The 288,358-nt window shown below is 39.8% G+C and overlaps 1 protein-coding gene across 4 annotated transcripts; it reads right to left on the bottom strand.

Annotated features, from left to right (window-relative positions):
* Positions 1-144,088: 144,088 nt before the first annotated feature.
* GABRA2 (gamma-aminobutyric acid type A receptor subunit alpha2) lies at positions 144,089-250,828 on the bottom strand. Of its 4 annotated transcripts, none has more exons than XM_072124855.1 (10): positions 250,714-250,828; positions 248,956-249,058; positions 246,420-246,535; positions 211,993-212,060; positions 198,645-198,865; positions 184,494-184,576; positions 178,073-178,216; positions 176,796-176,948; positions 152,239-152,441; positions 144,089-150,795 (listed from the first exon to the last, which is right to left on the bottom strand). In XM_072124855.1, the coding sequence occupies exons 2-10, from the start codon at positions 249,024-249,026 to the stop codon at positions 150,502-150,504; spliced, it is 1,353 nt and encodes a 450-aa protein (XP_071980956.1). In that variant the 5' UTR covers positions 249,027-249,058; positions 250,714-250,828; the 3' UTR covers positions 144,089-150,501. The 4 variants fall into 4 exon arrangements, with proteins under 4 accessions (XP_071980956.1, XP_071980948.1, XP_071980963.1 ...); XM_072124847.1 differs by lacking the exon at positions 250,714-250,828 and adding an exon at positions 250,285-250,445; XM_072124862.1 differs by lacking the exon at positions 250,714-250,828 and adding an exon at positions 250,012-250,234.
* Between the last annotated feature and the right edge of the window lie 37,530 nt (positions 250,829-288,358).

The following is a 288,358-nucleotide window of genomic DNA, read 5'->3' as shown; positions in this document are numbered from 1 at the left end:
GCAAGCATATATAGAAGTCCCTATATATAATTCATTATACTAGACCTATACTGTGATATACAAATGGCTAACAACCACAAAGGATCAGAAAATATACCAACACTGGCCATAATAACTGCACACCCATACACACTGTCCATCATGTTTCCCAGCCTGCTTCATCAGAGGGTACTAGAAACAGTGTGACCATAGGTTAGGTGAATGTAATTACATGAGTGCTAGTTGGTATGACGCATAATTAGAGTGCGACCATCTCTACCTTGCGGCCATCAGAGACTATAGTTAATGTGGCGGGCTGTGCGTTCATGCCACTACCTGCTATCTGACCCTACATACCCATAGTGGCATAATGAATCTCCCCCAATGTTTGTTGGCAAATCAAGAGACACAAAAAATGCAATTGTACCACAATTTGAGTATACTTGCTCTTAGAATATTGCATAATAAATGTATAATAAGATAAAAAAAACAAGTAATGAAATAGTATTAAATACGAAATTGCTATTAAAAGTCTTGAATTCAAGAACTGTTAAATAATTAAAAAGAGAAAACACTTTGAAACACTGAATTTATTTTCAGTCCATCTATTAGAAATTTACAAACTCATCCACAAATTGTAGAACTAATCTTCCCAGAATTCATAGCACGTTACAAGTACTCACCACATTCCATGCACTTTACTGGTGTTTTAGATTAATGTTTTTTTCCTTACATTATCTCTAATCAGGAAGGACACCGGCTGCTTCTACGCCTTAGAAGACATTGTCTGGGCTTCCAAAATTGTAAATATAATGTAAGTCAGATACATTTGCATTTCACATTTGTTTCCTCATTGGCCTTTTCAAGTAAACAGTTCTCATTGTAGCAAAATGTCATAGCTGCTTCTCTGCATGATAGAGCATGTTCCTTCTGCATTCACAGTGTGTGAATCATTCCAAATGCTTAGCCAGTCTGGGGTGGATCTTACAATACTTTAAAGGAATATACCATTTATGCATTATGTAGCTACACTGATGCAGAAACATATCTTGTTTAATCCCTGAACGGAGTGGTTTTGCTGAGAAAAGAATTATAAAATTATGATAATGAGATTATATTGCTCCGGTGGCTGCTCAACCCTTTTGCCTCTTACCCTAATTATGCATTGCTTCTGAGAAATCTTTAATCACTGTGTTATCCCTGACAGGCAGAAGTAATCAATCACTGCACCATCCCCCAGCTGCTGTGTATGAGTCATTCAACTCAGGTTGATTAGTCCTGTCTGGACAGTTCAGGAAGCACCATGCAACGTGTTTATGTATGACAACCAGGGCACCCAGCTTTCCCAAAGTCCAGAACTTTATTATTGGTTTCTGAGCAAAACCACTCAGTGCAGCGATTAAACAAGATATGTAGCTACAGCATTCTCAAGGTTTGTTTGGTTCACAATGCATGAAAACAAATGGTAGATTTAATATTTAATATTTAATATTGTAATATTCCAATTTACTTGATGTCTCTTGGACACACTTTTCTTTATTTCCATATTTTTATGCATTTATTTTTTACATTTTACATTGTAGATTAGATCATATTTTAAATACAAAAAAAAATGTAATTCTAAATTTCCTCCTTTTTAACCGTAGTACAGCTTTGTAGTTCCCAGGAGTGTGAATATTAGGACTATGTTTATTAGGATCTTTAGCTATAATTGGAACTTTAACTTTATTCAAAGATCTTTGTGGGGGGCATCAACAGAGTCTCTGAGGGGTCTGTGCCTATTATATGCTGCCCTGCTCCTTCTGCCGAAAATTTCATGGCAGCAGTGAGTGAGTGAGTGACTGACTGAGTGAGCTCCCTTATATTTCTTGCACAGAGCAAAAGGAATGTTTAACCCCTTCACGACACAGCCAGTTTACAGGTTACAGACTTACAGATGACCCCTAGTTACAAACGAACCTCTGGTAATTGATAATTTACTGTACTTTAGTTCCAGGCTACAATGATCAGCTATAACAGTTATCAGAGGCGTCTGCAACTGAGTTTTATTGTTAATCCTGGTTCTTGTGACAATCCAACATTATTAAAATCCATTTGTCACAGAGACGAAAAAAATTTTGTCTGGATCTACAATTATAAAATATAATGTTCTGACTTACATAAATTTAACTTAAGAACAAACCTACAGAACCTATCTTGTATGTAGCTTTAATTTTTTCATGACACATTGTACTTCATGTTAGAAGTAAATTTTGGTTGATGTTTTGAGTTTACCGTATATACTCGAGTATAAGCCGAGACCCCTAATTTTACCACCAAAAACTGGGAAAAAATATTGACTCGAGTATAAGCCGTGGGTGGGAAATGCATTGGTCACAGACCCCCCCCCAGTATATAGCCAACCAGCCCCTTATAGTATACAGCCTGCCCCCAGTAGTATACAGCTTGCCCCCAGTAGTATACAGCCTGCTCCCAGTAGTATACAGCTTGCCCCCAGTAGTATACAGCTTGCCCCCAGTAGTATACAGCTTGCCCCCAGTAGTATACAGCCTGCTCCCAGTAGTATACAGCTTGCCCCCAGTAGTATACAGCCTGCCCCCAGTAGTATACAGCCTGCCCCCAGTAGTATACAGTCTGCCCCCAGTAGTATGCAGCCTGCCCCCAGTGGTATACAGCCTGCCCCCAGTAGTATACAGCCTGCCCCCAGTAGTATACAGCCTACCCCCAGTAGTATACAGCCTGCCCCCAGTAGTATACAGCCCAGCCCCTAGTAGTATACAGCACTGCCCCCAGTAGTATGCAGCACAGCCCCCAGTAGTATACAGTTTGCCCCCAGTAGTATACAGCCTGCCCCCAGTGGTATACAGCCTGCCCCAGTGGTATACAGCCTGCCCCCAGTAGTATACAGCCTGCCCCCAGTAGTATACAGCTTGTCCCCAGTAGTATACAGCCTGCCCACAGTAGTATACAGCCTGCCCCCAGTGGTATACAGCTTGCCCCCAGTAGTATACAGTTTGCCCCCAGTAGTATACAGCCTGCCCCCAGTAGTATACAGTTTGCCCCCAGTAGTATACAGCCTGCCCCCAGTGGTATACAGCCTGCCCCCAGTGGTATACAGCCTGCCCCCAGTAGTATACAGCCTGCCCCCAGTGGTATACAGCCTACCCCCAGTAGTATACAGCCTGCCCCCAGTAGTATACAGCTTCCCCCCAGTAGTATACAGCCTGCCCCCAGTGGTATACAGCCTGCCCCCAGTGGTATACAGCCTGCCCCCAGTAGTATACAGCTTCCCCCCAGTAGTATACAGCCTGCCCCCAGTGGTATACAGCCTGCCCCCAGTAGTATACAGCTTGCCCCCAGTAGTATACAGTTTGCCCCCAGTAGTATACAGCCTGCCCCCAGTAGTATACAGTTTGCCCCCAGTAGTATACAGCCTGCCCCCAGTGGTATACAGCTTGCCCCCAGTAGTATACAGCTTGCCCCCAGAATTAAAAAAAAAATAAACTTATATACTCACCCTCCGGTGGCCCTGATGTGCAGCGCTGCTCCCCCGATGTCCGCGCCGCTTGTCTTCAGGCGTCCGCGCCACTTGTCTTCAGGCTTCCGCGCTCGTCTTCTTTCTTCTGCTGGGCCATTGCTCTCTCCCGGCCGGCACCTAGTATGACGCGCCGCTGCTGACGTCATACTAGGCGCCGCCCGGGAGAAAGACATGGCGGCGCCCAGCAGAAGAAAGAAGACTGGCATGGGGGCCTGAAGACAAGTGGCGCGGACACCTGAAGACCAGCGGCGCAGACATCGGGGGAGCAGCGCTGCACATTGGGGCCAATACACGTTTATTATTTTTAAAGTATTTTTTGACAATATTGACTCGTGTATAAACCGAGGGGACGTATTTCAGCACATTTTTTGTGCTGAAAAACTCGGCTTATACACGAGTATTTATTCAAAAAAACAAAAATTTGCCAATTTTTTTCAGAAATTCGGCATTTCCAAAATTTTAAAATATCTGCTATTGAGACGGATAGTTTTATCACCGAAATTAGATACATACTAACATTTCCCATATTTAAACCTTATGTTTTCATTATTTTTTATAGACAGCTTACAAACTGAAAAGAGATTTTAATTTTTTCATCAAATTTCTAAATTGAAATTTTTTGATCATTGTTGTTTTAAATGAGTTGGAAATATATCCTTAGAATCCTATGAACCCTCCACTTTTTCAAGTCTACTCTTAAAACTACTAGAAACTGCTTTTAGGAATATTTTTAACACATTGCATAGTAATTAAAACAAAATTGAGTTTGAAATTCTTAGCAATTTCTCAGTACAGAGAGACCTCACAGGTGGACAGTGTTGTCCTATAGAACTTGATGGATTTTATATTCCTCATTGGTGCCCTTTTGTAAGCTATAAAATGTCAGTTTTTTTCCTTCAGTGGGGCCATGTGATGGCATTTTTTTTGCATAATGAGATGCATTTTCCAGTGATACCGTTTTGGCATTGCATTTCCCTATTGTTGGAAATTTATGAACTTTTTTTTGGAGGCGAAGGATTAAAAAAGCATCAATTCTGTAATGTATTATTTTTTACGGAGAATGCATGAAGTTTGTAGGACTTCCAGAATTTTCATCGGTTTTCTCCACCGCAGATTTTTATTCCAATCCCATTAGTAAGAGGTCTGTCTTTTCTTAATTTTATCCCTTTTTATTTCAATGTTTGCTTTTATGTACGTCTGTTATTTCACCATTTTTGTAACTATTAAGCATTGTGCCTATTTTGCATATTAAATAGTCCTTTAATAAGTTTTTCCTTGTGCTCTATACGTTCCCATAACTCTGGAGAGGTGAATTACCGTTAAGCCTTGTTACCTTGAGTGTGTTTGTATGCTAACAGTAGTTATAGGTAGTGAGTGTCTGTGCTAGCCGTAGCTATAGACAGTGTGGGTCCAGGTGATCTGTACGGCACCTATAAAAGTGTGTATCAGGGTGTATGTGTGCGGTCCTGGTGTGGGCGCTGTGTGAGCCATAATTCACGAGTAGTGGCAGCGACAAGTTGTATGGAATAAATGAGTGACTGTATCGGGGTGCAAAGTGGCTCTGTACAGTAGCGTTCTACATAAGTGTTATGGTGTACATAGTGTGGCTGTGCGCTACCTGGGCTGTGTGTGCGTGGTGTGTAGTGTCTGCGATTCGGATGTGCTTGGTTTCCCTGACTCCCTGAGAATGGAGTTGACTGGGTGTGCTGTGTGCTAGCGGCGTAGGAATTAGCATAAGGATGCCATTTGTGTGAGTAGGTAGAGCTCAAGTGGTTAAGTGGTTCTCAGATGTAAGTGCACCAATGTGTGAACTCCAGTAAGTGGGGTTCGTGACAGTATTAATTCCAGAAAGAACAGATCCCTGACAGAGCTGTTTCCATGTGGTTGCTTCTCTTCAGGTCAGTATAGGTTTAGCAGAGTGAGAGGCTTTTGACTAGGTTCAGGGAGTAAGAGCTCTCCTTATGGAGACTTTGCCTATTAAGACCATCTTAAAGCTGCAGCACAAACAGAAACATCACATCCACAGCTGTACAAGGATAAGTTGTGGAACGGCACCGTGAAGTAGTTGGGTGCAGGTCTTCACAAAGGGTCCGACATGACCCACCAAGTATGATCAATGAAGGAAGATGAAGCAGCACTCCAGGAGTAGTGAAAAAAGTGAATATTTATTCCAACATAGATGATCCATCCATCTATGGTGGAATAAATATTCACTTTTTTCACTACTCCTGGAGTGCTGCTTCATCTTCCTTCATTGATCATACTGTCCACAACTGGCAGTCTGTTCCTTCTGGGATACTGGTTTGTCTTTAATTTCCCATCATGTCATTAGGCTTCCCAAGTCATCCATGTTGTAAAGGGGGGCTGCCTTATAAGGTAGCCAAAAGAGGCAATATTTTCCTTATCCCATCCCAGAAAAAATATTTGCATGTTTCCGAGAATCCGCCTGCACGGCCATGTCTCTGTAGGGAGAACTCTTACGCCCTGAAGAAGTACTGTTCCTTCAACAAGCTTTGAGTAGATAAGTTGTCTATTGTGTGTATATTACATATAAGATAGAGTCCATAATGTGACTGTTGTACTTTCTTTTTCCAGCAGTCATTCTCGCAGCAGTCTATATCTTTAAATCTACAGTTGCCTTTGTAGAAATAGTGAAGACCTAGCTGCTTTGACTCTCTACTCCCCCTCTCCATTGAGCTTCTGACACCTCAGTGAGCTTCTGAAGAACACAATACACATCTTAGTGTAAAAATCAGATAAGGAAGGAGGTAGGGAGGGTAATATGATCTTTTAAAGGACATCTACCACTAAATTACTGGTGGTAGACTATCCATACAATAATGCTTGTTACCTTAGGGGAGTTGATTGCAGTCTTTTTTGACCCTTTCAGGGGTCCAGAATACCATGAAAAACCATAAAGAATATGCAAATGAGTCCAAGGCGCTCCACCAGTCACCAATTATTCACGCCCCCACGGCTTGGTATTCGCTCTGTGCCACCCTGCTCCTCTTAGACAGCCGGTGACATCAGCCAGCTGCCTGCAAGTCTCGAGCATGACGGAGAACTCCATTCCGTATGCAGCTTCAAAGTAACCAGAGGGCTGCACAAGGATTGGACTTCTCACGCATGTGCGAGACTTGCAGGAAGCCAGATGACGTCACTGGCAGTATGCGAAGAGGATGCTGGCTGGTGAAGTCAGCTTGAGCACCTCAGGCTCATTTGCATATTTTATTAAGGTATTTGTATGGTATTCCGGACCCCTGAAAGGGACAAAAAAAGACTCCAATCAACAGCCCTAAGGTAATGAGCATGATTGGATAGACAGTCTACCACCAGTAATCTGGAAGTATATGTCCTTTTTATAGGTTTCTTAACTTCACTGAGGTTTGTTGTAACCATTTAATGGATAGTATTCAGTATCCCTGGCCATTTAGTAACTCAAAGAAGGGTAACATTGCAGACGAATGGATTTTTCTGCTACTTTTTATATTGCAAATAATCCAACTTGTTATTATCCTCAACTGGGAAATATAAATCATGCTACAAGTTAGAAAGATACCGACATGCAAGGGATCATCGTGTCTCAAATTGCCCAATCTATCAAAATATAAAAATAATTATCCCATGTAGTGGAAATATATGGGAAAAATGTGTAACATAAAAAATTGGCATAATCAGTGCATTTTCACCACAATAAAAATATAAATAAAAAGTTATTAAAAGGTCACAGGGGTCCCAAAATAATATCAATCATTACATCAGCTGGCAAAAAATGACATAGCTCTGCACGCCAAAGTCTACACTAGGAAGTAGAATACCACTCATGGAAAACAAGTTGTTTCTGTTAAAGGAAAAGTAAAAATAAATTCTAGCTTTTGTAAAATGGTTGTAAAAATGGATATACAAACACAGAAATGGGCAAATGAGTTAAAGGAAACCTACTATAAAGAATCTTCTATCAGAAGTAGATCTAACGGTAGATTCCTCCTGCCTGCCTCTGCCCTAATCTGTAATTTAATAACCTTGGAACATAACTTGTTAAAAACTTGATTTTAGGAATATGTAAATTAACTGCAGGTGCTACTGGGGCGTGGAGTAGCCTTAGCTCTCAGTGCTCAACCAGGCTAGTACACACCCCAGTATCCTCTGCAGGTAATTTACATATTTAAAAAATTAAGTTTTTGTGGAGGTTAGGTTAGGTTCCAGGATTATTAAATTACAGATCAGGGCAGAGGCAGGCAGGAGGAATCTACCATCAGATCAGAATCTACTATCAGTCTATATATTTGAGGTTTAGTCATGCACATTCCAGATTGGTCCATCTTCAGGCTGCTAGTGAGACTATGGCTGATTCTTTTCCTCTATATATAATATATATATACAATTTCGAACAGATGAATCATCTTTTATTAGTTTCATTTGCATTTGGAGGCATAGGGAGAATTCTATCAATAATTAAATGAAATAAAATGAGCAACACACATTAATATGAAATAAACTGACAATTTATTCATCTGTTTGTAGGTAAGTTTATCATGTGATTTACAATATTTGATTTGGAGAACTGATAATTGTTAAGAAATGTTTATACAAAAAAACTAAAATATCTTATAAACCTTAAAGTAGACCAGTTGGCTATTAGAAAATGTACAACCCTGTGTTGAGCTGATCCTTTGTTGTAAAAAAAAAATTACATGGAAAAATCAAAAAGATAAGGCTTGTGGAAGGAGGGGGTGAAACACTGAAAAACAAAACTTGAAATATTTGGAATAAAGAAGGAAAAGTACAGAAGAGAAGGGGATTAGCTGCTTCCATTCTTCCAACCATTCTCCTAAAATGATACATTTCTTCGACCTATTCCCCCAAAACCAATATATTAGTCCTCTGAGTGGGCTGGAAGGTTCATAATAATATTCATGGACATGTTTCCTTGCCAGTGACTGTCAGCCAGTAATTCATCAGTTGTGCTTACTTTGACACTGGTGAGTGAGGCAGATAATATTTTATGTTATGTAAGTAATAGAGATATAAAGAATGAAGAAATATCAGCATTTCTGTAATATACTGCAACTTTCCAGCATATAAGAGCCTGCAGGAAGAGACATTTATAGTATCTCTCTCACTCCCTGTAAGTCTTCACATTGTAGATTGTACAGTGATGCGTAGGGTGTTTTAAGCTAGACTCTTCCTTAGGGCAAAGAAGGTTTGTATAGGTTTTTGAATGCAGTTTTGGAATTCAAAACTCAGAGGTGGATTAAAAAAAAGAAAAATCACCCTTTGTCCTATATTTACTCTCAGCCTTTTCATGTGAATGTAGCCTTAGTTATTAGTATTGTATTGAATGTAGCCTTAGTTATTAGTATTGTATTGAATGTAGCCTTAGTCTGTTTGTGGGGTCAAATTCTGTGTTGGGCAATTTCCCATCATATTGAATGGATTGGTAGTGTAATGAGGGCTCTGGACCTGGGAAGAACAGACAGGACAGTGACCCCTAAACTGAGTCCCCCAAACTACCTACTTGCCTCTGTGTGATACAGATATAGGTGATACAGGGCAACCACAAAATCCCTCCCAATTGGGTTTTTTTCAAGTGTGAAGAAAAAAACAAGACAATTGAAAAAAACCCAATTAGGCATGGTCAGAGGTTTGGATCACAGCAGAGAGGGCAGACAAGGCACAAAATCCCAGATACAAAGGTAAAGTCTCAGAACAAAAGGCAGAATTGGGAAAACCAGGAGTACAGTAGAATATTAAGGGCAGCAATCTTAGTAACATGGTAGGAAGAATGGTCAACGAAAACTAAAACCGGCACTGGGCTTAATGAGAACCGTACGATTTTCTGGACAGAGCAGTCTGCGGGAGGATAAGGGTGTGCTACAAATAACTCAATATCAGCCAGAAAATTAAGAACACCTTCACTCACGCAACTGACAAGTGAAAAACGAAGAGAAATCAACGGATCCTTAGACATATATTACGGACCAATGATAATGCTAGAACACATGTTACAGGCAGGACTCATACTTCATCTGCCACTCCATCAAATAATGAGAACAGGACCTATTCTGTTGCGATTTGTAGAGTTGCCAGTAGTCAAACCTGTTCTCACTAACTGATGGAGGTGCAGCTATTTCCAACACTTTTATATACAGTAAATGGGAAAGATAGAGATACCCCATCAGCAATGTACACCAAACCCATAATATTGAATAGAGTGCATTAACCTGCTGATCTGTGATTCAGTGAGAAGAAGACCCCTGTTCTCGAGTGGGGATATCAGGAGTTACAACCTTACTGATTGTGGATAGGGGATAACAATTAAATCTGCTACAATTATTTTAATACTTTACACCATTATATAATTTTGGGAATTTTTTGTAATACTATACTTTATACCTATATGTAATAATGGGGCAGATTTACTTACCCGGTCCATTCGCGATCCAGCTGCGCATTCTCAGTCGAGGATTCGGGTCTTCCGGCGATTCACTAAGGTAGTGCGCCCCGATCCTATCTTGGGTGCAGATAAGCGCATGTCAAGCGACACATTTTTTAAAAAAAATTACTTGTTTTTTCCGAATCCGTCGGGTTTTCCGATGGCCATGCCCCCAATTTCCGTCGTGTGCATGCCGGCGCCGATGCACCACAATCCGATTGTGTGCACCAAAAACCCGGGGCAATTCAGCGCAAATGGGTAATTTTCGGGAAACCCGACGAAAAATAGCGATTCGGGCCCTAAGTAAATGACCCCCATTATGTTTGTTGTATTTTCATCATGTGTCAATTTAAATGTGGAAGCATTTATTTTACTTGCATTTCTTGGGTACGGCAAAGGTTAAATTTCTCAGTGTCTTCATATGGAAAATTCAGAGCAACACGTAAAATATTTCTACAAATGTGACAAACACCGAAGCAGGAGGTTCTCCAAATAGAATTAACGACACAAATCATGAGACAATACTGGTGTCCCTACAGCTGGCAAACATGAATGAGCTGTCAGGAAGACGGGATTAATTCTGAGGTAACAGATGGTAATTTCTTTAGGTGATATTTTGAGTAAGAAACAGTAAATTGTAAGATGAAATATTTCTCAAGGGGATTTTAAATTAAAACTTAAAGCAACCACCAATAGATTTTCCTAAAAAACAATGATTGGTGTTTTATCTTGATTCTTACATGTTTTTATTTTATTTACAATTTTGAGGTACAACATAAATGTTAGCGATTGTTCACACTTGTTTTCATACCTGTAAGAATAGTGTTACATTAAGAGCCTGGAAATGCATGACTATATAGCACTATCAGAGTTTTCTACGCCCCATGTGAAGGCTTTTACCCTAATATAGCCTCGAAGAAGGTCCTTGGAGAATTTGTTTAGCTTGTTAAAACAGTTTGTGTGCTGTTCTCAGTATCAATAATAGGCAAGTAATGTGTCAGGAAACATTTGATTCTACTCGAGATTTGTGACAATAAAGTGATTGACATCTATAAAACCAAAATATATTGTGTGAACATTATGGCATTACATTCTTGAAACATGTACAGGTGGTCCCCTACTTAAGAACACCCACCTTACAGACGACCCCTAGTTACAAACTGTATTTTGGTAATTCACCTAGACTATAATAGACAGCTTTAACAGTTATCAATGGTGTCTGCAATTAAGATTTATTGTTAATCCGGGTTCTTATGACAATCCAACATTTTTAAACTCCAATTGTCACAGAGACCAAAAAAATTTTGGCTGGGGTTACAATAACAAAATATACAGTTCCAATTTACAGACAAATTCAACTTAAGAACAAACCTACAGACCCTATCTTGTATGTAACCCGCGGACTGCCGGTATATGCATGTACATTTTTGTTTTTATATATCAGTTCACTGCCATAAGTTGTAACAATTGGGTTGAACCCCATTGAAGTCAATGGGAGACTCGAGCATTTTTCAAGGGGACCAAGGCTCTGCACAGGGAAGCTTGGCCAAACACCTGGAAACCTCAGAAAATGATGGAAACACCACGGAAATGGACAGGAAACAGCAGGGGCAGCATGCATGGATGCCTCTGAGGCTGCTTAATCGCACCATTATGCCAGAATTATGGGCAACAGCATGGCCATGACAGAGTGACTGAATGAGGCTAGATAGCATCTAAAACATCCAATAATTGACACTGACACTATAGGGGACGGCATGCAGAGGCAGCGGCAGCAGCGACAGGCTAGAGAGTGCCATGGCGATATACCCCAAATGGACTCAGGCTTCAAACCAATTTAAAAAATTCCTTTTGGCGAGGATAACGTGTAGCACTCTATGTATCAGTATTTTGCCTGGTTAAGGCGGCAGAGAGGAACCAAAGGAGGTGACTGCTATGGCTAGTTTCTAACCTACACTGACAGCACACAACAGGATTTTGTGCTGTGCCTGTGACTTTCAGTTTTGAAAATAAATAAATAAATAATCGGCAGACTGTGCCTAATTCAATCAAACCCCTATTAAATTGTCCCACTTAGGTGTTTGAGATCGATATGTGTGTCACTAAGAGCTAAATAGAACATTCGCAAGTCTCCCTGCAAATTTGTCACAATATGGTACTAGCTGCACTACTAGTGCCAGCAAGCCCAGCCACAAGCAAGTAAAAAAAAAAAAAATATAACGTTATTGTAGCCCTAAGGGCACTTGGGTTCTTGTAGAATCACTCCTGCCTAACACTAATCTAATAGAACACCCTAATGCTTTCCCTGACCAGCAGCAGCTCTCTCCCTAACGGCATCCAGACAGAGAATGATCCGAGCAGCGTAGGCAGGGGCTAGTATATTCCAGGGTCACCTGATCTGGCCAGCCAACCACTGCTATTGACATGTAAGTGCACCACGTGATGCTGGGTGTAGTGCAGAGTCTCCTGGCTTGTGATTGGCTCTGTTTCTGGCCGCCAAAAATCTAAATGCCACGAGATGTCATTTTCTCGAGCGGGCAAAATACTCGTCCGAGCAACGAGCAGTTGCGAGTATGCTAATGCTCGAACGAGCAGCAAGCTCGGACGAGTATGTTCGCTCATCTCTAATTAAGACATAATCCTCATGCACACTATGTATAAAAGAAAAATGGCTACACATTTCAAACACTGGTCTAAATTGATGAATAAGACCTCATGCACATGGCCGTGATTTTGCACAAAATCAGAGGATGACTTATAGCCCCATTGACATCTATTGGGTACAAACCATGAGGCACCATGCCTCTCCGAATCAGGAATGTGCTGACCTCCTGCAACAGTTTTATTTCACCTAGGCGGTGACTTCCTACGAATAGTGAGCAGTACTCACCCGACGATGTCAGAAGGGCCACAAGCAATGTCAACAGGGCACATGGCCCGATGCTTGTGGCAACAGAGAAATCTTTGTGATTTGACATATGTAGTCAGTTTTTTATTGCCCATAGTGGGCAGCATAGAAGGGTTTTTTATCATAAATATAAGGTATATATTATCAGTGATTATCAGTGATTTTCTATTACATTGTACATAATATAACAAATAGGTATTTATATGGCTCATACGCAAGACCAAATGTAAAGGAAAATGCCTGATATCCAGAGAGAAAATCACATGATCTTTATGGGTCTGTGATCTAGCCGCAAAATTGGAATCCAGATTACGGCCCCCATAGAGGTCTGTGGCACCCCGTCATGATGTGGCAAGTACTCTGTGTCTCGCCGCGCCGAGGCCTGGCAGGGAGGCTACCGTGAAGATCGGACATGTCTTATATTTTGCCATTTTGCATCAATCGCCATTCAACTTTCTATGGAGAGAGGAGCGTTGAGAAGCGCTCACCTCTTTGCTCTCCTACACTTGGCCGTGTACTCACCCAGGCACAACATATAGACAGAAAATGGTGAAAAACTTTGAGGTAAATGTTGAATAAATTATGTCACCTAGTAGTTAGAGTTAAGGTTTTTTTTTTCTTGGCCACTAATATTAACAACATTTCCATAGGGGAGGTCCTTAATATCAGATTTGTGGCATTCAACACCCAGCAGCCCTACAGATTAGCCAATCTTTGCAACTGAAAAGCAGAGAATAGGGAAGGATACAGTTAGATCAGATTTCAGTGTCAAGCTAAGACCAGGTTACATCAGATCATATGCCATCTGAATGGGAGGCACAACAGCCCGGATGAGTGGACATTCGGTATCAAAGAGGGAAGAATGTGCAGTATTGGGAAGTGTGGGGCTGCTTTTTATAGTATAATTCTTCCGGTTAGAGTTGTAGAGAGGACAACATTGTAGGTCCCTTTAATACATTATATCACTATACACAATGCATCCTTGTCAAGGTATATAAATATGTAAATTATCACTAGTTGCCAGGCTGCACCTGTACTTATTATATGTACTTAAATAATTTAAGTGGGTACAGACTAACAAACTGTGAAAATTAATATGTGTTTACTTTTTGAAAATACTTGTAAAACTTCATGGTCAAACTTCATTTGAAGTTGGGGTTCGGGTCTAGGTTTGGCTTAACCAGCGTTCACAAAGTGATCACAGAGAGTAAGCCCCAAAATGTGTGGTGCCACTGGCATGTTATTGCTGGGGTAGCCATCGCCAATTACATGCCGCTAGTGACTTTGCCATCGGAATTTAAACAACGACCGGTGAGTGTTATTGGTTGGGGTCCAGGGTCATCACTAATCTTTAACCATGTAGTATATATTTCCATAAACCCAAAATTGATTAAAAAAAATTTATGACTCATGATATAATTGTACATTTAGCAAAATGAGCCAGATTCTGAAGGGTTAGTCATCAGATGTAATAAACATACAGTACTGTGCGTTTAGCAAAATACCACAAATGGTTTCTGTCCTTGAAGCTGCTTTTTATCTCTTACACTTAGAAGACAATGATCTAAAGATGAATTCTTGAAGTCCAAGACAAGTCATGGAAATGAAAGCTTTTGATGAAAGAAACAAAATCTTCAAATCTATAAATAGTTTTGTTTTTCAAAAGTCGTGAAAAGTTGTCTGCGTGTGATAAAAGTTTATGCTTTTGCTTGGAAAAAACTATTTTAATTGGTTGTCCATTTCTCTAAAAAAGATGAATTTGTTTATTTGCCTCTGTCATGTGTTCTGTGGCTGCAGTGGTCAACAGGGACAAAGAAGACGGTAGCTGAGAGCTGTAAACCGAAGCAAAGTGTCTCCCTTCTCCACAGAGCAAAATAATCCTTAGAGAAAAATGGTTTAGGAGACTATGGGAATATTTATCATTAGACCAGCTCTTTGGGACAGTTCTATGTCTATTTTTGAAGTTCCACTGTCCATGAGATTAATTAAAGTGGCTTTGGCCCTTGTTCTTATGGTCTATTTTCTGTCTGAGATTCTTTTTCAAACAGTCCCCAAAAAGTCTCAAAATGCATCAAAAGTCTCAGCACATTACAGGGGACTGGAGTAAGTTTGAGACTTTTGACAAAAGTTATGAATCTGTCTTTGCACTGTGTTGCAGTAGTTCTTTGTTTTGGCCACATTAATGAAGAGGTGTATATAGTCCTGTGAGACTTTTTAGCAGTGAAGTCTCAAAAACCCTCAATGTGACTACTTTGAGACTTTTGTACGCCAAAAAAGCCCAAGAAACCAATGATAAACAACGCCCCTATCTTGTCCTATATTATGATTAGTATGAAAACTTTTCTATATGAGACTGCAACATTTTTAAGTCATATATATATATATATATATATATATATATATATATATATATTTTTTTTTTTTTCTAATAAACAATGGTGATATTCTTATTACAATATGCATTGTGGCACATTTACTAAGAATGTAGGAAACTGCATTAAAAGTGCTCTTCCCGTGTATTATGCAGGGTGCAACGGATTCATTATGAATGCATGAGAAATGAATCTGTTGCTTCCCTGCACTGGCCCAACAGAGGTCACCAACTTTTTTGTGGTGGACCTTTAACATAGGGTGTGCCATCGACTTTGCTTGATAAATCTGGCGCACGGTCCGATTGAGCACCGGAACGCCTCCTAATTTGTGTTGCATAATGCCTAATGCATCATTGCCACAAAAGGGTCGTGTGTGACACATTTGTGGTGCAGACACTTCTTAAATACCTGTGCAAGCAGTTTACACTAGAAAGAATGTGCAAAGTCTGACAGAAAACTTGCGCAAAGCCCTTAGCAAATGTGCCCCATTGGCCTACATTTATCACAAACAGTACAAACTGCATTATGTGCCGGGTGCAGCCTGCACTACCCCAAAAGAGTGCACCAACTTTTTTTAGTGCACTTTTAACAAAGAGCGTGCAGCAGCGGAACACCCATTTTCACTGCAGAATTTTGTGTTGCGTCCATTATGGTAAAGCAGCGACTGAATTGAGTCGCATGTGACACATATGTGGCACGGACACTTCTTAAATACAAGTGCAAGCAGTTTTCACCGGAAAGAACGTTAAAAAGTCCTAAAGAAAACTGGGGGCTTTAGTAAATCTTGGCCAATGTGAACAGTTGCTTCACTTATTATTTTATGCTACTACATGCAGTCCTCTCTTTTCTACTTGCGAAAATATATTATTCACTATTGCTAGCCAGTTTTACTTACACTTATTTGGTTTTTTAAGTCTTTTTAAGTCTTTATTTTTGCCCAGTCATTGCATATTGATAAATTCTTTCCATTTAATCAGAACCATTGTTGGGATGTGAGGCGCTATCCACTCCTCCAGCACAACCTTTTAAGTTTCATTGCGATTTTACTTGTTTCTTTGTACCCACATGTCTGTTTCAGATTTCAGTAATTGCCGGGTTTATTGGAATCCAATCATTAGAGTTCATCTTGGAAGGGGCAGGAGACCAAAGTCAGTAAAGTTTGGGGGGCAAAAGAAAAATCGCATGTTGTCTGGCAAATCTGCATTCTGTTTAACCACCATGTATCAGACAAATTATCCGGGACTGTATCTGGGACTGTTCCCAATATTTTCTTGGAAAAAGCCATTAAATCAGAAAGAGACAGAGACAAAAAACATGTGTGGACAGTACTAGTCTGTACATACCTGGTACTCGCCGGACTATTGAGTTTTGTGCTTGTTACACATTGGGGCACATGTACCTACCCGGTCCTGTCACGATCCCTGATTCGGACGGCCCAAGGAAATGAAACCGGGCGCAATTCATCAAGACCTTCTTCTTTCTAGTGTATGTGAGTGCATGTCTTGCGACACAATTTGTGTGTTGTCCGAAGCCGTCGGATCGTCCAATGGCCCGCCCCCCGATTTGTGTCGCGTGAGAGACAGCGCTGATGCACCACAATCCGATCTTGTGCCCAAAAACCCCCTACTAAATGCGGTGAACATCGGAAATCATTGGGTATTCCGACGATAGTGTGGACCGCGGACCCTTAGTAGATGAGCCCCATTATTTATTGTGAGAACTTTTACCTATATTGTCTCTGTTGTTTCTGGAGCCGGAGAGCACTGACACCAGCTCATTAACGGGGTTCCAGAGTGTCAGACCCCACCTAATCTGATAATGAGGACTGATCCTAAATTGCTACAAAACCTCTTAAAACTTTATCTTCTCCTCTTGCTGATTGGTTTCAGTAATGTTTGTTGTTTTAACAATAAAAAGTTTTTGAAGTGCAGTGTGTAAATATTTTTCAACAGTTTTTCCCTAGTTACGATAGTTTTCTTTTTCCCTGTCGGCTAAAAAGAGATTTTGTTACCATTAAATCTAAACCTTTTTCACCAGGTTTCATTTCTTTAAATTGTGACTGCACAGCAACTCCAAATAGAAAAACCACCATAAAATTAATTATGTCTCATTAAGGTGCAATTATCCTCCCTGCACAGCTATAGAAAGAAATTAAAATTTGTAGTAAGCAGAAATTATGCATAGAACAGCAGTGAAAATGCTAAACACCAGCAGAATTACAAAAATACACTAAATACTAGTAGGCGAGTACAGAATACCCCAATGTAAATTACACATTATTTTTGTGAAATTATGTAATAGTATTAACATTAAGTGTAGATTTAAAAAAAAAACATACTAAGAAGGATTATTGGTAGAATTTTACAAAACATTGTCTTTAATACTAAATAATCAGTTAAGTCAATTTATGCTAAGAAAGTTATTATTAATCAGAATGTATATCTCATTGTAGAGAGGGGGGTGCAGGCCCTAAACTCACCTACAACCCCTTTCACCTAACAGGTCTCGCAAACCCTTATTGTCAGGGATTTTTTGTCAACAATCCCTACACTGAATGTGCACAGGAAAGATGATAGGAATGAATTCAGGCAGAACCGGGTCAAATCCAAGATAGTAGATAGGAACAGAATTTAATAGCAAGGGAATAGTCAAATAACAAAAAAGGGTCAGCAAAATGATAGCCAAGGCAAGAGAAACAGAAAACAAATATCGGAATACTGAATTAACCAGCAATATGAAATCAACACTGGGAAGATATTTAAAGCAGTGCCTGGGTGCCGCCTCCAGCATCAGACTTGCATGGCCGTCCATCACTTAATCCACAGTAGAACACGAACTGAACTCAAAATAACACACCCAGCTTTACTAAGGAACAGGTGCTAAAAGGCATCTGTCAACCAAAAAAAGCCCTGGAAGTGGTTTTCAAGCTCAGAAGTCTGAATCCTGATCCCATTCAGAGGGTTCTCTCAGTATATTTTAATATTCAATTTAATTTCTCTCAAAACTAGCTCAACTATTCAAATCTCTTGTACTGAGCATACACTGTGTTTAGCATTATTAATAAATGGATTTTTAGAAGTAAATAACATTTTCAATTAATGTATTAAAAGAGGATTTCCAGAAATTCTGGAAAACCCTGTGGGGCCCAAGTAGGGCAGGCTAAAAAAAATTGCATTCTGCCTCCCATCCCTTCAGAACTCTGTTAGTTCACCTGCATCTGTCTGGAAGTAATGGGGGATCATAGGACCTCCCCCTGAGAAGACCAATAAATGACCTTCTCGAACACAGAGCATTGCTTTTTCTGACTACAGGACAGACACAAGGCCGAAGAATATAAGTGAGCAATATAAATTCCTGGAAAAAGAGGGGATTTTTGGGACTGGAACCATCTTGATACTTATGACTTGTCCATGGTATAGTTCATGAGTTTCATATTCATGAAGATTCAATAGCTGGGCCGCATTCAAATAAGGTCTCCTGGAGGCCTCCGGATGGCTTTTTCAGCTGTATAGTTATTAGGCCAGGGTACTTCAATTGAATTGGAGTACATATGCAGTCCTAACTAAGCTGTTATGCAGTATACAAAACCATCTGCTTCTGGCTCCACCCCCTGTAAGGCTCCCTGGAACAGCTGGTCATTGTGTTGAACCCCTCAAATTATAAGAATCAGTAATCAGTTTCTAAAATGTCAGGACAGATCATAAGTTTCAATTATAGCCCTTTGAAAGTCCTTTCAAATATAATATCAATATAGTATGATATTAAATAATTTACTTATGAAAATAAGGTCAAGTCAACAAGATAACAGTAAAGAAAGTGAGAGAAATCTGTTTCTATAAAAAAATTGGCCCCACTTTCTTGAAATTGCCCGAGATGAAGGGCCATGTAATCTCTAGCTATCCATGACCAATCTCCATTCCAGGATCTTATGATAGTATTCAAGAATTCAAGATTAAGGACCTGGAATGTAGATCGGTCATGAATGGTAAGGATCACATGACCCTCCATCTCTGGCCATTTTATGGACAGGAGCAGCAGCTGATGAGAAATTTTTGTGAAACAGGGGCTTTTACTTTTCAAGAAATTTTAATAGATGTATATTGATACATTGGAGCACATTTACTTACCTGTCCCGTTGACGCCGCCGATCTGGAATGTCCGACAAGGATTTGGAGCTGGCGTGATTCACTTACAGTGTGCGCCCGATTTCTTGAATGTGTCGCTTCCCCGCCGAGGTCCGCCAGAGTTCTTCCCGGTGCATGTGAGTGCTGATCTTGCGACACAATTTCATTTTTAAATTCCGCGATTTGTCCAAATCAGTCAGATTGTCCGATTTATGTCGCATGAAAGCCGGCGCCAATGCGCCAAAATCCTATTGAGTGCGGCAAAAAACCCGGTGCAATTCAGGGCAATTCGGAAATATTTGGGAAACCCGACGGAAATGCGTCTGACGGACACTTAGTAAATGTGCCCCATTATCTGATATCTTACCCCACATTAAAAAAACATGAAGTGGCCAACCCCTTTAAACTACATACAGATAAAATGTTATCATCCAGCATCAGACACAGTGATGAATCTGACACGGGGAGTACATAAAAACATAAACAAAAATCAACCATGTCCTGTAGAATACTGTATAAAATTAAGGATTGTCACTTATTTTCTCTTCCTTATAACGATCGGGTTACAACGAAAACCCCTAAAAGTTCATGTAGTTTAGTTTTGTTTGTGTCTGCTCTACTTGTTTTACGTTGCAGGATGTTTTTCCCGATGCGGCTGAAGCTAACAAATCCAGAGCAATTATTCAGACAAATGCAGATGAGATTGTTAACCTTTCTACGGTGACATTTTATTTTACTGTACTGTATAGAAATAACACATTCATCATTTTATTATTTTCCTTCGAGACTTTGCAATTGGGAAGAGCCATTTTTTTTTTCTCCCAGTGCAAGAATGACTACATAGAAAGTTCCCCATGATGTACAAAGTTATAGCACATGTCTTTTTTAACATCTGGCATGTGCTATCACCTCACACAATGTCACTTGCTAATAGCCTCTGGAGATGACAGAAAGCCAACCATGTGAAAGAAGTGCTGTCACATGGGGCTTGCTACATTTATAGGTTTCCTGTTATGTGGTTCTACTTTTTGTCACAGTACATGCTATACAGATGTAGCAGAGTTGGATTTTTCCTGTAAAATTTTTGGGAATTCACTGACATCTCATGCTGTGGCCCTTGCTGTTGTGCACCATATTTTGTAGCCTATAGGTTCTTCAATTTCTCTGGACTGTTACCCTTAAAGGATTATTCCCATCTGGGAATTCTCATTGAATTTAATTCATTTGCCAATATTTATACATTTCTTTAATTACATGTTATTAAAAACATATGTAGCCATGTTGTCACTTAGAAATGAGATAGTTGTCCTTGGATACGACCACTCCCACACCCCGACAGCAGAGATCAGACATGTGCTATTGAGACTCTCGACCACCTGGATTCAGTTTTCATTACCACAGGAATGCTGTGAGAGAAACAGTAATTCACTAATTTTGTTTCAGAAACTATTTGCTTCTTTGTGCAATCCCTCCAGCAGTGGTGGTCGTATCCAAGAACAGCTGCCCTCTGTTTCTAACGGATCAAATTACTGGAAATGATGGGAAATTATATTTACACATTATTTAATAACATCCAGTTGAATAAATATACAGGGTGTATGGATACAGATAAATAAAATGGGAAACTTCCTGTTTCTGGCACATCAGTATATGGGAGGATGGAAACTTTTCAAGATGGGTGTTGATCATGGCAGCCATTTTGAAGTCAGTCACTTTGGATCCAACTTTGTTTTCCAGTGGGAAGAGGGTCAGGTAACACATCAAACTTATTGGGGATTTCACTAGAAAAATATTAGTGCACTTGATTTTAATGTAAATTTATTCTTTTATGAGTTATTCACCAATTTATGACCTCAATAAATGTGTTCAAACTGATACCCATTGTGTTGGATTGTCAATGCAACCCTCTTCTCCCACTCCTGACACCCTGTTGGGTGTTTCATATGCTAAACATCTCTACCTTTACAGCATAGACAATTAGCTTCAGATGACCCCCAAAGGTTTAGGCATTCCTACATGAACTGTTCCCGGGACAGTGGTTTGGTTGTTGTGCGCCAGTTGAATGGCCACCAAGGTCTCCTGATCTGAAATGATTAGACTAGCATTTCTTCTGTGGTGTTGCTATCAGGTTTTCAGGAGTAGGAGGGTTGTATTGACAATCCAACCCAATGGTCAGCCCTTTGAACATATTTTATAAGTGGTAAGTCTCAATAAGTTTGATGTGTTAAGTGACCCTCTTCCCATTACATTTTTAAAAAAAAGTTGAATACAAAATGGCTGCCATGGAACACACACATCTTGAAAAGTTTCCCCCTCCCATATACTAACGTGCCACAAAGAGGAAGCGGCGCAGGACCCCAGGAGCGACAGAGGATGTGAGTACAGCTTTCTTTTTTCAAATTTACCTCCCCAGCCAGTCTGCTGGTTGGACAACCTCTTTAAGTCTTGTACTCTCCTGTGGTGCTTACAAGTGCTTCTTAAATTTTAGTTGTAATTTAAACAAATTATGTGTATTCTAATTTGCATTTTTTCCTCACAAATGTCTGAACTTACATAGATGACTACATAAATCATATCCTATGAAAATAATTCACTTAAAACTTTTAAGAAAGGTCAATAAAAAAGGTAAATAATAAAATATGTTAAAAAAAAATTGGGTGGCCTTTTGGAATCAACATGTGACATGGGAGGAATCCCCCTACAGTGGTACCCTGCTGGATCTTCCAGTTAAAGCATAATTATAATAATCCCAGAAAGGACTAGGTGCTCTAGATGAGCAAGGTCCCAAGAAGTCCCAGGTGCTCAAGAGTCCCAAGTAGTCTTCAACTGCTTTAGTGACACATGTTACAGTTTTACCTCCCGGAGAGAAGATACTTAGCAACTTTGAATCTGGTTGGATGCTACAGCTTCCCCAAGAGAAAAGAAGCTAAAGAACAGTTCACATATAGGTCTTCAAGATTAAACACTTTCCCAAGTAGCACTGACAGGTCTACGTTCTGGGTTAATTACTAAAGATGAGCGAGTATACTCGTCCGAGCTTGATGCTCGGTCGAGTATAGGCATACTCGGACCGGCTAGTTGCTCGGACGAGTATTTCCCCTGCTCGATAACGAGCATTTAGTTAACGAATGAACAGTGAAGAACAACAAATTAGAGATGTTTACAGGTGTTTTCTTTGTAAGAACACATTGAAAGAACACTATTCTTCACTTTGCAGGTGTTCACGCACATCTCCTAACTTATCGGAAGACACGCGCGAACACCTGCAATGTGAAGAATAGTGTTATTTCAATGTGTTCTTACAACGAAAACATCTGTAAACATCTGAAATTTGTTGTTCTTTTAATGTGTTCTTTCAGTGAAAAAATGCTCGAGTCTCCCATTGACTTTAATGGGGCTCGTTATTCGAGACGAGCACTCGAGCATCGGGAAAAGTTTGTATCAAATAACGAGCACCCGAGCATTTTAGTGCTCGCTCATCTCTATTAATTACAAAAGCAAAATGTATCTCATAGACTGTAAGCTCTTCCAAGCAGGGCTCTCATTTCTGTTGTTCCATCTGAACATGTACAGTAATGTCTTCTTTTGTCTGTGCTTGTTCCCCACGATTTATATCATGCTGTGGAATATGGTGGTGCTATAGAAAAAAAGATCTATTATTTTATTATTATTTTATTTTCACAGCCAACCTGATAATAACTGCCTCCAGAAAGGTTAATCTGCTCTTCATATTCCCTACGTGTTATAACTCCTTTATCCAACTCCTAATGGAGGAGTGTAACCTGCAGGATACCGAGGAGCAGGGCAGAGGTTCAGGTACCAGGACTGCTCAAACTGTGAAGAATTCATATCACTATACAAAATAAATACGAAATAAATCATGATAAATATTATTTGTAAAAGACTAAGGAAATGTGGAAAATAGATCACCAGGTGTAGCTTCTTAAAGGATTAGTAAAACAAAGTCTTATCTCCATCATATATACAATGAATAGTCTCTTGTAAGAAGCTTTTTAGGACTTGGGAGAGCTTGACTACAGGGTCCTTCAAAAGATTACTGAAGAACAATGTCTGCCCCATGATCACAATCACACATCTATCTTGTTCTGAAATTGTGCAGCAAAACTATGAATAATAATGCTGCTATTTAAGTAATAATGGGCTTTTTAGCTTTTTTAGCAGTTTTTTCTTCAAAACGTATCTACTGGTAGTGGAGTCAAAGAAAACTCTTATTCTATTTTTTCAGTCTTTTGTTAAGTTTACAGGCAGTACCTGGGTACCGTGCAGGAAAGGTTCTGTAGGTTTGAGGCTACATTCAAACTACCGCTAGGGGGACGTATATACGGGCAACGTATATACGACCGATATACGTCCCCCACAGACGGCAATGGGCGCACTTCGCCCTACGGGAGCGGTACGGTGCAACACACGTGCGGCACTGTACCGCTCCGTACCCAGGAAAAAGATAGGACATGTCCTTTCTTTTCCAGTGTTATGGCACTGTGCGCCATACATTCCGATGGAGAGGGGCGGGGGTGAGCAGCGCTTTCCCCCTCCTCCTCCCCCCGCGTGCTGCCTTTGCCCGCCGTGTTACGTCCCGCCGGGCAACGGCACTGTGAATGTAGCCTTAGTTGAATTGTTCACTTTCCAGACCAGAGCGGAACCAACATTGGAGGAGTTGAGTTTCCGAGTCGGAAGACCGACTCGCACCGCATTCCAGTAGGAGCCGCAGGATCCACGGGCACTTCAAGTTGAAAGAACGCTACATCAAGGGGGGATAACGCGCAAATAAGGTCTTTTTGCCTCTACTCGGGTATATGTGTTTGGAAATTAAGAGGTACTTTGTTTTTCCTCATTGACTGTTTTATTCAATAATACTTACTATATACGGGGGACGTTAATATATATATACAGATATATTTTATTAGTGTAACTCCAGACAAAGTATGTTTTTGTGCCTATAACAATAGGATTTTCACAATTTTGGGCTGTCTTGGGAACAAGGATTAACAATAAAGCTTCACAACAGACACCTTTAATAACTCTTATGTTCATCATTGCATCCTGGAATCAAAGTTGTGTAAAATACTACAGTAGTATAAAGAAAACTTCACCAGAGGTTACTGTGAGAAAAGAGACCTGTTTGTAACTATCGGCCGTCTGTTAGTTGAGTATTTCTATATAATAAAAACTGTTAAAACTGTACAGCAAACTTACATTAAAGGGAACCTGTCACCATTATTTTCACTAAAGATAGGCTGCAGAAGCCAATTACACCTGCATTGTAAACTTCTCTGAGTATTAACATTACCATATAATTGTGCGTTTTAACTTACCTGGCTTCCTGCCAAAATCATTTTCTGAGTCCCAGGGTTTGCTTTAGTTTGGATACATTTAATACAAAAAAAACATGTGACTTGTCTGTGCTGCTCAATCACTCCTCAGCTCTCAGCTCTCCTCTCTGCTCCTACACAGCTCCTCCCTCCTGCTTCTTCACTCACACAAGGACAGAGCTCATGGTGTGGTGGGCTGACATCAATGGAGGAGGGAGGATTTGTACACAAGCAGAAAAGTGGGGGCTGAGAACTGAGAAGTCATTGCCTATTGCTTTATAAACAAAGGAGAACCTTTTAACCCCTTAATGATCAGGCCTGAAAAGGCTTTTATGACCGGGGCATTTTTAGTAAATTTGTAACTATTGATTTAAAGCCCATAACTTCTTTTATTTACATGCTATCTTAAACATTATTACTGCATATTTGTGACATATAGGACTGGTTCAAAATACATTTTGGGGGTAGGGGTTAAAAGTAACAAGAAGTGGGAAAAAAAGACTTTATTCTAAATTATAGTATATTATTATTATTTTTGAGACCCCATGATTACAAGAGCAGACCCCCACCATTTACAAGAGCGGACCCCTAATTTCTGTAAGACAGTGAATGTGTGTGCCAAGTACAGTGCTCAGCAATTTCTGAATATTTCCATAATAGTCAATGGAGTAGCAGGAGGCCCCTTTGAGCTGCCAAGTTATTCAATTAGTGGGAACAGGACCATCATTCCTGTGGACAGTGGGGTCAGTGTGGAATCCTCACTGATCAGATTGTTATACCAGATCTTGTGGAAATAGGATGACATGTTTTGACTTGAATTGGTTTCTGCATCCCTTGACCAAGCTGGACATCAGTTACCTGTGATCGCATCGGTCAACATATCTGTCAGCTAAACGAGTGTCTAATGTGAATGGCCAACGCAAGCCGGTAAACTAACCTTCAGTCTTATGTAAAATCAAGGACAACATGTGACACTGGACGGTACTGTGGCAAATTACGGACATAGCGCCGCAGGGATGACAAAGAGTCCTACTGCATCTGTAACCATTATATAACAATTATAATCACAAAGCCTCGAATCTTGAAATGATCACTTAGGAAAGCTTCTTAAAAGAGCACATTTCAAATGAAAGCGCTAAAAGCTTTGCCAATAATACGATTATAATTTGCTGTTAAACTGGCTTTTAAATAGCTTTGTTTTGCCTGTAAAAATAGGCCAACAGCATCCAGCAATGTATGGTTAATGACTCAAAGTGTTTGTACTCTCCTCCGCAGCCCGGACAAAGAGAGGATTTCCTTCGCACATGAATGACATATTTAGTCAAGTACGGTGCCACAATTCTAAATAAAGCATTAAAACTAAACCCAATTCAGTCAAACTGTATAAAACAGCCTAGGACTAAATTTGGCCTCATTCGATCTGAGCTTTACTAAACATCACAGATTATTAAGGGGATTGGAGGAAAACTGACAAAACAATATCAAATTACTTTAAGAAAAACATCAAACGATTCTATAGGTAGAACTACAAACTCATATGTGAGAGGAGCTGAGCTTTTAAAATATTCATGGTACATTTTATAAGAGAAAACACTTTGAGATCTCCAGCAGAGTCACAGATGGGTTCCTGTACAAGGAGCGAGCGGGTAAAATATCTACGAAAAAGAACTCCGTATTCAAATCATTAAAATACATCCATGTTATTGTCTACTCATATCTAAAATCATGGCCCTTGTCTTTCCAAAAGATGAATTCATATATGTTATACAATGTTTTAGATTATAAGGCTTCTAGATACCATATATTTTGGACTATAAGGCGCACAAAAAATCCTTTGATTTTTTCAGAGATCAAAAGTGCGCCTTACAGTCCAGTGCGCCTTATATATGAACCGTACTTACAGACAACAGTTGCCTCGAATTGTGCACAAGTCTGCCACCTGCTGGTCATTCATCCTTATAATTAGGTGCGCCTTATATATGAACCTAGACTTTTTAGCAGGCATTTATTGATGGTGCGCCTTATAATCCGGTGCGCCTTATAGTCCGAAATATACGGTAATGTTAAAGTAACAAAAAATTTGCAAAAGCCTTTTTACCATTGACATAAAAACACCATAAGGAACAGTATTAATGTCCTTACTACAGTAGAATTCCCTCTTTCATGTCAGAACTCATTAACCTATAAAAAATCCTCTTCGAGATTATATGCCAAAAAAAGAATTGTGATAAGTCTGGGTGAGATGCTGGAGGGAGAAAGGTCACTTCACATGCCCACTTTGTGAGCTCTATAGCACCAAAACATAGTTCATGGCGTCATTTTAGAGATGAAAACAAGCTTTAAGAAACAGGATCTTGGTTCTACGCACTGTAGAGGCACTGCTAAGGTAAGCTCCGGCACCAGCTCACCCTGAGCTGGTGCCCAGTGTTTACATCTCATACCTACCATCAGAAGTGGTAGGTTTCCTTTAAAGTCTGAAATCAGTTACTACATATGTGCTAGAATCAAACTTTCAGTCTCTGGTTTTCAGGATCGTTGGGGGACATTCAAAGGCTCTTATGCTACCGGCCAAACCACCTTTATTATAATCCCCTACTGCCCAGCCACCCCCCCCCCCCCTTAAGCGCCACTGGATACATCAGATACATTACAATTTATGCTATTAACTAGCAACCATTTAGCTTGAGAGGTAAAGCTGTAGCAAGTGCGCAGACAAGAAGCAGGAACACCCTGTGCTGGCCTATGCCACCCTAGCCATGCCCTCTTAAAGTCAATCCACGTGTCAATCACAATGCTTGGTGTTTTGCAAGGAATTGTGATTATTTCAAGGCTTGTAGGCCAGAAAACTGAGCCAAAGATGGGGACATTTGATTTCAGTATGATTTATCTCGGCAGATTTGCAAAAAGCATGAAGGTGACTTTTATTTCTGTCTCATTTTGCTGCATGATAAAAACTCAGCCTTACTTGCAAAAAGAGCTAGACCACATATGTACCATGGTATGGCTGTATGCAGTACTGTCCGGCCATATCAACTCCTTAGATAGTGAAGGATGTTGGCAAGGATAATTGTTCATGATCATTGCCTCGTAAAGGTAATTTAAGCCACTGTGTCTTGCCGTGCTTCAGTTTACTTAAAGCATGAGCGGCGTCTCTCTCCCTTTCTTAAAAGAGAAGGGCGTTTCTGAGCTAGGCTGTCCCAGTCTATCAGTGTGCACCTCCAGCCATATATCCCAGCATGCCCTATTCTCCGCTCCTGAGCAGAGAGGTTCCTAGCTGGCTAGTCCTGCTGGATGGTGTTTGTTTCTGCTGTTTTCCTGTGTGACCTTGGGCTTGTCCCTGACTCTGTTCTTGTTCCATGCGCCCCGGTATATCGACCCCAGCTTGTATTCAGAAACTGTGCTGCCTGCCATGACCCTCAGCCTGGTTACATTTCTGCTTGTATGCTGCCTGCCTCGACTCTGGACTGACTTTGACTACCAGTCTGTCTCTGTGCCACTGGCCTGTGAGGCAAGGATCCGGCACAGGTGCATGCGATTAGATCTTGTCACCAACACCAGGTAGATGGGGGGAGGTCGGTAGTTTACTCCTGTGAGATGGGAAGCGCATAGCAAGGAAGACTGCCTTCCAGTCTCTACGGCCCATAGGGGGATGGAAGCCCCTATGGTATAGACTATAGCTGATATCTATGCCATGTTTGTAGACATCTAAAAACTGCTTAGCTTATGCAGCATTGATTGCTTGCCACATAACATAAATATAACCATATAATATAAACATACCCATACACGTGTGAGAAAGTAAGAGGTGTTGTGTGGAACAACCGCTGTCTTACAGGCAGATAAAATTCAGGTGGTAAAAGCCCTGGATTTGTCTGCAGGGTCTATGTTGGCCTAGCTAACATGGACACATTATGGAGTCTGCTTATTATGGAGTAGGGGTAGGCTGGTAGTGGGACTCCTACTCCACCCGGGCTTCGGTCCTGGGCTTTTGTATAGCCCACAGATGTGGTTCCCAGGCCTCGTTAGAGCCTGATTTAATCTGCAGGCCAGAAGCAGTAGGTGAGGCTCTACCTGGAGAGCTGAAGGCTGAGACTGAGTTCACACAGCAAAGGTAACTGAGTGCCTCCTGTACTACTGCCGGCCAAGAGCATGTGCCAATGTGCCAGGCAGCCTGGTACCCGTATAGCTAGGATCTGATATTGTATTAGGCAGTGCCTAGCCGGGCAGGGTTTATTTTGTGTTGCTTTATATGTGCCAAAACCAAGGCTGAATTTATGTTGTTTTTGGAGTGTGAATAAAACACTTTATTTGGACTTTAACCCTGCATGTGTCCCTGCTTCCTGCACTACTACTACCAGGCATCTACCTGAGCAATTCCCCCACACGATATATACTGTTTTTCTAGCTACTTATGCAAAGAACAAAAAAGAAAAAGAGACACACAGAGGACGTCGCCTCAGGTTGTAAAGTCAGGGAGATGTCACAGCCGTAGACATTCAATTGGGTGCTCAGCTGACAGCCACTTGATCAAATACATATAGAGTAACCCAAAGATATAGATTGAGGTACTGCTAAAATTAGCTTATTGCAGCCTGCTGCCAAGATGCCAAAAATACAGAAGCAAGAATACAGATGCACAAATACAAAGAAGAAAATGGTAGGGTCCTTGTTGTAAATTAGTAGTTTGAAAACATGTTAAAAATTGGGAATTTATTTCTACTAACAAAAAAAACAACAAACAACTAACCCGAAAACTAAGTAAAATGGGGCACATTTTCTGAGATCGTGTGCCCGATATCCTGTTGTGTCGCTTCCCCACTCAGGTCCGACAGAGTTCACCTTCTTCTTCCTGGTGCATGTAAGTGCTTGATCTTGCAACCACAATTTGAAAGTTTAACCCCGCGCTCAGTCCGAATCCGTCGGATTGTCCAACGGCAGCCCCCCCGATTTCTGTCACATGAAAGCTGTGCCAAAATCCAATCACGTGTGAAACAATCCCCTGTTAAATACCTGTCACCGCCATACAAAACCCGGGGACTTTTAGTAAATAAGAAACATTAAGAAAAGTTAATAATAACAAAACTATAAGAGAGGGCAGCAATATGAGGAAGAATATGCTATAAATGTGTATATTGTATTGGATTATTGAAGAATTGTCTGTTTTAAGTATGTAAGAAAACTTTTTGTATTTAAACACCGGAACACACATCAAACGCCAAGCCCCGGAAGAAGCCTGAAGAGGCAAAACCTGGGTCGGGCAAGGTGTTTGGCATCTCTGATTTTACGGATTTGATATGCACGCTTTTTAACTTTCCTTTGTGAGTATACAAAATAAACCATTTGTACCCTTTATCCTGGTGTTCTACACTATCTGTCCATAATCTCCGACACAGTGGACCTCGGACACGAGAGTGGGACGGGGTGCACACTTTGGTCCAGTGAGTGGAGACGAGGAGAAGGACATTGAACCTAGGAGACCTTTATTCCTAACCTGAAAAAAAGGGGTGGTGAGATTCCTCATTACCGAATGTGAATAAGAGCCTATTATGGAGTAAAGCACTGACATTCTTTTGTTTGTTTTATACAATTTTTGGCTTTTTTGGGAGTGTGCCTAGTCAGTAGCTCCTCTAGATATATAAACTCTTTGTTCCAGGCACCAAGCGATCCTTTTGAAGACTATTAGTACATAAGCCCCATGGTGTTTTGGGCCTTTCTCAGATACAAAATTCAAATAAGCTGATTACTTGAGTATATTCATATATATATATACAAAAAAGAAAACCAAGAAGCTGGCATCTCCTCCTATGCCACTCACAATTCTTGCGATCTCGTCCTCAGTAAAGGAAAAAGTATGGGGTGGAATATCCGGATTTTCAGCCATCATGACGTGCAACGCTCGCAATGGTAAGATATACAAAATTAGAAAAATAAGCAGCACAGTCCAAGTGAGAGATATAGGGAATGGGTGCTATCCTTGACTCTCACCAGTCAGAGTCCGGCAGATATACAAAAAAGAAAACGGCAGCACTCCAAACTTCGTGAGAAAAAAATGGGTGTTTATTCCACCTCCCGCAACGTTTCGGCTATGTCTAGCCTTTGTCAAGCAATTTGTGTCTGATTGCATACAGATATATATAGTCACAGTGTGATGACATCATCAAAATAGTAAACAAACAATGTGCAATAGCTTGTGCTAGATCCATATAAATTACAGTGGTTATACAGCAATCAATAACGTGATACATCATTAGGGATCAAACAACATTCTGATCAAGTGAAAAATATAAAGCGATTCAATAATATAAGATAAGTGGTGTATTATCTCACCTGTGTGGGTGTCTCCTCACAAAAAACAAAACACGCGCTCGTCGCACGCTATCCGTGCGACTGCGCATAGTTGTGACGCATGGTGGAGAGCGGATCATGTGCGCATGTCGCGCATGCGCCGAACACAAAAAGTGTTTGTCAGCGCCATATTTAAAAAGGGAATCTAGTCTCAATGTAGATAGACCGGCGCATGTGTGGAACATCGCCATATGTCCACGGTCGCCATCATAAATAAGGGATAACTATGGCAACAATAGATTAATAAGCAGTCCTGGGATGGGCATAAGTAAAGAAATAAGTCCATGGTAAATATAGTGCCCTAGGATATACAAAGCGGCACACCGAAGGTAACAGACCGACCCCAAAATTTGGGCTAAGTATAGACTATAAAAGACGATGTCCCAAAAGATGTGGGTAGGAGACTACACCACACTGTGATGGAAATGAACACATCTCCATCTCAGATAGTGTAAAGTCTCACCCACTAGAGGACAATGTGTTAGCTAAGCCCTAGGGGTCGGGATGTACCAAGATTCAGGAAGCGTATAGCTTCACTTCTAACATAGAAGTAATAGCCACATCCCTACAACCAGAGGATTACCTAGGTAAATGAAAAACGGACTGTTATTCGTGATCCGCTACCCCAATCCAGACATCACAATAAAGTAAATAAAATAATTTTATTTCATTAATAATAACAGTTAAACAAAAAACCAAGAGGAGAGATCCACATGTGGTGAAGATGAGAATTCAGTGATGTAACAGTGAATATCGTGATACATGTTGCGGGTGTTCGGCGCATGCGCGACATGCGCACATGATCCGCTCTCCACCATGCGTCACAACTATGCGCAGTCGCACGGATAGCGTGCGACGAGCGCGTGTTTTGTTTTTTGTGAGGAGACACCCACACAGGTGAGATAATACACCACTTATCTTATATTATTGAATCGCTTTATATTTTTCACTTGATCAGAATGTTGTTTGATCCCTAATGATGTATCACGTTATTGATTGCTGTATAACCACTGTAATTTATATGGATCTAGCACAAGCTATTGCACATTGTTTGTTTACTATTTTGATGATGTCATCACACTGTGACTATATATATCTGTATGCAATCAGACACAAATTGCTTGACAAAGGCTAGACATAGCCGAAACGTTGCGGGAGGTGGAATAAACACCCATTTTTTTCTCACGAAGTTTGGAGTGCTGCCGTTTTCTTTTTTGTATATCTGCCGGACTCTGACTGGTGAGAGTCAAGGATAGCACCCATTCCCTATATCTCTCACTTGGACTGTGCTGCTTATTTTTCTAATTTCATATATATATATATATATATATATATATATATATATATATATATATATATAGGTAAAACCACACCTATGGGTGTTCACAGACATAAAACATAACCTTATATATAATTAATATTAAAAGACCATGATAAACAAAAGTAAAAGAAACAAATCGACAAACATAAACTAAGTCCACGATTTGAAATAAATTCACAATTTTTTATTTGTTCTCAAACTGCTAATTTACAACCAGCTCCCTACAAGCACCTCCTTGAGATCGACCAATAAAATTATCTACTGGATTAACGGTGGAAGAGGTTTTCAGAGTTTGTGCTCCAGGAATTGTGTCTATTTCCCTCTAAGTGGCCAGAGAATTGTCTGGCAGCGCATCCGCTTGCCGGATATATAATTGGAGTCAGAGCCAGAGATATACCTATGTATAGGGAGCGTGGTTAACATCATCCACTGGCGGACATGTCTATTGTAAGAGTGTATTGTTAGGAGCTAATGTGCACTGGGATGTGAAATAACATTATGCTACATGTATCAGTATCTGTTGTACCTGGGAATTGATTTGCTCAATTATTTTCTGTCATTTCTGTATGTATAAATAAAACCAGTATTAAAATAAAGTATGTAAAAATAAAATGTATTGTTAAAACCAGTCCTATATTTTTCATATTTAAGCTGACATTTCCAAAAAAGGATGCAAATGTGACCCTACTTCTTGGAGAACACATTACATATACTTTATATGGCAGAAGGAAATTGGTTAAAATTTCATTAGAATTACAGTTTTCACCCTGAAGGGGATCTAAGTGTCTATTTTTTTTTTCTTTTTTTGCATGTTTTAAAAGCCCTGCAGTACCATGTAAAATTCAGGAGCTTTTTAATATGCATCAACTGGAGTCTGCTGGCTTGTTCTAACCTCTGTTTTGTGCATTCACATCCAAAGAAGCTTGAAATGTCCATGATACACCCATGCCAATGTGTCCGTGTACATTTCATATTGCTTAGTTGCCACAAAAAATCTTTTCTTCTTTGTTTATTTTTCAATTAAAAGAAGAAAATTCTACTTTCACAGAATCCATCCTAATACAGATGAATTTGTGCAATGACTAACAGATCACTTTAAATTAACTTGTTGAACAAGATAGCAATAAAACATACTTATCATACACTAATAATACATAATGTAAAGCAGAAAAGGTGTCATAATAATTCCCAGTAATTATGTGCCAGTAAAGTCTATTGTTCCTTATTTTAAGTATAAAAACTAAACAAAAAATCTACTCTTATAGAAATCAGCTGGGTGGATTTATAACCTTCTCTGTACAAATATTTGAGACTTTTTTTGTCTCAGTTGAGACTTTTGGGAGGGAGAATGTATCAGAGCTTATATGCCAGTTTTCTGGCACATAAGCCCTTAAATAATTGCAATTTCTGGTCCAAGCCTTCTAATTATTTCTACCTTTAACTCTCCTCTGCACAAAGGGGGTTCTGGAGGAGTGTGAAGAGGGTGCAGCCACTGGTAGAGTGGGCACTTGTTATACCCTTCAACTGTTCAATGCTGAATGGTAATAGGATATGACTCAACTCTATGTCAAGCAGGGTCGGAGTTACAGAACGGCACAGATGCCCCAAAAACAACTTACTGGGGCACATTTACTTACCCGGTCCATTCGCAAATTCACTAAGGTCGTGCGCCCGATATCCTCTAGGTGTCGCTGCTGCGCCGAGGTCCGCCGGAGTTCATCTTCTTCGTCCCGGTGTATGTGAGTGATATTCTTGCGACCCAAATTTTTAAAAAATTCCGTGGTTTTTCCGAATCCGTCGGGTTTTCCAACGGCCACACCCCCCGATTTTTGTTGTGTGAAAGTTGGTACCGATGCGGCACAATCCGAGCACCAAAATCCCGGGGCAATTCGGCGCAAATCAGAAATATTCGGGAAACCCGACGAAAATTCACGATTTGGAACCTTAGTAAATGAGCCTCACTGGATATATCAGGAGGCCAGAGCCTCATGATATATAAAACTTGCCAGAGGAGTAAGGATTAGATCGTATGTTGGCGCAAAATACTCAACTAAGACAAAAAATTAGTCTAGTTATTAAAACCTAGATTTAATTTTAGGCCTCATTCACATGGCTGGGTGTAGCACACTGTCAGCTGAAGAATAGGGAAGGGTTCAAATTTGAAAACCCCTTAATGATCTGGCCCTTTTTTGTTTTGTTTTTTTATTTCCATTTTTCACTCCCCACCATCAAAATTCTATGACTTTTTTTTTACACGTAAAGAGATGTGTGAGGGCTTGTTTTCTGCGGAACAAATTGTACTTCATAGTGACGGTATTTAATATTCCATGCCGTGTGCTGGGAAGTGGGAAAAAAATCTCAATGCAGTGAAATTGGTGAAAAAACTCATTTGCGCCTTTTTATTGTGGGTTTGGATTTTACGGCTTTCACTGTGTGCCTCAAATTACCTGTCTGCTTTAGTCTTTTGATCGGTGCAATCATGAAGATAACAAATTTGTATAGGTTTTATAATGTTTCATACATTTACAAAAATTAAAACCTCCTCTACAAAATTTTTTTTTTTGATTTTGCCATCTGCTAATAACTTTTTCATACTTGGGGGAAAGAAGCTCTGGGTGGTGTAACTTTTTGCTTTTGATGACATATTCAAGGCTTCTAATTTTAGGACTATACAATCTTCAGATCACTTTTTATTGAAGTTTTTATATTTTTCAAAATGACAAAAAAGTGCCATTTTTTTTTTACTTCAGGTGCTATTTTCCCGTTATGGGGTGAAACACAGTGAATAACCGTTATTATATTTTGATAGATTGGACATTTTCGAACATGGTGATATCTAAAGTAAATATGATTTTTACTGTATATTTATATGACTTCTAGGGAAAGGGTTTTTTTTTATATTTTTATATTTACTATTTTTCAGACCCCCTAGGGCAGTGATTTTCAACCTTTTTTGAGCCGCGGCACACTTTTTATACTTAGAAAATCCTGGGGCACACCACCAACCAAAATAGCACAAAATGACACTAAAACAGTCATATTATACATATAGTTAATAATATAGATTCTAAATTTATTTTACTCACTCAATGTGAAACCTGGGCCTATTTCGATAAACACAAAAGGGATATCCTGGCAGGAATGGTGGAAAGACACACACAAAGCTCTTCCTCTCAGTTCTCAGTTTCTCACTGTTTTTAGTATATGGTGCTGATTATTTTGTGGCTCATATACTGCAAAATAAAGGGGTACAATGAGAAGTACTATGGCCATGAGGCCAGAGTACAAGTGCCGGCTCATATACTCAGTATATCAGCTGGTACTTGTAGTACTCCAGCCTCATGACTATAGTATTTCTCATTTTACATTTCTCATTGTTATATGCAGTATACTGCTGGAGTACAAAAAGTACCAGCCCATATGCTGAGTATTCTGCCAACAGTTCATATACTCAGGCAAAAGCTCATATAGTCAGCATTATTGGTGGGCATTACCTTGGCGGTGGGCAAATGCGAGAGTCTCTCCGCTCTCAGGATGATGCACCGGCCTCTTTGACGTCATTTTGTAGCGCGAGGTTCAAAGCTTGCGCATGTGTTATTGTACACGTCTCCTACATTGTAAGAAGCCGTGACTGCACATCACTGCGCATTGCCGGGAAACAAAACACAGGGGGCACAATAGTTTGGGGAACTTTCCCCGCGGCACACCCGACCATGTGTCGCGGCACACTAGTGTGCCACGGCGCACTGGTTGAAAATCACTGCCCTAGGGTACTTTAACTCTAAGCTACCTTAATGATCCTACCATATACTGCCATGCTACTATCGGGATTTTTCTTCTCATTCATTACAAGGTGCGAATTACGATGTACGGAATAACACCCTTGATCCCTGCTACCAGCCTTCGCGGTGAAGCAATGTGAAGCATTGCACTTACTGGCTATGCAGAGGGCTGCACTCGCAGCCGACTTGTGACATGCTATTACATCACGGGTCGTTAAAGGGTTAAAAACAAATAAGGCAAAGTATTTTTACGCAGCACGGCCACCTGGCTCAGTCATGGTGCGATGAGAAACAGTGTGCTCACAACATCATGACCGTGTGCCATAGACTTCTATTGTGGCCGTGATCTGACTGCAATTCTTGCGGCCCGATCACAGCCACAATTACAGCTGTGTGATTGGAGCCTTAGTTATATACATTTGTTTTAGAATTAGTAAGATTTTTTTAAGTAGTTATGTCCATGTAAAGGTACTTGACAAACCCCCTTTAAGTACCACTTTTGCTGTATTAATTTTCAGGGGTGGGGGGAAGTTTTTGTAAACCATGGATCTAGTTCCTAAAGGCAGCTGTTATTATAAAACCATGTCTTAAAAATAATAGTTTTTTAACTTTATAACATACTTTTCAACTGACAAAATTGGAGGAAAAACAATATTTTTTCCAAATACAATAATCTACAAAATGTACTTCCTCATGTATTGCCTGTACAGCATCAAGGAGGAAAATGCCTATTTTAATATCATGCCTGTTTACATATGGTGCACGTTAGAAAACCATGGGTAGGGTTCTTTTGCCTATCTTCATTTGTGATATATAAGCGGTCCTCCACTTATGGACACCCGACTTACAGATGACCCCTAGTTAAAGAAGGAGCCCTCTGCTCACTGTGACCTTTGGTGAAGCTCTCTGGATGATTTACTATATTCCCAGATTGCAATGATCAGCTGTAAGGTGTCTGTAATAAAGCTTTATTGATAATCCTTCGTCCAATTACAGCAAAAAATTTTGAAAATCCAATTGTCACTGGCCCGAAATTTTTTTGTCTGGATTTACAATAATAAAATATATGGTTTCTACTTACATAAAAATTCAACTTAAGAACAAATCTATGGAATCTATCTTGTATGTAACCCGGGACTGCCTATATGCCTTAACTCATAAACAGTAAGAGGATAATACCTTTATGAGACATAAATAATTTATTGCCATACATAATGTTAACATTGACCTGGCACACGTTATTCTGGTCAACTTTCCTGTAAACTGTAAAGTTCAACCTGCTCTGCGTTATCCTACTTAAATCCTACTTACAATTGAGAAATTTCACAAACATTTTGGAAGTAGAGTTAAAGTCTGATTAATTATTCATGATGGGCAGCACACATGGCGAGTTGATAACCGCTTGTAGTGTCGTTTTGCTTCAGGCATGAGAAAAATAATCCTGCAGATGTTTATTGACTGTAGGCTGGTAATTCTAGGTTACACAGCAGTGATAAAGTTGGGCTAATTCAATCAGCTTGATTTGCATTATGAATAAACACCTGGGACACACAAGTAAGTAAAAAGGTATGTAGTATAAAGGCTTTTATACAGTCACTTGCTGTGCAGCTTCTGTTCACTTACAATTTATTTTGACATTGCCCTTAGGATACTCTTAAATCCTTGTAAACGCACACCTAGATGATCATTTAGACACATCTAAAGATTCCTCTGAACTTTTCCAAGTGCTCCTCAGAAAAAAAAAACTAAAAGTAAAAAAAAACCTTCAACCATAACTTCCTACAAGTTTGTATCGGTTGTAGGAGATATAAAAAGTTGCAGCAAGAATTAGCACCATTATTATCCATTAGCTTTTAGGGGAATTTATGGAATTAATCTGTAGAATTAAAAAATTGCTACTTTTGGCAATGCTCTTCTGTACCTGCAATATTGTTATAGTTTTTTCACTTCAAGTGGCAAGGAGTATTGGTGAGACTTTGTAGGAAGTGTTGATTAAATCAATTACGAAAGAATACTTTGCTTTTACAATGGGATATGTTAACTACTACAATTGGCTACCGTTGTATGAATGGGCAAGATCAACCACAAGCATATTAAAAGAATTAACCTAAACATTGCATTAAATTCTTCCCCAAAAACACGGTATAACAAGCACTGTTTTAGCTGCGATTGAACTATTAAAATGACTTGTAAAATTGAAACCTGTAAAAGAGAGACTGTGGGTGTTCTAGGCAGACCTAGAACAGACCTTTGGTTTGCAGGGTTTTGAGGGGTGGAGGAAAAAGGGAAAAAAAAAGGAAGCAAAATCATGGAAGCCTAAGGTGGTGAAAAGCAAGACAGATATTGCTCTCACCTTGGAAGGGGGAAATGGTGGATAGTATAGCAGCTGATATCCTATTTAGTATCCAACCTACACACTCAAGAGTCTATAGGACGTCGCAGAGATCTTTGAAGGTTCCAGACAATTACAGGAGTATCTGGCACTCAACCAATTTTAACCAATAAAAAAAAGGATTTCTTCAATATTACGATGATCATGACTAAGGCTATACGCGGAAACTCGTTGATCGGTAATTTTACGATGTACCTGAATTTGTGATCGCAATGTCGGATTTTAACCAATAAAGAAAAGGATTTCTTCACCTAAATCGTGAGTGTCGGATTCTCTTTCCATTTGAAGTTGCTGTAGCAGCCTGTAGTAGCCTCAGGCTTTTCCTGTGCACCAGGTAAGAATAATTATCACCCTCTGTGAGCTGGATCAACCACGGATGCTAATATCTGGCACTCAATCCAAAAATTCCAGACAGCCTAGCATTATGATTAAAGGACTGCTTTATTTAGCTAACAAGCTTTGATGTCAGAAAGGCATCATTATCAAGTAAAAACAACGAGATCTTCTTTAAAGAATTTTTGGCTTGAAGAATACAACTTAATAGCCCCAAAAAGCATTCCCAAAACAAAGTCCTTTAATTCTTAAGTTAGCCTCTTTGGCTTTTTCTTATCCTTGTGCCGAATACCCCCATTTTTGTCTGGAACCTTCTAAGCCAGTGGTGGCGAACCTATGGCACGGGTGCCAGAGGTGGCACTCGGAGCCCTTTCTGTGGGCACCCAGGCCTTCACACCAACACATAGTTTGCCAGATATGACTCCTGCGGTCCAAGACGGCCAAAGACGTAACTTGCTCATTTTAAAGCAACGTCCTTGGTTGCCAGGACTACATGAGGAGCAAGAAGATGTGGATAGAGATGGACTGTCATTTGAGCGCCTGCTCTGGGTCTCCTGATTCTTCCTCTTCAGGGGATCCTGGAGGGAAGCTACAATCCAAATTTCTTCATCATCTTTCTATTGTATTGGTGAACGCAGGACCCCAATACGATTAAAACCTGTGATACAGCAGGGATCAATAAGTTACTGCTTAAATTGTCATGATGGCGCTTACATGTGACATACAAGTGGGTTTTGGTTGTAGTTTGGGCACTCTATCTCCAAAAGGTTCGCCATCACTGTTCTAAGCTATCAAGAAGACTTGTATCATTAGCAGGCAAAATATTGCTGTATAGAGTATAATATGGCCAGAATGGAATTAGTTTAGGGCATGCTGGAATCCATTCCCTTATATCCAATATACTCCGTTATCAGCTTAGGTTCGGGCTATTTCGATGGACTGCTGACTCCGCAATTCTTCATTGTATGCTGACAATAATTCATGGTTATAGGAATACAGAGTCATTCTCTAACGCACCAAAGTTGTATGAGTTTGAATTGATAGGGATCATCAGGGGACAAGACTAGATGGATTAGTAGAAGGTAAACATGACATGTATTTTTCATGATAATTGCTTTGTTCTGTTTTCCAAGGCATTGTAAAGAAAAAAAAGAAAGAAAGGTGATTAAAATGTGTTTATATTAAAAACATGGACAATGAATAAGATTCTATCATGTGACAAATTATAATTTGACAATGTGAACTAAAGAAACCTGAGAAGAAAGAAACCCTTGACAGGAAGCTCAAATGTTCTCATCTAAGTAAAAACTAATTGATAGCTGTAAAAAGTAGTTAATGAGCTTTTTTGTTTAGTTTCTCACGTTCCAGATGACTTTATCTTCCCCTGGAATACATTTGAGGTCATGCATCATTAGTGGATTTTTTCTTACACATCTGTTTAATAGCAAGTTATACCAATAAACCGTGAAGAACAAACATTGTATGCTACATTATTTTATATTTTATCTTTTCCTATAAAGACCTACCCTATTGAAGTGTAAACTTGGCATTAATTATGGAAAAAAGTCAGTGCCCAGTTTTTATTATTTATTAAAATTAACTTTATAACTAGAGATGGGTGGATCGATCCGAACAAAGTGGAAATCGGTCAGAATTTCAGGGAAAATTCGATTCATAACGAATCCAAAGTTTACACAGATTTGTGGGAAATAAGTTCCCTCCCCCCCTTTTTTAGCTAAATTTGCGCGAACACAACGTGTTACATGGGACAGAGAACTCTGGGAAGGAGAAAGGTACACCCTCAATGACATGTGCAGACATGTAAGCCAATCAGCGACCTACAGGCTTATGTGATGTCACACAGCACTATAAAAACTGTAGGCCATTTGAAATCTTGGCGTTTCACACTGCATGTGCTGTCTGTAGCGTCTAGCTGCTTCTACTGTACTGTGCTTTAGTGATTTCTGCACCAATTTCATGGTGTCCCTTTTTGGGATCTGTATACCCCAAATAGCAGTTCTTTTTTGTTGCTGAAGTGAATAGTAAGAAATCTGTTTAAAATCCACATACTTTCAAACATTCTTTGAGAATGCTGTGGCTAAACTGATGCAGAAACATTTCTTGTTCAATTCCTGGACTAAATGGTTTTGCTGAAAAAACAATTATAAAATTCTGATAATGAGATTCTATGGCTGCCCCGGCGCTCTCTTCTTTCCCTAATTATGCACTGCTCCAGCCTTGTCCTGCCCAGCATAAGCCTAGAAAACTGTAATCACTGGAAGAAGTAATCAATCGCTGCACCATCCCCCAGCTCTTGTGTATGAGTCATCCAACTAAGGTTGATTAGTCCTGTCTGGACAATTCAGGCAACTCCTGTGTCTGTGGAAGTACCGTACGACAGCCAGCCTACACCCAGATTTCCCAAGTTCCTGAGTGAGATTGCAGTATGATCAGTATGGTCCTGAATGATCTGGAGAATATTGGGAAAGCTGGATGATGTCACAGGCTCTTGGGAAGGCATATGGTGGCGGGATGAGGCAGTCTTATACATGCTGGAGGAGTGCATAATTATCATAATTTTATAATTGTTTTTTTTTGCAAAACCACTCGGTTCAGGGATTAAACAAGATACGTTTCTGCATCAGTGTTTGGTTCACAAAGCATAAAAGCAAATGGTAGATGTCCTTCTGGTACGGCATTGCATCTACAGTCTTCTTGGTTATGTGCTGCATTTATCTTTTTTAGGGTCCTTTGTTGAATAAACATACTTGTACATATCCCTGCTTGATATGGACTGGTACAACTTCCCATCCGATACCTCCTTTCTCTCCAATCCCTTTTGTCTTCCTTGTCCTAGTATTGTTGTATTTATCTGTTATTTTTTATTTTGAAATTTATTTTATGTTTTAAAAGTGTATTGCTTACATTAAAAAACAGAAGTTTTCTGTTAAATCCTTACAACCTTGATGCTCTACTGTTGCATGTAGGAATTATATTTGTTAATGCTTTTTACAGTAGGTATAGATAGTTTTCATATCCCTTTAAATGTTTCACTGTTTCATTGCAACCAGTTGGTAAGATCAACAAAGTTATTTTCTTGCTCATTAATGTACACTCTGCACCCCAGATTAGTTAATTTTTTTTACCGCACGGACCAGCTCCATAAAAACGTATGTGTTCCATAAAAACTTTCTTTATTTAGGCACCTTTAAAACTTGGACATTATATTAATCCAACGAGTTTTGGACGCATATAACATACTTATTCAGGGATAACAAAGTATAAAATGAAAACCAATTTATGTCCAGATACACATAGCACTTGATCATCACGTCACAAATGGGAAAAGTGGTGTACGCTTGGCAACGTCCTTTCACTGTCATTAATCAAAGAAAATACTAAACAAAAATAACCAAGGGTTTTACAAATGTGGCTCAAATGCTAGCTTATTGCTAGCTCTTGCGATTATTTAGCCCTCTCTGCCACCTTCACTGCAGTGGGGCATAAAGTGGGGGGGCACAGCCGGCCAGGTGGACCGGTGCGGGGCGTCACTCCAGCCGTCGACTTTTCACATGTGATAAGTCACCGGTTACGTTTATTTCTACTTCAGGCTGGGTCTGGCACAGGACCCTGGCCGCTACATCAAGAGGCTGAAGCGTCGGGGCCCCCCATGTCTCCTTTGGGTATGAATATCAGTAAAGAATTTATGTTGAATTACCATTAATGAATTATATTGTCTTTGATTTATGTCTCTTGATTGTTGTTTTTTGTCCTTAACTCAATGGGTAGTGTTTTTAAATGTAAACTTTATTTTACTTTCCAACTGTGTTCATATACACATACCTGTACCACAATCGGGGGTTGTTTTTTGTGCAATCTTGTTGTGGTAATAATGCAGACATCCAGTTTTTTGTTCACGTGTATATGATGTCCTAGTAACATTGAATTAAGAATTTTTGATCACAAGTTTTATGGAACACAAAGCCCTAGTGGATTTGAGCTGGTCCGTGTGGTAAACAAATTTAACTAATCTCAGGTGGAGTGAGGGTCCGTGCTCTCTAAATTAAGCAGTCCACATGGTGGAGCTGGATAATTTCTTTTTACGCTCTGCACCCCATCTTAACAGAAAAAAATGTAGATATTTTTGCTAATTTATTAAACAAGAAAAACTGAAAAATATCACATGGTCAGTATTCAGTATTTAGACTCTTTGCTCAGTGTTGAGTAGAAGCAGCTTTTGAGCTAGTACTTCCATGAGTCTTCATGATGTGGGGATCCTCTGCCAATCTTCCTTGCAGATCCTCTTCAGTTCCCTCTAGTTGGATGATGAACGTTGGTGGAAGCCATTTTCAAGTTTCTCCAGAGATGCTCAATTGGGTTTAGGGTCCGGCTTTGTTTGGGCCAGTCAAAAATTGTCCCAGAGATGCTATGAAGCCACTGATTATTTTAGCTGTATGCTTAGGGTAATTGTCTTGTTGGAAGATGAACCTTCAGTCCAATCTGTGGTTCAGAGCATCCTTTAAGTGCAACTAGTTGTCATGTCCCTGCAGATGAAAAACACCCCCATAGCATGATGCTGCCACCGTCACGTGTCACTGTTTGGATTGTATTTGGCAGGTGATGAACGGCGCCTGTTTTCTTCCACACATACTGCTTAGAATTAACACCAAGGAGGTCAATCTTTGTCTCATCAGACCACAGAATCTCATCATAGTTTGGGAGTCCTTCATGTGTTTTTTGCACATTGTATGCAGCTCTCATATGTCTTGTACGGAGGAGAGGTTTCTGTCGGTACACTCTGCCATTAAGGGTTAGTAACTTTGTGGAACTTTCCCCCATCTCCCTATTACTTTTATGATGCTCAGCCACAGTGATCTTGGGGTTCTTCTTTACCTCTCTCTCTTACCTTCTTTTCCCACAATTGCTTAGTTTGTCTTGACGACCAGGTCAAGAAACAGTTGTGGTAGTCATAAATGTCTTACATTCAGGGATTATGGAGGCCACTGTGCTTTTAGGAACCTTTGGTGCTGTAGATATTCTTTTATCTCATTAATCTCTATGGAGCAGACATAAATAATGTCTGCTCCATTAGTCAGACAGAGTGACAAGGTGTATGTGGGACCCCATTGGACCCTTAGTTAGGCCTTATCCACACAACTTTTGTTTGTGGGAAAACCCCTTTAATCAGGCCAGGCTCTGAACAGTGTATTATTGCACAATACTTGACCAGATACTATGTGTAGTGATTGTTTGTGTGTTGTTTGTTGTTATCTCATATTTTCAAGAATGTCTTTGTTTTCTTTAAAATTCTATTTGCAAATATTTTTAATCAATAACATCAAAGAAATTTTTTTTCTGTATAAGCATGTTGGAATCATGTGTGCATATAAAACTTCACCCAATGGTTATAACATAATGCCACATAATAGTATAGAAATTCAAGTTGTATGCTATAGAAAGAAAGAAAAGAAGGAAGAAAGGGTTTGTTGGCCATGAATAGCTGTATCAGTAAAGCAGATGGCGTTTTTCTGTACTTCTCCAATTACACTCGCCTTGTTCTAACACTACTCTTGGCATTTTAGTAAAAATAATCCTCTAAAAAACTATTGCCAAAAGATTTCATTAATCCATTGCTTTTCCAAACTGCTAATTAGAACAAAAGTTGCCAAAATTATATTGGACATTGATGTTGCAAAATTGGAAAGAAGAATTAGTATTTAGCCAAAAAGGGAGACACAATTAAATACACGTTTAAAAGAAACTCAAACCTTGAATTTCAGGGACAAAAGAATGAAGATATTTCAAACAATAATTAATTATTAAACTTTAACCTTTTTAGTTCTAGATCTAAAAACTGTCACTCTATTTTGTTTTTATAACATTTGTATTTTTCAATGTTGTTTTGTTTGTCTGTGCTTTCTTAATTTATACATGGATATATTTTTTCTTAGCTTTATAGCTAACACTAGGAAGTAAATGTTAAGCTAAGCAATTTCTGTGGTAAAATTAGACTCAATTGGGCAGATTTACTTACCCGGTCCATTCGCGATCCAGTGGCGCTTTCTCTGCAGTGGATTCGCGTCTTCCGGCGATTTACTAAGGCAGTTCCTCCGACGTCCATCAGGTGACGCTGCTGCGCTGAAGTCCGCCGAGGTCCGCCGGAGTTCACGATCCTATTCCTGGTGAAGGTAAGTGCGCGTCCAGCGACACTTTTTTTTAAAAAAATTGAGGTGGTTTCTCCGAATCCGTCGGGTTTTCATTCAGCCACGCCCCCAATTTCTGTCGCGTGCATGCCGGCGCCGATGCGCCACAATACGTTCGCGTGCGCCAAAAACCCGTGGCAATTCAGGGAAAATCAGCGCATGTTTGGGTAACACGTCGGGAAAACGCAAATCGGGCCCTTAGTAAATGACCCCCTTTATTTTAAGGAATTAAAGGAAGCCAACCACCTAAAATATGACTCATTGTTTATCATTTAAAGGAAATCAACCATCTAAAAAAACATTAAAAAACCTATTAATACTCAACCCCACTCCTCTTCATCTTGATGACTGTCCATTACTAATCTTGACACACCAGGATCACCTAGAAAAGAAAGATATAATTAGCAGGGGGGCAGTGACAAAATATATCCAGTGTTCCGGGTTGCTAATTATGCATGCGCCTGCCTCTCCTAACCAACCTCTCCCATGCTGGGAGAATAAGAAGGTGAGCTGACGTCACACGAGAGGTGAAGAGGAGCCGGGGTGAGTATTAATAGGTATTTTTTATGTTTTTTTAAGTGGTTCGTTTCCTTTAAATGATACTCAATGGGCCAAATTTATAAAAAATATGCAGTTTGCCTGTGGAGTGTGCAGATAGTGTCATATTCATGAAAAGTGGGGCAAGATCTTCATTAACCTAGTGCACCCTGAACTGCTCGGGAAGTGTGCTCCAACGTATTTTTGGTGCACTTGTAACATAATTTTAAAGACTACATTAAATTCATATATTATTCATATTTGGATTTTTTAAACAGAGGTTCCTTATAAGTGACTCAATAATGAAATCATGAAAGTATGTGTAACCTAAGTGACCAAATATTTCTGAAATGTGGCATTGGCTAAGAAAATTATTTTGGGAATAATGGTTGGAAGACAATCAATAGGTACATCAATGTAAATGAAGTTACCAACTTTGATTTAAGAAGCAGAGTTTCGAAGAAAAGGAAGGTAGTAAAAAAACCTCACAATTTAAATTGATAACCTTTTTTGGCTTAAATGTCCAAGCAATCTTGGTTTGTTAGCGGTGGTATAACACACATTGATTATTTTGAGATGAGGGCCTTGATGAATCAATAAAACAGAACATAGGTCTGTTTATTCAGGACTTTGAAATTAATTGACTACTTTGGATCTTCAGTGTACATCCCATTAATTGTCTATCAACTACAACTTTGCATTGGCTGTTTCGGATACTTCAACTTCGCTGCAATTTGCAGAGCCTTGTAAATGATGAAGGGAATATAACAGTAAATTGATAATAGCAATTACAGGCCATCAATTGTCAAGAAGAAAGCTTGATAACAGAGATGCACAACAAAAATATCCTGAGATTTACTGGAATCTTGCAAATCTGACTTTAGTTACTTAGTTATATAATGAGGTGACTTGATCCCTAGCAAAGTAATTTGTCATGATTTGCCCACTGCTACATGCACATGACCTTGTTCTTGCCCGGACAGGATCATGGCCAAACATGCAGCATGGTGCAGAAGAGGGGAGGGGGAAGCACCTCTGCATCTGTGGCTGCAATATGGCAAAATTTAGGAAATGTCCTATCGCTCGTGGAGTGGTCGGCCAGCACTGGTCACCATGCGGTAAGACACAGCAGGGCAGATTTATCAGAAGTCACTTGGAGCAGAACTTTTCTAGTTGCTAAAGGCAAACAATCAGAGCTCAACTTTTATTTTCCCACAGCTATTTATAAAATTAAACCTGCGTCCTGGTTGGTTTCCATGGGCAACTAGAACCGTTCTACCGCGGTGACCCGATGCCTTAGACCCCTATTGTGGCTGTGATATGGTGCGGTTGCATGTAGCCTCATGATGTACTTGGGGAGAAATTGAGTTTCCATTGTGGCATGGAACCTAGCAAAGACCCAACATCTGTCCCCTTTGTTAACATATTAGATTTTTATTGGAGACCAGGTATTTTAAGATTACTGGAAACCCGGCAAGGTAAGTTTATTTAAAAAAAATTAAAAATGCAAAAGTTACCCTCTCTATTTATTCTTCATAAATAACCAAAACAATCGTGATGCTGGTTATTAACAAATTCATAATGGCGTTTACTATAAAATGAATGCATTGTTTATCCCACACAATGCAGAATTTTAGTTTTTTAACATGAGAAAAATAGAAGTGAACAAAAAAACCATTATAGTTGTTCCAGAATAGTACCACTAAAAACGACAATCCACCGTACAAACACAAGAGATTTAAGTGATTTGCTGCCGCAAGTAGATTGAAAACACATAGTAATGGACTACTAAGTGTGGTTACCCAGTCTTTGTCTTCTCATTTATAGCCTTGCATGGGCTTTGTTTGCAGTTGCAGTTGAGGGTGGACACATCTGTTTATATAGAGATAGAAAAACTTTTAGATAATGAACATCAGAACAAAGAGTAATAAGGTAATTGGATCTGCAGTTCACGGGTCAGCAGTAATAAAAAGTGGATTTGCTGTTTATTAGATATATATGAAACTTTGGCCATCAATGTTTCTTGAACTATTTAGTTTGGGAGCTCATGTGTTTAGTCTTGTAAAATAAAAGGCATTGCAAGATAAAAAAAATAGCTAACTGTAAATAGATAAGTGTTTGGCTCTGCCATTGACCATCCGCTTTAACGAGTGTCATCTCTTTCCCTGGCACCCTGATTTTTTTGGCTTGTGGGTGTTTTGCTCCTTTCTTTCTTTAACGCTTCGTAAAGAATGTCTAAAGCTTATCCTATGCTCCCATGTGGTCTATGCAAAGCAGACTCTCCCACAGAAAAACTTTTGTCCTGCTATTACATTAGGGTGCAGTCACACATGGAGTATACAATAGATTTTTACATGTTACGATGCATTAGTCTGGTTTGAAAGCATTTTTTTTTCATTGCTAGAAGTGTAAGCAGCTGTGTTAACATTTTCATGCATCTCAAATGCCACGTGTGACCGCACCCTCAGGGGAAATCTACCATTTGTTTTTATACATTGTGAACCAAACATGCCTTGAAAATGCTGTAGATACACTGATTCAGAAACATATCTTGTTTAATCCCTCATCCAAGTGGTTTTGCTCAAAAAACTATTTAAAATTCAGGATCTTTGGAAAGCTGTGTGCAGGCTGGCTGCAGTACATAAAAGAAATGCCTGAACTGTCCATACAGCACTAATCAGACAGGAGCTGGTTGACTCATGCACAGCAGCTGAGAGATGGTGCAGTGCTTGATTACTTCTGCCTGTCAGGAACAACATAGTGATGCACCGTTTTCTTGTGGGCTCAGATTTTACGGCTTTCACTGTGCAGCTCAAATGACATGCCTACTTTATTTTTTGGGTCGGTGCGATCACGGAGATACCAAATTTATATAGGTTTTCTAATGTTTTCATACATTTACAAAAATGAAAACGTCTTATCCAAAAAAAAATTCCTAATTTTGCCATGTTCTGGTGCTAATAACTTTTTCATACTTTGGTGAACAGTGTGGTGACTTTGACAATTGTAATGAGAAATACCCCCTATGACTTAAAGAGGACCTGTCACCCAAAATTTCGGCACTAGGAGCTGCTTACTAAAGTAAGCAGCTCCTAGTGCTTGAACAAACACCGCAGTGCTAGAGTGATAGCTTTACCGGAAACCTCCGGTAATGCAATCTAACACTGCGGCGGGTTAAAGTGTAATTGTCGGACCGCTCACAAAGCTGTCCAACGTATTCATGAGGGGGCGTGGTTAGGGGCCTGTGACTGCAGCATGACGCACGGCAGTCACTGCCGGCCTATGGAGTGAGCGGGGCTGTCCGTGGAAGAGGCAGCGCCTCGGACCGCCTCCTCATGAGAGGTTTCCGGTAATGCTATCACTCTAACACTGTGGTGTTTGTTCAAGCACTAGTAGCAGCTTACTTTAGTAAGCAGCTCCTAGTGCTGAAATTTTGGGTGACAGTTCTTCTTTAATACAAGATGAAAGTGCTTAGTACTTACCCATGGTAGAAGCCCCAATGTCTACCCAGAGGATGGACACACCAACATGTGTTTCAGGGTGGCCAGTCTTTTTCATCCATCACAATATTTGCTATGTTACAGTTGCAAGCTGCTCTCCTGCAGCATTATAATGAAAGGGAGGAACAGGGGGATCACTTAGAGAGCCCCATAGAAGTAGACAAGGTCTCACCAGTTTTTGGCACAGTGGGATACATTTACTAAGAACAGTGCAGTCTGTACTATATGCAGTTTGCCTGTGTATAATGTAGAGGGCGCCAGATTCAGGATTTCTGGCACCCGTTCTTCATGAATTTGGCACACTCTGGACTGCCCGGACACAGTGCACCAACTTTTCTTTTTAACATGGCGCGTGCAACACAATTCTATAAGACTGTGAATGTTAAAGCACTGGAACAGCCATTTCACTGCAGAAATTTGTGTTGCATGAAGAATACTGCAGCCGTGCCACAATACGGTCGCGTACGACACAAATGTGGAAAGACACTTCTTAAATATCTGTGCCAGCAGTTTGCACTAGAAAGAATGGTCAAAGTCGGACGATCGTACCGATTCGAACAGATTCGCAAGACAATGCACTTACATGCACCAGGGAGAAGAAGGTGAACTCCGGCGGACCAGAGCGGGGAAGCGTCGCATGCAGGATATCGGTGAATCACGCCAGAGTCCATGATCGTCGGACAACGCACAGCAGGGATCGTGACAGGACTGGGAAAGTAAATGTGCCCCAATGTGTCCCAGTGTTTCTTTCTCTGCGTGTTATTACAGTGGTAAATAGCATTAATCAACACAAATGCTAAATTAATTTTAATTCCAAGACGCACAAAATAATCTCACATAACCATTTGGAATTGCAATCAATTAGTAGATGATAAGTTCACCTTTTCAAAATTACTCTTGGGTTAATCAATGTGCGTTCTATAAGAGTCAATAGCATACTCAATATAATGAGCACTTGTTCTACTCAATAACTCATTTACATATATGTAGAAGACTTCTCATAATCAGCAGGAATCACCATATATAAGGTATAAACAGTGAAGGATATAAATTATCATAATAGAATCCTCACAATACCATAAATATATTTGCTCAACAAAAGGGAAATAGAAGAAAAAAACAGCCCAATGTCACAGCTTTATGTATTATGTAAGTGAACAATTGTGTTCGCTAGCGTTTACCATGGATCATTCAAAATTTTGTCATGGTCTTTTTAGCGGCGTCTACAAACTAGCATTTTGTCATGTAATGCGAATAGCAAAGTGTCATTTGTAGTCTGTTGCTAAGGAGAGACTGACAGCACATTGAGTGACGGGCAGCAAATGTTTGCTAACATGAACACTTATTCCACAGCATTTGATTTATTTTCTATTGTAAGTTCTACGAAAGTGTCCACTAAAACCAAGAACAGTATATTTATTACGTTATACTTTATTAATCTGGAGTTAAAGGACATCTACCACCACATTTAGGGGGTGGATGCATGCTCGTTACCTTAGGGCAGTGGTGGCGAACCTATGGCATGGGTGCCAGAGGCGCCACTCAGAGCCCATTCTGTGGGCACTCAGGCCACCACCCCAGCACACCAGACAGGACTCAAAGAATTTACCTCCAGTTCCAAGCAATGTAAAATATGCTGCTTTCAGTCATATTTTGGCTACTTGGGACTGAAGGAAGAGGGAGAATGACTAGACAGGGCCGAATTATATTTGGAGGACCTCCTGCTGGCCACATGATTCTCACACACAGAGGGACACTGGAAAGAAGCTAAAATTATGCAAATTATCTATCTTTCTACTGTGTTGCTGTCCTCAGGAGACAAATATTAAGTTGAACAGGGAGCAATAAGTTACAGCTTTAATTTTTGGTTGGAACCTCGCAATAAATAAGGGGGGGGGGGGTTCAGTTTGGGCACTCGGCCACTAAAAGGTTTGCCATCACTGCCTTAGGGGTTAAGTGGGAGCCCTTCTGGCACATTCCGGCACATCTTCTACACCCTGAATAAACAACTTTCTAACAATAATGTAAATGAGCTGGAGGCACTCAGACCTTGTTATATCTTGATTGACTTTTACTGTTTTCACATTTTTTTCAGCAAATATTGACATAAATATACTAAGCTCCAATTTAATTATGTAATTCAATTTCTCTGTAAATAACTTTAATCGAATAGTTAGAGGGATTTTATCTTTAAAGGTCCAGAGGGGAGGGGTTCAATGTCTACTTCCTGGAGCATCTGCCCAATGTAACCCGTTATGGTCAGCAGTGTGAGAGTCTTAAATTAGGCCATTTTAGAACCTACAGCCCTCAATGTGAAAAAAATCAACTTTTAGAAGCGTGTTAACCCTTTAGATGTTTCACAGGGCTTTAAACAAAATAGAGGTGTCATTTAAAAGCTTTAATGTTTTTTAGACAAAATATTAATTTTGGCCAAAAATTAAACCATTACAAAGTATTAAACAATGAAAATCTACACAAATTTTGATACGCAAATTCCCCCGAGTATGAGGATGCCCCATATGTGGTGGTGACTGCTGTATGGGCACACGGCCGGGGATAGAAGGGAAGGAGGCGCCATGCAGAGCAGATATGCTATGTCACATTGTACAGGCTATATGGACATATGGGGGATTATTTTTTGTGAATGAGAATCACTTTTCAGTAACATTTTTCTTCTATTGTACAGGTTGTTACAGATGTGGTGATACCCAATATATTGTGTTTGTTTTGTGATATTCACTTTTTATGTTGTATTTGATTATGGGATGGGATGGGACTTCATTGGACTTTTATTCTTTTTTTAATAATTTTTTTAAATTGCACTTCTTTTAATCTATATAGCCCACCCTATACAGACTGTGACATCGAGGATCAGTCATCTTATACGTCCTATAGAAAACAGTAGAGGAGTAGATAAAAGGATAAATATGATTAATAATAAAGTCACTTCAAGTTTGGAGTCTACTGGTTTTTAAATTTTTCTTTTCTTCTATTCTACCTTTGGATTTTTTCCTTATGGTGGATGGGAGTTTTTCTTTGGCAGCTCCCTATATTTTTATATTTATTCAATCTCTAGATTTTTATACTAATCATATAGCACAGATCTTTGAATTCAATATTTTGGTCCATGCTGAGCCTTGAGGTTTTTCCAATTAACAAACAATAACCTACAAACTAGGAGCACCCTGAATAAATAAGTAATTCTCATCAATGATGGGGCTTGTACATGGGGGTAGGCATCATTATATAATGTTATTAAAACCTTTGTGTTTCCAGGCAGACATTTGTCCGGCCCATTTAATAAATCTTTATTGGAAAAAGATTCATCCCGGATGTTAACACTGTTAGGAAATTATGGCACGGCTGACAAAACTGCATTCATGTGTAACACAAGAGGGATATCTTAATTAACAAACGCAGAGGAAAAATATATTTCACTCCGAAATGAGTCACTACAGGTTTGCCAAGGCAGATTACTGGCAAAAACGGACTGGTGCCTTATCATACCACAGGATGATTATTCTATCCAGTTGTTCAGTATCATAAGGCCATTTAACGCATCAAAGACATTCATGGCATTTCTATTTAATGCCTGTCCATCCATCAGAAAAGTTGCAGCTTAAAGCTACGTCGCCTCATATCATCTGGAGACATTTTTGACACCTGGGAGAAATTAGACTTGGAATCCAGAACTGCGCTCACCTAATTATTACAATCCCCAGTGCCGGCTATGACAGGTTTAAAGGAAAAGTCATTTTGATCTTATGCTAAGGGCTTGTCTTATGACTTTGTAGCATCACATATGAGTTGTGTTGATGCCTTATTTAAATTTCAAAAATGAAACATTTTCTCGCTTATGTATTCCCCTTCTGTGGGATTAGCAGAGTTACCTATAGACAAGGAAAGTTTATAGAAAATAAAAATGTCAGAATATACATAAAGTAAGAATAAAAAGTTAGAATATGCTCACCTTACTCAAACTTCCAAAATACAAATGGAAATACTTAATTGCAAAAAAGTAGAAACATGTGAATAATTACTTGCAATGGAAAACAAAATTATTGATATGAAATTTTTTTTTACCTCTTCAGGTCTTAGCCATTTTAGGGCTTTTAGGACTAGACCTGATTTTTTAAATTTGCCCTGTGTCATTATAGGAGGTTATACATTTGTAACGCTTTAACGTATCCAGGGTATTTTGAGATTGTTTTCTTGTCACACATTGTACTTCAAAATAATGGAAACATTTTGATGATTGTGTTTAGTTATGAAGAAAACAGAAATTTTCTAAAAAAAAAAAAAAGATGGATGAGTCTATTGGGGAGATTCATAATAATGCAGTTAAAATTCTTATGACTGGTACTATAAGGTGACACTGTATGATGCAAATAGTACAAAGACTAGTGCTGTACGGTAACACTGAATGATGGAAATAGAACTACAACTGGTCCTGTAAGGTGTTACTGTATGATGTTGTAAATGCAAATAGTACTAAGATGGGTCCTGTAAGCTATTATTGTATAAAGCTGTAAATACAATTAGTATTAAGACTAGTTTTGTAAGGTATTACTGTATGATGCTGTAAATGCAAATAGCACTAAGACTGATCCTGTAAGCTATTACACTATGATGCTGTAAATGCATTTAGTACTAAGACTGGTCCTGTAAGCTTTTACACTATGATGCTGTAAATGCAATTAGTACTAAGACTGGTCCTCTAAGGTATTACTGTATGATGCTGTAAATGCAAATAGTACTAAGAATGGTCATGTATGGTATTACTGTAGGATTCTGTAAATGCAAATAGTAATAAAACTGGCACTGCACTATAGTAGCCCATGAGTAACAACATGCAGTTTGTCAGAGTGCCCTAAAAAGGGAAATTATTTCCAATTTCCACCTGTCCTTTATCACTGCAGCCTCCAATCCCTACCTAACTTCCCTGAAGAAGGCAATTATTAGTTTTCACTAAGTCCTGCCTTTCTGACTGACCTAATTTGAATCAGCACCCTCTCCTAGCCTGTCTCCTCTCTGTAATGATGCTAGGACATGTGACCCTCCCTTATATAGCTGAGTCCCATGTTCCACTTAGCCAATAACAACCATGCTCAAACTGGGGTATGGCTTTGGTTTCTGAGGGAGTGCAAGCTGGTTGAATGAATGCTCTGTAGTCAATCAACCAGCTTGCCACAATTTCTAAAACACAAACCCAAAGCCCGAATGGAGGACTGATGTTCAGCTTTGTGTGACAAAACTGCCATCTTCAGTATGGACCATAACTTTTGGGCCACACAACACTAATCGTAACCCAAATATCACGCAAAATATTGCACTTGTGGATTGTGCGTATGTTGATCATATGCCTCTTATTGTATCAAAATATATTCCATTCTGTTTGACAGTTCCAATAATTAGCTTTGCCAATGAAAAACCCCTAACTCTTTCTTCAATAAACAACTTCCAGTTTCAGTTTAGTTCATGTTCAGAATGAGAAATCACTTTGAAACTGAGAAAGGATTGAGGTTACCATGGAAACTAGAAAATCTCTTGCTAAGTGGTTTGTCAGAAAAGCCTATTATATTTTGATAAGAACAGTTCAGAACATCACTGTATTATGAATATATTTACGAAAGCTAGTTAAGAATATGAAATATTTACATTAAAATCCAGTGAAGAATATAAAGGCTGTGTTGGATTTGCATGGGGGGGGGGGCAAAGTTTTTTTTATTTTTTGAGGTCCCAAGGTGCTGCTTATACATCTACTCCTAGATGTACAGATACATACTGTGAGGAGAAGTTACAGATTCTCATCTACTCTTCATTTTAAATATTCACTTACTACATCCTGAATTTCACCCATATATTTATTTCTATAAGTGTTTATTTAATGTATATGGTATTATTTTATAAAGTGGAATTTTTATATTTTATGTTCTTTCTCATTATAAATCAACCAATTTCTGCTTCTGTTTGTAGCTTATTGACCTTTGGAAACTGTGGGCATCAGAATGTTCCAATGACCTTTTCATGAGACACCATGTAATATCCCAACTCTCTACAAGCAATTCAACACATGTTGTCCATGCAAATTTTTACTCCTATATATATTAAGAAAAATGGGTTAGAGGATTTGATTTTTATTATCATATTTTTCGGACTATAAGGCGCATAAAAAATCCTTTGATTTTCTCAGAATTCAAAGATGCACCTTATAGTCCAGTGCGCCTTATATATGAATCGTATTTACAGACAACAGCTGCCTTAAACTGTGCACAGGTCTGCCACCTGCTGGTCATTCATCCTTAAAATCGGGTGCGCCTTATAATCCGCATAATACTATTAGCAAATTTAGACAGACTCAAATGTTTTTGTGGCTATTGGGGAGCTGGAGAGTTAAGTGTCAGCCAAGTGAGTACTTGGTTGAAAGCTATTGAATGTGTTTTTAAGCACCTATAGGGGAGACCTAAGTTGTAGAGAACTTGACAAGCAGGTTAGCTTTTCTTGTAGAAGAAAAAGGTATATTGTTCACCGCATCAACGTCCTTGCCCGCTCTCTATTATGTGTCAAATTTGTTCATATTTCTATCTGGAATATATTTTAAACTTTTTGATAGAAGGCTAATATGAGCTGAGGTAAGTACTTTCTTGCTTAAATTAAAAATACCATTTTTTTCAGGGTCTATTTCTCTTTCTGTTTTTTTGGAGCCATCACATTCACCTCCCTCTTTCTTACCTCCTCTTCTAATTTTTCTAGTTTTCTTTTTATAGGGGTTGATTTGTTTTCCTGAGTGACCTTCAATGTTGTTTCCTGTAGTCTCCCTATTTGTCCATTCCCTCTCTGTTGGTGGGGAAAATTCCGTTGATCATTCGGGGGGTTATATTGGAGTGAATTTCTCGATTCACCTCCACTTAAGAGTGGAGCATATCTATTGGAGGTTGTGATGTCCCTATATTCAGAGGTTTCCCTCCTTCTATAGTCTGGTCTCCTCTCTGGATTTCTTCTAGATATAAATTGATTCTCATTCGGTCTCCAAATCGGACGATTATTATTGTGTCTATTTTGTTGTCCATATTCATGGCGTTTATGGTAGGGATTTCTATAGTTCCCCCTGTTATGCGAATCTATGTATGGCCACCTGGGAAGACAAACATATGTTTTACAATAATCCATTCAAAGACCATATAAAACTATATAAGAGGTATATAGATGACGTCATAATTTTATGGCATGGCTCCCAGGAATTACTAAATGACTTCATCAGGTATATTAATTATAGTGATTTTAACTTAACTTTTACTTCCAATTACAGTATGTCAAATATACATTTCATGGATCTAGAGCTTATTAAAGATAAAAACACCATTTATACTAAAACCTTCTTTAAAGATACTGATTGTAATAGTTTTATCCAATACGGCAGTTGCCATTATGCGCCGTGGTTGAACAACATCCCAAAGGGACAACTAAAAAGAATAAAAAGAAATTGCACCAAGAAGGAGGATTACAAAGAGCAGGCTGCAATATTAAAAGAGAGGTTTTTACAAAGAAATTATAAAATAGAGGAGCTAAATAAAGCACAAACTGAATTAGAGCAAGAAACCTCAAGAATGAGTGATAGTGAAAAGAAAAATAAGAATAAACATAATATTATGGGTGAAAATAATAAAAAAAATAGTTGTTCCATTCATCACTGATTATACGAAGGACGCACACATTTTAAAAATTTTTTAAACAGAATTGGCACATTTTAAAACTTGATCCAGTCATAGGACACCTTATAACAGAACCAAAAATTGTTCACAGGAAATTAAGGAATGTGAAAGACTGTATAGTACAGAGTAGTATCAACCATAAAGATGACTACACAGATATAGCACATAAAGGTTTTTTTAGGTGCACACATTGTAAAGTTTGCAACAGCACGGGAGAATCATCCACGGGTGGTATTTATAATTTCACTTCATCTGACAACGCACAAGTTTTTAATATAAAACACTTGTGACTCCATTCGAGTTATTTATATGATTATCTGTCCATGTGGCTTAAAATATACTGGAAGAACCATAAGGAAACTGAAGGTTAGGGTTGGAGAACATTTTAGGAACATCAAAAATGGTAAATTAGATCATTAGATTAGACCATTATGTGAAATTTCATCAAAACAATCCCAAGGGTACTAAGTTCTTTACCCTTGAACAGGTATCCCCACATTGGAGAGGAGATGATCTAGAAAAGAAAATGAGCCAACGAGAATCCTTTTGGATTTATCAATTAAAAACCCTGATCCCGATGGGACTCAATGCAGACTTTGAGATTAAATGTTTCCTCTAGTATCCCCCTGCAACTGAGTATGAGTGTTATAATCACTACTGAACACTAAACACAGAGCACTTTAATTTTCGCAAATTAGTATTAATACATAATCTACCTCGTATTTTATGTTTAATGTTATACATATATATCTATGTTAGAATGGAATAATACTTTGCTATTATATATAAGAAGGAAGTTACTGATAAGATGAAAAATAATTTTTTAGTATTAACACTTTCTTATATAGTTTGATATGCTTTTAATATGTTTTTAATATGTATGTTTCCCCTCCACTTGGATGTTTCATCCAAGTAAATCTCACTGATGTATTCTGGGAGAGTAATTACTATAAAGAACTAACAATGCATGCACGTCGGTAAGCCCCGGAAGAAGCCGTGTAGGCGAAACTCGGAGTCGGGCGAGGAAAACCGAACGTGCATTTTTAAATTACTATAGGCCTTATTTTAACTTTTGTTTGTGAGTATATTGAATAAATGTTTCAACTTAATTACCCAAAAAGTTGTCTGCACTATCGCGTGTTATCTTCTCTTCCTTCTGACGAGTGAACCGGAGTGACCGCGAAATTTGTGGAACACACCACACGGTGGCAGCAGTTCCTGGTCGGAGGATTTTACCCACGCACCGGTAACAAACAACGATCCGGAGTTTTCGTCCAGCAAGACCGGAGGAAAGCTGAGTGAGAGTCTGGAATACGAGCACACCTTTTTCCATCAAGAAAGGTACTGTGTAATCTAACTTCACTCTCGGTGCTTGATGTGCGCTAATAGAGAGCGGGCAAGGACGTTGATGCGGTGAACAATATACCTTTTTCTTCTGTTGAATCTTTAGGTGTTTTGGACTTTCTCACCTGTGTTCCCCTGCGCCGCCCCCCCCCCCCCTTATCGAATGTTTTTTCTTTTACATAATAGGTTAAGGTTTGAGCTTTTGTGAAATTTTTGTTATTTGTAGCTTTTCCTGTAGCTCCTACACTACGATATGCTTTATTATTATACATAATAGACAGGTTACAGCAGCCGCAGGGTCATATATGCAGGATTCCATAAGACTGCAGATGCAGATGATGGGAGTTGTCTTTAAAGGGATATTTTCATCTGGACATTCACTTTTAAATAAATTCATCTGTAATATATCAATAATAACAATCAATTAGATGTTATTAAAAAAATTACCTGTGTGAAGATAATATCCCATAAATGTAGATAAATGAAACACAAATCTGTATAACAAAAGGAGGTCATGGCTGTGGCCTTCAAATAGTCAAAATGCAAAAACGCAGGCAGCACTCCAATGGCCAAAAACTCCAAAAGAGGTGAACTTTATAGAGAATGTGGCAACGTTTCGGTGTCAATCACTTTTATTAAGCCATAAATGTTGTTATATGGTCCCTTAGAAACAAGATAGTTGTCTTTGGAGGGCACTCGTACCCAATTTTTTGATTTCGTAGGACACCTAAACTCATGCAACCTCATGAATATGCGATTCACGGCAGTTTTTGGCGAAAAACAGTTGGATTTTTTAGATGTCAGATTAGAGGAAATAGGAGGAGAGCTAAGGACTACTGCCTTTAGAAAGAGCTCAGCCACTAACTCACTTTTACATTTTCAGAGTTTTCACCCAGCTCATACCAAAAAAAGCTTACCGTATAGCCAGCTGTTACGACTTAAAAGAATAAATAATGAAGAAACGCAATTTAACACTCAGGCAGGGGAGTTAAAAGATCGCTTACTAGCGAGAGGCTATCCTACGGAACTATTTCAAGAAGCATATGATAAGGTGGCTAACTTATCCCAAGACGATCTGTTGGAAAAACCTCAAAGGGGTAGAACTAGACACCATCGTAATAAAAAACACAATAAAAAGAGATTCACATTCTCATTCGAGTTCAGTCCATGCGAAAAGATTATCCGAGAAGCCATTCAAAATAATTGGGGTTTATTAGGGCAGGATCCACAGTTAAAAGAAATTACCAGCATTAAACCTATGGTCGCATTTAGACGCTCCCCGACTATCAGAAACTTTTTGGTAAAAAGTAGATTTCATACTCCCCGCTCTACCTGGTTGGAAAGTGAGACACCTATTGGAAACTACAAGTGCGGCAGTTGCATCGCTTGTGCTTTCAATAGTCAACTTAAACATATACATTTTGGAGGAGAGAGTCTAAACGTGCGTTCCTTCATCTCCTGTAAGACCACACATGTAGTGTATATAATTTTTTGTCCATGCAGACTCTTCTATATTGGCAAAACTATACGCAGATTAGGAGTGCGTTTCAGGGAACACCAGTTGTCTGTTCATTCTGGAAAAGGATGCCCGCGACTAATTGAACATGTTAGAACTGCTCATGATGGCAATCCTAATGTTCTTAAATTTGCTGGCATGGAAAAAGTTAAAGCAGATCCCTTGGGAGGCAATAGAGATCTCGCCTTGATGCAGCGAGAAAGCAAATATATTATAAAGTTTAATGCTGTGGGCCCCTTGGGCATGAATGATAAGAATGACTTAAGCGTCTTCTTATAGATCTCTTTATTCCTGCCAGTATTGGCTATTAAAAAACCTCTACTTAGGTGATAATATCACATTCTTACTAATTATGGTTCGTTCTAGTATCATTCCGCGATTCTACTTATGTATAATGTTCCCTCTGCAATAAGACTGCTGAATTACGCTGTTTTGTTTTTAACTCTGTAATGTTTTTATACTTACCTGCACGTCACTGTTGTTTACTGTTGCCTTGACGCCGCCGGCGGACTGTGGCGCATATATTGTGCGCAGTCGCCGACGGATGACGTCACGGCTTGAGAAAGCGCGTCTTAGCGCGAAACGGCCCGTCGCCTGGCCCGGCTCTTCTCTGTACTGCACCTCGCTCCAATAAAGAAAGTTTGCCACGTTGGTGAGTGCCACCTTGTTTCTCCTTTGAATTAGAATAGTTGTCTTTGGATATGGCCACCATATACCCTAGCAGCAGTGGCCAGATAATTCACACCCAGCTTTCCCTAAGGAAAGATCCTGGAAGGGAGTTGTCAATCACAAACAGCTCTGGGTGTGGTTTTCAAGCACAGAAGTTTGAAACTAATTCAGAGCAATTTGAAATGACCTAATATCCAGCCCCCCACACTTCAGTGCGGTCACACGGTGCATTTTTGGTTGCTTTTTGATTGCGCTTTGAAACGCATTACAATTGCCGAGGAGAGGTGATTTGCCTTATTACATTACTATGAACATTACCGTTTAACCCATGTGTTAACATTGCATTGACAAAATACAAATGTAAATACATTGGTAACAAACGTGTTAACATGTTTACATTCTGTTTTGTAAACATAAATGTTATTACCGTTATGTAATTAGGCAAAGGACTACATTAGTGTAGCAATGTGTTTCAAAATGTAATGCAAATGCAGCTAAAATGCACTGTGTGACCGCGCCCTGAGGGTGGTTTCACATTGGTAATTTTGTACAAAATTGATTTTTCACTGAACCCATTTTGGCTTATGGACACATACAGATTGGTTTCCCCTTCCTGGCTTCAGTGATTTTTCACTAATGCCTTACAGACAGGCTGCATTCACACTGCCGCATGGGGGACGTATATACAGCCGATATACATCCCCCATAGACGGCAATGGGTGCACGGCACGTGCGGCACCATACTGCTCCATACCCCGGGAAAAGATAGGACATTTCCTATCTTTTCCAATATTAAGGCGCCGTGCGTGGAGAGGGGGGTGCGCTCACCTCCTCCTCCTCTCCCCGCGCACTGCCGTGTGCCGTATGCATGTAGCCTTACTCCTTTCAATTGGCTTTTTCACTGTTTTTTAAGATTTTTTTTTTCATTTAAATGAAAAAGTTACGTTCTAAACTGATCACTGATCGGTAAAAAAATGAAGTGGGAAAAAGTGCATTGAAAAGAAAGGTTCAGTAAGGAATGAGTGAAAAATCACTTAAGCCAGGAAGAGCAAACCAAACACATTACAAATAACATGAGGTAAAGTGGACAACCCCCTCCAATTGTATTGAATAATAAAAGTTTTTTAAAGGAGTCAAAATCAATCCACAGAACTCATAATTGTCATGATTCAGTGCAGGCAATGGTGTGCAATAAAGTGCTGTGGTCGGACAAGAAAATAATTGAATGCTTTTACTTTTGGAGCCAACAAAATACTGTGGATAATTAAGCAAACACATACACGGATTTCTGTTGTAACCAGCCTTATTATTCCACATCAATGAATCCGATGGAAATATTCCAATAATCCACAGCAAGTGTGTTCAGAAAAATTGAAAAGAAAAGAAGCAAACATATGCAACACCTATGCCAATGCATAGGCAGGCAGGTAGTTGCAAATAGCGTCCTCCTCAGGTCAGGAGCTGTTAGGGAGATTAATCACCTCTCTAGGAAGGTTCTAGAAACTGAGTATTGTGTAATTGTAGCTGTAGATACTGTAAAATTGGTTTATGTAATTAGCCAATGATCTGTCTGTTATGAAAGCTGGAGTGTTATTGGAGAGGTGCTACCACCTGACCAGGGGGAGTATAAAAACCCCTATCCGGTGGAAGCACATGGTCTTGGTGATTATGCCACCTAGGTGACGTGTCTTCGGACAAATTTTGGGCCTTGGTGCAAGGAGTGGATTACAGGACATGACACCCCATCTTTCCTTAGAAAACAGTTGGTTTAACGGCGTTAGCTACCAATTGTATACTCCGCATTTATGTACCTAGTCCGACACCTACCCCGATGCCTAGGTGTGCATGGACCATCTGGCAGCTTTATGCTGCTGGTCAGCTTTAGCCTACCTTCCCATCCGGTCTATGGCCGAGCTGCAGATACTAATCCCAGGAACTACCAGTGCCTTAGACCTACTGCCTGACACACAGGACGAGTCTGGGGACTCTAGCCCAGTGCTACAGCTTACACAATTTGAACACAGCTCCACCTCAGCTATCCCAGCCTGCATCTTCTGTCAGACTGTGTGCCCCATTCCTGCGGACCAATCACCATGATTACCTCAGTAACTAGAATCCGATGTTAATTTTTTTAGGCCGTTGCTCGCTGTCTGAAGTTCAATAAAAAAACTGTAAGTTGACTTCCACAACGTTGCCTCCGTCTGATCCCTGGATATGGCTGCTTAGCACCACGGGCTCCCCCATCCATTACCCAGGGACTCATCCTACAGACACGCAGGGGTTGCCCCAGGGAGAAACCAGTACACCTCTCCCTCAATATTTCTTGCACACACCACCTGCTGGAGACCTGCCAGGCTGTAGGACAAATAGTAAAGATAAAAATCAGTGTAAAAAAGAGGAATAAGACGTGTGTTAAGCTGTGATTTATCTTTATTTTTTGTGCTTCAATAAAAACAGTTTTCAAACAAACAAAAATCAGTGAACACTTAAGCACAAAAAAGAGTTTTTTTAAATAAAAGGTTTAAGTAATGATGAACTAAACCACAATGTCCTTATATCAGTGCAGGAACAGCAGGGACAAAGCAATACTGACCCCCGGGTTTCAACCATTTAGTCTTGATCACAGGGGCGCACCTACCATGAGGCGAGTTGAGAAACTCGCCTCAGGCGGCAGCGCCTCCTGGTGGATGGTGGGGTTGGCATCAGGCAGGTCACTCACCAGTCACTCAGTACTGTGACCGCCAAGATGGCTCCGTCCCCAGCCACCTGGGACGCCCCTTCTGTCAGCGGCCGCCTCCCGCCACACGTCTCTCCCTGACCCGGCCCGCATCTCCAGTTCGCGGCCCACATCTTCAATCCACCACCCGCCTCCCCCGTCCGCTCCCCCCCTGCCTCTCCCGTCCTCGGCCCGCCCGTCTCACCTGCCCGGGGCCTGCCTCACCCGTCATGGTAGGTATGTACCTATTATATCTAAGATGCATATAAATATACATTTGTGTGTATCTATATGTATGTGTATATATATATATATATATACATGTATTTATATGCATCTCTGTATACATGTATATACTGTGTGTGTGTGTTTGTGTGTATACTGTATGACTGTATATAAGTGTGTGTATACTATATGTGTGTGGTGAGTGTGTGTATATGAATGCTATATGAGTATATATGCTGTATATATGTGTACATGCTGTATGAGTGTGTGTATACTGTATGTAAATATATACATATATATGGCGGCACGCTGTATGTATTATATGGTATATGGCGGCACGCTGTATGTATTATATGGTATAAGGTGGCACCCTGTATGTATTATATGAAGGCACACTGTATGTATTATATGGTATATGGCGGCACGCTGTATGTATAATATGAAGGCACACTGTATGTATTATATGGCTGCACACTGTATGTATAATATGGTATATGGCGGCGTGTTGTATGTATAATATGGTATATGGCGGCACACTGTATGTATTATATGGTATATGGGGGCACGCTGTATGTATTATATGGTATATGGGGGCACGCTGTATGTATAATATGGTATATGGCGGCACGCTGTATGTATTATATGGTATATGGCGGTACACTGTATGTATTATATGGTATATGGCGGAACACTGTATGTATTATATGGTATATGGCGGCACACTGGATCTATTATATATTACATGGAGGACGCTGGATGTATTTTATAATATATGGTGGCATGATGTATTGATTTTATATTATATGGCGGATTGTTGTATGTATTTTGTACTTTGTGGTAGCTCGCTTTGTTTACTATTACCGTATTTATTATTTATTGTTTATTATTATTATATAGTACATGGGAATCTCTATGTATTTTGCATTGTTTCATTTTCGAATTAAACCAATATGATCGGGTCTGGTCTTGACACTCCATGATATATTACATATATGGAGTGGGCGTCATCCTATAGCTCGCCTCAGGCAGCAGAAAGGCTAGGTTCACCCCTGCTTGATCACGGCTAACGGAAGCGTTGGTCATGCGAAGGGTGAGCTTAATCGCAAATCAAGCTGCTGTTGGAGTGTGCTCTCAGCACAACTCGTTAAAGTGAGCATACAGGTAAATTATCTCACCGGCACCAACCGCTAAATAGTACTGTTCTGCATCATTACATCTTTTCTCTCTTATTCTATGATTTTATATAACATAATTTGGGCAACATATTATTAACTTATATGAATATTAATTCAATGGTGGGGATTTATCATTGGGTTTTTTGTCTATGTTTGGCGTTGTTTTGGCGCAGTTGTGTTACAAATGTGTTTTGCGACTTTCCATTGTGCCAAATGAAAATAGGACAGTGAAAAGTCCCTTTAAAATAGACCCAGCTTGCTCCAAATTCATTATTTGTTTAGACTAGTTTTCACAATACTGAACTATAGTCGCAAATTTTCATGTCTTATGGCTCTCTGCTTGTGTTATGGAAAACCCTAATAAAAAAGGATCTGATTTTAAAAAATGGAATTGAACATAGAGAGTCACCAAAAAAGCAAAAACATAATTTTTTTGTGATTTTTGCAGATTATTAAAAAATATAGCAATTTACAATTAAGCAAATAAAAAAAGTTTTGAAAAAAATATGCTTTTTTATTTTAATGAGTAGAAAAGTGTGGACACTTTCCCTGTAATGGCAGATCCTGCTGTTTATCACTATACCGTTAACACTACATTTCTAAAATAGCACTTTTTCTGTGAGTTCCTCCTATAATGACAGTAAATTGAAATGATCATCTCTCGGTCAGTAAACTGCTAGTTATAATACTCAAGGCGAGTTATAATAAATTGTATCTGAAACTGTGATGGGTAGCTACCAATTGTTTGTGTTGTGATTCGGAGCATTTCAAAGGATTTATCGGCTTGAAAAAATATTGTATTGAGCTTGTTTTTTACATGAATTTTTTTCATTAATGAACACATTTAACCCTTTAAGGACCCAGCTCTTTATACCTTAAGGACCCAGCCCGATTTTTCTAATCTGCCATGTATCATTTTGTTAGATTAGAACTTAGAAGGCTTTAACTTACCAAGGTCATTTTCAGACAGACAGTGGTAGACTTTGTTTGAAATGTTCTTGAAATTTCGTGAAATTTTGAAAAATGTGCAATTTTCTGATTTCTAAATATTATTCTCCAAAACTATTAGCTGATGTATGGCAGTGTATTACAGACCCTCAAAGGTTCCTACAAGTGTGGCACCCCCAGATGTTTGTGCTGCTCAAACATCCAGCACAAAAGGAAATCCTTCATCTCAACGACCACCGGTGAGCCCTTCGAAATCAATTCCTTTCTCAATTGCCACTCATCCTTTATCATTTACCTCCTGGAATGCCCTTGCAACCTGCAGTACATCGGCAGAACGACCCAGGAAATACATGTTAGAATTAATAACCACAGGTCTAACATCACCAATGGCTACCTGAAACATAGCGTCTCAAGCCACTTCGCTCTCAAACATGGTAAGGACTTCAGCGACATCAGAATCACCCCAATTGAGGAAATACCCCCCTCTACCTACAACAGATTCCAAAGACTGCGCCAACGGGAATCCTATTGGATCTACAAACTGGACACTCTCTCACCCGCTGGTTTGAACGACATGGTGGAAACATCTTTCTAAAACCTACCTCCGTCACTCCGCTCTCTGGACCCCACCACCAACACCTCTGGATCACCCCCCAACTATCCGTGTTACATCTTGTAAAATGTAAACCCTAATTGCAAATTTCTAATGTTTATGACAATGGCGCACATACACCACTGCCGTCTTGCATGCTCCCTTCACTGCACCGTGCCACACTCATCATGTGTGTATGTGTTAAGGTTCACACACACGTACATGGCACCATGACCTTGTTCTCTGTCGCCCCTCCTCGTATTTCCATCCATCACCATTATCATCATTTGCTGTTTCACCTTACAAACTATAAACCTTATAGTGCGCCATGTATATCTTCTTTACCATAATCCCTTTTTCATCATATATTTCATCTCCTCCTACTGTTCCACTTGGGTGCACGCCTCGTGTATATGCTCATACACACATTCACATACACCTGCAACTAATCATTCAAGTATCCTCTTTTTGTTGTAAATCATTATTTTTTGTTGTAAATCATTATTTATTGTGTATATATTTTCAAGAGCAGTAATTTAAGACCATCGATTCTCATGTTTCTCATTCTCATGTAACAACACCCCATTTATTCTCATGTAACAACACCCCATTTTTGACACACAGCCACATTTCCTTCTTTATGCCCATGATTACTCATCCTCATAGCATACATTCACAAGCCTATTCCGTTTAACCCTTTTATTCACACTCCAATCATACACCCACAACAAATGTCTCCCTTACAAACCTCCCTACCGCCCCAACTCACACTCCTATCCATCGCATCCTCGCTCCGAGACCCGCGCATGCGCACACCATTTCGGCTGCCAATCAAATAAAAACCGCGTGTCTCCTCGGCGCGCGCCCTGCTCATCCCGCGCCAGGGACAGCACGCAGCCCCCTTCCTGCTGCACTGAAAACGCCGCGGTAAGTACCTCCCATCCTACTACACCCGGACCCCATCCCTTTAGTCTGACTATCGGCATCAATTGTACCCGTTCCTCCCGTTCCTGACTATCGGCATCAATTGTACCCATTCCTCCCCCATCAGGTTTGGACACTTAGGCAGCTCAAATCCTGCCACAAATACCAGCGGGACCCTCCTGCAGGTATTCTCATCCATTCAACCAACTAATTTATATATAATTTATAAATATATTTCTGATGTATCTTATTTATTTTATCTATTGATTTATATTTAATCATTAATTATTAATTATTGATTAATTATATAATTATTTATTTATTAATTTAATGCATTTTATTTACATTTACATAGTCATTTACATATTAACTCACCAGCCTATCTATACACCCATCCAACCTACTCTATCCACTCTATCATCTACCAGTACCATTCATTTATTCATTTATGTAAGTATCATTACCCGCTCTGTATATATATATCTATATATATATATCTCTATATATATGTCCATACTATACCCCTACAGATGTCTATTTATTTATTTATTTATTCCTACATATGATTATTTATTTATTTAATTGTTATCTATTTATTTATTTATTTATACATACAAGTCTATATATGTCTATACATGTATACAAGTTTATTCAGATGCCGGCACACTGTGTGTATATGAATCATCGTTTTAACCATTTTAACCATTGTTACTACCATCGCCCTTATGATTTTATTAACATCCTGTATCCTAACACGTCATGTTCTGTTTTTTCTGTTTTTGTCTTGTATTATGTAAATGTACAGTTTTTGACCTGATGAAGACGCCGCTACGGTGTTGAAACGCGTAGTCCTATTTTCCAATAAAAATAATAATATCACTCTGGATGTAGCGCGTCTCACTACCCGACCCCATCTTTTCTCCCTTTCCTAGTGTATTACAGAGTCAGACTGTGCCTGTTATTGTCAGTTATACTTACAACATATACCTGCTCAGTCTTACATACATATTCAATCTAAGAACAAACTAAAGAACTTATCTAGTATGTCTATTGATGTGAAGGGTTTCTTCCCAAAAAGTGAGTGAGGAAGTAGATGTGCTTTTCGCGTAATCAGAAATTCATCTTTGATGGAACCTTAAAGGAAACCTACCACCACAAATCTACCTATAAAGGTAGATCGGGTGGTAGGTGAATCAATGGGACGTGAGGATAGCCCTTTTAAGAGCTAATCCTCACGTCCCCGCACTTTTTTGTAAACTTTTATTACCCTAATATGTTAATTTTGTTATGCGGCTACTTGGGCGTGGAGTAGCCGCATCTGAGATTACACGAGGCGGCTACTCCACGCCCCGGTAGCCACTTTACCCCTCCTACTCACCATGTTCGGTGCGCAGCTGCTCATAGCTGCGCGCCCTCGTCCGCCGATCCTGCCGTCTGTGCAGCCCCGGCTTCGGAGCAGTGACCGCGCAGGCGCGGCCCGCTGTTCTGCGCATGCGCAGACGGCAGGATCGGCGGACGAGGGCGCGCAGCTACGAGCAGCTGCGCGCCGAACATGGTGAGTAGGAGGGGTAAAGTGGCTACCGGGGCGTGGAGTAGCCGCCTCATGTAATCTCAGATGCGGCTACTCCACGCCCCAGTAGCCGCATAACAAAATTAACATATTAGGGTAATAAAAGTTTACAAAAAAGTGCGGGGACGTGAGGATTAGCCCTTAAAAGGGCTATCCTCACGTCCCATTGATTCACCTACCACCCGATCTACCTTTATAGGTAGATTTGTGGTGGTAGGTGCCCTTTAAATCAATCTTATAAAATATCTGTGGAAATACTGGTTTCTTTAACAGGTCATATTGTTTTTTCTCACCTGTTTATAATTTCCTGCTAAATGTATTTGAAAAAGGAAAGGGAAAGCAATATAGAAAGTAACATTCTGGGGCACATTTACTTACCAGACCAGAATGCACATCTGCCGCAATTCACAAAGATGGTGCGCCAAATTTTGCGATCTTGTTGAATCGCGGCATACTTCATCCTTGTCGGACAACGCACCTCAGGGATCGCAGAGGGACTGAGTAAGTAAATGTGCCCCAATGTGCCTGAATTACTAAGTGGTTTCAAGTTTTAAGTAATTCTAATACTGCCATCACACTGGAATCCAACTCTACCCAAGTAGACTGCCAGTTTCCTTAACTGGTGGTCTTTCTACCAAAATTAGATTGTACTGTAGCTATTTCCTATATATGCCCCCGGTTAAGTTTAGCTTTCATGTTATATTTTTCCTTTCAACCTTATCACCATATGGTACTGTAACTAGACATTTTGCATGCATGGTTTATTCTTTTTTAGAAGTGGATTTTCCTTTGGATTTTTTCCAATATGAACAATTTTTGGAATTGCATTTAAAGTTCACTTTTACACAGCAGTAAGCACCATAAAAGAAAAAAAAGGAAACATGATCAAGATATAAGAGGTTCAGAAATCATTTGTACTGAAATTGGTCACTTCAAAACAGAGAGACTAAATTTATTTCTCTGTCTCTCTGTTCTCTTGTAGGGGATAATGACAAGTGGGAATACAGAGCAGCTAGAATCTTTATTTTTCACCTCTAAAATATATATTGCTTCATACAAATAAAAGTTGTGGAAATTGGGTTCTATAACTTGTGATGGCTGCGGATGAACAAACACGTTGTTATTTGAACACTGCTATAGATGAACATGTGGAGGGTTTTTATGAAGCTCTAATTTTGTTACTACATGCCAACTAAACCATTGAAATTCCCCAACATAACTACTGGCTGTATGTAGACATATATAGAATAGAAATATTGTCGTAGAACATTCCAAAGCCTTGTGATATTGGAAAATTGATCATCTTGTTTGAGTAGAATCTGTAGTCAAAGTTAGAGATGAGCGAGTATACGAGCTTGATGCTCGTTCGAGTATTAGCATACTCGAAACGGCTCGTTGCTCGGACGAGTATTTTCCCTGCTCGAGATCGAGCATTTACTTAAGAAAACACAGTGAAGAACAGTGAAGAATACAATGAAAACAGTGAACACAGGATCATTGAAAAACACAAGTGAAAAACACAGTGAAGAACACAGTGAAGAACACATTGCAGATGTTTCGGTACATCTGCTAACTTATCCGAAGACACGCGTGCCAAATGGTGTTCTTCACAATAGTATGTGAAGAACAATATGTGTGAAGAACACATCGCGATCCAGCGGCGCGTTCTCTGCGGTGGATTCGGGTCCGACCGGGATTCATTAAGGCAGTTCCTCCGACGCTGAAGAGCATCGGAACGCACTCAAGTTCACCGGCCTATTCCTAGTGAAGGTAAGTACAAGCTCCGCAACACACTTTTTTTAAAAATGCGGCGGTTTTTCCGAATCCGTTGGGTTTTCGTTTGGCCACGCGCCCGATTTCCGTCATGTGCATGCCAGCGCCGATGCGCCACAATTCGATCGCCTGCTCCAAAATCCTGGGGCAATTCAGGGGAAATCAGCGCAAATCAGAAATATTCGGGTAACACGTCGGGAAAACGCGAATTGGGCCCTTAGTAAATGACCCCCATATTGTTCTTCACATTGTCACAGTCTCAGGGGGAATAGTCAGTGGACTCCCTAGACCACCATGGGAGATAACAATACTAGCCGCAACCCGGGAGCAGAGTCTAAGTGAACTCCTGGTCTTCGCCAGAGCCCGCCTCAAAGCTGGATGGTCTTGCTGTGGCAGGGAGTCACCCGGTCGCTCCGCGGGTGCGAGCAGCCCCGCGGCAGCAACCATGGTGGGGACCACGGGAAGGCAGGACCACAGATGGCAGGCAGGACCACGGATGGCTGGCAGGACCACGGATGGCTGGCAGGACCCTGGATGGCTGGCAGGACCTCGGATGGCTGGCAGGACCTCGGATGGCTACTGGCTTAACAGACCACCACAGGATACCAGGACCGCCACAGGATAACAGTACCGCCACAGGACACGGGAACAGCACGGAACATGGGAATCACAGAATCCACGGAGGCGTCTGGAAACGCTCGGGAACCCGGAGTGCTTTCTCTTCAGTAATAAGACATGAAGATCCGGCAGGGAATGCTGGGAGTCGCCAGGCTAAATAGCAGAGCCTTGATGCCAGCACCAATAAGGAGGACGCTGGCCCTTTAAGTTCCTGGAGAGTCTTGCGCGCACGCCCTAGCAGCGGGAGCGCGCGACCGGGAAGGAAGGAGGCACGAGGACCACACGCCGGGACCCGAGAGGAGCCATGAGCCTGGAGAGGTGAGCAAAGGCGAGGGGGAGCAGGGTGGGACAGCGGAGCACGGGTGCACCCGCGATCCGCAACATGGATCGCGGGGACACCCGTGACAAGAACCGGACCGGGGGCTGCGTGGCACAGCAGGACACGGGTGTCCCCGCGATCCGAGACATGGATTGCGGGGTCACCCGTGACACACATACTATTGTGAAGAACATCGTTCTGCATGCGTGTCTTCGGATAAGTTAGCAGATGTATTGAAACATCTGCAATGTGTTCTTCAGTGTTCTTTCAATGTGTTCTTTCAGTGAAAACATCTGCAAACATCTGCAATGTGTTCTTCTTTGTTCTTCTTTCAATGTGTACTTTCAGTGAAAAATGCTCGAGTCTTCCATTGACTTCAATGGGGTACGTTATTCTAGAGCACTCGAGCATAGGGAAAAGTTTGTCTCGAATAACAAGCACTCGAGCATTTTAGTGCTCGCTCATCTCTAGTCAAAGTCATATAAGAATATCAAACAAGGTTATCACCAGCTTGTCTGGTCCTCTTATCCTGTCCTTCTTTGAGAAGGTAAAACTCTATATTAGGACACAGTGCCCCCCCCCCCCCATTTTAATGATCATGAGTTGTTCTTATTCCTTCTTACTCAAAGGACTTCCTTATAATCAAGACCAGAAAGTTTTTTTAACTCTACCAGCCATCCATTGCTCTTGGCTGCTGCTTAATATTGTTTAGAGCCTATAGGGTAAACCTGATGGTGATTGTGTCTGACAATTTTCTGACAATGTTTTCCAGTTATGTGATATCCTTTGGTCCTTTAAGATGGAGGTCAGTGAAAAGCTGTTGTAGCAGAAGTAAGATAGCAGATCAAATAAAGTGTCTTACAAATATATGGCTTAGATGACTCAACAAAGAATGGTTTTTGTGTTTTGATTAGTGGAGGGTCTGTTAAAGCACCGGTATAGGGTTAGATGGCCCCCTGCTGTTATATATCCCTGTCCATATGCTTTATTACGTTATATTAACATCTTTAGATAATGATGTGTTGAAATACTGCTGTATAATATAAAGCAGATCTCTAGTTGTAGAGGACTATGTGTGGCTGACACATGTTGCACAGTTGTGTTTTCCTTTAAATAAGCTCCAACTAGGTTCAAGGGCACCTGTCAACCGGAATGGACCTAATAAACTGCCATCAGTTTGTTGTCTTAAATTGTTTCCGTCATTTTAGATGATTTTTTATATTGTGTGTGGGGATAGTGTTGTGCACATTTTTCTAATATAAATTCATTAAGAAATTCTTCTAAGTTAGTAAAGAGTCTTCCCCTTACAATGTTACTTACTATGGGAAATCTGTCTGCAGTAATAAAGATGGGTCTCTTCTCTCTTCTACTGTTGTTTTTACAGTTGTGAGTGAGCGTGTGACTATGTTTAGTGTTGATGCAGCCAAGGCATTCTAAGTGCTTACACCCCCTATTGGAGGATTAAAGCTATTGCCTCGGGTCATAACCTAGGACAGTGATGGCGAACCTTTTAGAGATAGAGTGCCCAGACTACAACCAAAGCCCACTAATTTCTCACAAAGTGCCAATATAAGTAGTTATTTAATTGTTAAGCTGTTCTCCCACAACTTTCAATCATACCTGCCTCCTGAGGACACCAATACTATTGAAAGCAGGGCAAATCCGGGCTATCACTGTAGCTTCTCTTCAGGGTTCTGCTGTACAGGAAGAGTCGTGGGGACAGAAGGAGGACCTTCAAAGATAATCCGGGCCTCTCCCCTTTTCCTTCAGTACCAAGCTGCCAAGAGATTCTAGGTGCCGGGGATCCACAGTGATGTCTCCTATAATCCAGGACACATCTCATACATGCTTGGCCACTGAAGTGCCACTGCCAATTAAAGAGTTAAAATAGCACTGAGATTAGTAAACCTTGACTTGTGTGGAACTGCAGTTAGATTCTTTGATTTCTGTCTGGTGAACTCTGTGCTGAGCTTGAGTGATAACAGAGAGCACTCTGAGTGCCACCTTTGGCACCTGTGCCATAGGTTCGCCACCACTGACCTAGAAGGTATCTCTCCAATGATCCACTTCTAGCATTAGATTCAGAAACTGTTCAAAAAAAGCTTCATCACATGTAAATACATTTTCTCACAACATGTGTGTGCAATGTGACATTGTTAGTCATCGCTATTAATGTTAAAAGACAAAACACATGTTGCTACTTTAAAAAGCACATATGCATTTGGTGATGCGTTTTTTTCCCACTGCATTTGAACACAATTCCAGCACAGTGGGGACGAGTTTCTCCTGATTGCACCTGAGCCTACACTGAAAAGCTTTCAATCAGGAAAGTGTGCCTTGTGTTTTGCATTGTTCACATGAAATCAGGAGAAACTCCTCCCCACTGTGCTGGAATTGTGTTCCTAAATGTATTTCAAGTACAGCATGTGAATGTTACCACTGGGAACCTAAATGTGTCCATTAACCCAAAGCTAAGTGAACCATGCCAAAATAATCCTAAACTTCTAACCCACTGATCATCCATAATTAAAGGGGTTGTCTGAGCTGGGGGGGAGGGGGGCATAAAAACAAGAAAGCAGTTGTATTTACACCCCTCTCACCCTCTGCTCCAGTGACATGCCTCCCATCACTCCGGGGTTTGTGGCATCACAACCAGTGCAGTAACCACTGTAGGTCCTGGCTGTGGTCTCTGTAACACTGCACAGGGAATGTGCTGTAGGCGTGACATCATTGCTGCATCACTGTAAACATACAGTCCGGGGATGATAAGAGGCACAGGGCTGGACCAGAGCACCAGAGGAGGTAAGTACAACTGCTTTCTTGTTTTTACAGCCTCCACACTCCACTGGTAAAAAATAAACAAGCCTGGACAACCCTTTTAACCCCTTAAGGACGCAGGGTTTTTTCCCCTCATTTCTCGCTCTCCACCTTCAAAAATACATAACTTTTTCATTTTTACGTGTACAGACCTGTGTGAGGGCTTATTTTGTGCGTAACAAATTTTACTTTCCTGTAATGTTATTTAATTTAACATGCCGTGTACTGCAAAGCTGAAAAATGATTCCAAATGTGGAAAAATTGAAAAAAACCCACGTTCTTGTGGGCTCAGTTTTTACGACTTTGACTGTGCGCTCCAAATAACACCTCAGCTTTATTCTTTGGTTTGGTGCGATCACGGTGATACCAAATTTATATAGGTTTTATTGTGTTTTAATAGATTTAAAAAAATTAAATGAATGTGTACACAAAAGAAAAAAAAAATTTGCCATCTTCTGAAGCTAATAACTTTTTCATACTTTGGCGCACAGAGCTGTGTGAGGTGTCATTTTTTGCAAAATGAGCCGACGTTTGCATTGCTACCATTGTGAGGTCTCTGCGACATTTTGATAATTTTTTATTCCATTTTTAATGTGATGTAAAAAGGTGTAAAAGTTGCATTTCGGACATTTGGGCGCCATTTCCCGTCTCGGAGGTCACCGCTGGCCATAACCGTTTTTATATTTTGATAGATCGAGCATTTTGGGACGCGGAGATATCTAATGTGTCTGTGATTTTTACTGTTTATTATGTTTTATATCAGTTCTAGCAAAAGGGGGGTGATTTGAAGTTTTAATATTTTATAAATTTTTAAAATTTTTTAAACTTTTTTTAAACTTTTTTTTTTCACTAATTCTTAGACCATCTAGGGTACATTAACCCTAGATGGTCAGATTGCTCCTACCATATACTGCAATACTTCTGTATTGTAATATATGGCATTTTTGCACATGATTCATTACAATGAGCCTCGGGTCAAACGGCGATCGGAACAAAGATGGCGGGGCCCGCGCCGCCGTTTTTTAAATGCCGCCGGCGACTTTGCCGGCGGCAATGAAAAGGTTAATAGCCGTGATCGGTGCAAGCAGTGGGGGTTTGCTGCAATATGCAACAACCCCCACCTTTGTATGAAGAGGACTCAGCCGTGAGCCCTATTCATACACTCCCTGTACCTCTGCGCCGTAGAGCTACGGCGCAGAGCATTATGGGGGTAAAAGCGATTTTTGTATACATGAAAACAGATGTGTAATACCAGGAATTACTGAAAACCTAGCAACTCACATCTTCGGTCTAAATTACCTTTTTCTTCTGTCTTAGATTCTTTAAGCCGGAGCACAACTCTAAAGATTACACAGCACAAAATTCTTAGGTTACTCATTTTATCATCATCTTTTCCATCTTCTTATGGCAATTTTTATAGTGTTCTGTTGTTCTCCTAGAAACCACAGTTATGTCCCTAAAGTATCCAATAGTCACAGTGCTGCCCTGGTAGTCACATTTCTGCCCTCGGTAGCCACAGTGCTGCCCCCAGTAGCCAGTGCTTGCCCCAGTAGTCACAGTGCAGCCCCCACTAGACATTGCTTGCCCCATTATCCACAGTGCTGCCCCCCTCATCAACAATGCTGCCCCCAATATCCACAGTGCAGCCTCCTTTAGCCATTGCTTGCCTCCAGTAGTCACAGTGCGGCCCCCAGTAGTCACAATACCCCCAATAGCCAGTGCCTGCCTCCAGTAGCCACAGTGCTAGCTACAGTTCTGCCCCCAGTAGCCACATTGCTGCCCCAATAGCCACTGTGCTGCCCTCAATACCCAATTGAAAAAACATAATTAACTTGTTACTGTCAGCTTTGGCACCTTCTGCAGAGCTCCGTCAAAGGTGACGTATAATCAGACGCCTGCCTTCACCGGATCAGTTACGGCCATATGCATTTAACCTTGTGCAGGCGGATGCCTCATCACATGCAGCTTATATTACATCCATGTCACACTGCACCTCACAGTACATGCATGTCACACATCCAACCTGCACCCCATATACACTCCCCCATAATTTTATAACCATTTTTTTTTTAAATAGTCTGCTCCTTTTAGGACCCCTTAGAGAAAGTGCCAAATAGCAAATGTAATGGCAACAGCTTGGCGACCCCCAAACACATCACAGGAGCCCTTATTGTTGGCCATAAGTTAGGTACTGCAGTTGGCTTTTGGCTTCCCCAGTAAATAGCAGGTGTCTTCTGTTTAGTAATGCAGATACGTACCATGCATGGAAAGGGCTCATCTCATGAGCCCTCTTCATACAGGCTTAACCAAATAGTGAGTTATATGTACTATGTGTAGTCACCACGAGGTTGAAGGTATTCCTTGCAATTGTCAAAATTTTTAATCTGCTGCTTTGCTTAGCTGCATTCTCTCTAATATCAATTTTACAAAACGTCCACAGTTTAATGTTCTCAAATTATGCAAGTTATTTTATTTACTCAAATCCAGAGAACGTTCGTAGTTACTTGTTGCAATGTTCCTTACGTCAAGTTATAAATCATTGAGCTTGTAAAATATACTCTACCAAACAACTGTGATAATAAAACATTGTGGGTAATAATTCATTAAAAAATACAATTTCTATCCATAGCAGTTATGCAAGTAACAATTTCATTTCATGCAATGAATGCTACTTCTGGGAAATTGTCAATGCTTTTATCAATATTAGGTATTCAAAGCAAAAGTACAGTATTCAGAACATTTCCATGGCAACTTGACAGGCTCATTCTAGAGAAGACAAGGCTTACTTTCACTTAAAAAGGTAAAATAACATCACAAGCCGGTATAACCTACATTCTAGACTTAATATAAAAAAAAATTGCTCTAAATTACTGGCGGCACTTCAAAGTAATAAGTTGCTGGCAGGGTAACCCAGAGAATCTACAGATAAATGTGGACAAAGACGAGAAAATGACATCTGAGCTTGTTATCATGTCAAATCATAGCCTCTTCAGAACTTTAATTAAATAAATAACCAAAAAAGAAATCGTATCAAAGAGAAAACCGGATTGTGATGTAAAATTCATCTCCATAGTAGCTACGTCAAGGGAAAAACACATGGAAAAAGTAATAAAGTTAACTGAATACAAAGCATTTCTCCCACACAAAACCAGAACCAATAAAAAATCTTGGTTTCTTTTTGGCCCATTGTAGATCTGCCAGTCTTTAAATACTCTCTGATCCCTGATGAAGCCTACGAGTTAGGCGATACGCGTGGGGCGGTTTTCTCTGTGCTGGACGATCACTGGTAACATCTTTTATGTACTAAGCTTTATAGCAAAGTTTTATTGTCTATGTGTTGTTTCCATCCATAAGTGTGTTACTGAAATTGTGTTGGGTCACCTCTAATGTACTGTATAGGTTTATCCCTATATAATACTTACCATTTATACGCTTACAAGGTCTTTCCCCTTACACAATTTCAATTTTTATACCTGTTACGTTGCTTTTGTACATGGAGCACACATTTTATATTGGCTTTTTCTATTATGCACACTCGTCCATGCACAGTGGATATTTTTACCACGATTGGTGTTTTTAATTGTTTTTAATATTCTATTTTTGGTTGCTCAATAAAATTACTTGATTACTTGTACGCATCCTCTTTTTCTTTGTTCTTTATGTACCTATTTGCTTGAGATGCGGTTTTGAGTTATCTCTTCACCCATTTCTTGTATACAGTCTTTAAATACTCTAGCATGTAGAGGTTTTTGGTACCCGCTCCATTGCCATGGCCTTCAGAATCTAAATGCAGAAGTCCAAACCCAAGATACTGGTTCATTCACAGTCTGTAGAACCGATGGGGATAGCACTTATAGCACTCCATTCCTAACGTAGGGTCCAATATATATATCTATGTATATCAACTTTTTTCCAAAATGATACATCACTGGATAACAGGTAAGGTATGGCATGATAGTTCATAGGGTGCCCTACGCAAAAATCAATTTATGCAATATACTTATGCCCTTACATATAAATGCTTTATTCCTGAGTGGGTAAAACCTATTTGTTGATGGGTGACCCTTGTTTGTATCCCATGAGACATCTGTGGATGCCCGGGTCATAAAAATGAGCAGGAATAGGACCTGCCTTGTTGTTTTTGTTTCCGGCAGTCGGCCCATGTATTAGGCTATGAAATCGACAGCCATATATGAGCCTATTGTAGAAGCAAACAAAGAAGTGTGCTACATGAAGAAAATACGGCTAGTGCACGTCCTCATTTCCTTGTTGTGTGCAGGTGGTCTAAAACTATTGTTTTTCTTTCTTAATGGCCCAGCGGAAACCTACCCCAACTAACTAGTGTGTTACTCAGGACTATTTCCACCCGTACCACTTTGTTTTTGTTTTAGAGTTGCTTCTTCTTTGCCAAAAGTTAACTTTACAAATTAGGTTTGGGGGAGATATCTCAAGGGGTCACCAATGCTCGAGAACCAAAGGAATAACAGCACTCCTGCTACATCTCCATCACCCAATGCCTCCTCTTATCCTTCCCTCATCACCTACTGCAGTTCTGGTAGGTCAATCAAGATGATGGATTCCCTTTAAGTGTCAGAAATAGAAGCAAAATGAAATGTTTCCTTTACTCCTCTCTTTGTAATGCTATGCAATTATTTAGTGAAATAAATATATGCCCCCCGCATTTTACTACATTTAGTATAATTATACTGTCCTGAAACAAGAAAGAGATGATCTTGACAAAAAATATCTGTAGGGCACCATCTATTCTACTGTATACACTCTCAATGCAACATTGTAAATGGAAATGTTTGGCACACACTGGTAGTAGGGAGGAGTCACATAGGTAGCGTAATACAATAAGGATTTTTATTATAAAATGTCTGAAAAGGCACAACGCATTTCGGGTTTGCCAAGAACCTCTTTTTCAAGTGAAAGAGACTGGTACCGAGGGCAGTAGGATATTTGCCTAGCTCTTGGCAACCCCGAAACATGTTGTGCCTTTTGAGACATTTCTATAGGTTTCCATATATGAGTGTGAGCCAACCATTTCCATTTGAGATTTTTCCTCACTACGATTCGATCCAGTATGGCTCCTGAGATTTGAGGACCCCTTGGACGGCAGCATAATTTAGTACCTACAAGAGGCAAAATTTACAGTTATGCCTAAAACCTAGCGAGATCAAATCTGGGGAGACTCTCTCGATTTCCTCTGAGCACCAGCTACTATTTACTACAGGAATTACTACTCTATGAGCGCTTTGTCTCCTCTCTTTTTCCTTTCACATATAGAATGTGGTCTTGAGTCATAAAGTGCAGCAGGGTATGAATTTTTTTCTGTAATTTTTATAATTGTGGAATTTTTACCATTATTTGCTTTTTCTTTTTTATATACTTTTTATGTTTTACTATAAAGACATGATCTACATCCTCTGCCACACATAATTGTGGTCTAATGATTACTAGACAACAGAAAAATCATTAGAAGCAATGGCAGAGGACACACAGGTCAGGTCGTCTCAGCAGGATACAAATGCAGATCCTTCTTGAATTTAAGACCTAAGAAAGCTCTCTTTGATCATTAGGTTGTACACTTCTCATTTCATATCCCCCCAGTGCAATCAAGCCGAGATAGTGTTAGTCTAGTATTTTTGGCTCTCTGGGGAGTCTGATTGCTCGTACAGAGTACAGCAATACAATTTTATTGCAGTATATTAGAAAAAAGTGGCTTCCATATTACAACCGGAAGCATAATAGTAAAATGCTGTGTGACAAACCCCCACTCTCAGGTGCAATTACTCTAGAGAGCTGCACATTTTAACACATAAAACGCCACCCACATTTCAAAAATGGTGTCTTTGCATTAAATTCTAATCACCCACTAGCACGCACTCTAATATTTGCTGCCACCCCCTATGCTTTACCTATTCACTTATATAAGGATGGTAAATATGAGCCTTTCTACATAAATCCCTCAACAATTTAGAAACTCAAAATACAGATAACTCAATTAGCTATACTGTATTTTTCGGACTATAAGGCGCCCAAAAAATCCTTCGATTTTCTCAGAAATTAAAGGTGCGCCTTATAGTCCAGTGTACCTTATGTATGAACCATACTTACAGACAACAGCTGCCACCTGCTGGTCAATGATCCTTATAATCAGGTGCGCCTTATAATCCGGTGCGGCTTATATATGAACCTAGACGTTTTAGTAGGCATTTATTAATGGTGCGCCTTATACTCCGAAAAATACTGTAATATTGCTTTGCAATAATAACAGTAATGTTATCCTTTCAGGAATTTTAGTTCTTTAAAGGGGTTGTCCGACTTTTAAAAAAAATCTAGAGGTTGGTTGGGAGGGGATCTAAAATAAATAAATGTGTAGCCACCTTCTCTGGCACTCTCGGAATGGGTGCGAGTGCCAGCCAGGCAATAGTTGTCAGGGCCGAACGAGCCAGCCCCTGTAAACAAACAAGGGCCAGACTTTGATGAACACCAGTGCAGGAAATTGGGAGCACCAGAGAAGGTGAGTACACTTTTTTTTTTGCAGCCCCTCCGCCCAGCCTACCTCTAGATTTTTTAAAGAAGTCAGATAATCCGTGAGACACAGACTTATTAAGTTTTAAAGATTCAATCCACGGATCTGCAATACATAACATAAAAATAATTGTCCAATACAGAATTGAAAACAAAGAAATATACGAAATATACATACAATAGAAAAGCAAAAATAAAAAGGATAAAATGAATAAACGTTACTACTTACTCCGGCCGTGAGATTTGGCAGAAATTTGTCCAAATGATATGGATCTCGCAAAGATTTAGCACTTAGTCTTAGCATTTGCTTAGCCCAATAATTTATGCTTCATGAATTTTTTTCCGACCTCCTGGCTTGTGATGTCACTGAGAGGGGGAAGTTTACATGTTACTGTGGTCTGTCCTGTCACTAAGTAAGGTACATTTTGTAAGTAGTTTGTTATTAAATTTGGTAACTCTTTACAGAAAATTGTTACAATGGTACAAATGCACTGGGTACCCCATTCTCAAACATCCTATACCAAACTTGAGGATTTTATTATGATTTAGTGAGGTTCCCAGAGGAGTACCCAACATTCTCAAGAGAAGTAGGTCACTTACCATGACCCTATCTTGTTATTGGGGGGCTCATAATTACGGGTTATTTCCATGCTATAAGGAAATATATAATTTTTCTTTGTTTGAAATTTCCCTCCAAAATGAATGACATAGCCCCCCTTCCATACTAAAAAACCTTCCCTTGATCCTAGGTGCAGGATGTACGTTGTCTTGAAGGTGTGAACAAGTTCCCTTTGAATTGCCAATAATCTCTATAGTATTTTAAACTCCATACTGGCTTATTCCGTCTAGAGGTTAAAACAGCTAGAGAAGATTTTATCACAGGTCATAAAATGTAAATTAGAATTGTAAAAGAAAAGGTGGACACACAGTCCCTATTCAAGTGTCATGATACTGATTAGGAGTTTAGTCAGCAGATGTCTGCTGTATAATACAGTGGTGTAGATTTGTACCGTGTCAGCGTGTGAAGAAATCAGGCGATACCTTTTTAAGGCTAACTGAGTATATTTGATGGTGAGCTTTCGAAAATACTAGTTCTCTAAGACATGATGTTATGCATGAAACAAAAAATTCACAGCATTGTATATACACTAGGCAGTGGTCATCAAATGATATTTTAAAAAAAACTTTGAAACAATAGATTGATAAGTACAGGGACATCTTATTTACAACAGGACGGCAATAAACACAATAAAAACCTGTGAGGCATGACAGTAGAGTCCTGTCTCTTATCTGCTTGTGGCCTCCAGGTCAGAGGTAGGAGGTCATGAAGCTGGCATGAATGTTAAGACCACTTTGTAGGGTGTTGAATCTCTGCATTAATTTATACTCCCATTCTTTCCTTTCCATCTGTGTCTTAAAATGTCCCATTAAAATAGTAATCTGCAAATCTTCCATAGTGTGGTCCTCTCTGGAGAAATGTGCAGTCACTGGCAGATCTTTCCTTTCATTTTTAATATCAGCTCTGTGTGAGTTCATACGTTGATGGAGTCTCTGGCCTGTTTCTCCAACATAAAGGCCTGTGGTTGGACACTGCTGACACATAATAAGGTAGACCACATTAGAGGACCTGCAGGAAAACGCCCCCTTGATCTTATGTTACAGCTGTGATTGAGGTACAGGTACCTGGTCAGCCTGACACATTTTACTCCTCTTTTTGCAGGCAGGGCGAGGTACCATTTTCTGATGGGGGTCACAGGGCCCTCCAATCAGTTGTTTCAGGTTTGGTGGTTGCCAGAAGGACAGAAGAGGAGGAACTGAGAATATTTCTTTTAATGTTGCATCTTTATGCAGATTGGAGTTCCTTGGAAACATAGCATAGGATCTCCAGTTGTGGGCTGTAAGTTGTAGCGTATAGCCTGGTTGTATATGATAGACTGTTTGGTATGTTTGGGGTGGAAGTTGTTATTTCTCAGGTAGGCCGTTCTGTCTCTTGGTTTAAGGAATATTGTTGTGGTTAAGCGGCTGTCTTTGATTTGTATTGTGATTTGTATTGTGGTATCCAGAAAGTGTATCTGCTTATCAGAATAGTTTCAGATTGATGGTCGGGTGAAAGTTGTTGTAGCCCTCATGGAATTGAAGCAGGGCCTCCTCACCTGCAGTCCAGATGATCAGTGCACACTTTGAACCAATCGCTGTTCCCGTACACTGAGAAATAGTTGTGGGTGAGCACAAATTGTATGAGTTCTGTGACCAGTTCTGTTGGTAGGTTGTGCTTCTCCATCTGTGTCCGACATGCTGCTATGCCATTTTAGTGTGGAATGTTAGTGCACAGAGATTCAACATCCATGGTGGCCAGAATTGTACCATCAGGTAGTGGGCCTACAGTCTTGAGTTTATTTAAAAGGTCAGTAGTGTCCTGGAAGTATCTAGGAGTACTTCTGACCAGGGGTTGCAGGAGATTTTCCACCCAACCTGAGATGCTTTCCGTCAAGGTGCCAATGCCAGAAATAATAGGCCTTCCTGGATTGCCATCTTTGTGGATCTTGGGGAGCATATAGAAACAGCCTGGCCTGGGATCCTCTGGGATGAGAATCTTGACCTTGTGTTGGATAACAGTTGAAAACTTCTTGGTCATATTGTTTTCAAGTTTACTGTAATGAATGGGGTTGGACAGCTGTCTGTTTGCTTCCTTTATATAGTCAGAAGTATTCATTATGACTATTGTACCCCCTTCGTCAGCAAGTTTTATTATGATATCTTGGTTTGCTTTCAGTTTATTGACTTGTTTCTTTCTTTTCCCCAGGATTTCAGTTTTCACTTTTTTTTTCTAAAGCAGTCAATGTATGTATCCAGAGTATCCTACTCTTGTTTAATACACATATAAAAACTATAATTGCATGAAACCATTTCATAACATAACGTTAGAAGCAGTATAGTCAATCAATGGCACTACCTACAGATTATTCCTGCAAGTTAAAACATTAATCTGGAGGTTCGACCTAAATTGTAACAGTGCAGATCAGGAAATTTTAGAACATAATTTAAAAATGGACAATTTAGCCCAAAGATACAAAGTTAATGTTCCCAAATTATTTTGTGAATTTTTTAGCAGTTAACAGTGGTTAACATTTAAAAATGTTAAATGAACGTGAAAATTCCCCTTTATAAAATTGTTACTGCTGTAAAATCTTAGATGGGAAACATAACACAGTAGAAAGTCAATAAAGTGTTTTTTAATAATTTTTATTTGTCTTTCAATTAAAATTCAGATTACCGTATATAGATTTTTTAATTCACAAAAAAATAAAAACTATAATAAACAATTTTAAAACTTTTTGGTCCTGAAGAATATATAGTACTGTATGTGTAACTTCTTTGCCAGCATCATATTCTGTCTATTGAATGCGGATGAGGATGTGCTGATTTTGTATTTTGTTTTATTTTACTTGACATTCCTATTGTGAACAATGGTTGATATTTGCTGGCTGTGTTGGGATGAATTGCACCATACCCATCTCCTCTGCAGCGCTTCTCTGCACTGTGACTGTGCACTGTGACTGAAAGAACTCTGCTCCAATTCAGAGATTCTGGCAGCACATACATTTCCAGTTTACAGTTACTTCTTCACCTGCTTGGCACCTTGACTCTGTTAACTGCTATTCTGGTATTTCAATCTTGTTTCCCATTTAGACTGTTGTGACGTGGCTTGTTGACTATGCTAGGGGTTTGTGTTTGTTTGTCTTGTTTAGTGTTTGCACTTTGGCACAGGGAGGGATCGCCTTCTAGTTGGCCTGCATAGTTCGGGGTGGATCAAGTAAGCAGGCAGGGCCTTTTGAAAGGCAGACGTTTCGGGCTCACTGTCTTGTTTGTCCTACCTGAAGTCCCTTCACCACAGTATGAACAGTGATCAAATGTTTAATTCACGTTATGATGTGACACGTGCATAATACTTTAAATTTTCAAGTTGTTTTATATTTGAACCACTACCTGCACATCATTACACACATAATTTTCTTACCTACCATATTATAATATGGTGCCTGTTTTGATCATTAAATCATAAAAGAACAAAAGCACATATAAAATTAGAAAATAAAAAATTACAATCTTGTCTGGTTGAGTTCCTTAGGCATTTTATTAGCATTTTTGTGGCATTTTGTAAACACAGTTGAAAAACAAATAAAAGAAAAATAATGTTTTTTTTGTTTAGAAATGCATAACTTTTTAAATGAAAGTAGACAAAGCAGTAGCCACATTACTCGGGTCACAGGTGCACCTGTGTGCCTCCATGTGCCCCACTATGTTTGCCACAACCTCACTCCAGCGCCGACTCCCATGTTGCACGCGTCCCTGACTCCCAGGGCAAAATTTGTAGGGCCAGCGCTGCACTAATTGGTGATGGCCGGCCACTGCCCTAATATGTTGCCTGCCTCTTCCTCTGACCACTGCCGGATCTTTGTGCCTCATAGCCTGAGAGAAAGCTTGATTTTGTGACTTCTGTGATTATCCATTGTGACCTTTGTACCCTTGTATCTCTGTCGCCTGTTTTGACCTTCCGCTACGTCCTCGACTCCGATCCTGTGCCACCTGTCCAGACCTTCTGCCTGACCATGACTCCGATTCTGTCTGCCAATTCTGTCCCTCGCCTTGGCCACTACCGCCAGCAAAGTTGCACCTGTGGAGCCCGCAGCAGCAAGTTCAAGCTTGGTGGTAAAAACCGGGTGCCACTTAGACTCCGCTCCCAGGTGCCAGATTTCTTCATCGCTTGCGGTGGTTCCGTATGTCCACCACCACCGACCCTGGTAAACTGTAATGTGTGTGGAATAGTAGGGGGACACAACATGAGGTTCTGAAATTCCTGATGACAACCATGATTCTCCTTGATTTATTACCATATGTTTCAAATTAAATGCTGAAAATAGCAAAAATATGTCCAAACAATATCCCCCAATACTTTCATTTTTTTAATATGATCTGGTCTTACACTACAATTAGAGCTGAGAATTACAGAAATTTTCTGTAAATCAAAATTCCTTCTTCCTTGATTTAATTTATCTTTCGAGGTTCATCATTTAGAGGGTATTGTATTACATTTTTTTAAGTGTCTTTGGAACTTCCACTGTGGTAATTGAACTCGATTTTTGGCTTTTTGAAAAGTCACACTTTGTTAACAATTCTTTCACTTCTGTATTTACATAATTTGTCTGAAGTGAAATGTGGGGTTGATTGGCTAAATAAAATACAAATCTTAAAGTTAGCCAAAATCATCTGGAAAGTTAGCCCAAATAACAGGAATGCCACATGGCTCTATATAAAATCAACACAGTAAACTGCAATAAAATTGTCAGTTAATAATATTAGACCACCTACAAACATTTAATCTTTTACGCCACACTGGATCTTACTCACAACAATTTATTGACATTATGAAGTATATTACTCTCATGCAGATAAAGAGCTGTGGTTGCAAAGAGCACATTGAGCTGCCCCTGAAATCATAGATTCAGCACAGTAAAGATAATTACTGTAAACTTTGGTCTCTGGGTGAAGTGGATATTCTTAGCTCAGTGACTCATACAATCTGTCAAGGTACCTTATATATGTTGTGCAGTATAATGAGATGACGAATGGGAAACTATGCTTGATGATATTGATAACATCAAGCCATTGTTGGGGGATAGGAAAATTACATTTTGTGACCAATATTTGGCAGCAGCTAAAATTAATACTGTGTACAATTTTGGGTACCAGTGTATAAAAAGGACATAGTTGGACTGAAACGAGTACAGAGGAGAGAAACCAAGATTGTAAGGGTAATGGGGGATTATAATGCAAAGATAAATACTAAACTGGGATTAGAAAAATATAGTTCATTGCAATCTATAAATATGTGAATGGGCAGTTAAGAGATCTTTCCGATGATTTTTTTATACCTAGGTCAGTGAATAAGACAAGAGGGTATCTTCTACACATAAAGAAGAAGGGGTTCTACCATCGCCATAGACAGGCGTAGAGATGTAGATATCTTCATATACCCTTATTATATGTAACTAATGTAAACAATTTCGGATGTAGCTTTTAGGCTAAGATAATCCTTAATCATGAGCATGGGTGAGCATGTTGATCATCTCACATTGGGCCAGATGTTTCACAGTTGAAGTTCTATAGTTCAGTTTTTGCTCCTAAATGAGGCACATTGTTGTGCCTGAATTATCCAAGCTATAAACATCGGAGGTGAGTTTAGTTCATGCCTCTTTTTAATCACTCTCAGTCTCAGTATGATTTTGTGAGTGCACTTTACTGCAATATTGGCGCCATCTTAGATCCGGGTATTTACTTGTGATCCTCCTTCAAGCTCCACTCTCGCACACCCCAGAAGTGAAAATTACACTCACAGAAGAGCCCAGGTGGGATGAGCTGCACCCAGTGATCTCCTCAGCAGTGGCATCTCCTGGAGGGGATTCTCCAGTGCTGATCTTCTCCTGCCCCCTGTAATACTGGCCAGTATTCCTCCCCAGACACTGCTACACAGGGACACTTCTCTGCACTATCTGCAAGCTCCCACACACACTTCTCTTCTATCCTGCTCTGAGCTGCTGCTTTTGCAGATCATTTGTAAATAGAAGGTCATGAACTGTAAACAGAGGCTTTAAGTAGTTTAAACACTGGCTGAGCTCTGCTGCTGTAATATACAGGCAGGTGCTACACTTCTCTGCACAAGAGCTCAGTGCTTGCTTCTCAGTCTATGCCACCTTCGGGCTGGAGTGTTTTTGTGCCAAAATTGTGCCTAAATGAAAAAGTCGCTAATGATGAATCATTAGTAGGCAAAGAAAGACACCTCTTTTGATAGGATAAATGAAGAAAAAAATTTGATGTGAGGCTACTTAGCTACTTGGTGTTTAGTCGCAAAACTGGTGCAAAAAGTGATACATCTGGCTCATTGTTCGTGCCTCTGATACCAAGGGTCCTGAGGGAGTCATTATAAAAATTGTTTTATAATACTTTTAGATATCTAAGGAGCAGTGTGATTGCTGAGTCTCTGTACCAAAAGGAAATGGGAACTGAATAGGCTGAAAAACTCATGTGAGATGTCACCATTATTAAGAATATGGTAGAAGTATTTTGCAGTAAAATATAATTAGCAAAAATCTTCCTTTTTTTAAAGCCGAAAAACAGCTCCTAATAAACAATAGTTTTCAATAGTTATTATTTAGAGTCAAATGAGCTGTCCTCTATCTAATGGACATGTGCCTATTAGCTAGAATTGTTTTGATCAATATTTCTTTCAATAGAGCTTGTGTTTAATCGGCATATTCTCAGCTACGATCCTGTATTTTTAATTGGCTTCTTATATTTCTCCCTATTTAATAATATTCCACAATAACTAGTTTTAGGGCACAACTGTTCCCAATGCTGATAGAACGGCATGTGCTTATCATACTGATTATTATTTTCATTTCCAGTTATGATAGTTACCAAGGAAACCAACATTTTTGTCTAATAAATGAGCATTATGTGAAGGCCTCGCTGGATTTGTCTGATATTGCATGATACCATCTTTGAGAATGTATTCAATTAGAAGTATTGCAATTGAATATGTTAAAAAATATATAAAGAAGGAAATACAAGAGATACGTTTGTCTATGAAGCAGAGGGAAGTTTGTCATTGAGCATGTCACTTGAGAATGGTGGTCTCACTCGATGCCTTCAAAGCCTTTGACCGCGTCCAGTGGGATTACATTTGGCTAGTGTGGGAAAGGATGGGGTTCAGGCAACAGTTCATTGGGCTGATAAGGCTGCTTTATGGCAAAAGTAAGTATGAACGGCAGAGCCTCTGCTGCATGGGGGAACCCGCCCTTGCTCTTTGTGGTACTCCTAGAGCAGTGATGGCCAACCTATGACACGCGTGTCATTGCTGACACGCATAGCCATTTTCAGTGACAGGCGGCCGCCGGAGAGTTAAATTTCATCCTCGGCTTCTACACGGCCAGGTGCAGTAGCCGGGAGGCTGAGAGATTGTCCAGCACATTGTAATATATAGATGTAGTATGGCAGTACATGGTACGATCAATCACACAACCTAGGATTAAAGTACCCTAGAAGTTAAATAATTATCCATATTTGTTATTTAAACTATAAATATCACAAAATTATGTTTTTTTTTGTCAAGGTGACACACCACCCGAGTTATGCTCGTTTTTTTGACGAATTTTGACACACCAAGCTCATAAGGTTGCCCATCACTGTCCTAGAGCATCTGGCTTGTAGTAAGAAAGCAGCTAAAGGGGTTTATACATGGTCCAGTGGAAGATTATTGTTGTATACTGATGACTTGTTGCTTCTTTTGGATCAATATGATGATGTGATAACTACGGTTATTAACTTGATTGAATCCAATGCTCATCTGTCAAGAATTTAAATTAATTGGCAAAAATCAACAGGTCTCTTTTTGGACACCGCAGTGAGTACTACTGGAGTCTCTGGACAACTCTTGATGGTAGATAATGTTAAATATCTGGGCATTGTGATTAGTAGGAAGGTGGAAGATTATATTACTTTTAATGTCAATTCACTTCTCCAAAAAGTTAGACAAAAATGTGCTGCTTTGGCTAGAATGAACATTGCAATGGCCTCCAGACTAGTCCTTTTAAAAAATGATTATATTGCCCAAGGCCCTTTTCGCTCTACAGAACTGTCCAATAATAATTCCTCTGAGGATATATAAAACACTGGAGGCGCAAATAAGAGACTTCATCTGGTGTTGTAAGAGGGCACGTATTATCCTAGATCAGTGATGGCTAACCTATGGCACTGGTGCCAGAGGTGGCACTCAGAGCCCTTTCTGTGGGCACTCAGGCCATCACCAGAGATGACTCCAGGTATCTTCCTGCAGTCCCAGACAGCCCAGGACTTGCTGTGCACAGAGCTATTTTAAAGTGACAGCTCTACCTGAGACTATTTTCTGCTTATTGGTGTCCTCAGGGTGCTGGTATCAATGAAAGCTGTGACAGAGCAGGGAGTGTAAATCATAAATTAAATTTCTGTGTTGGCACTCTGTGATAAAAAAAAGCGGGTCTTTGTTGTAGTTTGGGCACTCGGCCTCTAAAAGGTTTGCCATCACTGTCCTAGATAAATTATATTACCTAGTGAATGAAGGGGGTTTGTCCCGAATTTTCGTAGGTACTTTTCGACAGTACAGAATATTGTAGAATGTCATTTAGAGTTGGTGCCCTATATTATTGGGAACCAATATGAATTTCTAAGTGGGTATAGTATTTGGGGAATTTTAAAATCCAATGGAGCAGATTAAATAGCCCGTCCCTGCACGACTCCAATGCACAGCTCCCTCGATTCACTAAGATCGTGCGTCCGATATCCTGCATCTGTCACTTCCCCCATCAGGTCCACCGAGTTCACCTTCTTCTTCCCGGTGCATGTAAGGGCTTGATCTTGCAACACAAATTCAAAGTTACATCCTGCGGCTCGTCCGAATCTGTTGGATCGCCCGACAGCCCGCCCCCCAATTTCTGAGGCATGAAAGTTGGCGCCGATGTGCCAAAATCCAATCGCGTGTGACACAATCCCCAGCGCAATCCCCAAAAAGTCAGAAAACCTGCTTAGCAAACGCTTAGAAAAGTACCCTTAAGGAGATATCTGGCAATTATGGATGAATACAGCAAATATTAGGTAATATTTTCATCATTATTATTACTATTTTTTGTTTTTTAATTACCTTATTTATTTCTTTAATTTTTAATTTACTTTCTTTTTTTCTTCCTCTCGCTGCGTGATCGGTGCCTCTGGGATGGAGTGGGTGGGGGTTATATGGAAGTATATCAATACATTATGGATATGATGTTATATTATAGAAATTCTCAGCACTTTGTATGTATTAATTACGGTTTAAAAAATATTGCATAATTGTTCATATATTTTAACCTTTTGTATCATGAAATAAATTGAATAAAGATTTATTTAAAGAAAAAAGTATTCCAATTGAATATATTAGAAAAAATATAAAGAAGGAAATACAAGAGGTAAGGTTGTCAATGAGGCAGAGGGAAGTTTGTCTTTGAGCATGTCCCTTCACACTGTCTTTCCTGATTTAGCAAAAACCTTCATGTAACCGCAATATCTGAATTTACTTATAAACATTAATATTTTTGTGAATACAACTTCCTTCTCTTACAAAATTTTACGTGGCTGGGTTAACAGTGTTTACAATATACTGGGGCACATCGTACCTACTACCTCGGGCAACTACTGCCAACTCACACACCAGCTACTAATCTGACCTGATCATTATTTGTGTCCCTCAAAGCTATGGTCCCTCCATAGCTTGGACCAAGGACTTCTCAGAGGCCTTCTACTGTCACTACCAGTTTTACACTGATTTTACACAGATTTACACCTGTTTCAGGTCTTTCCTAACTACTATATCTGATTCCAGAGATTTTGTCAGCAAAAGCCTCCAAATTTTTTTTGTTGAAGCAGTCATTACAGCTCATTACAAGGCTAAGAATTACAATGGAACACATCTATAGAAAACACTATCATTTCCTCCACAACTGATAATGGATAATGTCACAGCTTATCTCCTCCCCCTCCCTGTACAATGACTTCTATATAGATAACACTGACCCATTATTACATCACTACTGACAATAGATGATGTCACAGCTCATCTCCTCCCCCTCCCTGTACAAAGACCTCTATATAGATAACACTGACCCATCATTACATCACTACTGACAATAGATGATGTCACAGCTTATCTCCTCCCCCCTCCCTGTACAATGACCTCTATATAGATAACACTGACCCATCATTACATCACTACTGACAATAGATGATGCCACAGCTTATCTCCTCCTCCTCCCTGTACAATGACCTCTATATAGATAACACTGACCCATCGTTAAATCACTACTGGCAATAGATGATGTCACAGCTTATCTCCTCCTCCTCCCTGTACAATGACCTCTATATAGATAACACTGACCCATCATTACATCACTACTGACAATAGATGATGTCACAGCTTATCCCCCACCCCCTCCCTGTACAATGATCTGTATATATATAACACTGACCCATTATTACATCACTACTGACAATAGATGATGTCACAGCTCATCCCCTCCCCTCCCTGTACAATGTCCTCTATATAGATAACACTAACCCATCATTACATCACTACTGACAATAGATGATGTCACAGCTTATCTCCTCCCCCTCCCTGTACAATGACCTCTATATAGATAACACTGACCCATCATTACATTACTACTGACAATAGATGATGTCACAGCTTATCTCCTCCCCCTCCCTGTATAATGACCTCTATATAGATAACACTGACCCATCATTACATCCCTACTGACAATAGATGATGTCACAGCTTATCTCCTCCCCCTCCCTGTACAATGACCTCTATATAGATAACTCTAACCTATCATTGCATCACTACTGGCAAAAGATGATGCCACAGCTTATCTCCTCCCCCTCCCTGTATAAAAGTGGGCAAGGCTACAGAACCAGATGGTATCAGTGCAAGATTAATCAAGACCTGTGGTGATCAGCTTTGTGGTATCATTGCACATATGTTCAAAATGAGCCTGGAGTTGGGAAGGGTACCACAACTGTGGAAAACATCTTGTGTGGTACCAGTTCCAAAAACACTTCACCCATCGGACCTCAACAGCTACAGACCGGTGGCATTAACATCTTATTTGATGAAGGTCTTCGAGAGGTTGGTTCTCGCACATCTCCGCCCTGTAGTGAGCTCATCTAAGGACGCCCTACAGTTTTCTTATCGGCCAGGCATTGGTGTAGATGATGCCATCATCCACCTTCTACATCGAACTCTTTCTCACTTGGAGAAACCTGGGAACACTGTGAGAATAATGTTCTTTGATTTCTCCAGTGCTTTCAATACCATACAGCCAGGGCTACTAAGGGACAAACTGGATCTGGCTGGAGTGGACCACCATCTCTCTAGTTGGATCCTAGACTACCTCACAAACCGACCTCAGTATGTGAGAGCCCGGGACTGTGTGTCGGATACTGTGATGAGTAGTACACCTCAGGTGCACCTCAAGGTACAGTTCTGGCTCCCTTCCTCTTCACATTGTACACAGCAGACTTCAGGTACAATTCATGTAGCTGCTACCTCCAGAAGTTCTCTGATAACTCTGCAATAGTCGGCCTCATTACAGGTGAGAACGACAGGGAGTACAAAGAACTGATCCGGAAATTTGTGGACTGGTGCCAGCGAAACCACCTTAGGATTAATGCTGGGAAGACCAAGGAGATGGTGGTGGACTTTCGTAAGCACAGTCCTCCATCTCAACCGGAGGTTATCCATGGGACAGACATTGAGGCAGTGAAGTCCTATAAGTACTTGGGTGTCCTCCTCAACAATAAACTGGAGTGGGCAGAGAACATAAATGCACTTCACAGGAGGGGTCAGAGCCGGCTACACCTGCTGAGGAGGCTGAGGGCATTCGGAGTGCGGGGGGCTCTTCTTAAGACCTTCTTCAACTCTGTAGTGCCACCAGCCATCTTCTTTGGCATAGTCTGTTGGGGAAGCAGCATCTCAGCTAGGGAGAGGAGCAGACTGGACAAACTGATTAGGAAAGCCGGCTCTGTCCTGGGGGGTCCTGGTGACACAGTGCAGGTGGTAGCTGAGAGGAGGACACTGTGTAAATTGAAGTCTATTCTGGAGAATAGCACCCATCCCTTGCATGAGACTGTGCAGGCATTGGGGAGCACCTTCAGTGACCGACTGCTTCACCCCAAATGTGAAAGGGAGCGTTATCGTAAGTCATTCCTCCCCGCTGCCATCAGGCTGTTCAACAAACAAGGCCCAAACAGAAGTAACCTGCGCCCCCCACCTAACCAGTCCCTGCAGGTCCCATCCACAGACTAAACATCAAACTGCCGATCATTGCTTGTCTCTTTTTTGTCTTGTTATCCCCCTTTTCTTTTTGTTCATTTATCCCTAATATTATTGTTGTCGTAGTTTGTACTTCACTCTCTGTACCCTCTCTGCTGCTGTAACGCTGTGAATTTCCCCACTGTGGGACTAATAAAGGATTATCTTATCTTATTATCTTATAATGACCTCTATATAGATAACACTGACCCATCATTACATCCCTACTGACAATAGATGATGTCACAGCTTATCTCCTCCCCCTCCCTGTACAATGACCTCTATATAGATAACTCTGACCTATCATTGCATCACTACTGACAATAGATGATGTCACAGCTTATCTCCTCCTTCTCCCTGTACAATGACCTCTATATAGATAACACTGACCCATCATTACATCCCTACTGACAATAGATGATGTCACAGCTTATCTCCTTCTCCCTGTACAATGACCTCTATATAGATAACTCTGACCTATCATTGCATCACTACTGACAATAGATGATGTCACAGCTTATCTGTTCCCCCTCCCTGTTCAATGACCTCTGTAAAGGTAACGCTGACCCATCATTACATCACTACTGACAATAGATGATGTCAAAGCTTATCTCCTCCCCCTCTCTGTGTAATGACCTCTATATAGATAACATTGACCCATCATTGCATCACTACTGACAATAGATGATGTCACAGCCTATCTCCTCCCCCTCTCTGTGTAATGACCTCTATATAGATAACATTGACCCATCATTACATCACTACTCCCCTCCACTTTAGTATAAACAGACACATTTTATACTTAAAATGCCTAAATTATGGACAATATTATATGGATATAGTCAATGTCACAGAATTTTACATATTCTACATTTCAACATTCATACTCAATATTCAAGAGTATGAATTTACTGTACACATACACAATTCTCCTGTACTCTAGATATAGTAAGACATCTGTTTGCTGGAAAAATGGATTAGTTCCAAATTGCTGAAGAACTGCTGAATACAAAACCTAAAACTGCAGCAGAGCTAAAGTTGGGCCAAGACATTACAGCTGATTAATAATGTCGCTTTTCAGAAGTGCTTTTTGTCAGGTGTAATATGTTGAACACCAGTTTATTTGCCGTGTGTCTACTTACATCATATATTTATTACAACCCTGCATTTCTTCTACATTATTTACTTAGACATTACATAGTTTTGGTTGGTGTACATAAATCTCATTTACAATATTGGTCATGCTGGGAAACAGGAACGAAATTAATAACAACGAAATAAAAATGCAAGTCTAAGACGTTTTAGCAGGTTCTTTAGGAAAATGTTGTGTTCACGTCAGCAACAAAAGGATGGTGGCCCACAATCCTCCACACACAGTTAATCACCCTAGGAAAGTCATCATCACTGTGCCTTCTTTTTTTTTTTGCAGCCCCATTGACTTCCATGGAGGTCCATGGTCCGCATTTGAAAAAAAAAATTGGGATTTTATTTTCACACAGAGGGTAAGTGAGAAACAATGGACACTTCAGAAGCAATGGGTCAGTATGATATGTTAAACTTCTTCTCTTTTGTGCTTATTTCCAAAGATATATACAAGAAGCCCATATTTTGGACTTATATGTCAAGAGAAGATCTTAAAGGACATCTACCACCAGGATGAAAGACTGTATGTAAATGAGCCTGAGGGACTCATTAACACCTGGAGCCCCTCAGGTTCATTTGCATACAGTCTTTCGTCCTTCTGGTAGATGCCCTTTAAGTTTATAAGGGAATCTATGAAGCGACATTTGCCACTATTTGGTAAAAAAAAGCCTTGCAAAATATTTTTCAAGGCTAAAAGACCATTATTTTTCCACTTTTCTGACTTGTTCGACAAAGGGGGAGAGGCCTTTGGTGAGGGGGCGTAGTCTGATGGTAAATTGTCTGTTCTTTAAAATAATTAGGAAAATGTTCAATATTGTGGCACACAATTTAGACCACCTAAAAGCAGGTCTGAACATAAAAATTGACAGTCTTAAACTACACAGCAAAAGACTAATGTTGTCGAGGTCTGGACTGTCAGACCAGGCAAAACATTGTAAAATCACCCCCTAGGAATTTTGGGACTTCCTGAATGTTTGGTTTTATTATTTAAAATCTTGTAAAAGAATGTAGGGATAGTGGGGCAGGTTTACTTACCCGGTCCATTCACGATCCAGCGGCGCATTCTCCGTCGAGGATTCGGGTCTTCAGGCGATTCACTAAGGTAGTTCCCCCAATGTCCACCAGGTGTCACTGCTGCGCTGAAGTCCGCCGGAGTTCACTGGAGTTCACTATCCTATCCTGGGTGCAGGTAAGACACTTTTTTAAAAAAAAATTCCGCGATTTTTCTGAATCTGTCGGGTTTTCCGACAGCCATGCCCCCGATTTCCGTCGCATACATGTCGGCGCCGAAGCACCCCAATCCGATTGCGCGCGCCAAAAACCCGGGCCAATTCAGTGCAAATCGGAAAAATTTGGCAAACCCGACGAAAAAAAGCGATTTGGGCCCTTAGTAAAAGACCCCCAATGGTTTTTGACTAACAGAATCATGTAGAATTTTTATTACTTATTTAGGAAACTACTGCTTCCCAATGCTTTCCCTGTTTCCAGACATACAATATAACATGCTGTGCTGTGTACTTCAATGCCGTCCATAAGGAAAAAGGTTCCCACAAAACATCATTAGAGTTGATCGCTCTTCTACATGATGACCTAGATGCTTTATCCTGTAACATATTAACTAAGCAAGCATTTGTCATTGTATGATATGTCTTATTGTTGCCTGTAACAAAGCAAATTGCTCATCTAACATGATTACATTCAATCTGTGTTTGCTAAACATAGAAATCGATTTCTGTATTTGTCAGCCCGGAGCTACATTCAATGTGGCTCATTATTTGTATGTCATAGGCTTTTCTTACAATGTAAAACTTTCTGTTCTGTAGTATTTTCTACTTTTCTAGTGGTGACAGATAATAGCATACAATTTACCGTACTGCACAAGAATATCATAGCTGAAGAAATTATTCGTAACTTTCTTGTATTTTTATTATTAACTGTTGTTATTTCTTACCCAAAAAGATAGCAGCTTATTTTAGGAAGCGTTCTGGGTTTGTTCAGGAGTAAAATACGTTTTATTATAACAATATTTAGTGGCCAGTGCTTCATTACCCGCGTCCCTCTGGGTTTTGGCACCAGGACTCTCTCTACACCCCGCCCCCCCCCCCACTTCAGATACACGCACCTCCTCTTCTGAACATGCAAGTAGATGTTGCTGCCTTTTGGCTTGTTCTCTTCATTGCTCCAAAGTGCAGGACTTTGCAAGAGCACAGTAAAGTAGAGGAAGGGAGCTAGGTCCAGAAGAGGAGATGAACCCAGTGTAGAGAGGGAGGGCTCCAGCAATGCCCCTCATTTTTAAAACAGATTTTCAAGGGGATAATGACCTGGAATATTTGAGAAAATATGTGATGTGTGATACTGGTTTTTGGGGGGTGGGGTTAATAAATATCCTTATTGTACAACCATATTCTGAATGAGTTGGGTTAAGAGTAATTTTTTGGTGTAAAGAACTGATGTATTCATTGATACCTTTCTGGGGACTGTACAATCCTTTTGATCACTTATCATACCAAAAGTATTATGGGGTGATTTTTAAACGGCCAGTAGAAGCAGTGAAATAATCACAAGAGTTTGTTAATATTATGGGACTATGCCACCTCTATGACATGTGGGCGTGGAGAGGGTATAGAGTGGCACGGCCACGGGTATGGTGGGTGACCATGGAGCTGTGTGCTTCTGCATCTGAACCATTGTTCCACTGGGAACACTGCTGATCAGCAGGGGCACCATATACAGAGAGACTGCCAGTGCTGGTCTGGGACAGCGCTTTTCTGGTTTTTATGCCCCCAAGCCAATCTTTTAAAAAAAAGGTTAAGGTTGGAAAACCCATATAATGAGCTATTCTATAATGAGTTCATTATTAGTTTAACAACAGTCAATGTGATCATAGACCTTACTATATTTTTAACATCTCCCCATAGACTTCATGTTTGCACCAAATTAAGATTGTCTACCGCTACAGAATGTGAAAATAGAAGCAAAGTCTATGAATAGATATAGGATGCAGCAGTGACAGATCCTCTTATAACATGACATTATGGCAGCCTCCAGTCAGCACAGAAAAGTAATAGCTTCTTTTCCTTTTGGAACTTTTCCCTCAGGATATTCAGATTTATTCTTAACCTGTAGGTAAGTGTGAAAGCTGCGTCTTCTCCACACCGTCTGTTCAATCCTTTCAATCTTGTTTACAATATATAAGTATACATTGTATCTATCATCTAGCTGACTCTCAATTGTCAATGGATTTAAGTAATCACGCTGTTATCATCCACATGGGCAGTTATTCAATATTCAGTCATCCATACTGTTTGCCTATTATCCAGCATGTCCCAGCAAGCCATAGCATAATAAGACCAGGTTTCCCATGGATTTCTGTCATATGCGTGATTGAATGCAAGTCCCATGATAAAAATCACCCTGCAGTCATTCCATTATATCTGGAACTGACTTGAAGCAAATTCTGTATAATAAGTGCTTTGGTTGTGTTGTTTTTTTCTTCAATGGTTTTAGTGCATAAAAAAAAATATTAAATTAGAGTGAACCTTCAAATATATTATGCGCATTAATGGGCAGAAAAATGAACCAAAATATTATTAAAAATCATCACATGATAAATAAATGTACATTGACATTGTTTAAGGGGACCGTTGCTCATTACTTGTCTACTTGACTGGTATGAGGGGCTCCTGTTCTGGATGACTTGAGCAGCCACTCAATTTAAAGACCGCCATGTAGTACTACAGTGGACACGCTGTTGGCCAGGGGCATCGGAAGTGAGCACCAAAACCAATGGAATGGTATTATACCAATATCAGTACAAGTTAGAATACTACCTTTCACACCTATGGCCGCTACCAAGGCATAGCACACTTCCAGCTGGAGAAGGATGGGGGGGGGGGGTGGTAAGAGCTCCTCACCTCTCCATAGGCAGCTTGGCTGTACGTATGGCTAAAGATAGTTCATGCTCTATCAGTACGGTGGGCAATATGGCCATTCAGATGGATGGCCATAATGCCCATTAAAGTGAATGTGGCTGTTTACCACCTGTACTGAAATGGTATGATGTGGCTAGCACACAGCCGTATTAAAATTTTTGTGTGAAAGCGGCCTTGCTCTGTATACAGCCTTTAAACTTGAAGAATTAGTTATTGGAGAATCATTATTAAACATGTCTCAGATTAAAACAATTTTAGACTTTAGATGTAGGGAATGTAGCAAACTCTTTTTGGGGTGGAAAAAGGAACAACCACTTGTTTTCGTGAGCCTCTTTCTATAAAGGTTGTATGGTGGGGTTGAGGAATAGGCCCCCAAAATATGAACTTTCAAAACTTTTGTGAAAGCTTATTCCAATTGACTCTTTTCCACTACTGGGGTCCATTATATCAAGACCTGTCATGGCTGCCCACGAAATTTATGACAACAACTGCAACTAGCTGCATGCTGCATCGGGATGAGAGGGTATCAAGGGTGGAATAAAAAAATCCATATGTTCTTAATGTGTTAAAATCATTTGGATTCTTGCAGTAGCCAAAGTTAGGTGACAAAAAGTTATACAATTTTCCAATATACTTTCTGTATCAATTTTACACAGTTTTCTAAATCTCTGCTTGCTGTCATGCAACAGGAAGCTTCATTGTTTACTTCCTGTAGATAAATACCAGTCAATGGTCATGTGATGTCACACAGGTGCACCACTCGTTAGCATCACACAGCTTTGATTACACTGTGTCATAAAACGAGTCTTGCACCTGTGTGACATCACATGAACATTGACAGGGTTTATATACAGGAAGTAAAAGATGAAGCTTCCTGTTGCGTGGCATCAAAAATACAGCATGCAGAGATCTAGAAAACTGTGAGGAATAGAAAGTAAAAGAAAGTATATTGGAAAATCGTATAACTATTCATAAAACAAACAATATCAATTATTTTCTGAAATGTGATCAAAGTGGACGACCTCAAAGTGTGAGATTAAACTATTAGATTCCTAAATGTGGCAGCATTTGACACTTTTGGTGCATACTGTCACATCCTAAGCAATTTTCATTTTTGGAAGGGCAATTACAAAACCTCATAAAAAAACCATATAAAAAAGTTTTATAAGCTGTTTTTGGGGAGAAAATTACAGAATTATTATTATACATAAGTAAATCTCATCTGATTGCATTGTAAACAGAATGCCTTACATTGCAAGACAGGAAAATGCATACACATGTCCGCCACCCCGATGTATAACATAACCACGTGCCTTCTCGCTAAAAAATGGACCCTATAGGCACAATCGGTGTAACAAGAAGCAATTTTACACGGTCTCATTTGACACGCACCGTCTCTGGGTATTGTTTTGTGTGTTTACCGCCCTCCTCAGTAATGCAATGATTTCACTTTTATTCACCGTCAAATCCTTTAATTAGATATTGTAGATCTATAAACAACACTTTATGCAAATGGTAGACAGCAATGAGTAAATGAGGCCTCGTGGGTAGATTAATGATAAAAAAGAATATGGCAATTAACGCCATCAAAAGAAAGATCAAAGTATATTACATGCAAATCATATGCGAGGACTGTGATAGCTGTCACCGTGGAATGACAAGAAAAAGTGCAGACTTCAAACACTCCAAGACTGTATTTAATTAGATGAATTATAAAGACCCTAAACAACTGGTGAATCCTGCAGAACAATGGGTTAAAGAATAACTCCAGTCACTAAGTCACTTCTCCACAATCTAATGACAAGATCATAAAATGCTGTTATGCATTAACCCCTCACATAGTTTCTCTCTTTCCTTACTTGTCCTTTTGGCTGGAAATATTTTACTCAAAAGCAAACATCTTTCATAAAGCACCATCGACAAACGACGGCTTAAAGGGAACCTGACAGTTATAAGAAATGTGATTTTTTTTTTTAGCTGGTGACCTGTTCCAATAGCCTATGCTATGCTGATTTTAAAAATGCCTTTGTTCGGATTCTGAATCATTTCAGTAGTTTATAAAAGTTGAATTAACATTACCTGGCTCCCTGCCAGCAGTGTGTGGTGAGTCCTTGGGGAGGACAGCTGCTGCCTGTGTGTGCCTGTGTCAGTCTCCTCTCCTCCACACTCATCCAGCTCCCTCCCCACTTACTGTCATGTGCATTGAAAAGACAAAGGGTGAGGGAGATGCTGTGGAGAGGAATAATGCATGAGGAGACACCGGCCACCCCCGGGATGATGCAGAATGCACTTTTAAAATCAGCAGAGCAAAGGCTATTGGGATCTGTCACCATCTAAAAATCACATTCCTGGTGACAGGTTCGCTTTTAAGGGAATCTGTCACCACGATTTACCTATCAGAACAAACTGTATTGTTATGTAGGGCCACATGTAGGGTCATGTCACATGTGCCACCATACATTTTTTTTACTGTCCAGCTGCTCCTTCCATGCCAAAACTTTACTTTACAAATATGTAAATGAGGCTGAAGTTCTTTGGCAGAGCACCTTAGGGCTCTGACGCCAGATCTCATTGAACCTCGGAGTGACGTAGCTAAAGGGGGAGAATAGAAGAAGGCAATGGGTATTAGAAGTATAGCGAGGGCATAGCTATTGCTCTCTCTCTCTCTCTCTGGCGATTCAAACAAAATATGGTATCAAAACCTCCAAATTTCCACTCAAAACAAATTTCGTTTATGCATATTTTAGGTTCTAGGAACACTGTCAGTCCTCTGTTGACTGGCCTCTGCCTTTAACTCAATCCATATTTCATTCAGAGATCTTATTCCAGATTCATCAAGGGTATCTAGATACAGTAGACAAATTTATGAAGTGCAACTTTTGCAGAAAGTCACATATTTAGGCAGAAATCCAATCCAGTCCCATACTGGCACAGAAAACACTTGAAGTCGTTGTGATTTTTTTTTTAAAAATTTTTTGTCAAAAAGTCCCAATTCTACTACAGACTATAACACCTTATTCACCAAAAGGAAACAACTGTAAATTGTTCATGCTTTCTAAATAATTATAATAAATTTGACAAAAAAAAATCCAAAGACACTGCAAAAAATTGGAAACATATGTCTGAGGAATCAAAAATCTACCTCACAGAATCCAGGGAAAGACATAGGGGGACACGCGCGTATGTAACGCCTTTTTTTATAGTAGAGAGAGGCACAAATCAGAGAAGGGAAGTGAAACCGTTCAAAATTTACATCAGCCCCCTGCTGGTATAGATGGACATGAGGACAACCCGTTGTGCCAGGGAAAGAGGGTATCAAAACCAGTATACAAACAGAAATTTTGATACTTCCCCCCCCCCCCCCAAATTTGAAGTGATAGCCTCTTTCTTTTTCCAGACTATAACCAGAAGACTATAACCTCAAGCGCACACCCCCTTGAGGAAGCGACAGCGAAACGTACGTTGGGGTGCTGTGGTGGTGGTCTGGGAAATCCTTTATTGTTGGTATGTATCTTATGTAACACTCTTAGGGGTAAAAGATACTGTTTGGACTCTTCCGCATTTTTTCCCTTTCTGTATTTACTTTAATGCCCATTGTGGCGGATATATGCATTACGAAAATGACCACCACCACTTCTGTTTGTTTTTTTCTGTGGATTTTATGTGATGTGTTTAATCCTATTTGATTGCCATGTCATGCACAAATAAAGATTGTAAGATTTGGATATTTTGATTATTACACTGTGGTCCTGTATACTATTATTGGTATTTATTGTTTGGATAGTATAGGGATCGGATATAATTGTAGTGGATATCTTCATTGGTATTTATAACCAGAAGTTGTATTCCGAAGGTTGCTCCATTGGAGAATTATATAGGAGTCCTCCTACAACATATCTAAGGCTACATGCACACTGCCGTTGCCCGCTGTACCGTAGCACGGCGGGCACACAGCAGCACGCGGGGAGAGGAGGAGGAGGTGAGCGCTGCTCACCCCCGCCCCTCTCCATAGGGCTGTATGGCGCACGGTGTACGTCCTATCTTTTCCTGGGGTACGGAGCGGTACGGTGCCGCACATAGGGAGCTGTGCGCCCATTGGCATCTATAGTGGACGTAAATCGGCCGTATATACATCCCCCAGGCGGCAGCGTGAATGTAGCGTAACTGTGATTATTATTTTCGCGAGATGTTTTAGGGGCTTACTTTATTTCTCCCCAGATGTTCCAGTGTTTTTACCTGTTCCCTTGCACATTACACCGTTGCCACTAGATGAATTTGTCTACAAAAAAGACCCAGTTTACATTTATTATTGCATTTACCCCACCATTTTTTGAGGAAGTGAGAATTGGATCTTCTAGCATGTCACCTGTCACTTTGAGTTAGCATTACATTTGCTTAGCTGGATGGAAAATTCTTTGAAATCCTTTGTGACTGTGCATGAAATCATTATATATTGATATTATTGCCATACAGGACTTACAGTATTCATGTAAATGCTTAGACCTATGTCCATTTAGTTTTGAAAAAAATCACAATACAGACGTATACGATGCAAGCTTCCCTTCTCAGTTTGATGTAACTGCCAGTGACACTGACTTTTCCCTTCCCTTGTTTTCCTGAGGTCTTTTCTATTTCATGTGGACACCGGGCTATGTTCTGCTTGATTAAGAAACAATTTATTTTGTTCACTCCTGTTATTTCGGTTGCCCCCCTTTCTCTGACCTCCTGAAGTTGAAAATTGGTTCTTTCCATATGTCTTTCACAGTTGTGTGAATACTGCTTTGTGTTCATAGCTTTAATTAACAAATCCCTGTCAGTTGTAATTTTTGTCTATTTTATTCTTATTAGCTCAAAGCTTAGTACGAACTTTTGCATCTTTAGAATAAATCAAGGTTTTAGCTTAAGGCAGATGTTTCATTTAGGAGCACATATTTAAATTGAGAAGTAAATGTTATTCGTAATTTGTCCAAAATATCCCAAGGCTACAAAGTATATAAATGTGTATATATATATATATGTATATGTATATATATCTATATATATATATGGAACTATAAATATATATGGAATTATAAATATATATATATATAGCAAGAAACAAGCAAAACAAGCATTACACCCTGTTGGCCAAAGATATGGCGCAAAAAAGTAGGTCCCTTTATTCTATATTAAGAAACAACATTTTGGATCCTCAAGGGCAATTGCTTTCTAATTACTCATAGATTTCTGATATTGTTTTGACTTTCCCTGACTTTTTGCGCCTTTTTTTTCATCATATGCTTTCATCAATGCTTTTGTGTCTTTTTTCATTATCGCATATAGCAACATTTATGGACATCTTTGGTTGGACTTCTTTCCCAGTGTGGATCAGATTGGATTGTCAATGGCAGAATAAATAACATATTTACTTAAAAATGAAGGCAAAATGATTATGGAAATGAATTTATACAGACCCTATGCAAAATGGTAGTGGTTCTGTAAAATGTTACCTGCTGTGTTATACAGGCTGAAACGTTGAGCTGGATGAGCTGAAACGTTGCACCTTATTTTGGCATGGGTGAATAAAGATCACCTTTATACTTACCGGAGTGTTGCCTTATTGCATTTTTTTGGATATCTGACCTTACAAACCGGTGGATCTGGTTTGTTGGAGTCGTGCACCCACCATTGGACTTGATCCATTATACTCACCATGCTGCTCCACAATTGGACTGTTCGGCATGTGTAACATGTACCAGTAAGATGCTGCCTGTAATTAAGGAGGCAAAAAACTAAGCTGCCCATAAAGAAAATTCCGCTGCCGCCTCTCTGTGATGCAGGCACACTGACAGCGGCTGCGGCAGCACAGTGCTTATTCACAGCGCTGGCCGAATGTTATATATAACATTCAAAAAGCATGGTGCGGCCGCTGTCAGCTGCTGCCGGCTATTCTTACAGGTCCCCGCTGACAGGGGCATGGAGGGGGAGTGTCGGCCGCCCCCCCTCATGAGTAAGGCCGAATGCCAGGGGACAGGATACGAGGATCCGACCTCTTATTTGGTAAGAGGTCGGATCGATTAAAACTAACTTTGCCAACCGAAATTTTAAAAAAATGTCATAGCTAGAAAGAGGCTAGGGAGAGGATTATGGGGAACATATTTGGTGGGAGTCTTTTTGGGGGGTAACAGGTCCTCTTTAACTAAGTGTAGTGTTCACTATGTACAGTTTGCCTGTGTAGTGTGCAGGGGGCGCCACATTCCGGATTTCTGGCGCACGTTCTGCATGAATCTTTGGGCGGCTGGATGGCCATGTTGATGTGTTTTTCATTACCTATCTCTGTAATCTTCTTATTGTCCCCTAACCATCCTCCATGAAATCTTCCTGCACTCTCTGCTCATCTCCGAGTCCACAAGTGATATTGTTATCTCCCGCCCAGGAGTTTCTGTCTCCATACAACTCAAATATATCTTTTCCTACTGACATTTTTTTTCCTTAAAACAGGTAAGTGTTTGACTAGTAAAGTTCCAAACTTCTAAGCCTCCACCAATCAGTTCTTTCTTGTTTAAAACTGTTTAAAAGCTGCAACCCCAAATTTTGTACTATTCATACATGAAATGTTCTTTGTAATTATATATCTTCCCTATTAGATTTTATGTAGAACAAATTGCTCCCCGGCACCTCCTCTCTGCTGTAATATCTCACTAGAAGCCTGCTTACTCTAACTCAGAGGGGATGGGCTCTAGTATGAGATCTCTCACTTCAAAACTCAAAGTCCAGCTACAATCCTGGAATACAAATGCATTTTTAAAGTTTGGCAGTTGCTGCTAATAACAAAGTTATGGTGACACAGATTTCCAGGGCTGCACGTCTGTAAGTTTGTACAGTCCAAGCTGCAGGTAGACTTCTGTTCTACAGCATGCAAAATAGAAAAGGCCAAAGCTGCCATGTGATGTTAAAGGGTTAGTGTATAGACTGGTGAAGGTAAAACGGAATATTTATGTGTTGCTGCAGGAAGTTGTACTGTTAAGAGGGCAAAGTTTTTCTAAGTTTTGTTTCTATAAAACCAAAACATACTGAAACAATACTGGCTTCTTTTCCACTGTCAGAAAGTTAGATATGTCACAAAATGTTAGATGGCAAAGAATCTGAAATTGAAAACACCCCATTAAATGATTTAAAGTAGAACCACAGACCAACAATAAACAAAGAAAAGATAAATGAGGTCGTGTCCGGGAAGGATTTTTAGACTATTGTCTTGGAAAACACATAATAGGCATCTTTCCAGTCCCCAAGAGTCAGATCAAATAAATGACCAAGAAAAAATTATTTAGGCCTAAAGCTCAACATTCTAACCGAACATTAAAAATTTTTCATTAAATTGCCGCGGCATACAGTAATTTCAGCCTTATAGTGACTTACACTTGGATAAAAGAAATTCTATTTTTTTCTTTTTAGAAGAAGAAACTGATGAAATTCTTCAAGGAATCTTGACTATTGTATTGGAAATGACACAAAGCCTCTGGTCATTTATTGCCACCATTTGTTCTGACATGTTTATATCAGTCTGGATGATTATTCTTTCCGTAGCGTCTGGCAAAGCAAGAAATCCCTCCAAGACAAGTTTTAATTCAGTTCAGAAACAAATAAACCGATTGCCACTTTTGAAGACAAAAATTACAGACGATTGACCTTGGCAGTACCTAGTAAAATGGGAAGATTTATCTAGAATTCATGCCACTTGTTGTTACTGCCAGTCTGTAACATGAGAAATTCTTAGGTGGATCATTTCACAGTACAATGCAGAGTCCTCTGGTCATTTGTGACACCTATTCCCAAATTAGAAGGCTTAGTCATAGACCCAAGGTTCTCATTGTGGAATTCTTGTTACACAACAGTGTTAGGCTGCATTGCAGCTGTACATACGGTCCCCCACAGATGTCAATGGGGCCATGAAGCGACAGGACATGTCCTATCTTTCCCCATGTTACAGCGCCATGCCTTGCTGTGGAGAGGAGAGGGAGTCACCACTCTGTCACAGTTACACCCACGATCCTCGGTATGGATTGAGGGTGCACCAGTGCCTGCTGCCGCGGTCCCCGCTCCCCCAGCACTCACTTACCTCTCCTGGCTCTGGCCTGCACTCTGGCTCCCAGCATGTAGGCCGCATGCTTCTTCCCTGCAGTCGTGCGCTCTAGCCACTGGGGGGAGGGCTTGGTGACAGCTTTCTTGGAGCCCTTCTTGGGCGCTGCGGCGGACTTGGTGGGATCAGGCATGATGCAGCAGTTACTGTTACCCGATGCATGGCGAACAATGTCAAGAAAGCTGTCACCAAGTCCCAGAAGAAGGACGGGAAGAAGCGCAAGAGGACCAGGAAGGAGAGTTATGCCATCTATGTCTACAAGGTGCTCAAGCAGGTGCACCCCGACACCAGCATCTCCTCCAATGCCATGGGCATCATGAACTCCTTCGTTAACGACATCTTCGAGCGCATTGCAGGGGAAGCTTCCCACCTGGCTCACTACAACAAGCGCTCCACCATCACCTCCAGGTAGATCCAGACAGCCGTCCGCCTGCTGCTGCCTGGAGAGCTGGCCAAGTACGCCGTGTCCGAGGGCACCAGGACCGCCACCGGACACCAGGACCGCCACAGGTCACCAGGAACACCACGGAACACCACAGAAAACGGGAACACCACGGAAAGTGGGAACACCACGGAAAACAGGAATCACAGAACACACGGAGGCGTACAGAAACGCTCAGGAACACGGAGGGTTTTCTCTTCAGTAACAAGACATGAACATCCGGCAGGGGATGCTGGGAGTCGCCAGGCTATATAGCCAAGCCAGGAATGCCAGAGCCAATAAGGAGGACGCTGGCCCTTTAAGGCTGTGAGAAGTCCGTGCTCCCCCCCCCTAGTGGCGGGAGCGCACAACTGCAGGGAAGAAGCATGCGGCCTACTTGCTGGGAGCCAGAGTGCAGGCCAGAGCCAGGAGAGGTAAGTGAGGGCTGGGGGAGCGGGGACCGCGGCAGCAGGCACGGGTGCACCCTCAATCCGCACCGAGGATCGCGGGTGTAACCGTGACACACTCCTCCTCTCCATCGCGACAAACATATGCCCGCCCAGCTAAGGCCCGGTTGGAATATATTCGTGTGCATGTAAAATCCTTTATTTATATAGCACACACAGATTACGCAGCGCTGCACAAAGCATGACAAATTGGTCCCTGTCCCCATGGGGCTCACAATCTAAACAACCTAACAGTATGTTTTGGGTTGTGGGAGGAAACCGGAGGACCAGGAGGAAACCCATACAAACACGGAGAGAACATACTAATTCTTTGCAGATGTTGAGCTGGGTGGGATTCGAACCCAGGACCCCAGCGCTGCATGGAAGAAGTGAATTTTCATTTTTTACTCACCATTATCAAAAATGTATAACTTTTTTATTTTCCATGTAGGTAGCTGTATGAAAGCTTGTTAACTGCGCACTTGATAGTGACAGCATTTAATATTCCATGCCGTGTACTGGGAAGCTGGAAAAAAATTCCAAATGCAGTGAAATGGATGAAAAAATGCATTTGTTCCATTTTCTTGTTGGCTTGGATTTTACAGCTTTCACTGTGCGCCCCCAAATGACATGTCTACTTTATTTTTGGGGTCCAAACAATATTAAATTTATATAGGTTTCATAATATTTTCATACATTTACAAAGATTAAAACCTTCTGTACAAAAAAAAATTCTTCATTTTGCTTGGCGCTAATAACTTTTTTTTACTTCGGCTGTGTATGGTGTAATTTTTTTGTGACTTTTGATGCTAACATTTTAAGGACTCTACGGCCTTTTGAACCCTTTTTATTGAATTTTTACATTTTTCAAAATGGCAAAAAAGTGGCATTTTTGACTTTGGGTGTTATTTTTCATTAAGGAGTTAAACACCGGGAATAACCTTTATTATATTTTGATAGATCGGACATTTTTGGACTCAGAAATACCTAAATTGCTTATGCTTATATCAGTTCTAGGGAAAGGGGGGGTGATTTAAATTTTTAGGTTTTTAAATTTTTTTTTAACTTTTATTAATTTTTCTAATTATTTTTCATACCAACTAGGGTACTTTAACCTTTAGCTTGTATGAATGATCCTATCATGCCATATTACATTATCGCAGTATATGGGGATTTTCCACATCATATATTACAATCACCCATTGCAATAAATGGGATAAAACGAGACAGCCTTTGTAAGACCCAAGATGCTCCGTATACTCTTAAAATGCATTTAAAACACAATTCAAGTGCTTCTGGTGAACATGGTCTTAGGCTGCATTGACACTGTGGGGCACATTTACTAAGGGTCCACACGGCGCATTTTTCCGACTATTTCCGATTTGCGCCGCATTTAAGTGGGGGGTTTTTTTGGTGCAATCACGCCGACTTGCATGCGACACAAGTCTGATTTCACTATGCGAGTGATCAGTGGAGTTTGGATCCTCTTAATATTTTGGGTGCTTCATACCTGTGCAGCATTAATTCTTACTACAACCATACAAAGCACAATTTTTATAAATTGGCCCCATGGCACTTTACTCTATGGGAGTATTTTGAGCAGAACTTATCCTTTGGATTCAAAGTTGCTTTCTTTTTAACCTTATATGGTAGGATAGTGTCCACTCCCTGGTCTCCCAAAAACTTCCCTCTCTGAGGCGGTGACCCATCTCAGACTTACCTCAAATTGGTGGAGCAGGCATTTACTTTGTGTTTAGGCAGAACCAATATAGAAGGTCTAATTGAGAACTAATTAGCATCAGAATGGGAACAAAGGGAGGATGTCAGTAAGGTGAACTTTTTAAAAAATTATTTTATGTTTAAGCTATTTCTAAAATTAAAAATTCCTTCTGGCAACCCCTCTAATATCAAAAGCTCCAGCATAAATTTGTTTATGTGGTCAGCAGGGGTCTTCATGTTTGGACTCCACCAATAAGAGTTTTTTTTAACATATTTTAGTATTGTTGATCAGGAATATCTGTTTTAATGGTTAACTGTGAGCAGATTTCCTACATAAGCCTCACTGATCGCTCTCTTAAATTGCACTTAGTGTTTGGAGTTCACTTATCCATTATTTTTTCTGAGCCAACTGGTTCCAAGAATCGAAGTTTAAATTTATGAAATAAAATTATTTTAACAGCATGAAATATGAAACATAATAATCACATAAATAAGTCTAATTGAATTTTTTTCCCTAAACTATTCTATAGAAAACACTGTAGTGCTTTATTACCATGGGTGCGTAATTGAAAGAGGATGCCACTATTATGGCTTTTATTGCAGGTATATTTTTATGTTTCAAAATGATGCTTTGCTTCTTACAATAATTGACTATGCCATTTGTTGTTTGCGTTGAAGAGTAATAAATCTTTAAGAACATTTTCCCCAGTATTGTATTCAATTAAAAAAGGCAAAGCAGTCAGAAAGCATATACTTTTCTCATACTAATGGCTTCATTAGCATGACTCAAGTCAGATGAAAAATGCATAGTGCAGATAAAATCAATTCAAGACTGAAGTGCTGCACACGTTATAATTATCCCTATAGTCGCTCCCAGATTTTTTTGCTTTCTGTTGAATAAAAAAAATATTGGCCAGATATTCGATGGCATTTGTATTTCAAACTTCATTTTTTTCCCATAAAATGACCCTTTAAAAAGACCTTATAAAAAAGATAAAACTACAGCAACAGGAAGCAGAAAATAGAAGTGTTGTATAATGGGTTAATTTCTATTATGAAAGGGAAATCATCAAGTTGATAAAACCCATATATCAAAAATACTTATTAATGTTACGTGCAATGAAATTGAGTCTGTTCTGAGTTTGAATGGAAGTCAGTCTCCTAGACAGGTAATATATCTAGTGGTATCCTAACATGGCTTAGAACTGAAAATGGAGAATATATAAATAGGTACTAAATGATATAAGAGGAAGTGGTCCAGACGATATCTTCAAGCTAATAAATGGCTTCCATTAATACGTTTTGCTTTCTTTTATGCATACATTGCTGCTTGAGAGTTTGCAAACCCTTCCTTAAAAATTTGACCAAAGGTTTGATCAAAGTTCTAAAATAGTAGATAAAGAAACCAAATGAAACAAATGAGTTGTGATGAGCGGACCTGTCAAAATTTGGGCTGGGCCGAAACCGTTTTTTTAAAAAAACCTCGTCGTGTCCAGGTAACAAACCCAGACCCCAACCAGCAACATCCGCAATCGAGGTTGGCAAGATCGCCAGCAGCAGTTAAGTTACTGTAGCCATCAACATGCTGGTTGTAATTTCACGTCAGCCGGGAGTTTTAGCACATAGAGGGAGGGGGAGTAATTTTTCTCAATATATTGTAAGCCAATGGCCATTCAGATACTGGAAGTGATGTACATCTCACCCAGATTGCTCAGATGGGTAAAATGAGAAGATCAAGTCAGCAAACGACTATGTTTGATTAGCACTGTTTAAGTGCTGTGCACTCGGCTGGAATATTTTAGGGAATGACAGGTAGGCTGGTATTGGGAATTGCCTTGTGGACACACTTAGAGAAACCCAGGTGACTGGGATGGTATTTATTAGGGATGTATAAGAAGTCTGCTGTTAGACAAGACAAGCAGAGCATGGCTGGAAAACCAGAAAAGTGTTTTGCTCCTGCTGGAGACTGTCTTGGACTATCTGAACTATTTGTGAGGTAACCATTTTCCATTTAGTTAGTGCCTAGACGGACAGGTGGTTTTTTAATGTGTTGTTTATATGTTGCATATGAATACCGCTGTTGGTGTGAATAAAACTCAACATTTAGACTGATGACCTTAGAGTCTCCGTCCTTTTAACCATCTGCACCCCCAGATCCTGACAGTATATGTTACATCAGAGTGCAGGCTGACAAAACAGAGCAAGAGGGCGAACTAACCCTGTGCTGATCTACGAACTAGACCCTACCAAGGCAGAAACCCCTTGAAGGTAGGGAGCCTCTGCCGCAGGAACCTCCTAAATAGCCTGCAAGGCCCGGGGAGGTGAGAGAAGCCCAAATAGGTCTGTCAGCCGCAGTGAGCTGATATGGACAGAAAAGCTGCAGTGTGGGCGTTAGGACAGTATTCACAAACAAGGATGAAACAAGCGGGGTTCAAGACAGCATAAGAAACCAAAGCAGACACGAGGAAAGAGAACTAAAGATGGGTTAAACCACAGGGTACGTCAAGGTCAAACCACCAGACAAGGGAGCGTAACCTAACTGGTGAATACAATACCAGGGTGAAGCAAACAATGCTACAGGAGACCAGGAATCCAGCTAGGCTGTGAGTTCCAGAAGGACAAACACTGGCACAGGTGGAAGGTCCAGATCCAATTTATGCAGCCTGAGATCCGCCCCCAGAATCCCATAGGAGCAGGAGCCCAGGCTGATTCTGAAGACAGACAGCTTAAATTTCCCTAAAGTGCACGCATCCTGGATGCCCGCTCGTGCAGCAGGATTAACTCGCTGGGGACCGGGTGAGGAGCCAGCGCGGAGACGTGCAGAAACTCGGGGAGGACCGGTAGCATTGTCAGCATGGAGGGTAGAAGGACGAGCAGACGCGGTGTCCCTTCCAGCGAATCTGATAATATGTGTCTCTTTTTGTTGTGTAAACATGGTTTTAGTTGGTGGGCTGTTCTGATTCATGACCACACCGGTCTTCTGGAACAGCAATAGTGAGAGGTTGTCACAGGTGATGCCCTAATCACCTGCGGTAGTGGTTCTGTTAAATATCTTGTTCACAGTTTGTCCAGTTCTGGTTAAAATTTATCTTGGTGTCCTTTATACCCCGTGAGTGAGACTCTGCTATCTGTATTACTGGCATATTATGATCCCGGCTGCCGCTATTGACTATTCTTTTGTATTTCTGACTGCATACTGCATCGCTATCTCTGTTGTGGCTTTGGCAACCGCTTTTGTTTGTTGTATTGTTTGTCATTATTAAGTGTTTTCATTTATAGGGATGGAATAACACCCAGTTACTGGCCAATGGTTAGGGTAGACCCAGTAAAAATGCAGGAACAGTTTGGCCGGTTCAGTTTTAAGACTCACTGTCCTAAATTTTTGACTAATTTTAAATCTTCATGCTTTTTATCTATTTTCAGGCCTTATGTTAAATCTGATAAGATTTATGGTGAAATTTATGCAGAAATATAGAAAATTGAAGGATTTACAAACTTCCAGGCCAAACTATTGTGGGTGAATTTTGAACAGAAACTGAAATGATAAGTTTCAGGTTAGGTCTGGACCTTCATTTGTGCTGATAATGAGAATCATATAATACAGTAAAGTACATTACAACCAGTATTTAGGATAAAAACATTGTTTTACCATCAAACTATAAGTTTTAGACACATATTCCAAGTGGTTCAATACACCGAAATAGTTGAGAAATGGATCCACTTTCATTAATTTTTTTCATTAGCCTATTTATCAATTAATTCAGTTGAACTTGTTGCATTCTACTTTAAAAATTGTTGTTTTTGGCAGCACATCTGTTATTTCTGTTCTATCGGTTTTAAAATTAAAAAGATCACATTCTTATCAGATTAGAGGCTACAAGCACGATGCTGCCATATGGTGATTATATCTAGCAGACACGAGACTTCTGTAGTCATGCTTCCATCAATTGGAAAATACAACAAACAAACAAAAATCAACTTTGATATGAAAACACATGCCCAACTGTAATTAGTTTCATTTAACGAGAAGAAAATATAAAGATATTGGAATATTTGGTGATGTGCTATTTGGATATGGATCTTTAAAATTGTATCTTAGAATGCTGATATTCATCTAGTATATTCCAATGATTGGTATCCGACTACAAGAACCCTGCAGGTTCTAAAAAAATAAAGGGGTGGCAATGTTCCTTTGGTATCCCACCTGCATAGTGCACCATCAAGTGGCTATGGCAATGAGATTGTGTTACAGTTCATTGCACATAATTTGACCAAGAATGTCAATACCAGCATAAAACGGTGCTGGCAGCATGTTGTAGAAAAACTCTCAATGGTTAAAAAAAACCACATTGCCCTTCATGGAAGGAAGAGCTGAAAAGTGTCATTTTGCTGAGAGACTATAGGGGACTTTATGGCACTAACAACCATGTCATAAGATGAAAGTTTCAGCATCAGGATTGAGGTTCAGAGAACCTGTCATCAGGGTTTGAATTTTCTACCTGATGACAATTTCCAATAGCCTTTTGTATCATCAGTGCAAACCTTCTTTTATAATCAACCATCCATTTCCAAAAAAACCTATAAAAGAAGTAAAAAAAATGTCTGGCTCACTGTCAGCATCATTGAGTCATGTAAGTGTCAGCTACAATGCACAATGTGTCCTTGTGTAATCAAGTCATCCTCCATCATACTCCCTCATCTCCACTTATGCCTGTGAGGCATTTGCTTGCAAACAGTTGGGAGGGAACAGTAGGGAGAAAGAGGGAGGGGGGATGAGGGAGTATGATGGTAGATGACTCGATTACACCCACATAACTCCATGCTATTTGCTGGCAGTGAGACAGATATTCTTTTATCTATTTTATTTATTTTTTTGTACATGACAGGTTGATTATGAAAGTAGTATTACAGTCATGATATTCATAGGCTATTTGCGAATTTAAGCTACAGAAAAAAAATCCAATTTCCGATTTTCTCTTTAATTGATTGCATATCCAGTTCCTAAATACACAATCCTAAAGTGAGCTGAGATTTTCTTCTTTAAAATGGCACTAAACGCATTGTTCTAAGTACCATAGATCTTAAGCTAAGGACATCTGCATTGATGCTACCCCCATTCAGGCAAAAATTGGTGACTTAAAGCTCATTTGCATATAACTTTGGAGACAGGCAAATTTTAATTTTAGAATGTTTAAAATGTCTTACCCTTCTGGAGGGTGAAGGTAGTTTAGTGATGTAAAAGCTTGTGACAAGGTTGCTTTAAAGGAACCTACCACTTGAAGTGGTTGGTGTAAGATGGAAATACCGAGCACCAGCTCAGGGTGAGCTGGTGCCGGAGCTTACTTTCATTAGTCTCCTAAACCGCTGTATCACGGTTTAAACACTTTTTAATCTTTACAGCCGATGGAACTTCAGTGTACCATGCGCGCGTCCGTGCGCGCAGCTCCCCGGCATTTCCTATGTAGGCGCACGCATGGTCGTGCGCATTGTGTGCTGAGCGTGTACCACCGTGCGCAGAAGCAGCTTCGGCTATAAAGATTAAAAAGTGTTTAAACCACGATACAGCGGTTTAGGACACTAATGAAAGCAAGCACCGGCACCAGCTCACCCTGCTCGGTATATGCATCTTACACCTACCACTTCAAGTGGTAGGTTTCCTTTAAGGTATTATGTAAGGTATACTATTGATAAGTATATAAATTCTTTCGCTCCTCTATGCCGTGCTATACTTTTTATATATCCTTTCCACTTTGAATCAAATCCTGAAGTATTTTAATTTCAAAATAAATGTCATAATTTTGCATTGAGGGCACAGACTTTCTGTAGCCTCCAAAATCCTTTTTTCCACCTTCTATGCTTTAGAAAAGCTGATTATTCAACATCTGTGATCCTCCATGGGAATAGAGAACATTTGTGTTGTTTGGTTCTGGTCTTAAACAGATAGGTTACGGACTTTCATCCTGAGGTTGCATTATCATGGTGTCACTTGCGCTGCCATGCTACTCATGTGAGAAATACGTCAGCCCCATCTCAGTGTAGCATCTGCTAGCCGCGCAAAAGTTGCTACTGTAAAATGTATGGACTCAGATTATAGGTTAGAATACGTGTTTTGATGAAATTATGGAAATTCAAATAAGCTGATATTAAGTAGGAGCAAAATTTGTTTAACTATTTGTTGGGAACTAAAACCTTTCTCACACTGAAAATGGCACAGTCGGGATGTAAATCATTGCTTCAGGTCTGACTGGACTAGAAGCCCTGGAAGTCAGGACACCATTCCTAGAATAGAGGTGAGAAAACTTGTTCAAGTTCCACCGTTTTCTTGCAGATAATATTTCCTCATGCCACCGAGATTGAAAGGGCATCTACCTCCAGGAAGGATTGTAAACCAAGCTCATTTGCATAATTTTAAAAGTTAAAAAAAAAAAAGCTTTAAGAAGAGTGTATCCTGCCAGAGGAGGCGCACACCAGTCGGTCAGTGTGCTTGGTTTACAATCCTAGTGGTAGAGGCCCTGTGAAACATTATCACCCACAATCTTGATACTGGTGGGTGGGTGAGGGGGGGGGTGCGTCGGGTGAACCTAACCCAAACTACTGGCCAGGTTCAGGCATGTTGTAGTTCCGGTCCACTGATCACTACTCTGGAGAGATGAGTATATTATTAACCCTAAGAGGTTGTTTGGTGACAACCGGTTATCACAATACTACAGTTTGTACAGAGGATAGCTAATTGGTTAGGATTCCAGTTATGGGAACCCCATGTACCAAGATAACGGTGATTTGTATTATCCCCAAATGTATAGAGCAATACACCCTGTTCCTCTACATGAATGCAGCACTTGGCTACTTTTCTCAGGCCATAGATAGTGAATGGAGTGGCCGAATGGACGATTGACCTGTCGTTCCCTTCAATTCGGTTTACAACTAATTTTTCAGTGTCTGTTGTACACAAGTTCACTTAAACATAATATAGGTCTTGAAAAATATTGTGAAAATGAATGCCTTTCTTTTTACAACTATTGTATGTTCTCATTGTTGCATATTTCAGTCTGATGCATTGATTTATACCTTCAGATGTGATTTTATGATACCTTGTGAATATACCATAATACCTGATAGACATCCAACCTCTGGGATCAAGACCTAATATGAGAGCTGGGGTTCCTTGATACCTGATATGATCAGGAATACATGCTATGCTTCATTCAAGTCAATGGGAAAGACAAAAATATTGTATAGAAGGCAGCCTCAGCTACTGCATTTTTGGCTCTCCCCTTGGCTTGAATGGATAGCTGTGCTCGAGCCAGGGCTGTTCTACCAGCTGTCCATACTTCATCCATAGTCAAGGATTCCCTGTTTTCATGTAGTTTTGGGCACTAGAGGTGGCACCCACATCAGATATTAATGAAACATTTACATTTATTTCCACACCCACAGGATATTTCATAGATTCCAGAAATGTTAAAACCCTTTTAAATGGTCATAATTTTGGAAAGATCAGTTGACTAACTCTGCTTATGGTGTCTTATTGACTCTTTCTAATGGATAATGTAAGTCTAACATTGAGATCAGTCTGTTGGGTTTCAAAAAAAATCAATTCTTATCCTCTCATAATCTACAAACATTTGTTGTATTTTTTTGATGTAACATTTTGTAATCTTCATTTAGTAGAAATGTGAATATAAGCTGTAAGCTAAAAAAGCTGTCAAACAACTACATATCATGCAAGGCCAGCCATATTCCAACTTCAATAGCTTAGATTATGGAAGAAATCCCTTAAGTGGAATGGAATAGATTACTTGTGTCTGAAATTAAGAGAACATGTTACATGATTGGGTTCAAATTGGGGGAGCAGGCCTCTTAAAGGAAACCTACCATTTAGAATGGCAGGGGTAAGCTGTAAGCACCGAGCACCAGCTCAAGGTGAGCTGGTGCCGGTACTTACTTTCGTTAGTGTTATTAACTGCTGTATCGCGGTTTTAACACTTTTTAAACTCTAGAGCAGAAGAGGCTTCAGCGCTGCGCGCAACGTCTCTGGCCTTTCCTATGTAGGCAGTGCGCACGCAGCGCCGAAGCCTCTTCTGGTCTAGAGTTTAAAAAGTGTTAAAACCGCGATACAGCGGTAAATAACACTAACGAAAGTAAGTACCGGCACCAGCTCACCCTGAGGTGATGCTCGGTACTTACTGCTTACCCCTAAAGGTTTCCTTTAAGTCCCACCAACCCACCCACTATTGTGCTGGCATGCGCACCACCATTTTCCTTGGCATCATCACTCCCGTGACATCATTGAGGAGCGATGTACCTAGGAAAAATTACGGCGAGAATGCACTGGCACCTAAATGGTGCAAGCACACACCTCAGGTATTTAATGCTCTCGGCTGCCATGCCGGTAGCATATAAACAGCACCGATCATGGGTGTTATCAGCGGGGTAGAGAGCCTGAACCCAGAACCCTGCAATGTTCAGCACAGAACATTTAAATTAAAGTCTATTTCTCTTATTTTTATTCCATATACATTTACTCTTCTACTATCTGTAATTTGGAAAACCTCTACAAGGTCTTATTTGAATGAATATTGAAAACATTGACCTCGAAAGCTACTACTCCAAAGTATCCAAGCGTTGAAAGACTGAATGCATAAAAAGCAGATATAATATATAAAATGTAAAACTGCAGCCAAGGTTTATGCACTATGATACACATGGTTAGAGGAAGTCATGAACTGAGCTTGTATGAGTGGAAACCCTAGTCCTATAGTAATCATTTTTTCTGACCTTATAGGCAAATGAAATATGAATTCTTGCCTAAAGCTATGGATTTATGAGAGGTGAGACAAATGAGGGCTCTTAAAATGCTAAAAAGGATGAAACTGTTCATGGTTGCCAGAATTTTAATCTCTACATCATACAGAAGATTTGAAGTTCTCAATATTTTGACCAAACGCAATGGGGCTTATTTACTAAGGGTCCGTGGACGCACTTTCGTCTGACTTTCCGTCATTTTTGGGATTTGCGCCACTGTGACAGGTATTTAACAGAGGATTGTGTGGCACGCAATCAGATTGTGGCGAAGTTGCACAGGCTTTCATTAGACAGAAATTGAGGGGCGGGCCAACGGACAATCCGACGGATTCGGACTGAGCGCGGGATGTAACTTTCAAATTGTGTCGCAAGATCAAGCACTGAACTCATCCTGATGGGTAAGTAAATGTACCCCAATGTAATTTGGCAATCTGTTTTTCTTTTTCATATTATTACAGATACATACAGTCCCTGGGTTGCATACAATTGAATTTTCAAAATCTTGGCTGTCATGAGGACAAGGATTATCAATAAAGCTTCATTACAGACACCTTACAGCTGATCATTGCAGCCTGGGAGTAAAGTAAAGCATCCAGAGAGCTTCACCAGAGGTCACAGAGGGCAGAGGGGTCTGTCTGTAACAACAAGTCATCTGTAAGTCTGGTGTCTTTAAGTTGGGGACCGCCTGTACATCTAATGTATTACTTAAATTTAAAGGGGTATTCCAGGAATCAGCATAATTCATATACAAATGGGTCCTAAAATATAAGCTAATATGTAATTAAATGTTATTTAAAATGTTGCTCCCCTTAGCAGAAAATTGGTATGCACATACAATGGAATGAAGAATTAAAATGCTACTGGCCCTTTAATCAGCCCTCTGTGCGGACAGAAGATGGCCGCTGGTCACATGTCCACATCACATGTCCGGCACCTGCCTGTGCAGGTCATGTGATCACCACTAAGTTTGGCTGTAGTTGGTTGGTTGCAGTGCATCCAGTATGGCTAGTGTTGTGGTTGATGGCAGTTACACTTCATTACTATGGTTACAGAGCAAAAATGTCATCACTGGGAGCAGAGCATAAGAGGTGGGAGGAGTTACTGGGAACTAAAGGATCATGGGACTTATAGTTTCAAGTGGCAGTCATCTTGGTGATAATTCTGCATACATTAGAGACACAATAAAATATTGTGAATCATAAAATCAAACTATTTCAGCTCCATTTTGTGATTAATGACATTGGGGCAAATTTACTTACCCGGTCCTGTCACGATCCCCGATTCGAACGGTCCGGCACAATTCTCGTAGCTTGTGTGCCCGAGTTCCTACATCCGTTGCTTTCCCGCCAAGGTCCGCCGTAGTTCACCTTCTTCTTCCCGGTGCTTGTAAGTGTGTGTCTTGCAACACAATTTGAAATGTTAAATGCCGCAGTCCGAATCTGTCTGGTTGTCCGATGGCCCGCCACCCGATTTGTGTCGCGTACAAGCCGGCGCCGATGCGCTAAAGTCCCCTGTTAAATGCTGAGCAAAACGTTAATCGTCGGGAAACCTGACGAAAACGCACACTGTGTGCGGACCCTTAGTAAATGAGCCCCATTAAGTTTTGGTATATTACCGTATATTCCGGCGCATAAGACGACCTGGTGTATAAGACGACCCCCCTACTTTCCTGTTAAAATATAGAGTTTAAGATGTATTCGCCGTATAAGACTACCCCTTTTCCAACGCATACAAAACACCGGTAAAAATTAAAATTATGCCCCCCTCCCAGAAGCCTTAATTAATGTCCTGCCCCCCCTCAGTAGCTATAAGTAATGTCCTGCCCCCCCAGTAGCCATAATTAATGTCCTGCCCCCCCAGTAGCTATAATTAATGTCCTGCCCCCCAGTAGCCCTAATTAATGCCCCCCCAGTAGCTATAATTACTGTCCTGCACCCCCAGTAGCCATAAATAATGTCCCCCACCACCAAACAGGGCCCTATATATTTAAGCTAAATAAAAAACATAATTCTTACCTTATCCTGCTCCTCTTCGTGCTGCCTCTCATCAGGGGATCCGGCGCAGGCGACGGCTGATGACGCGTCTGCAGGTCAGGTGCCGGGTCATAGACCTCAGCAGACCCGGCGCAGGCAGACGTGTCACATAGCCTGCGTCAGCGAAAGTGATGGGTGTCGACGGCGGGTAAGTAGTGTGAGGTGGGTGGGACGGGATGCGGATCGGGGGCCCGTTCTAATTTTGAATTATGACAGCTCCAGGCCCTCCCTGATCCAGCGCACGGACCAGATGCAGAACAGTTCGTGCGCTGTAACAGGCAGGCCCGCGGCTGTCACAATTCAAAACATCTGCCCGCTGTGCTGTGCCGAGTTATCAGCGCAGCGCAGGGGTCAGGTGCGGGCCTCTGACTGAGGAGGTGGATCGCGATAAAGGTGAGAAACATTACCGGCGTATAAGACGACCCCAGACTGGACAGAAGATTTTTCAGTCTTCAAAAGTTGTCTTATACGCCGGAATATATGGTAATTTATTTATAGCATCATGGGTTTTTGTATCAGATGTTCAAATTCCCGGAATACCCCTTTAGAATAATTTACAATCCTTAATAAATAAGCTAATCCTTGAACTATTACTTGTGGCATCTCAACTGATCTTCAAAATCTCTTATAATGGTGGTTGCTGTTACATATGAACCAGATGGATGAGGACAGAAGGAGGGTTTTCAGTGTTTTGCCATTACCAGGTTATTTCACTGTACCATACAGTACCAGTCATTACCACCTTTTCATTACATAGTTTTTCTTGATTTTCTACATTGTAGATTCATATTGATGACATTAAAAGGACCGTTTATGATAATAAGTACCAAGCAAAAAAAGCCAGAAAATGCAAGAATATGGTTGCAGAGCTTTGCACATTCTTGGTTTTTTTGAGATAGTCATGAGTTGTATTGCACAGAGGTAGGATTGATACATAGGGGGAATGGCCTGAGTTGTCCTCCTATGTGGTGCCTCAACACTAGAATCCAGATGTTAAAGTCTGTAAATTGTTGCACTTAAATTGGTGCTCTCAAATGAGTCACAAATTATTGTGCAAATACTCCACTCCATTGATGGATTAAGGTACTGGAATTGCATGGGTTGTGCCCAAAAATATTTAGATTTTGAAAAAATTGGAATTGTTTTTGAAAAAGCCGCAAGTAAAAACCCTACTAAGCAGCAAGATGATAAGATGCATTCAACAAGCCCAAAACAAGGCTTAAAGTTCCACAATAGTGATAAATCCCAAAGTTCAATGTCAACTCTGTTGCTATTTCACCTTCCCCGAAACACACACTACTAAGAAACACTAAGACGGGAAAAGGGAGTGGGCAATGGACCAGAGTTAAAATTCTAGATTTTTTGATTTTTGGTTTGGTTTTAGTCTTTGAGAGATGCACAAAAAGTGTGATGAGTGCATTGTGTGTGACACTGTTGGTGTTTGAGAATGTCAACATCTAGTTTTGTTTGCGGGGACCATCATTTACTTTTTACTAGGAAAGTGTCTCAAATCCCTAATCTAGGCTGCAGTATGTAAGGGATATTTGATCAAGAAGAACTTGATGCTGTGTGGTGCCAACGGCATGGTCTCCACACCCGACTAAGCCTCAATTGAAATTACTTCAGATAACTTTGATGGCTGAATGAAGGAGAGGTAACTCTTGAAGCTTCTTTAAGACTTTTGGGGAAAAAAACTACCTTGTGACACTGATAAGGAAGAATGGCTTCTAGAAACAATGGGCTACTTTGAAGAATTCAAGATGAAAAAAATGTTTTATTTTCTGTTGATATTTCCTTTTTATTTTGTTATCTTATGGTCTTCAAGAAAACAGAACAAGAAAAAAACATGTATTGAAAAGATGTTTCCAGTCTCTGACTGGTATAGTAGTTTTGCAGCATCTTTTTAAGAACATAGGGGGAGATTTATCATTTCTCTTTCTAGTTTTAGTCTAATTTGTCTTAGGTGGATTTTCCTTGTGAAATTGAACATGTTAGTCTAACATTGCTGCTTAAAACTAAAATGTCACAGATTTTTGCACAAAAAAATCACAAAGTTGGTTGTTCTGTTTCTTCGTGCTACATGAGATCAGATGAGATCAGATGAACATTTTTTTACAACTTTTTTAAAAACTCACCCATAGTCAAGACAACAAACATGTGACTAAACATCTAGAATTATAGGATAAGTACAGCAGTGCAAATGAGGAAAAGTCACAAAAAATGTACACATTCACAACTCAACACAAAAATGTTTGCCTTTTTTTATACCAAGAAGAAGAACAAACAAAGATCTACTCCATGGTCCTTGCTCACTAATTTTAGACTATTTTTATAAATGTAAAAATTTTATTTGCCGTATTTAAAATTTTTGATTTTTTTTTTATACCGAGAAGAAGAAGAAAAAAAAAGATCTCCCCCAATAGTCCTTGCTCACTAATTTTACATTGGTTAAATACTAGTTTATTCCATCAGTTCCAATATGTACAATACTCATCTCTGTTTGAAAGAGTATTTTTCAGAGGCAGAAGGCATCTTAGAAAATGAATATTTAACAGTTCAGTCAGGAATCAACATATTTTACAACATACCATTTCTTTTATTGAATTTAGCTAGATAATACTATGGTCTTTTGATCTGAGATTCAGCATGTTAACTGTGACAGTTTGTTTTCTTTGGACCTTTCAACTGAATCCAAAACATTGAAAAATCGGAAAGACTGGGAAAAACATCTCTTCAGATCTGATTCCTGATCCAAACAGCATTATGTGATGATAAAGTTACAGAATACTCCCTACTACCAGTTATAAAAAGTCTTTAACCTCTTCCCGCTCAGCGTCCGATATATCGGACGCTGAGCTCAGTGACTTAGCGCTCAGCGTCCGATATATCGGACGCTGAGCTGATGCCGGTTTGGCTCAAGATCTGAGCCGAACCGGCATCGGGAAAGACGGGGTGCCGGCTGTGACTGATAGCCGGCACCCCAGTGTAACACCCGCGATCGGAGTTGTCTGTATCTGGGGGGTCTTTCCCCCACGATCGGCCCCCCCGAACCGTTTTCGGGGTGCGCCGATCGTTGCTATAGTAACTCTGGGGTCCGATCTGGACCCCAGAGTTACCTGCAAGAATTGCCAGTAAGATGGCGTCTGTGACGTCATCTTACTGGCACAGTGCCAGCCTATGCAAGTGTATAGGCTGACACTGATAATACTCTGCAATACATGAGTATTGCAGAATATTATCATGAACAAGCAATCAGAGAATTTCTTGTTCATGTACCATGGTATAAAAGTGAAAAAGTAAAAAAAAAATGTTATTCAATAAAAAAATTAAGTAATAAATCACTAAAAATGCCCAAAACCCCCAAAACATATAAAGAGACATATAACTAAAAAAAAAGTCTAAATCATAACACAAACCCCACATATATAGTATCACCGCGTCTGTAACAACCCGTAGAATAAAAGTAAATCATTATTGAACCCCCATGATAAACGCCGTAAAAAAAAACTGCTATAAACCTTCCAAAAATTATGATTTTTAGCTATTCAATCCCACAAAAAATGCTATAAAATGCGATCAAAAAACCATGTGTACTCCGACATGATACTGGTGCAAAGTACAACATGTCCCGCAAAAAACAAGCCATCAACCAGCTCCGTAGCCAAAAAAGTAACAATGTTATGCCACTTGGAAGACGGCAATACATAAATGATAGATTTTTCCTCACATTAGGGTTTTGTTTGACAAATTTAGTAAAACGTAAGAAAATATATTCATGTCTGGTATCCCCGTAATCGTATCAACCCATAGAATAAAGATAATATGATTATTAGTCTATACGGTGAACACCAAAAAAAAAAGAGTAAAAAATCCAGTACAGAATTGATGCTTTTCTACTCCTGCCCTCAAAAAAAGTTCCTAAATTTTCAACAATAGGTGATACCAACCCCAAAATGGTAACAATGGAAAAAGCATCTCATCGCGCAAAAAAAATGTCATCACATGGCCCCAATAACGCAAAAGCGAAAATTTTATAGCCTTCAAAAGGGGCCAATGAGGAAACTAAAATCCTGGCAGCTGCAGGGCGCTCCTTCCCTTCTGCGTCTCGCTGTGCGCCCATAAAATTAGTAACGGCCACATGTGGGGGGTCTTTGTACTCAGGAGAAATTGCAGAACAAATTGTATGGTGGGTTTTCTCTTTTTATATTTTGGAAATGTGTAAATTTTAGTGCTAAATGAACGTATAAGGGAACAATTTGACCATTCTAAATTTCACCTCCATTTTGATTCAATTACTATGAAGATCTCAAGGGGTTAACAATCTTCGTAAAAGCTGTTTCTGATAGCTTGAGGGGTGCAGATTTGAAAATGGGTTGGTTATATACGGGGGTTTGGATGCTAAATATGTAAAATTTCATTCCAAACTGTATTTATCCCCAAAATAGTCAATTCTGAAAATCCGGAAAAGCGATATTCTTTTTGTAAGCCGCGTGACATCAAAATAAATTATCCAGACATATCAAAAATTATGAAAATGTAAAGTAGACAAATGGGAAATGTTATTCAGCAACTTATTTAGGTGGTAAATCTATCTGCCTGGAAACGCAATGATTTTGAATTTCGAAAATGGCAAATTTTTCAAAAAATTTATCATATTCTCTTTTTTTTTGTAAATAAACGCAAAACTTATCAGCCAAAATTTACCACTAAAATGAAGTACAACATGTGGGGAAAAAACAATCTCAGAATCGTTTTGATAAGTAACAGTGTTCAAAAGTTATAACCATATAAAGCGACGCAGGTCAGAATCCAAAAAATCGGGCTGAGCCTTAACCTGCAAAATGGCTGCGTCCTTAAGGGGTTAAAGGGCTTCGTTGAAATAAAATTTTTGTTCACTGTTCTAAGCATGTGAATGTAAATCCCTTTGTCTTTGGTCTCTATTCCCAATTTACTCGCAACCCTCATTATGCCGCCTTCACTTTTCTTTTACTGATATGAGTTTTTACCACCAATATATGTGAGCAAACATAAAATAATTTTATGCCTTTTACTAAGGGCAACCGCACTATTTCTGTATACAACATGAATATATAAATCAGTCCCTGTTGAGGTTGATGTGAATTGTCAGATATCTTTATATCACACTTTATTAGAGAAATGAAGGAACAAGCAACAACAAGCAATTTACACAACAGAGAAAAATATGATGTATACATCTAATTCACACAGACGCAAACCAAAAACGTAACAAATGATGAAGTGCGTTGGATGAACATATAAACACAATCGATTAGACACATTAAGATTAAATAAAGGAATAGGTCCAATAAATGTCCATCGACAGACAGTAAAGTAAACTTTCATAAACATAGTAGACATGAACCAGCGTGTCAGGACTAGTTCGCAAAGAGATTATGTGAAAAAGGTAGAGTAGTAAAATAGTCAGTGGGGCAAATTTACTTACCCGGTCCTGCCGCGATCCCCGAGGTGCGTTGTCCGATGAGGATGAAGTCTGCCGCGATTCACTAAGATCATGCGCCCAATATCCTGCACGTGTCGCTTCCCCGCTGGTGTTTACCTTCTTCTTCCCTATGTATGTGAGTGCATGTCTTGCGACATAATTTGCATTTTAAATCCCGTGTCGCATGAAAGTTGGCGCCGGATTGCATTGATATCCGATCGCGTGCGCCAAAAACCCCTGTTAAATTGGAAATAGTCGGGAAACCTGACGGAAATGCGGTGTGCGGACCCTTAGTAAATGTGCCCCAGTAAGTATGATGCGGGATGGAGGGGTATGAAGGGAAGGGAAGACCAAATTGTTTTATCAGGGCACTCATTATTAGTCCATGTTTATGAGGAGTAAGCAGGAGAGCCTTTAAAGTTTAGCCACAGGCTCCAGGTCAAGAAATTTTTTTTCGCCAGTACAGTGCTCATCTGCCATGAGTTCTTCTGTTATTTGAAGTGAAAGAATTTTAGTAAGCCAGTCTATTAGAAGGGACTCTAGTAGATTTCCAGATTGTGGGGATAATAAATCTGGCAGGGATGAGGAGAAATCCTCTCAAAGTAACTCTTGGCTTTGGCAAGTGACAAAAAAAGTAGAAATATGGCTGGATCATTGTCGATGTGGTGAACCAATATGTCAGTGATCAACGTGGTGACCCTAGAAAAAAAGGCTGAAGAATACTAGATATGGAGCATGGAGAATTGGGCTTGTCTACAGTGCCAGCATTCATTTGGGCAAGAGGAGTATATGGCACAAAGTCTGGTGGGAACCCACTACCATTTCAATAAGAGAATTGGTTGCCTGCACATTTCCCGAAATTGAGAGTTTCTGACACAATTCTAAAGGATTTTTGAAGCTCTCTTTTCCAGGCTTGGGAATTCAAATTTAGCAAGTGTATTTAAGTACAGCCATAAATTGCCGATATTGTGTGTAGTACTGGAGATGAGGAGACTTCAGTAGCTTTTACAATATTTATATAATTCACCAAAAATAACACTTTAAGAATTTAATTCAGTTTATATTTATGAAGATTACATCGATAATGTATGTGATTACAGTATTATAGTAAAAATATATAAAACTTAAAAATTGAAAGAGGGATCTAGAATCTTTGGCCATCTTTAGTTTTGATACAAGCAGAGAGAGTGTTGGATATGAGATCAGGTAAGTTCTATATGATATCCTGAACATGTTTGTCTATAGATGTTGAAGTTGAGCCTATAAGTATCCAATTGGCACAAAATTTACCATCCAGAAGGGCAGAAAAGTGTTACAATATGGTAGAGACATTCCTGGGAAGACCTTGAAGTGAATGGCTGAGCTGCTAAATAATACTAGTTGAAAGCCTGTCCATTAGAGACTACACATATTGCCATAGGATGTCCCATAATGAGCTGTTATTGTCCCTAGTATCATTCTTAGGGTGATGCGTAGCTCCACATGAAAGATGGGATTAAAGTGTTGATGGTCAGATCCTAAGCAGAATGCTGATTTGTTGCTAAAGATGCCATTTTCTTGTCATTACTTTATATTTTTGAAGCCTTTGATCTGAGGAACTATTCCAACCTGCAAACATCCCGGCTGTGATATCAGGAATGTGTATTTTGTAGACTGAAAGGGGATGTCTAACTTTTATTCCCATTTCCTGACCTGTTTCTCCAGCTGTGATTGATGTGTAAGACGTATTCTCTCCCTTGTGAAAACACTGGGCAGCTCCAGCTTCTGTCTTGTGAGAAGACAACCTACTATTAGCCGTCCTTGGTTGTAAAAAGCATTTGTATTCACTATGTTCTTAGATGTGATACTTTAAACTGTGGTGTTTCTATGTGTCACATCTGTATCCGAGTCCCTGGAGCCCAGAGAAATGGATGTAGCAACATAGAAAATAATTGCCTCATTTCAATGAGTATCCTGCAGTTTGCTCGACCTGCACTGAAATAATACACCGTATACAGAGTTCATATTAGAGGAAGGAAAAAACTGAACATTAGACAAAATAGAACAAAAATGTATTCTGTCTATCTGTATATATATATTGGGGATATATATATATATATATATATATATATATGTTGGGGATGTGTATCAGGGCACGAATGCCAGTTTTCTGGTGTACAAGTTCTGAAATCATCGCCAGGAATTGTGAGTATTTCTCCCTTCATGACACTTCCATGCCAAGTGGGCATGGAGGGGGCATGAAGGGGGATGGGTCAGAGGTAAGTCAGCCGCTACAGGGTGTTCCTGCCCTAGTCATGTGCACTACCTATAGCCTGCACCTATTCAAGCACAGGTTATAATTAATCCGAATTGTACAGCAGGCATTGCTGGAGCCTGCTGAAATATCCGGCATGGCAGAAGGGTGGGGATTTCTTCATGCATAGATAAAAATATAAATTGATATATATATATTATATATATATATATATATATATCACGCAGCACTGCACAGAGTTTGCAAAATCGTCCCTGTCCCCAATGGGGATCACAATGTAATCTAATCTACCAGTATGTTTTGGAGGAAACTGGAGGACCCAGAGGAAACCCACGCAAACACGGAAAGAACATACAAACTCTTTGCAGATGTTGACCCTGGAACTTAAACCCAGATCCCCAGCGCTGCAAGGCTGTAATGCTACCAACTAAGTTGATGTAGCCTAAACAACCTTCAGAACCTAACAGAAATACTAGTATAGGCATAAAAGTGCATGAGAACAGCATAGATATGCTGGGATCCTTTAGAAATTGGGATCCTTTAGATCAGTTATTCTACATTATATAATATAATATACTGTATATACTGGCGTATAAGACTACTTTTTAACCCCTTAAAATAATGGCTACAGTGGGGGGTCGTCTTATACGCCGGATATATGGGGGCCGCACTGTGTGAGGTGTTTTTTTTCCCCGTCAGCGCGCAGAGAGCCGCTTCCTGGGACCGCCGCGCATGCGCGGCAGTCCGCCTCTCACAGTCATTAGAAGAGGCTTAGTACGCGCTGACGGGGCGGCGCGCTGTATGCTAATGCAGCCGCCCTGTCACAGCGGTCGGCGTCACAGAGCTGGGGGTCACAGGCGGCACTTACAGAAGCATGTCGGATCTTCATTAATATCGCAGCTTACAGTTATGATCACCAGGCACTTGCTCTCTTGTTTGTTTTGCAAAGTTTTAAGCAGACTTTTTTTCATTTGGGAGAGGGGTAGTCTTATACAGTGAGTATATACCTAATTCTATATTTTTAGGGCAGAAGTTGGGGGTCGTCTTATACACCCAGTCGTCTTATACGCCGGCATATACGGGTATTTCATTTACCATTGTTATCTATTAGAACATACCATAGCCTTTGGGAACTTACTATATGTCTTGATAATCCTATTAAGCCTTCTTTATTGGATGATTTGTTATATAAATACACCACTGTCTGTGCCAAGACGTCTCCCTATCTGCAGTTGCCCGAATCGGTGGCGTTAATTTGCTTTTGTTTCTTGTGTGTGAACTCACACCCTTATATTAGGGTAGTAACCCTTGCTTGACAGGGCTTAGTTGCAGAGAGCAGGATGTGTCTAAAAAAATCCAAACACAGTAAGTGTAATCTCACAGTCTATTTTTTTTTTCTACTATCTTTATATGTTATCTCTGTAATACATTATCCATCCATCTATCTATCTCTGTCACCTATCATTTCATCTATCTATCTATCTATCTATCTATCTATCTATCTATCTATCTATCTATCTACATCTATCTACAAATCCAAGAAAGCAGGCATCACTCCAGTGCATTCTAAATGCCCTTTAGAGGGTGCACCTATTTTGCCTATTACTTACCAATTTTCTACACTATATTGGCATTTGTTTCTTTTGCTGTGTGATTATGCTGGTGATTTTGTTGATTAATTCATGATATTAATATATATGCAAAGCATTCAATGAATTAAAGACCTGAATTACCGACATCTCTAGCCGGAGTCCCCACAGCTGCTTTCATACCCCGGCAGCATATTGTTAATGCACACATTACAATGCACTGTTGATTTCTGCTCTCTACTTATTGCATTTTGCTGTACTATGGTATCAAGCCGCCTGTGTCTGTAGGGAGATAGAAATGTATATTAAAGTATCATGTGATTGATACTTTATATTTCTAAGGGGGAAGACAAATTCATCAAAGGAAACCAGTGGCGTTAGTTAATGCAGCCTGAAAATCATTTTATTTCCGAAGATTTATCATGAGACAACTGATGTGCATTATATTCTATTTTACCTCAACCTTCGCTTCAATCTAATCTTTCTCTGTATCATTGGACTGTACTATTAGACCCATATATTACTTCATGTGAGTGTAACTCATAATTGAAAAGCTCCAGCTCATTCGGTCTGAGTAATGGCGGATATTTAACGATCAGCGTTTTTCCTTTTAGTTAGCAGTGTGTAACATTCCCTTCTTTCCTTTGATATCCAATTTCTCATATCAACATCAGCAATAGTGGATAAAGGCTCCACCAATGCACAGAGCCTAAATAAGTTACTGGTGGAGAAGATGTTCGTATTCTGCTTATAGGTTGTAGCCCTCAGGTTCATCACATGACACTAGAAACCACATGAGGCGTCCTGAAAGTACTAATGTTACATGTCTCCTAATAAGAAGTTTGTTCCTTTGCACTTTTTTATTATTAAAATAGTTCTCTCTATGCTGTGATTGCGGTAATATAGAATTAGGGCAATGGGGGAATGAATACATTAATGGAAGAGGCGCTCCATTGATGTAGTCGGAGTGCCCCTATTTAATTAGCACAATTCTCACTCAGCTAAATTGGCTCCCTACACTGTACTGACGAGATGCAACCACATCGAAACATGGCTGTCTACAGTTGGGTTTCTGTTCTTTCTGGAATAGATTTACGGGTTTGGCTCTTATCCCACAGTATGTTATTAGGTTTCCTTAAAGTCATGCTTGATGTTAAGGGGGCTGCGTTACAAGGTAGCAAAGAGGCAATGTTTTCGTTATCCCATTCTGAAAAATGTATGTAATATAAAGATTACAAATACAAATACTACAATTGAATGTAGTTTTGGGCCATGTGCTATCCATCGTTTCAACAGATAGTACATGTCCACGTTTACTTTTATAGGTCAATTCACATGACCGTAGTTTCCATAGCCCCATGTGTAAGCTGACAGCCTTAGCCAAACATTTTAGAGTAAAATTCCTTTCTGTATTTGCCTCTTGGGCTGTATTTTCTACTGTCATTTAGAGGAGACCTCCCACACCAATTACACATGGTTCTTTGTTGGCACATACAGGTAGACTAATCCAGATGATTCTTACACTCCCACACACACAGCTCCCATTCACACACTGTAGTCTATTACCCCCACTACTTTAAAGAGGATAATTGGAATGGGTCAACTTATACCAATGGCCTTCATTACCCTCTCACAGATTTTCTCATAGATTACGATATTCATGCATGTGCTTATGCATCACAGTATAAAGGCTCCTTACTGAAGATCAAACAATCAAGGAGAAGTCCTCAGAAGTGGGGATGAGCAACCCATACAACCGGTGTTGGCATCGGACACAAAGTGACTGAAGTTTGTGTTTAGGTTCAAGACCCGGTATAGGCCTGAACTTTGCGGTTTAGACACACTCAAGACTACTCAAAAGTACTCAGCTTATGTTAGGTTGTCTCTCTTGGTATCCCATTGCCTAGTGTCTGCCTACTAAGCTCTTTGACAATCTATACTCAACCATACTTTTCATCATGAAGGATATCAGTAGCCCTATTAGCAGACGTGATCCTTCCCTCACCCTCCGAGTGTTCTGTGCTATGGGGAGAAGGCAAACTGTCTGGTCTACACAGCATTCCTTCTGTGAATCCTTGGATTCTGGCAGTTATGTGGGTGTGAAGTTCTTCCAAGACTTAAAGGATCTGCTGCCTCCAAAGACACATAGGTAGCTCTTTGGATTCCACAAGAACTCCAATGATGTATGAAAAAACTGTTTTGTTGGGGACACACATCAAAAACTTCACAGTCACAAAAATGTTACTTTACCATTGAAATATTAAACTTACTTTTTCCCCATTTACGACTCAATTATCATCAGATGACAATCATATAGCAAGAAAGTAAGCGATTTTTATAAAAGCTAAAAAAAGTAATTTTTACTGCTGTGCCTTGATGTGCCTCTTTACTATAATTGTCTATCATGATCCTTTTGTCTGACTCTAGATCTGTAAATAACTAAAGCTACTTAAGTGTCTCATAGTTGGTACCCCCGGTTGAAGGATTATATGATGTGCGAAAATAACAACATTTGCAGTTCTGGGAAAATCTCATATCGATGCATGTGCATAAAGCGGCTAAATTGTGAAATTTATTATTATTTGAAAGCACATTAAATCACGTCTTTATTCTTTAGTTCAGAAACCATGAACATTATGCTGATGAGATCAGATCCACAGCTGGCAAATGACAGGAACAAACGCAAAGTATACTTGACAGATGGTATTGCTTTTCAAGAGGCACATTTCTGAAGGCTCAACAAACTCTTCTATACAAGGAATATTTTGAGAATGAAAAACCTACTCATAAGATCCTATATAAAATGAACCGCAATGCCATTTCGGTGGTGACTCTCGGAGCATGTCCTAGCACTGTATTCTACATGTGGCACACAATGAAATCACATAAGCTCCAGCCCAGGGCAAGCAGTCAGCTTCATTTCCCCAGCAGTTGGACACTGCCAAAAACCCAATATTAATCACTTGAGAAGAATTACTTTTTACATTTTCAAAGCAAAGACACAGTGATTACATTTGTATGTGAATGATTTGAGAAGTAATGCTGAGCACAGATGTACAGCAGCGAATATGATATAGACCACAAATTACATTCTGCTCTCATTGCTTTTTTCAATATTTGAACAATTATCTTTTAATTTGACAAGACTTTTTTTTAAGGATGTAACTTTAAATTGTAGATTGTTTTAAAAATATGGTAAACTTTTGAAACCCTAGACACAAGCCGTTGGCCATAAATTCTGCACAAGTCAATTTTGGAGAGATTGGTTGAATATCTAATGACCCAGACAACAAATTCAGAGAGGATTGAGATGTTGGGTTTCAACATGCCCAATCTTTCGTTTGAATTTTTAACCCCTTAACGCTGAAGCCACTTTTCACCTTCCTGACACGGCCCATTTTTTAAAATCTGACATGTGTCTATTTAAGTGGTTATAACTTTGGAACGCTTTAACATATCCAGTTGATTTTGAGATTGTTTTTTCGTGACACATTGTACTTCATGCTGGTTGAGAAATTTAATCAATATATTTAGTATTTATTTATGAAATAAATGGAAATTTGGCAAAAATTTTGAGAAAAACAATGTTTTCCAAATTCAAAATTTTCTACTTTTTGGAAAGTGGGTCATATCACTAAAATAACTTGATAACTAACATTTTCCATATGTCTGCTTTAACTTGGCATCATTTTTCAAACATCTTTTCCTTTATTTAGGATGTTAGGAGGCTTATAACTTTAGGTGCAATTTTTCAGATTTTCACAAAAATCATCAAAACCTACTTTTGGAGTGTCAATTTAGTTAGAAGTGACTTTATAAGGCCTACATGACAGAAAACCCCCACAAATTACACCATTTTAGAAACTACACCCCTCAAAATATTCAAAACAACCTTTGGGAATTTTGTTAACCCTTTGAGCGTTTCATGAGGGTGAAAGATAAATGAAAGTGAAATTAGAGAAATGTAATTTTATCTCACTATAGATTCATTGAACACTAAAATTTGCACCTTCACAATGGGTTAAAAAGGAAAATGCATTTTACAATGTTGAGGGCAATTCCTCTTGAGTATGCCAATACCCCTTTTGTCACTGTAACCTGCTGTACGGGCACAGGGGGGCACCTGGAAGGGAAAGAGCGTTGTTTCGTTTTTGCAGGGCAAATATGGCTGAAAAAGTTTTCATGTGTCAGGATGCATTTGGAGAGCCATAATGGTACCAAAACAGAGAAAAGCCCCAACATGAGACACCATTTTGGAAAGTACACCCCTTGGAGAGTTTAGCAGCGTGTAATTTGTGTATTTTCCCCAACAGGTGTTTGATTCAATTAGGCCCCAAAAGTGAAAAAAGGTGAACATTTTCTCAAAAAAGTCACTTTTACCCCAAATTTTTGTAAGCCACAAGGGATAAAAGATAAAACAACCCCATAAATGTGTAAAACTATTTCTCCTAAGCACAGAACTGCACCACCTTTGCATATAAAGTGTTGTATGGGTGCACAGTAGGGCTCAGAAGGGAAAGAGGGGCTTTGGCCTTTTAGAAGCCAGATTTGACAATCATCCTTTACATGTGTCAGGATGCATTTGGAGAGCCCTAGTGGTACCAAAACAGAGGGGAACCCCAACAAGTGTCACCATTTTGGAAAGTGCACCCTTTGGAGAATTCAGCAAGGTGTGATATGTGTATTTTCCCCTACAGGTGTTTGCTTCAATTAGGTCCCTAAAAGGAAAAAAGTGAACATTTTCCCAAAAAAGTCACTTTTACGGCTAATTTTTGTATCCCATAAGGCATTAAAGATGAAACAACCCCAAAAAATGTGTACTAGCATTTCTCCCGAGTATAAAATTGCCCCACACATGCAAATAAAATGTTGTATGGGTACGCAGTGAAGCTCAGAAGGGAAAGAGGGGCATTGGCCTTTTAGAAGCCAAATTTGACAGACATCCTTTACATGTGTCAGGATGCATTTAGAGAGCCGTAGTGGTACCAAAACAGAGCGGAACCCCAACAAGTATCACCATTTTGGAAAGCACACCCCTTAGAGAATTTAGCAAGGTGTAATATGTGTATTTGTCTGTAAAGGTGTTTGATTTAATTAGGACTTAAATAGATAAAAGGTGAACATTTTCCTATAAAGGTCATTTTACTCCTAATTTTATATAGCCACAAGGGATAAAAAAATGTAATAACCCCTCAAAATGTGTAAAGCTATTTCTCTCAAGTGTATAAGTACCCCACATGTGTATATAAAATGTTGTATGGGTGCACAGTAAAAGGAAAGGGGAATGTTTGCCTTTTAGAAGCCAGATTTGACAGAAATGTTTGACATGCATTTGGAGAACCCTAGTGGTATAAAACAGATAAGAATCCGAAAAGTGACCCTAATCTTTGAATGCACACCCCTTAGAGAATTTTGCAATGTGTAATATATGTATTTGCCCCTACAGGTGAATGATCCAATTAGGCCCTAATCATTAAAAAGGTGAAAATTTTCCTATAAATGTCACTTTACCCCTAATTTATGTATGCCACAAGGGATAATATATTAAATAACCCCGAAAAAGGTGTAAAACTATTTCTCCCGAGTGTAGAAGTACCCCACATGTGCATATAAAATGTATTATGGGCGCACAGTAGAGGAAAAGAGGAATGTTTGTCTTTTAGAGGCCAAATTTGCAAGAAATCCTTCACATGTGTCAGGATGCATTTGGAGAGCCGTAGTGGTACCAAAACAGAGGAAAACCCGAAAAGTGACCCTAATTGTTGAATGTACACCCCTTGGGGAATATAGCAAGGTGTAATATGTGGTGTAGTGTAATACACGTGGTGAAATGAGCATTTTGAACATATAGGTGGTTTCCAAATACGATGTGCAATGGAGTCCAAGATGGAAATTTCAATTATTTCTGGAAAGTTCAGTGCCCGTTATGTGGCGCCCCTTATGAAATAATGGAGGGGTATAGGGAGCAACGGGACATAACAGTTGTTACAATTATTCATTTTACCGAAATTAATTCACAATAGATTGGGCGTAAATTGTGAATGTCTAGTGTATAAGGAGGTAGTATATATCAAGGGACCAACTAAACTTTTGTCACTCTGGAGTTGTCGCAGGTCTCTTAGTAGTATATAGTGTCCATCCTAACTCCTCTTTTGGAACAGACTCTTTATTGAGTCCTATCATTAGAAGCAGCAGAATTCACCGGGAAAATGCTGCCCTGGCAAAATACAGGAACATCTAAACCAGAGATATTGGGGCCCCGTCCTTCTTGTCCCAATATTAGTTTCCTAATATCTTCCTCTTGAAAACGGAGAAATGATACGGCAGGACCTGCACATTGGAACAGCACGTAAGAGTTGTACAGCATCATCTGAACAATGTGCACGGCCAGCGCTTTTCTTCGTTTTAGTAGGGAAATTATCGCCAAGTGTTGCTCTTATTCACCTTAGCGATGCCCATTGTGACGAATATTGCTGCTTTTGGCTGGACCAAATCGACCAGCCAATAGCGGCAAACATGGACAGAGGAGGGCAACAAAACCCCTCTGGACCACAAGGCACAATTGGTGGCTTTCAGGAACAGCCGCCACCCTGCCCCGATCACCGTGTCTACAGACATAGTGACCGGTATTACTGACGTCATAAGTAAATTCGCTGCTATTGGCTCGTCTGAATTGATGAGCCAATAGCAGCGATAATAAACTGGGGTTGTGTGGGGGGAACGTAACCCTTCTGGTCCATGGGGCAGGATGGATGGCTGTCAGGAACAGCTGCCGTCTTACCCCAATCAGTGAACAGCCGCCGTCTTACCCTGACCGGTGTTGTAAAGTCACTACTCGCCGCACCGTTCTATAACAACGCTCGTTGGGAATAGGCTATACAATCTTTATTTATTTTTTAAGCAATTTAGACAAATAAGGGCTTATTTTTTGCGAGACGAGATGCACTGTAAAAAAAACTTAATTTTAGTGGGTTTTTAGCTTATTGAAGCAATTTTATTAACTTTTTACGTGTGGAGGAAAATAAAATTATCAATTCTTGTTTTGGAATTTTAGCATTTTTGGGGGGGGGGGTGTTCACTGTAGCATAACAATAATATATTATCTTTATTCTACGGATCACTACGATTACGGTGATACCTCATTTATATAGTTTTATTTTTATTTTTCCAATTTTATTGAAGGAAAACTAGAATAGAAAAAATTGCATTTGTTTTAGTATTGCCATTTTTATAGCGGCATAATTATAGTATTTTTTGGTTTACGGAGCTGGTTGTAAGCTTATTTTTTGCGTGACAAGTTGCTCTTTTTATTGGTATCATTTTGGTGCTTGTAACTTTTTCGGATCACTTTTTAGAACATTTTTTGTAAAGCAATTTGATAAAAAGTTTTAATTTTTGGCAAGTTTTTGGGGTTTTTTTTTTAGCACGTTCACCGAGCGGGTCCAATTATGATTAGGATTTATTGTACAGATTGTTACGGACGCAGCGATACCAAATAAGTGGGGTTTTTTCGTGATTTAGTGTTTTTTATACTTTATTACTTGTGTAAAGGGAAATGTGGTGTTTGGGGGGACTTTCACTTTCTTTTATTATTTATTTTTATTGTAAAAAACCTTTATTTATTTATTTTTACTTTTTTTACAGTAACTGACATCTTAGCTTGAACAAGTGATCTTCTGATCACTTGTTCAAGCTTTTTTACAGATTACACAGTGCAATACAGATGTATTGCACTGTGTAATGTAAGACACTGAGCATGCTGCGCATGCCCAGTGTCTTACAGCCGGGTCCTGCCAGAAGGCACGGACCCGGCTTCCGGATCAAGATCTTGCAGCCCCGGGCACCGGCAGTCCCGGGGCTGCGATCTGAGCAGCGGACCCCCCCGGTACGCGCCGCGGGGGGGTCCGATTCAGGTAATGTAGACATTTAAATGCCTCTAACACGCCGCGGTCAGCGCGACCGCGGCGTGTTAGGGGTTAACACCCGCGATCGGAGAAATCTCCGATCGCGGGTGTTAGAGGCGGATGTCAGCTATAATATATAGCCGACACCCGCAGCTTCTGGCGCCGGCTCCGTTCAGGAGCCGGCGCCAGAAGCTTGACGTAATAGTACTGCATTTTGCGGGAACGCACCTCCCGCGATGCAGTACTATTACGTCAAATGTCGGGAAGGGGTTAATAACCAATGACCATTCTTAGTTGAGCATGCATACACAGCTTATCACCTCTAACAAGCACCATTTACTTTAAAAGAATTCTCCAGAAACTCATGGAGAAGACCCATCCACAGGATCAATAGGGGACCTACCATGTGCTATGTACTGGCCAAAACTGTATCTGTTGAACTTTGTGCTTACTTTTATGTACAAACTGCTGTCACATGTATTTAAGTAGTGTTCGCGCCACATAAAGGTTGCGCACGACTCTTTTCTGTCTCGGCTGCACTAGTCTTCATGCAACACATATTTCGTCATTGAAATGGGCGTTCCGGTTCTCAGTCAGAGCGTGCGCCACATTTAACAAGTCCGTCAGATGTGTGTCACACGCCCCTTGTTAAAGGAGCACCAAACACATTTCACCATATTGTTAAGGCCATCCCTGAACAATTCCCTTTAATCAGAGTTCCTGGGGTTGATGTTGAGGGTCAAAAATAGAAATGTACTTCATACTTACTTTTTTTTTAAAGCATTCAACAACCTTACCTGACTCATGACAGATGCGGGAGGTTTAGCACTGGACCATCTGTGAGAAAATAAGTTTTGTTTGAATACTGGCTGCCCATGTGGCATTAAAAATGTATTTTTTTTTTCAGAAAATACTAAATACTAAATCTGAGGGGCAATTTCATATATACATTGTGCATTGTATATACAGTATACTTACAAAGTTTGGATTGTGTTATATTATCTATTTACCTTACTCTGGCTCCCGTTTCTGGCCCCATTGGGCCCAGCTGTTGATACTTGTGGATGGACAGGAGGTGTTGAGAGTCATGTGACCACTCATTCTAACGGGAACAATGACATTCAACCAACATCATTTCCGCTCCTGTGACCACTGCAACTAATACTACTAGACGAGTAGCTGCGTCACATGATGGGGAGCCAGAGCACAGTACGAAGCTTTTCTTTCTACCTTCGCCTTTCCCTACTGGTTTTTTTTAGATAACCAGGTACACCCCTTTTAGGACACTGTCCACAGTGGTGACCCCAGTGGTGCCAATATGTAAGTGCTGTGGCTTGGCTGCATCGGTCATATTCTGAATATTATCTGGCATAGGACCCAGAAAGCAGTTGCATAGGTTCATGGTCACTGAGAGCAGCAGGAGATCAGCAAGATGAATATTTCTTGTTATGCAATTTTATACCATTGTAAGATGTGTATAAAAAATTGTAGCTGGATGCCTTTAAACCTTGATATATTGTGATTGCTCTGTTGCTAACATGAAAAGCCAAGGCTAATATTGTAGTGCTAGACAATGGAGATATTGTCTACTCTTCCTCTTACGTCAATGTACATAACCAAGAACTGACAAGAACACACAGTACATTATAGTTAAATTAACTTTAATAAGAAATACAAAAAGAGAATATTAAGCAAATACTGTAATTTGAAATAGCAAGCAAAGGTGATACATTAAAACAGTTTCTCACTTGTGTTAACGTTTCTTTGAACAAGGTCACAAATTACAGAATATTTCCATTTTATTTTTTAATTTCTTTTCATAACATATGTAAAAAATAAAGAAAATTTGATCAGGAACCTTAAATGTCAATGGCACATTGGGTTCTCATAATAAAAGGAACATTTACACACTAATATGTAATAACTGCTGTATACACTTGCTTGTTTCGCTCAAATAGCAGGTTTGTTGTATTTTGGCATTTTTGTTGTGTTCTTCGATCATTTATAAGACATAAAACATGCATTTTACACAAGAACAGAATATAGAAATACAAGCTTTTCATAACCAAGGGCAATAATTACAGTTTCTCATCATTTTATAAGAATCCATTCACCGTTTACATGGTTTGGTTTACATATATACAGGATCGGTGTGTACTAAAAAAAATGAGAATATTTCCAATAAAGAATTTAGTAAAGTGACTCGTGAAAAGAGATACAGTACAGGAAGGGTAAAATCAACCAAAAGTACATTATGACATCTTATAGAGCTATTGATTACTAGAGTTCCCTCATTAGTCATTGCATAAATTTGAACCTATTAAAACTTACCTGCTACCTTATCCTTATAAAATACATAAAATAGTGTTCATCTACAGATTAGATCATACATTCCTCTCTTATATACCCATTGCACTGTACAGTATATGGCTGTCAACATTGATCATTTCAAATTTTTTACCGAAAACTAAGCAGGAAGCCAATACTTTGCTTTGTTTTATAGCAAATACATACCCTTCAATATTAAAAATGTAAAAGAAATAATGTAAAATTTGCTATCAATTTTGTTCCCAGTGTCATGGTCATCGGACAGATGCAAAAATATATCTAGAACATGTGTAAATACAGCTGTATGGTTTCCAAAAAATGTGCTGATATGGGAACCTTAGGTTCACCGATTGATGATTGAGCCACTTTCCATCTACGCTGGACCTGAGTATGTCCTTGTAGGGTGTACAGTATCTACTAGATCTTATACCAAACTTTTCTCACCCGAACATAACAGGCAATGAGAGGTTCAATGGCCATAAAAATTCAGACCTTCATAATTAGATTCTTTGAACTCCACTCTTGTGAGTCTTAGTCATGGTCATAATGATCATGATCATGACTAATACTGGAGTTGAGCGTGGGTCGTCTGCTATGCCCTATCACATGTATTCTGCATTTTAAACAATATAATTCAGAACTGAATATTTTAACCCCATCAAACACCTTGTTATGGGCTGATGGAACAAGTTTGGTTTCTGATTCTTTAACCGTTTCTGGCTTTTCTTTTCATAAGATCTTATAATTATACTCTACCTAATAGACCTTACAGTCAAGTAATGGCTTATTTAGTAGCTCTAGTCTTCAGGGGACCATAATCATGTTAGAACCAGGACTCAACGGGGGAACCTCTGTGGTAATGTGCAGCTCTTTCTATGGAATTAAAAGTTGACTAATAAAAGCAATATTTCCACTTATTCCAGGAACATATAAGGTTGGTATCTGAAAATCTGTGTATCACACCAGGATTTTACTGCTGTAGGGGACTGCAAATGTCATTGGAGTGGGAGTTACCCATGGAAAGTTTGGCTAGACAATATTAAACCCACCCAATGTGATTCTGCAATCTTTAAATCTTTCAAACTCCTTTACTACAATTATATTTTTCCTCAAAGGGAACCTGTCATGTAGATTTGAGAGACTAAGCCATCTACAGATACTTATGGACTAGTGATTTAGTGTCCCAAATCGCCCCGCAGGATTTGAGAAACAAAACCACTTTATACTCACGTTTTTCCCTTGTTCCCTTGGTGCACCAACTTCACTGCACAAAAAAACGATGGTACGGCACATGTGCAGTGAAGCCGGAATATTGTCTTGTATTTACGCCCTGAATTGCAAAATGAGGCATTGGTGCAGGTTCAAAAGGTCGAATTTGGATCCTATACCACAAGTCCTTAAGGACCTGTAGTTGGCTTCAACCTGACAGGTCTTCTTTAAAATAATAAACATACCCATAGTCTATATTGCCTATGTGCAACCAAACAAACATTCTATTAGGATTCTGTATTGTTTTCTTATTGCTAAATAGTTAATCTTTATTTTTAAGTAAACAGCCAAATATAGTTTTTGGCACTACTATACACTTTAGAAAACGATGAATGGAACTTGGATACCTTCAGACTGAATTTAATAATAGTCCAATTAATGGTAATGGCTTGGGCTACACCAATATTATGTTCTCTTAAAAAGAAAATGTAAATATAAAATCTATTTCAATCCAGTTCATTTTAGCTACAAGTGAATTATTGGTTCTGCCCAACTATTTAAGCCTGGAACTTTCCATCACATGTGTACTCTTTACTATGTGCTTTTGAAATACAACTTGACATACTGCATAAGACTTCAATGCAAACGCTTTACCTCACTTAAGTTATCATTAGTATAGGCGAAGTCTTGGGTAAACTTAAAGTTCAAAGGGTTTTCTATAGTCATCATAATATTGCCTTGAATATCATACATACAGATATTTAACTACACTAATGCTTAGTAAACCAAGGTTTCCCTCCACTGCTATATTACTGTATAAACAACACTTAATGTGTGTCCTTGTATGACTGGCCAAGAAATTACATGAGACATAGGAATTCTTAATCTGGTTTACAGTTCTTTCCTCCATGTTATATTATGTGACTATGTAACATTACCATAAAGAATATCTAAACTTTAAACAAAATTGTACACATCAATAGTGTAGATGATAATAGTAAACACTTTACATGTTCTATACTTCATAGAAATCTGTTCCTGTATTCTTCTTTTCCCTCATTTTTTTCTTATTTAAGCAGTTTGTGTAAATCAGCTTTCTGCCCTGTATCCACAGCTGAGAGATAAAGGAACCTGATAAAGTATCTAATGACTTAACTCCTTAAAGACAGTCTCTGGATATTCTAATCTCCCTCGGGAGGTGAGTCATCAAGAGAAATATTATCCACATATGGAAAATTATAAATCTTTAGCTTGCTTTCTTATTCTCTATGCTGTTAAGAGACCTTAGATACACCACTCACTACAGGAGAAAGAAGGAACAAAAAAGGCATAGAGAAACTGCTTTACTTGATGAAGGATAGTACAATGTTTACTATCATCTGCATTTGCCATTTCTACAAAAACAAGTTGCTTCAAAAGTTTAGACTTTATTCATCATTTCAACATGTCTTCTCTGTTTTCTCTGGGCTTTGCTTCATTTGACATTTTTAAACAACATGAGGATATAAATCATATAGAAATCGATTGAAGGTTTTTACCTATATGAATATCATATAGGATACCATATATACCATACCATATATATCCATCCATCATATACCATATATATCCATCATAGTATGTTATTCACCACAACATATTATATATATATATATATATATATATATATATATATATATATATATATATATATTACTTTAGAGTATTGTTACACCAGAGCTTTTTAAAACTTAAAAAAATCAAAATCTTTAGGATTTTATTAATAATTCCATAATCATTAAGTCCCAAATGAAGGGAGATGTCAAATGTATTTCTACAGTATTCCTCAATTGTAAGTAACTAATACAGTATGTCACCTTATGTTTTGGAATATAAGATAGCCAGGCAATGTATGAAAATACTGTATACTATATTTCCTATATAAATGGGCAATATTTAGTTGATATGACACATTGACAACATTTAGAATCATGTTCATTATTACTTTGCCAATGTTGCTATCCAGTGCCAGCCCTGTGTTCAAACTTGTATTCAAAGCCACAGTTCACTATCATATAGGCCTCATATTCCTCATTTAAAATTTGGTACTTAATAGGTAAAAATGGATTTACCAGCATAGATTCTAAATCTTTTCCTAAACAGAAATATAGACATATTATTAAAGATGACTGGTCTTTCTCTTCTATGAGTACCATACAAAATACCCAATGTCATTCTCTGTTATGCATTTATGAAGCTACACAATTTATTCTTAATATCGAGTATTCTGCCCTCATCCCAGCTGCACATGTTCTAAGGATAAAATATTTAGTTGGAAATTATAATATAATTTGCTTTTCACTGTCAAATAACAAAATGGTGTATGATTTGGTTGGCATGTAAAATCATGTAAAAGCTATGCTTCTTTCTTGTATAGAAGTAGCAATAAAATAAGTCTACCGTATATGCCGGTGTATAAGACGACTGGGCGTATAAGACGACCCCCAACTTCTGCCCTAAAAATATAGAATTAGGTATATACTCACTGTATAAGACTACCCCTCTCCCAAATGAAAAAAAGTCTGCTTAAAACTTTGCAAAACAAACAAGAGAGCAAGTGCCTGGTGATCATAACTGTAAGCTGCGATATTAATGAAGATATGACAGGCTTCTGTAAGTGCCACCTGTGACCCCCAGCTCTGTGACGCCGACCGCTGTGACAGGGCGGCTGCATTAGCATACAGCGCGCCGCCCCGTCAGCGCGTACTAAGCCTCTTCTAATGACTGTGAGAGGCGGACTACCGCGCATGCGGCGGTCCAAGGAAGCGGCTCTCTGCGCGCTGACGGGGAAAAAAAACACCTCACACAGTGCGGCCCCCGTATATCCGGCGTATAAGACGACCCCCCACTGTAGCCATTATTTTAAGGGGTTAAAAAGTAGTCTTATACGCCAGTATATACAGTATTTGTTTTTAGGCTCCATCCTAAATTACCCCATTTTACTAATAATAAGACAACATGAGCTGAGGCAGGAAGCCTGTAAATGCTGCGATTTTATCGCTGTGGCTCAGGTTGGATGGTAAGTCAGCTATAAATCATCTGAGCCTAGTTTGTGCCAAGATTCTACACCAAAACTTTGACCCATTTTTGGAACATTGGATGTCAAACACCATTTTTGCAAAGTCACTGCTCCCACGACACATTGGGGAAGATTTATCTTTTCTCGTTCTAGTTTTTCAGTCAGTCTAGTATTGGCTTTTTTGTCGCAAGTGTTTTTTCTTGTGTTAATTAGGGCTTATGCTTGATTTGCTAACATGTTTGTCTAGTGTGAGTCTCCAATTTTTTGTGCAAAAAAGTTACAAAGGGGTTGTAATTCTAAAAAAAACAGATAATCAATTTGACTAACATGCTACAAAAGTTTGCATTTTTAGTCTGGGATTTTTTTTTCTAAAAAGTTTCAAAATGCATAAAAAGTCTAAGCATATAGATCAGCTAGAGTAACTATGAGAATTTTTATGAGACTTTTTTCAAAAGTCTCAAGTCATGAATCTAGCTTTGCACGGTGTTGCACTAGCAGTAGTTCTACGCTTACACCAGATGAAAGAAGTGGAAATAGTCCTGTGAGACTTTTTAACATTGAAAAGTCTCAAAAAACCTCAATGTGACTATTTTGGGACCAATGATAAATAACCTCCAATGTGGTTATACATTCAACACACAAATATTTTAGAAACTTTTTTGGACGGTAGATGATGGGGATTGAACAACATAGTTAAACCGGTAGTTCTTAGCATGTATATGTATAATATATATTGGAAGGAGGAGCAGGGGGCATTTTGGAGAGGAATGCCTTGATATTATTTTTTTTTGTAATAAACATTCTTGTCTATTGTAATGTAATATTTATATGTCACGAAACATACCAAAGAGTTTAAAGCCTTTCAATTTGATCCATTCTCAAACCCACATACACATGCCCAGAGTTATAGCTTGTAGCTGATGGGCCCCAATGCAAAATCTGTAACGGGCCTGAACTGTAATATGTTATATTGGAACAAGACCCCAGGGAGCATCTGAAACCTCTATGGATAATATCCTTTGCACCCATTAAAGGAAACCACTACAAGTATGTTGTCAAGTAGTTGAACAGCTTCTAGATCATGTTTCTTTCATGGCCCAGCGTGGTGACATCAGCCAGAAAATCGACTTTGAAGTGAGAGGTAAGTTAGATGTATAAAGTCAGGGAGGCAGAGAGTTTAACACTGAAATTAAGCTCTTCCCATGTAGTTGACATCATGTACTAGACTTCAAAAGATCTGATCAATGATGTCCCTGGACAAAGGTCCATCAATTACAGTAAAGGGGGTGTTCTAAGGCAGTGAGAGCTTGACTTCAATGTTAAACTCTCCGCCTCCTTGACCTCTTAAAGCCAAATTACATCTTACTTCAAAGTTGATTTCCTGAATGAAGCCACCACCCTGGGTCATAAAAGAAACATCATCTAGAAGCTACTCAGCTGCTTGACAACATACCGCTTATGCTTTATTCTGCCTATTTTTGATGGCAGGTTCACTTTAAATTACTCTCCCCCCCTGTACATATTATTTCTTGGTCTACTTATCATGGTGAGACACAACAAAGATAACACTGGTTGAAGGAAATTAATAGATTGGCCAATATTTACACTACCAGCCCTATTATGCAGAAAAGATCAAATCAAAGTAACATATATTATGTATGGAATATTTACAGAGCTTTATTTTTTATATACAGTTTATGTTGCTTTATACATGTATTTATAACACTGCTCATGTTTATCAAGAGATAAATTTAGATTCCACCCCTCTCGTTTCCATAAATTCGAATGAAAGCAGAGAATTAAACATTAAAAACTAAAATTACTGAATGTTGCAAATTGTCTACATTATAGCAATGTACTAAAGCGCATGTAGTGTGTATGTATGTGAATCAGTATTATTGCTAGCCAGTAACTGTATGTTATATTGCACACACCTCCATGGAAGATCCAGATTCAATTTAGGTCTTCTACTTTCAATTACATATATGAAAATATATATTTCTATTATATGGCTAAAGTGCTCTGCTTTACCTTATGTCCCTTTTTTGCCTGAAATAAACACCAGTATTTACTTTTCAATAAAAATACTTAACAAGCAATGACAAAAATATTCGCAAATGATAGGCAGGATCACAACCGACTGCTGAGGCATGAACATACCATGACACATCATTCATATTACTGGTTTCCTCATAAGTGGTGGTAGAGAGGACATTGGGCTCCTCAAGGTTCAGGTGTGACCACAATCTCTGCATCACTTATTATTTACTTACCCCACTGCAAATAGCTGCGAAGGGGATTTTTAAGGATTCAAAATATACTTCTGTGTTATGTCAAAAACAGTGCCACCCCCATCCACAGGTGACGATTGAATTAATAATACAGCCAAATTCATTTTTACAGAGCTCAAATACAATAGAAACCCATTCGCAATGACAATAGAAACCCATCCACAATTCATTGACACGGGTTGGGGTTTTCAAATCCTGTAAATCCCATTTAAAAAAAAATCCATCCCAAAAGATAGTTTTATGCTTTAATGTTAACCAAGGAAAAGAAACCTTCAAGATAATGAATGTTTTTCTTAGAAAATAACAAAAAAAGAAACAATTTGTCACTCAAGAAAATCAAACAATGTCATATATTGTAGAATCGTGAGACACGAGAATAATTGTTGAAATTCTTAGACTGTTAGACTGATAAAAATGTTGTTAAAATGATTTGATTGTTCTTAGTTTATATGGAGAATTCTACTTTTTAAGATAAATTTTAGAGTTTGTTTTGTTAAGTTGATAATAAAAGGTATCAGGTAAACATTTCCACTTCATGAAATACTGATTCAATTGTTAAACATTGTCCCTTGTGATGTCTTTATTTTCTGTAATTGCCTAAACTTGGTAATAAAATATGATAAGACAGGCGGTCCCCTACTTAAGGACACCCGACTTACAGACAACCCATAGTTACAGACAGACCCCTCTGACCTCTGGTGAAGCTTTGTGAATGCTTTACTATAGTCCCAGGCTGTAATAATCAGCTGTAAAGTGTCTGTAATGAAGCTTTATGGATAATCCTTGGTCCCATTACAGCAAAAAATGTTTAAACTCCAATTCTCACTGGTGCCAAATTTTTTTTTTGTCTGGATCTACAATTATAAAATATACAGTTTCGACTTACAGACAAATTCAACTTAAGAACAAACCTCCGGACCCTATCTTGTACGTAACCCGGGGACTGCCTGTAATAGATTTCTGACTTTGATAGTTTTTGCTATCTTTCACAAAAGATTATTAACAAATTAAATTAACAAAACAAAAAATTATAATATTTTATGATAATCTGATTGGGGTGCAATTGATATTCTATTTTATTTATTCTTTATAGTTTTTTCCCTTTTTGTTATCTTACATTTATATCCTTTAAACACTGAAAATGTTACAAAGAACACTGAGGAGGGCTACAGTTGGACACACATAGGTTAAAAGGCTTTTGGTTTAAAGGTCATCAGGTCCCTCTGAGAAATTTAGGAAGAATATGCAAGAATAGAAGTCAATCACCAAAACCTTAAAAAGTCATTTTACAACTAACTTTCCCTCTAACTTTCTATCCTTCCCTGCTCATTTGCCTTTCATTTTGAAATTTCTGTGAATTCCGTCTTGCTAGCAAGACAGTCAGAAACTTACTGAAGTGTCTATGCTGTGGAGAGGGAGAACAGTGAGTCAGAAGAGCAAATTCTCAAGTAAGGAGCTGAATCTGCAAAATGCAAAGAGTAGAGCTGCTTTATGCCTGAAAAAAAATCTTGAGACATGAGAAAAAAAAAGAGCCATGCAAGTACCAGCTTTACATCCCTAGTCATGTCTTACAGTTTTTTCAAGAGGAGGACTTTAAAATTATAGCATTGCTACTTCCTGATACTGTACGTGGCTTTAAAGGGACAGTTTCTACTTATATAATGTTCCTGAACAACAAGTTGCGTTGGTTATCTGCAACACAATTGGGGGGCTTTTATTTGGCAGAGAAGGCATGTGTAAAAGCTTATCGCAGAAAAGTAGTGTGGACTATAGATGAAAACATGTCTGACCTGGCGGAGATCTCTTCTAGATCTACTAAGAAGCCAAAATCTCTTAGCAGATCTGGCATACCAGGTGACGACTGGGGGGAGTATTCGGACTGGTTGGCAAAAAACCTTAATATAATAATATATTCCCAATGACTTAAATTCCATCAATCTCCGATTGACAAACTTTTACACAGTAATCTCTCCAGAATCAGTAAACAATATTCACGACACTAAGAAATGTTCTATGAAGAAAAATAGGTATTTTCAATAATGTTTATAATACTGTGGTTTTGTTCACATGTAGTTGAAATTCCTTATGCTACTGCGACAGAACAGACATGAAAACACATAAAATCATCAAAATACGGTTATTGAGCTCAAGACATCTAAGACTTAGAATAATACAAATGTACAGTTGACATTGCTGTTAGTCAGCAACATTTTCTGCATTATCCTGATGCAAAAGTCTTAAGAAAATTAGGAAGAAAGTGTATCTACTCATGTGTTCCAAATAAACTGAGTGGGGCTTAGCAAGAGAGTTACATAGTTACTCAATACTGTAGGTACAATGCCCAGCACCACTACAACTGGAATGAAACAGGAAGTCAACAGCTCCATTTGCAGTATAGTGGTCAGACGTGGTTACTGCAAATTATTCTTTATTCATCTGAATAGGAGTTTAGCTTTAATTACTTTATTCAGACACTACACAGAACTTTCGGACTCATTCTCTGTTCATCTGAGGAGGATGCTAGTTGTTGGACCCTATTAATCTGATATTGTTGACCTATCCTTATTATAGGTCATTTATCATTTTTATAATGACATAGATGTCACTACGGCTACAGGCCATGAACCCTGTGTAATTTTATTCTGTAACAATATTCCCTCTTATTTTTATGACACTTCTTATACTGTACTTCTGGTAGGTACAGTAGAGGCTAACGCAAAAGAGTATGATCTGAAAATCTTTCAGAATTTGGTTATATTCTGTAACCCTGGGGACATCTACATTGGATCTGGGTATATAGAAGATACTAGGACAGTGATGGCAAGTCACAAGCTCACTGTGGTCACCTAGTACCCCATCAGCCTAGCACAGAGTTTGCCAGACAGGACTCATAGCCTCCTCTTACAGTACCTGACCACCCAGGATGTACCGTGATCAGGGCCGTTTTTAAGCAACACAACCTCAGCTGCCAAGGACCATGGGAAGAGAAAGAAGGTGGAGACCAGGTTGTGCTATCATTTTAGGTCCTGTGACTCTTCCTGTTCAGGGATCCCTGGAAGGAAGCTGATCATATAAATGTATCCTTCTTTCAACTGTATTGCTGTCCACAGGACACAGATACGATTGAAAGTTGTGACTCAGCAGGCAGCACTGTGCGAATAATTAATTTGGTTTTAGTTGTAGTTGGGACACTCGGTCTCTAACAGATTCATCATCACTTACTAGGAGGTTTCAAATTAAGACACTATCAGAGTAACAATTTTTTTAGGAGGGCTAGGGAATAAAATAATTGGTTGGAGAGGTTGATGCATCCTTACATACAAAAACAAAGTAATAATTAGGTTTATAAAGTTTGAATGTGGTCGTACCTGCTCCCATCTCTATTCTACCCTGAAACTGATGACATTGGTATGTAAACTTCTTTGATTCCTGTAAATTATGAACCCGCCTGCTTCCAAAGAAAAAGCACCGATGTAAACAAGTCAGCCAGCATCCCCACTGATGTTAGAATAACAATGTATCAAATAAATACAATAGTAATTGTACTATACTATAGCAATACTAAAAACTATAACGTCTTCCTCTTTCCATGTTACATTTTGCTGTCATTTAGAAATTTGCCTTCAATGGCATTTTATATAAACAAAAAAAAGTAAATGGCAAACAGAACAGAAATGTTAGTGCAATTCCAGTAAAACAAGCACATTTTAGTAAAGGTTTCAATGTTTCTGACATACAAATTTCCCTGATCAACTTGTTGAACGCCAAACAATGCTACTAAATTGGAATCATCCCGTTTAGTATTCATCAAAGAAAGAAAGAACTTTAATAATTTCTACATTAAAACATAGTTTTAATTATTTCCGTGAAATGGATGGAACACCTAGAGGATGGAATCGGGAAGGGCTTTCAGTACATAAGAACATTGCATTATCATATAAAAGATTAACATTGTAGTTAACAAAATAGGATCCCCCCCCCCCAAAAAAAAAAAAAAATCAAAACTTGTCTTGTATTCTCTGTTAACAAGCAGCCTTTTCTCATATACTGCAGTGACACTTTAGTCCAAAGTGAAAATACTTTGCGGTCAAGAAGAAACTTTTTTTTTAATACGTCAGGACTGCTACAGTATCTATTCAAAGCTCATTCGAGTTAACAGAGCCCCCTCCCCCCTCTCCTTGGATGAGAGGTGCTTACTGTACATGTCAATTCACAAGGTATTTGTCATACATACTTAAACAATCTATCAGAGTCTGCGAATGCCAATACACTGTTAGCATACAAAGTGCCAAGTCTACTTCGAAACGACAAGCCCTTCAATGGCAAGTTCCCTGTTCAGGTAGGTGGCCCAATATACCAGGTTAAAGGTACCGAATAAGAGTGGAAAGACTATCCTAGACATTCTGTCGATTTTACTAACACTGTTAAACGTTTTCTTTGCCTCCTGTGGTTTTGCTTTGTTTGCATCTGCCGTGGCACTTTTTGATATTGTGGGGAGGGCAGAATCCTTAGTGATGTTTGGAGCATAGTTTGCTACAGCGACTGCGTAGGCATTGTTTTTCTTAATTACTGACGCTTTCTCTTTTTTCTGGAACAAGAGTAAATTGATTATAAAAGTTAGTATAGCAGTAAAAAAAAAACAAGGAAAAGATTTACTCATGGTTTACAAAGATTTTTGCATTGTGTGTTCACCACTAATATGTAAAAAAAAACTATAGGAAAAAGAGAGAGGGAGATTTTAGTTGAGATTATTTAAATCCACAAAACAACAGCTATTAGATCACACCATGAATGTTTAGAAATGTAATAACTATAGGGGGATTTTTTAAATGTTGCTGCATTGTTCCCCCCACCCCAATGCCGAGATATATAGAGCGGCTTGGGCAGACAATTCTACGCCAGGTCCTGTTTGTGTAGGATTGCGCTATTAACTGTTTCAGGAACTGACAGAGGCCTTAACTAGTGAGCCAGGGCAGGGGGTCCCTGCCCAATGCCAGCAGGAGGGCAGGAGATTCCTATTCCTATTCTTGTGCCTATCCATCCCCTATATGTCTAGAGTACAAAATGTGAGTACAAGCCTAAGGCTGTAGCGGATATAAAAATAGGGGCCACTGGTGATAGGAGGCATCCTGATGAACCAAGTCCAATGAAAAGAAAGGTAAGTTGCTTTTACAGCACCTGGGGCAAGTCCTGAAAAATAAGTGATCCCCAACCAACCCTTTAATATTTAAATAACAAAATATTTATACAAAAAAAAAATTTAATTTTATATTTGATCATTTCTTAACATCATTTTTTTCTGTATAGAAATAAACTAAAAAAAAACTTGACTAACCATTGCACACTTTTTTTCCTCAGTTTTTGTTTATTTATTGGTATCCTAGCAGATTATTGTGGAATAAACATTTTTTTCTGTGTCCTGTCCAACAAGATTTTTCTCATAGTTATACTCCGAGTAGAGTTTGTAAGCCCAAAATCCATCATGTGTGATTTGATTTATTTGGAATAAATTGTTTTATTACATAGCTACATTGGTCATTTGAACATTATTTGGCTATATGCAAAAGGACCTGTAAGTGCTCCCCCTTTTTTTTTGTTTTTTTTCTATTGTACTTATGCTCCATTCTCACAGATGCTGCAATAAACATTGCATCAAGACTAAGGTGCATTCTCAGGTTCTGTAGGACCTCTATCCGGCTTTTTCAGTTTGAGGTTTAATTCACTGATTGAAGATCTAATTAACGTGCCTCAAATTTCCCTTTAAGTTACAGTAAACATGTCCTAATATGCAATAACCTAACAAGCAAAAAATGTTTTAATAATATGTTCAGTTTCAATCCACTTCAAGACCAAAGTCAGCAGTGGCACCGGCAGAAATCGATTTTTGATATATGTTCAAAAACAGTAAAATTTTAAATTGTAGGTTTTTATTTTAATTTCTAAAAGATGAGACAGTTTGGTACCGATATATAGAGACAATTATTGGGAAATCCACATAGCTATTTATCTAAACTAAAAACATAATTCTTACCTTATCGTTGACAACACTTTTTCCATCCCATGCCCATCCTCTCTTGGTAAAATAGTTAACAGTGGCAAATTCTATCAAGGCGGAGAAAACAAAGGCATAACAGACAGCAATGAACCAGTCCATAGCTGTAGCATAGGCTACTTTTGGCAAGGAGTTTCTAGCACTGATACTGAGCGTTGTCATGGTCAAAACAGTTGTGACACCTAAAAGCAAAACAAAATATCAATTAGTGATTTCAGAATAATTTGTGACATACACATACATAGATATACATACAGGAGTTTCCCCTACTTAAGAATACCCAGTTTACAGTTGACCGCTAGTTACAGACAGACCTCTGGTGAAGCTCTCTGGATGCTTTACTTTAGCTATAGGTTGCAATGATCAGCTGTAAGGTGTCTGTAATAAAGTTGTATTAATAATTCTTGTTGCCATGACTGTCACTGGGACAGAAAAAAAATTGCTTGGAGTAACAATTATAAAATATACCAGTTCGGACTTACGTACAAATTCAACTTAAGAATATTCTTAAAGAACCCTTTTACGTATCCCGGGGACTGCCTGTATATACAGGTACATTAAGTAAAGAAAGATCAATAAGGATAGAATTCAAAAACATTTTCAAAATTAATTGTTACTCATGATTTAATTGCACTCCCTTCAACTTGACTTTTTATAAAGCTGTGTATCATGTTCCAGTGTGTACCTCAGGAGTAATAGGGGCACATCTACTAAGGTCCTTGAGCCAGTTTTATGTTTTCACATTCTTTTAGTTAATAAATGCTTGCATGTGTATATAAGAAGTGTCTGTGCCACATATGTGTCTCATACCTTTTTGTGTTTCGGCTGCACTATTCTTTACACAACAAATTTTGTCACTGAAAGGGGGGTTCCGGTGCACAGTCAGACTGTTAAATGTGCAACCAAAACAATTTGGAGCTGGAGCAGTACAGGCAGTGCCAGACTAGTGAAGAGTGGGCGCCACAATACATGAATCTGGTGCACTCTGCCTACTCCACAAGCAACCTGCACTCAATACAGTTTTCCCTGTTTTTAGGAATTATTCCCCATAACGTATGACCAGAAGCCCTTCAAGGCAGGTCAGTTCTCTAAATTGAACAGGAGCACACTTGATTCCTAAATGTTCAGAGGTAACATTTTCAAATATCATGAAATACAGTTGGTATCTTCAGTTACATCTTGGCAGTGGCAGTTTTTGTGGAATGTTTTGATTCTCATCTTCACCATTTTCATTATGAATTAACAAGAAATGAAATGCAATTGGGTAATTTTTTAAAGAGGTTTTCTGACTGTTTAAAAAACTTAGCAGGTAGGTTGGGGAGGGCTTAATAAACCTATACTTACCTGGCTTGTCCAACTGCTCCTGTCCCAGCACTGGGTCATGGGGAGAGGTAGGCATTCAAGGATGCTGCACCTTGCTGGAGCATAGGTGCCTTGCCCCTGTAAACAAACAGGGGCACTGCTCGAGCGGCCCACGTTGCAGTAGACCGGACTGCCAGAGAAGGTAAGTAAAGGTTAATTTTTTAAAAGCCCTCCCTGCCCACCTGTTAAGTTTTTCAAATAGTCAGACTACCCTTTTAAAACTGGCATTTTAGACATCAATCTTAAAATCCCCCCAAGAGCGCTCCTCTACCCAAATCTACTAAGAGATCTACTAAGAGGCTCCAGTCAATATCCGCCAGAGTGGACCTGACTTGGCAAAGATTTCAGCTATAGTCTTCACGGATTTTCCAGGAGACCATATTAAATGTGGTGGGCCAGGGTATTCATGTCCTTGCCAATACCAATGTCGCCATGCTCCCCACCCATACATGCCCAAAATAGCATCCGGAGAGAAAAAAGCTCAGATCTGGGGATGGTGAGATTTACATGCCTTATCTGCAAGAAAACTAGCGAGAAGACATAGTCAATCTTCCCCAATGTTGTAGGGTTTCTTAATGCATTGATTCAATAGGACTTACTGGAAAACTTGCAAGATTGCTGCCACCGCAACTGTATGACCCACCACACTGGGAAAACCTTGTGTAATATAATTCTCGGTATCTGGAGATGGGTCCCAGCAAACAGAGAACAGCTTTAAAATATGGGATAAATACTTTAAGTTAAAAGTAAAAATGGCATACAAAAAGCCCCATTTCATGCCACTTTTGGCATGACAGGGTGGGAAGCAAGGTGTGTATGGGCAGATGGATGCATGAAAACCAGGAGAGACTATGACTGAAGTCTCCACCAGGTCTTACATGGCAGAATTAAATCCAATGGTGGAGCACACCACTGGATATACTAAGAGGTTTGAGTCTCTTAGTTTATCTAATATGTAGTATTCCGACAGGGGAGAAATGAAATATGAATAAATTTCAATGGGTGTTGTTTATCATTGGTTGCACAGGACTATTTCTGCCACTTCATTTTTCTGTCGTAAACAAAGAACTTTGCTAGTGCAAAGCCAGATTCATGATTTGCAACTTTCTTAAAAATGTGTATAGTCACTCCAGTCCCCTAATGGGACTTTTTATGCTTTTTGCAACTTACTGAAAAAAAAAAATCTCAGACAGCAAATATATAAAAACACTTATTTAAGGTCCTATGCCATTTTAATGAATCTGAGCTCCAAATACAGACATAGGGGGTAATTTATCATTAGGCAGCTCCTTGGGATAGTTCTATGTCTTTTTTTGTTGCCCTCAGATTCATTAAAGTGGTTTTGGCCCTTTAATAAATGTTCTTATGGTATGCTTTCTGTATGGGATTTTTTTTGCAAAAAGTCCCCCCCAAAATTCTCAAAATACATAAAAAGTCCCAGAAAGTGCCAAGTCAGGAATCTGGCTTTGCATGGCGTTGCACTAGCAGTAGTTCTTTAATTACATCACGTTAATGAAGAAAAATAGTTCTGTGGGACTTTTCATTGCTAAAAACCTCAATGCTCAATGCTTTTTTTTATGTCAAACCCCCCCCAGAAAAAACAATGATAAACTACCCCATGGTCTCTAAATTTTTTAATTTTTTTTTTTTGCCCAGTCAGGATTTCAACATTCTCTTCTCTTTAACATGCCATCTAGACATAGAGATCTCTCTATGTATATCACCACACTATCCTTTTTTAAAAACATATAAATAATACAGTTAAATTGAATTAATAAAAATGTATAAGACACTAAATAAATTATATATTTTATATTAACATTACTAGGACAATCTTCACAATACATATAACAAACTGTCATAAAAAACTAAAATTCTCCTCATAAAACGCTGGTTGATTGTTATTGATTGCATGCATTTCAACGCATATGTGATTAGCCTGAGCCCCACCCCCAGACGTTTCCATTGCATTTCTAAAAGCAACAGCCCATGTGACCGCCCCGCCCTAAAAATATTATTTAGATGATACTTTTCTCTTTTCTTAAAAATATTGTATCAGTATCAAGAATCGTGATACTTCTCAAGATATCATATTACACTCAAAATTCTGGTATCGGTGCAACACTAGCCCAAACGAATACTTTTTTTACATTTTAAATTGTTATAAAGGATGAACAATGTTTTATTATAATACATTTTTCAAGTGTTTTAAGGGAAGAGCTAGAAGCTTCTAAAAAAGATATTTTACAAGATGAAATGAAACATATTAAAGAATAATTCAGAACTTTCATGAAAACATGACAGGGTTGGCACAATGTGTGGACATGATAAGATTGGAATAACATAAAACAGCTTCCTAAATTGACTAAAATGACTCAAAGTAAAGAGATCTAAGAACCAAATTAAATTGACTTAATTACTTTTACTTTTTGAGAGTGAAGGCTTCTTTTACAGAACATTTTAAAATTGGTTTACAATTGTTTTTATGTGGAACATTGAGGTAAGCAAAAGTACGTTAAAATTTATAAACTCACATTCTGTTATCTGACATAATGGGGCTAATTTACTAAGGGTCCGTCGGACGCATTTTCGTTGGGTTTCCCGGCAATTTCCGTTTTACGCCGAACTGCCCCGGGATTTTGGGGCATGCGATAAGATTTTGGCGCATTGGCGCCGGCTTGCACGTATTAGAAATCAGGGGGTGAGCCGTCGGACAACCCGACGGAGTCGGACAAACTGCGGAATTTAAAAAAGGATTTGATCGCAAGATCAAGACCTCAATGCGGAAGCGATGGATGCAGGAACGCGGCAGGAAAACGCGGCAGACCCAAATCCTCATCGGACAACGCACCGTGGGATCACGTCAGGACCTGGTAAGTAAATGTGCCCCAATATCTGTTTAACATGCACTAGGAAGTGACTAGTTATGCCTTTACATATGGTATGCTGTAACTTTTCCAAAAATGAAAGACCAATAACTGCTTTGGCACCTCCAAAGCTTTATTCCAAACACATTAAAAGCCACAAAACATGCGCAGAAGGTATGGAGGCCTACCCATTTAAAACCTTAGATCCCAATGATTAAGAACTAAGGTTGGAAACGCAGAGTTTTCTACAACGAATGCACATGTCTTGTATGCAGTTTGGAATAAACTTTGGATTTAAATGTTTCACAGGAATGTTTTGCTGTGAATTTTAGAATATTTTCAATTCAGCTGGCGGTGTGCACTCCCTCTGATATGGACAACACATACTAATTAAAGTGGGTAATATATAGATTTAGTTTTTTCTGCTAATTTAAGTAAACTGTAAATGTGTGACAGCTTGGACCCCGTGATGATCAGAACAGGTGTCTCTTGTTGTAGGACCCACATGTGCACTGTTACTAAACCTATCTCTATGAGACCATGAGAAGCCAAGCAAAGTCTTTCCATTGTTGGTTGTAAAATAAATTATTTTGGTTGCAATATATATATATATATATATATATATATATTTACACTAAGTACACTATGTATGCAAGTAAAGATGCGTATATATGAACAAAAAATTCTATATCATAGCCAATAAAATGAAGAGATTGAATTACTTTCTCTTAGAACAACATGACTCATGGGACAAGCATCTACGTAATTCTACAGGATAATTCAAAAATCTGACAAACTCTTTTTTACCGTTTACTAAATGTTTGTCTTAAGGTTAGGTCTACATTCAAAATAAAACGACTCATGTGTGGAAATTGTTAAATATGTGTATTGTACAATTATTATGCATGTGTGCACCTGGGCTTTTGTTACAGCTGCAGTACAGACTACTCTAGTGGAAGTAATAATAATGTTACTTTATTTACATATTTTATGCAAAGCGATAAACATATTGTATGTATGGTTTATTGAATGCAAGAAAAAACAAATAAAAATGTGTTTATTCATAGGAAAATGCATTCTCAAACGGATGTGAAAATCCTCTTACCCTCTGGCCCATTATAAGATATGGCATTAGCTACCACTTTTTGCAAAGTGGGAAAAATTGTCCATGTTTAATAAAAATAAAACCAGAGACTGATACACATTTTTTTTTTTATTTAAGCCATAGTCATTTATCTTCTATTTACGGAAAATAATTTTGGTGAATACATCTTGGCTGCTTACAGAATTTAGAAATATACAGCCTTGTGTCCTGGAGGAAGCTGTAGAAAGGAGATGATTTTATAAAGTTTATAGAAAACGGTGTTGGCAAACAAGCATTATGCAGTGACCATTACTTATTGGTAACCAATCAAAATTAAAAGGCCTCATCAGGCTAGATCTCAAATTCCCATAAAACATAGCTTTTATTTCAGTAACCTTGTAAAATAAACTAGAAAAACTAATGGAATCCTAAATGCTAAAAGGAATCTGGAATCGAACTCCACCGGTCAGAACAGTTAAGACCTGGTTCCACTGGTGCAGATATCAGATACAGGGGCACATTTACTAAGGGTCTGCGGAGCGCATTTTTGTCAGGTTACCTGATGATTTCCGTTTTGCGCCGAATTGCCCCGGGTTTTTGGCGCACGCGATTGGATTGCACACGACAAAAACGGGGGCCAAGGACGCACAATTTTCATGAATCGCGCCGGACTTCATGCTCGTCGGACTGTCCAAATCGGGGATCGCAACAAGACCAGGTAAGTAAATTTGTCTCATTGTCTCACTGGTTTAGACTATAGCAAATACTATGGGCTGGGGCATTCACGCCCCCGCCTGCCCATTCATGCCGAAAGTGGCGTGTGAGCCGTAAAACCACCATAACTGCCATTTCTCTACCAGAAAAGTCATAGTAGATCTCCCCCAAAGTGTTAGTCATCAATAAGGAGCCTTAGCAGACAAATTGATAATGCAATCATTTACAATAAGTGCAATAATTTACAATAATTCCAAATCAAAAGATAAATAACATAAAACTACCAGGTGTGTTTTACAAATTCAAAATAGTACCACTTAACAAGGGAACCTGCCATCAGAAATTGACCTAATTAACCACTACCAGTATAGTGTAAAGCAGATTAATACCTTCAGATGATGTTTTTTTCATGGTGCAGTATGGTGGCATCATCCAGAAAATCAACTTTAAAATAAGTTATAAATTGGTTGTATAAAGTCATGGAGGTGGAGAGCTCAGCATTGAAGTCAATCTCTCCTCATCTCAGAATGAAGGAGATCTGGTTAGTGATTTGTCTGGATGTAGGACCACCGATTACAGTATAGAGGGCATTTGGGCGATTTTCTGGACGATGCCACCCTGCTGGAACATGAAATAGAAGTTGTTCAGCTGCTTGATTACATACTGGTATTGGCATACTAGGTCAATTTATGCTGACAGAAAAAAAACCTCTAAAAATTTTATTTAGCCAGTACTCCTTTTTTTCTAAAAAAGTTGTCTAAGATTATTTTTCATGATCCAAAACTACTGAGAATGGAAGAAGGGTGTGGGAGGACAGCAAACTGTAGACTTATTATGCTCTACAATGACAAATCAAGAAGTACAAAGCAATAAAACCGTGTTGTCAGTGACTCATCCGTTAAAAAAAATGAAAAGGCAAATTGAGGGTTTAAGGTAATAAAAGTAACAATTATAAAGCCCCCTGCTGCAAGGCACATTTTTCTTGTGACAACTATTTGTAAATGGCAATTATTTCCATATTTAATTGTTCTTTATTGATATTCACTGATATATATTGTCAGTTTCTGAAAGAGTTATACATTTATCATCAAGTGGATTTAATGAGAATGTGTCAGATCTGTTTAAAAAAATTAGATTTTTACGCCATAATACAGAAATAATTATAAGCACAATCGCTTCCACGTCCCTAAAGTCCCTAAAAGATGCAAACCCAAAGGGATACAATGAGAGCTGTTATTGATTCTGTATACATTCTGTATGGATTCTAAGATTAGAGGCAGATGGGGATGAAAGGATCCCCATTCGAATTCTGAACCCAAACTCTCACCCTCTCTGATAACACCTGCCTTTAGTGCTGGGGGGTTCCACTCATCACTAGGGGCAGATAAAAGAATACCATTCTTTTCCTGGCTCCTAACTGACTGAAAAAGATCATGTGACTCAACAGAATCGAGAAGTATTCCTTTCAGGCTCAGTTCTTTTTGCTGTTATGTTATTTTTTTTTTAATTGAATACAATTTGACAGTCAAAACTTTTTTAGATCATCACACTTTTGCCTTTATTTTTAAGGATTGTCCTTGTAAAAAGAAGTAAACTTTATTGTGATTTGCTGTGTTTCCTGATTACCCCCAGGGGATAGGGGTAAGGGCAGGGTTGATTGAAAAAAAAGAAAGTAAACTTATCATTCTCGGCCGCCCGATTCTAGCATCTTTTTATGTTGCAAGTAACATTCTGTGGTCCAAACCCTACTCCAACCATTAGAAGTCCTAGAAAAGCCCTTTAAAGGGAACCTCAAGAAGGTTGTTTTTCAACAATGACATGTTCCAGTAGGCTATTGCCTTGCTCAAGTCCAAATTAATTTGTGTGGTCTATAATCTTGGATTTTATCTTACCTGGTATTTTTTAGTGAGTCCCATGGGGAATCCTCTCCTGGTCTCCTCTGATCCCCACTTACTTAAGCTCACTACTGCTAACAATCATTACACTTGTGCAGTGAGCTCTAGGTTTATCCAATGCGAAATAAAAGGTGAGGAAAACTGGCCGGTTGTTAGGCAGCGGAACTCACTAGACCAGTGATGGCGAACCTATGGCACGGGTGCCAGAGGTGGCACTCGGAGCCCTTTCTGTGGGCACCCAGGCCTTCACCCCAACACAGAGTTTGCCAGCTAGGACTCAAGGCTTTCTCCTGTGATCCAATACAGCCCAGGACGTGCCATGCTCAGCGCTATTTGGATTCTTGAACTACAGGAGAAGCAAGAAGGTGTGGATCGAGATGGATTGTCATTGAAGCTCCTGTTCTGGGTCCCCTGATCCTTCCTGTTCAGGGGACCCTGGAGGGAAGCTATAATCCAAATAGCTTCATCATCTTTATATTGTATTGGTGAACTCAGGAGGCCAATACGATTAAAACCTGTGATACAGCAAGTTGTCATGTTGGCACTTTGCGACATATAAGTGGGTTTTGGTTATAGCTTGGGCACTCTGTCTCCAAAAGGTCCGCCATCACTGCACTAGACGCTACTGGCAAGGAACCATGTAGCATAAAATCTAAGATTATAAACCACTCAAATTGGATTTTGAGTTCATTATACAGCTACCTGACTAAAGCCTACTGGAACCTGTCATCATTAAAAAAAACAACCTTCTTGATGACAGGCTTCCTTTAAATTAGTCCTGCTACAAATGTGTAGATCATACAATTGCATACACAATATACAATATATGTACGTAAAAAGACTCTTTTCTTCTTTTGTTTGGTTTATATTTGATTATTACATACTGTATTTCATTTTAAACATGTCATTTATACATTTACCATTATAATAGAGTTACATGACCTTTCAATAATAACTGATCTGTAAGACCTTAACATTACAATGCACAGCACATGGCAGAGATATATAAATTAAGTAGCAATCACTTTTTTCTTATTATGTTAGTACTTTTTGCTTGGATCTGATTGCAATCAATGGAATTTTGCTCTCATAATATCATCTATGGGACAAGTGGCTACATTTTGGCCAATCAAAACAGCTTAGCCGTGTCTGATTGTTATGATGTGCAGATATGTGACGGATAGACATTATATTATTTTGGATTTCCATTATTCAGTGGATATTATGAGGCTAGATGCAGTTTTGTGTCACAACGTATTGCTTCTTCTAAAATATAAGACCTTGAAGATTATTGCATGTAATTTAGCACATGGAAAGGCACTTAATAGTCATTAGATGAAATTAAAACGGAATGTGTCCGCAATGTTGAACATAGAAAGTGGCAGGCAATGTAAGGTAGCAGTCCTAGAGATTTGTTTAACCATAGCTTTATATGTGTTGTTCATAGTAGCAGTACTATATACAAAAAAAGAATTTATATTTCAGGATTCAAGCAGAATTTGGAGTTGCACAGCCCCTCTTCCTATGGCAGCAACTTCTGTTTGAATACTGAAGAGTGACTATGCTCAGTGAAGAGATCTCACACACCTGTGTACCAAATTCCAAAGTCCAGCTACAATCCTGGAATATAAATGCATTTTTCACCGGGCTCTACTTCAGACAATCCTGGGCTGTGTCTTCACAGATTATGGTTGAGCGCCGAATGATATTTTAGAGTGAGCTTACACTGGAAAAAGAAATATTGGATATTTTCAGATACCCACCGGCACCAGAGGCTGTCGCATGGTTAATAAAATGAAAGGCGAGCACCCACCTGGAATTATTGCTTTAAATACCTTAAAGGGATATTCCCATCTGGGCATTTACATTTAATTAAATTCATTTGCCATTTGTAAATATTTCTTCAATTGGATGTTAATAAAGAAAATGTTCCTGTGTGAAGATAGTTTCCCATATATGTAGTCATGTTGTCCCTTAGAAACTAGATAGCTTCCTCGGATACGACCACGTCACACTCTGGCAGCGGTGGCCAGACATGCTGTATAAAGTCCTGCCCGAACCACCTGGATTAAGCGATCATTACCACAGAACTGTTGCGGGACATGTAGCAACTCCCGGACATTTTATATACAATAACCTTTTGTTTCTTTGTGCAATCTCTCCAGCAGAGGTGGCCGTATCCGAGGAAGCTATATCGTTTCTAAGGGACAACATGACTACATTTATGAGAAATTATCTTCACAAAGGAACATTTTTTTTAATAACATCTAATTGAAGAAATGTTTACATATGGCAGATTAATGAAACTGAATGTGAGTGCCCAAACGAGAATGCCCTTTAATAATACTTTACTATATCTGCACTATTTGTTTCTCTTCTTTTATATTATTTGACAAGGATATAGTGAAAAATAGAATAATAGTTTCTAAGGTTCTAACCGTAAAAATCCAACATCTCTAAACCTCCTGAAATATTTTGGAAATACGGTATAACCAGTTCAATGATATAAAGTATATATAGTATAAGAAAAAATCTGAATTTCCATCAAGCCGAAATGACTATTTTCCCTTTATATAGAACAGGTTGTCACTAATGCAACACACAAGCCAATATGTCCTAAAAGGCTATATGTCCTGGAATGAGGTAGTTACTACTCTCAATGAAAATGCCAACATTTATCACCAACATGCCCATCAATAACCTGAAGGACACGGAGCTGTAATGAGCCATTCGTCATGTCTGATACCAAATCTCTACAGATCGTAATCAAAACAACCTATTTACCTGCTCTACACACTAGACCCAAAGATATAGTACATATCATTGTTGGGTAATGAGAACAGAGACTGCACTTAGATCATTTGATTCTTGAAGACACTCAATTTGAAAGAGCTCCTGGCATGTAGCCCTGAGGAAACAATAAGAAGAAATTGTAATGTAAAAAAGTTGATGCATATTAATGACTTCAAGGCAGCACATGAAGGTATCATCTTGGAAAACCTTGGTGATCGTACTGGGACAGAGCGGTGCATGATAATGCATTTCCTAACCTCAAATGTGATATATCAGCATAATAGTAATGCAGTAGAGAGCTGACTGCAGCTGTCCGTGAATTATTTCTAAGATAATGAATGGACATCTCTGGAGTAGGGGTGAATTACTAATTAACAATTTATAAGGGTCCAAAATAATTATTTTCCAGAAATAAAAGCTATGTTCTTCACAAACACTTAACAAATCTTACTGGAAGACTCAATCTGACCAGGTCTGACCTTGCATAGATATCTGCTATAGTCTCTGTGGGTGTTCCGGTGGAGATTATAGTAAATGAGGAAGACGGAGCATTCATGTCCTTGCCAACACCCAAAACCAACCCCTCCCCGACAAATCTAAAGTGGCATTCAGGCCAGGAAAGGCTCTGAACTGGCAGAGATGGGGAGATTTACATCCTTTTTCGCCAGATAAAATTTTTAATGTAGCAAATGTTTAAAATTACTTGGTTTGTTTAATTTTATGTGCATTAACTCCTCACTCCATGTCCTATATATCAGACGCTGAGGGCAATGACTTAGCACTTAGCATCCGATATATTGGACAAGTGCGCTTCCTGGTTCTGTGATGTTATCCTGTCTCGTGACAGGGTGACAAGTGTATGGGGTGGGTATGGACTGCAAGGCGACACCCACCCGCTGACAACACAGGACCAATTTGAGGAGGAAGTAGTACACTCCGTTTGTGGAGGTGGTAGTGGTGCACGCTGTGTGTGGAGGACGTAGTAGTGCATGCTGTGTGTGGAGGAGGTAGTAGTGTACGCCATGTGTGGAGGAGGTAGTAGTGCACGCCGTGTGTGGAGGACGTAGTAGTGCACGCCGTGTGTGGAGGAGGTAGTAGTGCACGCCGTGTGTGGAGGACGTAGTAGTGCACGCCGTGTGTGGAGGAGGTAGTAGTGCACGCCGTGTGTGGAGGAGGTAGTAGTGCACGCCGTGTGTGGAGGACGTAGTAGTGCACGCCGTGTGTGGAGGAGGTAGTAGAGCACGCAGTATGCGGAGGAGGTAGTAGTGCATGCCATGTGTGGAGGTGGTAGTAGTGCACGCTGTGTGTGGAGGATGAAGTAGTGCACACCGTGTGTGGAGGTGGTTGTAGTGCACGCTGTGTGTGGAGGATGAAGTAGTGCACACCGTGTGTGGAGGTGGTTGTAGTGCACGTTGTGTGCGGAGGATGTAGCAGTGCACACTGTGTGTTGAGGATGTAGTAGTGCACACCATGTGTGTAGGAAGTAGCAGTGCACACCATGTGTGGAGGATGAAGCAGTGCACATGTGTTTGGAGGAGGTAAAGGTGCATGTGTGTTTGGAGGAGATAGAGGTGCACTCAATTTGAGAACTTGGTAGCAAAACTGCAAACCTTCAAAAAATTCAAACAAAGCAAACATTTAAAAATTATGGAAATAGAAAAAAGACAAATGGCAAAAGTTTTCTACAAAAAAAAACTGTGTTATGACTTTTGTCTAAAAAATAGAACATTTGAAAGTTAAAAAATGATAATTTTTTTCACATTTTTCCTAAAATGTTGAATTTTTATCCCCCCAAAAAACCTGACCAATCATCAAAATTATACTACTAATATAAACTACAATGTGCCACGAGAAAACAGTCTCAAAATCAGTTAGATAAGTTAAAGTGTTAAACAGTTATTACGACATGAAGAGACACTGGTCAGAGTTCAAAGAAAAGGGTTCCAGGAAGTGACTTCCAGACTTGTAGGGGCAATAATATTCATACAGGGCCCATGGCAGTCTTAACCTGCCCTTGATTCTGGGAAATATAAAAATGTGTTTGGTGTTTCCCAACTAAAAATAGAGCTTACTATTTCCTTAGAACATATACTTTATAGGATACTAGAAGTTGGAGTCACCAACTCACCAATCTGAAGACCCATTCTATGGATATGTTAAGCCTGGAAAACTCCTTTAAGCTGTTTTTCACACAGCAACGCGATCGTGTGACAGCCTGACACACAGTGATATGATAACTGACCTATTTGTGTCTATGTGTGGTCACCCAACGGATGGAAGATGTGACATTGCAGTCTTTCAAGGCTTTTGTTATCCCGTAGTCCAGGCTTCATGAGAAATTCTACCAAACTGGAGATTAGTTAAGAGTGGACACATCTCTATGTTGTCGGAATCTAATTATATCTAGTATTGTCCCTACTAGCCTATGATTATTGTATCACTAGAGCAGTATGACAGCGGCTGATACTATAGTGAGGGCGCTGACTGACAGCTCGACATCATAGCTGTCACATACTGTAAATTCATCCTCGTAGACTTTACCTGCGCAGCTGCCTCTCTAAATCTAATTTTGCTTTTTATTTTTTTTTCCCTCTACTTTCATTCGTTGTTAATTTTGCTACATTATCTTCTCCTCCCGATGACCGATGAAACCTAATAAAACGCTGATAACTGTCACATCCTATTTTACATTTCTCATTACTTTCCGCTCCTAAATTGTCCAAAATAGCTTTATCACCATGTGGTTGTTTAGCAAAATCTTTCATTATGAAATGTGTTTGCCGATTTGTATCTCATTTAAAGATTCGCTTTAGGCTGATTGTAAATATGTGAAATGTCTGTTTTTCCTTCACATGATATATACAGTACATATGATATAAACTGAACTCTCTCTACATATCATTTATCCTGACACATTTCCCCGAGGGGTGAAACTGTTGCATCCTCAAGAGCTTTTCAAGAATATATTTTAATAAGTGAAACAAACACTTTTTGCTTTTTCACTGTCTGGACAACATCTTCAATAAAAGTCAAAACAGGGGAAGAATCTTAATTTGTGGTGAGAGATTTCATTGAAAGTAACCTCTGGGATTATTTATCACCGCACAACAGCATCAGCAGTAATACAGAGCGTAGACTGCATGTGCGTAGGGCACAACAATGCACCAGCTGCAGGAAAATGGACATGACAATGCAAAATTAGACGCTAAGTGTGTTTATTTTCTAATGCGTGTGCATTCCTTATTGGATTGTGTGAAAAAAAACATGGCAAACAAGCAAAAATAGACTTAGATGTGTTATTTCCAAGTCAGGGATATAAGAGATGTGCTCATACAAAGCTTTTTTTCTGCTTAGTTTTTGTTTTGGATTACAAGCAGATAACCAGAAAAAAAATGAAATATCTGATTATTTGTACCCAATGGTAAATAAAATTGACCTCTCTCTCTCTCTATATATATATTTTTTTTTTTTTTTTTTTTACCCCCAAAAAACTGTGAGCACACCAAAGGTTGTGAGGACCAAGTGGATTTATTCAATCAGCTGTAAGTATATATAACATGGAGTGAATGCCTCACTTGGTTGGCTTGTACCCAACTTCTTTAAAATAATTTTCATACAGCTTATTGTTTCTTTATTGTCTACTGTTCCATTGAAATCAGGAATCTGTGTGTGTGTATATATATATATATATATATATTGTGGGGAATTGCTCTGGTAGTTCACAGGTAGCAGTGCAAGAAGCAGTGACACACGCAGGTTTAAAAGTCCAACTTAAGTGTTTATTCACACTTGCAAAACAGAACACAAATTCAGCCTTGGCTTAGGCACATGCAAAAACATTACAAAAGTAATTCCTGCCCGGCTAGGCGCTGTCTAATACATTTTGAGGACCCTAGCTATCCGGGTACCAGGCTGCCTGGCACACGCTCTTGGCCAGCAGCAAGACAGGAGACCCTCAGTTACCTTTGCTGTCAGAATGCAATCTCGCTTTCAGCTCTCCAGGTAGGGCCTCTCCTACTGCTTCTGGCCTGCAGACTAAATCAGTCTCTAACGAGGCCTGTGACCTGCACCTGTGGGCTATACAAAAGCCCAGGACCGAAGCCCGGGTGGAGTAGGAGTCCCACTACCAGCCTACCCCTACTCCATAATAAGCAGGCCCAGTACGGACATTACCAATGTGTCTGTGTTAGCTAGGCCAACACAGACAAAACAGACTATTCCTGCTTATCATGTCTGCATTAACCCTTGGGTTACTGCAGACAAACCCAGGGCTTTTACCACATGTATTTCATCTGCCTGTAGGACAGATAGCGGTTTTCCCACACAATACCTCTTACTTTCTCACAATATATATATATATATATATATATATCATCGTATCATAGTATATAAGGCTGGAAAAAGACGCAATTCCATCAAGTCCAACCTTTAACAATTAAATAAATGTTTTATCCCCATAACCCATGATATTTTTGCTCTCCAGAAAGTCATCCAGGCCTCTCTTGAACATGTACATAGAATCCGCCATAACAACCTCCTGCGGCAGAGAGTTCCACAGTCTCACTGCTCTTACTGTAAAGAACCTTTGTCTATGTTGATGGTAGAATCGCCTCTCCTCTAGGCGTAGAGGATGCCCCCTTGTCCTGGTCACAGGCCTAGGTATAAAAAGATCCATGGAGAGATCCTTGTACTGTCCGTTCAGGTATTTGTACATTGTAATAAGGTCTCCCCTCAGTCGTCTTTTTTCTAAACTGAATAATCCCAAATTTTGTAATCTGTCATTGTATTCTAATCCCCCCATTCTCCTAATAATCCTGGTTGCTCTCCTCTGCACCCGTTCCAGCTCTACTATGTCCTTTTTATACACTGGTGCCCAAAACTGTACACAATATTCCATGTGTGGTCTGACCAGCGATTTGTATAAGGGCAAAACTATGTCTTTATCATGAGAATCTATTCCTCTCTTGATACATCCCATAATTTTATTTGCTTTGGCAGCAGCTGCCTGGCTCTGGTCACTAAAATTAAGTTTACCATCCACCAATACCCCCAAGTCCTTTTCAGCTCCAGTTTTACCAAGTAATTGACCGTTTAGAACATAATTATACTTTTTGTTTTCATGGCCCAAGTGTATAACTTTACATTTATCTACATTAAATCTCATCAACCATTTCTCTGCCCACTCCTCAAGCTTCCACAAATCCCTCTGTAATGCTAAACTATCGACCTCAGTATTTATTACTTTACACTGCTTAGTATCATCTGCAAATATTGAAACTTGACTGTGTAAACCCACTACAAGGTCATTAATAAAAATATTAAAAAGAAGTGGCCACAATACTGACCCCTGTGGCACTCCACTGGTAACATCAATCCAATCTGAGAATCTGCCATTAATGACCACCTTCTGTTTTCTATCACTAAGCCAATTACTTACCCAAATACACAGATTTTCTCCTATTCCCAGCAGTCTCATTTTATATACCAACCTTTTATGTGGCACGGTGTCAAATGCCTTTGAAAAGTCCAGATATACAACATCCACAGCGTCCCCCAGATCCAGTCTTGAACTTACCTCCTCGTAGAAACCAATCAGATTAGTCTGACAGGACCGATCTCTCATAAACCCATGCTGACGCTGGGTTATAAGGTTGTGCACAGTGAGATACTCCAGGATAGCATCTCTAACAAACCCCTCAAATATTTTCCCCACCACAGCAGTTAGACTCACGGGTCTGTAGTTTCCAGGATCGCTATTTGATCCTTTTTTGTATATTGGTACCACATTTGCTATGCGCCAGTCCTGTGGAACATAACCAGTCCTCAGTGAATCTTCAAATATTAAAAATAACGGTCTGTCTATCACGGTACATAATTCATGTAGAACCCGGGGGTGTATGCCATCTGGCCCCGGTGATTTATCTATCTTAGTGCTTGCGAGGCGGCGCCGTACCTCTTCCTGGGTTAAACTGTTGACATTCCAAAAAGAATTTACATTATTCCTCATTGTGTCTTCCACCAGGGGATTTTCCTGGGTAAAGACAGTTGAGAAGGCGACATTCAATATACTGGCCCTTTCCTCATCTCCTTCCACCATGACCCCCAAGGTTTTTCTAAGGGGACCCACACTCTCTGTTATAAGTTTCTTATCATTTATATACTTGAAAAATAATTTGGGATTATTTTTGCTCTCTCTGGCAATTTTTCTCTCAGTCTCTATTTTTGCAGCCTTTATCTGCTTTTTACAGGATTTATTTTTCTCTCTATAATCCTGTAATGCCTCATCGCTACCTTCACGTTTTAGCACCTTAAACGCCTTATCTTTCTCGCTTATTGCTTTCCTTACAAGACTAGTTAGCCACATTGGCTGTTTCTTGTTCCTCTTATGCTTTTTCCCATAAGGTATGTGTTTCTCACAGGACCTTTTCAGAATATATGAGAAAAATTCCCATTTTTGGGGGGTGCTTTTGTCCCCAAACTCATTCCAGCCCCCCTTCCTCCCCCATGGACTATGACTCTTCCCAGATCTCTATCTACACTGTCTATTTGCCCTGCACAAGTGTAGTTGCCCCCCCCCCAGGTCTCTAGTTTAAACACTCCTCCAACCTTCTAGCCATTTTTTCCCCCAAAACAGCTGCACCCTCCCCATTGAGGTGCAGCCATCCCTACTGTAGAGCCTGTAGCCGACAGAAAAGTCAGTCCAGTTCTCCATGAACCCAAAACCCTCCTTCCTACACCAACTTTTAAGCCACTTATTTACCTCCCTGATCTCCCGCTGCCTTTCTGGTGTGGCATATATATATATTTATATATGTTCCCTTTAAATCGGGGGATGCGTGTGTGGGTGTATATATAATATATATATACACTCACCGGCCACTTTATTAGATACACCTGTCTAGCTGCTCGTTAACACTTAATTGCTAATCAGCCAATCACATGGCGGCAACTCAGTGCATTTAGGCATGTAGACATGGTCAAGACAATCTCCTGCAGTTCAAACCGAGCATTAGTATGGGAAAGAAACGTGAGTGCCTTTGAACGTGGCATGGTTGTTGGTGCCAGAAGGGCTGGTCTGAGTATTTCAGAAACTGCTGATCTACTGGGATTTTCACGCACAACCATCTCTAGGGTTTACAGAGAATGGTCCAAAAAAGAAAAAAACATCCAGTGAGCGGCAGTTCTGTGGGCGGAAATGCCTTGTTGATGCCAGAGGTCAGAGGAGAATGGGCAGACTGGTTCGAGCTGATAGAAAGGCAACAGTGACTCAAATCGCCACCCGTTACAACCAAGGTAGGCAGAAGAGGCACAGTACGTCGAACTTTGAGGCAGATGGGCTACAGCAGCAGAAGACCACACCGGGTGCCACTCCTTTCAGCTAAGAACAGGAAACTGAGGCTACAATTTGCACAAGCTCATTGAAATTGGACAGTAGAAGATTGGAAAAACGTTGCCTGGTCTGATGAGTCTCGATTACTGCTGCGACATTCGGATGGTAGGGTCAGAATTTGGCGTCAACAACATGATCCATCCTGCCTTGTATCAACGGTTCAGGCTGGTGGTGGTGGTGTCATGGTGTGGGGAATATTTTCTTGGCACTCTTTGGGCCCCTTGGTACCAATTGAGCATCGTTGCAACGCCACAGCCTACCTGAGTATTGTTGCTGACCATGTCCATCCCTTTATGACCACAATGTACCCAACATCTGATGGCTACTTTCAGCAGGATAATGCTCCATGTCATAAAGCTGGAATCATCTCAGACTGGTTTCTTGAACATGACAATGAGTTCACTGTACTCAAATGGCCTCCACAGCCAACAGATCTCAATCCAATAGAGCATCTTTGGGATGTGGTGGAACGGGAGATTCGCATCATGGATGTGCAGCCGACAAATCTGCGGCAACTGTGTGATGCCATCATGTCAATATGGACCAAAATCTCTGAGGAATGCTTCCAGCACCTTGTTGAATCTATGTCACGAAGAATTGAGGCAGTTCTGAAGGCAAAAGGGGGTCCAACCCGTTACTAGCATGGTGTACCTAATGAAGTGGCTGGTGAGTGTATATGTATATATATACTTGATATACTTGATAGACTTTAGTATGGGAAGCTGAAACGTTGCAGTGAGAATAAATCCATAAGGTTTGGCTAAAACTCTGTATGCTTGCCCCCTGGCTTGAGATTACCTATTCTGGGCCGTAATGCTCAGGACTTTTGTCATAAAAAGCGACTACCCCGTTTCATAAATTTAATTACAACTTTTTATGTATTTTTTAATAATGATTATTTTTTTTATTTTTTTATTTTTTTTTTAGAGAACAGCAAATCATCCCAGATTTGATTCAGGGTATAAAAATAATAATAGAGAAAGAGTAGGTTCAGATCCGAATAAAATGTCACGCTAATTGTCCTCTAAAACAAAGATTTTTCATGAAAAGTGTTTATGAATGTAATGTTTTTTACAGAATCAACCAACAGTGATCAATTATTAGGTGTTGTATTTCCCTGCAGTGCCTCTACAGGAGAAATTAAGCATTACACATAGTATTTTACCCTGAAATCAACAGGTTGTGAATGTACACTGAAAAACTAGATCATCTAAAAGAAATGTTATTTGCATTATTTCTCTACTTTGGTAGTAACAGTGACCTTTGTCTAGTAACTCAGATTTCCAAAAAGGTACTGAAAATTGATTTTCTAAATTAGACATTGACTTTAACTTTTGTCAGTGTAATCTTCTGTGATATAATATTATTTTTCATCATACAGTTCCCCAAAAAGCCCTCCAATCTTTTAACATTTCCATCACTATCTCCCTTGCAGTTTAATCCACAATCTAACTTCTGCTAAAGTGAAAATTTCCCTCCCTTGTTGGCAATAGAGATATCTTTTATTACATTTTATGTGTGCCTCTCAGTCATCTGAGCTTTTGTAGGTATAGGTTTCAGATATTTGCACTGTCTTTCTATGCACTGTATTTATATACAGTAATACAAATACCTTTATATCTACTCATTCTGCATTACAAATAAATATAGAAGAAGAGGCTCTTCGTTATGACGGAAAAAGCAAAAGAGTTGAGTTATTTAAAAAATTATGAACAGCTGCATAACACATTTATGGTTTAGAAATTGATCAGTATAACATCTTATGTATAGAACTAGTAATATCACAGAATCCAGATACACATACAATTTTAGAGCAATATACACTTTGAATTTAGTAACCATTGATTGAAATCTGCATGGGATTGGAAGCCCAACCTTCCCATAATTATCAAATTACTGTATCACATACAAAGTTCTAAAGAAATCCCTGTATTTCTCACAGTAATTAGGAGTAATATTTTTTAAGGTCGGCATAATTACAAAGATGGACTTGTAGATAAACCAATCCAATATCATTCAATACATGAAACGCTTACAATACCAGCCCCCATGTAAAAACATCTTAATAACTAATGTTTGCATTCAAGATGATAAAAGCAGAAACAAACAATTTTTGGGTATAAATAAATTAAAGTATCAGATGCCATGGGTGCCCAGGTAAGTTTAAGTAATTCCCTGCCCGCTAGATGGGTCAAATAGCAGGTGTCTGAGTGTTGACCTCCTCAATCATAAGAATATCCCCCTCCCCTCTGGATGAAGTGGCAGATCGGTAAGCACATTTTCACTCCATCCATTCTCAATAGGATCACTAGAGATAATTGCAGTACTTAAGTAGTGCAAATAGTCCAAAGATGGGGAGGAGATGTCAGTCACCCATCTCAAAATTACCATCATCACAAGACTAAAGGTTGACAAGCTTTAAAAATTAACTTTTAATAAGATTATGATAAAAAAAACAGGGCAACAACAAGAATCTAGACATGGACCACCTGTATCGGAGAAAAAAAAAATCAAAATGGATGTACAGTTAGTTCTTTTACCATGGTGACTATTCAGAAGGACCTGAAAAGTAGGCAGGGCCCATTACTGGGTCTTTTACATTGGGGAAGGGTTCTGGTTGAGGTGGTTGCTTGTTAGGGCTACCGTTTCAAAGTTAGGCACAAAGGAATAGGTAGTCTAGATTTAGGGTACCATCTTCTTCCAGGTGCATGTGAGTGATGATCTTGCATCACAATTTGGTTTTTAAATTCTGCGGTTTGTCCGAATCAGTCAGGTTGTCCAACGTCCACACCCCCCGATTTGTGTCGAATGCATGCCGGCGCCCATGCGCCACAATCCGATCGCATGCGCCCAAAACCTGGGGCAATTCAGGGCAAATCGGAAAAAAACGTGAAAGCCGTCTGACGGACCCTTAGTAACTGTGCCCAATTGTGATATAGACCCAGTTCAGAATCTGGTGATTTGTGACCTGATCATTGGTGAGAGTAGCGCATCCCGTCCGATTATAGGTTTAGTGTTGCACTGATTAAAGTGTGCCGCCATTCAGACCTTATATATATATGAGGAGTGCTAGATTTGACTACCTATGGTAATAAAGCCGGAGTTTGGAGACTCATGTGCAAGGAATTCAGAAAGACAGAGAGCATTTGAAGGTCTGTTCAAAAGAGTTGAGTTGCATCGTGATTCTTATTGAAAATTACTCATTTTGAATACACTCTATAAAATTGTCACTGATACAATGGGCTATGCTGTCATCACATGACATTTACATTAGCGCACAATAGAGCGCTTGCGTCAGCGGTCTCTAGGAAACTATGACGCCCCCACACAGTAGGAGGATTGTAAAGATGGAAATAACTAGCAGTATCATTTCAACAACTTTTCAAACCACTATCAAATATTATCTGCCAATTGGATAAGACATCTGCATAGATTTTTCCAGTATAAAAATTCAAAGATATGATATAAAATGGGCTTAAAACTGGACATAAAAAATAACTTTTTGTTTGTAGATGGGTCTTTCTTTACTTTTAAATTTGTACACAGCCATAAGCAGCTTTAAATGATATGATACAACAAAACGGAGGCATTGGGACACAAAACTAGACAGTCGTACACTTCACCAACCTTATCAAAATGTTATCACATTAAGTCAAGTATAGGTTAGGAGGACATCCGACCACAGAGGGTTTAAAGTATCCCACTGTATCCTTATATAGTAGAATAGACTCTAAGACCAGGAGAGTGATTTGCTGCTACCAATGTTCAGGGTGACTTTACCTATGGCCGGTTATAAAATTAGTGCACACCAAAGGTGTCCATATTGCAGAGGCTGGTAATGGAAGCCATATAGTGCTATGGGTATCGGTGTCCCATAAGTTATTATGGCCTGTACTGAACTTTTTTTTTTACAGCAGCCAACAGGATGAAAAAGAAAAGTGTACTACACTAAGTGATCCCGTGTTTCTAACTGTTTGTGTGACCAGAAGGAGAACAGATTGAAACTGTTTTGGCTTTTGACTTACAGTAAATGTACATAGGAAGCATTACTAGTGTACATGCTGAGTATGTCCAAAAAACGAGATGTGAACATAGCCTAAGGATGCATTTACACAAACGTGAGAAGACAGCAATAGATGCACTGAGCGGCTGAGCACAACGTGTACTCACCGTACTGTTCCCTGTGGCATTATTTTCAATGGAAAGAGGAGGGGTCACCCCTTCTCCTCTCCAGCGTGGCTCACTTATGCCCACCCTGCTATGGTCAGCCAGACATACACTCACCGGCCACTTTATTAGGTACACCATGCTAGTAACGGGTTGGACCCCCTTTTGCCTTCAGAACTGCCTCAATTCTTCGTGGCATAGATTCAACAAGGTGCTGGAAGTATTCCTTAGAGATTTTGGTCCATATTGACATGATGGCATCCCACAGTTGCCACAGATTTGTTGGCTGCACATCCATGATGCGAATCTCCCGTTCCACCACATCCCAAAGATGCTCTATTGGATTGAGATCTGGTGACTGTGGAGGCCATTTGAGTACAGTGAACTCATTGTCATGTTCAAGAAACCGGTCTGAGATGATTCCAGCTTTATGACATGGCGCATTATCCTGCTGAAAGTAGCCATCAGATGTTGGGTACATTGTGGTTATAAAGGGATGGACATGGTCAGCAACAATACTCAGGTAGGCTGTGGCGTTGCAATGATGCTCAATTGGTACCAAGGGGCCCAAAGAGTGCCAAGAAAATATTCCCCACACCATGACACCACCACCACCAGCCTGAACCGTTGGATCCATGCTTTCATGTTGTTGACGCCAAATTCTGACCCTACCATCCGAATGTCGCAGCAGAAATCGAGACTCATCAGACCAGGCAACGTTTTTCCAATCTTCTACTGTCCAATTTCGATGAGCTTGTGCAAATTGTAGCCTCAGTTTCTTGTTCTTAGCTGAAAGGAGTGGGACCCGGTGTGGTCTTCTGCTGCTGTAGCCCATCTGCCTCAAAGTTCGACGTACTGTGCGTTCAGAGATGCTCTTCTGCCTACCTTGGTTGTAACGGGTGGCGATTTGAGTCACTGTTGCCTTTCTATCAGCTCGAACCAGTCTGCCCATTCTCCTCTGACCTCTGGCATCAACAAGGCATTTCCGCCCAAAGAACTGCCGCTCACTGGATGTTTTTTCTTTTTCGAACCATTCTCTGTAAACCCTAGAGATGTGCGTGAAAATCCCAGTAGATCAGCAGTTTCTGAATTACTCAGACCAGCCCTTCTGGCACCAACAACCATGCCACGTTCAAAGGCACTCAAATCACCTTTCTTCCCCATACTGATGAACTGCAGGAGATTGTCTTGACCATGTCTACATGCCTAAATGCACCGATTTGCCGCCATGTGATTGGCTTATTAGAAATTAAGTGTTAACGAGCAGTTGGACAGGTGTACCTAATAAAGTGGTCGGTGAGTATATGTTCGTGTAAATGATAGTCTACTCACATATTTTTACCTTCGCAGCTCTTTTCCCACAAAGCTACACTACCTTTTCCACTGTATTGCCCCTTTTGTAATTCAAGGCACCGTGACTGTGGTAATCTTCATGTATTGGTTATCCATGGCCTCCTTCCTTCTAAAAGCTCTGCTAATGAAGTGCTCTGGGGGTGTTACCAGAGCCCCTCTGTGCTGTAACTTCACAGGCTGTTACACTGTGCAAGGGCACTAACCTCCGATCCCACTGTCTGCTCACTGTTGCTGAGATTACATGAAGTGCAAGGGGGAGGGGGAGCGTGAGATGTGCTGCTGAACAGTGTAACAACATCTTGTGAAGCCAGAGCACAGAGGGCTTCTGTTACACACCCATAGCTCTTCTGATTCATTAGCATAATTTTCAAAGTTTATTTTGGAAGGAATGAGGCCATGGATAACAAATATAAGCAGATTACCTCAATTCAACAAAACAGATATATAAGAGGGGACAAACATAAACTCTCCATTATCTCACAGGTTGTTGTTATTATACAGGCAGTCACAGTGTTACGTACATGATAGGTTCTTTAGGTTTGTACTTAAGTTGAATTTGTATGTACGTCGGACCTGGAATATTGTATAATTGTAACTCCAGACAGATTTTTTTTTTATCCCAGTGACAATTGGATTTTCAAAATGTTTTGCTGTAATGGGACAAGGATTATCAATAATCCTTCATTACAGACATCTTACAGCTGATCATTGCAGCCTGGGACTATAGTAACATCCAGAGAGCTTCACAGAGGTCACAGTGGGCAGAGGGGTCCGTCTGTAACAAGTGGTTGTCTGTAAATCGGGGGTCATTAAGTAGGATTATACATGAATATATAAAAAAATATTTTCTTAAAAATAAAAGATTTTAAAAAAACACATCAGCAAAGCTTTGCACTGCTGACTCTACTTACCAAAGACTGTTCTTGCAGGCACAGACTCCCTGTTCAGCCAGAATGACACCTGAGACAAAATGACTGTCATGATGCAGGGGAGATAGGTCTGAATCACAAAATAACCAATTTTTCGCTTCAGGTGAAAATGTGTTGTCATGACGGTGTACTCTCCTGCCAGACAGAAAAAATGAGAATATTGTTCACAGTCCAGTTAATCAGTGCTCACATTACTATACAGAAGAGCATGACACATTGCAGCGGATACTTCATTCCATAGTAATGTGGGGTACTTACTGCCTCTCTATACGAACAGTGTAAGGATTGAAGGGAGTTAGCTTAAAAGGCATGAAACTACCAAAATTTAAAAATCAGGAGTATATTAGAAATATATATTTGAAAAATTTCTAGTGCTTTTTGTAAGTTTTAGTTCCAATATTTTACCAAAACCTTTTCTTTTTTGGTGGCCAAGGGGCAGAGATACAAATGCAATACGTGTACGTTTTTAAGACAAGGCACAAATTGTGTGGTTTTATTTCTAACTACATAACAAATACTGGTCAACATATAATATTTTTGGTGGGCTTATCCAATGATTAAACCCTGATTAAAGGTGGTTTGCCATGTGACACGAGTGGTATCCCCGTGATTACTTTGTTCTCCATGTTGCTGTACCCACTTTCAAAGTCTGAGAATTTACTACTTTCTACTAGTAGCCCAAACCGACATTTCTAGACATGGAAGAGTATAAACCTGATAAATATGCAATTTGTATTTTATTATGACGCCCCTGGCATGTGTCTGTTTACCAATTTAATGTTTTTGTATAATATGTTAAAGGGCTTCTCCAGTGACATACAAATTAGGCCATATCAACAATATAGAGACTAACTTGCTGGTTGGTGCCGGTCTCAGTGATGGGACCCTCATGGATCATGAGAATGGGGGTTGTGTTGTACCCCAATTGTAACTTGAGGTGCCAGCTGCTCTATTCATGGTGCTGACAGAATTTGCCGGTAATGGTACCCGGTTATCTCTGTCAGTGTCATAAAGATGAATGTAGCAGCCGGCGCATGCACAATCGGTTACGATGCAGGTACAATGACCCTTGTTTTCATGATCCATGCGTTGTTTTCCATTTAACACCTTGGAAAACTTATTTGCATTCTTCCCTGACTCCTTACAGCTAATACTTGTTATATAACGCTGAATCTTCCAGCATTTAGAAGGACATCACTGTGATCCTATCACTGACCTGGATAATAAATTGGTAAAGGTTTGTGGTTGACAGTATTTACCTGTACTTGACTTGATGGTTTCCTTCCCCACTAAATGACCTAAGAGGACATACTGATTCAATCTTGAGCCATCTGGTGCCACCACAACGGATTCTGTGGCATTACGTGTCCATACATATGTCACTTCAGAGGTTGTGTAGGCATCTGCGAAAAGAAAAAAGAACATTTTACATGTTTTATTCAATACATTGTTCCCAGTGTTGTAGAATTTACATGGTCATGTGATCTCAAACTGTCCATGAAAAATCACCCTGCCAGGACCTTAATATTAATAATGATTACTATCAAAAGGTCGATTGTTCATGGACAAATAGAGATCACACGAGCCTCCATCTGCAGCGATTTTATGGACAGGAATGTCTGGCTGATAAGGAAAAAGGCAGGGGGTTTCACTTTACATATTAAGAAAGTAGTGCAGAACTATTAATAGATGTATATTGTATATGACCTAACATCCTGCCCCCTACACTTACCCATACATCACAAAAACCTCTTTAAGCACCATATTGCACCATCATCAGTGCAGATAGAGGGGCTCATTTACTAAGGGTCCGTTTTGCGCCGAATTGCCCCAGGATTTTGGTGCACGCGATTGGATTTTGGCGGATCGGCGCCACCTTGTACAATACAGAAATTGGGGGGGGCGGGCCGTCGGACAACCCGACGGATTCGGACAACGCGTGGGATTTTACAATTAGAATTGTGTTGCAAGACACTCACTTACAAGCACCGGGAAGAAGAAGGTGAACTCCGGCGGACCTCGGCGCAGAAGCGACGGATGCAGGAACTCGGGCGCACGACCTTAGTGAATCGCTGCAGACCCGAATCCTCGTCAGCAGGATCGCGTCAGGACCGGGTAAGGAAATCTGCCCCAATATTTGTTTAAGGGGCATCGTAAGGAATAGCTGTTGGCCAAAGAAGCATCAGGTATTCGGTGTGTCTGTGTGTAACCAATGAAATAATTTGGAATGATTCCCACCACAGTCACACAATCCATCAAAAAATTGCCTAGAAAAGCACAGGACCAATAGAAATCAAGAATAATTTAACAGAAAAATAAGATTAAGTTTTACAGATGTGCAATTAGAAGATACTGTATATTGGAAGGAATGAAGCAGAGTTACAATATCTAGTGTATTCATTGCCTTACGGCCGTTGCATTTCATTACTGTGAAATGGATTATATTAGCTGAGAGTATTCCTTTCAATGTGCTATATGTCAAATAGTTGAATAGTCTGGTGTCTTCCTCCACATCTACCACATAGTCAAAGTGAATCCAGAATCAATGGTCTCGTGAGATGACATACTGTAAAATAATAAGCATCATTCATTTTCATTATCTTTACCTGTTTGGGAATAAAACAGTTCTTTCTACAGTATAAATGGAAAATAAGACTACAAATAAGCAACCAATCCCGCTCGTACCCCGAGACAGAAGATACGCTACATTGAGACCAGTCGCAGAGTTTCTAGCCACCAGGAATGGATAACAGTCTCGAAAATGAGCTGTCAGTGAAAGATGAATAGCTGTCTACATACACCAGGTGATAAGTGAATGGTAAGCTTCACCAGTGACCTATAGTTTGGCAATTTGCAGCTGCCAAGTCCAAGCTTAATTTATGACACATGTCAATCCTGTGACACTTAAAGGGGAAATCTTCTGTAATGGAAGTTTGCCATCAAAATCAAACATGATAAACCAGGGACACTTATTCATAGATCCAGGCACTGTGACTGTGGTAAACCTGTTATCCATGGCTTCTTTCCTTGTAAAATGTACTTTTTAATTTATGCTAATGAGCCGAATGGAATCTACCTGATCCTCTCTGGGCTGTAGCTTCACAGGCTGTTACACTGAGCAGAAGCACTTGCTCCCTCTGTGTGCTTCTACAGGGAGATTACAGTTGAAAGAGGGAGATGGGAAGTGTTAAGGGAGGAGGGTGGGGCAGCATTTGAATATACAGCTTGAAGGGGCTCTGGTAACCCCCCTTCACCTCCCAGAGCCCTTTAGAATTTAATTCTAAAATTAGATTTTAGAAGCAGGCCATGGATAACAAATATAAAAAGATTACCACAGTCACAGTACCTGGATCAATGTGTAAGTGTCCCTGGTTTATTACGATTGATCAAAAAGGTAGATTTCCTTTAACAAATGTTTCCACATTATGCTATTATTCTCTGCCTATAGAATAGTAAAGATAAAATATACGTTATGTTACATTTATACTAATAGTCCCAGTAGAAAACCGATGCCTAAAACGAGTTTCAGCAGATGCGGACCGGGTTGGACCTACTGTATATTGCGAATAATGATGAATAAAGAAGAAAGAATTTATTTTTTTATGAATCCTATCCTATTTATTTTATCCTATTTAGTCTTTTATGAGATGTATCTAATAAATGTACAGTCATTCCTTCTTTTTAAGTTGATTCTTCATAGTTAATCCTCTTAGACACCATGGGGCAGATTTATCAAGCTGTCTGAAAGTCAGAATATTCTTAGTTACCCATGGCAACCATTTACAGCTCAGCTTTAATTTTACCAGTGCTTATGAATATTTTAAATGGGAGCTGTGATTGGTTGCCATGGACAACGAAGAATATTCTGACTTTCAGACACTTTGATGAATCTGCCCTTGAGTGTCCGAAGTACAATCAAAAAACACACTTACTGTATGTATCGTAATAGCTTATTTCTTACAGCTCTGCCTCAGCTTCAACTCGTATAAGCGCACTGAGGTTGCCAAAACATTAACTCGTATAAGCGCAATGAGGTTGCCAAAACATGAACCCGTATAAGCACACTGAGGTCACCAAAACTGCCATCCAGGATGACAGGAATAATGTAGGGGCTCGGTGTAGGTAACCAGCCCTGTCCTCACCTCCTCGCTCATCCTACCGTCTCAGTCAACCAAGAATATGCTGTGGATGAGAGTGCAGAAAGAGACCTGTCTGGTCAATTTTGTACTAGAGTAATGGCGCGACATTGGTTCGACATCAGTCCTCTAAAGGGACTGCAGGATTATTTAGTCTGGAAATAAAAAAGACATTTACAGACCAAAATAAGCTATAAAATTTCAGGAGAAGCACTGACCTCCAAAGATACTTGTTAAAGCCTAGAAATAATTTATTCTCTAGCTCCCATTGTTCTTGATTTATTGTTCAATACCAGTGTTATTAATGACACTTAATATGGTGATTAGGCTCTCTACTTGATAGTCCATGGGTGAAACAAACTGCCTGGTGCATCTATTTGACAGTGGCTAATTAGAATTTTTGGTGCTGAAGCTAAAATAATTTAGATTTAAAGTTTAGGTTAAAAACTCAGAATCAGTGGTGCAGCACCTATTTTAGGGTGGGGTTGTAGAAAGGTCACTTGCAAAATTTGTGCTGAAAAACCCTAACTCGGCTTATACTCGAGTCTAGAAAGAAAAGTAACGAAATTTACACTGTACTTACCTTTCCGACGCCCCCCCCCCCCTGGTAACTTCTACTTCCGATGCTCCGGTGCTGTCACAGGTCCTTCGGATCCTCTTCAGGTTCTGTGACCAATGCATTTACCACCCTCGGCTTATGTTTGAGTCAATAGGTTTTCACAGGGTTTTTTTTTGTTAAAATTAGGGGTCTCGGCTTATAATCAGGTCATCTTATACTCGAGTATATACGGTAATCATTCTCCATCCCCCAGCTGCTGTGTATGAGTGATCCAGATCAGATTGATTAATCATGTCTGGACTGTTCAGAAAACTCTGTGTAATGTGTTTATCAATGACAGGCTGAAACAATCCAGCTTTCCCAAAGTCCTGAATATTATAATTGTTTTTTTTTAGCAAAACCACTCAGCACAGGGATTAAACAAGATATGTTTCTGCATTGGTGTAGCTACAGCAGTCTCAAGGTATGTTTGCTTCATAATGCATGAAATCAAATGGTAGATTTACTTTAAGTAGTGAGTGACAGCATCGTACATATACATGGCTGGTATATCCCCCCCAACAAGAAGCACAATGTATAGAAAAGTCCAGTAAATATAGAACCATACATAGATTTCCAGGGAATGTACTGGATATACAGAAAACTTTCCTTGACATTTTCAAAAAATTGTCAGCGCATTCCTTAGGGAATTCCCATACTGTAGTAAAAAAAAAACCCAGAGTGATACTTTTTGTGGTGATAGAACCAAGACTAGAAATGTTCTCTTTCCATGTACATTCATCTTCAGGGACTGTCGCCTCGCTGTAGATGAACCTTATTGGTATGTGCAGCACTTTGCTGAGGTCAGCTAAAGAACGATCTGAATTGCTCAGCACTGAGCTTCAATGAATTTATTTTCTTCTACTCGCTTTTCGCAACGGTTCCTAACAAACACATCAGGAAAATACAGGGTTGGAAAAATAAATATCTATTAATAATATGTATGGTATAAATAATATGTATAAATAATACATAAAAATATGTATAAATAATATGTACAAATAATATTTAAAAATATGTATAAATATTAAGAAAGGTGATTTATTTTGTGTTTTTTAATCTTTATATTTTGTTATTTTATAAAACTTTAAATGAAAGCTGAGCTTTTATTGGTTTCCATGACCAATTAGAACGGTTTTGCTCTCAGACATTTTTGAGAGAAGTCCATTGTGGAAGAAGGTTTTGAGTGGTAGCATTGAAAGAAGCACCAGCAGGCACAATCGGGTGCGCTGAGAACCTGATTTGCATAAAGAGGAAAAAGCCTATCTCTCTAAAATGACAGCTTATAATGTGCCCTACATTAGGCTGTTTTTATATTTGAAGGAGTTGGTGGACTCCCTTTAAGTCTGTGTACACGTAAAAAAAAAAAATTCCCCTTTGTTCAAACAGCTGATCAGGAAGGGGGCAGTGAAGGTTGGTAGATTCCAGTCTCCTTCCATCAGATATTCATAAAAATTATATTTTTTAAGCAGGAGACCAATGGTGTATGGGGTAAACAGAGTATTAATGTCAGAAATATTAAAGAATCGATCATAAAATCAATAATTGTTTCACCCAATGGATGCAGCACAAACCCCCTGTGTTTCAAGTAGTGAACCGGAAAATAAATTAAGCAAAATATAGGGTAAAAAGCATGAGATTTGTGCAAATCAATTGTAATTCTGTAAACGCACCATGGATAGAATATTTATCCTTATTTATTGTATTTTTTATAAATTTTTATCTTCACATTACATTATTTCTTTAATACTATTAATTTTACAAATTTTATTAGAATTTGCTTATTGTGCTCTGTTTTGTATTGCTTTTAGACTTATCTGTATCTGGATTATTGTTCTCCTTTCTCCCTTATATTTCAGGATAAACACCGGAAAAATGCTTGGGGACCAAACTTCCAAACACAGGCAATATAAGGAAAAAAAGAAATACAGGGCGCTATTGTATTGTAGTAAGTCAAACATAGGCATATAATCAAGTGATAGATTTAACATTCACCTTATTGCACCAAACAAGGACCTGTAATACAGATATTGCGTCCTCTTCCTAGCAGTAGTAGTGCGCTCCACGGTTGAAAAGAACACTATCATTATAGATTTAAAAGACCCAGTAATAGATGGGAACAGTAAATGTCTGTCACTGGCTCCCACATATCCAGTACTCGGGATATAATCCTCAAGAATATAATCTAAAAAAAAAAGATTTATTGAATGTTGACATCGTGTTTCGGCTCAGAAATTGAGCCTTCGTCAGCCTGAGCCAAGGCGGGTTGGCAACATTCAATAAACTGATTATATGAGATTCTTGTGGATTATATCCCATGGACTGGATGTGTGGGCGCCGGTGACATTTACTCTTCCCGTCTATCACTGGGTCTTTGAAATCTCCATCAGATATTGGTAGATGAATGTATGGATACAATGATAAGGCAATGCAAACGTTGAGTGGAATTAGAGGACTTCAAGAAAGAAGAATTGGATACCTGCTATAAATACTTACCTGTATGTACATGATACTATGACCTGATTAAATGTCTCCTGGAAGACGCGAAACACAAATAAAAAAGTAATTATTTTTGCCAGCACCTCCGAGAAATTCCATTTATTTCCGCATTGGATATCTGGTTTGGAACCACTCTTTCTTCAAGAAAGAAGAGTGTGCTTGCACTACTTGGCAATAGTCATCTCCAGGTATCTCTGGCCTGGAGAATGGGTAAGGAAGGACACATCTGGCAAACAGATCTACTGTGTATTTAAGTGCAGAAGCCGATGCAATAGTCATTTTTCTTTGACGTTAGCAGTGATAAATTCATTGCTATTATTAATGGTTTCTTTGTCTTATAGAACATTGTAATTATGTGCAACAACAATGACTGTAATAAGGACACAAAACAAGTCAGTACATTCTAATTAACAAGTGACCTTCACACAAAGACCCGCAAATACTTACAGCTGCCAAATTTTAATGGACAGGCATGTGCATCCATAGGAAAATCTTCCAAATGCATGGGGCATTCAGCCTGGACAGTGAGCCTAAGAAGCGGAGACACAAAAAGAAACAATATGTTTTCTTTTCTAAAGATTAATACAAAAGGGAAATCTGTTTCACAGTGCGGCCCAACTTATGGTGAGTGAGATAAAAATGGCTCTGCTCCGCTAATAACATCATTAACATTTAAATCTGCGCTTTTATTCTGCTTTTTCATGTCCTCCCTCATAAGACTTTATAGCATTGAAAACAAGCAAATTTACAAATATAACATTTGTCATAGTGAAGCAATATTATACCAACACTTGGCTAAAGTGGGGGAGTTAAAGGGGCTTTGGAAAGTTTTATTGTTATTTAGTATAAACAGGATAGTAGATTAACTGATTGTTGGGGATCTGACCTTTAATTAATAATTCCTTTATTTATATAGTGCACACAGATTACACAGAACTTGCCAAATCAGTCCCTGTCCCCAATGGGGCACACAATCTAATCAACCTACCAGTATGTTATGGAGTGTGGAAGGAAACTTGAGGACCTGGAGGAAACCAATGCAAACACAGAGAGAACATGCAAACTCTTTGCAGGTGTTAACCTGGATGGGACTTGAACCCAGGACCCCAGCACTGCAAGGCTGTAGTGCTAACCACTGAGCCACCGGGCTGCCATATAACTGACCGATGTGAATCCCACTGAACAGGGTTGATCATGCGTCCTACTCAAGCAGTAGGACACATGATGAACCTAGTGCTCCAAAAATAATAGCGGTGAGTTGCGTCCTACTGCTCCATTCATTAGTCCTGGAATTTCAGATATGAATCCTACTTGAGATGGCAGGAGATACACTACCCAAGTGATGTGCTTAGCAACTTTCGGCAACCCCATTAGCACTGAATGGCAGTGCACATGCTCAATCTCAGTTTCATTAATCTGTGGGAAAAGAAACGTTGTGATTGGTGAAGGGTCCCAGCACCTTTGATTTCTGAGAAAATCAAAAGATTTTTTGTGTCTTATAGTCCGAAAATTATGGTACATACCCTACCGAAGGGGACTGGTAGTTTAGTAGGGTAAACAGGTTCCCTTTAATGCTAATTCCCAACCCACATTGTATGCTATTAATGCATAGTCTTACAAGTGCGGAGCCCTGCACAGTTTTTATTATTTGGTGTGGAATATATATCTGTAATTTTGCAGCTAAGCCCAAAAGAATAAGTCTTTCTCTATCAAATCTGTAAACGCTGTCACTGTGTATTTTCTTGATCTCCCAGAGCTTTTTCGGTAATCTAATAGAATATTATTAACTTCACATGAATATAAAACTACATTTGGATGTCGAACATTTTGGAAATTGAAACAGTTGTGATATTTTTGGAAATAAAAATTTGCACTGTGTATCTTCTAATATCTTCCCCGGCTTTAGTATCCAGTAGAATTGTAACCATTGATATGTTCTAGTCTATAACCGGTGGTGCAAATAACAACAGCACAGTCTTCCTGATATTATTCTACAGCAGGGATTGTTAGAGTGGCATGAAGCAGACACTGGTTAAATATTTGAGAGGCGATGATTTGTCAGAGTTGCGGTGTCAATATTGGGAGATTTGAGAACGGAGGCATGAAGCACAGTATAGAGTATTGAAGTGGAACACAGAAAATCTCCTTTATACACCATGACACTGTGTTCCTTTCTACAACATATCCTTCAAAGCTTCTCTAAACCATCACAGTAACGTCTTTCATGTGATGCTATTCCAAGCTAAACATTTTGGGGGCAGCAGCCATTGCATTTTAAATGAAAGAATCCTACAAAGCCGCTCTTCACTGTGTATTGATATCTGCTATAAGGTAATGGCTTTACAGACTACAGGAATTGATCTTTATGGTCTTTTTATGTAGAAATGCTCTCACTTGTCAGATGTACCTAATATATATATATTTTTTTTTAAAAGATCTTAAAAAAACGTAGCATTATAACTTCCAGCTGGAAATTCCTCTACACTTATTTCACAAAACACTTTGATGATATCAGAGGTGTCAAACTCATTTTCCCTGGGGGGGGGGGCACATCAGCCTCATAGTTGCCTTAAAGGGGCTGGATGTCATTTTATTACTGTATAAATGTATACAAAGCTCCTTAGTAGTTACATTTATACAACAATACCGTTACAATCAGACATTTATCGGGCAACCACCAAGCTGAACATATTGTTACATGACCTAAGATTAGTTATGAGTTGACACTTTACTGTTTTGGGATTGGTCGTAGCTCCTTTTTAAGATGATGTAAAAATGTATGTTTCTATGTGCCAGGGATTAGGAGATATGACCATTTGAAGTTGGCCACTGACAAGATGTTTATAGGCGTCCGTTCTGCATGGGGCATGTGCAAATAACACGTATATAGCCGTATGGCAGTCGTGAAGAGGTTAAGGTAAGATCAGAAGAGAGGTTTAAAATGAGCTGGCAGGAACCGGGGATGAAGTGTTGAGTTATAATAGATTGCTTTGTGTGCCAGACTTCGGTAGTAAACAAATACCTCATCTTCATCTACTACATTACCGGACTAGGCAAAATGCCTTCCACCTTCAAAATTACAGAACTACTCCCCAAATACCATGCATTGCCACAAGAATAAAGGAGTTACAACGTTCCAAATATAAAATTATAAATCAATCTTTATTACACATCTTATTAATACACTGGATGCAAAATCTGAGAATCCAATAAAAACAGGTCCGAACAGGCTAATCCCCTCAGCACAAATATGGGATATATCCACCAACAATGCATCAGCAACATAATCTCATATACAAATAACCTGTAACACAATCTCATATACAAATAGTTGTTGTATAGGTCCCATCTATCAAAACGCATATCCAGGGAGGATCTAAGTGTTAAAGATCAGTGTCTTACCGCGGACACCCCGACGCACATTTCGCCCACGTTTCCTCAGGGGGTACGAAACACACGCTGGGGGACCAGGTTTTAAATACTTACAACGTATCAGGTGGACGATGTTGGTGCATGCGCCTCAAACAGGCCTCCGGCACAGCCTCCTCCCCACTTCTGGCATATCAGCTCTGGTGTGCATGTTTGGGGTCCGACAGTGCTATCCGACCTCTGGACATGCCCTGTGCGCCTAGCGACACCGTGCAGGGACAGACACGGGCCGGCACTATCTAATGCGCATGCGTCCGTCCACCAAAGAAGAATAGATGTCTATCAAGGTAAAATGGCATGGGGTCACATCCATGGTGGTGGAAAAAGTAGCACGGAATCTGGCACAAAAGGAATGCAGATGGATTGTCCAACTGGGCACTAAGTCTTATTTTATTATAATAAATTTTATAATAATACATTTTATTATTTATTGTTTGTTTTGAGTAGCTATATGACACGCTGGGAGGAACCGGTTTATGGGACGGGAAATAAAAACGAATGAAGAATGAGAAAACCTGACCATCTGATACAATGAAACCTGTGAAAATAAATAAATAAATTCAAGAAGTATATTGTAGTTTGATTCACTACTATTATTGTTGGTTTTTATATGCAGTAATTTTACAGCAATGTAACTAACGGTTTATATTTATATAAAAAACTGTCTTCTAAACTGATGCTTCTTATGCCACAATTGTGGAGAGAGATAGAACTTGGTAGATTTGGAAAAATCCAGTAAAGTATTAGATTAAGATTGTCAGTTTTTTGCATATTTTGCACAAATTTTTGCACTTTTGCACTTTAGGTCGACAGATTATATTGTCCCAAATTTGGGTCTTTTTAGAATAGTCATTTTAATATTCACATATGATCTAAGCAATCATCACATGTAAATTAACTTGGATATCATGATCACATTGGAGTAATGGCACTTAGGGTGATGGTACTACATTTTTCATTGCACGTACTCCCATTTTACCTTGATAGATATCTATTTTTCACGCATGCGCAGTCGATAGCGCCGGCCCATCTCTGTCCCCGCACGAATCGGTAGGTGCACAGCACATGTCCGGAAGTCCGATAGCACTGTCGGACCCCGGACTTCCGTACCTGTGCTGAGATGCCGGAAGTGGGAAGGAGGCTGTCCCGGAGGCCTTTTCGAGGCGCATGTGCCAGCATCGTCCACCTGATACCCTGTAACTTTTTAAAACCCGGTCCCCCAGCGTGTGTTTCGTACCCCCTGAAGAAGCGTGGGTGAAATGCGCGTTGGGGTGTCCGTGGGCACACAGATAATGGGTAAGACACTGATCTTTAACACTTAGATCCTCCCTGGATATGCGTTTTGATTAGTTAGGACCTGTGCAACAACTATTTGTATGTGAGATTGTGTTACAGGTTATTTGTATATTATGTTGCTGACGCATTGTTGGTGGATATATCCCGTATTTGTGCTGAGGGGATTAGCCTGTTTGGACCTGTTTTTATTGGATTCTCAGATTTAGCATCCAGTGTATTTTTAAGATGTGTAATAAAGATTGATTTATAATTTTATATTTGGAACGTTGTAACTCCTTTATTCTTGTGGTAAGACTTCTGTAGTAGCCTACAACTGAATTGGTTTAGCTTCATTACACTGTTTGGCTTCATAACTGTTTCAGGATAGTCTAAACTTTCTGCTACCTACCTAGATGCCCGACTGAATTACGTGTCCGTCTGATGTGGTATAAACAAAATTTACATCACAGCAGTATAAGAGACTTATAAATAGTAAATTCATCATCACATGATTAGACCGGTCTAATATTTATTTGCAGCATGTAACGGATAGAACTGGGCCTATAGGAATCACCTCTGTGACTTCGTCACTCAGATGAATTATATATGAGCTATGTGACATAAAGCACAATTTTTAGATCAATGTTTGCCAGTAAATGACATCCGTCTGACCAGAATTTTAATTTGGGAAATGATTACAATTCAGCGACTGTGGATTAATGGTTCCTCTGACTCCGGTGAGTATATTGATCCCTGCTCCCAATACCCTACAAAATTTATTGTTATTTATTATTTATAGTGGGGGGCAGAAGAACAGTTCTCCGGAAAATAAGGACAAACTGTTAGAACCAAAAAATGAAATATTATTTATTTTAAAGTAAAAGAACTTAAAATAATTTTGTGGAGAGCAATTGACCATTGACGTCATGGTAATTAACAATTGGTGAAAGTGATGGACATTCTGAGATCTTTACATTACAGAATGAATCTTTAAATCTTGTGCCCAATTCACACGGCTAAAATTGTGGCCTTGATCTGGCCACACAAATTGTGGGCAGGACATAGCCACAATAGAAGTCTAAGGCACCCAGTCACTGTGTGGAGAGCGTGACTGGTGGCCGTTCATCTTTCAATGGAAGGGGAGGACCTCTCCCTCTTTCCCTCACCCTCCCTTCTCTAGTCGGCCCTGTGCTCGCCCGGGATTCGGTCTGTGCGAGCACACAGCCACGTGAATAAAGCCTTGCACTGAATATTAACCAGTTCTCCTTAATTAACAAGTTTTCCCACCATTTCCCATAAACATTGACTTTTGACTTGGTTGAGGATGATATATGTGTCTTTTTTGGACAAAAGGGAATAAGATGTTACCAAGCGTAGTTGCAACTTATGGTATTTCCAAAAAAGAAATACAGAAATGGGCATGTTCTGTCCCATGTGTCTAACCACTGCTCCTCCATAAACCTTAGATGGTCATCTGACTCTGCCAAAATTGGTGGCCCTATGCCAATTAAATCACCAATAAATCTGAATAAAACAGAATTCTGCAGCATCACTAGGAGTCTGCTCATTCCAGATTCAGATATTCCATGATACAGAGCTATTACCTAGCTAATATAAGGCAATGGAGCCTAAAACATGTTCATCATTCCTTTGTAGACTTTATTAATTTCTATTAGAAAATCAATGTGGATGTATTTAAATCGTTAACTCAATTGACCTCTATTGGCCATATTGACTTCTCCACCAAGATGGAGCCTAATTCTAATTCAAAAGCTATAGTAATCTTATAATCAAATAATTTTTTGTGATTTTAATGAATCTACTAGTATAGGTTTTTTATTCAAATAACACATAGTTAGTGTCAACTAGTAATTTTACATTTTTGTGCTGCTTTGTTATAGTAGACTTTTTTGGTTGGGGTATTTCAACATTCAATTGTTATTTATTGTATGGCCAACTAATGTACTGAAGTTTGCTATATTAGCGCTAGTTACAGGCAGAATACTGCCCCCTGAGGCACTCTGTTCATCTGGGTATCTCAATACTGCTGATACATTTAGTGCTATCCTGTCACATGAATTAAGTTGCCCAGTGGTTCGAAAGGGCAATTATAAAATTTCACTTTTGGCTTCAGCATGAGAACTGTGGCTCTAAGGTTAGATAGATGATGTAAATATTCTAGTACAGCTCTTAGTGGATAGGTGAAAAATGTTCATAATACCACAATCCATTTAAGAGACTGAAAAGGGTCTGTAATAATCATTCTCGTCATCAAGATGTTAGAAGGTGACTCTACAACTGCCTCTGTCATTTTAAGTGCTATTTATGGATAAGAAATTAGTCTTTCCTTGAATAAATGATAACATCCGGTCCCCGGTTACGTACAAGATAGGGTCCATCGGTTTGTTCTTAAGTTGAATTTGTATGTATGTCAAAACTGTATATTTTATAATTGTAGTTCAAAACTAAATTTTTTTTTTGCTCCAGTGACAATTAGATTTTCAAAATTTTAGCTGCAATGGGACAGGAGCTTCACTTTACATATCAAGAAAGCAGAGCAGAACTATTAATAGATGTATACTGGTGAATTACCTAATATTCTGCACCCCACAATCACACACACAAACTAAGAAAAACATGAGGAAAAGTGAAGGTATTAATACCTGCAATCTAGAACCCTGGCATTTAAGTTGGTCGGAAGGGGGTTGAAAATAGCCTGATGTAGGGACAGTCCCTATGTTGAGTATAAGATATGATTTGTAGGTTTGTTCATAAATTGAATTTGTCTATAAGTCAGAACATGTATACTTTGTGAGTGTTACTGTAGCCAAATTATTTTTAGGTCCTTTTAAAATTAAAAGATTTTGGGTCGACAAAGAACCAAGGATTAACAATAAAGCTCCGTTACAGACACCTAACAGGTGATCGCTACAGCACTGAACTAAAGAACAGTAAATTATCGGCATCCAGAGAGCTTCAACACAGGTCAAAGTGGGCAGAGAGTTCTGTCTGTAACTAGGGGTTGACTGTAATTCAGGTGTTGTTAAGTCAGCGACTGCCTACACTTCAGATTCATTAAATTTTACGTCTTAAAAAGACTAACTTACCCAAGTAGGTGGGTATGACGTTCTAGCCCCCTGAAGGGTAAGCTTGGTGAATCAATTTTTTTTTTGTTAGACACTCCCTGAATGCATGTGTTCTAGGAGGCGGAGGAAGTAATTTAGAGCTATCCACACAACCGCCGGTATGGCACAACACTCGCTCACAACCCTGAACGTCCGAATGTCCCCTTTCACTAGTATGAGTGAAACAGAGCCATATCTATACAGTAGACTGCCACAAACCAATATTTGCTATAAGCCTGGTCCGTTACGAGAATTAAACAGGTCAGAAGTCCAGTTGGTACCAAATTTATAAACAAGACAAAGAAGTGGGAATTCATGGACCGAGATAAAGAAATAATGCAGGTTAAATTCATATATTTCAGTGCTGGGCACAGTAGATAAAACAATATATACAATAGAGATATATACAGTTAACAGAGTATAGATCATGAGCGGAGTACTACACGTATAAGCAATTTGTGAGTCAGTTACTTTGTGCTGGACTAATGGGGAAAAAGCTTAGTCCACACTTGGGATGACTTGCTTATATTAGGTATAGACAGACCCTATTCACACCCTCTAGGTGGACATACAGTATTCACATCTCTACTTGTATCCTTGTTGTGAGATTATGTACCATCAGTCTCCATGATGCAACAGGGGGTAGTTGAGCCCATATGTGCAGCACTATACATTTAGCTCATCCTCATATTTATAGGTTTTACACAACATGAGGATATACATGGGCCGAAAAAATCCCAGAGAATTCCGGGTCTCTGAAGATTTGTCATGTTTAATTAATCTTTCGAGAAACATCCCAACTAACCTCCTCTTCTAAGAGTTTTTTCAATGTTTGACCTGGTTTTCAAAGAGCAGAAATCTAATCTCTCCTATAACAAATTTAAATCACCTGCCAGTATAAGACTGGATCCTGGAAACCTGCCAGCTCTCCGAGCCCATAATTTGAGAAGAAGAATTATGATAGAACATACAACATAATCAGCAGTGACAGCGTAAGGAACACCTACTCATGTAAAAAAAATATTTTAAAATTCATCACCGTCGCTGTCAAGTGAGCAGAAGCTCAGGTTGTTTATAGAGGCTGTTCCATTAATATTGCATCAAGTATGCAAAACTCTACGTACATCATTCAATCTACACTGTGCAGCAACGATGACATAACCGGACAGGCAGAGCTAGAACTTGATGGACTACAAGAAAAGATATTTTTGATAACCAGTAGATGCATTCATCAATGGTGCCAACAAGTTAAAATAGATGTAGCCATTCCATATTGTAGCATCATACACAAGCTGTCACACGTTGAGTTACAGTATATGGACACATCATTGTGACAGCATAGGGATCAATTATAAATCTGAAGGTCTCTGGTTGCTGTCTCTGAATGTGAACGTTTATTCTTTACCTACAAAATCTATCCTTAAAGGGGCAGTCCAACTATTTGTTAAAGGGGTTTTCCCACAAAAGAAAATTCTCACATTTCAATCCCCTAGTGATGTTTACACGATAAAGATAGTTTTAATCCCTTACTTACTCAGTGTTTTTGCTGTTTTAGTTCTAGGCTGGTCAGTGTTATATTCCAGGATGTGAGCAGGGCCTCTCTTAACACTTTCATCTGGCTATTCACATTGTACTAACACACTGACACAAAGAGAGAGATGCATGAGATGCATGATAGACAGTGGCTGACAGACTCTTACACTGTTACACTGTGAGATCTACTACATCTCACAGATATGTGCCTGCCTCCCCCTTCCCCTGGATTACTTATCTCCTTGTAGTGTGTATCCTCTCTCTAGTTGCTCACGATCTCCTGGCAGGAAGTAATCAGTGTGACTCTCTGAGCTCCATGCAGGGGGTGTGGCTACAGGCTCAGAGCATAGAGACAGAAATCTCATCTGTACAATCTCATGCAGAAATCCAAGATGGCCGCCCACCACTTCCGTCAGAAGTTACAGGGTTGTGTCTAGGGGCAACTGAAATTGTGTACACCAGGACTGATTGAGACGAGTTGGACTTCTGTGAAATGTTGTATTTTTGTTGACTGTGAGGACACTCATTGCACTTATTATAGAGGCTATAATCTGGGATTACAAATCAAAATCTCTGTCATCGTTGTTTGTGACTTCACATGGTCAGAACTGCACACATTAACTTCATTATCATCAGTGTACATCTGTAGTTATAGCTTTATGTTACATTGTTTCGAGGGTTTCGCCTATAGAACTCATCTCAGTAGGCCAAGCGCCTCCTGCAGCTACCCCAGTTTACAGAACTGCATACAATACATGACAATTAGTGAGAGCCAGGCATCCAGCAACTAGGAAAGTAGAGACTATAATTTATCATAATCTGTCTGTTTCTGACCGCCAGCTGCACATCAGACTATTATTATAGTGTTGGTCAATGGCTTCACCCCTTTAAATTGTAGAAGATGTAATAGATATTAGTTTATTGTTGCTGATGTCACTGTAAATTACTAGACACTGGCTGCAGATCCACAGACATTAGATCCTGCTTGAGGTTTACAACAAAATAAGCTCCTCACATTCCAGGCATCCTGGTTTATTAGACCTTTTAAAATATAGTGACTACAAAGGAACAGGATAAAACGCCATTAAACAAGCTCAGTACTTTTTAATGGTTGTGTAAATCTTTATAATTTCACGGTTCACTATTCTACTTGTAATGTAACAACTATAATAATATAATTCAACAACATTTAAAGGAAACCTACCACTACAGGTCTACCTGTTAAACTAGATCCGGTGGTAGGTGCATCTAGCGTATGTAAGGATAGCCCTTTTTAGGTATAATCCTTTACTCCCCTCTATATTTGCTAATCTTTAATCATGGTAATATGCAAATTTATAAAGAGGCTACTTTGATCCTCCTACCCACACATCTTCAGCACACATCCGGCTTCGCGGATGAGTGTGCGCAGCTCCTTGTAGCTCCCTGCGGAAGATGTCTGGGTAGGAGGATCAAAGGGGCTACTGTGGCGTGGGGTAGCCGAGCGTCGTAGCCTCAGCTCCAGTTACTCCACGTCCCAGTAGCCTCTTTAGAAAATTTGCAAATTACTCTGATTAAAGATTAGAAAAGATAGAGGGGAGTAAAGGTTTATCCCCAAAAAGGGCTATCCTTACATACGTTAGATGCACCTAACACCGGATCTACCTTAATAGGTAAATCCGTAGTGGTAGGTTTCCTTTAAGAGGTTTTCTAAGCTAAAAATATTTAAGAACATAACTAGTTACTCAATATCATACTGTTGGGGATCCAAAAACCCACCCCCATAGAGTTTAGTGGTTCTCAGCAGCTAATAAATAAAAAATTAAAAAGTGCATAATGTAGCTTTTGTGTGTATTGGACATTTGAATGGAAGTTGCAGTAATGCGGTTTAGCCACTACACAGGAAATGCAACTGTCTGCTTCCTGTCTTCCTTCTCAATAGCTGATTAACGTAATCTGCCAAACTGAGTTCTATGAAACAGTGTTGTGGTCATGCTCTGTCAGAGGTCAGTATACAGAGAGTATGACCTATGGTCAGTAGTGAATACTGTTTTATCTGCTTATAGCTTAATAGCTTTTACTGTAATCCTGGCTGTGAAGATATAATGAGCATTGCGAAAATTTCTCGTAATAAGTTACAGTTAAATTCACACACGGCAGATTTAGATTTCACAAAACTGGAGTTGGTCTGATGCATGAATATTTGTCAAAATGAATATGCAGTGACTGCTGGGAAAGTCGCAGTAATAACTAAAAACCAATAAAATCATTACATTTCTGAATGCAAACATGTAAACAGCTTTAGTCTTTTAGGTTTTGGCCCTCGCTGTCTTTATCCAGCATAGACACCTGTGTATACAATAACTGCTGACACAGCAATCTACACCATGAGATTGTCTCAGAAACATGACAATCTTGCTGTGTCTATGATGTGACTATAACACTTTTCAATATCCATCTCAGCGCTAGATAATTGATTTACCTGTAACACTGGATATGACATAACCTTATAACTTACATGACATCGTTGAAATCATTTTCTATATTTTTGAGTATACAGGATGTGTTTTGGTGCTGAGAAGTACATATAAGCTGGGAATCCAAGGTTCTGTACCTGCATGAACTTTGTACTGTGATAGATAGACCGTGATTTTTAATATTTGAAGATTCACTGAGGACTGGTTATGTTCCACAGGACTGGCGCATAGCAAATGTGGTACCAATATACAAAAAAGGATCAAAAAGCGATCCTGGAAACTACAGACCTGTGAGTCTAACTTCTGTGGTGGGAAAAATATTTGAGGGGTTTGTTTGAGATGCTATAGTGGAGTATCTCACTGTGCACAACCTTATAACCCAGCGTCAGCATGGGTTTATGAGAGATCGGTCCTGTCAGACTAATCTGATTGGTTTCTACGAGGAGGTTAGTTCCAGACTGGATATGGGGGACGCTGTGGATGTTGTATATCTGGACCTTTCAAAGGCATTTGACACCATGCCACATAAAAGGTTGGTACATAAAATGAGACTGCTGGGACTAGGGGAAAATCTGTGTGTTAGAGTAAGTAATTGGCTTAGTGATAGAAAACAGAGGGTTGTCATTAATGACACATTCTCAGATTGGGTTAACGTTATCAGTGGAGTGCACAGGGGTCAGAATTGGGGCCACTTCTTTTTAATATTTTTATTAATGACCTTGTAGTGGGTTTACACAGTCAAGTTTCAATATTTGCAGATGATACTAAGATGTGTAAAGTAATAAATACCAAGGTCGATAGTTTAGCATTACAGAGGGATTTGTGGAAGCTTAAGGAGTGGGCAGAGAAATGGTTGATGAGGTTTAATGTAGATAAATGTAAAGTTATGCACTTGGGCCATGGAAACAAAAAGTATAATTATGTTCTAAACAATCAATTACTTGGTAAAATTGGAGCTGAAAAGGACTTGGGGGTATTAGTGGATGGTAAACTTAATTTTAGTGACCACAGCCAGGTGGCTGCTAAAGCAAATAAAATCATGGGATGTGTCACAAGAGGAATTGATTCTCAAAGACATAGTTTTTCCCTTATACAAATCCCTGGTCAGACCACACATGGAATATTGTGTACAGTTTTGGGCACCTGTGTATAAAAAGGACATAGTAGAACTAGAACGGGTGCAGGGGAATGCAACCAAGATTATTAGGGGAATGGGTGGACTAGAATACAATGACATTACAAAATTTAGGATTATTCAGTTTAGAAAAAAGACGACTGAGGGGAGACCTCATTACAATGTACAAATACCTGAACGGACAGTACAAGGATCTCTCCATGGATCTTTTTATACCTAGGCCTGTGACCAGGACAAGGGGGCATCCTCTACGCCTAGAGGAGAGGCGATTCTACCATCACCATAGACAAAGGTTCTTTACTGTAAGAGCAGTGAGACTATGGAACTCTCTGCTGCAGGAGGTTGTTATGGCGGACTCTATGTACATGTTCAAGAGAGGCCTGGATGCCTTTCTGGAGAGCAAAAATATCACGGGTTATGGGAATAAAACATTCTTTTAATTCTTAAAGGTTGGACTTGATGGCCTTATATACTATGATACTATGATGTAGTAAGCTGGTCATTGTATAGTATTACATTGGGGACTTGTATCCCATGGTATCCAGGTTATCATAAAATGAAGTGCATTGCATTGCCAGTGGATATCCCTGGAGTGAATTCTCAGTTTGATTTCCCCGGAGTTCTCTTGCCTTAGGTCTCCCTTTTATGTTCAGCTTCCCAAGGCTATTTTGTTCTTTTGTGCTGTAGTAAAGTCAATGTAATGACTTAAAAATCTCCTGAATAGTTGTTGTCAATGCAATGGATCAATTTGATCAATAAATACATCCCATTTTACAAGAAGTTTTATAAATCACAAGACTGTCCCTTGGACTTTGAGAGGGTTTAGGACCCTTATTTGAATCAGTAGAGACTACTATTTCCAAAACTGTCCTTGAAGGGGTATTCCAACGTCCGCTGGGTATGTCATGTCTACTGACCCTCAGCTGAATGGAGAGTCTGCTGCTTTGCAACCATTCTCCATTTGGATGTATAGGAGATACGAAAATAGCAGGTGTATAGAGGTTATACACATGACAATTTTTGCTGGGCTGTGGGAAAGGGAACAGCTTATCCCACTTAGGTGCAGGCCCCAGAGGTGGATATGCCTTAAAAACCTGACTTGGAAATACCACCTTCTCGAACTTTGGTTCTACCTGTCACTTTCATACAAGAACTTCAGAGAGTCATGAGGCCTGAATGTGTGTGCTATGCTATGTATGCTATGTATGCCATGTTTGTTTTAAGCGTGTGGTGCTCTGTTTTCCACAGTGAATTTCATAATCATATATAGATTCTAGATGGGCAATTTAGACCTCAATATCTGCTTATACTTTACTGTGAGTGAGCCGATTATCTATTACCACTGTCATTATAAGATATATTGACAAGGGTTGCAGTTATATGATAGCATAACCAGGAATAAAAACCTGTGGGGTAAATTTACACTGCCTTTCTTTATTTAGAGAAGGCACTCTAAAAAAAATGCCAAATTTATCACAGTGTGAAGAAAAATCTTGTAACATTTAGATTGTCTAATTCAATTTTTCATCTCTTACTGTTGGATCTTTTCCGCCCAAATTTTACAGCAACTTTTTAGCTCCATGCAGTTGTGTAAGTGGTTTGCGCATACTATTTTACATGCCCAAGGAGATTGTAATGAACTTACCTCATAGTATAAAGCAGCGTTCCATCATCCTGAATTCTCAGCAGCTTGTTAGGCATTGTCATGTTGTGCGCTATAGACTTCTTTCCATTATGGAAGAAAGTGTCTGGAGTCCAGATTTTATTAGCCATCAGATTGTTTAATCGGAGAATGCGCATCGGGCCGGTGAATCTCAGTCTTTCATCTTCCCAGTTTTGACGAAAAAACACGTCTATAGTATACTCCTATTGTAAAAGAAAGAGTCAGAATTATGCATCTGTTTTATTCATCTGTTGATGGAAATATAATACAGAAAATACAATGAAAATAGCAACAAAATATTTGCATATTGCATAACAACATTCAATATCAGGTATAATAAATAAAACTACCACTCCACTGTACGTTGAACCAAAGTAATCTCAAAACTAGGCCCCAAGCACATACAAGCAGATGACCACTCCACCAATCACATGTATCAATAAGCATTACATCTGACAGTTTGTGCACCTGATTTAGTTGCGACTGTTTCTCCCTCTACCCATCTTGGCGTGGAGAGGAAGGTCACACTCCATGCCATGGTCTGGCGCGGGACATTGCTGCCCATATCTGTGCACTGCCGATAACCAATGGACTTTCAGGCACAGGCCAAGGCGCAATTGTACACCAGGTGAGACATGACACAGAAGTGCTCCCGGGGGCGCAACGCATTGCCTGATAGATGCAGCGTGTGTTGGGGGCAGCACCATTGATCACAGTGCCCCCACAACTTTATCTAATTTATAGCAAGCAAGGACTGGCAGGGAACAATGGACTGGTGATACTGGTGCCTTAGAAGATTAAAGCTATCATTTTCAATTTTTTTTTTTTACAAGGGTTCAAAAACCTCTTCAAAGTGAACTGAAGGCTAAAAAATAAAAATAAAAGCTTAACTGTGATTCTGAATCCTGGCATACAATAACAATGAAAGATTTTCTGTGACATGAATGATTCCAGAATATGGCAACAAGTAGAGGTTATAAATCTAGGTTTTTTTTTTAAAAAAAACATGGAAGCCCCTTACAATCTAAGCATTTTGAACGATGTAATGCTCTTCATCATAGCGTAACACTTTATGATATGATAAAAGAACCACACATGGTTCTTCTTTCTCCTATCAGCTTACATAGAAAAATGTATAATTTGATACATAGGCTAAACCCAATGCCTAAAAAGACCCCAATTCTATCAATACAAAAACAAAACAAATATTCAATGTTTCCTTTATCTGATCAGAATAGAGCATTCCACCAAAAATTAGATAAATCGTTGTGGCCCCCTTTAACAGAGGCTTTCAACTTGTAATGTCTATTCATTGCCTTAAGATGTAGTTCTTCCCTTGTGGAAGCAAATCATGATGTCAAATAGATTTTGCCAATATAAGCAGCAAAGTCAAATAAAACCGAGGCAATAATGAGAAATCAGTGCTGCATTAATAAAGCAGGGGCTGTAATGGGGAAACTATTAGTCGGGGGAGGAAAAAGCTTTCAGTCTTCAGTCAGACCTAAGAAGATCTATTTGAATTAATTAAGGGGTCGATAAATGCGTATCTCTAAAATACAGTAGATGTCAAGTTGACTAATGTCCTAGATGTCCCTATATGTGTGTGATGTTATTAGGGATTGGAACATGAATATAAATGAATAAAACTCATTCATGAAAACAGTTGGTACCAAATGTTTTATGTCGTAAAACATGTTTCTTATCAAGGAGCTGTCATGTCCATGCCAAGAAGATGGATCTGATATCTGTGTAAAAGGTCTTAATGGAAAGGCCCTAATCATTTCCTTTTAAGGTCCTAAATATTATGATGAGTATGTAATTTTTTACTTGAGATTTTTTGGATTTGTGAACTATTGAGATCTGAAGTGTGAAGTTGTATCTGGTCGGTAGTTTTTTGGTGAAAATAGAACTTCAGCTTCTAATAATTGTAACGATTGTAAAGAAGAGTTAAAGTGTAACTAAAAATTTTGTTTAAATTCTGTATTTTAATTTTAACAGTAATTAAAACAGTACAGAACAAAAGCAAAAAGGGATGAGGATGAAAAAAACCTGTCATGCATATAAGAGAGCTTAAACAAGTACGGAACATGAGACAGTACAACATAAAATAACCAAAGCTAAATTAAGAGATAGAAAGGGAGACTAATACTCTAGAGGGAAGTGTTACTAAACCTTTTAAGCCAAATTGCAAAAATCAATAGAGCAGATGATAATAGTAAACTTTGTCCCAGGTCAACATCTGCAAAGAGTTTGTATGTTCTCTCTGTGTTTGCATGGGTTTCCTCCAGGTCCTCCGGTTTCCTCCCACACTCAAAAAACATACTGGCAGGTTGATTAGATTGTGAGCCCCATTGGGAAAGGGACTGATTTGGCAAGCTCTGTGCAGCACTTTATAATCTGTGTATGCTATATAAATAAAGGAATTATTAGTATAAATATTATTTGTAGTATACTTTATAAAGAAAATGTTCTTATGTCCATTTTCCTCCTCCTTTTTTTCCTGCTTTAAGTGGTGTGCAAAAATCTGCTTTCCCTCCTTCAGCCCATTGACAGCGGATAAAGAGAAGCTGATAAAGTGTCTAATGACCTAATGTCTTCGGTAGTGTAATCTCTTTACAGAGGTGTATCATCAAGTGAAATATACTCTGATTATGTAAGGAATTAATCTTTTGCCTCCTCTCCTTATCTATCTGCTATATACAGACTTAAAGGGGAATTCCCACGAAGACAAGATTCTTAAATATACTCAGGATAACATAAAAACACATTCTCTAATTCACTGCTATTAACAAATTCAGCATTTCACAGATATAATTACAACCTGTCTGTATCAGTCCTGGTGTTTACAATTTTGGTTGTCCCTGGATACAACTGTAAATCTTCTGACTATGGTTGAATTCTTCTCATAAATAGCTTCTCTTGTCTGCACACTGTGCCTCCCCCCTGCATTACAAGACCAGCTCAAATACCCGCACTTCCTGCCGGAAAGCAGTGTGCAGAGACTTATTCTCCTAGCTACAGACTAAAGAAAGTCTTTATTGAGGAGGGAGACACATAGCAGAGTTTACTCTAAGTGTGTTCTAGGTGAGTTAGCAGAGCTGAGAATGTCATTGAGTTTTAATCTATCTCATGGATCTTATCATCTTCTCTCTTCTTCAATGTGTTTAATACTAGTGGAATGTTCAGAAGCTAAATGAAAGTATAGATTAACCCTGTACTTTGACAATCTAAGCACATTGTCATCATACAGCATCTCATAGCATGGAAGAATCACAAACTGTCTGCTCCCACCCACACTCTGGAATTTTACAATGACCTGTCTGGGAAGTCAGCAATAGAACTGCCTAAAATTGCAAAATAAGGGGTTAAAAAATGAGCGTAGTTGTGTAAACATCACTAGGGGATTCAAATTTGAGAACTTTCTTTCATGGGAAAACCCCTTTAAAGAGCTTTTCAGGTACATTGCTCACTGTGGGAGAATAAAGGAGGAGGTATAGGAATAGAGGAAACAAAGGATTTGTACACCGCACCAGATGAAGGTTAAAAAATCAAAGCTTTAGTTAAAGCTTTAGTTCATATCGGTGAGCGCAAAAACTTTTGTTTTTTACTTTGGTATAGGAATAGACAAGGAATAAAGAATATTGCAAAGTTTACTATTATCAACTGCTCTCTTCCTTTGTGAGGTTCAAATGTTTTGTTACCCAAATGTTTGGTGTCCTCCTTTTAACTATTTCTGGTAGTGTCCTTTCTATCCCAAGTCCCCTCTTTATTTCTTTAAATTGGCAGTCAGAGATCAGAGATCGCCCCTCTGCTATCCACTGGACCACCCTTATGCAGTGGGGCAGCACCTTAGACTATCAAAGCTGCTAGACTAGAGAATAATCTGATAAGATTGCATATAGGACAAGCTTACCGGGAACTGCAAAAAAAATTGGAAGGGAGGACAAGATATTTTATGTATGGATTTATTTATAAATATTTCTTGAACAATAGGTTTTACTTATATAATAAAAAATACTTCAAAATGGTACACAGACAGTCCCCGTACAGGATAGGTTCAGTAGGTTTGTTCTTAAGTTGAATTTGAATGTAAGTCGGAACTGTATATTTCATTATTATAACTCCAAACAAATTCTTGTTGGTCTCTGTGACAATTGGAGTTTAAAAATGTTGGATTGTCATAAGAACTAGGAATAACAATAAATCTTCATTCCGAACACCATAAATAACAGTAGTTACAGCTGTTTATTGTAGCCTAGGGCTAAAGTACAGTAAATTACCAACATCCAGAGGTCTGTTTGTAACTAGAGGTCATCTGTAAGTCGGGTGTTCTTAAGTAGGGGACCGCCTGTATAGATGTAGCAAATTTTATATGAAACCAAAGGGGGCCCATGCAAGCCCCTTTATCAAGCTGTCTGTGCACAAATTCTAAAATGCCTTGTACCATAATTATTAGGTGTTTTATACAATTTTAGCCATTTTTGTGAGACGTATCAAAAAGGGGCATTACATTAGGTGACAAAAAAGTCTAAAGTGTAATAATTTTTGCCGCAGGGTCTGTTTTCTGCTGCACGACTAATATAGTATTTAATAGGTATAGATTTTTTTTATACAGTACATTTACCATTTGCTCCAGGAAATATTTCCAATGTATCTGGTCTATTCAGTATGTTTGTTATGATAGAATTGGAGGATGTATGACAGTGGTGGCGAACCTATGGCACGGGTGCTGGAGGTGGTACTCAGAGCCCTTTGTGTGGGCACCCAGACCTTCTCCCCAGTCAGAGAGGACTCAAGGCTTCTTCCTGTGGTCTAAAACAGTGAGGACGTGCCATGCTCAGTGTTATTTAAAGCAACACCTCCTTGGCTGCCAGGACTACAAAAAGGAGCAAGGAGGTTTGATCAGAAATTGATTATCGTTGATGCTCCTGCTCTGGGTTCCCTGATTACTCCTCTTCAGGGGACTCTGGAGGAAAGATACAATCCAAATTTCTGCAACTTCTTTCTATTGTATTGATTTCCTCAGGACAGCAATACGATTGAAACCTGTGATACAGCAGGGATCAATAAGTTACTGCTTAAATTGCCATGTTGGCACTTTGTCAAGTTGCCAACTTAGAAGAATTCAACACTTTATGCCTTTCTCATACTGTAGGGGTATTCTGTATTCTGTACATGTCAGTACCCTATGATGAACAGTACACACACAGTTTGCCTGGGTTCTTCACTTTACGTTGTGCCGAAAAAAGATGACAAATCTACAGCATATTTTTAATAACATATTGTATACTGTATACCTCTGAGTAGTGGTAAATATTTACCAAGTCTCTTGACTGTGTATTTATGGATATTGAGTACTTGTTAATGTATTCAAATATATTCAAAGCCTCTTTTATCTTAGGAGGTCTGATGAGTCCCCATAAATTTCAATAATTTACAGATACTCCTCTTGAATAATTTTCTATGTGCTATTATTTACTGATTCCTTCAAAGCTTTTTTTCAGACTGAATCGCCTTGGGGATGTGGTTGATGTATGGAATATGGTGCTGGGGTCACAGACTGACTGCCAATGCTTTCATCTTAGCTTCATGTTTATTTTCTTTAGGGTTACAGTGGATAAACTAGTATGCAGCAATGCAATATGAAAGAAAGGTGGTATATTTCATATATTTCTTCATTTCTGTGCATGATTCAAATATATTGCATTTGAGCTCGGTACAACCAGATTGGGGCTCATTTACTAAGGGCCCGAATCGCTCATTTTCGTTGGGTTTCCGGAAAATTATCGGTTTGCGCCGAATTGCCTCGGGTTTTTGTTGCACGCGATTAGATTGTGTCGCATCGGCGCCAAGGTTGCATCCGACGGAAATCGGGGGCGTGACCGTCGGAAAACCTGACGTATTCGGAAAAACCGATGTATTTTTAAAAAATGTGTCACTTCAGACGCACTTACATGCACCAGGAAAAGGATGGTGAACTCCGGCGGACCTCGGCGCAGCAGCGACACCTGGTGGACATCGGGCGCACGACCTTAGTGAATCGCAGGAAGACCCGAATCCTCATCGGAGAATGCACCGCTGGATCGCAACAGGACCGGGTAAGTAAATGAGCCCCATTGTGTTACATAACAATGCAAATTGAATAGAAAGTCTATTTTTGTTGGCTTGTTTATGTGTTTCAGAACACGGGAGGCAACAAAGATCACTGTAAGTCTCCATTACTGCCGCTGTAGTTTAACATTACAGACCTAACCCCTACATCTCGGTGGAGGAGCACAGCATTATGTGGAAAGGGCTCTCGTCCACTTGGAGAATTGGTAATCCTGGGAAATAGACCCATTCTTCACAATCCTGCTACTACCATACACAAGGTATAATTACACACATCTCCAGGGTTCCTACCTAACACTATCTGTAATTTTGGATGGTCAGAATTGCTGATGGACTCCTTTTAAAAGAGTTTGTCTATTTAAAGCAACCCCATGAGCTTATAGAGAAGTTACGCTGTAAGCAGGACCACAGAACCCCTGCCATGGAGGATAACATACATGACTGCATCATCATCTATGAGCATGAACAAAGCCCTTGCCTGAGAAATAACAGAACATTTAAGGGAAGACCAGCTCTAAGTAACTGTACAGCCTTTCTTCAGGAGACCATGGAGGTCATTTATCTTTATTTTATTTTCTGTTTTTTTCTGTCTTTTTTGAGGCATTTTATGGCTCATTGCAATTTTTGAACCTTTTTGGGGACATTTTGAAATGTTCTTTGGACCTTTGTATTTCGTCAGTAAGACATATTTATCTTCTATTCCAGATGTTTAAATGCTGTTTATCTTTTTGAATTGGCTAATATTTCCGACATTTATTGGCGCAAAAAACTCCAGATTAAACCATACTTGACTTGAGACATTTCTGCGACATTTTTAACAAATGTTTCCTAAAGATCTGAAAAAAAAAACTCATTTAACACAGGGAAAAAGTGAGATTGATTTATTACTAAATGACTCTGTATACTGTGAGGGCTCCGTATATTGTGTGACGTTTCAGAGGCCACGCCTACTTCCTCCGAAACATCACACAGTAGGCGGAGCCCTCGGTGAAACAGCCTGCAATTGTGTCTGGTAAGGTGTTCTAAGTTCTAACATTCACGGATTTATTGACTAAGATGAGTACCCTAAAGTTTCTGCCATGTTTTGCTGATCATATGATGGAAAATGTTTTATGGTTTTACTAAATTAAAGTATTTACCTGCTGAAAGCAGGGACAACGTGAAGCATTACGTCAATGGCGCTAATTGTTTGTATGGACTGTAGATTTGCGAGGTCGAGAGGTGACTCGCTTTTGTGCCCTGACAAAAAGTTTGCCACACTTTGTGAAACACACATCGATACATTTTATGGACTGCCTTGTATTAGACAATACAATCACTATTAGCTTTGGGTTCTTGTGCTTGTCACATGACACTTTGTCTCCTGAGAACTGAAGGCTGATGAATAGACAAGTTGAAAGTCCTGTACTACGTTAAGCAATGCTATAACAATTTTCTGCACCTCTAACTACAGTATTATCGCTGATGCCTTCTAACTCCTCCATGAACCAATCCTGTTATGGAGCATCTGCTGTGGCCATGAGGAAAGCTTCCTGTTTTCACCTACAACAGTGTATCTCATGTATAGATGGATATGTAATAGATAGATAATCATAAACCACAAAAATAGACATATATTTGGTGCTCACTTTCACAATTAACACATAACTAAATGTACAGTACAGGCAGTCCCCGGGTTACATACAAGATAGGATCTGTAGGTTTGTTCTTAAGTTGAATTTGTATGTAAGTCAGAACTGTATACTTATCATTGTAACCCCCAGCCAAATTTTTTTGGTCTCTGTGATAACAATAAAGCTTGATTGTAGACACCTGTGATAACTGTTACAGCTGATTATTGTAGCCTAGGACTAAAGCACAATAAATTACCAATATCCAGTGATCTGTTTGTAACTATGGGTCGTATGTAAGTCAGGTGTTCTTAAGTAGGGGACCGCCTGTATAGAAGTTATAGAAGATAATAGACTATATAGAAGTAATACAATATAAATCTAAAATATAGAATAAATGTACAATATAGAAGTACAGGCGGTCCCCGACTTAAGAACACCAAACTTACAGATGACTCCTAGTTACAAATGGACCTCTGGATGTTGATACTTTACTGTACTTTAGCCCTAAGCTACAATAAACAGCTATAACAGTTATCACAGGTGTCTGTAATTAAGCTTTATTGTTAATCTTAGTTCTTATGACAATCCAACATTTTTCAGATCCAATTGTCACAGAGACCAAAAAAATGTTGCCTGGAGCTACAAATATAAAATATCCAGTTCCGACTTACATACAAATTCAAGAACAAACCTAAAAAACCTATCTTCAGCGTAACCCAGGGACTGCCTGTAATACAAGATCATGGAAAATATAGAAGCTATACAATCTACAATATCAAGCTGTCTACAATCTACAATATAGAAGTAAATGTACAATATAGAAGTAATACAAGATAATGGATCTGGATTTATTCATGAAAAATAAACCCAACACACAAAATCTGAGAGATTCGGTTTTCAGAATGTGAAATGATTACAGTAGATTTACTGGAACTTTTCTAGTCACATCGGAGGCTGAAAAACATTTTCCACTCTGCATACACTTACATTTTCCATAGCATTTCTAATGCTCAGCACAGATACTACAGATAGGAATCATTTTACACTTTTCAGTTCCAGATCTGTAGCAAATGTCATTTCCTCCCATACCTTATGCAGCGTGATAAAGACAATGTAGTCCGGAGAAAGCAGAGATACTCATGTAAATGTACGCCCCCCTGAGAGAGCATTTGACAAACAAATCCACACTCCGGCACCATAAAGATGATCATCCATCCAAAAATGCAGAATGCCTCCCTTTATAAGTTCTTATGGGGGACATACCGTAATAAAAAATCCAGACTTGTAAATGCTTTCTCTAGCTTTAAAGTGTATATATCAGATTGCACAGGCAGTTCAGGCAGCATGTTATAGAGCAGATAGAGAGGAGCAGATTACTTATAGAGGGGCATTTATTATTTTAGGCGCTAGATGTTGTTTTTTTGTGGCCTATTTGCACTGTGAAAGTTATACAGTAGGAGGAGCTGAGGATATTGTACATAGTGTCCTATGAGGAGGCAGAAAGTTATATAGTAGGAGTAGCTGAGGAGATTGTACATAGTGTCCTATCATGAAGCAGAAAGTTATATAGTAGGAGGAGCTAAGGAGATTGTACATAGTGTCCTATCAGGAGGCAGCATTTTTATATAGCTGGAGGAGCTGAACATATTGTACATAGTGTCCTACCTGGAGGCAGCATGTTATAGAGCAGGAGGAGCTGAACATATTGTACATAGTGTCCTACCTGGAGGCAGCATGTTATAGAGCAGGAGGAGCTGAGAAGATTGGACATTATGTTCTTTTTGACATAAGATTTATAGGTAGATTCGTCTTATCTGCAGGGAGCATGTTATAGAGCAAGAACATTGAGAACATTAAACACTGGGGGGAATTTATCATACACTGATGCTCGTGTGAAGTGTATGATAAAGGTCACGTCCCTTTGATGCAGTGGATATATAGACCTCGTGGTGTATCCGTTGTGCTATAGCGCCGCCACTCAAAACTATGCCAGGTCCGACCTGGCATAGTTTTGCATAAAATTTGTTGTGGAGGTGGAGCAGCTGCAAAATAATTGCAATTGCCTGCAGTGCGCAGGAGATTGTGATTATTTCAGTGCTTCTAAATGTCCTACATAGTGTCCTTCAGTAGGCAGCATTTTAAAGAGAATAAAGAGAATCTGGACAGATTTTACATGCTACTCTATCTGCAGGCAGCATGATATATAGCATGAGGAGCTGAGGAGATTGTGCATAATGTCCTGTCAGTAGGCAGCATGTTATAGAGCAGGAGGAGCCGTTGTTCCCAGAAGCAACTGAAAGAACTACAGTCACTTTATTAGGTACACCATGCTGTGTAACGGGTTGGACCCCCATTTGCCTTCAGAACTGCCTTAATTCTTCGTGGCATAGATTCAACAAGGTCCTGGAAGCATTCCTCAGAGATTTTGGTCCATATTGACATGATGGCATCACACAGTTGCCGCAGATTTGTCGGCTGCACATCCATGATGCGAATCTCCCGTTCCACCACATCCCAAAGATGCTCTATTGGATTGAGATCTGGTGACTGTGGAGGCCATTTGAGTACAGTGAACTCATTGTCATGTTCAAGAAACCAGTCTGAGATGATTCCAGCTTTATGACATGGCGCATTATCCTGCTGAAAGTAGCCATCAGATGTTGGGTACATTGTGGTCATAAAGGGATGGACATGGTCAGCAACAATACTCAGGTAGGCTGTGGCGTTGCAACGATGCTCAATTGGTACCAAGGGGCCCAAAGAGTGCCAAGAAAATATTCCCCACACCATGACACCACCACCACCAGCCTGAACCGTTGATACAAGGCAGGATGGATCCATGCTTTCATGTTGTTAACGCCAAATTCTGACCCTACCATCCGAATGTCGCAGCAGAAATCGAGACTCATCAGACCAGGCAACGTTTTCCAATCTTCTACTGTCCAATTTCGATGAGCTTGTGCAAATTGTAGCCTCAGTTTCCTGTTCTTAGCTGAAAGGAGTGGCACCCGGTGTGGTCTTCTGCTGCTGTAGCCCATCTGCCTCAAAGTTCGACGTACTGTGCGTTCAGAGATGCTCTTTTGCCTACCTTGGTTGTAATGGGTGGCGATTTGAGTCACTGTTGCCTTTCTATCAGCTCGAACCAGTCTGCCCATTCTCCTCTGACCTCTGGCATCAACAAGGCATTTCTGCCCACAGAACTGCCGCTCACTGGATGTTTTTTCTTTTTCGGACCATTCTCTGTAAACCCTAGAGATGGTTGTGCGTGAAAATCCCAGTAGATCAGCAGTTTCTGAAATACTCAGACCAGCCCTTCTGGCACCAACAACCATGCCACGTTCAAAGGCACTCAAATCACCTTTCTTCCCCATACTGATGCTCGGTTTGAACTGCAGGAGATTGTCTTGACCATGTCTACATGCCTAAATGCACTGAGTTGCCGCCATGTGATTGGCTGATTAGAAATGAAGTGTTAACGAGCAGTTGGACAGGTGTACCTAATAAAGTGGCCGGTGAGTGTATATGACAGATTCACTCGACTTGGCTGAAATGTTGCCTTTTTTACTATGCTGTTATAGGCTGTTGTAGAATGACTTTGTTCTTGTCTATTGTAATTCATATTCTGTATAGTATGGCTAAATGGCATAAAGATTTATACAGCAATTAGTTAGCTTATATTTGTATAAAGACTCCAATTTCTCATTCAATTCAATGCGATCTCAAGAAATGCTCACAAAATCTAAAAAAGGCTTCAATTCACAACAAAGTTGCTGGTGGCTGCTGCTCATAGTCACATACAAGATATTACATGGATCTCACTATTGCACACAATATTACCTTGACTTCCCATCATCTCGCGACACACATACATCTGCACATGTCCAACTAAGAGGTAAGGGGGACAACTCTGCAGTCTTACCCTTAGGTTACAAGCACCCAAATGGGGCTCATTCTCAGTTTTCATGGACCTATTCGCTTTTAAGATTCAATTTGTCTGTACTTTATTTCCGAAGTGCAAAAACTATTCATGGTTCATGCACTATTTTATTGTGGGTCACATAAGGGAAACTTCGTCATATTCACGCAGCATCAGGGTATATTTTCTTTTTTTTTTCTGCCTTTATGAATTATTTTGACTTGTGTGTTTAAAGCTCTTTCATTTATTTTGGTCATGTTCATTTATTAAGGATTACACTGAGCACTTGGCAGTGGAAGTTGATGACATCACTATTAATAGGGTCTAGCTTAGCTTTAGAACACAGATATAAATGTATCAGATGGACTGTTGAGTGTATGGACAGAGGGATAACAAACAGCCATATGACTTACACACTGTATGTGCTGCCAGATTTGAGTAGAAAAAGACCTAAGAGGCTACAATGCTCTTAAGCTCTTAATCCTAATGGGAGCGGTGCTAAGAAGAGGAAAGCTGAAGATGTCTGAAGAGGCTGGAGCGGAAGGAGCCATTCAGCTAAGGTTATGGACCTTTCTCATTTTGGGGATAAATATAAAAAATAATGAGGAATCTATAAGTATGGAAAACTCTGGAGGAAGTTCAATATTTAAAAAATCTAAGTGATCCGAATTTATTATATAAAGAGCAGTTTTACTAAAACTTACTGGAAATCAAGAGTTTTGCAGAAAAAAAGTTACAACAATACTTAAAGGGGTATTCTCGTCTGGGCATTCACATTCAGTTTAATAAACCTTCCATATATAAACATTTCTTCAATTAGATGTTATTTAAAAAAATGTTCCTGTGTGAAGATAATTTCTCATAAAAGTAGTCATATGGTCCCTTAGAAACTAGATAGCTTCGTTGGATACGGCCACGTCTGCTGGAGTGATTGCACAAATAAACAAAAGGTTTTGTTTATGAAATGTCTGGGAGTTACTACATGTCGCACAGCCGTCCTGTGGTAATGATCGCTGAATCCAGGTGGTCCAGCAGGGCTCCATACCGCATGTCTGGCCACTGCTGCCAAAATGTGACGTGGTCGTAACCGAGGAAGCCATCTGGTTTCTAAGGGACAACATGACTACATTAATGAGAAATTATCTTCACACAGGAACATTTTTTTAATAACATCCAATTGAAGAAATGTTTATATATGGAAGATTAGTGAAACTGAATGTGAATGCCCGAGAATACCCCTTTAAAGCACAGGATAGATGACTGTGATGATGTGATGGAGTCCATGATGTGAGTAATGTGGCACATGATCAATATGACCAATGATTGGGAAGATTAATCGTCAAGTGAAAAGAAAGAGTGAGCTACTTTTTTTCTCAAAAACATTTTATAAAACATAGACAAAGTTTTTGATTCTTTTCCATGATGAAAGACATTATTGACCTTTTATCTTTTGAAACTTGTTAGGTCATCGATTCCTAATCAGGGGTAATACACCAGACATCACCATCATTGGTCTGATATTAGCTGCTACAAGTGCTGGACACCTCCAAAGTGCATGTAGCAAGGCGCAGATATATGGGTACACTGCATAAAGGCTATACTGGGCTACTACAGAGCAGCTCCCATCCACTTGAAATAGGTGGAATTATAGTATTTTCAATTGAGATAATACAAAGATATCATGCCTTACCATATCTGTGTCAGAGACAGGCCCAAAACTTGTCACATAGATATCCGTGTGGACCTCTGTTACACGATCTAGAATATAAAAGAATAAAGAATTAAGGAAACTTGAGCATTAGAAGAAAGGTATGTAGGAAAAGTAAAATTATGCCTCCAGTGCTACATTATATATGAATAATGAACCCAAAAGAAGAATAAGCATATATGGTTCCAAATAGGTTTTTTTAAATGCATAACTTTATTAGTAAAAAAATCAAACCCAACACTCATCTGTATGTTCTAAGTAAAGGATACCGGATACTACGAAGTCCAACTGGATAACATCACATCGTAATCAGAACACCAAAGGCAAAATTCTCTCCCAATTGTGGGCCCATGAGAAAGAGAGTGGAGCAAAATGCACGTTGGGGTGTCCAAATGCTTTAGTTCATCACTATGGGTAAGATTTTATAATCATTGCTGTGCGTTTATGTATTTGATATAGTTGATATATTTTTAATATAATAAAGTTATGCATTTTTTAAAAACATTTTGGAACCATATGTGCTCATTCTTCTTTTGGGTTCATTATTGATTTGTTAGTTGGTTCTTTGTGAGTTGGTTGGGTGGTCCTTCTCTGACGAGGCCCATGATCTATGTGGATTGTTGTTCTTTTGGAATAATTTGGGTTCTTATATATGCCCAACTTTCAAGAAGCCTAGATACATGACATGGAATAGTAGCCAAACCGATGTCAAAGGTCTCTTGCCTAGCCAAACAATTTCTCTACTAGGTGTAATAACACTGACACCTCTGTCCACAGTTGGGAGTGTTATCCTTTCTGCGACACTTTCCTGCTTTGTCTATTATCCAACGTCATGTCACTAGGTGTCTTGTAAGTAAGACATTGATGCCATAATTATGGTAGCACTGGAAGCATAGTTCTACATTTCACACCCAGAGCTTATCTACATATTCCTTACTAAGAATCTCCCTACATATCTCCATGACAAGTGATCCCAGGAACAATTCTTTACAAGTCAGTAAATCTCTGAACTATTTATCAACACACATAAAAGTGACCCAATAAATCGCCATAAAACAAACACATCATGGTAATATTTATGTAATCGCCTGATCTTTAGAAACCAGTATTTTTATGGTCCAATCGCCTTGGAAACAGAAAAAAAAGCTGTCAACATTTTCTGCTACCATAACTCAATTGTTGGATGCTAGGTAAAAGTTCTGGGCATAACATTTCACCCAACAGATTAAAAGCTCAGATTCTGTCAGGAAGATTTGTTGCCACAATAAAGATCATTGACCTCTACAGTAAAAGCTATGAAATTGCATGCTACATTTCAAGTGCACTCTGTTTTCACCGAGTACATAGGTTACATATGCCATAAAGATGAATTTGTATTATATAAACCTTTTAGCATCCATAAATCTTATGATGGCATCATCTTGGAGTTTTGATGGTGAAACATGTTTACTAGACTTATGGACACGAAGCAATCAGGAATCCCATAAAAGCTCCACAGAAGATTTCATGTAATAATGTCTACAAAGTCTACAAAATACCAAAATCAGGACAACAGCTATACTCAAACTGGATTTCTAAAAATACATCATATATAATAGTTGTCACGAACCTGTCTGGCATAAGCGCAACCACCACAAGACTTGGTGCAAGCTGTCAAACTGGGTAAGCGGTGGCGAACTAGCCTTATGACATCCCAATGGGCTAAAACCACCCCGAAATGGGCGGACCCACTATCAGCAACCTCTTAGACCCTACTAGGTGACAGGGAAGACTTAATTAGTCTAGCAGCTGTCGGATGGTGGAGTGGACAGGTAACCAGAAATCTGAGATAGACCAGTGCTCACACTAGTACACAGAAAAACATCAAGCCAATAACAAACACTAGTTTGAGACAGGGAAAGCATGTTCAAACTAAGAGTGGATAAAACCCAGAGGGATGAACAACAGATAATAGCAAAGTCAGACAAGAAAGGGTCAAATGCAAAATGGTGGCTAGGCCCAGAATTGTATTGCGATTGAATGGTTAATTAAATGTAGCTGAAGTCAGATACACAGAATATAAAGGAAAGCACTAGCACCCTCTAAAGCGACAGGGCAGAATATTTCCCAGAAACCATCAGATTCTCAGAGAAGCCATTTTTTTTCCTGCTTGGGCCTGCTTGAGACCTTTTAGAAATTGGACATTGCACAAGTTTTGTAATTTGTTTTAGTCTCCTTCTCCTGGGAACTGTCTTCGTAGACTATTCCAAATTCTCATGTATTATTTGTACTATGTAAACTCTGATCTAAAGGAAGCCGAATAATAGGTGGTATAAATTTAGTGCACATAAACTAAAGATGCACCCGATTAGTAGGTCTGTTTAGAGCTTGGCATTTTATTTGTTTTGCACAGTAACTCTTGCCATATGTTTTGTATTTTTTGGTTGTCTATAATAGGGCATATTTATTAATGGTTTTGCATCTGCCGGGCAATCCCATGGTTTTTTATTTTGTGCCTGTTCCAACAGATTGACAGATTGCTGGCGCCACAGAAACCTAATTTTTATGACACTCACGCCTTTTTTTCACCACTCCACCTGGGCGCAGCTTTTGAATCCCAACATTTTTCCTGCAAGTCTATTTTTTGCTGCAACATTCGACCCACAAAAAGCAAGTCTACAAACTTCTAAACATCTTATAAAAGTGGTTTGTCATTTCTTATCATCTGTTCTTCTTAAAGTGCAGCAAATACATTAAGGCCGTACACCACAATATAACATCACAGTTCAAAGCACAGCTGAAATCAGGCACCAAGAAACAAAACCTAACAACAAAAATAATATATCCCCCCAATGTGTTTTGGTCCACATCTGTGTCCACTCTTACATTAGTCTGTATTAGGATAAAAAGTCCAAATTGTTATAAAACCAATTTAATAAATTAGCACAGTAAGGCAATGTAAGACTTGACAGACTGAAACTCCCAACAAAATTGATGCATAGTCACAGGTAGCTGCTTATAGGCTAAAAGTTTAATGAAATCCTGGAAAAAATATCTCTTCACCCGCTGATGGCAGATGGTCTGCAAAAAAGGGATCACGTTCCTTTAAATAGTATTTGTTATATATCATAGACCCTGTACCATTCATTCTGGTGGTATCTGCTCATCCTTTGTGGCTCTCGTATTTTCTACTTGATGTGCTACTTCATTAAGATTGATGATTTTTGGATGAGAACAGACGCAGTAGATTCTTTAGTATGGAATAAAATATGTAAATGAGTCATAATAGTATTCAGTTCCCCCAGGGAATTACTCTATTACCTTTATTCTTGAAAAAATGAACACAGGTGATCACTAAAATCATCTCTTCCATTAATTTGTTTGCAGAATTTGTTCTTACAAATTTTCACAGCAATGGAAAGAATAATCCGACATTTAATTGAGGTTATTAGGTTATACCTGAGACAAATTTAATCGGGATGCCATTGTGACCAAAAAGACTAATATGTAACAATTCAAGCCCTCATACACTGTCAGGAAAGTTGCTCCAAGATGATACTGCACTAACAATTATAGTGGGATTCCTTCATGTCCGCCATATTTTTGGCTTTGTCTCTGAGGCTTTACTGTACAACCTTATGAGTTAACGTTACGCTGTTCTTCTTGTAATCAGTTCCGGGAATCTCCAAGAAGAATTACACACATGAGGAGGACATTAGCAGCTTTGTTTTTAAGCTTTACATTTATGAGCTTTGTTCTTTAGGTTTATGGGATTAGTAATGCTTGTGTCCACTTGTACCTATTCCACAAAAGCCATTAAGAATACAATTTCAAGTAATTCAATATTTAGCAAAACATGTTAGCAAAAGCGCTAAAACAGCGAAAACAGCAAGAATGCTTCATACATAATCATATAAGTCAATCTGTAACCACTGTTATTCTATATATATATACAATTAGTCATAGGTAAGATAATCCTGACTAAAGGGCTATAATTACCAACAACCAAATTAAGCATTACACTACAATTCATGTTGGAGGCGTGATAATTTGGGCTTGTTTTGCAGCCACCTGGGGACCTAGGAGCCGTTGAGTTGACCATGAACAGCTTTTTATAAGTATTGTAAAGTCAAATGCAAAGCCAAGTTTCCAAGACCTCAAGCACACCAGAAACTCTACAACAGAACGTCTGGTGAAGAAAAGAATTAAGGTACTCCAAAATAAAATTTAAGCGAGACCTTAAGAGACAAATGTTGTAGAGAAGATTGGGCCAAAATTCCTTCACAACTATGTAAAAGGTTGATAAAGTCATACACAAAGTGATTACTACAAATTATTGCCTGTAAGGGTGGTCCTTCAACATAACGATTTATAGAGAGGTCTTTAGAATTTCACACATTACTCCATTTTGGCTTCATTTTTGGTAAATAAAAATAACCCAATGGAATCTGTTGCATTCTGTTCATCTACTAGTAAGCTGACAAATTTATTTTTAGAACAAAGCTTTTGCATAAAATGTACATGTCTGCTGCAAATAAATATGTCAATGAGTCCTTGTAGAAGGCAATGTTAGTGCTGTGTGGAAAGTACTTACATTAGGACTCACTTAATCCTTTGATGACATCTTTATTGGTTGAAGAAAGCCTTCAGGACTGCCAAAAACAGTCCGTCTTCCCCAAGTAAGTGATATCTAAATTAGCTTTATGCTTAGTCTCTTCCCTCCGTACATACATAACAAGCATTGATTTATGTAATTTCATTGATGGTCGATTGTTTCATCATCACTAGAACGCTTAGATTTGTCATCAATTCAGAAAAGTGAATAAAGAGCGCCTACAACATGGTATTCTCGGAGATGTCCATGACTCAGAAGATGAGCAGGATTAAACAATAGAACCTGTCATGAATGCACTATTGTTAGGAATGTCTGATGGATTTTCCGAATGATAATCATTTTCATCTGTTGTTAATGATCGTTTTACTCATTTACTCAAGCCAATTATCATTAAGGCTGCTCGTCATCAATTGCACTGGATGACAAATCATTCCACGGAGAAGAGATTTTGTACAAAATTGGTATTGCTATTAGGTTTTTATAGCTAATGATAATCTAGAAACAAAGCTGGTACTAAGAGAAAAAAAAACATTATCCAGAGCAACATATTAATGAACAAAAAAGAATCATAGTCTTAATTAAAAACATTAAAAATACAAACACCCAACTTCTCTGGGAGTAGCTGCTCCTAATGTGGTGAATACAATAGGTAGTAAACCTCCTCAATGTATTAGGGTATTTCTATGAACCCGCTGACAATTGTGCATGATATTACTTCATCCATCACTAAAAGCAATTCTAAATTGTTTCTTTGTATGGGCTGGGGGCCCATTGGATAATGTGTATTATGGTACATTCAGCCAGAGGCTACACTGCTGTTTATGTGGCAGTAGATAGTGCATGATGGGTCAATCCATCCGGCCTTACTCAAAAGAATATGATAGGGTTTTCTCTCTGTACAGAGATAAGTTGAGCTCTATGGAAAAGATAATGTTTTTTAAAAATATAATGTCTGTTTCAAAACAGAGACCCAATTATTCTATCCAGGTGTTGACATTTTAAATTGTTGTGTGGCCACAAATGAGACTTTACAAAGATGTCATTATCAGGCATGTATAGGACTTAAAAAGTGAGCGGTCATTTTCAAAGTATTTTGAAAGCCCAAATATGAGAACTTAAAAACAAAAAAAAAAGTAAGGTATAATGTTTATATTGCTCTAGATCTTTCCTGAGCGACGTAAAAGCTCCAGAAATATGGATCATAGTAAAGAAAGGGGCAACTTATAAAGGGATTAGGCATGTGAGTTCTCATTTCTCTGTTCCTAAAATTTTCTTTAGTTTCTATTCAACCCCTTAATCTGTGCTATTTCTCACAGACACCCGCTCTAGTCCTTCATACATCACAGGAGTAACATATAACCCTATATAACCATATATTCTACTCCTCCAATACACAGGTGGGGCACAGATCCGCGTGTGATTGAGATAGGGCTACATGTTGTAAATATAGTTACACTAATATATACACACTCATTGGAGACACTTAGTTATGTATATATGGTAAAACACCTAACACCTGGAATATATAGGTACACGTATAAAGCCCACTATATAATAAATACATACACATAAAGCACACACAATATAATCCGCTTCCGTGGGGTAAGTGCCGCTCATTCAGGAGGTGTCAGGAAGCATAAGAGAGAGATTTCTAGTTCAATCCAGCCTAAATATCCTTAAGGGTTGCCCATGCCCACCCCCACCACTTCGGCTAGACCCCAGTGTGCGCCGGGAGAGAATCTCACACTTGGTTCATGATGGCTTCTTCCTGATGAAGGCCTGTGTTATACTAATGACCAAAAGGTCTCACAAATGAATATAACTGAATGCGGTCAGTATATACTATATCCATTTACCCTGTATGTAATATGCGATCATAGAGTAGAGTGTCCAGTTAGGAACAATGTTTTACTATAACAGCAACATACAGTTCCCACATAATGTAGCTCTTGTACAGTATAGTCAAAGTTACATACTATAGTTTTCCTGGATTGATATAGAGAAGGGGAAAACAACACAAGTTGAATACTTATTGTCCATTTGATGGGGAAAAACATGTTTCTAGAACTTTTAAATAAGGAAATCAACAGAAATCTATGAATATACAATAATTTTCATCAAAAGCCTCTGGCGAGCGGTCTATTCCGGCTTCTGTGACCACTATGTTGACACTGCCCCTTTGTTATCATAGAGAAACACCATTCTATGGGATAAATCTTTTTTTAATTTTCTCCTCCCTCATGCCCTGGCCCCAAGGGTTTTCAAGTTAATCTGAAAAACCCATTTAAAATATCAGTGTGATCAAGTGAAGAGTCTGTAATATAATACAGCAGACACCTGCTTTGTTTGGAGAGCTCTTAGCCAGTAATGCTTCCCTATGCAGGCTTAATAACTGTGTGCTATATAAATATGAAGCACATCGCTAAATGGTATAATTTCCATTTCTCGGACCTCAAACGTAGAGCTTTCCTAAATCTCTGTGAAATAAATGTAGATGATTGAATCCAAGCACATTTAGAGCAACCATAGATTTTATTTTGACTCCTGAAATAATTTCCTGTGGGAAGTGGATGGATCAGATGGGGAAGCCTCACACCTGGTTCCAAGGAGCTCATAGATACACAGATTAAAAAGGAATTTTCTTAAAAATTATAGAACTCTAAGAAACAGGAAGGGTTTATTGTAAAGTTTATGACAACCCCTTACAAAATTCTGTTTTTACTTGTGTGGTGAAGGTAGTCTCCCTATATCCTGCCATTGTGTAGATGTTTCAATACTTGTCCAGTGGATGTCTTAATTTGTCCATGTCGAGCCACCCAATAAATTTCGACCTGTTGAGGTTTATATAAACATTTTGGAATATATCACTGAATTTGCACTGAAAAATGTACCAAAATTTAAGGTTGACCATATACATATTGCTCAAAAAGAAAGATGTAATGTATGATACAAAGGGACAAAAGGGTCAGTAGTCACAAGATCATCTCTTCACATACGGCTAAAGAAACATCAATTGGTTTGATGCAATATATTGAGTTGTGGGTAAAATAAATTGCTATAATGGAGATCTGTGATGTCAATAGTATACAACACTTGATTACATATATATTTTCCTACCGTGGCGACTTTCCTTTTGCTAATCCGTCCCTGTGTGTGCTGAACATAGACACATCAACTAATCCAAGGTCTAAGGTCACTAGTGACATAATGATTTGGCTGTGATTTATTGGACTATGCTATAAAAGAGAACCTAGACTAGATCATTATCTCACTTGTGACCTGACTTGTAAGCTGACAGCTTGATGCATTTTTTTTTGTCTCCTTGCAAAGCAATAATATAGCAGCTGAGTGGGTGTAATTTTATTTATACACATCAACTGTGTGGGATTGGGACACGGCTAATTCTTATACGTGGTTCCAGGTTCATTTTTCACTTATGACAACCTCATTAACTAATTTATTGTAGATATAATTACACAATGGACTGTCTACCGGGGTAAGACACCTACAGATGTATCTCTAATGAGGTTTAGATTCAACCTGAAAAGTCAACATTTCACAATCTATCAGGTTTTGCAGGGGTTTTAGGAGTCATTTGTACTTACATTGAAAAAATTGCCCTACACTATGTTGTCAATATATTTTTTTGTTAAATTATACAAAAAAATAGTAGATATATTAATGCAAATAATGAATGTGAATACAATGCTCTATGGAACCCCTTGTCCTGCAGTTGGTCACCTTGGTGCCAATAATTGATTCGAGAGAAAAATCCATCATTCATTCAAATGGAGAGAAATTATTCCTGCATACTGTACAAAACTCCTAACCTTGAATGTGGTCCGCAACCTTGAGAACATGACAACCTCCTAAAATAATCTTTAGGATACCTTCCTCGATGTTGGAGCTATTGTCGGTATTATGTTATGAATATAAATCCGGGGCGGCCTTTGACATTGCCTGTCGTGCTTGGCCTTCCCTCCTCCTACTTTCTCCTTATCCCTTCTCATTTGTCTGTTACTGTTGTCTGTGTATCTCTTTGTGGGTATTGTTCCTGTTTCTATGTTTATTCTCTTTCAGTGGGCTTTCCGCATTTCACGATGATATTTTCTTTTTGTGTAGAATCACACTTTATGGCGCTGTCATTTTGGCTGCCCTCCATCTGTCTTGTGCTGCAGTTTCTGAAAGTGCTATTGTATTATTTGTGATATGTTGATCCTTAGTGCTTTGCTATTGTTATTGTGTGTTATTCTATTGGAACTTTCTTAAATGTACAGTAAACAAAACACCTAACCTTATACTATAAGCTTTCTACCTCTTTCATCTGGTGTCAAAGCTTATTTCAAGAACAGGCATCATCTTAGAGTTCATTAACACTTCCTTTTTCACATGTCCATGTTGCATCCATGAAATCTTATTTTAAAAGCTTGGGTCTGGAAGTGGAGTTCTCCTTACGGAGACTGCCAATTAAGGCCTCCTTGTAGGCGTGTGTGGCGCTGCGGAATGAGTGAGCACTGCATAAATAAAGGAATTATTGATTAATCACAAAATATTCACAAATATTGTATTCATTTCTTGATGTTGGGGATCTTTATTTATAGTGGTTGGAAAGCATAACCTACCAGGGCTCCACCACATAAATGCTAATAAAAACTTAAACAGTTTCAGTCCGAGAACCTAACAAATTTTGGTTTCAATAGACATTTTGAAATGTTTGGTATGTTGTTTTAAAATCTTTAGCAATGCTTCAGCACTCAAGGATCCAATCAAAAAAGTAGCTTTATTCCATTAAAATCCATATTGGTATAAACATACAGAGGTAACAGTCATAGGGTCGGCACAGTTGTTTTAAAATGAATCAGCTCTTTACAGTATTGAGCCACTAATTCTTGTCTTCTAATGCTCTGGAGTCCACAAATTACCAAGGGAAATAATGGAAGTACGAGAGGTAATGATTTTTCAGATACATGCAATTAATATTGATTGATATAGATTAAGTCAACCCTAAAAAACAAGTCATTTTAATTCAGAATAAAAATATCTTCTATATTCATTCTCTGAAGACTCCAAAAAGAAGCATAATTTTCTTGATCAATAGAAAATTCACCCACTTTATCCCTGTAGGCGGAAAATCGTATTACTAATAAAGTAGAAGTGTCTCATCTAGATAAATGTCTATGTCCTTTATAAATTCCATATGTTTTGCTGTTGCTATTCTTTTTTAGGTTACATACAATTTATATTGATTGATTAAGATTGTCAACCCTAAAAAATCCAAACAATTTTAATTCAGAAAAACTGACTTCTATATTTATTCTCCGAAGACTCAAAAAAGTTGTACAATTGACTTGATCAATAGAAATTTCCCCCACTTATCTCCATGAATCGAAAATCTTATTAGTGATAATTTAAACATCTCTCATTAAGATACATGTTGTTAAAGTAATTTCTAAATTACAGACTTTTTTGATGTTCCTCTTCTTTTTTAGTTCAACATACCTGATATTAATTGATTTAGATGAAGTCAACCCTAAAAAAACAATTAATTTGAATTTGAAAGTCCCTATGCCCTGGATGGGGGAGATTTATCAAGCTACCCAAGAGTAAGAATTTGCTTAGCTGTCAATGGCAACCAACCACAGCTCCCCTTTAAAATATTTAGGAGCACTGGTAAAATTAAAGCTGAGCTGTGATTGGTTGCAATGGGCAACTAAGCACATTGCTACGCTTAGGCAGCTTGATAAATCTCCTCCGATGAGAGACTAGATTTGTCTCATCTAGATAAAAGTCTGTAAATTCTATAATTCTCTGCTACTACAATACTTTTTGATTTGAATTAAAATCAACCTTATATATGGTCAACCCTACAAAATCAACTACCGGTAATTTCAATTCAGAAAAAAATGTCTTCTATATTAATTCTCCAAATATACAAAAAAATTTATGGTTCAGTTTTTTTAAAGAAAATGTCCCCACTTTATTCTTATGGATTGAAAATCATATTACCAAGAATATAGTCTCATCTAGATAAATTCCAACATTTTTTGCCATAACTCTTCTTAAATATTCCAGTTTTGATTAATCTTCCAGTAAACAACCTGCCACTCTCCTACACATAAAGATTTCACCTTGTCTGATGTAAACAGCTTGCAAAACTAAGAAATTACACTACAACCTCTCTAGAAGACCACCCCTTTGAGAAGACCATCTCCCTATAAGACCAAGAGTGTCCAATTTTTTCACCTGTTATAATGAATAGGAACTGGCCCCCTATGAGTGCCCCTTTAAAGTGGATAGATACCCCAATATATGTATACTTTATACTACCTTGGCTGGAACACATACACATGCAACAAATCTTAAATTGACACTTTACTCAAGAAAAAGTTAAAAAGTCAACCTAACCTTTGCTGCAACCTTGCATTTAACCAGTTAAAGGGGTTATCCGGGTTTAAAAAATATCTTATGGCCGGGCTGGGGAGGGCTAGTTAAACATAATAAACATGAACTTCGATCCGTGCCCGTTTGTTTACAGGGGCACAGAAGCCGCGCACAGGGAGCTTCCAGTCCGCGATGTGGACGGCTCCTCCCATCCGTCCCTATCTCTCAGCGTTGTAAGTGCTGGGAGATGGTGCGCATGGGAGTTTCCGGCCGGACGGAAGCTCCCTGTGTGCCCCTGTAATGAAACCGGCGCACAGAGAAGACCGGCCGCAGGGCGCGGTACATCGGCAGCACGGGAGGAGGTAAGTGCATGTTTATTGTGTTTAAATAGCCCTCCCCAGCCAGGCCATAAAAAAATTTTTAAACCCGGATAACCCCTTTAAGTATCAACTTAATAGATAATGATAAAATTTAGACTGGAAAATGATTTGCAACACATTTGTCTACAAAGCCTAGGGACCTACATGGCCAATTCAGGTGCCAAGAGAATGACTGAAATATTTCTAAAAGTGAATTACAGATCCTCGGAGTGACATAGTGCCTCATAAAATCCTGAAATATGATAGTATTAGCTGCTCGAAATACATAAAGAAAGGAGTAATAAGCATAAATGCAATACACACAGAACCACAGACACACATAAATATAATGTTTATGTGCAGGATCCGAATGCTTTGCTTAGCTCTTGCATTTTTTTGTGCTGATCCCTAAGAATCGCAGTTACACAGAAGTTGTGACTGCTGTTTTCGCCGTATGCAACCAGGTTGAATTATTAAAGACAATTCAATATTGTGCTGACTTTTGAACTTTAACTTAAATCTGTGTTGATAATGTTAAAACAAATCCACAGCAGTTTCCAGCAAGAGCGTGACTTAAGGCCACGATACCCAACAGAGCATTGCAAAGAAGTCGTAATATTGTAAATCTGTCCCCTGGGCTTATTATTTGTACAGGTAGACAATATATCTCTAAATCTCAATGGGGAACAACAAATAAAAGTACAGAAAGGAACAGGGAAAAATATTTTATAAACACTTACTCGGAAATACAATACATAAAGGGAAAGATTTATCATTAGACCGGATTCGTGTGCCTGTTTTTAGACTATCTTTGAGGTTCTGCTCTGCATTTCAGATTTATCCGAGTCGCTAAGACTGTTTGATACATCTGGAATTTGAAGTGTTAAAGGACATCTACCACCAGATTAACAGAGGTAGACTGTACCATTAAGCATGCTATTTTCCTAGAGGGGGTGATGGCACAGGTTCTAGGTATATCCAGGGTTCCCGTATTGCAGAGAAAAGGACTTTATAAAAATATGTAAATGAGCATGAGCCGCTCAGACTCACGTAACCTGATCGCCTCATGGCTCCGCCGCTCCATAATTATGCATTCCGTCTGCTTAGTGTTCACTCCTTTTTATAAAAGTAGTGTGAAAGGGGTCTATTCAAAAGTGACTTTGAAGTTTGTTCAGTTAACAAATTTCACATAGTGCAAGAAGGTTAATTAACCCCAATATGTTAAGTAGTCACCCAGAAATTTGGCACTAGGAGCTGCTTACTTAGGTAAGCAGCTCCTAGTGCTAAAACAAACGCTGCAGTGTTAGAATGATATCTAACTCTGCGTCAGCGTACAATGTAAATGCTGGACCACTCTCAAAGCGGTTCGGTGTATTCATCAGGGGGCGGATTGTGGGTGGGTTTAGGGGCGGTGATTGCCGCATGACGCGCAGCAAGCTTAGTAAGCAGCTCCTAGTGCAGAATTTCTTGGTGACAGGTCCTCTTTAAAGGCAGCAGCTTTCAGGATTTATTATTGGCAGCCTATTGTTTGAAAGGGTCATTAATATGAGGTTGGTCTGACAAAAGCCACCAAAAGAAATCAGTGGATATCAACAGTAGCTGTCCCAGTGGATGGACCTCCCTCACCCAGGATGTGATGTTGACCATCATACTCACTGCGCATAAGTGCATGATAAATTGCCCCAAACACTGAGTAGCTGAACTGAATTTACATGTTGAGTTCAGTTCAGCTGCTAATTATCCAGGACAGTTAATCAAGGACACATTGGATAAACTCAATCACATGCAATGAGTCTTATGATAAGATCCAGAATTCATTACCCCCAATGATAAGCTAATATCAGTCCAAATGGCTGGACTTCCACCAATCAACATGGGATACAAGCCAAAGCCATTTTACATAAGTACAATTGAATTAAAGAAACTTTGAAATAAATGTTATTAGAGCAAAACACTTTTTTCTCCTTCCTTCCTAATCAGCTATTTGTTCTAAAATCTCAGCTAAATTTCTCTTTCTAGCAAGACAGACATAAGCCACTGAGTTGTTATACATTGAAAGTCTATAGCATTGGTGGCGAACCTATGGCAAGGGTGCCACAGGTGGCACTCGGAGCCCTTTCTGTGGGCACTCAGGCCATCATCCCAATTTCACCAAACAGGACCACATCCACCAAATCTTCCTGCAGTCCCAAGCAACTTAGGGGATGCTGCTCTCAGCGCCACTTTACTGGCTGTTCGAAACTGCAGGAAAAGTGAGAAGGTGTTGACTGAACTGCATTATCTTTGGAGGTCATCCTACTGGACCCACCATTCTTCATGGAGAGAAGTTACAATGATGGTCTGAATTTGCCCACTTTCTTTCAACTGTATTGGTGGCCTCAGGAGAGCCAATACAATTGAATGATGTTGAAGAACAGGCAGCAATAAGTTACTGTTTGAAATGCCATGGTGGCACTTCATGGTAAATAAGTGGATTTTGGTTGTAGTTTGGGCACTCGGTCTCTAAAAGATTCACCATCACTGGTCTATAGAGAGGGGAGAGAAGCAGTGAGTGACAGCAGCTAGGTCTCCACCCAGCAAAGCACAAATCTATAGACAAGGGGGGGCAATGTATCATTGCTTGTGAGCCAGTTTTCTGTCTTACAAGACATAAAAATGTAGAATTTTTTGGTGCATGCCAAAAAAATTGTGAATGTTAGGACCTTTGCACAACTTTAAAAAAAAGTGTGCACTGCAGGGGGGGGAAAAGCCTTGACCTGACAAATTTACTAAAACCTGCTACAGATTATAGTTTAAAGGACATCTATCACAGGATGAAGGATTGTAAATCAAGCACACTGACATACTGCTATGTGCCCCCTCTAGCAGGATATGATATTCTTTTAGCTTCCAATGCCCTGTTTTTTTTACTATAAAAGGGTTTTAACATTATGCAAATGAGCTGGATGGGGTCCAGGCTATATTGATGTTAATGGAGCCTGGAGCCCCTCAGGGTTCATTTGCATAATTTGTAAAGTCTTTTTTTTTTTCTTACAAACAAGGGCATAGAAAGCTTAAAGAAGATGGTCTTTCTGAATACATCCAAGACCACCCCTTTCATAGGTTACAATTCATCAACACCAGAAACCTCTATTGTTTCCATAAAGATAACTATCTTTTTTTCTGTAGATGAGATTTAAGATTTCAGACAAGCTGAGACCCCTCTAGGGTAACTGTTGTCTATTGTCTATGTGTTTCTTTCAGTTCTCTGCCATTCCCTCCGGCAATAACCACTAGAGAAAAGTGAACAATGGCAATAGTAATTAGATCTCTTAATCAATCTGGGAACAATGTTCAATGAAGACTGATTTTGAAAAAGAGAACTTATAATTGCAATTTTATGACATTCTTGGCAAATCATGGGAATAAATAACTATACAGGTAGAAAAGGAATTTTTGTGATCCAAAAGAAGTAACATCTTTTCAACTATCTTTTATAGGAATTTTACTTATTTAGCAAAATAGTCTGCTCTAACATGCCAAAAATAATTCTCTAATTTACATTGATCTGTTACAGGTACATTTTTACAGCTATGAATTTGCATAGCTTTTCATAAAAAAATGAAATGTTGAATGTTGATAGGGTGAGCCTTAAATGATAGTATGACCATCTGGAGGAATCACTAGCACAGTCCTTTTTGCCGTTACCACAACACACCCACACCTAGCGCCCATTAGTCATTCACTTATTATTAAAACATAATAATAAGGTTGATATAATGCTGGGCATGGAATATGTCCAAAAAAGCCTATTGAGTGGGAAGGGGGAGTAAGAGGAGGAGCTACTGGATGGACTTGCATACCACTTCTTAAAGCAAAACATACCATCCAAATCCATTATTATAAACCAGGGACACTTACTTATAGATCCAGGCACTGTGACTGTGGCAATCTTCTTATATTTGTTACCCGTGGCCTCCTTCCTTCTAAAATATACTTTTAAAATTATGCTAATGAGCCTTAGAAGCTCTCGGGGTGTTTTCAAAGGCCCCTCAGTGATGTATTTTCACGGGCTGTTATAATGAGCAGAGCAGGTCTCCCATCTCCTTCATTTCCTACTGCTGCTAGATTACACAGGCAGATGGAGGAAAGAGAGAGCAGGGGGAGGGGGACACATGTTCTACTCATTGTAACAACCAACGATTCTGAAGCACTAAAGGGCTCTGGATACACCCACCTGAGCGCCTTGGGCTCATTAGCATAATTTAAAAAATTATTATTGGATCCATGGGTAAGTGTCCCTGGTTTATCATGATGGATTATGTCCTCCACTGTTTGTGAATGTAAGCTACAGAGAGACATGTATAGGAGACATCATAGCAGCTAGTCTTCTCTCACTGGGTCAGTGAGAACTGTATTAGAAATGAAGTACACTAATGATACCCAGATATTGCCATTGACATTAATCATGACTACAAAGTTTAGCTTTGCAGAAAAATCTCCAAATTTATCAATCATTGAACGTGAATTTGCTATATACAGATATAGTCATGTTTAACTTGAGACTTAAGGACTATTTCAGCCTTGCTTAACCTGCCTTTTCCCACTGATTTTTTACAAAGGGCAGAAATTGGGACTTTACCCCTTACGCCACCTCCACGCCAAGTGGTGGGGGAGGAGTGATGCTGAGTGCGTCGCACCGGGCTGCAGTATGGGTCAGTACCTGATGCACGCAATAGCACAATTCTTGGATTGATCCATCCACACAATGATGCTACAGATAAACTAATCTCTAAATTGTTAAATAAAATGTTTAGCTTGTATAAGAAAATCTATATATCTTATAGGAAGTTATAATCTGTGTAAGAAAATAACTTGGCATAATAAAATTTCATCTGCCGACACAAAATGTTATCAACAGGATGCTGATGTCTTTAGAGTCGGTTTTCTAGTATTAGCTGGATAAAAAATAAACGCTGACTTTATAATAGCTGGAAGTTTTAATAATTCACGTGCAGGTATTACTAATCTAGGGAATTATTTATGACTGAGATGTTACAGAAAATGATTCTGGGTGCTGCCGGAATGAAAGTAATGCATTAGGGGCTTGACTTTCCTATGGGATAATTATAGCAAAAAGCCACAAGAAGTATAACGCTGGTCTCTCAGATGAATCATAGCATGCACTACAAAGCTACTGTAATAGAGGTATAAATAAGCAGTAATGTATGCTTTAAAGTAGCTCTTTAATGTCAAACATCTGTGACTGTGCACTTTGATCTTTACCATAATATTTCCTGGTACTCAGATCCAATCTTGTTGACAAACAGAGTATCGGTAAAAACATTATAAAAACATAAAAGGCCAAGGTAAAAGTGCTTCAATGTGGTGTCATCCAAAAACAACTAATGATACAGCGCAGAACAGAGAAATTGGATAGGTACACTATTGCTTACTTTGTCAAAATTTTCTATTAACTTAAAGGCGACGTCCCATCAAAGACACTTGTATCACAGACCTATGTATGACATAGGTGCTATTTGCCAAAGCACTGGATTTCTAGGCCGGTGGCTTCTTCTGTCTGAAAGATTATCAAAATAATTTTTTCAATAATTAATAAAGAGATTGTTCAAATGAATGAGAGCTAAGCTGCAGTAGCCTAGTCTGGCCACTACACAGGAAATTGAGCTGTCTATTTCCTGTTCCATTCTCTGTGTATCAAGTTATAAGGTAGGGTAGGGCCGTTGGGTGTTTTATCATCAATCTGATATTGAGGACCTAAACTATGGATATGTTACCAATATTTTTACCCCGGAAACCCGATTTAACTCAATCAGATACACTACAAAACATAATTGATTTATTACCCATCAGAATTGACCAATATGAATGGTAGATAACAACTCTCTATTTTATGAAACATCAATGAAAACATTTTTACCAGTTTTAACAAAAATTGAACAAGAAAGATATTTCACTGTAAGAGATCTATTTGGCTAAAATGTATAGTCTTAAAGGAATTTTGCCAGGGGGCTTTTTACATATTTTCTTATTTTGACCCCCAGCAAATTGAACATCCAGTAATGACCTTTCCTGTTGTCCTTGACTAAGTTTTGGTTTAAACCTTGCACATATAAATTTACCATTAAGTGGTATTGGGTCCTGGGCCACGGCCAAAAAACTTCACTTCCTTCACTCCTCTTCACCAGCGGCTCCTGATTCTTCTCATTTTAGCTTTCCGGAAGTGCAGGTAGACGCACATCTATTCTCTCTGCCCGCACATGCCCGCTATGATGATGTAATCAGCCAGTAACACAACCGCATCATAGCAATTGTACGCGTGCAGAGAGCATAGACAAGTCCCTGCCCGGTCTGCTGGGAAGCTGAGATGAGAAGAAGCCAGAGCCGCGGGGTGGAAAGGAGCGCAGGTAGTAAGTGTTTCGTTTTAATATTTATAGGGGGCCACTGCTGTGAACCTTTCACTTAGTGGGGCACTGCTGGGGACACTTTATCGGGGGGGCACTACTGTAGACATTTTATGGGGGGAGCACCACTGTGCACTTTTGGGGGGGTGCACTGCTGGGGACATTATATTAATGGTGGGTGCATTGCATGGGACATTTTTTGGGGGGAGCACTGCTTTGGACCTTTTATTGAGGGGGCACTTCTGTGGACATTAAATCAAAGGGGAAGAACTGCTAGGGTCATTTTATGGAGATGAACACTGCTGTGGAAATATTATGAGGAGAGCTCTGCTGGGGACATTTTATGGGGGGAGCACTGCTGTGGAAATTTATGGGGGGGCTTAATTGTGTTACTGTTATTTATGAGACAAGGCTCCTGCTGGAAATGTTATTAATATGGAGAGGGCTCTGCTATGGACATTTCATTAATGGGTGAACACTGCTGCTGGGAATTTCATTAGTGAGGGACGGCTGCTGCAGACATTTTATTAATAAGGGAGGCTGCTGGACATTACATTGATGAGGGGAGGCTTATACTTGCTTATGTGTGGTATCTATATTTTTTTCCTCAGAATTAAAAGCCCAAAGACAAAGGGACATAGGTGTGTGAGGACTATATAAAAGGGGCATTATATTGACCCCTTTTCTGTAGCCCCTTCTTATCAAGACATTAAAATGGGACGCTAAAGAGAGGGGCTACAGGAAAGGGGGCATTTTAGACCAGGGGCTGCAGGAAATGGGACATTATATGTGTTGTGCTTAGACATGGAGTATTTTTGGGGCATACAATTTCTGGAAAAATTTTTGGGTGTAGCCAGTCCCCGGATACAAAAAGGTTGTGAAACAATACTGTAGATCAGTGATTTTCAACCTTTTTTGAGCCGCGGAACACTTTTTATACTTAGAAAATCCTGGGGCACACCACCAACCAAAATAGCACAATGGTGGAAAGACACACGCAAAGCTCTTCCTCTCAGTTCTCAGTTTCTCCCTGTTTTTAGTATATGGTGCTGATTATTATGTGGCTCATATACTGCAAAATAAAGGGGTACAATGAGAAGTACTACGGCCATGAGGCCAGAGTACAAGTGCCAGCTCATATACTCAGCATATGAGCTGGTACTTGTAGTACTCCAGCCTCATGACTATAGTATTTCTCATTTTACATTTCTCATTGTTATATGCAGTATACTGCTGGAGTACTAAAAGTACCAGCTCATATGCTGAGTATTCTGCCAACAGTTCATATAATCAGGCAAAAGCTCATATAGTCAGCATTATTGGCGGGCATTACATTGGCGGTGGGCAAATGCGAGAGTCTCTCCGCTCTCAGGATGATGCGCCGGCCTCGGTGACGTCATTTTGTCGTGCGAGGTTCAAAGCTTGTGCATGTGTTATTGTACACGTCTCCTACATTGTAAGAAGCACAGGGGGCACCATAGTTTGGGGAACTTTCCCCGCGGCACACCCGACCATGCCACGGCACACTGGTTACAAATCACTGCTGTAGATGATAGTATAGAATATCGTGGAGCAGTAGGACACATGTGTGGCCTGATTCTCCATTAATTAGTTAGAATGTGATCAATGCTATGGATCACAGGGGTCCCTTTCTCATGATTGGTAGGTTTCTCAGCAATCATTCTCTCACTGATCACCATGTTATCCGCTTCTAAGCTTCTAGGCTTGGGACAACTCCTTTAACTAGCTTTTTCTAGTCATATAGTCATCGTACTAAATTATGAGTGATTTGTTTTGCAGTTCAGAGGATATCAGTCTGACATCAGATAGTAAGGGGCGTGTTCAGCGTATAACTAGATGCCATTTCCTCCACCTCTGTGACTAATTAAGGTAAATTTGCATAGGCTAATCTAAGATTTTAAAAGCGTATAAGCTTATTATCAGTTACAGAAAATATGGCGAAGCCACTATAGGTCATGAGGTCACACTTGATACCGGATATAGTTTAGAGTCTGAAAGACCACCGCAGGGGGTTCACCTTTATTTCTTTTATTGTTTTTGTAATATATTGACATGCTGTCCATAAAGCCAAGGACAAGTCTGTACAGACTCCAAACAATTTTTTAATATTTCTTTTATTTAGGAGGACACTCATTAGTTTGATGTTCTAGTTTGGTCAACTAATGAAATAAACTGGCGCCTAAACAAAAAACATAACATTTTTTACTCATACAAAAGACAAACCTAGCAACTACATGGGCATATTTCTCACCCGCACAAGACAAACCCTGGCTATATTTATTAGTCCTCTCACACAGGGGCCGCATCTGTGCTTATAATTGACATGCTCTGATAAGAGCCGCGACCCCAATTTAACTATTGCAACGTCACCTAATGAAAAAAGAGAACGCAGCCCGTGGATGAGAAAGCTTAAAATAACAACTCCGGTGATACTAAACTGTTAATTACTCATGTGTTCTACGTTCATAGCTATAAGTGGATGTATAAGAAAACAGGCAACAAAAAAAAAATCTCTTTATTAGATGCTACCATCTGTGATAGCGAAGATCTCAGTTTCTATGGGAACGTCTGACAACAGCTCACATCATGTTTTTCTTACATATGGCCAAATTAAATTTAATTGAGCAATAGCAGGGTTGGGGCTACGTTTTGTAAAAAAATGGATCATTATAATACATTACTGTGTTAAGGGTGTGGATGTAAGTGACTTTAATGACCCAGTTACAAGGAGCTGCGCTGCACTTATGTGTATTATATGTCGCTATCCTGATTACGGAAAGTGTATATGTGATACATAGTAAATACATAAGAATGTGAGGTGTGTATAAATGTATGTAAGGTAGGCCTGATGGAGGATAACCATTGGGTCTCCCTCAATCGCTCCCTATTTTATCATAGTGAGTAATGATGCCGCGCCCATGTGCATATAATCACGTTATTTCGCTGGCATAGCTAAGACTCAGCACATACACAGGGTTTTATATATGTAAGAAGGAAGACAGATCATGTGCGGCAGATTATTAATGGAGGTGGTGGGAAAAGATACATTACCTTGCATACTGAGCCCGAAGACACACAAGAATATAGCGCATTGTTCTAAAGACTCGATTTAACATCGGGAAGATAAGGGATAAGAGTTATATTATATACTTGTCAGGCAGAGCTTCGCCCTATTTATAATGATGTCAGTTTCCTGCGCTAGTAATTTATAACTTTGGCTGGAGTATGGAAGCCATCTCCATTTATGGGAACTGTTATATATGTAAGTGTTATTTTTGCCCCTTTAAGAAATTTTGCACTTGTGGTCTCTCATTATAGAAACTCAGAAAAGGTTGATCTGTCTGCTGTCCGAGGTACTGAAATATTTACAGGACCAGGGAGATTGTAAAGTTCCTGTAAGTGCAAGTTTAATCTTACCCTTGGTTGTTACCTGTAGTAGTGTACCTTACCTTGACGAATCAGCAGCAAAGTGTGTAAAAACGAGAAGTAGCACTGTTACTGGTCATTATCTATCATCATAGTATCATAGTTTATACGGTTGAAAAAAGACACTTGTCCATCAAGTTTAACCAAGGAAGGGAAGGGATTGGATGAGGAAGGGATTTAGGGGAAACAATTCTATATAACATAACAATCAATGATATTTAGGTGTAAAAAGGCATCTAGTCCCTTCTTGAAGCTCTCTGCTGTCCCTGCTGTGACCAGCGCCTGAGGCAGGCTATTCCCCAGATTGACCGTTCTCATAATAAAAAAGCCCTGTCGCCTCCGGTGATTAAACCTTTGATTTAATCTGAAACAACTTACCACCATATTTTTTGTATGGACCATTCATATATTTATATAGATTAATCATGTCCCCTCGTAGTCGTCTCTTTTCCAGGCTAAATTAATCCAGTTGTTTTAATCTTTCCTCATAACTAAGACCCTCCATACCCCCCATCATTTTTGTGGCTCTACGTTGAACCCTCTCCAGCTCCAGGGCATCCTTTTTATGGACCGGTGCCCAGAACTGGACAGCATATTTCAGGTGAGGCCGAACCAATGCCTTGTACAGTGGTAATATTACATCCCTATCACGAGAGTCCCTACTACTTTTGATACATGACAAGATCCTACTGGCTTTAGAGGCAGCTGATTGACATTGCATGCTGTTATTCAATTTATGATCTACTAGTAACCCCAGGTCCTTCTCAACAAGGGACTCTCCCAGATTTACTTCCCCAAGGACATATTTTGCTTTTGGATTATTAGCCCCCAACCTAACATTTATCCACATGTGACATGTAATCTTCATTCTAGCAGCTTTTCTCTCTATGATGGTGAGTAGAGCCCTAGCTGCTGTGACTCACAGCAGGTTAGGAAAGACGGAAGATGACATGAGTAAGGCACAGTTCACATCACTTTTATGTCTTCAGGTACTAGTATCAATTATTGGGACCCAAAACCAGGTGAGGTAGTTACACAGAGGTAACGTATAACAGAAAGACTTGCATCTGTTTTGTGTGGTTGACCACAACACGTTTTGGTTCACAATAACTAAAGACAGAACAGAGATGTGAACTGGCCCTTAAAGTGAAGGATAAAGATAAAATAGATTGCAACGTTTCCTGTCATTACTGGTACTTATGCAAAGACACCATTTAAGATGCAGAGAATCATTTTTTTCTGTATTAACCCCTTTCCGATACGTGACATACCTGTATGTTACATATGTTACATGTCAGGTAAGGATGCATAGAGTGGGCTCACAAGCTAAACATACTCCATACACAGCAGGTGTTAGCTGCATTATGCAGCTAACCTCCGTGGCTGACACCTGGGATCGGTGCTGGTACCTCTCAAGTGCCGCCATAAAACATAATGGCGACACTTAATTGATGTTGCAGCATGCATGCCGTCATCCTGGATCATCGGTGGTTGTCGGACGGTTGCTATGGCAGCCAACACAGGGTTCCATGGCAGTCATAGCAAGAGCCTTTTACAGATCAAGTAAATTTACAATATACTGCAATACTGTAGTGTTCAATATTGATCAGACTCCCTGGGGTTAAATGGTTAAATTACCCTAGGGATCTAGAAATACAGAAAAAAAATGTAAAAAGTGAAAAAAAATTTTTTAAAAACCTAAAAGTTCCAATCCCCCCCTTTCCATAGAACTGATATAAAAATAAACAATAAAAATCATAAAGATATTAGGTATTGCCATGTCCCAAAAAGTCTGATCTATCAGCATATAAAAACGGTTATTCCTGGCGATAAATCCAGTAACCAGGAAAATAGCGCCGAGATGTCAAAAACACCACATTTTTGTCCTTTTGCATAACATAAAAAATGTAATAAAAAGTGATCAAAATGTCATACACTCCTCAAAATGGCAGCAAAGAAAACATCAGGATGCCCCACAAAAAATTGTATAAATAGTATATTAGTATAAGCATAATTTTTTTGTATAAAAAAGTATTTTGTGCAAAATGTTTTAATTTTTTGAAACCCATTAAAACCAAATAAAACCTATATAAATTTGGAATTCACAGAATTGCACCGGCCCAAAGAATAAAGGGGAGGTGTAATTTGAACTGCACAGTAAAATCTGTTAAACTTAACACGCAAGAATATGGCGGCACATAATACTTTTTTTAGTCCTATTCATTACTTTGTATATAGCCTTATATATGCTGAATGTTGATGGGTAGCAGGGTCCTAGTTCCGCCTCTATAACTAACATCCTCCAAAATCCTCCTCCTCACTGTAGGGGCTTTAATAATCAGGGAAGGTAACTACAGCTGTAGCAGCCATAGCAGATGCTTTGGGGCTTACAGTGTCAGGGGGCCCTGGCATCTGACCTAACACTATAAAGAATGAAGGATGCGCACCATTGTATGCATATTATGCTGCACGCTGTACAGTACAACATGTGAATAACAGTGCACATCTTTCCCAGTACACAGTATGAATCGGCAACTCAGATAAGAAATGTCGAGGAGAGGGAGGGGTCAGCAGCTAATGGGACAGAGGTGTGTTGGTTTATAAATGCACATGTCAGTGCATAAATGTGTGTGCATAAGTGTGTAAATGTGTGTATGTGTGTAAGAGCGTATAAATGTGTGGGTATACGAATGTGTATATTTTCTGAGGGGGTAGGGGGGTCCCATTCAGAAGTCTGCTATGGGGCCTTGCTTCTCCTAGTTACACCCCTGATAATCAAATATCCCAGTGCCCATGGTGCTCTTAATCTGTCCCTGACCCGTTTCCCAGATTTTTTTCCCAGCACTGTATGTTTTATATTATAAATGCCTGATGAAGGTCCATGTCTTGGAGGACCGAAACACGTTGCCATAGGAAACCTCCTCTGAGAAGTTACTTGCTGTTCTCTGATGTTTTCCGAGTGCTGGACACCTCCATCTAATACCAATGAGTTTGGAGTGACATTTTAAAAAGATGCCATCATCTCGGGGAGAACTGCAAAGATTAATGGGTCATGCAGATATTTTTATGTATCCGACCCCTACAGTGTTGAGTCGTATTGTAAAACAAATCATTGCAACCAGCCGAATAACGTATAAAGACGGAAGGATAGAGCGCAGTGCAATATGCATGTCAAGTGATGCTATGGCTGAATAATATAAGGTTTCAATACCTATTTGTGCCATCTGTCACTCCGTGAATCACAAAAGACTAAGCTCCGCTGTGTGACATTCCATCAAATTAGATTGAGACCATTTACCATTCAGTCTAGCCGCTGACCTGTTTACTTAATACGACCCCTTTATTTGTCCATGTTAAGGATTTTGACCTAGAATCAATGAACAATAATATTTGGTTTCTTTTTATTGATTGTAAAGTAGACCATGCTTATCTGGTTGTGAATATGCCCTTAGAATATAAAGTAATTTTAGGGGTTAAAGAGTTGTGATAGACTTTACTTTGACCCTTAACACATTAAATATACAATGAATAAAAAATTTTAACTTGACTTTTTCAATGGCCCCTTCTGCTTTCATGTTTTTGTTTTTGTACTCGCTGCATTCTGAAGATATTATATTTTTATTATAAAGTGTTTACAGAGCCATATTAAAGGGAACCTGTCACCACATTTTTCACAAATACAGGTAGTAACAGGTTCCCATAGAGCACTAGTAACTAACTTTCTTTTAGCTAAGGATTCTCCTGAGATTCCCATATATTCAACTTTTATTCAAGTTTTACCTGGTATCTAAGCATCACTATAGTGAGTCGAGATGGGCGTGGCCTACTCGGGCTGAATACAGCAGCTCCTCCCCATTGTATCTCTGAATGCAGCTGTAATGTCATGTGACCAGGGTGACTTCATCGTAGGTCCCTCAGATATTTAGCACTATACAAGCATATGTCTCACGAAATCACAGCAGCCTGACTAAACCACACATCACAGTGCTACTACAGCACTCGGCATTAAGTGCTTTAAGGGGTTTTTCCAAGAATCAGCGGCGCTCGGCAATTTCCGTCAGCTCCATTGAGAACTATGGAGCAGAACGGCCGTCTTCTCCATTACTCTCCGGGAGCAAAGAGGGGTCCGACTGTGGTAACATTGTACCCCCCCATTGTACCCTTCGTTTTCGTGATCTGTGGGGCTTCATAACTGACACCCCCATTGATCAGCAAGTTAGGCCCTATCCTGTGGATAGGGCCTAACTTTGATTTGGGGATAAAAACCCCTTTAAGTAATATGGTATGCTCCAGCCATTTAGTGATGCAAAATTAAAGTTTGCTACATGTGTTCTATTTATAGTTAAGTAATTACAAAGCGTTCTTAATATTTACTCTTGTTTATAAATGAAAATTTGCTAAAATAGCACCACCTACAGTTCACATGATTAGCCATCAATGTGTCCACTGCAATTATTGTGCCACTCTGGATATGCATCTTCAATCCCAATTCTCCTTGGTGTAAGAGATGCCTAATGCCAATCAGGCGATGGGAGTTGGATTTCAGGGACACACTTCAGGGACACCTGATCATTTCCTTCTCATACGAGACACCTACAACTGGGTTCTTTTTGCCACAGGGCAAAAGGTGCAGCTATAGTTTCAACTTTTTTCGCATCCTTACAAACAAAAGTGCCCGACAGCAGCTTATTCCCCGATCCCTGTTCAATCACATGAGCTGACCGTGCCAGTGGTTTTATGGAGGCAAAAGCAAAATCTATGCTCTATTCTAGAGCTTTATAGTATGGAGGACCAATGCAAAAGGATAGTGACAGACACCTCCTAGCTTTTGGTTAATAAATCGAAAGCATTTATGTGCAGATTATTACTGAACCACTTCCCCCAACCTAGTGAACGTGAACCTATTCCAAGGATTGCCAGACGGCTCCACTCTGCGTGGAGTGTCCTTATCCGACATCTACATTTTCTTTTAATAATGGAGACAATGCATTTGTGTACATTCATTCCAGATAGAAACATTATTGTAGGCATCTGCACCGAGCCTTTTCATTTTCTCTAATGTCTAACATGACGGTACATATCACACATTACATGCCTCTGACAGATCCCTATACTCTCATCTATGAAGACATCACCTTGTGATAAAGGTGATAAACAACATTCAATGACATTAGCTATTACAATACAACATCTAGCAAATCCTTCCGATGGAACATACTAGGTCTATCCATCGTTCTTATAGAATATAGTTCTTGGGAGGCAGTGGGAAGTTGAGATACTAGAAACTAAAATAATTGTCTATGTGAAACTTACAGATACAGTTAAGCTCAATGATTTCAATTACTTGTTGTTTCTCTGTTCAAGCAAGGAAAAGAATTGATATCTTATCCAGAAAAAGAATTACCTAGGAAAGTAACTATTGTGTGATTCATTGCAATGAAGAAAAAAAAACTGACTGCAATGCAGTAAAATGTTGATTTTTGTGTCACCATACTACTAACTCCTGTCCATTAAAGGAAACCTACCACCACTGACCTACCTATTAAGGTAGATCCTGTGGCAGGTTCCTCTAATGTATAGTAATATTGCCCTTTTTAGGGCTAAATCTTTCGTGGGCCAGAACTTTTATAAATTTTAATTCCCCCAATATGCAAATTTCCTAAAGAGGCTAATGGGGCGTGGAGTAGCCGGAGCTGAGGCTACACGGAGCGGCTACTCCAAGCTCCAGTAGCCTCATGCATTCCGCATACCAATACATCTTCAGCAGGCAGCTACGCACACTCATCTGTGAAGCTGGGTTCTGAGCAGTCTCGGCTCAGCCGGAACCAGAGCTACTGCTCATGCACAGAACCCAGCTTCGCAGATGAGTGCTGAAAATGTATTGGTAGGGGGAACGCAAGAGGCTACTGTGGCATAGAGTAGCTGCGCCGTGCAGCCTCCGTTCCGGCTATGCCCCGCCCCAGTAGTCTCTTTAGGAAATTTGTATATTGGGGGAAGAAAAATTTATAAAAGTTCTGGGCCACGAAAGAATTAGCCCTAAAAAGGGCGATACTACTCTACATTAGAGGAAACTGCCACCGGATGTACCTAGAAATGTGCTCTGCTTATTCTGCTCTATAGCATTGTGCCTACAGATAGGACACCATAAGGATCTACTCAGCTCTCCCTGATCAATAACATATTATTTGTTCAGCTCTTCTGCTCTATAACAGGCTACCTGCATATAGGAAACCATAGTCAACTGTTCGGCTCATTATCCTCTATAACATGCTGCCTGCCAATTGGATACTCAGTACAAATTATCTCTACTCCTTAAGCTCTGTACTATCTGCAGATAGAACACTTTGATCAATCTACTCATTTCCTTATGATCAATAACTTGCTATCTGCATATGGGACACTACACACTCTGCATATAGGACACTCTGCTCAGAATATCTTGCTGTATAACATGCTCCCTACAGATATATACAAGATGTATACAGATAGGATACTATGATGATAAAATGCTTCCAGTACAAAGGACTCTTTCTTAGTTCCTTCTGCTATATAATGTATAACAGGTAGAATGCTGTGTGACACCTTCTCCTCTTCTCCTGCTCTATAACATGCTGCCTACATATGGACACTGTGTAAACTAGATATAAGGGAAATATGCTTAGGCAAGCTAATATAACCAATCTGTGCCCCCCCAAACATGTTTTCACAGTCTTTGTGAATGTCAGGGTAACACATACATGTCCATGAAATGCATAAGACTGTTGTTTTTTTATTAGCTTAATCGATAAGTATCATATAAACACGATTCTAATAAGTGAAATGACACTGATTTGTACTTTTTTTGAGCAATGTGACTAAATCATTGTTGGGAATGCAGGAGTTAATCTAAACATGGCTGACATTTGTTTAATATGCTCAATAGTTTTAATGAGATGAATTCACGGACTTAACAGATGTATTCTGAATTTACGCATTAGAAACAAGATTAGCCACATCACAGCGATAATATTCTAAAGAGACTTATTGAAGAGGTTTGTATGGGTTTTGTCTCCAGATTCCATCACACGGGGAATAAATCCCATGAAACAATTAACATTCGGTGTAGACAAAAATAAGAATGTTCCTTGTAGATTGCGCCCGACAAAGCTTCCATGGTCATATATCCCAAATGATCCAATTGTGGAAGATATCATTTTAGATTTCACTCCTAACAAATAAGTAATTTAATTTTTTCATTGTATTTCTTTTAATTAATATTTAGAAAATAAAGGGCCACATGTATCACTTTTTTTGCGCCTAAGTGTAGTAGTTGCGCCATAATTATCACAAGCTACAACCATTTGTGATAAGTTAATTTCCTGCCTCTTATTAATCACTTTACTTTAACAAAATTTAGATGTAATTTTGGCGCAGTTTCGGCGAAATGTTAGATTCAGGCACTTACATGTGATCCTGCTACAAGCTCCTCTCTGCTTCTCCCACATCCCAGAATGAAGATAACACTCACAGCAGCACCCAGGTGTGTGTCACCCAGCACCCAGTGATCTCCTCAGCAGGGGCTTCTTCTGGAGGGGATCCCCCAGTGCTGGTCTCCTGCTGCACCCCTGTAATTCTGCACACTATCCCCCTTAGACACCTGTAGGGTCATCCTGCTACACGGGGGACACACGTCTGTACTATCTGCAAAATTCTGCAAACTTCTCTCTGAGCTCAGGATTTTGCAGAATGTTTTGTAAATAGAAGGTGATGAACTGTAAATAGAGTCTGCAGTATCTGTAATGTCTATACTAGTAGTGTCTGCAGTGTCTGGCTGAGCTCTACTGCTGGGGATGAGCTGCTCTGCACAAGGGCTCAGTGCTTACTTTTCAGTTAACGCCACCTGTGGGCTGGAGTGTTTTTGCGCCCGTTTTTGTGCCTGAATGAAAAGTCGCACGTGATAAATATCGTTAGGCGCAACAAAATATCTGGATTGGTAAAATAAATGAGGGAAACACAGTTATTTTTGCTGCGCGGCTAGTTTGGCGTTTAGTTGCAAAAATGGTGAAAAATTGGTGCGCAAGTATGAAAAGGCGCAAAAACAACAGAAAAAAACGAGTGATACGTGTGGCTCAAAATTGCTTGAATTCAATAAATGCACTAAAATGAAGAATTTCAAACCTAAATGAGCAGAATAAAAACCAACATCAACACTAAAGGTTAAAAGTAATGAAAGCAAACCTTACTCTTGTATAAAAGACACATGCCCCAGGCTTCACATATACAAATAATGATGTCCTCCTTGTATAGTATATTTAATGATCCCAAGTGCTGCCCAACCTCATAGTAACAAGAGTGAAATGGAGCACATGGAGCACATTATTAAAAGCATTATGCAGCTAAGCTGAAGTACAAGACATCTCCGAAGGAAGCGTCATGCATACTTTATTATTAACAGAAAACTTCAGGAGAAGAGTAAAAATGTAGCAAAGTTAAAAGGGACACAGTCACCAGCCCTCTCAGGTAGGGTAGGAAATGTTCTTTCAAGAATTTCCTCTTTCATACGAAATTTTAACCCTTTATCTATAAAAAGTCTCCTCCAGAGTCATGTGAAAATTAACAGAAAAGGGTCATATTTTCCCTGAGATGAATCAAGAGGCTCCAGGGGGGAGTCATTTCGGCCAACCCTATCTCTGTTTCTCTAGTAACTAGAAATTTGCTTATGGTGTCATATTAAAGATAAGAATCTCATCATTCAGAATGAATGAATCATTGCACATGTGGTTCTGTAAGCGACAAAACTGGAGGTAGAGGCAGGTAAATACAACTGTAGATAAATATCCAGTTCCTGTCTTTCTTTTAAAGGAAACCGACCACCAGGGTTAATGACTGTATGCAAATGAGCCTGAGGGACTCCAGGCTCCATTAACACCTTTGGAGCCCCTCAGGCTCATTTGCATACAGTTCTTTATCCTGGTGGTAGATGCCGTTTTACTGCTTGTATCTGTCTAAATAGGGAAACTTGAAGCTGCCGGCTGTGCAAATATATGCCAGCCTTCTCATATAGTACTAATCTTCTCATATAGAAAATCCCCTCTACCCCCTTATCTCTAGTTCTGTGGATCACAGAACCACAAACCTGCTGCAATCTGAGATTCTTATCTTTAATACGACACCATAAAGTCAGTTTCTAGGTGCTAGAGAATCCAATGTAGGGCATCTGAACTACATTTCTCTCTGTAGCCTCTAGGCTTGACCCATCTCAGGCAAAATATGACTCATTCGCACATGAATTTGGAGACAATTTATTGGTAAAGGCATGAGCTTTTACATTAAAAAGGGAATTCTAGAAAGGACTACCTGAGAGTGCAAGTAGTTTAACAGGGTAAAATCTGATGACCAGTTCCTTTTAACATACAATTGCGGCAAACTTTAACTTTTTGCAATGACTTTTATCATACAATATCTTTTTATCACATATTTTCAGATTCAAGGAAATGTTCCATCAAAATCAAACAGGTAAACCAGGGGCACTCATAGATCCAGGCACTGTGACTATGGTAATCTGTCCTTCTAAAATGAACTTTTCAGATTATGTTAATGAGCCTGAGGGGCTACCCTTGCCCCTCTGTGATCTGGCTCTACAGTCCATTAAAGGCTGCAATATCTGCATTTGTTATAGCTGTTATTAATGTAGAGACAATGTTTTTAGCAGGATTTTACAATCATTAAAATATTAGTGAACATTGGGTGCCAAATCCTTAGACCCTGCCTGGCTAGAGATGAGAGTAGAATAGTATAACAATGCTGACTGTACCTACTATGTGACATATAACTACGGTAATTCTGCATAAATTAGTCACTCACCCAGGATTTGTGCCAACACTGATATTAAGGGAATTGTAGAGTGAACTGCGTAGTCAATAGAAATGAATGATGAGGTGGGGTAAATAGGTCAGTCTGGATAAAGCACAAAGACCGTGGGTGAAGCTACAATGCAATTATCTGATGCAATAAGGTCAAATAGGAAAAATACTGGTGGCAAAATGCACTTAGAACATTTTTTGCTGTGATTTAGTGGTAAATGCCGCAATAAACCACAATTTGATGCCATTATGTGAATATACCACCTACACTAGAGGCACAGTACACTGAGACTTCTGCAATCTACTAATTTAATATACAGGCAGTCCCCGGGTTACATACAAGATAGGGTCTGTAGGTTTGTTCTTAAAGGAAACCTACCACTTGTAGTGGCAGGTTTCTGATGGAAACACCGGGCACCAGCTCAGGGTGAGCTGGTGCCGGAGCTTATTTTCGTTAGTGTTTTAAACCGCGGTATCGCGGTTTAAAACACTTTTTAAACTTTATAGCCGGCACAGGCAGGTACGCGCTCGGCGCTTACCATGCGCGCGGCTCTCATTCACTTCCTATGTAGCCGCGCGCACGGTAAACGCCGAGCGCGTACCTGCCTGCGCCGGCTATAAAGTTTAAAAAGTGTTTTAAACCTCGATACCGCGGTTTAAAACACTAACGAAAATAAGCTCCGGCACCAGCTCACCCTGAGCTGGTGCCCGGTATTTCCATCAGAAACCTGCCACTACAAGTGGTAGGTTTCCTTTAAGTTGAATTTGTATGTAAGTCGGAACTGTATATTTTATCATTGTAATCCCAGACAGAACTTTTTTGGTCTCTGTGACAATTGGATTTTAAAAATGTTGAGTTGTCATAAGAATCAAGATTAACACTAAAGCTTCATTACAGACACCTGTGATAACTGTTACAGCTGATCATTGTAGCCTAGGACTAAAGTGCAATAAATTACCAATATCCAGAGGTCTGTTTGTAACTAGGGGTCGTATGTAAGTCGAGTGTTCTTAAGTAAGGGAACCGCCTGTATCTATAAAGTGACAGCTTTAGTCCAAATTATGTTATAAGGTCATCTTCTGTGTAGGTTCCATTTCTGAATTTTGGCTCCCAAATACTGATGCAAAGTACAGATCAGAATACTGCCGTGTGAAAGTGGGTTTAGTTGTAGAAAATCTTGTAGTTGTCATATGATCTACATGAATCTACATAAATTCTCATCCTAGCACTAGCCAAACTATGCTCAAGATATATTCATACATAGAAAGTAACCTCTAAAATCCTTCAATTGTCCTTGCATTTTATTGCTTTTTTCATACAGATGAAACAAAGTCTTTCACCTATGAAAAACATAAAAAAAGCAGCAAAATATATAGACATGGATTTTTGATTCACTTCTATGTGACTATAACCTAAGGCTTCCATAGCTCAGACTATGGTGGAGGTGCAGCACGGGAGAAGTCTTGGACATAAAAGTGAAAGACTACAAGAAAATGTTGATCTCAAAATATAGACCAATCTATGTCTCATCTATACATTCGTTATTACTATTCAATGTATTTTGAAGCATAGCAAGAATTTCTTACACATAAAGTTTAAAGGGGTATTCTCGTCTCGTCTGGGCATTCACTTTCAGTTTCTTTAATCTGCCATATATAAACATTTCTTCAATTAGATGTTATCAAAAAAATTACCTGTGTGAAGATAAGTTCTCATAAATGTAGTGATATGGTCCCTTAGAAACAAGACTGTGTCCTCGGATACCGCCACCTCGGCTGGAGCGATTACACAAAGAAACAAAAGGTTTTTGTATATGAAATGTCCGGGAGTTACTGCATGTCGCACAGCCGTCCTGTGGTAATGATCGCTGAATCCAGGTGGTCAGGCAGGACTCAATAGTGCATGTGTGGCCACTGCTGCCAGAGTGTGGGGTGGTCGTATCCAAGGAAGCTATCTCGTTTGTAAGGGACAACATGACTACATTTATGAGAAATTATCTTCACACGGGAACATATTTTTAAATAACATCCAATTGAAGAAATGTTTACATATGGAAAATGAATTAAATTAAATGTGAATGCCCACATGGGAATACCCCTTTCAGCAATGAAAACGTAGGGGGTCATTTATCTAATTTCTCCATTCTCTGAGCTCTTATTGCGTCTATTGTGAGTGATTTGTCTTTGTCGTTTTGGCTCTTTGTCAAATGCAGGGGTTTTTTTTAGCCTTATTTTGTGCAATTCAAACCACGTCCTTTGCTGCATTGTCAAACATCTGTAAAAAGGCGCAATGTAATAATAAATAGGGCGCAACAACACACAATGGTTATACGGTGAATCGAGGCGTAACATTCCAAACACAAAATAGGCTCAAAACAGCCATTACGCAGCAAAAAGGTGCAAAAACACCAACGGAAGGGAAAAATAAAAGATAAATGACCCCCATAGAGTAAAATATTCTACTGCAAACTTTACAAAGGTCTCTACACCTCTGCCAAAAAATATCGTGACAAGAAGAAATAATGACAGTCTACACGGCACCAGCACTAGAAGATTATTTCATTCCAGGACACAGAAGACACAAAATCAAATCTGCATTTCACACATCAATGATCTCCTGCAATTACATTGCAACAAGTTACGAGCAGAACTTCAATATCTTAGTGTAAATCACATTTACAGTGTTGATTCCCACAGTCCAAGAGCTTTACTTTTCTTATTAGTAAACTCTAACCGCTTCCACATCTCCCACATGTAGTGGAGCTGAATGTGTCACATCGCTCTTCTGTACCGGACAATGATAGCATGAGACAGAATCCTGGTACTTTAATGCAACCGGCCCCCCAGGTCTGCCACACCTGCAGTCTCCATACATGTAAAACAGTTGAAGGCATTGACAATAAGGGAGTAGAGCCGATTAAAAAGTTGTGATAACGACAAACTCAGCTCAGAACTCAGCTTTCATTTTATAAAATGCAGTGGGAAAATGAAAGCTGATCTCTGATTGGTTGCCATCAACAGTTTTGCACTTTTGATAAATCTCCCCTACACTGTTCCACTACTATTCGTGGTCATCCTTATGTAACCAGTTTGACTCAAGTTGTCAGAACTGCCTAAAATGAATCAATTTTCCTTAGTTATTCCATAAAAGTAATGTCCTAGACATGCCTAATAAATAAAGCAATCTACATTCATACATAATACAGTACATATACCATATTGTGGTATACACTAATACTTCCACCTCCAGGTTGGTAGCCTGAATATATTGAGTTACTTGCCATCCATACTATGCAGATCCTCACAGCACATGCTACTATGTGAATCAATACGTCGACCTCTACACATCGATGTTATATGTCTAAAATTTTAGAAGGATTACCTCCTAATCCAGGCCTGAGACGGTTATCGTATCCATCCAGGAGTCTGTCCAAAATTCTTGTGAATATGGTGATGTTGTTTTTTGCATCATCATCCACACTGTCTGCTAACACTTGCCTAGACGGAAAAAATAGATGAGGGTTAACATATGTAAAACCACAGATAATATTTAGCACAAAACAGCAAAAAATATAACACTATTGGATGATATTGAAAATTGTGTGAAATTTCACAAATTGTAAAGTTTTGGGCAAGTCTAAATACACAATTTTTATTGTCATAGTAATTGTATAACTTATGGATTGATAGATAGATATGAGATAGATAGATAGATGATAGATAGATAGATAGATAGATAGATAGATAGATAGATGGTTGGATAGATAGATAGATAGATAGATAGATAGATAGATAGACAAAAAGATAGAAGATAGATATGATAGATAGATAGATAGATAGATAGATAGATAGATAGATAGATAGATATGAGATAGATAGATAGATAGATAGACAAAAAGATAGAAGATAGATATGATAGATAGAAGATAGATATGATAGGTAGGTATATAGATAGATAGATAGATAGATAGATAGATAGATAGATAGATAGATAGTTATGATGGATAGATAGATCTGAGATAGATAGATAGATAGATAGTTGGATAGATAGATAGATAGATAGATAGATGGATGGTTGGTTGGTTGGATAGATAGATAGATATGAGATAGATAGATAGTTATGATTGATAGATGGATGGATAGATAGATAGATAGATAGATAGATAGATAGATAGATAGATAGATAGATAGATAGATAGATAGTTATGATAGATAGATAGATCTGAGATAGATAGATCTGAGATAGATAGATAGATAGATAGATAGATAGATGGATGGATGGATGGATAGATAGGAGATAGATAGATAGATAGATAAGTATGGGAAAGTCCAGAGCAGCACAGCAACAATGTTGGGTGCAAAGTCCTTGACACTTTGGCAAATAGCGTCTTCAATATATAATTCAAAAAGCAGGCAGCACTCCATGGAGTGGAGTGCTGCCTGCTTTTTGAATTATAGATAGATAGATAGATAGATAGATAGATAGATAGATAGATAGATAGATATGAGATAGATGATATCATGAACGTATGAACAGATTCTACAAAAGTATCGAATAAGTAAAATTGTATTTACATGTAAATTGTACTCACGTGATGGACATAATATTATAAATCACTTCCTAAAACCTTAGTGTAATATGCATTTATATAAAGATTAAATCACATTGAATAAGGTTCTTGTTGATGATGGTTATGATGATATTTGATGAGGATAAATTTACTGACTATCAATGCATGTAATTCATGTATTCATGCGTGTAAAAACAAATTTGAATTTATCTTTGTTAATAAAGTTATTTAAATGTGCAAAATGAATTAAAAAAAAAACCATAATCATTTTCAAAGAACAGAATTAATGTGGAATTTCATGATCAACAGTTGGGAGAGAATAAAAAATAATGGCAATAGTAATAATAATAATAATAATAATAATAATATAATAATAATAATAATAATACTAAAGAATAAAAATAAATCATAATAGAATACTGACAACAACAATAACAAATACACATGTTCTACAAATGTAAACTTGCTTCCTCAACTTTCTTTTACTTCACTAAATGTTTTCAGCAGGCTACAAGATGCATACATTTGCAAAATAACAAAAATATTTAAAAAAAAAAAAAAGAGTTTGCAATCGTTCACATAAGTTGAGCTTAAAAAAGTAAAAGTTGGTTATTTTGTTGAGAACAATAACAAAAGCTAATGGCATTGATGTTATGGCCTCAGCCAAGTTATTTTGAGGATATTTTATAGAAATTGCGCAATACATAAAGCCCTATGAATAAGGGGTAAATTATCCCCTTTGTTAAAAATCCTCACGGATAAATATACGCTGTAGCAGAAAGAAAACACTTACTATGTATTTATGTTGCCATTATAAGGCAACAAAACAATGAGCAAAAAGTTGCCTAATAAAGCAGCGGCTGCTTGTGTTAGGTTGGAGCTTGGCATTGTACCTTAGCGCCACCTAGAGGCGAATACAATAGATCCTGTCTACTTTTCAGTGACTGTTTTTGATAAATACTGTAGTAATGTCACGTTGCATGTTACTAACTCCAGGCAATGTCCACTTTCTCTTGGTTTTGGAGTGGTATATCCATGATCCGCACACAAATACACTATGTGCCTACCTTTACTGCATGTATATGTGATTATAGGCAGAGCAGATGGTACTCATGTAGAAGATATAGCAGGTATATGGCATTGTGTTCCTGCAGCATTACTGAAGCTCCCATTATTAAGAGTAATGTGACTTTCCCAAGCATGATGCCCCAATTAGCTCTCTATTGCTAAGGGCCGGTGTCAGAAATGTTTTAATTAAAATACCAAAATGTTTCGCAGCTGGAAGCCAACTCAAATAACACAGCAGGTACCTCGTCCAGTGCATGAGAATGGGGAATATTAGCTCACCTTGATGACTCCCACATCACGATGGTAAGAAACAGGGCTATCCTCCTACAAAACAGCAGTTTATGATCCATTGTGGCTCCAGGAAGCTCTCAAAACAAGACACCTGAGATGGAGAGAGACAATATTATTGAGAAGCACTTAAAGGAGAAGATCATTAGTCGAGCAGAAGAGAGGAACTTGCAGAGCATGCAAAGAAGGTCTTAACAGGCATGGTTCTGGTGGACCTTAACTACATGCAAGGTCTAGGATGTCCATAAATGACCTAAGCTCACTGACTATGAAAACAAGAAAGTCCATGTGGACCACAAGGAAGGTTTGCATTGCATGAATATAGAGGTTCAGCATCAGAACCGTGCATGAAGACACTGCAGAACTACTTTGTATACCAGAATTAACATAAATTACCTAAGATGCAGTCCAACTTTGCGCAAACAAGAAAGTCTATGTGGACCATGGAGAAGGTTTAAAGTGCTTGAATGTAGACGCTCTGCATCAGGATCATGCATGAAGAGACTACATAGATACTTTCTAAACCAGAATGACCATAAATAACTTAAGATGCAGTCTGACCAAAAGCAAACAAGAAAGTCATGTAAACTGAAGAAGGTTCTGCATCACGGCCATGCATGTAGACCCCGCAGAAATACTTTCTAAAACCAGAGTAACCATAAATCACATGAGACGCAGTCTGACTGTGTGAATATAAGAAAGTCCAAGTGGACCATTGAGCTGACAACTGAAGAAGGCTTGCAGTGCATCAATAAAGCTTCTGCATCAGGACCATACATGAGAACACTGCAGAGATAGTTTTTAACCACAATGTCCATACATTCCCTAAGATACAATCTGACTATGTGCAAACAAGAAAGTCCAAGTGGACCATTGAGCTGAGGTTTGCAGTGCATGAATATAGAGGACCATGCATGAAGACACTTTGTAAACCAAGACTTAAGTTCTACAGACCTGGTAGAGGAGGACTATCAGAAGGTCCATGATAGGAATATGGGTCCATAGGTATGAAACCCTCATAACAAGCCATAAAACTACCGATCCTACCTGGAAATTCAGTCTCAGCACCATGTGCTCCCCACTTCATAGCCAGCTCCTTGCTAACCACTATCTTCTGGTCTACACATGGACACTACCCATCCAGGAGTGACCACAGGCACTGGCACTGACCAACTGGCAAGACATGAGAGGATGCCAGAGCATGTACAAGCAATGGATACTCCAACCTAGAGCTCACTGCTAGACACACAAGCTACAAGCTGAAGCATCTCCACGAGTTCTGGTCCAGCAGACCCAGGGATGGCTGAGGGGGTCGTCTACCTGAATGGGGTGCAGGGGATGGTGCCAGCCCGGAGCCTGCAGAGGATGCTGGAGCTGCAGGTGCAGAGGAGCTGCAGTAGCTGAGATACATCCAGATCCTGGCTGCTATGAATGGAGGAGGGTCTGCTGCTGCTGCTGCCGCGGGAGCGAGCGCCGGCTGCTGATGCTGCTGCTGTCAGGGCGCGCGCCTCCCCCCGGGGACGCGCATGGATAGGGGGGGGGGGGCGCTGCTGTGGGAGTCCCCTCAGCCAGGATGAAAGCAGCCGCACACGGTCACTCTCCTGCCTAGGATGGCGATATAATGTCCAGAGTGGGGAATCCCAGTGCCTCACCCTGCATCCCCCATCACCTCAAAAGCCATTTCCACTCTGCGTCTAATTGTTATATAACTGCAATGTGAACAAAGATACAAAGAAACGCACAGCTCACCTGCTTCCCCAGGCTGCAGTGCAGACAGCGCGTACAGCTCCGGTCCTGCAGCACCTTCCAGACACAATGAGGAGCCACAAGGTCTTCCTTATGTAACAAGGAGTAACATCTTACACTTCAGGACTCTTCATCTCAGTATACATATATATAGTCTAGTGTATAGGTATATACAGCTCAGAGCAGGGGGAGGGGGGAGGTGCACATTAACCCATCAACAGCCACAACCACACTATGGAAAAACAGCAAGAAGTAAAAGACGTCTCCCCAGTACAGGCAGTCCCCGGGTTACATGCAAGATAGGTTCTGTAGGTTTATTCTTAAGGTGAATTTGTATGTAAGTCGGAACTGTATATTTTTTAATTGTAACTAGACAAAATTTTTGTTTATCTCTGTGACAATTGGATTTTAAAAATGTTGGATTGTCATAAGAACCAGGATTAATAATAAAACTTAATTGCAGACACATTTGATAACTGTTACAGCTGTTGTCCAGGGCTAAAGTACAGTAAATTTCCAACATCCAGAGGTCTGTTGGTAACTAGGGGTTGTCTGTAAGTCGGGTGTTCTTAAGTAGGGGACCGCCTGTACAAGAATTAAATCTGATACACTTTCCAATACCCTTCTCTAATTAAAAAGTATCTCAAATCTCCAACTTTCACCTTTTTTAGACCTGAAAATCTTAAATTTGTAACATCACCTTGGTGAACAACACTAAAATGATGCAGATGTTTTGGAGATGCATCCAGATGTGTCAAATGTTGTGCTGCCATTAATATACGGTGTAGTCTTGTACAACCTACATAGGGGAAGCTCACAGGTAGTTTGTAGACTTTTTGTATTGCAGTTTATAAAACTTTTGATCAAAAAAATCCTTCCATCAATATGGAATTTTGTTGTCCTCTTTCCACAAGGGGCACATTTATTATTTGTGTCGCAGGGTCTGGGTTTTTTTGGCGCTCATATCGTACAGGTTTTTAGACTGTGATTTTAGATTGTGTCGCAAGGGCTTAAAGGGGTTTGCCCATGAAAGAAATTTCTCAAATTTTAACCCCCTAAATAATGTTTAACAATAAACATCATTTTTCCCCCCTTACTTTACAATTTTACAGTTTTATTGCTGTTTTAGCTCCTATCGCTTGGTGAGGGTCAGTGTAAGATTCCAGAGTGTGGGTATGGAACCTCTAAGCAGAAAAATTGGGCCTCATTTATCAAAAGTGTCTGTGAGCAAAATGGTTCTAGTTGTTTATGGCAAACAGCTTTCATCTTATAGACTGCTGTGGGAAAATAAAAGCTGAGCTTTGATTGGTTGTCATGAGCAACAAGAACAATTTTGTTCATAAATGAGGTCCATTATGATCCCTGTGTGCTGACAATCGGGTTACACTATCAGAGTCCAGGTTTATCTACACTTTTATTTAACTTCTGAACATTCACTCGAATCCGACATGCACAGTCAGCTCTGCTTCATGCCTCCTTCCCCTGATATAAAGATCTTATCTTGCCTGTAGCTTGTAGATTTAGTCTCCTGCCTCCTGTTTGCCGGCAGGAAGTTTGTGTGTGAGCTCACATTGTGGGAGGGGCAGCGTGAGACAGGAGAAGATATACATGAGAAAAATCTGTCTTGCCCGACCCTGGAGTCAGAAGATTTATGGTTGGATCCTGGGATAACCAAAATTGTCTACACCAGTACTGATAGAGACAGATTAGAATTATATCTGTGAAATCCTGTATTTTTGTTGATAAAAGTAAATTAGAGAATGTGTTGTTTTGTTATCCTGAGTATGTTTAAGAATCTTGTATTGTAGGAATACCTCTTAATAATATAAGGGGCAGAAAGTTCATGAAATGACTCTTCACATACATGAAGGGAGACTTGTTTTTGTAGTGCTGGGTGTAGGACACAAATTGCGTCAGAAAAATGTGATGGGAAACCAGAAGTGCAGGAAAAGTCATGATTCGAATTTGGCTGTGGCCAACCAAAAAAAAAAGGCATGCGTATTGGAAAACAAGCTACATTGTGGTGGCAACAATAGGGCGCTCATGGCCGAGCAACATAAAAAAAAGCATCTGCCAAAAGACTGGCTTAGATGCCCCCCAATGTGCCCTACCACACCGGAGAAACCCTGTAACCATGTAGTTAGTACATTTTTTTGATAAATCTCACTAGAGGACAACATAGATCCCAAAGTAGGGAGCTCACCTAGGAGAAAAGTTACAGCCATTCCTTTGTTGAACATGGGAACATACTTAGTGACTAGGCTACAAATTTCAACACGTTCTTCACTAGGTTCACTATAGGCAGTTGTTAGTGTGGGGGACAAGCATTTTTTTTTAATTAGATCTCATTTTTAAATTATTATTTTTCATTCTCAAGCTTTCTCTTGTTTTGTAGTAGATCTTTTCCCTCTTGACACTCACTCGGGGGAGGGGAGGTTTTTATCACCATCTATTTTGGTTTGTTGTACTATTTTTTTGAGACTTTTTTTGTTGCGGTTGGGACTTTTTTGTGCGAAACCTGAGCAGTTTCTTTTGGCAAGGAACTTTTCTTCTACCAATATCCCTTTTAAGTTGTGTTCTGGATACCCCGGAAGAAGCCAGAAGGAGGCAAAACCCTGGGTCGGGCTAATGGACTTGACGTACTAGCTGTCAATGTTCATTTATTCAATGTACAATTTTATAACATGAATGTGAGTAACTTTAAATACAAACAGTTCCAAATAATTGAGGTAATCTGAACTACCGTATATACTCGTGTATAAGCCGAGTTTTTCAGTACAAAAATGTCCTGAAAAACGTCCCCTCGGCTTATACACGAGTCAATATAAAAATAAAAAATACTTTTAAAAAAACATGGCGGTGCCCAGCAGAAGAAAGAAGACGGACGGGGGAGCAGCTCTGCACACCGGGGCCACCGGAGGGTGAGTATATAAGTTTATTTTTTTTAATGCTGGGCTGGGCTGTATACTACTGGGGGCAAGCTGTATACTACTGGGGACAGGCTGTATACTACTGGGGGCAGGCTGTATACTACTGGGGCAGTGCTGTATACTACTAGGGGCTTGCTGTATTCTACTGGGGGCAGTGCTGTATACTACTGGGGGCAGGCTGTATACTACTGGGGGCAGTGCTGTATACTACTGGGGGCAGTGCTGTATACTACTGGGGGCAGGCTGTATACTACTGGGGGCAGTGCTGTATACTACTGGGGGCAGTGCTGTATACTACTGGGGGCAGTGCTGTATACTACTGGGGGCAGGCTGTATACTACTGGGGGCAGGCTGTATACTACTGGGGGCAGGCTGTATTCTACTGGGGGCAGTGCTGTATACTACTGGGGGCAGGCTGTATACTACTGGGGGCAGGCTGTATAATACTGGGGGTAAGCTGTATACTACTGGGGCAGGCTGGGTTGGCTGTATACTGCTGGGGACAAGCTGGGCTGGCTGTATACTATAGGGGGCTGGTTGGCTATATACTGGGGGGGGGTCTGTGACCAATACATTTCCCACCCTCAGCTTATACTCGAGTCAATAGGTTTTTCCAGTTTTTGGTGGTAAAATTAGGGGTCTCGGCTTATACTTGGGTCGGCTTATACTCGAGTATATACGGTATATTCGCTTTAATTTACCTAATACTCAAGTGGAGTAATTGGACTCTCTGTACATATTGCACAGGGGATACCCATGTGGCTACCAGGACCTATGGTAGAAGCGCATTCTGTGAATGTGGATATATCTGCTGACCCTCACTGTTCCCCATAAGATTAAAGGACGGAAAAACCACTGGATTGTTTTTTGGATATAGTCATTTAATCTGCTGGATTATAAGGAGTAAATCTCAGACCAAATCTTTATATGCTTCGTTGTTTGTCGGGAGCTATTGGGACTTTCTCCTATGGCCGGATGTTCCTTCGATAAGGATACCAGCTGAACCTGTTTTCTCTTTTGACTCTATGTACAACACAAACCTAATGGATTGTTTTTTAGGTCATCTATAAAGCCTGGCACTGACCCACTATTGGATGACCACAAAATAAGTACATCATCCAGAATGGAACAAGACTTTGTCAGATGCAACCTGGGCTTGATGCAACTAACCTATTTATCTATCTATCTAGTTTTGTACTATTTAAGTTCTGCAATGTGGACAGAATACAGAAGCCATTGCTAAAATTCATGTATTTCTCCCATTTTTCTTGTATTCGGCATAGCATCAACATGCAGTCAGCACCTGTGTGTCTGGGCTTCATCCTTGATTGACTCCCTACAGACGCTCTGCAGATGTAGAATATTAGCAAGATAAAGGCGATGCAGCAGATATTTCTTGTTTTTGACAGAACATGGCTAGGTTGTCTACATTTAATGCTGTTCATTTAGTAGCTGTCAGAAGAAATATCAAAACTCTCAACCATATATGCAGATGGGGTCTAAATACGTTACATGTTTATGTGAAGATTGCTATTGTATAGTGAATGTTACAACCATTGCTACTTATTAGATATAATAAAACACAATAAGCTCCACCCTTCCCTTTATCTATATTAAGAGAAGATTAAATTGTTACATAATAATGCTACAAAGTCTATCGACCTCATGTTATAGAGTAGTAAGAGCTGAGATATACGGTATATAAAGTAGTATTGTGCAGAACAATTCAGTATAACCTATAACATATTTCTATACGTTCCTGCTCTTTTTATTTTTAATATACATGTTCCAGGTATTACCAGGCATGATGAGATAGCAGACGGTCACCAGTTAGGTGAAGACATTCAGTGAAGACATTTCAATCAATAAAATACAAGTTTTAATAAATTATTGCTTAGCTACTCCTGTTCTATAACATGCTACTAGAAGTTGAACCTTGGACAGTGTGCTCTATAACATGCAGACAGGACTCTAATAGAATCTGCTTATCTCCTCCTGTTCTATAACATTCATGTCTACAAATAGGACATACATCTGCTCAGCTCCTCTTGCTTGGGGTTCTGACTAGGACATGCTCTACTTGGTTGAAATGTCCATTCATATAACGGATCGCTTTAACTGGATTGAATTTATTGCAGCCGTGTGCCATCCTTTCAAAAAGCGGACTGCATGCGTCTGATTTTCACTATGGTTTGCATCTGACTTAAGGGTTTTTTTTAGGACCCAGTTTGGTCTTTACTGGGGTACAGGTTCTCTTCTAAGTAGGTCACTCAACAGACGACAAATCATACATATCTTTAGACCTGGCTGTACATCGATTATTTTTTATGTGCCGAAATTTAGGATATGGATGGAAATCCCCAAATATTCTGCATGGAAAATCTACACTAAGGCTGAATGCACATGACATGTGCTCAATGAAGTCAGAGCACGGGCATAGGACACAGCCAGGTGGAGAAGAAAGGGGGGAGAGCACTCCTCTCCCCTCTCCATTTAAAAACTAGCTGTGGTGCAGCAAATCTGCCCAAATATAGGACATTTTACATATTCTTCAGCGTGGCTACCCAGACAATTTACAGCTTGGTCGGAAATACAGTCAATCAAACGGAAGACTGTCTTTTCCATTGAAAGCAATGGGACCACATGCCAGCTGTGAAAAAGACATTTCAGTACGGCTAGCACAGGGCCCGAAAATATGTTTGTGTGCATGTAGCCTGACTTGATGCTCAGTTTTTGATACCAGTGGTTCCTCTGTATGAAAATCTGCATTGTGTGAAGCTACCACTAAGGTTTGCTTCCGCATCCAAGTTTTATATTACAGGTTTTGAAACCAGAACTCAAAGAGGAAGGTAACATATAAAAGATACAATGTAATTCTCTTTTTTTAATCCACTCTTCAATATAAAGTCTGAATGTATAGAAGCAGCATTTGAAACCTTTTCTATATCTAGAACAATAACTTCAGTACACATGTACCTTCAGAAGCAATTCATTATCCTAGGAGGCTTTTAAAGCCAGATCGTTGCATACAGACAACGCTCCTCCATCTTGTTACAAGGTGTGAAGAATGTAACATGAATAATTATGCATTTTAATCAAGTAACAACACCAGAGAAGAATGTCAAACCTACAGCGCCTTTGTGTTCCATCTGTCTTATATGCAGGACCCTGGGGGCGATCAAAAAATAGAGTAACATCATTTTCAGGAAAAAAAAAAGTCAGAAAATAAATATAAAAGCTATATCAATATAGATAAAACAGCGCCCCTCATAAACCTTTAGGATAAATCCATTTCAACAGTAATTCTTCCACATTTTGAATCTCTTCCGAAATTCTGTTCAGAAATACAGATTCAAATATGTAAATGAGACCTCAGTTCAAAGTCTTATTGCATAGACACCAAAATAAAAGAAAATACGGAAACCCAGACCTATGCAAATGAAAAATATGAAAAATGTCCCAGAAAATAAAAAGAAATGTAAAAAAGGAAATATTTTACAAAACTTCTGATCACAAGAGCTGAAAACTGTTTGTCATGGGCAACTGGATCATTGTTCCTTTGTTGAAGCTTTATTATATCTCTCTTATTATGTGAAAAAAATTGGTACATGCCCATTGACAAAATACGAGAACATAAAAAAGTCATGAAAAAACAGCATCCACTTTTACATATGAATCTGGCCTAATGTCAACAGAGTTTGTTATTAATTGTTTTGGGATATTTTTCCATTTGAAAAGCGCAGCTGACAAGTGGAAGCTCAGAGGGACTAAAAGAATATGTATTTCCTGCCATCAGGAGCCCTTTTCCTTGCTCCCCCATGACCCCATAAAGAATATTGCCCATTGCCTAAGTGTTTTTGTTAGAAAACTGGCTTTTTCCAATAAAAATAAAATTTTGATTAAATTTGACCTTTCTCTCTGCAGAGTTGTGTCTTGTGTCCCATGGGAGTGGCCAGTGAGTAGTGACCCCCCCACCCTCAGAAATCTGCATCTATTTCATATAGGAGGGATATGTGTGTTTTTGAATTTGAAATAAGCACATGCTGGAGATGTTTTCTGAGGGTGAAGGGGGGAAATCCACTACACTATTCTTTATGGGGTCATTGGGGTGCCAGAAAAAGGGCTCCTGATGACAAGTTCCCTTTAAAGTAACGGCTACACTTAGTTTCTAACCTCAAAATTCCATCTCGTGCCAACTCTCCTGTCACCACCTTTCTTGGAACCATCCTAGAATATTCATCCCAACGTTCATTTGTAAAAGCCAAAACATACACAAGCAATAAATGACACTCTAAAGGCCTAAGTAAGTATCTTAAAAATCCAAGATCATGAAGTACAGTAAGCAAAAGCATGACCAAGGATGGTTTGCTCTCAAAAGGACATGGCAGCACTGCTTACACATTCAAAGTTTGCATAAACCACAAGACTTCCATAACAATGTCCTTAAGAAAAACGGAGTGGAGATGTGTTACCATAATACCCTGTGCCATGTTTGGCCAAAAGCAAGCACAATATATCAAACTCTGTACACTAATTGTCACTAACAGCTACAGGACCTGGGCATCTTGCAACCATTGAGCCAACCAGGAATCACTTTACATACCAAAGTTTACCAACTGTGAGGCCATCCATCCACGAGCTAGATCAGCCAAAACGGAGTCATGCAATACAACAATAATCCTATCCATACCAGCAAATCTACACCTGAGTGGCTTAAAAAAAAGAAGTAACATGTCGCAAAGGCCCAAACACAATTCCCAGTAACCTCGGTGATCTGAAGCAGCAATGTACAGAAGAATACGAGACTGATTGAGACCGACAAAATGCTGGTTAAAATTATTGATTGATGGCATGTAGTTTCTCACACGAGGATGCTCCATTTTGTACAAAATTTTTATTTCTGAATTTTTTTTTTTAGAATAACATGTCATTCAGTGCATAATAGTAAATCTGTATGACATAATGATATCATATGTACAGCAAAGATATATACTTCAGAAACATGTAAAAACCTGATGTCGGCTCCAGGTTTTGCATACTCCTAAAGTTGGAAAAAGGAGAGAACACACATAAAAAAAACAGGCCTGCTATGCAATGTTATTACCAAGGATGATCTTGTCCATAGTAAATTGTACACCATTTGTATTTAGGTAACTTATAAAATCCTGAGGAAGTGGGGGGAGAGTAGGGAGAGTACGGCAATGGTAGCAAATGAGAAGGCCCTACGTGGTTAGTCCCTTCGGCAGCGGGGAGAGATTGGGGTGCAAAGTGATCCATGGGTTACATGTTACATGGAAAGACGAGAGAGTTCTTTGACAAAGCAATTAGGCTTTCACATGTCTAATGTACGGTTAGGAGTTCCCTCAGTCAGCTCATATTAGGGGGAGTATTTGATTTCCATTTTCAGAATTTTGGCAAACATTACAATATGTCCTATCAATTTCCTGTGTTTAGTATGGATTATTTGAAAGTGAATCCCCAATATCGTTAAGGCTGGGTAAAAAACTACATGTATTATAGTTATTTGAGAGCAAAGGTATAAGACCTTCCAAAAGGAAAACACAATGGGACGGTACCAAAGGATGTAAAGTATTGAGCCTTTTTATACATGGCACTTCCAACACCTATTTGAAGAGAACGGGTAGATCCGCGGCAATCTTTAGGGGGTGAGATACCATCTGGTAATGGTTTTATAATGCACCTGTGGCTTTTATAGAACAATGGCAAGTGGTTTTCCATTCTTTGGCAGAAATTTGGCTCCCCAATTCTGGCATTTTAGCAATGGGCCTATTATGGACTCTTTTGTGTCCCCTTGAAATGTAGCATAGAAAACTCTGCTGTGTAATCATTTTGTCTTTCTTTTTTGATAAATAGTGACACCCAATTGAATGTGTCTTGTGTTTTTAATTGATCTAAGGTTGAATTTACCTACAATTGTCCTCGGCTTGTCCTTCTCTACAAATTGTACCCTGCAGGTTAGATAAAATGTACAATCTGCACACCTCATTCTGTTATGTAACATACTGCCTACATATAGGACACTATGCAAAATCTGCTCAGCTCCTCCTGCCCTACAATGTTCTTCCTGGAGATAGGTCACTATATACAATGGGGAACATTTATTAAAGGTTTTGCGCCTGTTTTTATGACAGGCAATCCCAGGGCCTTGTTCATTTGTGCCTGTTCCAACAGATTATCTGAGTGTCAATCCCACAAAAACTCTGAAAGTTGACAAATGAGGGCTTTTATTATAGTTTTTGTGCCAGTTTTTTGGCAATCTTTGGTCCATAGCTGGTGTATGGAATACCAGCACCATATTAATGAACTGTCAGCACCACAAAAAAAGTTGTTTTCTGACTCTCACTTTGCACAGTTTTGGAATCCTGACACTTCTCCTGCACTCAAATAAAATAATCCAAGCACTCCTTTTGATTTTTGGATGCCAGAAAGTGATATTTATTTACAAGAACGTGATCAGTTGGTGACGTTTCGGCCTATCACAGGCCTTTGTCAAACACGATCACTGAGATGATGCAGGAGAGGGCTGGCTGGTATGGCAGGCGGCTGGTATGGACACTGTGTGTCTGTAGGAGAGCGTGCAGTGTTCTCCTGCACTTCTAGCTTCCGACACTTGTGTTGGCGCAATTTTTGGCACATAAATTATACCAAGTTCTATTTCATCTTCATGAACGTGAAGTTAGTTTAGAACCTTTTTGGTCATGTGCCAATTCATTAAGCTCTCTCAACTTAATCTAAAATCTTGGTCTAACTTACCGAACAATTTGTGCACCAAAAAAGTGAAGCATTAAAACTGGACAGTTTACAAATGCTCCTAAAAGTGTCTAAAATGGTCTAAAACCCTTAATGAATGTGATGCAAGTCATTTTTAGACTTTTTGGCACAAATTCTGCCCAAATTGTGGAGCAAACAGATGGTTAAATCTTCCTCTATGTTCACCCTACTCTGTCCTATAAAATTCTACTGGTAAATAACAGTGTTCCAGGTTCACTCAAAAAGCAAATATTAGTAAATGGTTTAAATAAGTAACACAAATGATGAATGTATTGTCTTCTACTTATAGTATCTCTTTGTTCCCAAATTTGTTCCATATTTAATGTAGCAATTGGACAAACATAGTCTATGCACTTATTAGTAATATTAATATTAGTATTATTTCCTTTTTCTAGTCTAGGACAGTAATGAGTCAGAAGTGTCTAATCTGTCCTGTGGTGAGCATTTAATAGTTCTGTGTTAAACAGATTTTTCTTTTAATCTACAGGCACCTGGCAGCACTGCTTTTCACACCAGAGAATATTTTATATATTATAAATCCTACTTATAATTGAAGAATCGAGTGATGTGAATAAAGCATCTATCTGCAGAGAGATTCTTCCTAGATTTGCAAAATGATTGTACACTTTATTTGTAATAGTTAAACAAAATGTAATACAGGACAAATCAAACCTAAATAAATACATTGGGGGATATTGATCAAGTCTGGCATTTCATATGCTCCATTTATTAATAAATAAGGCACATCTTGTGTTCCCTGTGTACTAGGAAATCATATCTACAAACCTAGAGGCAGGAGTAAATTTGTACTATAATAGAATATTACAGAATTTTTTTTTAATCTTTGAGAGTCCCCAACCCTACAAAAATGTAAAGCTGAAATTTTTTATACAAAGATGGGTTCGTACAAAAATTGTGTCACTATTTTTGTAAAACAAAAACTGATGATACACTCCCTCTATTATTTACTGAATTATTCTATTAAAGAATCATGTGACCCAAATAAAAAGTAGCAACCTCTTTAACTCCTTAACACATTAGGATGATCATTTACCTCATTTAGATTTAACATTTTAATCCATGTATTGGATTTTCAAATGTGGTGGAATTGGCAAATAAAAAAAAGGAGTTGCACATATTCCTGTTTTTACTACTTTCAGATAATCAAGAAGACGCATCCCATTTATCCTTTGTTTCAGTCCAATCATTTAAAAACCAAATTAATATAGTTTGGTTATGTCTGAAAACCTTAAAAAAATATCTTAAAAAATATCACCATCTGCTGACACCCGCAACTTTTTCATACATGTATTTCGGTTCACGGAACAAATAAGTGTCATGTTTTGCTTAGTGTTATAACATTGATAACGTTTTGGGAACTGTACAACCTTTTAATTACCGGTATTAAATATTTTTAACATTTTTTATGAGTGTCAAAATAGCAAAAAAGTTTAAATTTTGACATTTTTTCCATTACACTTTGACCGCTTGGCATAATCATTTCTATATTTTTACTATTTTAACATATTTATGGTTTCATTTGCTTATTTATGTATGTATTCTTGAGATTGGGCTTTAATTAGGCCTTGAATTAATTATTTCAGGCCTCCTAAGAACCTTAGGGATCTGATTGCTTAAAGGGGTATTGCCAAGAAGACAAGTTTCTTATATGTACTCAGGATAACAAAATAACACATTCTCTAATTCACTGTTATTAACAAAAATGCAGCATTTGACAGATATAAGTCTAACCTGTCTCTATCAGAACTGATGTACACAATTTCAGTTTCCCCTAGACACAACCCAGTAACTTCTCACTTAGAGCTGGGTGGAGACCATCTTGGATGAGATAATACAGATGAGATTTCTGTCTGTCTCTGCTGTATGACTGTAGCCATGCCCCCTGCATGGAGCTCACACTGCTGCACACTGAGACACAGACAGTTCCTGCCAGGAGTTGATGAGGAGAGAGAGAGGCTGCAAACCACAAATTACAATGAGATTAGTGACCTGAGGGAAGGGGGTGGCAGGCACATGTCTGTGAGATGTAGTAGAGCCCACAGTGTAACAGTGTAAAAGCCCCTGTCTGTCAGTCTCTGTGTAATCTCATCAATCTCTGCTCTGTCTCATCTCTCTATGTGTCAGTGTGTTGGTACAATGTCAGAAGCCAGATGAAAGTGCATATAAACCCTGTACCCTGATAATCTAACCACATTGTCACCCCACAGAACTAGGTGGATAATACAGTAATGTGTATTAATGCTTAGAGAGGCTTCGCCCACACCCTGGAATTTTGCATTGAGCAGCCGAGCAAGATATATGAGCTAAAACAGCAATAAAACAGAGCAAAATTGTAAAGTAAGGGGTTAAAATGATCTTTATCGTGTTAACATCACTATGAAATGTGAGAATTTTCTTTCTTGGGAAAACCCCTTTGAGAATATAGTGCAATACAACTGATTACAAAACTACATATTTGACAGAGTGCAGTATATTGTGAATATACTGCCTCTCTATTATAGACTGATTCCAGCAGACTGCAATTGAGATTGCCTAGTGATTGCTATGGGAGCCTCTTACAGGTGTCTAGCTATCATGGCCCTATGATGATGCCAATATGACGGTACCCATATTTCAATGCTCATTTATTGCCACCATCAGGATTGACCACTGCTGTCAAAAATTCACACTGAGCCCCCTCCAATCATTCCTTGATGACCAGTTGACATAGCTTAACATTGACGAGTCATGAAAGGGTTAAAAATGAGAGACATTTTGAATTTTAACAAAACATAGAAATGTCACCAACTTCCCGATGAGGAGGGGAAACTTTTAATGATGCTTTTGGAGTAAATGTTAAATGAGCTCAAAAATATAGTGCTGCTATTTTGATATATTGAATATTACAGGATTCCCACCAGCATCACCTTTAATCGGCTTCATTATTATTCGTCTCATTCTTGACTATTGGCACGGAGTAATTGAAATTCAGAGCTGAAAAGGCAGTGTTACACAACTGTTTGTGTCACCTCTCGCGGGCCAGCTGTGTTGTTTGTCTGTATTTTCCATATTCTACATCTTTCTCTATAAAGTGCACTCATCATCACAGCTGTATTTCTGGCGTTTGATATTTTCAGGCCGTTGTTTTTATGGCAATCTGTTGTTTCTAGATTGTGACATTTAAGAAGTCATTTGTAGTGTGCGCACCTGCTTAGCTTAGGTGTGAAAGTGTTTCTCGGGGGGAGTTTAGGCAATACAGCTATAATAAAGAAGAATACTATCATCTTTTTGTATATAAGGTTTTTTTTATCTACGGTTTGAGTCACATTTATACACAGCTCAGCTATATTTCGACTCAGTAAAAAACTTCCAAGCTTACGAAGTCAACAAATGGCCCGCATTTATAAAAACTAGTGCAGTCTTTACTATGTGCAGTTGCCTGTGGAGTGTGCAGGGGGCACCAGAATGATCAAATCTGGTTAAAGGGGTTGTCCGAGAGTTATGAAAAAAAATAAAGGTGGCCGGAGGGGGCTGCTTAAAAAAATAAAGATCTACTTACCTTCCGGCACCCTCCAGGCATCCTGCGCTGCTGTCGCTGCGGTCTGCGCACCATGTAAACAAACATGGCCACCAGAGCAGTGCTGGACTCAGCTTACGGCCGTCTGTGGCCAGCCACGCCTCCTGTCACTATTCACAGCACTGTGTATGCGGGCCGGATGGTTGTTGGGTCCTGCCGGAAGCTGAGTCCAGCGCTTTTCCTGCGGCCATGTTTGTTTACATGGCGCCTGGACTGGAGCTGCAGCAGCGCGGGACACCGGGTCGTCGGAAGGTAAGTAGATCTTTATTTTTTTGAGCAGCCCCCTCCGGCCACCTTTATTTTTTTTTTTCATAACTCTCGGACAACCCCTTTAACACTCATCATGAATCTGGCACCCCCTGCATTGCTCGGGAAGTGCACACCATTCTTTTGGTACACTTTGTTCATGCATGCAGACATAATTGTGGTGCACGTCAGTAATAAATGTGGTGCACGGTCCGACTAAACAGTAACACAGTGCAGCCACAACACAAACCTGGCGCAGACACTTTATAAATACTTGTGCAAACGCTTTAATAAATCTGGGCCACTGTGTCTAGTCTAATGCTGTTTTGCAGAAATAGTATTTTCTACAATGTTTTGGTGGGAAAAAAATAGCTCTGTAATATGGTGCCCATAAAGGGACACCCTTCAGTAATAAAAAGAATGCCTCTTACTGCTAAATACAGATCCATAAATACTCCTTAGTAAGGAACCACAGAGACTCCTCAGCACAGAGGGGCTAAGTGTAATGCAATGTACACTCTAAGCAAAAAGCTTTACTTAGTTACAGTAATTATTGTTTTGGCCAAACATATGTTTAAAAAAACTCCAAGCTGTTACCGAGGAACCTATTGGACTTACATAATCCACATGCTTGATGAAGCTCTGAAGTGAAGAAATAGTTTCATAATGTCAATGCTGCATTACAGAGATATTCTTCCTTATTAACATTGTTGTACAGTATGATGATACAGATTAACCTTCTGCTCCCCAATATGAAGACATAAAGACAATGGGGCTTATTTACTAAGGGTCTGCGGACGCACTCTTGTCGGTTTTTCTGACATTTTCAGGATTTGTGCCGCTGGGACAGGTATTTAACTGGGGATTATGTTCCAAACAATGGGATTGTGGCGCAGCTGCGCTGGCTTTCATGCAACAGAAATGGGGGGGGGGGGGGTAGGCGTGCTGTAGGACGATCTGACTGAATCGGACTGAGTACAGGATTTAACTTTCAAATTGTGTCGCAAGATGAAGCACTTACATGCACCAGGAAGAAGAAGGTGAACTCCGTTGGACCTGAGTGGGGAAGCGACACATGCAGGATATTGGATGCAAGATCTTAGTGAATCGCGGCATAGTGATTTATACACGGACAATGCACTTTCGTGAACTCTGCAGGACAGGGTAAGTAAATGTGCCCCATTGTATGGAGCTATGGGGGCTCAATGGGGAAATGTATCACATCTTGTACAAGCCATGGTTTAGTTGCAATTCTCTGCGCAGAGCCAGGAATTGGAACTATTTGCCATTCTGCACCACTTCGCCGTTCAGCAGGTACCAGCCATGGAGTGGACCATTCTGTGCACTACCTATAGCCAGTGCCAGGGTCTGGCACAGGAAATAGTGTTAATATACACCACACAGGACCTGGCATGGAATTGTCCTACTGCTGGGTTTATATGCCCACCCTAAATGTGTTGTTTACATAACTCTGCTGGATAGAAACTGTAGTTCACATGTCATCATCTATATTGAAAACGATTATACACAATTGAACTTTGAATTTCTACATGGAAGAGAACACAAAACACTCAAAGCTTTATTCACAAACAGAAAACTTTAAGTACAAGGCATTGAATTGCAGCCACTACTGTGATATAAATGGAATACTTGAACTTTTATATTCACCTGTATCTGAGTCTGGATCTAGTGTAAAGCAGTCGTAGTAATAGTTATGGATACAGTTTCACTTCAATGTTAGTAATAGTTTGTGATCCTGTGTAAGTGGCTTTTTGTCATCATGTACATGTAGAGTCATTAAAACCTTTGCCCCGATCTATAAAATTGGCTGTGCCAGTTTTCTGTCTGTCTAGCATCTTTGGAGCTTGCACGTGTGTTTAGGAAGTGTCTGCACCAGTTTTGTGTCGTGGCTGCCCGGTGTCAGACAAGATAGAAACAATGGGCACATAAAGGGACGTGTTACTGCTTAGTCAGAGGTTGCAACACATTTACTACAGCAACTCAACAGAATTGTGTTGGAACGCTGTATGTTAAAAGTGCACCTAAAAAGATGGTGCTCGCTTCCTGAGCAGTGCAGGGTGCGCCAGATTAATAAAGACCGTGAGCCAGTATTCAATAATGAGGTTCACCCTGGACCATTGAAAGATAAACTGCATATTGTGCACTACATTTGATACATCCGGTCAATCGAATATAATGGGTGATTTTTCAAAGCAAAATGTATCAGAATTCGGGTAAAATGTATGCCTAACAAATGGCAAAAGCCTTGTGTGTGGTCTTATTTGCAAAACCATGCTCCATTGTGGCACATTTTGTGGATTAATATAGGTCAACAAATAGAAGATATAAAGTTAAACTAGACAGTCTAGAAAAGTCAGCACTGTTCAACTTCTACAGACGTTTAGTAAATGTGCCAACATATCCTTTGAGGGAGGTTGTCTAAGGGGTTAAAGGGGTTGTCCGACTGTTTTTAAGATGTACTCAGCAGTTCCATCGCTCCCAGTGTCCCGTGGCGCCATTTCACCGGGCCATGCCCACCTGGCCCCATATCTCAGCCCATGATACAGCACGGGGAATAGGGATAGGTGGGTGTGCGTAGCCCAGCTTCTGTGCCCCAAACAAACAGGGGCATGGACTGGTGAGACGGCAGCGTGGGAAACTGGGATGGAGAAGGTGAGCACAGCCTTGTTTTTTTTTTAAATCCCTGCCCCCCAGCCCATCTCAGGAATTTTAAAAACTGTCGGACAACCCCGTTTAAAAAAAAACATAATACAACAGATATACAATGAAACATAGATTACTCGCTCTTACCTAGAGCCTTAACGTGAACCTTTTTATAAAGTGCAATGGCGAATGGGATAAAGGATCTTCAACACAATCTTTACAGATTTTCTGCACATATCTTTCTTTAAAATGACTTTTCCTGGCATTCACTATTTCAAACAGAAGATGGGCCGGGTAGTTGATAATGCCCTTAAATCTTACCATTACCCTCCTTTCAGTCACACTGGTAAAACATTCAACTTTAGTGCCGACTACAACACCAGACTTTCGGATCTCTTTATCCATTTTTTTTACTATGTCTGGTACGTTTGCCAGTTTCAAAACAAACCAGACAATGAAATATGGACTCAGCCAACACTGTATCATAAAACATTTAAAGTAGCATTTTGGTACTTCAAATGCCCTTACTTTGCGCAGAAAGAATTACTGAGAGACACCATTTTTGTACAACTCTTCATAATTAGATTTCCAATTCAGATCCTTTTCCACATAAACACCAAGATATTTGTATTTTACGACCTTCTCTACTTCAGCTGCATTTATAAAAACAGGTTTAAAAGTTGGCATTCCTACAAAAATTAAAAAGCATCTCTTAGAGCATAAAATAGTACATTATTAAAATTCCATAAAAATTTAAAAACATAATCCTAACTAGGGCAACAGTAACCTCCAAATAAGAATATGCATCATCCAATAAATAAATAAGTCCTCAACCCAACTTTATTCCAATATATGAACTGTAACCTAAACAAACATGGCCCCATAACATTTTTCAAATGAATTAAAATCAATTGCTCCAAAGGCTTCATAACATGGGACATCAGGAGAATTGAACGATAGCCATCCATCCATCTTGCTCACCACAGACTTCTTGGGCACAGGAACAAAATTAGAAACCTCCCATATTCTAGGGATATATGATTCCTGAGGACTATAGTTAAATAATTGAGTCAATACATTACACAACTCCGTTACAATAGCCCTTAAAGGGTTGTCCAAGAGTTAGAAAAAATTAGCAAGGTGGCTGGGGGGTGGACCTCCTGGTGTCCAACGCTGTATCAGGTGCTGGGATATGGTGCCCGGCCTAACGGACGCTTTCGGAGCGGAGCTTCTGTGCCCCGGTAAACTAACAGAGGCACACCATGGAGGGACTGCAGCAGGGGACACCGAGAGGGAAGGAGAAGATAAGTACATGTTTATTTATTTATGCAGCCCCCGGCTACCTCACTACTTTTTTCTCAGGCAACCCCTTTAATACTCATGGAAGGATCTCATCCGGGACTGTAACTTTAGGTCCTCACTAGCACCCCTTTTTCTACAATCCAGTCACTGTTACTTGATTCCTAGTCATCACAACTCCACTAGATAAGACACATAAAATGTACATTTAAATTATTATCTAGTTCACAGCTTCCTTACGACAAATTTCTTTATTTAGGAGATTACCAACTCTTTCTTAATCTTAAGTCATTTTTTTTTTAGAAACTGTATTGCATTATGCCATCAGCTATTATCATAATCAGTCTTTAATCAGTTTTAGATAGTGTGCCCTATTTAAAGTCATAAAAGTCAGTTGTGGAATCTTTCTATTTAAAATAGACAATAAAACCAAATATTTAAGACAAAATTAATCCTTTTGATTATAGTAGCCTATTTAATAAGTTTAACTACAGAAATTTTATTCCCACAGTGTAAAAACCCCAATTTCTCTGAAGAAAAGCTTTGGGAATGGTTGAATTAGGTGCCTTCTGATTAAACAGAATAAAATTCCTTTTTTTGCCTTAAGAAAGAGTTGAGAGAGAAATTGCTTGAATATTATACATACTCTAGGCCCCAATAAAATCTATTAAATGAATAATTATATTTTAACTTACATTCCATCTACGTACTTGGACTTTCATTGCACTTGACCAATTGACACAGCGGCAGAATGGTGATATCAAACAAATAATTAGTTATAAAGTAGAAATGTTTTAAAGTTTATTATAAAAAGACTGCATCAATCTTGTCCAAGACATATACTAATACATATATATACCATATATACTTGAGTATAAGCCTAGTTTTTCAGCACAAAAAATGTGCTGAAAACCCAAACTCGGCTTATACCCGAGTTAAAAAAATATAGGTTTTACCATGTTTTTGTGGTAAAATTAGGGGCCTCGGCTTATACTTGGGTCGGCTTATACTTGAGTATATACGGTATATATATATATATAAAAGCAATATTAAAGATTTAATAAAGCATAAATGAAACCCTTTAATGGCTGTTAAGGTCTCAAAAACTATTGAGTGTAAAGTATAAAATCTTTTGCCTAATTCTGCACTAGGGTATTTGCCTGTTTGCAGGGGTTTTACCTTGTCCTCTGGCTGCTCCGTCACACCGGGGTGTTGCTAGGGTATCAAAAGATCCAGGGCATGGGCATATGTACCAAATTTTCTAAAGTGTCCACATCTGTACACAACCCCCTCACATGTTCTGGCAGCAAAAACAACTGTACCTATGCAGCTACAGAAAAACAGGTGAGATCTCTACCTATTCCATCCAGTGACTGCAGGTGACATTTCCTCGGAGTGTATTTGTTCTTTATCTTCTCCATTAGGATCAGCATCATCATGTCTCCTCTTTCAGCAACATGTTGCACCACTGTGGCTTACAACAAACACATCTAACATTCTTCCCTTTCCTGTTGTCCCTATATGTTGGTCTCATGACAGTGTCATCCTGCTGCAACTAAAACTCTCCCCCAAATCCTGTAACAGTATTTTAAGTACCGAAAATTCCTGCACCCTAAAATAAGCACCTTTCAAAGTGCCCCATTCTTTCTAAAGCCTGACATTGTGGCAGTATGCTGTCCTGAGTTCAGCCCCCAACACTCAGTAATGACCCACAAAACTGCACATTCTGGTTTAACTACAGTGCATTGTCCCCATTGTGATCCCCACACTTTATAATACACCCTTTATTGTGGTCATCACATTTTATAATGAACTCTCCAATCCCCCTCCACCAGTATATGCTCCCATATATTACATTATCCCTCTCTCTTGTGGTACTCACATTTAATATCTCCCCTAATTGTTCTACCCACACAATGAATGTTCCATAAATATGGCCTGACATGCTTTAATGCCACCCACACTTAATCCCTGTGGACCCCACTACACTAAAAATGCCACCTCAAAGCCCCTGCAATAGCTGTCAGTCAGCTGTGTCCTGATTGCCTGGGGTGTTTCTGCATGTTCATATGAATGCCCTCAGTGCTTTGGCCTCACTGCCTTAGCTGATGTCCCAACCAGAAGGTCCCACCCACTTCAGTAGAAGCAGAGAGGATTTTACAGATATGGCTGATAGATATATGGAGCTTTATGTCAGGATAGGAAGAAGTGTGAAGCATGATATAGCTACCATTGGAATTGTTATCAAAGGCTATTTCCAAATGTGCTAAAAATATTTTTTGTCAAGTATGTATATCATGCACAACAAAGTGCCCTTACAGTTACACATTAAGCATTATTTACATCTGTTCACCACCACCATGCTTAAGTGTGATGATGAGTGCTATTATATTCCAAGGTTACATTCTGTCCTTAATATACTTAAAATACTTCTTTATTTCACTCCTGCCTCACTGAATTGTTAATCACTAGAGATGAGCGAGCACTAAAATGCTCGGGTACTCGTTATTCGAGACGAACTTTTCCCGATGCTCGAGTGCTCGTTTCGAGTAACGAGCCCCATTGAAGTCAATGGGAGACTCGAGCATTTTTCAAGGGGACCAAGGCTCTGCACAGGGAAGCTTGGCCAAACACCTGGGAACCTCAGAAAAGGATGGAAACACCACGGAAATGGACAGGAAACAGCAGGGGCAGCATGCATGGATGCCTCTGAGGCTGCTTAAATGCACCATTATGCCAAAATTATGGGCAACAGCATGGCCATGACAGAGTGACAGAATGAAGCTAGATAGCATCTTAAACATCCAATAATTGACCCTGACACTATAGGGGACGGCATGCAGAGGCAGCGGCAGCAGCGGAAGGCTAGAGAGTGGCATGGCGACATACCCTAAATGGACTCAGGCTTCAAACCAATGGGTAGCAGAGAGGAACCAAAGGAGGTGAGCAAGAAGCGCTCAAATAATATCGGTACATGATAAAAGTTTGCCAGTATATTTTGTGGATTACACAGCAGGGTGGCGACAAAGTTAACATGGAAGCCATGAAAACAATCCAAAATTCTGCCTGACACAGCTCGTTTGATAAGGGGACGATGTATGGAGGCAGTGAACTAGTAGTAGATTAAAGGTGCCTCAGTTAAAACTATGTTAGTTGTTTCTTGGCATGGAGCTGGCGCTCCGCTGCCAGGCGAGCTTTCGTCAATCCAAGCCCCTGTCTCTAGGCTACTCCCCAAACAGCACTTCTAAGAACCTTTTGTATAAGATCAAGTGTAGTAGCGTTCTTATAAGTTTAGGATATGGCGGGTAAGGGGAATGTAAACATCTGTGCAAGAAGCGCTGAAATAATATCCGTAAATGGTAAAAGTTTGCCAGTATATTTTGTGGATTACACAGCAGGGTGGCGACAAAGTTAACAAGTTTGTTGTGGAAGCCATGAAAACAACCCAAAATTCTGCCTGACACAGCACGTTTGATAAGGCGGGCATGTATGGAGGCAGTGAACTAGTAGTAGATTAAAGGTGCTGCAGTTAAAACTATGTTAGTTGTTTCTTGGCATGGAGCTGGCGCTCCGCTGCCAGGCGAGCTTTCGCCAATCCAAGCCCCTGTCTCTAGGCTACTCCCCAAACAGCACTTCTAAGAACCTTTTGTATAAGATCAAGTGTAGTAGCGTTCTTATAAGTTTAGGATATGGCGGGTGAGGGGAATGTAAACATCTGCGCAAGAAGCGCTGAAATAATATCCGTAAATGGTAAAAGTTTGCCAGTATATTTTGTGGATTACAGAGCAGGGTGGCGACAAAGTTAACAAGTTTGTTGTGGAAGCCATGAAAACAACCCAAAATTCTGCCTGGCACAGCACGTTTGATAAGGCGGGCATGTATGGAGGCAGTGAACTAGTAGTAGATTAAAGGTGCTGCAGTTAAAACTATGTTAGTTGTTTCTTGGCATGGAGCTGGCGCTCCGCTGCCAGGCGAGCTTTCGCCAATCCAAGCCCCTGTCTCTAGGCTACTCCCCAAACAGCACTTCTAAGAACCTTTTGTATAAGACCAAGTGTAGTAGCGTTCTTATAAGTTTGGGATATGGCGGGTGAGGGGAATGTAAACAGATGCGCAAGAAGCGCTGAAATAATATCCGTAAATGGTAAAAGTTTGCCAGTGTATTTTGTGGATAACACAGCAGGGTGGCGACAAAGTTAACAACTTTGATGTGGAATCCATGAAAACAACCCAAATTTCGGCCTGACAAACCTCGTTTGATAAAGGGACGATGTATGGAGGCAGCTATATGGACGACTTTTGGAGGTAGCAATGGAGACAACGTGTGGAGGCTGCTATGGAGACAATTCAATTTGGATAGTGCCTGTATGTGGCAGTCCAAAAAATTTTTCAAACCAGAGGAGCAGGTAGGTGGCCCTCCAGAAAAATGATATAGATTGAGTGCCTGTATGTGGCAGTCCAAAAAAGTTTTTAAACCAGAGGAGCAGGTAGGTGGCCCTCCAGAAAAATGGAATAGATTGAGTGCCTGTATGTGGCAGTCCAAAAAAGTTTTTAAACCAGAGGAGCAGGTAGGTGGCCCTCCAGAAAAATGGAATAGATTGAGTGCCTGTATGTGGCAGTCCAAAAAAGTTTTTAAACCAGAGGAGCAGGTAGGTGGCCCTCCAGAAAAATGGAATAGATTGAGTGCCTGTATGTGGCAGTCCAAAAAAGTTTTCAAACCAGAGGAGCAGGAAGGTGGCCCTCCAGAAAAATGGAATAGATTGAGTGCCTGTATGTGGCAGTCCAAAAAATTTTTCAAACCAGAGGAGCAGGTAGGTGGAGCTCCAGAAAAATTAAATAGATTGAGTGCCTGTATGTGGCACTCCCAAAAATTGTTTAAAACAGAGGACCGGGTCGGTGGCCCTCCAGAAAAATTAAATGCATAAAGTACTATAGGTAGAGCCAGTGGGCCCTGTCAAAAAATAGCCAGTTTCCTCTGCTTTACTGTACAAAGAGCAGGAGAAGGAGGAAAATGAGGAGGAGGAGGAGGAGGAGTGGATAAATTATTCAGGTTGAGCTTCCTTCACCTGCTGGAGATTGGAAATTAGGAGAAATCCATGCTTTATTCATCTTGATAAGCGTCAGCCTGTCAGCGCTGTCAGTCGACAGGCGTGTACGCTTATCGGTGATGATGCCACCAGCTGCACTGAAAACCCGCTCGGACAAGACGCTAGCGGCAGGGCAGGCAAGAACCTCCAAGGCGTACAGCGCCAGTTCGTGCCACATGTCCAGCTTTGAAACCCAGTAGTTGTAGGGAGCTGTGTGATCATTTAGGACAATGGTATGGTCAGCTACGTACTCCCTCACCATCTTTCTGTAAAGATCAGCCCTACTCTGCCGAGACTGGGGACAGGTGACAGTGTCTTGCTGGGGTGACATAAAGCTGGCAAAAGCCTTGTAAAGCGTACCCTTGCCAGTGCTGGACAAGCTGCCTGCTCATCTACTCTCCCTCGCTACTTGTCTCGCAGAACTACGCACTCTGCCGCTAGCGCTGTCAGAAGGGAAATACTGTTTCAGCTTGTGCACCAGGGCCTGCTGGTATTCATGCATTCTCACACTCCTTTCCTCTCCAGGGATGAGAGTGGAAAGATTTTGCTTTTACCGTGGGTCCAGGAGAGTGAACACCCAGTAATCGGTGCTGGAATAAATTCTTTGAACGCGAGGGTCACGGGATAGGCAGCCTAGCATGAAATCTGCCATATGCGCCAGAGTACCAACGCGTAAGAATTCGCTCCCCTCACTGGCCTGACTGTCCATTTCCTCCTCCTCCAACTCCTCCAATTCCTCTTCTTCTGCCCATACACGCTCAACAGTGAAGGACTCAACAATGGTCCCCTCTTGTGTCTCGCCAACATTCTCCTCCTCTTCCTCCTCATCCTCCTCCACCTCCACCTCCTCCGATATGCGCTGAGAAACAGACCTAAGGGTGCTTTGGCTATCAACAAGGGAATCTTCTTCCCCCGTCTCTTGTGAGGAGCGCAAAGCTTCCGACTTCATGCTGACCAGAGAGTTTTTCAACAGGCCAAGCAGCGGGATGGTGAGGCTGATGATGGCGGCATCGCCACTGACCATCTGTGTTGACTCCTCAAAGTTACTCAGCACCTGACAGATATCAGACATCCACGTCCACTCCTCATTGTAGACTTGAGGAAGCTGACTGACCTGACTACCAGTTCTGGTGGAAGTTGACATCTGGCAGTCTACAATCGCTCGGCGCTGCTGGTAAACTCTGGATAACATGGTCAGTGTTGAATTCCACCTCCTGGGCACGTCGCACAACAGTCGGTGAGCGGGCAGTTGGAGGCGGCGCTGCGCTGCCCTGAGAGTGGCAGCATCTGTGCTGGACTTCCTGAAATGCGCACAGATGCGGCGCACCTTCGTGAGCAAATCAGACAGATTGGGGTATGTCTTGAGGAAACGCTGAACTATCAGATTTAACACATGGGCCAGGCATGGCACATGTGTCAGTCTGCCGAGTTGCAGAGCCGCCACCAGGTTACGGCCGTTGTCACATACAACCATGCCTGGCTTCAGGTTCAGCGGTGCCAGCCACAGATCAGTCTGCGCCGTGATGCCCTGTAATAGTTCTTGGGCGGTGTGCCTTTTATCGCCTAGGCTCAGCAGTTTGAGCACCGCCTGCTGTCGCTTAGCGACGGCACTGCTGCTGTGCCTAGAACTACCGACTGATGGCGCCATGCCCACGGATGGTCGTTCGGAGGAGGAGGTGGAGGAGGGGTGGGAGGAGGAGGAGGCATAGTAGGCCTGAAACACCTGGACCGAGGTAGGCCCCGCAATCCTCGGCGTCGGCAGTATATGACCAGCCGCAGGGTCACACTCGGTCCCAGCCTCCACCAAGTTAACCCAATGTGCCGTCAGAGATATATAGTGGCCCTGCCCGGCAGCACTCGTCCACGTGTCCGTGGTCAGGTGGACCTTGTCAGAAACGGCGTTGGTCAGGGCACGGATTATGTTGTCTGACACGTGCTGGTGCAGGGCTGGGACGGCACATCGGGAAAAGTAGTGGCGGCTGGGGACCGAATACCGAGGGGCGGCCGCCGCCATGAGGCTGTGAAAGGCCTCGGTCTCTACTAGCCTATAGGGCAGCATCTCCAGGCTTAGCAATCTGGAGATGTGCACATTAAGGGCTTGGGCGTGCGGGTGGGTTGCACTATCTTTGCGTTTCCGCTCCAGCGTCTGGGGTATGGAGAGCTGAACGCTGGTGGATGCTGTGGAGGATCGTGGAGGCGACGATGGGGTTTTTGTGGCAGGGTCATGGGCAGGGGGCTGACTATCAGCTGACACAGGGGAAGGAGCAGTGGTGTGCACGGCCGGAGGTGAACGCGCTTGTTGCCACTGAGTGGGGTGTTTAGCATTCATATGCCTGCGCATACTGGTGGTAGTTAAGCTAGTAGTGGTGGAACCCCTGCTGATCCTGGTTTGGCAAATGTGGCACACCACAGTCCGTCGGTCATCCGGTGTTTCCTTAAAGAACCTCCAGACTTCTGAAAATCTCGCCCTCGCCGCAGGAGCCCTTGCCACGGGAGCTTCACTAGTTGACACATTTGGCGCTGATGCACCAGCTCTGGCCCTGCCTCTCCGTCTGGCCCCACCACTGCCTCTTCCAACCTGTTCTGGTCGAGGACTCTCCTCCGTCTCAGAAGCACTGTGTTCACCCGGCCTCTCAACCCAGCTTGGGTCTGTCACCTCATCATCCTCCGATCCCTCAGTCTGCTCCCCCCTCGGACTTCCTGCCCTGACAACAACTTCCCCACTGTCTGACAACCGTGTCTCCTCATCGTCGGACACCTCTTTACACACTTCTTCCAGTACGTCAACAAGGTCATCATCACCCACAGACTGCGACTGGTGGAAAACCTGGGCATCGGAAAATTGCTCATCAGCAACCGGACAAGTGTTTTGTGACTGTGGGAATGGTCCAGAAAACAGTTCCTCAGAGTATGCCGGTTCAAATGGCAAATTTTGCTGGGAGGGGGCAGACTGGGGGGGAGGAGGCTGAGGTGCAGGAGCTGGAGGAGTGCCGATTTCGGTGACATGGGTGGACTGCGTGGAAGACTGACTGGTGGACAAATTGCTCGAAGCATTGTCGGCAATCCACGACATCACCTGTTCGCACTGTTCTGGCCTCAACAGTGCTCTACCACGATTCCCAGTAACTTCAGACATGAACCTAGGGAGTGTAGCTCTGCGGCGTTCCCCTGCTCCCTCATAAGCAGGTGGTGTCTCACCCCGCCCAGGACCACGGCCTCTGACCCCTGCAGTAGTTGGACGCCCACGTCCCCGCCCTCGTCCTCTACCCCTAGCCCTCGGGTTAAACATTTTGAAAATGAGAGTTATAACTTGAATTTTTTTTTTAACTTTTTTTTTTTTTTGTTTTTTTTTTGTGTTTTTTAGTTTTTAAAACCAAACGATGCTATCCTATTGCTATGGCTATTTTATAGCCAAGTATGAAAGCACACTGCTATGCCAGATGAGATGACGCTGAGTTATGAAAAAAATAAACGTAAAATAAAAAAGGAAATGGCAGACTGTGCCTAATTGAAATACAACCCCGGGCCCTAATAAATTTTCCCACTTCGGTCTTTGCGATGGATATGTGCGTCACTAAGCGCAAAACACAGTGGTCGCAAGTCTGACTCCAAATTGCTCACAATTTGCTAGTAGATGCACTGCAACAACTACAGCCACCAGCAGATCAACCAGAAATCAAATATATATAACGCTACTGTAGGCGTAATTAAGCCGTTTGTATTCTCCTATGGCTATTTTCTAGCCAAGTATTACAGCACACTACTATGCCAGATGAGATGACGCTGAGTTATGAAAAAAATAAACGTAAAATAAAAAAGGAAATGGCAGACTGTGCCTAATTGAAATACAACCTCGGGCCCTAATAAATTTTCCCACTTCGGTCTTTGCGATGGATATGTGCGTCACTAAAACACAGTGGTCGCAAGTCTGACTCCAAATTGCTCACAATTTAATAGTAGATGCACTGCAACAACTACAGCCACCAGCAGATCAACCAGAAATCAAATATATATAACGCTACTGTAGGCATAATTAAGCCGTTTGTATTCTCCTATGGCTATTTTCTAGCCAAGTATTACAGCACACTACTATGCCTGATGAGATGACGCTGAGTTATGAAAAAAATAAACGTAAAATAAAAAAGGAAATGGCAGACTGTGCCTAATTGAAATACAACCTCGGGCCCTAATAAATTTTCCCACTTCGGTCTTTGCGATGGATATGTGCGTCACTAAAACACAGTGGTCGCAAGTCTGACTCCAAATTGCTCACAATTTACTAGTAGATGCACTGCAACAACTACAGCCACCAGCAGATCAACCAGAAATCAAATATATATAACGCTACTGTAGGCGTAATTAAGACGTTTGTATTCTCCTATGGCTATTTTCTAGCCAAGTATTACAGCACACTACTATGCAAGATGAGATGACACTGAGTTATTAAAACAATAAACGTAAACTAAAAAGAAACTGGCAGACTGTGCCTAATTCTACTCAAACCCCTAATAAATTTTCCCACTTTGGTGTTTGAGGTGGATATGTGTGTCACTAAGAGCTAAACACAACGGTAGCAAGTCCCCCTGCAAATTCCTCACAATATGGTACTAGCTGCAAATAATAATAAAAAAAATGTATAACGTTATTGTAGCCCTAAGAAGGGCTGTTGGGTTCTTTTAGAATCACTCCTGCCTAACAGTAAGCTAATAGAACACCCTAACGCTTTCCCTGACCAGCAGCAGCTCTCTCCCTAGCGGCATCCAGACAGAGAATGATCCGAGCAGCGCGGGCAGCGGCTAGTCTATCCCAGGGTCACCTGATCAGGCCAGCCAACCACTGCTATCTACGTGTAAGGGTACCACGTCATGCTGGGTGGAGTGCAGAGTCTCCTGGCTTGTGATTGGCTCTGTTTCTGGCCGCCAAAAAGCAAAACGGCGGGAGCTGCCATTTTCTCGAGCGGGCGAAATACTCGTCCGAGCAACGAGCAGTTACGAGTACGCTAATGCTCGATCGAGCATCAAGCTCGGACGAGTATGTTCGCTCATCTCTATTAATCACCACACCGGTCTGCCTCCCGTTGCCTACACTTCTTCCCTGCTAGTTTCCTTTGCCTTGATGTCAGGAAACTGGTCCAAACTTCTGGGCCGGGTCTCTGACATCTCGTATAAGGTTTTCCTGCTATTTCATCTGTGTTAGCTTCAAATATTATTTGGAGCAATCATAAGCCAACTATGCCATTCATGTAGCTCTTCAGTTACCCATACAGCATAGCTTACTGTGCTATGACTGTGTAGCATCTACTCACCTTGATGAGAGTTATGGAAACAGTATAGCAGAGTCAGGTAAGTGGTTTCTATAAGCCAAACAATGGCATATGAGTGGCTGTTCTCATCTCTTCATAATAGTAGGAGATAGAAACACAGTTCTCCTTTGACAAAATCTACAACTGTTTCATTGTAATTGATTTGTAAATATCTAATACCTAAAGGGAACTTGTCAGAAGGCCATGCTGCTGACTGCCCTGTCTGAAACTCAGTGTGATGCGGAACGGGGAGGTGGTTTTTTTTTTGTTAATATATACTACTCTACAACCAACACCAATATAACACTATGGGCAAAAAATTTCCATTTAGTAAAAATGTGGATCCAACCAGAATAGATAGTTCTAAACTCTCTACAAAATGTACTATATACCAATCCACCAAAGACAAATAAACCAGTCTAATCAGACTTTTTGATATAATCTTTGATTAGACTGGTTTTCTCTCATTTGTCTACAGTGGATTGGTATATGATACTCTACAATCAGCACAATATTCCTTCGTACATTTCCTTTCATCCCACTTTATCTGCACATTAATAGCCAGAACTTGTAAAAAAATAAACTGTGGCTCAAATTTATGTGAATGTTATTCACTCCAGCGCAGTCAATTTATGTGCTGATTGCAGCATTTATTATCATACAACTAACCTGGACTGGGTCTTTGAACATTGACTGTCTTAGGAAACAGACTCTCATCAATCATCCATTTATTTCCATTTTACAGCTGTAGGAATGGGGATTACTAGCCATAGTACCTCTCAGTAAATTGGAGACAAATTAAGACAAAGCACTGAAACGGACCGCCTGGTAATGAAACCCACCTTTTGTTGAATTAATGTTGCATTGACCAGCTTTTCCTGGACCTAAATGATGTGAATATCTGTAATGTCAACAGGAGCAGAATGTAGCAAAGACACAAAGAGTGTAAATGACAAATGATAAAGGCTCCATGTTGTAAAAAAGTGAGTGTGACATCTGTGCCAGCGTCATCCTCTGTTCGTAGAGTCAGACTGAGGATGTGCTGATTAGGTCATTATGTTTCACTCTGATATTCTTAGTGTGAACAGTGTCTTATGTTTGCTTGCAGTATTGATTGACATGCACCCAACTGCTCTTCTCCAAATCATCAACAGTTAACCCGAGATCTGCTACAATCATTACTGGGACCCAGACTATGGCGTTGCATAAATCATCCAGAAAACAAAGTTTCCACCAGCAAACATATGGATAAGAAGGTTCCAAGGATGTTCAAAAGATTCTTCTTTATTACAGGTAAAAAAACATGTAATAATATTTGTTTGTAAGTGATGATAGTAGTGAGTGCAATTACACCAGGCTGCATCATTTGGGTTCACATAAATCGTGTTCATATAGCATATATAACAATTTTTCATCAGGTGTTAAAGTTTACAGTTATTAAATTAAGAGTTATATTAACTGTAGCACTGCTAATGCGTAAAAAACAGTAGAGGGGCTTACTATGGTCCCCTAAAGACTAAAAGGACACTTATCGGATATCAAAAATGATGCAGTTTGGATATACACTGTGTATTTTAGAGAGGTACATGCTGGTAAAACAAATGGCTTCGTATGGAAAAGGTTACAAGGCCAATGAGCGCCTGTTTTCACATGTACTTGTGAAGTGTTTCTGCCAGTTTTGTGCACACAATACTCTGCACCTAAAGGGGTGTTCCGGTGTGTATTTGCATTGTGCACCACATTTACATTGGCAATAACTGAGGGGACCAGAGAAAATCTTCTGCACTCTGTTTATGTGCTTTGGACGTGTGCAGGGTATGCCGGACTCATGAAGACTGTGCGCCGGTCTTCCGTCATCCGGTACACTCTGCACGATAGTGCCCTACTATTAACAAATCTGTTAAGTTGTGCTACGTTATGTATATGTAAGTCTATCCTGCTAGTCAAAATTTACTAAGAATCGGCCAAGTTCTGTGGATAACACTTAGATGTGTACATACCTCAAGTTCTAGTTAATAATTTCTATTGAGTAATCCACACACAACTAGTAAGTAATGATACTTGCCTTTTACATTGTCTGCACTTGTCTGTATAGTCAGTCATAGATATGTATTGGGAGTCACCATGGGAATAATAGCGGTTATGTGACATAGTATAACTCACAATGATTGGAAGATACACACATGAGGGATCTAACATCACATCCGGTCATACAACATAGAAAGAAAGGCGCAACATAAAGTGAGAAAGGCCTGATATAAAGTGTTCACTCTTTATACTTCAAACCAGGTATGTTGTTAGAACATTGTGATTAGTATAATATAGAATTTGGATTGTACTTAAGTGAGCAATAGTCAGCATTGGGGCTTGATAAGATATACAAGCCATAAACTATTCAGGATATGAAAGTGGAAACTTTGTATTTTAGTGTCTTCTTTTTGAGTGTAAACTCAGTATCCAAATATCCCATTGTTCATTATATATTTTAACATGTACATCAATTCCGTCATTGCTTGGGAGGGGTTTCCACTACCATCTAACAGACAGAAGGATATTTTAAAGGGATTTGTGATTAATGTCATTATGAGCATAATTAAGACTCACTATAGTCCAAACATGTTCGTCAGTTTTTCTCTACAGCGTACCAGCTGCTTTTTACATATAATAAGGAAAAAGTCTTTTGCACGTCATTTGAATCTCCTTATCCATGTGTTTATTGGTGGAAACTTTTTTTCCTTGTTGTGTTTCTCTCAGATTTGGGATTGCTACTGTGATTTATTTTTTTTTATCATCCACTCAAAATTTGGTCAGTGCTTGCTATAGACCTAGTTTCAGTTAGCTCCTTGTATCTGGTATCTCTGTGTTCAATATTCCAGTGCCTTTATAAAGACTACCCTTCTGTCTGGCTATTTTCTACTGCGTTTGCCCTCTTTGTTGTGACCTGGCTCTGGTGACCATTCTTCTGTGTTTGTTAAGTCTTGCCTTAGTCTCCGTTTTATGCATCTTGGAGCAGGGATGACATATCTTCTAGTTGTCCCATATCATTGGAGGTAAGTTGAGGGGCTGTCTGTTCTCAGATCCTGCACTACAGTGACACTTTTCATTCAACTGCAGAGTCTGAAGTGATGATAGATCCTCTTTATATTCCACATAAAAATAATCTTCACTAGACTTATTTTGGGGAAAACTCCAGCCCAGTATATGATGCATAGCAACATAAGGGAGGAACACCCATGACTCATGTTATATAAAACGAAGATTGTTTTGCTATGTTTATAATTAATGTAATACAAATCATTTGTTTTATATGAAATTATTAAAGATTTAGTAGTTGGATTTTAACATTAGGAATTATAGGTACAAGATGCAGAACACTTTTTTTCAGTGACTTTAATGAAGTTGTCCACTTTTAGAAAATAATTGATATTGTTTGTGTACTAAAAGGTTTTAAAAATTCCCATGTACTTTATGCATTCATTCATCACAGTTTTTTAATCTCTACTTTTAGTGAAAATTCATTGACTATTTTCCGTGGATAAAATACTGTCCATGGTCATGTGATGTCACACAGGTGCACGGCTCTTTATACTACACGGCTCTGATCACTTTCTGTTGTATATGACATCACGTGATTATTGACTACATTTAGAGATGAGCGAACACTAAAATGCTCGGGTACTCGTTATTCGAGACGAACTTTTCCCAATGCTCGAGTGCTCGTCTCGAATAACGAACCCCATTGAAGTCAATGGGAGACTCGAGCATTTTTCAAGGGGACCAAGGCTCTGCACAGGGAAGCTTGGCCAAACACCTGGGAACCTCAGAAAAGGATGGAAACACCACGGAAATGGACAGGAAACAGCAGGGGCAGCATGCATGGATGCCTCTGAGGCTGCTTAATCGCACCATTATGCCGAAATTATGGGCAACAGCATGGCCATGACAGAGTGACAGAATGAAGCTAGATAGCATGTAAAACATCCAATAATTGACCCTGACACTATAGGGGACGGCATGCAGAGGCAGAGGCAGCGGCAGCAGGCTAGAGAGTGGCATGGCGACATACCCTAATTGGACTCAGGCTTCAAACCAATGGGTGTCAGAGAGGAACCAAAGGAGGTGAGCAAGAAGCGCTCAAATAATATCGGTACATGATAAAAGTTTGCCAGTATATTTTGTGGATTACACAGCAGGGTGGCGACAAAGTTAACATGGAAGCCATGAAAACAACCCAAAATTCTGCCTGACACAGCTCGTTTGATAAGGGGACCATGTATGCTTACAGTTCATGCCAGTCGCTGCACTGGCTGCCAGTCTCCTTTCGAATACAGTTTAAAATAATAATAACCCTCATCCATAAAGCTCTGTATAATGCTGCACCCCCCTACCTCTCCTCTCTTATCTCAGTCTATCGCCCAACCCGTGCTCTTAGATCCGCCAGTGATCTTAGATTAACCTCTACCCTAGTGCGGACCTCCCACTCGCGTCTCCAAGACTTCTCTAGAGCTGCACCAATTCTATGGAATGCTCTGCCCTGGACTATCAGACTAATACCTAACCTCCAAAGTTTCAAACGTGCTCTTAAAACCCATTTCTTTAGGCAAGCCTATAACACTCATTAACTGCATGAAGTTTTAACTCTTCTACTAACCCGTCCTGTGTCGTCCTCCCATCTGTTATCCAGCAACCAACAGGCACCAGACTTCTCTGCAGTCCCATTCACCCTGGACCTGGTATATAAGATGACGGCTGAGTGGTTCAAGCGACAGCAATTCCATTTATTATATTTTGTTCTATTCCCTAAGAAGAATGGCTTGACCGTTAAATATTCTTTTACCTCGTGTTACCCCATCATCTTCATAAACCGTAAGCTCTGGCGAGCAGGGACCTCACTCCTGTTGTTCCATACAAATGTTGTGCTCTGTTACAATACATTTGTATTTGTTTCCTATGATTTGTAAAGCGCTACGGAATATGATGGCGCTATATAAATAAAGATTATTATTATTATTATTATGGAGGCAGTGAACTAGTAGTAGATTAAAGGTGCTGCAACTATGTTAGTTGGATCTTGGGATGGAGCTGGCGCTCTGCAGCCAGGCGAGCTTTTGCCAATCCAAGCCCCTGTCTCTAGGCTACTCCCCAAACAGCACTTCTAAGAACCTTTTGTATAAGATCAAGTGTAGTAGCGTTCTTATAAGTTTAGGATATGGCGGGTGAGGGGAATGTAAACAGATGCGCAAGAAGCGCTGAAATAATATCCCTAAATGGTAAAAGTTTGCAAGTATATTTTGTGGATTACACAGCAGGGTGGCGACAAAGTTAACAACTTTGATGTGGAATGCCCTGTAATAGCTCTTGGGCGGTGTGCCTTTTATCGCCTAGGCTCAGCAGTTTCAGCACCGCCTGCTGTCGCTTAGCGACGGCACTGCTGCTGTGCCTAGAGCTACCGACTGATGGCGCCATGCCCACGGATGGTAATTCGGAGGAGGAGGAGGTGGAGGAGGGGTGGGAGGAGGTATAGTAGGCCTTTGAGACCTGGACCGAGGTAGGCCCCGCAATTCTCTGCGTCGGCAGTATATGACCAGCCCCAGGGTCAGACTCGGTCCCAGCCTGCACCAAGTTAAGTGTAGTAGCGTTCTTATAAGTTTGGGATATGGCGGGTGAGGGGAATGTAAACAGATGCGCAAGAAGCGCATGATGCGCATGGAGCTGGCGCTCCGCTGCCAGGCGAGATTTCGCCAATTCAAGCCCCTGTCTCTAGGCTACTCCCCAAACAGCACTTCTAAGAACCTTTTGTATAAGATCAAGTGTAGTAGCGTTCTTATAAGTTTAGGATATGGCGGGTGAGGGGAATGTAAACAGATGCGCAAGAAGCGCATGATGCGCATGGAGCTGGCGCTCCGCTGCCAGGCGAGCTTTCGCCAATTCAAGCCCCTGTCTCTAGGCTACTCCCCAAACAGCACTTCTAAGAACCTTTTGTATAAGATCAAGTGTAGTAGCGTTCTTATAAGTTTAGGATATGCCGGGTGAGGGGAATGTAAACAGATGCGCAAGAAGCGCTGAAATAATATCCCTAAATGGTAAAAGTTTGCCAGTATATTTTGTGGATAACACAGCAGGGTGGCGACAAAGTTAACAACTTTGATGTGGAATCCATGAAAACAACCCAAATTTCTGCCTGACACACCTCGTTTGATAAAGGGACGATGTATGGAGGCAGCTATATGGACGACTTTTGGAGGTAGCAATGGAGACAACGTGTGGAGGCTGCTATGGAGACAATTTAATTTGGATAGTGCCTGTATGTGGCAGTCCCAAACATTTTTCAAACCAGAGGAGCAGGTAGGTGGCCCTCCAGTAAAATGGAATAGATTGAGTGCCTGTATGTGGCAGTCCCAAAAATGTTTCAAACCAGAGGAGCAGGTAGGTGGCCCTGCAGTAAAATGGAATAGATTGAGTGCCTGTATGTGGCAGTCCCAAAAATTTTTCAAACCAGAGGAGCAGGTAGGTGGCCCTCCAGTAAAATGGAATAGATTGAGTGCCTGTATGTGGCAGTCCCAAAAATGTTTCAAACCAGAGGAGCAGGTAGGTGGCCCTGCAGTAAAATGGAATAGATTGAGTGCCTGTATGTGGCAGTCCCAAAAATTTTTCAAACCAGAGGAGCAGGTAGGTGGCCCTCCAGTAAAATGGAATAGATTGAGTGCCTGTATGTGGCAGTCCCAAAAATGTTTCAAACCAGAGGAGCAGGTAGGTGGCCCTGCAGTAAAATGGAATAGATTGCGTGCCTGTATGTGGCAGTCCCAAAAATGTTTCAAACCAGAGGAGCAGGTAGGTGGCCCTGCAGTAAAATGGAATAGATTGAGTGCCTGTATGTGGCAGTCCCAAAAATTTTTCAAACCAGAGGAGCAGGTAGGTGGCCCTCCAGTAAAATGGAATAGATTGAGTGCCTGTATGTGGCAGTCCCAAAAATGTTTCAAACCAGAGGAGCAGGTAGGTGGCCCTGCAGTAAAATGGAATAGATTGAGTGCCTGTATGTGGCACTCACAAAAATTGTTTCAAACAGAGGACCGGGTAGGTGGCCCTCCAGAAAAATTAAATGCATGAAGTACTATAGCAAGAGCCAGTGGGCCCTGTCAAAAAATAGCCATTTTCCTCTGCTTTACTGTACAAAGAGGAGGAGAAGGAGGAAAATGAGGAGGAGGAGGAGTGGATCAATTATTCAGGTTGAGCTTCCTTCACCTGGTGGAGATTGGAAATTCTGAGAAATCCAGCCTTTATTCATTTTAATAAGCGTCAGCCTGTCAGCGCTGTCAGTCGACAGGCGTGTACGCTTATCGGTGATGATGCCACCAGCTGCACTGAAAACCCGCTCGGACAAGACGCTAGCGGCAGGGCAGGCAAGAACCTCCAAGGCGTACAGCGCCAGTTCGTGCCACATGTCCAGCTTTGAAACCCAGTAGTTGTAGGGAGCTGTGTGATCATTTAGGACGATGGTATGGTCAGCTACGTACTTCCTCACCATCTTTCTGTAAAGATCAGCCCTACTCTGCCGAGACTGGGGACAGGTGACAGTGTCTTGCTGGGGTGACATAAAGCTGGCAAAAGCCTTGTAAAGCGTACCCTTGCCAGTGCTGGACAAGCTGCCTGCTCGCCTACTCTCCCTCGCTACTTGTCCCGCAGAACTACGCACTCTGCCGCTAGCGCTGTCAGAAGGGAAATACTGTTTCAGCTTGTGCACCAGGGCCTGCTGGTATTCATGCATTCTCACACTCCTTTCCTCTGCAGGGATGAGAGTGGAAAGATTTTGCTTGTACCGTGGGTCCAGGAGAGTGAACACCCAGTAATCGGTGCTGGAATAAATTCTTTGAACGCGAGGGTCACGGGATAGGCAGCCTAGCATGAAATCTGCCATATGCGCCAGAGTACCAACGCGTAAGAATTCACTCCCCTCACTGGCCTGACTGTCCATTTCCTCCTCCTCCAACTCCTCTTCTTCTGCCCATACACGCTGAACAGTAAAGGACTCAACAATGGTCCCCTCTTGTGTCTCACCAACATTCTCCTCCTCTTCCTCCTCATCCTCCTCCACCTCCACCTCCTCCGATATGCGCTGAGAAACAGACCTGAGGGTGCTTTGGCTATCAACAAGGGAATATTCTTCCCCTGTCTCTTGTGACGAGCGCAAAGCTTCCGACTTCATGCTGACCAGAGAGTTTTTCAACAGGCCAAGCAGCGGGATGGTGAGGCTGATGATGGCGGCATCGCCACTGACCATCTGTGTTGACTCCTCAAAGTTACTCAGCACCTGACAGATATCAGACATCCACGTCCACTCCTCATTGTAGACTTGAGGAAGCTGACTGACCTGACTACCAGTTCTGGTGGAAGTTGACATCTGGCAGTCTACAATCGCTCTGCGCTGCTGGTAAACTCTGGATAACATGGTCAGTGTTGAATTCCACCTCGTGGGCACGTCGCACAACAGTCGGTGAGCGGGCAGTTGGAGGCGGCGCTGCGCTGCCCTGAGAGTGGCAGCATCTGGGCTGGACTTCCTGAAATGCGCACAGATGCGGCGCACCTTCGTGAGCAAATCAGACAGATTGGGGTATGTCTTGAGGAAACGCTGAACTATCAGATTTAACACATGGGCCAGGCATGGCACATGTGTCAGTCTGCCGAGTTGCAGAGCCGCCACCAGGTTACGGCCGTTGTCACACACAACCATTCCCGGCTTGAGGTTCAGCGGTGCCAGCCACAGATCAGTCTGCGCCGTGATGCCCTGTAATAGCGGTGTGCCTTTTGTCGCCTAGGCTCAGCAGTTTGAGCACCGCCTGCTGTCGCTTAGCGACGGCACTGCTGCTGTGCCTAGAGCTACCGACTGATGGCGCCGTGCCCACGGATGGTAGTTCGGAGGAGGAGGTGGAGGAGGGGTGGGAGGAGGAGGAGGCATAGTAGGCCTGAAACACCTGGACCGAGGTAGGCCCCGCAATCCTCGGCGTCGGCAGTATATGAGCAGCCCCAGTGTCAGACTCGGTCCCAGCCTCCACCAAGTTAACCCAATGTGCCGTCAGCGATATATAGTGGCCCTGCCCGGCAGCACTCGTCCACGTGTCCGTGGTCAGGTGGACCTTGTCAGAAACGGCGTTGGTCAGGGCACGGATGATGTTGTCTGACACGTGCTGGTGCAGGGCTGGGACGGCACATCGGGAAAAGTAGTGGCGGCTGGGGACCGAATACCGAGGGGCGGCCGCCGCCATGAGGTTGCGAAAGGCCTCGGTCTCTACTAGCCTATAGGGCAGCATCTCCAGGCTAAGCAATCTGGAGATGTGCACATTAAGGGCTTGGGCGTGCGGGTGGGTTGCACTATATTTGCGTTTCCGCTCCAGCGTCTGGGGTATGGAGAGCTGAACGCTGGTGGATGCTGTGGAGGATCGTGGAGGCGACGATGGGGTTTTTGTGGCAGGGTCCTGGGCAGGGGGCTGACTAGCAGCTGACACAGGGGAAGGAGCAGTGGTGTGCACGGCCGGAGGTGAACGGGCTTGTTGCCACTGAGTGGGGTGTTTAGCATTCATATGCCTGCGCATACTGGTGGTAGTTAAGCTAGTAGTGGTGGAACCCCTGCTGAGCCTGGTTTGGCAAATGTTGCACACCACAGTCCGTCGGTCATCCGGTGTTTCCTTAAAGAACCTCCAGACTTCTGAAGATCTAGCCCTCGCCGCAGGAGCCCTCGCCACGGGAGCTTCACTAGTTG

The sequence above is a fragment of the Engystomops pustulosus genome, chromosome 1 (assembly GCF_040894005.1).
Source record: "Engystomops pustulosus chromosome 1, aEngPut4.maternal, whole genome shotgun sequence".
NCBI classification, from domain to species: Eukaryota; Metazoa; Chordata; class Amphibia; order Anura; family Leptodactylidae; genus Engystomops; species Engystomops pustulosus.
The sequence above is the reverse complement of the archived record's forward strand: the minus strand, read 5'-3'. Positions and strand labels throughout refer to the sequence as shown.

Excerpts from the sequence above, each read along its gene's own strand:
- GABRA2 (XM_072124855.1), bottom strand. The coding sequence starts at position 249,026 with ATGGATCATAAACTGCTGTTTTGTAGGAGGATAGCCCTGTTTCTTACC. Across the intron at positions 246,536-248,955 it reads GTGATGTGGGAGTCATCAAG|GCAAGTGTTAGCAGACAGTG; the intron begins GTGAGCTAATAT and ends TTTTCCGTCTAG. Across the intron at positions 152,442-176,795 it reads GCCTGCAAGAACAGTCTTTG|GTGTCACAACTGTTTTGACC; the intron begins GTAAGTAGAGTC and ends TTTTGCTTTTAG.